Source organism: Leopardus geoffroyi, chromosome B3, assembly GCF_018350155.1.
Source record: "Leopardus geoffroyi isolate Oge1 chromosome B3, O.geoffroyi_Oge1_pat1.0, whole genome shotgun sequence".
NCBI classification, from domain to species: Eukaryota; Metazoa; Chordata; class Mammalia; order Carnivora; family Felidae; genus Leopardus; species Leopardus geoffroyi.
The window spans coordinates 67,828,339-68,116,696 of NC_059337.1; the positions used below are offsets into that span (position 1 = coordinate 67,828,339).

The 288,358-nt window shown below is 39.7% G+C and overlaps 4 protein-coding genes and 5 long non-coding RNA genes across 11 annotated transcripts; 7 read left to right on the top strand and 2 right to left on the bottom strand.

Moving 5' to 3' along the window:
* Positions 1 to 13,303: 13,303 nt before the first annotated feature.
* LOC123583215 lies at positions 13,304 to 52,911 on the top strand. Its single transcript, XR_006704787.1, has 4 exons — positions 13,304 to 22,227; positions 47,239 to 47,538; positions 48,892 to 49,133; positions 52,874 to 52,911. It is a non-coding gene; the product is annotated as an uncharacterized LOC123583215 (long non-coding RNA).
* A 48-nt stretch (positions 52,912 to 52,959) lies between these two features.
* On the top strand, positions 52,960 to 64,222 carry ZNF770 (zinc finger protein 770). 3 transcript variants are annotated; one of them, XM_045450110.1, is made up of 3 exons: positions 52,960 to 53,081; positions 59,209 to 62,384; positions 62,622 to 64,222. In XM_045450110.1, exon 2 carries the CDS (start codon positions 59,262 to 59,264, stop codon positions 61,341 to 61,343), a length of 2,082 nt encoding a protein of 693 aa, XP_045306066.1. In that variant the 5' UTR covers positions 52,960 to 53,081; positions 59,209 to 59,261; the 3' UTR covers positions 61,344 to 62,384; positions 62,622 to 64,222. The 3 variants fall into 3 exon arrangements, with proteins under 3 accessions (XP_045306066.1, XP_045306067.1, XP_045306065.1); XM_045450111.1 differs by lacking the exon at positions 52,960 to 53,081 and adding an exon at positions 53,590 to 53,613; XM_045450109.1 differs by lacking the exon at positions 52,960 to 53,081 and adding an exon at positions 54,590 to 54,710.
* On the top strand, positions 60,509 to 161,924 carry AQR (aquarius intron-binding spliceosomal factor). The gene is made up of 36 exons (XM_045450108.1): positions 60,509 to 60,621; positions 66,771 to 67,264; positions 70,687 to 70,743; positions 74,169 to 74,209; positions 81,585 to 81,620; positions 84,332 to 84,452; positions 87,062 to 87,202; positions 88,909 to 88,977; positions 90,080 to 90,180; positions 93,845 to 93,921; positions 95,501 to 95,565; positions 96,702 to 96,818; positions 98,143 to 98,256; positions 99,979 to 100,082; positions 105,141 to 105,243; positions 107,740 to 107,860; positions 110,921 to 111,062; positions 114,135 to 114,313; positions 117,863 to 118,030; positions 119,323 to 119,492; positions 123,365 to 123,606; positions 125,069 to 125,215; positions 126,033 to 126,102; positions 128,558 to 128,668; positions 131,366 to 131,475; positions 134,435 to 134,570; positions 136,699 to 136,908; positions 138,884 to 139,021; positions 142,561 to 142,632; positions 143,721 to 143,908; positions 144,616 to 144,787; positions 146,968 to 147,138; positions 150,588 to 150,673; positions 151,962 to 152,136; positions 155,738 to 155,851; positions 157,309 to 161,924. The coding sequence occupies exons 2-36, from the start codon at positions 67,190 to 67,192 to the stop codon at positions 157,618 to 157,620; spliced, it is 4,455 nt and encodes a 1,484-aa protein (XP_045306064.1). The 5' UTR covers positions 60,509 to 60,621; positions 66,771 to 67,189; the 3' UTR covers positions 157,621 to 161,924.
* Positions 161,925 to 168,728: 6,804 nt separating this feature from the next.
* On the top strand, positions 168,729 to 189,548 carry LOC123583218. The gene is made up of 5 exons (XR_006704789.1): positions 168,729 to 169,629; positions 174,934 to 175,075; positions 176,262 to 176,352; positions 189,183 to 189,326; positions 189,537 to 189,548. It is a non-coding gene; the product is annotated as an uncharacterized LOC123583218 (long non-coding RNA).
* A 153-nt stretch (positions 189,549 to 189,701) lies between these two features.
* Positions 189,702 to 196,536, top strand: LOC123583220. The gene is made up of 2 exons (XR_006704790.1): positions 189,702 to 189,752; positions 194,632 to 196,536. It is a non-coding gene; the product is annotated as an uncharacterized LOC123583220 (long non-coding RNA).
* Positions 196,537 to 208,271: 11,735 nt separating this feature from the next.
* ACTC1 (actin alpha cardiac muscle 1) lies at positions 208,272 to 213,581 on the top strand. Its single transcript, XM_045450112.1, has 7 exons — positions 208,272 to 208,409; positions 208,994 to 209,144; positions 210,300 to 210,624; positions 211,280 to 211,441; positions 211,566 to 211,757; positions 212,570 to 212,751; positions 213,256 to 213,581. The coding sequence occupies exons 2-7, from the start codon at positions 209,016 to 209,018 to the stop codon at positions 213,397 to 213,399; spliced, it is 1,134 nt and encodes a 377-aa protein (XP_045306068.1). The 5' UTR covers positions 208,272 to 208,409; positions 208,994 to 209,015; the 3' UTR covers positions 213,400 to 213,581.
* Positions 213,582 to 224,663: 11,082 nt separating this feature from the next.
* On the bottom strand, positions 224,664 to 232,392 carry LOC123583223. Its single transcript, XR_006704791.1, has 2 exons — positions 231,972 to 232,392; positions 224,664 to 225,343 (listed from the first exon to the last, which is right to left on the bottom strand). It is a non-coding gene; the product is annotated as an uncharacterized LOC123583223 (long non-coding RNA).
* A 1,035-nt stretch (positions 232,393 to 233,427) lies between these two features.
* Positions 233,428 to 252,885, bottom strand: LOC123583224. Its single transcript, XR_006704793.1, has 2 exons — positions 252,683 to 252,885; positions 233,428 to 234,580 (listed from the first exon to the last, which is right to left on the bottom strand). It is a non-coding gene; the product is annotated as an uncharacterized LOC123583224 (long non-coding RNA).
* A 19-nt stretch (positions 252,886 to 252,904) lies between these two features.
* Positions 252,905 to 257,171, top strand: GJD2 (gap junction protein delta 2). The gene is made up of 2 exons (XM_045450113.1): positions 252,905 to 253,548; positions 254,603 to 257,171. The coding sequence occupies exons 1-2, from the start codon at positions 253,478 to 253,480 to the stop codon at positions 255,495 to 255,497; spliced, it is 966 nt and encodes a 321-aa protein (XP_045306069.1). The 5' UTR covers positions 252,905 to 253,477; the 3' UTR covers positions 255,498 to 257,171.
* The last annotated feature ends 31,187 nt before the right edge of the window (positions 257,172 to 288,358 follow it).

A 288,358-nucleotide genomic window follows, 5' to 3' on the forward strand; every position in this document is an offset into this window, starting at 1 on the left:
AAAATAGCATCTTACTTGTCAATATTTTAACGTGTTTGATTCCATCAAACACTAAAGTCAATTTATTGGTAGTTAATTGGAGTCAATTCACTAGAAAACAGTTTGTCAATGTGCAAATTTTTCAGTGTGGGAAGAAAAGAAAATTGACATTTGTCGAGCATTTACCGCATGACAAGCCTGCGTTGGGCAACTCTACATTCAGACACCACTTAATTTCAGACCAAGACTCTAGTCAGCAGTATTAAATCCATTTTACAGACAACCGTGACTCAGAGATGTTAAGTGACTTGCTCAAGTTCCCACAGGGAGGGAGCAGAATGCAAGGGCCAAGAGCAAACCTAGATCTATGTGAGGCTACAGCCCACCATCTTCCCACCATCCCAAAACGGCCAGAAGTTTTCAAATATAACTAACTATATAGAGGGTTATTGACAATCATATTTTGAGGTTGTAATTTACTCACTTTTATTATCAGATGAGTAAAAAGAAAATTGGTATTTGTAAACAAACACCTTTGGTCAACTTTCAACTGCTGCGTAGCAAGGAGAAAAATAACTAAAAGTCCAATCTGGTCTAAACCGTGGCCCAATGCAACCATTTAGAGTCCCCTGGTTTAATGCTCCACCTTTCTAGATAAAGGTACTTAGTGATTCCTTCGTCTTCCACCTCACTTCCTGGCTGCTCCCCAAGATGGCATCTGAATACATGAATATACATGGGGTTGGGCTATCATTCCAAAACTTTGCATCCTCATGGTAGGACGGGTCAGAAGTCCCAAGCATGACATCCCCTAGCTCCCTGGTCTGCAGGACCTTGTCACTGTGCACCTAGTTGCTGTTTCCTAAGGTCTGCTGTTTCTGCTGCCTGTAACTTGTCCTCTGGCTTGTCTTCAAGGTTGGCCAGAGCCCAGTGGTGCCTCCTGGCTACCTAGCAGTCTCATCTTCACTCTTCCTGGGGGTCTTGCTGGAGAACCTGGGGAGCTCTTCCTACAAATCTCATCTGGGCTCCAGACCAGTGCTGCCCTGAACTAAAAGGTAATTTTTCAGGGTGCCTGGGTGGCTCCGTGGGGTAAGCATCTGACTTCAGCTTAGGTCATGATCTCACAGTTTGTGAGTTCGAGGCCCACATAGGAATCTGTGCTGTCAGCTCAGAGCCTGGAACTTACTTTGGATTCTGTGTCTCCCTCTCTCTCTGCCCCTCCCCTGCTTTCTCTCTCTCTCTCTCTCTCTCTCTCTCTGTCTCAAAAATAAGTAAACATCAAAAGAATAAATAAATAAAAAGCGGTTTCTCTTCTCTCCCCATCCCACCTCCCAGATTTATACACTAACACACATAGACGCAGACATGCCAGGGACCTCACTGAGCCCTTTGCAAGCTGTCAGCCTTAGTATTCTTCCTGGATACATGGGCACCCCCAGATACCTTCAGGGTATCATGGAATCTGGGCGAGACCTCTGAAGGACTGAATTCAGGCCGTTCCTCAATTTCCCCTTATGGGGGAGTGGAGAGTGACCTTGAAAATGGCAATGTCTGGGTTCAAAGATTACTGGGAGGGTAGACTCGGGATTTTGCCTTGAGGAGAGATTAACAAGTGGCTGGAGAGAGGGCAGGGGCATGTGCTGTTTCTGTTTATGTACTAGAGTGGCTTTGCTTTTATACTTGAATTCATATCTTTGTCTTAGTGCCAACTAAAATAACCATGTCTTTCTATGAGTCCTGTGATAGTGTGCTTACTGCAAGCCAACTGGGCCGACATAAAATAAGCCTTATTGTAGGGCTGGCCGCCCCTCTTGCCACAGCCTTTTCCCTGAGAAGAGGCCAAGGCACCTGCTGTGCCTCTCCCCGGCTCACCCCACCCCCACCCCGCAGCTTCAACACTGGAGGTTGTGTTTTGTGCCTGGCAGGTCTGCGATAGAGAGCTTTGATTGTCTTTGTCCGGTTTAAGCTGCCCAATGTCTGATTTCAAATATGTAAACCTTTTTCTGAGAAACAAACTGCAAAAATACCAGATATATAAATGTCCAGTATGAGAAAATGTCTCTTTTCTCAAAATGTCACTTCACATTTTATTAAAGTAACCAGATGTTTCCAAATATATCCAAATTTTCATGACTGCCTTTACTTAAATATCCAAACAAAAGAGTTCAGGCTATTGTGGAATGGTCAGAAAGGTCCTTCCCAGGGCTTCAAGTTCCATGGTCACCTCTCACTTGAAATGTCTTGTTCCCACTAAGCTCTTGGTGATACCAGCTCAGCACCTCAGTGCTTGAAGCCACTGCCCTGTCCCCTCTGCTCTTAGCCACTTTGCCTCATCCCCCAAAGCTCTACTCACATAAGAATGTTGTACATGCCAGATTTTCTTAGTTTGGGGAATTCATTCATTCACAAATATTTATTGAGCCTCTACTATAGACTACACCCTGTTTAGGTTCTGGGGATTCAGTAGCAAACAAAAGAGATAGAAATCTCTGCCTGTGTGGAGCTTATATTCCAGAGGAAACACTCAGAGAATAGACACAATAAATAGGACACTTAGAGTGTGTGTGGTACTAATAAACACACAGAGAAAATTAAAGTAGAGAAAAGGGAAGCAGAGTACTGGGGTTGGGGGACGGGGCGGGGCAGGGAGTTGATTTTCCAAATGCATGACCCAAGCAGGCTACAGCAAGGAGCGTTTGCTTTGAGTAGAGGAGGTGCTGGAGAAAGCCATGCCCATATGTGGGGGAAGGATGTCCCAGGCAGAGGGGGCAGCAAGCGCACAGCCCCCGAAGGAGGAACAGTCTGAGGCCAGTTTGGCTGCAGTGGGATTAAATGAGGAAAGAGCCAAAATGTGGTCAGAGGGGTTGCAAATGTGTTGTGAAGGCCAGTAGGTCGGTGTGATGGCTGACTTTCACTCACAGTGAGTTGGGAAGCAGTTGCAGGCTTTGGAGTAGAGGAGTGCCAGAACCTGACTGTACTTCAAAAGGATCATCTATCTGGCTTCTGGGGTGGGAGGAGACTGAGAGTGGCAAAGGTAGAAGCTGGATGATGAATTTGGAGGCCATTTCAACCGCACATGTTAGAGTTGGTGACGGGAACCACTGTCCAGCAGTGTGGTGGTAAGGAGTGGACATAGGTTATAGATATATACTGAAGGTCTGCCAACAGGGTTTGCAGATGGATCAAATGCAGATGCAAAAGAATGACAGGAAGCAAGGATGAGACCCAGGTGTTTGTTCTGCGCCAGAGGAAAGATGGGCCTGTCATTTGCTGAGACGGGAGGACAGTAGAAATAACACAGCTCAGGAAAGAACGTCAAGTTGAATGTTAGGCATAAGAATTTCACCCCGGCTGTGTCCCTCCAGAGTCTCCGCCTCTGGCCTTGCTGTTGGGCTCCTCTCCCTCCATATTCTTCTTCTTTTTTTTTTTTTTTAGTTTATTTATTTATTTTGAGAGAATGTGTGCACACAAGTGGAGAAGGGGAAGACCGAGAGAGGGAGAGAGAAAATCCCAAGCAGGCTCGCACCACCAGTGCAGAGCCCAACGTGGGGCTTGAACTCAGGCATCATGAGATCATGACCTGAACTGAAGCCAGACACTTAACCGACTGAACCACCCAGGCGCCCCCCACTCCATATTTTTTTTCTCTACCCACTCCTTTCAAGGTTCCAACTACATACCTTGAGCTGCTGAACCCTGAAACTCCAAAATTCCTGGTATTTTATATGTGCCAATGAACAACTGAGTTCTTTTTATGTGATGAAAAAACTGAAGAAAGTAAATTCTCAGACAAATCGTAAGAAACATTGGAGTTTTTGTTCAAGCTCACTGCAAGCCAAGCCAAAGGATTCTCTCTTGGGAGAAATATGTATGGAAAAGAAAGAAAAAGAGGACTCAAAGGAGGAAGAACAAGTTAAAAGAAAGAAGACACAGAGGAAGGCGAATAAACGAAATCCTGGTTGAAGATGGCCTGCTCCACACTGTCAACAGGTGGGTGGCCAACCCACTTCCCAGAAGAGGCCCTCAACTCAGTAACACATGCAGTGTCCAGCATTTGATTAGGAATGCTAATTACTTCCCATAACAGGCCTAAGACCTTTTAAAGTAAGTAAGAACATTTCTGTCCCCAGGCCGTGTTCTCTCTCACTTGTTTTTCTTCTCTTTACTCACAACTAATAAACCCCATCAAGTTTTTAAATTAAAAAAAAAAAACAGGAAATAGGTATTTAGGCAATACCAAAGAGACATGGGCACTACCCCTTCGCTACAATGCACTCAGTGACAAGCCTTTCTGTGTGTCTAGCCATCATTTCATTCTTCTAGTACGTTGTGCCCCAATGGAAAGGTTTTCACTGACATATTAGGGTCTGACTTCTATCTGCTTACTGTAATGCCATTGCTGCCCCTCTAATCTGCTTTTTTGTGCAAAGGGCTCTACTGGCTGTGGGCTCTAGAATAGCAGTTTGACCAGGCAAGCAATGAGAACACCAACAGCTTAGAGAATCAATCCTGTTGGCATCGTTTTATTTAAATCTTCTATTAAAGAGAGTGCCTGGGGTACCTGGGTTGCTCAGTCAACTTAAGCATCCGACTTCGGCTCAGTTCATGGGTTCAAGCCCCTCATTGAGCTCTGTACTGACAGCTCAGAGCCTAGAACCTGCTTCAGATTCTGTCTTTCCCTCTCTCTGCCCTCCCCCACTCAGGCACTCTCTCTCTCTCTCTTTCTCTCTCAAAAATAAATCAACATTAAAAAAAATTTCAAGAGCATTTGTAACACATGCCAAAAGTAGGCAGAGGACGATAAACTTCTGTATACCCATCACGTAGCTTCAATAATTGCCAACTCAGGCTTTTCATATTTCTTCTCTCCTCACCCACTTCTCTTCCTCTTGTATTATTTTGAAGCAAATCCCAGACATATCCTTTGGTCTGCAAACTTTTCACCGTGTATTTCTACACCATAGTTGATTCTATATAAACTCATTACCATTGTCACAATTTAAAGATTAGCAATAATCCCTTAATATCATTATATTTCCAGTAAGAGTTCAAATTTTCAACTGCTTCTTGAATGTCATAATTTTATTTTGCAGTGTGTTGGAATCAGGATGCAAATAAGGTCTACATGCTGTGATTGATTGGTAAGTCTTCTAAGTGTTTTTTATAGGTTCCCTTTCTTCTCTCTCTCTCTCTCTCTGCCCCTAGTCCCTGCAAGGTGTTTACCGAAGAAACCATTTGGAGTCTTATAGAATTTCTCAAGGTCTGGACATTAACATGCCTTTGCGGTATAGTTTTTCGTGTACTTCTTGGAAATTGGTAGGTAGAGCTAGACACTGCTGGCTTGTTTTTAAATTACATTTGTAGCTTACTTTAGCACTATTTCTGTTATGAAATGTTACTATTTCTCCAAATAAGTTGCACTTGTCCAATTTTCATGTGTTTCAAAGGGTACAACATTCTTTTAAGGTAAGAAATAGCTTTATTCCAAAGGGCTTACCACCTTAAATCAAATTTTAAGGAAAAAAAATTATTATTTTAGAGCAAAAAAATCAATGATAATGTTTTGGCACAAAAGTTATATTCACAGTGAGAATAAAAATTGTCCCAAACCTGGTCTAGGGCAGAACTTTTTTGCATGATATAATTCACAACCTCCTCTGGGATGTAATTGGTGTTGCTGTTAAAATGCTTGAGCAATTTTCTGATAGACCTAAATAAGATTAAGGACTTCTGGGAAGCCAGGGTTACCCACCCAGCTGACTGGCCAGCCTAATAATCTTTAACCAGACATGATTTTTTCTTGTATCCAGTTTAACAATGATTAACCATTCACTTTTTTTATAGAATCCCTAAAGAGAATATTGAATCGGCACACTTAAAGGTTTCATCCCTTGTGGCCAGCGTGAAACAAAATTTTGGCCCAAACTTATAATCCATTTGTCTAAGAAGGTGTTTTAACAACATTTAGGAAGAAATATTGTAATTTTTTTTACTACGTTGTCTGGGTAAGAAATTTCATTGAAAGGTATTAAATGTATATACAAGAGTCCTTAAATATATGGAAAATTGGTTTCTTTGAAAGCTGTGGGCACTTTAATGGAGAGAAATTTCTTCTTTGGATAACATAATTCAAACTTAGCTGTTGTCATGCAGTAAAAGATCTTCCTTCAGATTCTTTCTATGAGCAAACTGGTGCCTTGAACATGGGATCCAAGTGCCCTGAGGAAACAACATCTCTTCATAGGTGGAAACAGGATTAACATCATGATTTAATTATTATACCAAATACATCATGGATAATCTATGGCCTTTAATAAACCTAACAGTTAAAGGCTGAACTGGTAAGAAATGAACTTCATTTCTGCATTTAAAAAATACATTTAATCCAATGGGAAATAAAAATGAATGCTGGGATAAAAATTTAAACTTGATCGTAAATAAATAAAAATTGAATGAAATATAATAAAAGGATAGGTTGTGTATTTTATGTATTGTGTATTAATATATATTTTAGAAAATTATTTTTTATCATGTCTGTACAACAACTTTGCTGACATTATCTGGAAACTGTTTTAGTTACCAAGGAAAGATAAATGAGCCTTTAAATGTACATAATACCATAGAGTGAAACCCATATTCCTATACCTTTTGGTATGCTAGATTGTGCCAAATGGCTCAAGGTGGCTCTAAATTAGGCTCTAAATTAGACCTCAAGGTTTGAGCAAAGCCACCAAGGACGGGTTGGGCCTCACCCTATCCAAGGGTTGACCGGCTAGTAGTTTTCACACAGGATTTATGTTAATAAGCAAAATAGCAGACCAGCCCGGGTAAATTATACTGGCTTATCTGCTTTCATCAGCCCTGAGTCTACACCAAAAGAGAATGAACTCTTGTATTAAGGAAATTGCATAACTATTTCACAGAATTTTTAGACGGATTAAAAGCAATGATGTATATAATGTACTTAGCACAATGTTCAGTGGAAACAGGAGGTACTTAATATTTATTATTTTTAATATATTAAATTTTTAATAAGTGTATTAGATTATTATTTAATATACTAAATTAATCGTATTTATTAGCTCCTTCTCTCTCCCAAAGTCGAGATTCACATGTACGCAGGGTCAGGGATTGTCAGTGAGGAAAGCATGATATAACCAAAAGAATTATGTCTGAATAGTGCTTTATACACTACAAAATGCTTTAATATGCATTATTACACTTGGACCTTAGCTCACCAGCAACCACCCAAAGTGCTCTGTGGGACAAAAGTAAGTACATGCAGTTTATGGGTCACTGGGAACCTGGTAAAGAAGGATGTTATATTGTAGCCACACTCCTAGAGGAGGTCTGATGTCTGAGGGTTCTGACTCTCAGGTAAAACCCACAGTCCAGGCCTCACCCCACGTCTCACAGTCACAAGACTCCACTCTGGGCAAACAAGTGGAGGGATTTCGGGAACAGCAGACTTCCAGCGCTAAAACTGGGAAAGTCTCTAGCAAACCAAGATGGTCAGTCACCCTAAGTCTAAGAGAAATCAACACCAACCCCCATAGGCCGAGAGTGCAAGAAAGGTAGCTATCAGAGCTGTAGGAAATGTGCTGCTTAGCACAAGCTGTAGGGCACCAAGGTTTCATGGTGTGAGAACCTTACATGTTGTTTGATCTGGGAACACAGCTTCTCAAAGCTCTCAGCTTCCCAAGTGAAGACAGGAACGGGTTACAAAGCATTTCTCACCAAAGCCCTGTCAGGAGTTCAGTGTTGGTGCCCTTCGCCCTCTATGGTTCAGTCATACTCTCCGAAACTTGTAGGTGTGTCCCCGCCTGTACTGGGTGACCACCCACCTCAGGTTTCCCTTCCCAGAAGCAGATGTCTGTAGGAGGGCCAAGCAGCTTCGCTATAGCAACTTTACAGCTGTGGCAAGAAACTGTCATAATGTAAAGTAGAGGGCACCATCTCCAAGCCTCTCCTTTAGAAAAGTCTAAAAACTCCCACTTGACACAGAATTAAAGAACTTTAGGGGTGCCTGGTGACTCAGTAGGTTGAGCATCTGACTCTCGATTTCAGCTCAGGTCATGATCCCAGGGTCACGGGATCAGGCCCTGCCTCAGGCTCCACACTGAACATGCAGCCTACTTAGAAGTCTCTCTCTCTCTCTTTCCCTCTGCCCCTCTCCCACCCTCCTCTAAAATTTAAAACAAAAAAAAAAAACAAAAAAACTTTAGGCCCTAAAAAAATCATGACATCTTTTGCTTTCAGTTTTGTTCCTCACCCTTGCATTAGTTTCAGAGCCTGATTCTGGAGCTCACAGCACATTGCTCTGCCGATTTTGGATCTAGTGTATAGGAGTTCACTGAATTATCTCCAGAAGAAATGCTGAGTCATAAGGCTGTGCAAGCTCAGAAGAGGCTATATTTAGGTGGGTATCTTGCCATCCAACTCAGCAACGTCTCAGTTCCCATCCAGAGAATCTGTTCCTCTCTCCAAAGATCAAGACTCTGCTTTTTCAAATTCTCCACAAGTGTGTATGTGTGTGTGTGTGTGTATGTGTGTGTGTGTGTGTGTTTGTATTAAGGTGGGAGAAGAGGGAGAAAATCCTCTATGGCTTCCAACACTTATCAGACATGTCTCATAAAGAAGGTGAGTCTCTAGTGAAAGAGAGGAGAGGAGTCTGGTTTGTGGTTTGATACCCATCACCGAAAGGAATACAGCTGAAATGGGGCGTCAAACAAAACTGCAGTTTTGCCATCAATGCAGCTATCATGGCAGCAGCTTCCACAAGATCAAGATGTTGGAGGCTGAACGGCTCTGAGACAAATCTGTAAGCCAGAGAGCCAGGGAGTAAGGCTGTAGGGAATCCTCTACTTACCATATTATTGAACTAGTTTAGAAAAAAAAAAAATCTTTCATAGAAAAACATGGCTATATAAGCTTCTAAGAGGCTTCAAAGACGTGCCACTCACTGCATCAAAATATCCTTATCATTTAAGGAGGCAACCTCAAGCTGAAGATCAATTACTAGATGTGCCGGATGTCTTCAGCATCAGCCCTCCAGATGCTCTTTCCAGCCTCCTGATCTGCTCCTTCCCAAGACAGGCCGACCTGTACTTTGCATCATCTCAGGTCCCATCCCCTGCCTTCTGGTTGGATTCCACTAATGGGAGGTAGTAGCAAGAGGTAGGTAGGAGACGTGAGGATGGGAGCAGAATGAAGCAGAGTGAGGTCAGAGGTCCCTCCCTGTATGACCAAGGCTTGGCAGTAGCTCCTTCCCTCTGGAAAGGGCCACACAGCCCCCATTATACTATAGCTACAGCTCTCTCTCTCTCTCTCAGGGCTCTGGTAGCTTTTCCCTTCTCTATCCCTTTAAGCCAATGGCTGGTAAGGATCCCCACTGTTACTAGCCCTGGGGAGACTTTACCATCCTTTGTTGGTTTCCCTTGAACCTATCTACACCCTTGTAAGTAGCCTCTTGGTTAAACTCCCTGAATAAGGCCCAATCAAGTATGCCTTCTGTTTCTTGTTGGGACCTTGACTGATCCCTTCAGCATATCAAGGGTCTCCTTGGGGTGATGCAGAAAAGTACAAAGGCCAATGGGGAGTAAGTTAGAGACAATGCAGAGGTAAAGCTCGTCCTTTTTCCCACTTTCACCTATCAGCCAAAGAATGCATACATTTAGGGAGAATGGTAATAAACAAGGGCTATAAGGAATCCTTCTGAGATTTTGTCCCAGGTCGTAAGTTCCTGGCCTTAATGATCTCTGGATGAAATGATCCAGAGAGCTTTCTTCGTGCTCATCAGAGTACAAGTGGTTCTTGCATAAGTCATCATTTTGCTGACGCTAAGAAAGCTAGGTAACTGTCTCTTTTCCAACAGAGGAATACATCTGAGTTTCTCTTACTGTCCTAAACAAAACTAAGTGGGGACATCCAGACAAACTGAGAAGGCTGAACCATTTGGGGAAAAAAATGAGATGTTCAGGATCTGTGGAGAGTCAGAGTTCCACATAGGAGGTCATCATGGCCAGAAGATGATTGTTGTATGAAAGAAGATGTTGAATCTAGGACGTGGGACTAAAACAAAACACCAGCCCAAAGGAGGAAGGACAAGGAACACACAGTGGACTCCTGAGACGTGGGGAGCAAGGAATTATGGCAGGCAGGCCCGGAGCAAGCAGCAGAGATCCTTACTAGAGGCAACTGGTGGGATGGATATAGGCACATGGTCAACATTATAGAAGGGTCAGCAGCTGATGTCATTTTCCAGTCCGTGGAAAACAAGTGAAAAATGACTAAGCTCATCCTAGTAGAGCCAACAAAGAAGACCCACTCAGAGAGGGCATGGGGGTCCTTATTGACCCCACAATTAAGGCCCACATTAGATCCGCCTTTCTGAATAAGGAAAGCCCATCAGTGCAGGTTAGGTGCCCACGGGCCAGAAACAGAGGAACAGAAATAAAGCAAACATTGCAACTCAACTGACTTATTATAAATAAAGCTGGTGTTGAAATGCATTCTTCTACTAAGATAAAAAGCCATACAATGAGAGCTCTTCAGGCAGCTCCTTCACAAAAAGGAATAGTATCCTCATCTTGCTATCAGCATTTGTTTAAGTAACACTACATAAAGCCCAACATTCCTCCAAATATCAAAGATCAAAGATCAAAAGAAAGGAGTGAGTCCCTGTTAGAAACTTGACTGAGTATTTTCTGTGCAACTTACAGGTGAAAAAGCAAGCTTTTGAGTTCATCTTTTCTTCCTTATGTCAAATAGCTCTTCCATTGTCCCTCCCAAATTCACAATCGAGTCTAGTTAGGATGGTGGTCAGCAAGCACCTAAAGTTGAAGCACTGAGCAGTTGAAGAAACTACACATAAAATGGGAATGAAGCACACAGTAAGTCAGAAGTATTCACTAATTGAAGATGGAGGACAACATACACTCCTTAATGAGGCATGAATTGTAGTTATGTTGGAACAGAAGAGCAAGAGGGAGAGAAAGGCTGGAAGGCTCTCACTCCTTAAAGTGAAAGGAAATTTGGGAATTCGATCTTTCTTAGAAGGCTGACCTTGACCATCACAGTTACATCATCAGAATTTGAAAACATATTAATATGGAACCTATTAAATATAGAGTCTGTAGTAACACAAAGACAGTACTTTTCTTGGCCAAAAAACAATTCTTTTCCCATGTTGCATAAAAGATCCTCTTTCCTGGAATTATTAATTTAAACGTATATACGTTAGATATATATCATATATAATGATGCATAATAATTATATATACATGTGATATATAATATATACATGTATGTGTTTATATATAACTATATAATATGAATCAATGTATAGTATCTATACAGTTATATATACATTTATAATATATAAAATGAATGTCCATACAGCTGTATATCTATGTATAGATACCACCCATTTTATTCCTCCATTCATTGAAGAGTAACCGGTTATCATGTTCAAGGCCCTGTGTCTGATGATGAGAAGGCAGAGGTGCATAAGATATCTTCTTTATCACAACTTAGTGGGAGACGCTGACTGATACTATATATCGAATTAAAATACAATATGACAAATGCCATCAGAGAACAATATAATTAATAGTTGCCCAGTGTTCATTTAGTACCTTGTATATACAATTATTAAAATCCATAATACATTAGTCTGTCTGGAATTATTACATGTGCCCCAATAATCTCTCCCCCAGCTTCTCAAAGAGGATCTGTGGAATCTTTTCATCTGGACCACAATACTTATCACAGTGCCCAGCAAGTGTTTGGTGTTTTAATGAGGATTAAATAGATAATTCTATGAAAGTTCTCTGAAAAATATAAAATGTGACACACATACAGACAGCCATAATTGTTTATTCCGTGGAGTTAAAAATAGAAAAACCCATTTAAAATAACCCCTTTAAAAGATAAAAGAATGCCACTATTTTTCTTTACTAATTAGAACATTGAGAAGAAGGTAGATAGTATATTAACATGTCCAGACAAAATACACTGAAAAGGACCAAAGTCTACTGGAGACCTAGTGGTCAGATTCTACATGTTTATTTCCTGGAAAATTGTGAAATTTTCATCATCCTAATAATTGTGTTATGACTTAAAAAATCAAAGAAATCACCACATTCCAGCTTGTTTAGTATTTCCACAGTGGAAATAAATGACAATACAGGTTTTACTGAGAGTTTCCATTTGTTGAACACAGCGGGTAAGTTGGTGGCAGCTCAGCTCTGTCGATGAGAAATCAATTTGGGTTAGACTGATAAGGAAATTAAACCGCTGTAGTGTATCAGAATGTGGTAACGTACCTTTAAATCTTGGCCTTCGTGATTTATTGAAAAGAAGGAAGTGACTTATTGGAAAGGAGGAAGTAAAGAAGAAGACAGCAGCGAGAGGAGTTAATGATGATGAAAGATGGAAGACATGGTCGTGAAACCAGCCGGTTCCTTCCTTCAGTTTTTGCACCTGTGTTTTATTGCACTTAAAGGGAGAACACCAAGGTTTGTTTTATCTTATTTTTTCTCTTCTTTAGGCATGGGGGAAAAACTAGGGAAAGAATGATGGTAAGATAGAAATAAGAAGAGAGAGTTGTGAGTAAAAATGAAAGAATTAATGAAGAGCAAAGACACAGACACCTGAGAACTTAAAAATAAAAAAGGAAGGAAAAAAGAAAATGGGGCAGAAAACAGGCAGAATTGGTAAAGTACCTTTGCCCCAAATCACAGGACAAATACCTTGATAATGGTTTAATACTATGGTTTTCCTTCTACTACATTATGTCCATCATTCTACTTCCTGTTCTAAAATGCTAAACACCAAGCACCATCATTCCCTCCTTCCTCCTCTAACCTTTAGTGTTTTCACAGTTTTCTTTAGGCAAGAATTTCAAGACCAGATACCTTCAAGTTTGGAGCAAATGGGTGGGATTATTTTTTCCAGAACAAGAACAAGCAATTCCATGTGGGAAAACAGATGATCAAAAATTAAGAGTGGTCTAAACTGTTGGAGTCCCAGACACTCTGAGATTTTAGAAATGGCTGACTCATAGGCATCACCCCTAAAACTGGGATAAATATCTCTGCAGGTTACAGAGTCGTAAAAATGCAATGAGTTAATGTTCCTAAAGCCACCAGGGACAAGGCACATAGCAAGAGGTCAGCAGTTGTATTTTGAATGAAGATTTGTGCTTGAATTGTTTTAATAACTGAAGCATTAAAAACTTAAATTCTGTGGGGCGCCTGGCTGGCTCAGCCAGTGACTCTTGATCTCAGGGTCATGAGTTTGAGCCTCCTGGTGGGTGTAGAGATTATAAATAAATAGACTTTTGATTATAAATCAACTTTTTTTTAAAACTTAAATTTTGTTTAATTTGGGGAAATGCTTATTCTTTTTTTTTAACCTTCTTATTCTTTAAAACCTTTGAGATGTAAAATCCACAAAACCAAAGCTATTCCAGTAGAGATGTTCAAAAGAGTACTGAGAACGTCCCTCCTAATGAAAACCTGATCCAAGATATCCCCCTTTTTCAAAGGAAAATCTGACCTTGCACTCTTTTCTAGCATCATGACCTTATAATATTTCCTGTCAAGAAAGATCTCCAACCTTCTACTTTGTAACATTCACTTAAACAGCACAAGGCATGAAGGCATCTCTCCAACTTTCTCCTTCAGCCTTTTTCTTTCAGGCTTCCGATAAGGAGATAAAATGGAGATAGAGTAGGTAAATGCTTGTACATCTAGCTGTCTTGCTAGTGAAGTATTGTAGAAATAAATTCACGATGGCAATTTCCTCAAAGGGTCAAAAACGAGCCAAGTAATTTAATTTTAAAAGTGACTTTAAGACAGGAAATCAGGAGTTGGTTTGTGAGTAACCCTGGGAAGGCTGAGGATTGCGGTGAAGGCACAGATCCTGCACCACCCCAAACTTAGTGAGGTCAAGCCTCGCAAAGGAAAGCTCGTAAGCCCTTTGTAGAACAATATCTTACTTTCAGGCCTCTGCCTGTCAGTCCTCTGCTCTGGTTAATATCATCAAGGGAATCCTTGCCTGACAGAATGTAATTTAGGATCTATTAAATATGATTACTTGGCCTTGAAAATGATGGATATTGGACAGAATTATAGAATCACTTTACAAAAGAAAGGTCTCTTTTACATCCTTTCTTGTGGAGCCTAAAATGAAGCCTGGGGAAATCCCTCAGAGGGGTTGTGGCATTTATAGGTTAGGTTTATGAAAAAGGGAATTGATATTCATATTAAAAACTGTGAAAATTGAGCAAGGTGAAGATAGTGAGCATGCAGACAGCTGTGACGTGTGTCTGAAGGGTGAGTGGCTTGTTGCCCAACTGATTTACTTGCTTTAATTATATTAGTAACGTGAAAGTCGACATGATTCGAAACAAGCTCTTTGGGTTTTTCATTCAAATACTAGCCCCCAGTGACCGCTTTTTATGGTCCTCCCAATTTCCAATTACTTAAAATGTTCATAGCTGAAATACTTCAGAGTTCACTGCTGGGTTTGCTTTGGAGGTGGCCTCGGTTTGGGTTTTGATTTAATTACATTTTGTTCCTGGTTATAAAAGTAATATATGGTCATTGAAAAAACTACAAAACATAAAAAATTGCAAAGAAGAAATTAAAATCACTAATAATTCTGCCACCCAGAGATTGCCATTAACATTTTCTGTATACCTACTAGGATTTATATATATATATATATATATATATATATATATATATATATATAAAACACATAATTATATATATAATTTTTATTACTTAATTGATGTAATATCATAATATTGTTTACTAAAATTGTTTTAACTTAATACTGTAGTGTGACCATACCCCCATATTTTAAGTATCATTCCATAAGGAGATATTTAGTGGTTATATGCTATTCATTGTATGTATATGCCACCAATTCTTTTTAAGTTTATTTTGAGAGAGAGAGAGAGAGAGAGAGAGGAGCATGAGAAGGGGAGGGGCAGGGAGAGAGGGAGACACCTGCTGCCAGCACAGAGCTCGATGCGGGGCTCGATCCAAGGAACCATGAGATCATGACCTGAGCAGAAATCAAGAGTTAGATGCTTAACCAACTGAGCCACCCAACCCCCTATGCCATCAATTTTTAAATTGCAATTGGTGAGAATTTAGAAGGTCTATTTATATTTTTTCCCATTATCAGATAACTCTGTATACCTCCCCTGTTGTTTCCTTAGGATACATTTTCAGAAGAGTTACTATGTCCAGCCTTTTTACATGTGGTAAATTTCTCCAATCATGCAAGGTCTGTATTACAGTAGACTACATCTTCTGACTATTTTTCTTACCAGGACCAAAACAATGAAGGTAGTAGATAAAATTGAGATTATCACCATTGTATTTCTAATTGGTAATGAATTTTGTGTTAGGGATAAGGTGGGAGCAGCATTAGAACTTTAAATTATCTCAAAAAAAAAAAAAACTAACACAACAAGGAAGCAGGAAGTGGGGAATGCAGAATTATTGTTTAATTGGTTATAGAGTTTCAATTTTGTAAAATAAAAGAATTCTGGTAATGGATGGTGGTAATGGTTGCACAACAATATTAATGTACATTAATACCATTAAACTATACATTTAAAAATGGTTAAGTTAGTAAATTTTACATTATATATCTTTTACCACAAAAAAAGAAATTGGGGGGAGAAAATGACTAAGCAAATGAAAAAGATCACCACTACTTGTGTTGCAGAGGAGCTCATTTGGAAAAAGGAAATAGGCCCTCCATATTCCATGACATGGTTCTGATATTATGGTAGATGAGGCTATAATCATAATTAACAATTATATGGTACTTTACAGTTTACAGGTGCTTTTGTACACATAATTTCATTGACATAACAGCCTCATGAAGTAGTTGATTATCATCATTTTGTATATGAGAACTCTGAGACAGCTCAAATAACTGCCCAAGGTGATATAGCTGGCAAAGAGCAGAAGCAAGACATCATTCCAGGGCCGCACCCCCTTGTTTAAACTGTTTCCCGTGAAATACACTACCAAGATGGCTGCAAGGCTATTGTGCTGGCAAAACTATCAAGTGTTTTCATTTGACAAGTCAAATGTGTCATTTGTAACTGAAAAGAGCAAACCTTTAAATAGCATTTAAAAGACTTAGCTTAGAAACCCTTCTTTCTGTAACAGCTTTGGATAAGTAATCAATAAAACAGTAATTTTACTAATACTCATAACGAATAATACTCCCCACTGTTGAACCCTTATTTCATGTTTTTGGCACTTTTGGATATTGAGTTAAGTTTTTAAATTCTCCCTCTCTAATATATTTATCATCCTAAAGGGGAACACATGCAACATCACCAGGTATCAGTGTGGCCAGGCAAGGTCATAGGGAGAGGAACTGAGCCCACAATAATTTAGAGACAACAGTTTCTCTCTTCACTGTCTCCCATCCAATTAAATACAAAAAGAAATGTTACATTTTTCCAAATTAAATATTAGCATAAACATAGATTTTTTTAAATGTAGATATTCCCTTGCTCCCTACGTTTTCTTCGCCTATTTTTTGGGTGCAGGATCTGATCAAAGATTAACAAGCTGTTATTGGCTCTTATATCTATCCAATATCATCTTCAATTTTGATAGATGATTCCTCCAACTTTTCAAGATTTCTTAGAGTTTTGTCTTTGATGATTCCTGAATAATTTAATCTAACAAGCAGGTAGTTTTGGTAAACAGAAATCTGATCTGTGAGATTTATTTTGCCTCTGAGCCCATTTGTCTTTGGAATTAAAAGTATCAATAGATATCATGAACATTTCTTGTTCTCATATATTGACTAACCTCATGCCTTTAATACACTTTATTATGGACCTGCTCTGTGCCTAGTTCTACAAAACTAAATAAGACACGGTTCCATGGAACTCTCATTATATTAATAAATAGAAAAACTAACACATACTATTAATTAAAATCAAATAGAGTAAGTGCAATACTATAAGTATATGCACATACTCTGGGGTCACAGAAGTATTATATTTGCTCCTATGAGTAAGAGAAAGCTTCACAAAGGAAGAATCATCAGAGTTGGGACTAAAAGGATGAACAATTTTTCTTGAAGAAAGGGATGGGAAGGTTTATGCACGTATATTATTTTGTCCCTTGTTTTATGATTACATATTTTTCTTCGATTATAGTATGAAATCACACAATATCATATACTCTGACTGTAACATTACAAACATCTTTAGGGGCACCTGGATGGCTCAGTCAGTTGAGTCCAACTTTCGCTCAGGTCATGATCTCGCAGTTTGCGAGTTCAAATCCCCTGGCAGGCTCTGCTGTCAGAGCAGAGCCTGCTTTGGATCCTCTGTCTCCCTGTCTCTCTCTTCCCCCCGCCCCCCCCCTCTCAAAAATCAATAAACATTAAAAACATCTTTAGATTTCATAGCATTCTCTGTAAATTCACCAAACTATCATCATTCACTGCACCTGCCATTGAGTAGAATTCATTGTTGATCAATAAACATTAAGCTTAATTGTGAAGCTCCTTGATTAATTTACCACTGCACTGGTAGTGTGAGGATGCCCAGCTGCAGGGGACACCATTTATATGAACACTTCCCTTGGGGTCCCCAGGCAGTCTTCTGCATACTTATGGATTTATGGTATTTATCTCCCTCTACTTTGTACACAATCCTATTTTAATACTGCATTTTCCTTTCCAGTTGAACTATACTCAATGCAGTAGAATTTTAAGAAAAAAAAATTCTTCCTAGTATTTATGATAGCTACTGCTCCAGTTAATTTGGTTAAATAGAATTTCTGGAACAGTAGTTATGATTTTCTAAGATACTGTATCATCACCTTTCTTAATTTCTTATGCTACTTATATAATATGGATCACCGCACAATGTAAATCCCCACTATATACTTGATGTTGATGGTTTCTGGTCAGTTGATGTATGCCAGGTTTTTTCAGAAATCATACCAGCTTTGAGATTCCTGAGCAACTATGCTGTATATTCTTCTTTAGCCATTAATTGAATTTTGAAAAGGAATTTGATATATTTCTAATTTCTTTTTTCATGGTAAATCAGGGCATAAATCATCTATTCTCTACAATCCTGAATGGCATCAACTGTGCTTGTTCTTTGTTAATAAATATTTCAAGTTATCTTAAACTATGCTTAGATATTTTTACATATCTCAAACAAATGGATAATAGACCAATAGTTAGATGGTTCTCCTCTACAATCTTACTTCATGTTTCTTCCAGAGTTTTATATTGGATCTCCTCTACCCCATTAGATTCCTTTAACTTTGATCTGTCTGCCTAGCAAGGACTCTAAACAATAGCATTCTCCTTGATTTAGATTTTAGCCCATCAGAGGCTGTGTACTTTTTGAAGAAAAGGAAATTCACTTAAACAGAGTGGTTTGCACATTAAATATTTGCTCATAAGAATGAGTTCTGCAGGACTTTCCAGCTCTAGGATTCCGTGTGTATAATGGCAGAGTGAAAACAACAGATTGTAATTGTATGAATGTCATCTGTGTTATGTCAAAGAGAAAAACAACTTCGTCCTGAATCAGATCAAATAGAACAGTCCAAAAAATTTTAATAGAGGTGAAAACTTAGCCAATTAATTGAATTGGTTACATATTATTTTTCAGTGGTTAGATAACACATACTGAAATTAAATTTTCTAAAAAATATTAATTAGTACCTTCCCAAGGGCTTTTTTTTTAAACGTTTATTTATTATTTTTAAGAGACAGAAGGAGACAGAGCATAAGCAGGGGAGGAAGAGAGAGAGGGAGGGAGACACAGAATCTGAAACAGGATCCCGGCTCTGAGCTGTCAGGACAGAGCCCAAAGTGGGGCTCAAACCCATGAATTGTAAGATCATGACCTGAGCCTATCAGACGTTTAACTGACTGAGCCACCCAGGCGCCCCCCATTCCCAAGGGCTTTTGAATCCCATCAGGTTTGTTTTATTTTTTGGAATCTTTTGCAATATGGCACATCTGTGCTGAGGTGTCTGCACAGAGTCATGTGTGATCTCCCCACTATAATATTTCTGTGTGGGGTTTCTCACATATTGACCTGCCCCCTGACAAAACAGGAGGTCACGGCAACTAAGAAACCAGTGATTTTGCCCTGAACACAGATAGAGGAAAGCAGATTTTTCCATCAGTGGATCAGCCTTTTTCCAATTTTTAGTGGAGAACTTCTCTGTAAATTATTCAGGAACAAACTGAGCCTTGGTCAATGCAAAACCAAAAATATCAATGAATTATTTTTTTAAGACTTGAAAAGAGCAGCCACTTTCCTGCATTCAGGAAAATATGTCCATCTTCTTGTAATTTATATGCAGTTGCAGGGAATTGCCTAGAGTGTTTCATTAGCAACATGTTGTCCCCTGCAGGGGCAATAATTCACCTAGTACACTCTTATTCTCTTCCTAAGCAAATCTGGGGATGAATAACAATAATGATTTTTATTTTCATTTCAGTCTTTAGAAATCCTCCTTTATTCCTACTCTGCTCTAGTTCTCTGGAATGATGAATGATGACCATTTATAACCTAGCATACTGAAAGTGTCATGATCTTATCGTTCGTGGGTTTGAATCCTGCGCCAGGCTCGGTGCTGGCAGTGTGGAGCCTGCTTGGGATTTTCTCTCTCCCTCTGTCTCTCTGCCCCTGGCCCACTCACTCATGCGTTCTCGGTCTCTGAAAAAAAAAAAAAAAAAAATTAAAGAAAAAGAAACGCAAATTCCCAGGCACTATCCTAGTCCTGCTGAGTAAGAAACTCCAGGCCCTTCTGAGTTTTATAAGCCCTCCAACTGATTTTGATAATCGTTTGCATAAGATCCACAATTCTTGCTCTGCAGTACTGATACACCTTCACTTCCTGTTCACTCTTCCTCCCACAGACCCTTCAGCCTCATTTCTTCCTCAGAGCTTGGTCCTGGCTCCTTCAACCTCCCTCTTTGCATTCTTCCCCCGAGGAGATCTCACTCATCCCTTAGTGGGATCTCACCTATTTCTAAAAGAAAAAATCTATTGACATGGAGTGACCATTACCTAATAGCAATAGCCTCTTCTGGACTTCTCAGTAAATGCCAAATCTCACCTCAGTGGCCTGTTCTTTTCAGAAGTTTCTCTAATGCTGAATGGACTCATATTAAACCTCTTATCTGATAATAAAAGTTAACCCTTGTTGAGCAATTAATATGTACTGTCCCAAACATATGTGTATATTATGTCATTCAATCCTCACTACAACTCTATGAGGCAAGTAACATTAATAATCCATTTTCCAGGTAAGCAAATTGAGGCACAAAGTAGCTAAGCGAGAGCTCAAGGTCATACAGGCAAGAAGTAGTAGAGAGTATATTAAAAGCCAAATGGTCTAAGAGATGATTGTTACTCAGCAAGTAAGAAAAACCTAGTCTTATAAAGCAAACAGGAAATTAAGCACTTTTCCTTCTGCCATATGAAGACCATAATGGAATTTTTCCTAAAAGATTGTCTTAAAAAGCAGGAGATGCACCTTAAAATTTATGTATTCTAAATTGGGGGTTGGGGGGGGGGGAGAATTCCCCCAGGCAGTGACCTTTATTACTAAGATTTGATTTGGAAGCCAATTTTTATAGCTCAGTTAAAAACTGCTAAACCCAGTCACTTATATAATAGAAATGCTGACGTGACCTTAATTCTAGAGGTGCAAAGGGTATAATTGAATTTAAGAACAATGTACCTCATCCATTAAGTCATTAAATAGATCATAATAATCTGACACATTTGGTAAGTACTACATGAAAGTGGTTAACAATGGTATGCAAATAAAATGAGCTTACACGATTAGCTGCTGTATTTTCGGTTGTGTTTGCCAAATATAACATTAAATTACAATACAGTCATTTAGAAAATGTTATGGCAATATATTTTAAATGTTCCTGAACATGATGCCAACATAAAGAAAGGGAATGTTAGAATCTCCAGAATATTGCCAAGTGCCTGTGTGTAATTCAGATAGCTTTATATTTACAGTTAATAGAATTAAACTTAATCAGGAGTACATCCTTTTGAACCAAACTTCTGGAGTTGCCCTGGTGAGATAGTGCATCTGATTGAAAAGTATATGTAAAGATGCCAACTAAATGCTAAAGTCAGATCATTCCTCCCCATAGATGAATATTTGGCACTGCTGAGAAAAAACATCCAGATGTTTGGCATCATATAGCCAAATACCTAAATCCAAGTGAAATCATGAGTTAAACACACACTTAGGGAATTGAATCACTGGAGACATCCAGTGAGGCTCGTTTTAGCTCAAACAAAATAAAACAAAGCCAAAACAAAATTTCTTGAGGGCAGGGCTAGAAATCTGAATTTTCAATTCATATTGTCTCAATTCTTCATTTAATCTGACTATTTATAGGACCAGTAATGAAGCGTACTAATCATTTCAGTGTAATAGAGAATCCAGTAGAGCAAAACACTGGGCTTCAGAACTCTGACAATTATTTTAATCAGATCTTCTGTTTTATTTCCTTATGCAAATGCTAATATAACAAATAAGAGTTAGTAAATAATAGTATATCTAATAAATTATCCAGGTTCTTACCTGCTGGTCACAATAATTGCTAATATATTCAAATGCCTTATGTTATATTTATGCATGGGCAACAAGCCATGGAAATGAATATATGCATTTATATAAGAGATATATAACATGGTGACATAAAAATCAAAAAGGTCAAAAATCGCTGTCCTAGTAAAAGAAATAAAAATAATTAAGTGTTTAAATTGAATATAAGTGACTCAGTTAGTAGGATAGATCAATTACAAAAATGACTCCTATTTTCCCCCTTCTTACTACATGTCTGTACATCTCTTCCCATCATGATGTGGCATTTATTTGTCCCACCTCTTGAACTAAACTGTCCTGCAACTTGACCTCTAGAGTGTGGTTGATATGAGGGGGTGTCACAGTTAACGGAGGCCTCAAGAGACATTATGCACCCTCACTTACTCTCTTGTTCCTGTTCCTTTGCCCTGAGAATAACTCTGAGCTAGCCTGCTGAAGAATGAGAGACCCTGTGAAAAAGAGCCAAATCGTCCCCACTGGAGACATCCTAACCCACCAGTTTAGCACAGATGCATAAGCAAGACCAAGAAGAGCTGAGCCTGGCACAGACCAGCACAATCCACCCCGCTGATCGGTAAGGCTTATGGCAAATAATAAATGGCTGTTTTAAGCCAATGGGTTTGAGGTGATTTCTTATGCAGCAATAGATAACTGATACAATTAGTGTCAGACAATATTTCTATAGCAAAATAATGCAAATATGGTTATCTCTAAATATTAATGATTCTTGAATTTACATACATTTGTGATATTTTTAGTGCACTGTCACAGTCTTGCTTGTGTAATAAAGAGGACAAATGTGATTATCCCAATTTTAAAGATAAGACAATTAGACAGGAAAATGAAATCACACAGCCAGCTATTACTGAGGTGAGGAGTAGGGGTAAGGGTAGAGTAAAGTGTAGAATCCAGTTCTCTCTAAATCCACATCAATTTCGAATAATCCTTATGATCTTAGCTGGCTTCGCTGTGAATTTGACTTAAGGATAAAAATATCGGCATCATGGTACCCCAGCTAACATGGCAGGTTCCATCTTCACCATTAGAAAAACTAGGGTATCACTGCCTCCAAAAAAATCTACTAAAACAGAAAATGAAAATATCCCCAAAAACCCACAGGAAATTTAATATTAATTGTTGTTATTATTTTGTTGTTGAATGTCTTAGGCTTCTGTGTTTATCCTTCATAGAGATAAAAAGGGAGCAGGAGGAAAATTCACCTCTCTTACTTTAATGTCAAACTTTGAACTACTTAATAAACCAATTAAATGAAAGATTCAGAAAGTACCAATCTTTACATTGAGATAACCACTGAGCAATCAATGATAATTAAAAAAATCAATTGGTCTTCTGTAGTAATTAAATTTGTCCACTTAGATATAATTGATATTGTTCGCAACTAATTATCCAAGTAAAGGCTCTGAGGGACTCTTAGAGACTAAAAGATTGAGCCAAAGAGTCTTCCTAATTTGAAATTGGACCGAATGCCATGTTTTCTCAAAAACCGATTAAGTCTTCCCTAGAAACATAGTATTGAACAAACTCAAATACAGCCAGGAAATCAGTATTAAATTAGAGGCAGTTTAGCATACTATCTTGTACTCTCTGTGTGACCGAGGGCTAATCACTTAACCCCTGTGTTTCAGCCCCTTCATCCATAAAATGGAGATAATACCAATGTCTACCTCATGGAGTTGCTATAAGCATAAGTTATTAGTAGTAAAATATTTAGAACAGTAAGATGTGTGTTCATGTCATTATTAGTTGTCCCTTGGTGCCCTTCGGAAAGAATGGACAGATAGTCACCCATCACAAGTTTATTCCCAGGTTTTATTCTCACTTGTGTCTAATTTCTGTGGGCAGTTTACATTCAAGGATTACTTCCACCCTTCCCATCTTTGAGAATCAATTGTTCTTCTTGAGATAAAAGGTGGCTAAAATAGGGGAAAAGGAAGTTCACATGTGCCGTGTGGCATATCTGATTACAAGTTATTAAGCCAATCCTTCCCTCTCTCTCATAAGCAATTCATTTCCCAGCACCATAGGGGAGGAATAATAAAATAAAATACAGGATGATCTCATCACTGATGCTTAGCATTTGTATATTCACTTAAAAAGGTGGCAGAGCAATTTACTACAGCCCTCAGGCGGCCTAAATGACATGTTAGCAAGTTATATAGATACGCTATTACCTATTTATTCTGAGATTCAATGCAAAAATGTCAAGGAGATCCCTACTTAAGTACACTAAATTACTGACTCCTGGGGCTAGAAAGTACTGGGAGAAGCTATTAGCTATTGAACCCATCTCCTGGATAAGAATCTATGGCGCGTATAGATGCGAACCTTTCCGAAATCTAGAGAAAGCTATTAAACCATCTTCTACATTAAGATCCTCACTCTTCCAAGAAATTCTTTTCAAGGTGTTCTGGCGTCAGCATAAGTACATGTGCATTTGTTCTCTCATTTGATGGTATGAAAACAGCTGGTGAGGCTTCTGACCCATGCAGCATTTCTTTGAATTCTCTCCTTCATCCCAAACCTGTATTTCCCAGTACCAATGGTGATGTGAAGAAGAAAGGCAAAAGAAATGTAGATAAAATTAAATTTCCTTATAACCTGCAGCCCACTGACAAATACTGGAGACAAGCACATTCCTCCAGGAACTCCCAACTGTCTTAATGTTAATGCTTTGCTAGAGGGAAAAACAACCTTAGCTTGACCATAGCTAGGCCTCCAGGATCCTGTAAGTCTTCTTTAACATATGAAAGTCCTTTTAGAAACTTCCCCATCTTTACCTCCCCCAACTCCCAAGTGTATAATCAGTTGCTCTTCACAATCCCAGTGCAGGGTCCTGTTGTGTGCTTTAATAAACACCATTTTCACATCAAAAATGTCTCAAGAATTCTTCCTTGGCCATTAGCTCAGAACCCTAACACTTCAAACCACATCGATAGCACAGCTTCATCTGAATAACATCCACTTATCCTATAAGGATTATTGTCTTCTATCCTATAAGGTTACTGTCTTCTAATATGAGATTAAATTAAGAATATCCTATACACTCTGATTCTGAAAATGCAGGAATCATCACTTGAGCTTTGCAATCCAACTATGCCTTCTCTAACCTTCTAAAATATCCACCGGTCAAATAAGCATTAATCAAAAAAAGTGTATCTGAGGTCAGATACATCTCTATTATTACTTCCAATAGTGAGTGAGTTAAGCTATCTGGCCAAGAATCAGAACTCAAGCAGAAGGCCAGCAACAGATGAAAAGAGCACAGTTCATGGTGTTGCCTGACCATAAGGCAAGCTGAGGGCAAAGCACAAGCTAGCACTCCTCCCCAGGTGGGACATGTGTGATATTCCTCAGGCACTCCCGGGTGCCCAAGAACAAAGGAAAGGAAAGAAAACAAATGGTTAACTGATAGAGATCATAGTAATGCAGGACATGAGTCTTCATCAGTGTACATATGTCTTAGTAAATTACAAGAAAAAGGCAATCTTATCAATAGCCTAATCTCCAAAAACCTATACACTCAGTTTCCTGGAGTCCTAATATCACTCTCCGCTCACTAGTGATGTGGGGGAACAAAGGCAAGAAAGAAATGGCAGGTAAAATTAAATTTCCTTATAACCTGCACCCCGTTGACAAATACTTAAGGCAAATACAGAGTATAATATTTCTCCAGGAACCCCCTACTGTCATAATATTAATGACTTACTAGAAGAAAAACAACTTTAGCTTGACAATAGCAAGGCGTCAGGTATCTACTGAATCCTTTTTAGCATATCAGCTCCTTCTGAAGACCTCCCTTTTGTCTTTACCTCACCCAATTCCATAGTATATAACCATTTACTCTTCAAAACCCCACTGCAGATCTTTCTGCAGGTCCTGTCCCCATTCTTTAATAAAATCACCTTTTTTGCACCAAAGATGTCTTCAAGAATTCTTTCTTGGCCATCAGCTCCTAACCCCCATCACTCCAAAACCCCATCAATGGCACTTTGGAGTTCCTAAGTAAATGCAAAATTGAATACAAGTAGATGTATGAGTAAAATATAACCAAAAACAAACTGTCAAGTTTTGGGGTTTTTTTTTTTAGATTTTATTTTTTTACTGAAAAACAATATTTTTTCAGTGTATATTAATAAATATGAATTTTAATGACATTGGGAAGAAATGGAGGTAGATGCATGTGCTCAAGCTGCCATTTTGAAACCATCCTCTTAATACCATAATTAAATAATTAATAATTAATTAAAAATTCATAATTATTAATATAGCCAGACAACAAGAAAAGGAGCTAGTATCAGACCAGAAAGTTGCAAGAACTATTAGACAGAAAAGCAGGATAAAAACTAAAAGAGAAAACAGAATAGGGAAATCTGCAGCCCAAATAATCAAAAGGTAAGAAAAGTCTTTCTCTAGGAAGCCATGGTCCTGGGGTAGCTCTTTCTGCCCATGAGGCCTGTCCTCGTGCTTTAATAAAATCACCTTTTGGCACCAAAGATGGCTCAAGAATTCTTTCTTGGCCATTGGCTCCGGACCCTGAGGACCCCACTGTCACCCCAAAAATTTCATCATGTAGCACCCACCTCTGACAGGCCATCTCCACCTCAAAGTCTGTTTCCAGGGGACTGACCTATGATACTGACTTAGCCTTATGAAATATACCTCAAGGAAACAAAAGAATTGATGATTATTTCTCAATAATAAATAGAAAAAGAATAATGTAGTAAAACGAACACCATTTTGCAGACTTCTAATTAAATAATGGATGTAGGTAGGGGAGCCTGGGTGGCACATTCAGTTAGGCGTGATCTCGGCTCAGGTCATGATCTCACAGATTGTGCGTTCGAGTCCCACATCAGGCTCTGCACTGATAGTGTGGAGCCTGCTTGGGATTCTGTCTGTCCTTCTCTCTGCCTCTCCCCTGTTTGTGCATGCATGCATGCTCTCTCTCTCTCTCTCTCTCTCAAAATAAATAAGTAAACTTAAAAATTTTTTTTTAAATTAAATAATGGATCTAAGCAATGATCATCTGGTATCACAAAAAGAGAGACAACTGGATATTATATACCACATATTACCCACCACCATCTACGAAGAACTCTTGCAAAAAAAATTTAACCTGAATTAGATTACATCTCCATATCCAACTACCAGTTTATAAGTACAGGGACAGAAAGCCATGTTAAATAATACTATAGGGATACAATTTTTTTTTTTAATTTTTTTTTAACGTTTTTATTTATTTTTGAGACAGAGACAGAGCATGAATGGGAGAGGGGCAGAGAGAGAAGGAGACACAGAATCGGAAGCAGGCTCCAGGCTCTGAGCCATCAGCCCAGAGCCCGACGCGGGGCTGGAACTCACGGACCGTGAGATGGTGACCTGAGCCGAAGTCGGATGCTTAACCGACTGAGCCACCCAGGCGCCCCTATAGGGATACAATTTTTAAAATCTGGAATGTAGAAGCCTCAACCAGATAACCAAATTTCCTCAATAAATAAGGGAGGGAGAAACCTATCAATATCCTACCTAGTGTCTGATCCAAAACAATACACACATATAAAAAAACCATGAGACAATCAGAGAAATCTGAACCCTTATTAGATAGTTAATAATATTAAAGAGATGCTATTAATTGTTTTAGGTATAATTATAGTATTGCACATACATTTTCTGGATCTTTATCTTTTTACAGATATATACCAAAATATTTACCAATGAAATGTTTTGATGTCTGAGATTTGCTCTAAAATCATTGAAGAAGTGGAGGTGAGGCAGAATGGGTAAAGGTGCAGATAAAATAATACTGGCCATGAGATGATAACTGTTGAAGCTCACTGATGATACATGGAAGTTCATAAAAATACTCCTATTTTTTGTATACAGTTGAAACTTTCAATAAAAAATAAAATAATATAGGGGCACCTGGTGGTTCAGTCAGTTGAGTGTCCGACTCTTGATTTTGGCTCAGGTCATGATCCCAGGGTTGTGGGATCAAGCCCCGCATTGGACTCTGTGCCGATCGTTGAACCTGCTTAAGATTCTCTCTCCCCCTCTGCCCCTCTCCCCTACTTGCACGCTCTCTCTCTCTCAAAATAATGATAATATAAAAAACAATCGCACTGAACGCAGAGCAGAATGAATGAAATGCAATGCTCATGATTTTCCACTATGTAAACTTGCAATTTATTTGCCTTCAAATAAAACATACTAATAAACGGTACTGAACTATATAATACAATAAAATGACCAAACTGATCAAAATGCTTATTGATTTAAGGTTAAGACACAGAGAGCCCAAAAAAATACATGAAATAATTGAATAGATATGTTAAATCTTAATCTCCTGTATGAAATTATGAGTAAAAAAGAATGGCTATTTTGAAGGAAAATGTAATTCTAAAGACACAAAATGATAGCATTCAACTCACATAATCAATGATACTACAGAACGAATATTTTTAAGAACATTTAATTTTTCACTCTGGAATAATTAGAACAGAACTTAGGGAAAAAGGAGATGCTTTCTATTAAAAGTTGCCTGATAACATATAGGACACCAAGTTAAATTTGTATTTCAGATATAAATAATAAATAATTTCTTAATATATGTCCCAAATAATTTTATTTGCTATATCTGGCAATCCTAATTCTTTACTTTTTTTCCCAGTTTTATTGAGATGTAATCGACATATAACTTTGAGTAAGTTTAAGGTGTACAATGTGATGATTTGGTACATGTATGTATTGTGAAATGCTTTCGCTTGTTTTTTTAAGTTGATTTTTTTTTTCTTCCACCATTTGACTACCTGTGCTAAAATGTTATCCATATGGTGCTTCGTTAAGGCAACTATTATTTAAAACTTCTCCTGTTAAGAAGCCAGTGGAGATTTCTAGCACTGTCACCTTGGAGATGGCAGTCCTGGTACAGGTATTTAATTTTGAGATCTCAAAATACCAGCAAAAAAAATTATCCCCTAGAGAATGAGGAATCTGGAAAGTGTTTTTGACAGATCCACCACATTCTTACCCCAGCAAACGCTGCTACTTTGTTCTCTCTCCTCCTCCCCTTTCCCTTGCAATAACACACCAACAGTATTAATCAACCAGATAATGGTGGTGGTGAGTGGGGGTTGATGAGGGCTCCACTGTACTGACTGTGCTGACTTGACCAGACATATGGCTTGAGGTGGGAAAAATAGGAAACAGAATTTGTCCTCTTAGTCCCAACCAAAGCCCTGTAGAGATGACCCCATACATTCTATGTCTCCACAACTGTGCACTCACATTGTTTTTTTTTCTTTTTTTTCTTTTTCAACGTTTTTTTTTTATTTATTTTTGGGACAGAGAGAGACAGAGCATGAACGGGGGAGGGGCAGAGAGAGAGGGAGACACAGAATCGGAAACAGGCTCCAGACTCTGAGCCATCAGCCCAGAGCCCGACGCGGGGCACGAACCCACGGACTGCGAGATCGTGACCTGGCTGAAGTCGGACGCCCAACCGACTGCGCCACCCAGGCGCCCCTCACATTGTTTTTAAAGTACTTTCCTACACTTTCCTTTGCTACTCAGAAAAGCTCTGAGAGATAGATAGGCATCAAGCAACTGGCCAAAAGTCACACACCTTGTACTCTTGATTCTCGTCTCGGGATTCTTGGCATCATCATCTGCGTAAAGTAAGCTGGGCTTTGGTAAAGTTAGGGATTCTATCCACTGGATTTCCTGTGAACTGATCACAGTTCCAGTCCCAACCTTTGATTGTTCTAAGTGAGGGGCTCACTATGCACACAACCTCACATCCTCAGCTCTTTCGATCTCATACATATATATTTTTAAATGTTTATTTATTTATTTATTTTGAGGCGGGGGGGGGGGGGGAGCGTGTGAGCAGAGTAGGGTCAGAGAGAGAGGGAGCGAGACAAAATCCCAAGGAGGATCCACGCTGTCGGTGCAGAGCCCAACACGGGGCTCCATCTCACAACCATGAGATCATGACCTGAGCAGAAATCAAGAGTTGGACACACAACCGACAGAGCCACCCAGGTGCCCTAATCCCCATACATATTTAACAAACCTTGGATTCCTGTAAGGAAACAGTAAGGGACAAGACAGAAAAGGTCCTTGTTGGGGCGCCTGGGTGGCGCAGTCGGTTAAGCGTCCGACTTCAGCCAGGTCGTGATCTCGCGGTCCGTGAGTTTGAGCCCCGCGTCAGGCTCTGGGCTGATGGCTCGGAGCCTGGAGCCTGTTTCCGATTCTGTGTCTCCCTCTCTCTCTGCCCCTCCCCTGTTCATGCTCTGTCTCTCTCTGTCCCAAAAACAAATAAACGTTGAAAAAAAAATTAAAAAAAAAAAAAAAGAAAAGGTCCTTGTCTTCCTTGAGCTCACACTTTAGGGGGAAACAGGCGAATAGATAGGTAGTAACAATAAAATGTGATGAGTGCTACAACAGAGAACTGTCAGGACATGCACTAAGAGTCTGTAACCTCTATGTTGGGGAAGCCTCCCAAGAAAGGAATGCTTAAGCTAAGACCTGCAAGACTAATAAGATAGGTGAGGGGAAAGAGGATCAGAGAGAGCAGAAGAGTATTCCAAGCAATGGGATTACATGTGCAAAGATTTAGAGGAGAAGAAAGGTGATGTGGGCATGGTGCGAGAGATAGGGCAGACCCAAAACATGGGGATGCATGAAGCAGGTCAATGATTTGTGCCTCTTTAAACAAGTATACTTAATATATCTGCTAAATATTTACTTAGAGGAGAAGTTGATTCATCTGGAGAAAAATCGGCAGAGAGGACACTGGTGGCCCCTCAGTTACTCCTCTGTAGTCCTAAACAGGGATGTCCTTTGGCCCCTAAACTTCAAAGTCTCTCAGCCTAATAAAAGGTCTGCACTTAGCAGGATCTGCTCCTTAGAACCAGTTTAATGACTATCTTTATTACTGATCTATACTCCTGAGGATCAGGGTAGGGGGAGGTTCGTGTCCTCCTTCCCATTCACTACCCCAAAGTCTCCTTCTTTTCAACTATAAAGCCAGTCCAATTCTTGCTGAAAACAGTTCCCTCTACCTTGGTACATTCACATGTTTTGCTTTAGCACCCTTCCCAGTTGGCCAGCTTTGCCACCACGTGAGAGAGGCAGATGAGCCTGGAGAATCTACAGGGGCCAAGATGGGGGGCATTTTGTGCAGACTGTGAAGTCACAGGTAGGTCCTCCAGCGTCTCCAGGCCCCTGCACCAGAACGTGTCCAGCCTCACTGTTGATTTAGGAGAGGCACTAGGGGATGAAGCAGAGGCCCTGGAACCACCCCAACAGCAAATCAACAAGGCTTTTTAAAAATACAGGTGCCTTGGTCCTATTCCTAAGCTACTAAATCAGAATTTCCAGGGATGGAATTTAGGAATTTGTATTTTCAACATTCTTCTTGAGTGAGTCTGATGTTAAAAAATTCTGGGACTCATTGGACTTTATGGTAAAAAAGCAGAAATTTCAGAGCCAGTAAAACCTAAATTCAAACTGTAGCCCCAGAATTTATTAGCTGTGTGATCTTAGATTGAGAGTTTTTTTTTTTTTCCCTCTCTCTCTGAGCTTCAGTTTCTCAGGTTTAAAAAAAAAAAAAAAGAGGAAGGAGGAGGCGGTGGAGGAGGAAGAGGAGAAGAAAGAAATAACATTACTTATCTCATATTATTAGAGGATTAAATGAGAGCATGACTAGCAAGTACTGGACACAATAGTCTGTAGATGAAAGTAGTCACCTATCTTACCTGGTTTTACCTTACTGGGAATGCCACTCTCATTCCGCTACAAGCCCCATCTGCAGCCCTACTTACTGCCTTTTTATTTCCCAAGAACCTATCTTAACCCTCCCCTAACTTACTAGCAACTTGCATGGGGAATGACAAGAGAGTGGTCATTGCCCACGAGAAAGGGGCTGAAATTAAAGCTCTAGAAAAAGGAGTCTGTCTATACACCCCTCCACCCCTACTTGAGGCCCCACCTCCGGCACAAAGACTTTCCCAAAACACTGGCCATCCCTCCTGATGACTGGATCGAGGTCGATTTGACTTTTTCTTACACATCGGGGTTAGCATATACAAAGAGTTCTGAAGTGGTAGTGGCATATATACTGTGCTCTTTTAATGACTGAAAGTGACTTTTTTTTTTTTTTTGCTCTAAAGCATTTTATTAGAATCCTTTTGACAAGACCAAGTATTTGATTACAATGAAGCAAAGTGGTCTGAATGATATTTAAATATCTCAAAATTTCTATGCAGTTTTTTTTCTCAAGTTCAAAGCTGCTCACAGGTTAATGCAGGACAGCTAGATGAAGTTCCTAGGTTTTGCTCAACACCAAATAAGACACATCCTCTCATTAGGAAAATCCATAGGAGCCAGGGAGAAAGGACATGGCTCTTCTGAAAGTGACTTTTAATTATTTACAGGCATATCTGTGTATTATTAAGAAAAAAGTTGCACATGGAGACATATATCAATTTTTTCCTTTCACATAAATACTTAGATTGTTTAGCACATTTGTCAGGATTCAGTTTTAAACTTATTTCCATTTTCCTTACAACATCCTTATGAATTAGGCTAGAGTACATTGTTTCTATGAAAAACATCTTTTCCTAATGGCAAAATTAATATACTGTACAAACCAAGAAACAGACTCTTAACTATAGGGAACAAACTGATGGTTACCAAAGGGAGAGGAGTAGAGTGATGGGTTAAATAGGTGATGGGGATTAAGAAATGCACTTGTGATGAGCACTGGGCACTGTATGGGGAGTGCTAAATCACCTGAAACTAATATAACACTGCTTGTTAACTGGAATTAAAATAAAAACTTAAAAAAAATTACTATACTATATGTTCATTAGACACAATTTGGAAAATAGTGAAAATACCACATAAAGAAAATTAAAAACTCGTCTCTAATAACCACCTAGAGATAAGAAAATTAACATGTTGATGTACTTGTCTCAAGTAGTTTATAATCATATATTTTATAAAATTGGCATAATTCAGTAGATATAGTTTCTGAATCATACTTTTTCCCTTAACCTTATATTGTAACTTGTTAGTATATTGCTAATCATTTTCAAAACTGTAATTTCTAATATTGATAGTACTGTAGTATATAAATATTCCATAATCTATTTCCCTGTTACTGGACACTTGGGTTTTCTCCCCCTATTTTTGGTTGCCATAAATATTAAGAGCTAGACTTCCTATTTTCTGTATACCTTGTGGAAAACAAAACTGTAGAGGTTAAATGGTTTGCTTCAAGGCTAGGACTGGAATATAAATTCTGGACTCCAGCCTAATTCTCTTTTTCATGGACCAAACTTTAATTTGTCTTAAAACTATTAATCAATACTTAGATCATACTTGGCACTTCAATACATTTTATTTACTGGTCTTCATATTTAAAGTAAATATTACTGACAATTTAGGAGGGTATGAATTGAATTATATATATAGTCCCAAAGTGGGGGTTAATGAGGGTGAAGGGGTAATTCAGAGTCCCTACAGCCCCCTTCTTTGTTTCTACCTTTCCTCATTACACCAACTTCCCCAAATGGATCACCCAGTAGGGATAACTTCACTTTCTGGTTTTGATTCATAAGAAAAGATAAAGTTTCTCTGCTACTCAGCATCACTACCAAGACATCAGCCCTTACATACTTCCCGTCTTTCTTCACCTGATTTCCCAGTTCAGTTGCCTCTCTTTCTCTCTCTCTCTCTCTCTCTCTCTCTCTCTCCCTCTCTCTCTCTTTCAAAGTCTAACTAGTCTTTGGTTTCTGTAGAAACCACTGCTATTTGCTGTTTTGTCACATCATTAAAGATATACTTACAGTAGAAGAGCTATTCTGTGTCCATTCTTCTTCCACGTTGCTTCGAGTTATACTTTAATGGTGTTCAGCACCAGGTCATGGAAAAAATCCAGTCCTGAGAACGTGGAAGCACAAGTCACAAGTGTTCAGCTCAGCTCCATTATAACTTGTGGTCTAACCTTGGGCAAGTTACTTGTCTCTGTGGTGTCTATTCCATCTTTATTAGATGATCTTGAAGATTTCTTCCAGTTTGACATGACATACTTTGGAACAGTGTGGTTCTTTTCGAACATCTCTTGAAACTTGCCTGTTTAAAAAATAACTTGTTTGAAGTGACTTCCTTCTGGCTATTAAACATCTTTGCTTCCATTTCTTGTATAGGTCCTACACAAGAGACAATGCCTGTATAAGGGTTCTGCCCAAGAGTTTTATTTTCTTATTGGTAGTACTGCTCTTGATCTAATTAACCAAGGCTTCTTTCCTGGGTTCTATGCTTTAGGTCCTATTCTAGCCCTCCTCTGCCTTCCTCCTCCCCACAAGGTGACAGGTTTGTCAGGATTTGCCCTCCTGGAACCTGCTCTCCTTCTTCTAGACCAAGCTCTCCCACCCAGGAAACCTTAAATTCCTTGCTCATGAAGCCCTGAGCCTCCTTCTGGTACTTCCTTGGGATTCTGCTCTTCTCTGTCCTTTTTTTTTTTTTTTAATTTCTAAAAAATTTTTGTTTATATTTGAGAGAGAGAGAGAGCATGAGTGGGGAGAGGCAGAGAGAAGAGACAGAATCCAAAGCAGGCTCCAGGCTCTGAGCTATCAGCACAGAGCCCGATATGGGGCTCGAACCCATGAGCTATGAGATCATGACCTGAGCTGAAGTCCAACACTTAACCGACTGAGTCACTCAGGTGCCCCACCTATCTGTCTTCTTAATGGCAGGCTGTGTTATCCAAAGTAAGGCCAAGAGGTGACTATTTGTGCAATTTGTTTTTGGACTTGCAGACAGAGCTTGGATACATAGGGTGAAGTCTACACACTTATACACAAGTTTCTTTGAGGTCAGAATGAATGGAAGGGTATGTGGCCCATTTAGATAAGGGGAATGTTGGAAACAACCAACCATTTGCACATTTGCCTCAGACTCACAAATGTTAAGGATGGGCCAGCTTGTGAGATACGCTGTCTTGCACAGAGTAGGATAGTGGAGCAAAGAAGAGTGGCTCTTCAAAGACTCTATGAGTTACTTGTGGCCATACTGGAGAACTCACTAACTGGAATGAGTGGACAATAGAAAGAGCATGGAGAAGCCTCAGACTTTTCTTCTTTGGCTCTAGCTAGATGCAAGTTTTAGACACAAAGATAATTTAAAATCTCTTGTCTGGTCTTCGTATTGCCAAACTAGAGTTATGCTCTTACAGGCATAATGTGTGATATTTTATTGACAGTAATGACAATAGATTATTGAGCCTAAACTGATGCCCATGTTGACATTATTTCCTCTCTACATGTGTTGGTCCATTTACCCTCAACTCCCTCCCCACCAAAATAAAATCTTTTATAAATGTTTATTTTTATTTTTTGACAGAGCGAGTGAGCACAAATGGGGGATGGGCAGAGACAGAGGGGAACAGAGGATCGAGGTGGGCTCTGTGCTAAGAGCAGCAAGCCTGATGCAGGGCTTGAACCCACAAACCAAGAGATTATGACCTGAGCCAAAGTTGGACACTCAACCGACTGAGCCACCTATACCCCCCAAAATAAAATCTTAGGTAAAGCTAAACGTTAAAAAAAAAATAAAAAAAAAAGAGGGGTGCCTGGGTGGCTCAGTCGGTTGAGTGTCCGACTTCAGTTCAGGTCATGATCTCACGGTCCGTGAGTTCAAGCCCCGCATTGGGCCCTGTGCTGACAGCTCAGAGCCTGGAGCCTGTTTCAGATTCTGTGTCTCCCTCTCTTTCTCTGCCCCTCCCCTGTTCATGCTCTGTCTCTCTCTGTCTCAAAAATAAATAAACGTTAAAAAAAAAATCTTAGGTAAAGCAAAACAATCTCCTTGAGCCTAGTCAACCCCTCAAGTAACTACCACATCTGACACCATAGTTATAATAAATGATCTATTAAGAAACATGGTAATTCCAAACTTCATTTCACTATTTCTCACATCACAGTGTTTTGTTAGGATTAGGAGTCATGATTTTGTAAATTTGGTTCTATAAATTATATTCATATGACAGCTGAGAAGGATCAAGATGGAAAAGTAAAATGGTTTAAAATGGTTTAAAATGCCCTTTAAAATGCCCCCTTTAAAATGGTTTTAGTTGTAGTTCTACCCAATTCAAAAAGTTAGCTTCAGGAAAATTCTACCCAGTTTAAAAATTAACTGGATGACATCGAACAAGTTATTCACCCTCTTGGGGACTCAATTTCTTTAACTGTAAAATGAAGAGGTTGGATTAAATGATCTCTAAATTTCCTTAAAACTCTAAGGTTTTATGATTGCCTATGATTTTCTAAGCAGTTACGCCTAGAGCTATTTAGCAGAGAAAATTGCGGAATGTGAAAACCTGTAGGACTCAGGGAAAAAATGAAAAGCCCATTCATCAGGAAATGGGGTCAAGTTAGAGAGCAAAAAGTGTAGTTGCCTGAGCAACTTGAGTCTGAAAAGAAATTATCACAGAGTTAAGCACAGGCCTGAGCTGGCCATGGAGAAAGAAAAGAATGAGAACTCCATCTTTTCTTAATGCTGTCCTGGAAGAGGAATCACAGGAGCACTGTTTGACTTCTGGGAACAAGGTGAGGTATACAAAAACCAAACACATAGATACCCAATTATAAGCTGATTACAGCTGTATCTGCTACAGCTTCCTCCCTAGTGTTTTCATCAAAGTCTGAAAGCTTGATTGCCAAATCTCCACCGGTACTTCAGGGACTACCCACAGCATGCAAATTGTCCCTCCCTCTTTCAGTATTAGAAATCCCACCCACAGTCCTACAAGTATAATGCTGTGCTGAAGCTGGGGTTTAAAGCTGGCACCAAGCCCCCGAATCCTGCTAGTGATAATATGAGGAAGTAAGACATTCAATTTGTTGGGAAACCAAATCATGATACAGCAGACAAAAATATGAAACTGCTTGGTCACAGTGTTCAACCCAAAGCTACAAACTACTGCAGAGAATACGGAAGCTCCCCAGAAGGTGTGGCCCTTTCCTCCTGTATATATAACTAATTATATTAAGGGAAACGAATTTCACACCTGACTTTACATGCTTTGTAATTGATCAAAATGCAGAAAATGGCAGGTTTGGGATGGGAAGGAAACAGTAACAAAAAACTTGTAAAATGTCAGATTTGGCTAATCTAGCTCTTATAGAAATAAAAATCGAACGTATCTCTGATAGTTGTCATATTAAAATCTGAAAATGTGAGGTATAAATATTTATTGTCAGTGAATTTCATATAAATTTCTTACGTTCAGACAGTCACAGATTTCCTGTGAATCCAGACAATTTTCACTGTATTTATGTTTCTGAAATCTAACTCAATTTCTTCTATGATGTGTTTTTGCAAAGCTCCTCTTCTTATAAGAATTTTTTGTTTGAACACAAAGAATACTCTAACAACTGTCTAGAAAGCAGACACCCAATATCAGCCCATCTTCTTTTTAACCTAAAAAAGGTATCATTTCTCATTAGAGGTTTGGACATCCAGAACAGACCACTGAAATACAGGACTTTTGTGAGCACTAAATAGAGAAAGAGAAACCTCTACCGTGAAGGGGCTGATGAATAGGAGAAGGAAGATTTTTCATACCATATTTTGGGCAACTTCAGCTATATTTGAGCTTTGGGAAAGTTTCATGAGCTGCTTCTTTAGGAAACTAAAAACAACCAGAGTGCCTTTAACACTGTGCCATTCTTATTCAACAAATACCTATATAGAGCTTATTATGTGCCAGGCCCTGTAAGTGCTTTACAAATACGAATCTTTGATTTTTTTATAGCAACTCTACAGAGTAGGTGATATCATCATCACTATCTCTGTCCCTATTTTAACAGATGAAGAAACTGAGGCACGGAGAATTTGCTCAAGCCCCAGAGCTAATAAGAGGCAGAACCTGGGGAGTATGACTTCAGAGCCCATGGTACCAGCTAACACACCCTCCTCTTTCCAGAGTAGGTCATTATTCGAGGGAGAGGTGGAGGCAAAGAATTAGAAAATGTCCTGGTGCCATGGCCGTGTAGCAGGTCACTTCTCTAGTGTGGAAACACTGCTTTTAAATTCTAGCAACTTCCACCTCTTTAACCTGGATGGTTTTTCTCAGATCTGTGCTTCTTAGATGGTCCTACAATAAAAGATATGATGAAGCGAACACCAAGGAAAAAATTTTAAGAGTAATCTCCAGAATGATCTTGCTTAAGAAGATGAGATTGGTGAACTAAAGGGGTCAATAACAAGATATTAATGGCCCTCTTAGTCACCTTTATAATTCTCATAAAAAAATCAACAAAATGCTTTTTGTTGCTGTATTTACAGGTTAACATGAATGATTTCTCTTTGGTTTAAGAGAAAAGAAGGTATCAATTCCTACAAAATATATACTTTGGCCAAGGACACTGGAGAGCAAGGCCCTTTAAGTATGATTAAGAAGTAGTACAGGGATGTTCATCTGAAAGATTATTTAATAAAAACATAAAAAGAACCTATCTACCCATCAATAGGAGAATGGTTAAATTAAAGAACATCCAGGGGTGCCTAGGTGGCTAGCTCATTTGGTTAAGGGGCTGACTCTTGATCTTGGCTCAGGTCATGATCTCCTGGTCATGATCTCCTGGTCATGAGATGGAGCTCCACGTCAGGCTCGGCTGGGAGCCTGCTTGGGATTCTCTTTCTCCCTTTCTCTCTCTGCCACTGCCCTGCTCATTCTCTCTCTCTCTCTCTCCCTCTCTCTCTCTCTCTCTCTCAATAAATAAACTTAGGATGTGAAGGCGATCTGGCTGCAACATCTGTCACCCCATTGATCGCCAGGGTTGATTCCGGTGATCTGGCTGGCTAGGCAGGTGTCCCCTTCCTTCCTCACTGCTCCATGTGTGTCCCTCCCAAAGCTGCGTGCTCGGTGGAAGAGGATGACCTTCCCCAATAGAGGAAGACCGTTCTTCGGTCAAGGGTATACAAGTAGCTGCACTCCCCTGCCAGAACCTCCAAAGAAGTTCTCAAGGTCCATTTGTAGGAGAACATAGGGTAGTCAAGCTTCCAAGACTCCAGACATATCCAAATGAGGCACTGCACGTGGCAGTCTGCCTTTCTTAAAAATAAAAATAATAATAATAATAATTAATAAATAAACGTAGAAAAATTAAAGAACATCCATATGCAATAGAACATGAGGCAATCACTAAAAATAATCAGGTTGATCTATACATATTTCCATGAAAAGATATGTGTAACCCATTAAGTGAAGAGGGCAAACTGCAGAATGCTTTCACAGTATCATGCCATTTTTGTGAGAGAATGACACAAGAAACAATATTTGTTCTTGAATATCTGTGACCTAAGGCATGTCTGCATACAAATAGAAATGGTCTGAAAGAATACATACGAACCTCTCAAAAGTGGTTACCTCTGGGGGTGCCTGGGTGGCTCAGTCAGTTAAGTGTCAGACTCAGTTTTGGCTCAGGTCATGATCTCACAGTTTCGTGAGTTCAAGCCTGGTGTTGGGCTCCACACTGATGACCCGGAGCCTGCTTGCCATTCTCTCTCTCCCCATCTCTCTCTGCCCCTCCCCACTCACTCCTCTCGCTGTCTTTCTCTCTCTCAAAATAAATACACTTTAATAAAAATAAATGGTTACCTCTGGAATATGTGCAGAAGGGATAGTGGTGAAAAGGAGATAATCTTTTTTACTTTATAGAATTCTACTTGCTTGTGGTAGGTAAGATTCGCCAAATGCACATGAGTTAAAGCACAAGCAAGCATAAGGAAACCATTCACCAACTGGAGAAAGATTAAGAAATAGTCAGTTGGGGCGCCTGGGTGGCGCAGTCGGTTAAGCGCCCGACTTCAGCCAGGTCACGATCTCGCGGTCCGTGAGTTCGAGCCCGCGTCAGGCTCTGGGCTGATGGCTCAGAGCCTGGAGCCTGTTTCCGATTCTGTGTCTCCCTCTCTCTCTGCCCCTCCCCCGTTCATGCTCTGTCTCTCTCTGTCCCAAAAATAAATAAACGTTGAAAAAAAAAATTAAAAAAAAAAAAAAGAAATAGTCAATTATAAATAAGCTGTGTATCAATTTAACAAACTGCCTCCTGAGATATGTCATATAACCACTTTAGGCACTAGTCCTTCCATAATTATGCATAAATTACTGTGTTATCTTTACTAGACTCTTATTTTGCTAATGCTATGAATTTTGAGGTTTTATTTTTATCAAAACTTAAGAAAAAAAATAATAGTTTCTGAAAGACTGATAAATAAATAGTTAATTCACTGGTCTTTTATGATTTTTTCTTTTAGAACTCAAATACACATTATGTGAACTATAACCATATTTTAGACTGATAGGATGTCAGTGTAGTATGAAAAAAACAATCTGAACTCATTTGACAAATGCAGCACACCAATGAGTTCAGACTGAATCTGGTTTTCTTGCCCAATGCTTTCAGCTCTTAGAACTTTTTGGAATTCAGAATTACATCTAAGAGATTGTGACTCATACACTCTACTGTTTCTTTTTTCTTTTTTTTTTTTTTTTAATTTTTCTTTTTTCTGTTTAACATATACTGCTCCTTCTATCTGGAATTCCCTTTTCTCCCTGTCCAACTGGCTAACTTCAATTTAGTCTTTAAATACCATCTGTCCAGTGAACTTCAAGGTTGAAGTGTCCACTGACCAATCCCCTGTTGACAGTCCCCATCCCACAGACCTGGACAGCCATAAAGTCCCTGGAACAGCCTTGGAAGACTTGGGTAAGAATGGGGCTTAAGGGAAGCCCTATCTGGGGAAGTGATGGAGTCACAAGTATGCTTAATGTTACATATGTCAAATATATGTTGAATGAAATGTTTAAAATTTCTTAATATTGCTGCATGATTCAAGAGACAATGGGTGAGTGTACTCCTACATGACTAAAATTTGGTGGGCTTTAAACCTCTTTTGATCACCCTCTTGCACCAAAGACTCACAGACGAAACATAAACAAAAATTTTTGAAAAATACTCATCTTTAATATGTGAAATGTATTCTGGCATTGTGTAGCTTATTGTAGTCAATACCACTTTTTAAAAATACTGATCAAACCCTAGAAATGTATCATCTTATACATAGTTTGAAAGACCCCAAACTGAACAATATTTGTTGACAAATGCTTGCAAACATCGTCAAACAAAGAATCAAAATGTTAACCAAAATTGCACCCAAAGTTTAGTTAGTTTTTTGGCCATTTCCACTTTCATGTTGTTTCTCTCCATTTTCAGTAACTTATTTGCCCAAGTAGGGGCAGAAATTCCTGTCTGAAAGTAGGATGACATCAGGTCAAAACCACAGGACGTGTGCTGAGACAGAAACCAGAACAGCCGGCCATCCGGGAGTTGGGACTGTCTTAGCCAATTTTAGATATTTGGTCACCTTATCTGAGACTACGTGTAAACTCACCTATTTCAGTTTCTCAGAAGGCAGCTCTTACTGTGTAATTCAAAAAGAGTTTTTTCTGCATTCTTTAATGGTTTGGGTTAATTTTAAACAAGGGTTTATGAAATGTGAGCTGGTGCCAGAAAAATGTGGATTAATTTTTGCTGCTTCCCTAGAGAAAGTAGTGGTGTTTTTAATAATAGATTCTAGTAAAGTGTCTATATATTTTTTTGAGGACTTAAAAGACAAAGCAAAATATGGGTTGAATAGAGGTTTTTCAGTGTGTGTGTAGACTAAATTGCACATGGCCTGAATGAGAAAAAAATGTTAGTAGAGACTTTTTTTGCAACAGTTCACTATTTAGGTGACCTCAAAAGAAAAGGAATTGATTATATGGATATTGTATCATTGAGGATTAATGCTATCTGCATGTGACAGAAATCCAAAATAGTGGGGAATAATGGTCTTATCTCAACTAAGATAGTATTTAGCTCTCTTGTAAAAGAGGTAGATAGTCCAGAACCAGCATGGCTCCATGATGACAAAGGACCAGGATGCCTATTGTTGCTTACTACTGGTGTTTCTGTCGATGCATTCAAATTCTAGAAATCTGAAAGTAGAAGGGAGGAGACATTGCATGCCCCCTCTCTTTAAGGATATGTCCAGCAAATTGCATACACTACATCCCCTTATAGGCTATTAAACAGAATATAATCATATGACTGTAATTAGCTCCATGGAAGGTTGGGAAATGTAATCTTTAGACCAGGAAACCATGTACTCAGCTAAACAGTGGAAGGTCTGTTACATGGGAAGATGGCAAGGATAGATACTAGGAAAACAAGCGGTTTCTCCCACAAGTATCCATGGCCTTGGATAAAAATAAAAAATAATAACAATAATAAAAAAAACACTTTAAGCTCCATTTCTGCAGCCTTTGCCTCTCCTTCTCACTAGTCAGACTTCTCCTTGTTCTTTAATCTGTGGTTAAAGGGAATTACAAAGACCTCTAGTCAACTCAGCTTAGTTGATTACTTTGCCCCTACATGGCAGAGCCTGCCATGCTAGGACAGCATGTGGATGGCTGAAACTAGAGCGAATCAAACCCTAACCACAAGGCCAGGAAACAGGGTCTAGCCAGGAATCAGAAAGAGGGAAATGAATGCTGGGGAAGTAACCAATAAATAGCTTATCACAATGTCTAAAAGGCAGATCTAAGTCAAATCAAAATTCTTGATTTCTCTCCCAAATTCCACCTCCAGATGCACTACCATCCATAGTATTGTTTAAGCCTTGAGCTTCTTTTTCCTTCACTTTTCATAGACGATCAGGATTTGCTACACATTATGTGGAGCCCAATAAAAAATAAATTTGCAGGGACCCACATTGAAAAATTATCAAGAATTTCAAGACAGCAACAGCAGAGCATTAAACCAACTGTGGAGTCCTTCCAAGGGTGGGGGCTTGATACAACTACACATGAAGGCACCCAATATATATCTATCATGAGATAATATAAAAAAATGTATATTGGTCTCTGTCTCCAGTTCCCGGCACACAGCTCCCAAAACTCATATAAATTCCTAAGAGATAGGAGTACTACAAGCATCTTTTGTTCTAATGAGGTGACTCTGAGTGTGTTTCTGGATGGCTCTTGGATGAAGACTGGTTACTGGAAAGACCAAGTCATGATTAGAAGCTTGGGATTTTCAGCCCTAGTACTGAGGGCTGAGAGGCAAAAGGGCTGAAAGTAGAATTAATGATTGATCAGTCATGCCAACGTGATAAAGCCTCTCTAAAATCCGAGAAGTATGGGGTTTAGAGAGCTGCCAAGTGGGTGTACACATCCATATTGGGAGGGTTACATACTCCAGCTCCATGAGGACAGAAGCTTCTTCACTAAGGGACCTCCCAGACTTTGCCCCAGATAGCTCTTGATCTGATTGTTCATTTTCTCATTTATCATATCCACTAATAAACCGGTAAATGTATGTAAGCATTTCCCTGAGTTCTGTGAGCCACCCAGGTGCCCTCAAAACATTTCTTAATTGGTAAACTTCTCTCCATCTCCATACATCCTATATCTTTGGTCCTGGACTAAATGGTATTGGTCTCTTAACAAGTGTACCAGCTTTCACTTTTGTCCCTGCTTCAGTGGTGTTCAATCAGGGAAGCAGAACCACAAGGAAGGATACACACACACACACACACACACAATACATATATAATACACATGAAAATATATTTAAAATATATTTAAATATATAAAATGTATTTATATAAATATATTAAAATACATAAGCATTTGACTCCAAGTGAAAAAAGTAAGAACAAAAAGTACAATATATTGAGCACCAAATATACTGTAGACATTGTATTACATATTTTATATTATGGCACAATAGAAAAAATATAGGTTTTGGAGTCAAGACAAATCTGGATTTGAAACCTACTCCCACACTCACTAGCTGCATGACTTTGACAAGTCAACTAAACTCTAAGTCTTTATGTTTCCTAATGCATAAATAGGGACAAAAATATTTCCTTTCAAAGTTCTTGAGAAGATTAAGAAATTAGAAAGGAATCACAAGGATACTTACTGGGTTTGAGAAAAGAATAGAAGACATCAGTGAGACCCTTACCACAGAGATAAAAGACTTAAAGAAGAATCAATCAGAGATGAAGAGTACAATAAATGAGATTGGAAACAGGCTTGATGCAATGAATAGCAGGCTGGAAGAAGCAGAGGAATGAATTAGTAACCTAGAAGACAAAACCTAGAAGACAAAATAATGGAAAATAATAAAGAACAAAAGAGAGAAAGAAGAATTATGCAACATGAGAATAGACTTAGAGACCTCAGTCACTCCATCAAATGTAATAATGTTTGTATTATAGGAGTCCAAAAAGAAGAGAGAGAAAAGAAGGCAGAAAATTTCTTTCAAGAAATAATAGCTGAAAATTTCCCTAGGAGACACAGAGAACTACCATCAAAATAACACAACAGGCCAACACCAAGACAAAAACAAGAAAAAATCTTAAAAGCAGCAAAACAAAAGAAGTCCTTAACCTACAAGGGAAAATCCATAAAGCTAGCTAGAGATCTCTGAACAGAAATTTGTCAAGCTAGAAGACAGTGGCATTATATATTCAAAGTGCTAAATGGGAAAAATCTGCAGCCAAAAATACTCTACCCAATGATAGCAAGGCTATCATTCAGAATAGAAGGAGAGATAAAGAGTGTCCCAGACAAACACAAACTAAAGGAGTTCATGACCACTACACCAGCCCTGCAAGAAATATTTTTTTTTTTAATTTTTCTTGATGTTTACTTATTTTAGAGAGAGACAGAGTGGGAGCAGGGGAGGGAAGAGAAAGAGGGGAGACATAGAATCCAAAGCAGGCACCAGGCTCTGAACTGTCAGCACAGAGTCCAACGTGGGACTCAAACCCATGATTTGTGAGATTATGAACTGACACTTAACTGACTGAGCCACCCAGGCACCCCAGCCCTGCAAGAAATATTAAAGGGGGCTCTTTGAGTGCAAAGGAGAGACCAAAAGTGACAAAGACAAGAAAGGATCAGAGAAAATCTCCAGAAACAATGACAAAACAAGTAATAAAAATGGCACTAAATACATATCTATCAATAATTACTTGGAATGTAAATGTACTAACTGCTCCAATCAAAAGACATAGGGTGTCAGAATGCATAGAAAAAACAAGACCCATCTAAATGCTATCTACAAAAGACTGTAGACCTAAAGACACCTACAGATTGAAAGTGAAGGGTGGAGAAACATTTATGATGCAAATGGATGTCAAAAGAAAGCCAGAGTAGCAATACTCATATGGGACAAACTAGACTTTTTCGTTCTTGTATTGTTTTTTTATCATGATTTGGTTTCAGGGTAGTACTGGCTTCATAGAATGATTTTGAATGTGCTCCCTCTATTATATTATTTGTAAAATTTTGATGAATATTATCACTAATTATTTTTTGAAATGTTTGGTGGAATTCACCACTGAAATCATGTAGTCTCGGGCTTTGCTGTGCTGGGAGATTTTTTATTCCTAATTCAACTTTCATTCTTGTTATTGGTCTAAGAAGATTCCCTATTTCTTGGATTCAAAATTCATGATTCAATCTTGGTAACTTATATGACTTTAGCAATTATCTGGATTTTTTCCCTAAGTTATCTGATTTGTTAGTACATAACTTTATAGTAATTTATTATCACACTATGTATTTTTGTGGTATCTATTGTATTGTTTTCTATTTTGTATTTTAGTTTTTGAGTCTTCTTGTTTTGTCTTAGTTAATGTAGTTAAAGTATTGCCAATTTTGTTTATTTTTTGGAAAAAAACAGTCATTTCTTTTTTTCAATGTTAGGTTATTGTTTATCCTGGTTTCTATTTTATTTATTTCTGATTTTTCTTTGTAATTTCCTTCCTCTACTAAATTTCAGATAAGTTTCTTCTTTTTCTAGTTTCTTGTGGTGTAATGTTTATTTGAACTTTTTTCTTAATACAGAATTTATAGCATAAAAAAATTAAAATAGAATTATATGATCTAGTAATTCCACTACTAGGTATTTACCCAAAGAAAATAAAAATACTAACTCAAAAAGGTATATGCACCCTTATATTTACTACAGCATTATTTACAATAGCCAAGATATGGAAGCAACCCAAGTGTCCATCAATAGATGAATAAAGAAGTTGTGGTATATGTAAAAATATGGAATATTACTCAGCCATAAAGAAGAATGAGATCTTGCCATTTGCAACAATATGAAGGGATCTATAGGGTATAATGCCAAGTGCAATAAGTCAGTCAGAGAAAGACAAATACCATATCATTTAACTCATATATGGAATTTTAAGAAACAAAATAAATGAACAAACAAACAAAAGAGACAAACAGGGCATTGTGGGTGGCTCAGTCAGTTAGGCGTCCGACTTTGGCTCAGGTCATGATTTCACGGTTCATGGGTTCGAGCCCCACATGGGGCTCTGTGCTGACAGCTCAGAGCCTGGAGCCTGCTTCGGATTCTGTGTCTCCCTCTCTCTCTCTGCCCCTCTCCCACTCATGCTCTTTCTTTCAAAAATAAATAAATATTTTTTTAAAAATGAGAGACAAAAAATCAGACTCTTAAACACAGAGAAGAAATGGTGATTACCAGAGGGGTGTGGGGGGAATGAGTGAACTAGGTAAAGGGGATTAAGGGTACACTTACCTTGATGAGCACTGAGTAATGTATAGAATTGATGAATCACTATACTGCATACCTGAAACTAACATAACACTGTGTGTTAACTATACTGGAATTAAAAAAGCAAAGGCTTTGAAGAAAAATTAGGACATTTGAGTTTTCTTCCACAAAAAAATGGGTAACTCGAGATATTTTTAAATAGAGGATTGACACGATTTAATTGGGGTGTAGTAAGACCACTCTAGTTTCTGAGTAAAACATGGAGGGAAGAGAAAAAAATTTGGATTTGGCAAATTCCAAATGAGACTTTGTTGGAAAAATCCAGGACACAGAGAGAGAAAATGATGATCATATTTTAATGTGAAACATGTGAATGAATTTAAAGGATATTCAGGGGACATAATCAATAATAAATGAATTTTGGTTCATGTTGATTGTGAAGTTTCAGTGGGATAGCCAGGAGGAGTTACCAAATACAGAGTAGGCTATGTGGGACAGAGAAAGAATTGGGAGTAGAGCTTCAGATGTGAGAATCTCGGGCATACAGATGGTTTTCAAATTTATGAGCTTACTGTGTGCTAAACAAACCTAATAAAGTTCTGTTCTTTAAAAAATATACATATATATAATAAATATTTATATAAAATAACACATATTTCAATATAAAATATAATTTATACAAAATATATATCACATATTAAATACATAAAATGTATTTATATAAATATATTAAAATATATACACATTATATAACTATATAAATATTTACATATAGACATATAATAAATATAAAGTATATACATAAATTCCTATATATATGTATATATTATATATACATGAGTTTGTTATAGGGCTTTGGCCTCACACAACTATAGAAGCTGATAAAACAGTGTATGTGCCCCACACCCCCCCAGGCTCTGGCACTTAAAAGGGACAATGAATATGAAGGAGGAGAAGGAGATGTGAGAATCAACTGGAATCTGGAGGGTAAGCTTCTACACAGCTACAAGGATGGACTGGAATCGGAAAGACTGTCAGTCTCTCATCACTTCCAATCCTCCAACTTGGATGAGGGCATGTGTCCCACAGGAGAAGCTGATGCCCTTAGTCATGGGACTGAATATGCTCTTGGCCCAGGACTTCGAGAAGCTGAAGGATAAAATTTGGCAGGAGCTGAAGGAGCTGTGGGCCAGATGTTGCCCCAGGCCAGGAGGGTGAGTCAGCAGATTACAACAATGTAAATCTACTGCAAGAGTGCCTGTGCTCTGCTCCCATCTTCCAAGTGTAAAAACAACAGGCTACTGCTTCTTTCTACCTTCCAAATAGTGTACAGAATTGTACTTGCGGCTGCCTGGGTGGTTCAGCCGGTGAAGCATCAGACTTGGTTTCAGCTCAGGTCGTGATCTCACAACTCATTGGTTCAAGCCCTGCCATCGGGCTCTGGGCTGACAATGTGCAGACTACTTTGATTCTGTCTCTCTCCTCTCTCTCTGCCACTCCCCCACTAATGCTCTCTGTCTCAAAAATAAACATTAAAAAAAAAAAAAAAAAAAACTCAGGCAACAACAGATGTTGGCAAGGATGAAGAGAAAGAGGATCTCTTTTGTACTGCTGGTGGGAATGCAAACTGGTGCAGCCGCTCTGGAAAACAGTACGGAAGTTCCTCAAAAAATTAAAAATAGAACTACCCTACAACCCAGCAATTGCACTATGAGGTATTTATCCAAAAGATACAAGTATGCTGTTTCGAAGGGGCACAAGCACCCCAATGTTTATAGTAGTGCTATCAACAACAGACAAAGTATGGAAAGACCCCAAATGTCCATCGATGGATGAATGGGTAAAGAAGATGTGGTACACACACACACACACACACACACATATATACAACGGAGCATTACTCGGCAATCAAAAAGAATGAAATCTTGCCATTTGCAACTACATGGATAGAACTAGAGGGTATTATGCTAACCAAAAATAGTCAGAGAAAGACAGATATCATATGACTTCATTCACATGAGAACTTTAAGATACAAAACAGATGAACGTAAGGGAAGGGAAGCAAAAATAATATAAAAACAGGGAGGCAAACAAAACAAAAGATTCTTAAATAAGGAGAACAAACAGAGGGTTACTGGAGAGGTTGTGGGAGGGGGGATGGGCTAAATGGGTAAGGGGCATTAAGGAATCTACTCCTGAAATCATTGTTGCACTATATGCTAACTAACTTGAATGTAAATTAAAAACAAAAAGCAAACAAAAAAATCTTTTTGTGAGGCTTGACAACTCTGAGCCATGCAGGGAAGGGAATTCTGGGAAACTTAATTCCAGCTTAGCTAAATTGACACAATGCAATCTCTCCATACTCCTTCAATTAACTCAACTTGCTGTAGGTATCATTTAAAAATTCAAATCAGACCTTCTTAAACCCTTCCAAGTGCTTTCCCTTGCATCTGGAATAAAACCCAAACCCTTTACCATGGTCTACAAGGCTACACAAGATCTGACTCCTCTGTTCTCTGAGCTCATTTAATTTTGTAACACTTCCTCCTTGAATGTCATTTCAGAGCCCCTGGCCTCCTACCAGTTCCTGAATCACAGCGAGATCATGCCTGTCTGAGGACCTTTGCACCAGCTGGATCAATTGCTTGCAACACCCTTCCCATTGATGGATCTTCATATCACTAGCTCTTTCTTATTATTCAGGTTTCAGCTTGATGTCATCTCTTTGATGCAATTTTGGAGTGGTGGTGGGGCTCTAGAGCCGATGGCCAAGAAAGAATTCTTGAGACATCTTTGGAGCAAAAAGGTGGTTTTATTAAAGCATGGGGACAGGACCATGGGCAGAAAGAGCTGCACTGGGGTTGTGAGGAGTGACTGATTATATACTATGGAGTTGGGGCAAGTAAAGGCAAAGGAGAAGTTTCTGAAAGGACTTTCATATGTTAAAGAAGATACTGGAAGTCAAGTTAAGGTTATTTTTTTCTCTAGTAAGGCATTAACATTAAGATTATAGGGAGCTCCTAGAGAAGTGTTATACTCTGCCTATCTCAAATAATTGTCAATGAGCTGCAGGTTATTAGGAAATTTAATTTTATCTATCATTTTCTTCTTGCCTTTGTTCCTCACATCTCTGTGGAGGGGAGGGTGATATTAGGGCTCCTGGAAACTGAGTATATAGGTTTCTGGAGATTAGGCTATCAATAAATTGCCTTTTTCTTGTCATTTACTAAGACATCTGTAAACTGATGGAGACTCATGTCCCGCATGACTGTGATAATTTATTTGTGTTATTTGTTTTTCCCTTTCCTTTGTTCTTGGGCAGCCAGGAGTGCCTGAGGAATATCACACATATCCCACCTGGGGAGGGGAAGTTGTGGGGTGTTAGCTTCTGCCTTGGTCTCAGCTTGCCTTTGGCTCCCTCATCATCCTCAGAGACCTTCCCTGACTACTTAATCTAAAGAAGTCCTCATGATGTAGTTTTGGGGTGATGGGGGAGTCCGGAGCCAATGGCCAAGAAAGAATTCTTGAAGATGTCTTTGGTGCAAAAAGGTGATTTTATTACAGCATTGGGACAGGAAGAGCTGCACTGGGGTTGTGACAGGTAATTCACTATATACCCTCAGGTTGGAAGGGGATCAGGGATAGAGTAAGTCTCTAAGGTATTTTGGAAGCAAGGTTTTCAGGACGTTGAGGGGCTAGCTGTTGGTAGGGAAACACCCTTTATTAGTGTTTAATAAAACCTCAGTCATGAGACCCTTCAGATATATATGTGGGGGGGGGGGCATAAGCATGGAGTATGAGTGTCAGCATATATCTTGGGGCAGTTGAGATAAAGGGAGTAGACTTACAGGATCCTCAAGGTTGGGATAATGTTAAGCTAAGGTTCTCTTTTGCCCCTAGCAAAGTGTCATCATCGAGGCAGCTGAGCTCCTAGAGGGAGGTCACTCTGCCATTCTCAAGGACTTGTCAATGGGCTGTAGGCAGTAAGGGAATTTAACTTTCCATTTGCCTTAGTTTCCCACATCATCATGGCAAGCACTTAAACCCCTTTCCTTTGTTCTTGGGTAGCCAGGGGTGTCCGAGGAATATCATACATATTCCACCCGGGGTGGGGGTGGGGTGCCAGCCTGTAGTTTGCCCTCAGCTTGCCCCACACTCCCTCATCACTCAGACACCTCAATTTTCTCTTTGTCCCAATAATCCTTTTATCCATCAGAAATTATCTTGTTTATTTATTGTTTCTTTATTTCCTATCTTTCCCATCACCATCACTATCAGAATGTAGGCTGTGCGTAAGAGCAAGGACTTTGCCTGTCTTGTTTCTCTGCCTGGCACATAAGTGTGCTCAATAAATATCAAGGGAATAAATAAAAATATTTGGACTTACATCAGTTTTCAGGGCTCCAGGCCCCATGAACTCCACGATCACCCCAAAAGCCTCATCATTCATATGGCCGTAACAAAGGGCCACAAAATGCATGGTTTACAACAGAAATCTATTTTCATGTTCTGCAAGCTAGAAGACTGAAATCAAGGTTTCGGCAGGTCCAAGGTCCCTCTGGGGATCTGGGGGTGAATGCTTCTTTGCCTCTCCTAGCTTGTAGTAGCCTGGAGGCTCCTTGGCCTCTGCTGTGTCACTCCAGCTTCTTGTCTCCATGATAAGGGAGCACAAGGCAAGCTGACAGGCCTTAAACCACCCCCCCCCAATACCCCACCCCCACCCCCAGGTGGGATATGTGTGATATTCCTCTGGTTCTCCTGGCTACCCCAGATCAAAGGAAAGGGGAAAAACTAAAGGACCTGAGTCTCCATCAGTTTACAAAAATCTTAGCAAATTACAAGAAAAAGGAAGTCTTATCAAGCTCAGTTTCCTAGAGCCTCAACATCACCCCTCCATAGTGATGTGGGAAACACAGGCAGAAGGAAATGGCAGACAGAACTAAATTTCCTTATAACCTGCAGCCCATTGACAAATACTTGAGGCTGGCAGAGTAAAACTTTCTCCAGGAACTCCCTACTGTCTCACTGCTAATACTTTGCTAGATGGAAAACCACCTTAGCTTGACAATAGCTAGGCCTCCGCTATCCTGGGAGTCTTCTTTAGCATATGAAAATCTCACTAGAAACTTCCCCTGGACTTTACCTCCCCCAACTCCCAAATATATAACCAGTCTCTCCACAGGATTCCAGGGCAGTTCTTTGTCCCCATGGGTCCTGTCCCCATGCCTTAATAAAGTCATCTTTTTGCACCAAAGACGTCTTCAAGAATTCTTTCTTGGCCGTCAGCTCTGGACCCCACAAACCTCACCCACTATTACCCCAAAACCTCATTATTCACATGGCCTTCTCCTCTGCGTGTCTGTGTGTGTCTCTGTGTCCTTTTCTTTTTTCTTTTTTAAAATGTTTTATTTATTTTTGAGAAAGCACAAGTGGGAGATGGGCAGAGAGGGACGGAGAATCTGAAGCAGGCTCTATGCTGACAGCGCCAGGGAGATGGATGTGGGGCTTGAACTCATGAACTGTGAGATCCTGACCTGAGCTGAAGTTGGACACTCAACCGACTGAGCCACCCAGGTGCCCCTCCTCTTCTTATAAGGCAAATCATCATTGGATTTAGGGCTTACCTCAAACCAAGGATCACTTACTATCAAAATCCTTAATTCTATCTGCAAAGACCCTATTTCCAAATAAAGTCACATTTTCAGGTTCTTGGGCTTAGGACTTGAACACATCTTTTTGGGGGGACACAATGCAACTCAGTACAGGGCTGATGAAAGATTCCTTCTATAACTGCTACTTCCACTGAGTCAGGGTCTCTCATAGATCTGAACTGGGGACTGCCTCTTAGGACCCTCAGTGAGTGTCACGTACCACAAGAAATAAAGACATTTGGGGGTAATGCAGAAAAAAAAGGATTTTCATATTCCCTGAAATAGAGGAATGACAGCTGGAATGTAGACAATGATTAATTAAAAGTTTATAGAATCCAGGAGAGTCTGGGTGGCTCATTTGGTTAAGTGTCCCTACTTCAGCTCAGGTCTTGATCTCGCAGTTGGGTGAGTTAGAAAGCCCCATGTGGGGCTCCGTGCTGACAGCTCAGAGCCTGGAGCCTGCTTCGGATTCTGTGTTTCCCTCTCTCTCTGCCTCTTCCCTGCTCACACTCTGTCTCTCTCTCTGTCTCAAAAATAAATAAACATTAAAAAATAAATAAAAACAAAAAAAGCCTCAGCTCAAAGACAGTCTCCACCTGAAGCCCCAGATAGCTTTAGACATTCCTCCTCCTCCCTCCTGCCCTCTACATATCTTCTCTTATCACATTGTTCTTCCTTGTACGTTGTTCCAAGCTGAAAACTACATTGACGTCAAGGACTTCATATACTAAGAAATGAATCTTTTGCATTTTGTACAGGATATGTCATTGGTTGATTGATTCATTCATATGCCAATGAATGATTAATTATATCCCCATTTTACAGATGAGGGAACTGAGATTCAGAAAGGTTAAATAACTTTTTTTAAAAAAATGTTTTTTTATTTATTTTTCAGAGTGAGAGTGCAAGCAGAAGGGCAGAGAGGGGGGGGACAGAGGATCTGAAGTAGGCTCTGTGCTGACAGCAGTGAGCCTAACGTGGGGCTCGAACCCACGGACCCTGAGATCATGACCTGAGCCAAAGTCAGATGCTCAACCAACTGAGCCACCCCGGTGCCCCAAGGTTAAGTAACTTTTGAGGACATATACTAGTGAGTTGCAGAGGTAAGATACTAACTCAAAGGTATGTCTTGCCATTTTTCCTTGTCACTACTACCATCCCTCCCTACAATGTTCTATCCTGCCCTTACAGTTTCTGTTTATCCATATTTTACCCATTGCTGAGTCCCCAATCAAATCTTACCTAATCAGTGAAATCTTTCTGATGACCTATTTGTGATAACTTCTCCTTTTCCCCCAGAAGGCTCCTGAGATGGCTTTCAGAGTGAATGGGGGAAAGTTATGATGTAGGGTATGTGGCCTTGGAGAATTGCTTATTCATGTCTCATCTGTGTTCCACACTCCAAATTCAGGCTCTTGGTGCAAAGGCCTATGTATTTTGCAGGCAATGCACTCTCCATTGGTTCCAAATCTCACGTAATATTCTCTCACAGTCTGCATATCTTTCCTGAGGATTTACGTGGCTGGTGATGGATGCAATTGTTTGCATGGTTTAGTCAGCTGAACTTCCAGGAGAAGCTGCAGAATGGAGCAAGTCCCCAAGGGTTATCGGAACACACAGAGTCCCCATACTGGGGTTAGTACTTAGGACACCTAAAGGTTTTCCCCTCCTCTCTCTGTCTCTGCTTCTGTTGAAAGTAAGGGCTTCAACCTTTTCCAAATGTGACTCCTCCAAGGTTGCTATATAAAAAGCAAAAGCTTGTTTTCTATTAGCCCTTTCCTCATATTACCAAATGGAAAATAGACACTTACTTTTCACTGGCCCAACTTTTTCCTTTTTAAATAGAGGAACGTATATCGACATTAGAAATAACCATTTTTGTTGTCAGTGGTCCTTGAAAAGTAATGCAGGAAGTTACTTACAGTTGAAAGAAAATGTGCTTGTTACCTGTCCTCATGACCTCAACTCTCAAGCTGAGACAGTTACAGTCTGAACCTGCAAAAATCCACAATAATTTTCCAATGTCTTTTGTACTTAAAATTTCGGGTAGATCTTATTCAATAATAATGTGCCACCCAAGTCTGTAACTTAACTACAACATTTAACCCTTACTTGTGTCCGCATACAATACAGAGATGATCTATAATTTGGGATGAAGTAGTGAATTAAAAGTGCAGGTCTAGTACTAGCCTACCTCTGTTCAAATTCCATCTCTATCATCAATCAGCTGTGTGACATGGTGTGTTTCTTATCGCCTCAGCCTCATTTTGCTCATTTTTAAAATGAGATCCTATCACTTTATAAAGTTGTATTTAATATAAAAAGTAATACATGATAAAGCTATTTAAGGGCTTACTACGCTCTAGGCACTATGTTGAGCACTTTACATCCATCTCCTCGAATTGTCAGAGCCATCTCAACAAACACCCTTCTCCACTTGTCTATTCTCTTCCGCCCGCGAGTGCAGTGCGGGGTGGGCGGCGCTGGGGGTAGGGACCCACCTCTGGAGCCCCCACCCACCACCACCCAGCCAGCTGGCAGACCACGCCTAAGGAAGGGCGGCCCTGGGGTGGGGGGAGCCGGTTTCCAGCCGGACCGCGTCCCTGGGCGCTCCCGAGTGCCGCGCCTGCGCGCTCAGCCCGTCGCCGCGCCAGCCCTGCGGACGTGCGCCCGTAGCCTTCGCGGCGTCTGGGCCCTGAGATGCGCGCCTACCCGGTCCGTGCCAGCTCCAGGTGCGTGAGGAGGACTTGAGGAGTCCGTGTGTGAGGTGGAGCGATCCTCGGGAAGGGTCGGGCCTGCCTCGATCCCTCGAAGGTGTCCGGGGACCCATAGCGGGGGCGCCAAGACCTCAGCCCCCTTTCCTTTTCCACTTCCCCGCCTCCCGACTGCGTCTCATGGGGGACGGCAGTCTGTCTCCTAGAGGAAGGCGCAGAAAGGATGCTTTTCCCCTGCTGTGGGTCGAGTCGCCTGTGGCATTTTCCCCCTGGCTGCGGCCAAAGCAGTTTTCACCCTTCCTTTCCTAGTGTGGGATTTTGCAGTTTCTGGATTCGGCTGGACCCCCTAGGTGCTTATTGGTTGTGAACGATTAGGGCGACGGCCAGATGTCAGGGTCCTCTGTACATTTCAGCCCCTCGGGGACGAGAGGTGAGGGTTCAAGGCCACGAGAGTGGGCCAGGGGAAGTGGGGCAGAAGCGGCCACAAAGGAGGAAAGGTTGTGATCAATGTCGCCAGAGATTATTCCCCAGCTGGAAGTGATCCAAGTTTCTCTCCGGTTTTTTTTTTTTTTGTTGTTGTTCACTTGCTTTTTGTGAGATCCTTATTTCGCTTTGATGGTGTTAGGTAAGGGTAAAAAACCAACAGGCTTTCAGTCGGGAAGCGTCTTGGAATCTTTTAAATCGGTTTTTACAGTCTTCCAACAGAGTGTTGTCTTGCAGTTGTCATAATCTTCAGGTTGAACCTCTGAGGTTTACTTTTAATTTTCAATTTAACATAGGAAAAAGAACATGGTGTTGGCTTGGTTTTGTTTGTTTGTTTGTTTCTTCTTTGGGATTACCAACAACAAAAATATCAATTGAGAGCACAGAGAATCAGTTGAAGTGGGATTTGGAGCTTTATCAAATTAATATGCACCCTGTGTAAGTACATAGGGTACTGCACTTGGAGCATTGGGGATCCCGAAGCTATGGCTTATAAATAGCAGATGAGATCACTGGTTGCCACCAATGGTTCCAACAGTACAGGGCTCCCAGTAAGTGCTTTCCCACATGGTATGAAGGCAAGTGACAACAGAATACAGTTTTAGTGCTAGTGGTAGGTGATCAGCCATAGACACTTTCTGGCATAGGAACCCTGTTAGAATCGGAGATGGTTGTTGTATGTGGTGCAAGTGTGGGATTTTTTCAAGAGTATTCCATGGAAACTATTAAAGAGGAAAACTATACAGTAGGAATCGAGGAGGTCGGCTGTAGGCCAGAATCCTTTGTGTGATCTTTCAGGCCCGACTGTAGACAATTGCATGGTTTTGGCTGGCTGGCCTTCTGGAGGAAACTGCCCTCTTCACACCAGACTTGTGCATGGCCAGTTTCTGGGGGGAGTTGCAGTCAAGGACTCACTCCTTCCCTCCTGCTACCCAGGCTTATACTAGATTGCATTGTTGGCTCAGGTACCTCCATTCTGAAGATCTTGGCTGAAGTATTTCCCAGGTGCCTCCGTGCCCACCAAGACCTCTTTGGGTAGGTGGGGGGAGGGACTTGCTTGAGGTACTTTCCTCCGTTTTGACTCAGGACCTTTCCACTCCTTCGTCTTCCCTTCCTTCGTCTTCCCCTGGCTCACAGATCCATGAGGAGGCAGAGCCTTTTTGTTCTGGCCTCCTCTGCAGAGAGATGATTATGTGCACTGCATCCATCTGATCCTCACCTAGTGTAGTTCTGTTTAATGGGCCCTGGAGAACCAGTACTTGTTTTGCCTTTTGCTTGCACTGTGGCAGTAAGTGAATAAAGGCTTGATTATTACTTTCATTTTGGCTCATTGTCCTAATTGACCACCTCGACACCTGATAGCTTGACAGGAATGAAATAAATTGCCAAGTTCTTGGCAATTTACTGGATTCATGACTTAATTTTAATACCCAAAACTGTTGCTGTGTTAGCATGTTTAGGGATTTGGAGGTTGTTCACCAGTAACTCCGTGTAGTGAAAATGCGTATTAATAGCACCAACAGCTGATTGTCGCTAACGTGGATATCTGCGTTATATAGTACATTTTGTAAATTAATATAGTGGCTTGTAGTCAGAGTCTTTTATTTTGCATAGACTAGTGTGGCATATTCCATTTGGCCTCTAATTAAATGTTTTGACAAATTTGGGGGGTTATATGGGCCAAGTGAAGAAAATCAGATACTGTTGCTTTCCTTAGTAATCCTGTCTCATCCTGTGGGCCCCAATCTTACCTAATAGATTATTTGGTTACTTTGAATAAAGTAATTGATTTATTGTGGGTTCCTCTGTCCAGTGTTGTCTGAAGAGATAATACCAGGAACAGCTTTCACAAACTTTCTTAATCTTTATACAGAAGTTTCACAAAACCGTATTTATCTTTACTATTTGTAATACAATCTGATATATTCTACTTTTTATTAAACAAAATTGCTGATCATAACCCACTATATTGATTTCATAATCCATTAGCGGGTAGCGATGTATACTTTGAAAAACAGAGATAAAGCAACTGGTACAAGATACTTGCTCAGTAAATGAATTTTTCCATGTTTCTAATTCACATTGCTGAAGAGAACCACAGTGGGTGTGTTTGTGACTTTGTGTTTAAGGTGTCTTCTAGGAGAAGGCAGTTAATAGCAAATAGCATATATGTTGAATATTTGCCAGATCAGCTGACAGAAAGAAGAACGCGGAGTTTCTGGTAGATTGATCAACTTTCTGATCTCAAGGAGAAAATACATTAGATGAGAAAGCTAGAGGAGCTTTTTTTTTTCTTTGTTTTTTAAATCTTTGATCCCCTTATTTAAGGTGGTAAAAGGATTAGAAGAAAATTGGTTTCTGATAAAAGGGAAGATAGGTTTTTGTGAAAATACCTGGTAAACTTTTGCATGTGTCCTACAGGGGGATATTGGAGAAAGCATTTTTATCTTCATATTAACTTCAAGACCAAAATGATCCTTTTATTATATTGTCTGAAAAGTGAACCACACTCAACTTTCAAATTACTTAGCCATTGATAAATATAGAAGTAGCCAATTTGCCTCATTGCTTTTGTACATGTCTTTTGAGAGCTGAACAACAAAATGCAAAGAAGACATAACTACAAATTTAGTTAATGTATTTATTTCTTAGGTAGAAACCCTAAAAAATTATGCAGACAAGGATAAAGCTTTAAAATTTGATTAGTGTTGAGCTAAGTAATACCTTACATTTGTGTATTGCTTCACAGTTTTCCAGCACATTCAGATGCATTATCTCCATGATTCTCACAACTTGATATGGTAGGCAGGCCAGGAGGCATTTTCACCATTTTAGAGATGAAGAATCTGTATTTCTTTCTTTCTGCCACTGAGATCATATGGTGACAAATCTAGGACTAGAACCCCAGTTATCTGGGCCATTTTCTCCCAGCTGTCCATGTTGTCTTTGTTGGTCCAAAGAAGTAATTAAAAGTAAATACTGTTATGGGCGCCTGGATGACTCAGTCAGTTGAGCAGCTGACTCCATTTAGGCTCAGGCATTGATCCCAGGGTCATGGGATCAAGCCCTGTATCAGGCTCTGAGCTGAGCATGGAGCCTACTTGGGATTCTGTCTCTCTCTCCCTCTGCCCCTTTGCCCTGTTCACACTCTCTATATATAAAAATAAAAATAAAAATATAAATACTGTTAATGAGGTGGCTAAGAAATCCAACTTTGGTATCTGAAACATTGCCTTCTCAGATTGTGCCCATGGTATGCTATAATTAAATGCAAATACATCTTATTTTTAGTATTATATTTTAATTGTTACACTTCTTACCTGTCTAGATTAATTTTTTTTAATGACAAAACACTGACAAAGCTACTTACTAGAGAACTAGGAAAATTGGAATTAAAAGGTCTATTTAATGTTAAGAAATTCATTTCAGTCCCCTTTTAATGCACTATCTCAATTAGAAATCCAACTTTATATTGATTTTTAGATATATATTTTTTAATTTATTTTTTTAATTTCCCTCTCTTAATGTTTATTTATTTTTGACAGAGAGAGAGCATGAGTGAGGCGGAGGAGGGGCAGAGAGAGGGAGATGGGATCCAAAGTGGGCTCTGTGCTGACAGCAAAAAGCCCATTGTGGGGCTTAAACTTAGGAACTGCAAGATTATGACCTGAGTCGAAGTCAGACGCTGAACCAACTGAACCACCCGGGCGCCCCTAATTTTATTTTTTTTAAGTAAACTCTATACCCAACTTGGGTCTTGAACTCACAACCCTGAGATCAAGAGTCCTATGCTCTATCTCCTGAGTCAGCTAGACGCCCCTAGAGATTTCTTTAATTTAAAGACTCATCATTTCTATGTATGAAGTTAGTTTTATGATTCTAAAGTATTCATCTAAAATAGTTGTTAACTTTCTTATAAACATAGAAAAAGTCCAGGTTCCTCTCTACCCTTAATATCTTTAGCCAAAAGACAAATTATTTCTTTTCATATGAATAAATTTTAAATTAATACACTTTTATTTTTAATTTTTAGACATCTGTGGAGTTTAAGAACATGGAGTTCATCAGAGTATATCACTGAAGAATATGATGGCTGAAAACAATTTAAAAATGCTAAAGATTCAACAGTGTGTAGTAGCCAACAAACTACCTAGAAACAGGCCATATATTTGCAATATTTGCTTCAAGCACTTTGAAACGCCATCAAAATTAGCTAGGCATTATCTCATTCATACTGGTCAAAAGCCATTTGAATGTGATGTGTGTCATAAAACTTTTAGACAACTGGTTCATCTGGAGAGACATCAACTAACTCATAATCTGCCTTTTAAATGTAGCATTTGTCAACGCCACTTTAAAAATCTGAAGACGTTTGTGAAGCACCAACAACTTCACAATGAAACCTACCAGAATGATGTTAAACAGGTCAGAAGATTGCTGGAGGCCAAGCAAGAAAAGCCGATATATGGGATGTATCATAATTTTACCACAGAGGAAAGATGGGCATTACACCCGTGCTCTAAATCTGATCCTGCATACAGCCCTACAAAGAAAAGAAAGAATATTCATGCATGTACGATCTGCGGCAAGATGTTTCCATCACAATCAAAACTTGATAGGCATGCACTTATTCATACTGGTCAGAGGCCTTTTAAGTGTGTCCTGTGCAGTAAGTCTTTCCGACAGTCAACTCATTTAAAAATTCATCAACTCACGCATTCAGAAGAAAGACCTTTTCAATGTTGTTTTTGTCAAAAAGGATTTAAGATTCAAAGCAAACTTCTGAAACATAAACAAATCCATACCAGGAATAAGACCTTTCAGACTCTTTCATTAAAGGTGAAGAGTCCAGAATCATGCCCGCTGCCTAATAAATTAAATGCAAAGCAGGATAGTTTGGAAAATGGTGATTTAGGTGAATCTGAGGAGAATAATCCACTTGATGTCCACTCTATTTATATCGTCCCTTTTCAGTGTCCAGAGTGTGAAGAGTGTTTTGAATCAGAGCAGATTCTCAATGGACATAAGTGTTTTCCTGCCAGAGGTGGCAAAATGCCAAGCAGGCTCAAAAGAAGCTACAACTATAAAACCGTTGTTAAAAAAATCTTGGCTAAACTTAAACGTGCTGGGGGTAAGAAATTAGATAATCTTCGATCTGAGAAAAAAGTATTTAAAAACAATTTCTTGGAAAATTGTGATCTTATTTCCGGTGAGCAGAGCCCTGAACAAACCCAGAGAACATTTATGGGCCCTCTTGGCAAGCATGGAACATACAAGACAGTTGGCAATAAAAAGAAGAAAACATTGACTTTGCCATTTTCTTGGCAAAAACACTTCCAGAACCAAAATGTGGGTAAAAACTTGAAAGGTATCCTTACGACAGAAAACATGTTAACTATAGATAATTCAGCGAATAATAAAGACGTATCTATCTACGGTTCATCAGGTGAGGAATTCTTTAATAACTGTGAAGTGCTTCAGTGTGGTTTTACAGTTCCAAGTGAAAACCTACATACTGGACATAAGATGTGTCCTTGTGACAAATGTGAGAAAGTGTTCCCTTCTATATCCAAACTACAAAGACACTATTTAATTCATACTGGACAGAGGCCTTTTGGCTGTAATGTTTGTGGGAAATCTTTTAGACAGTCAGCTCATTTAAAAAGACACAAATTAACTCATATTGATAAGATTCCTTATAGACGATCTCTTTGCCAAGTAGAATTTGAAAATTTGAACCAACTTCTCATTCATCCAGGTGATAATGTTAACTACAATGCTTCCCAACAATGTCAGACTCCCGGTTTCCAAAAATATGAGGCCTCAGAGTCAGATCAAATATCAGAAATAAAAGTTAAGGCAGAATCGGAGGATTTCATTCTTAGTCCCCCCTATAGGAACAGGCAGCCCTATCTCTCCAGTGTACTTTTGCAGTCAGAGCAGAGCCATCACGGTCACTGTTGTGGTTATTCAGGGCGGGCGGAGAGGAATGATGGCCTTCTCTACCAATGCAGCGTTTGTTCCAAGAGTTTTAGATCTCCATCTAAACTGGAAAGACACTATCTAATTCACGCAGGGCAGAAGCCATTTGAATGCTCAGTCTGTGGCAAAACATTCAGACAGGCTCCTCACTGGAAGAGACATCAACTTACTCACTTTAAGGAGTGACTAACCACAAGAGAAAGTGGTTCTCAAATTCAGTTATGTAACTGACAGAACCAGTAACACATTCGTAGTCTCTGATAATCTTGGTCTTAAAGCCTGTATCATTTTAAATGTATTTTTACCAAAAGGCCTTCACTAGGTTGGGTGATTTCATAGGCAGTTGCTTGTTCTGCATAGTAGGAAGCAAGATACAGTACATAGAAAATTAACAGGATGTTTTAGGAACAGCCAAATTAAATTTAGGGGGAAGAACATGGTTTGATGCCACACAGTAAGCATTTATTTTATTTTAATATATACTTTGGCTGTACTGAAAATATAAATCCAAGATGTGGTACAATAACTCAGTTCATTCATTTTTTTTTTTAAAGGACTTACTCCTTAAGGCATGCCATCTCTTTAAGACTGAGAGGTAAAAATTGGTTTTTAGCTGCAGCAAATAGCCCCACTACATTTTACTTGTTTTATATTTCACACGAAAGCATAATTTTGTCCACCTATGGCTCAAATTCCATTGCAAAATTTTTTTCTCTTGTAAGTAAAAAATACAAAAGCAGTAAAAGTGAAGATGGATGAGAAAATCACAGTATTATTTTCATTGGTCTTTTGCAAGCTATTCTTAGGATTCTGGTAGCTTCACCTCCTTTTCCACAAGTGATTAGAATTGGTTTTTTGCCCAGCTTGCTGTTTTTCCCAAATTTAAAAGTAGGAGAGAAGTTAGTATGGCCCTGTATACATTTACCATGTTTACTTATCAGGAATATTGTCCAAGTGCCATCTCTTTGATGTTCTGTATGCAGTGTTATCTTTTCAGAGGAATAAATGCAATTCATCTATTTACTTGGTGATTGACATCAGTAGCTATAGTCTTAAGACTCCCCTCTAGATCTGCATCTCCCTAAGACTTTGATTTACTTTAGTAAAACTTTGTTTTAATGCCTCATGCATTGGGTGGTCATATGACTTAAGTACATCTGTTAAGTTTGATCAAATGGCAATGACTAGGTCTAGTTCTAGTTTATTTTCTTTTTAATTTTTTTTAATGTTTATTTATTTTTAAAATTTTTTTTTTTTTTTTCCAACGTTTATTTCTGGGACAGAGAGAGACAGAGCATGAACGGGGGAGGGGCAGAGAGAGAGGGAGACACAGAATCGGAAACAGGCTCCAGGCTCTGAGCCATCAGCCCAGAGCCCGACGCGGGGCTCGAACTCCCGGACCGCGAGATCGTGACCTGGCTGAAGTCGGACGCCCAACCGACTGCGCCACCCAGGTGCCCCAATGTTTATTTATTTTTGAGAGAGAGTGAGAGCATGAGCGGGGGAGGGGCAGAGAGAGAGATGGAGACACAGAATCTGAAGCAGGCTCCAGGCTCTGAGCTGTCAGCACAGAGCCCAATGCAGGACTCAAAACTATGAACCGTGAGATCATGACCTGAGCCAAAGTCAGAGGCTTTACCAGCTAAGCCACCCAGATGCCCCAGGTCTAGTTCTAGTTTTTAAGTCTATGTTTCTTGCAAGAGTCTAATGCTAAAGAACATTATTTTGATAATTCATAAATTGTTTTGATAAGTAAGGTAATTATTCCCATATAGGAATAAAGTGCTTGCAGAATTGAGGGTATCCTTTTTCTAAACAGTACTGTCATTATTTGGGAAATATTGAATCTTAAACTATAAAAGACTTACACAATCACAAATTGTCCTTCATATTTGCCATTTTTTAGTAAAATCTTTAAGAATGAGATTTCTTAGTAATTAAAGAAAATAACCATTAGCTTTCTAAAAGAACAGGTGGCTTTGTCCTATCACAAATATAGTGGCAAGCCCTCTATTGAGAATGGATAAATGAACATTCTTTGTAAGCTCTGTGTCATACTCTAAAAATTGTCTTTGTGTAGCAGGAGAGAGGAGGGGACATTGGTATCTTCTTTTCCAAATGCATTTTGAGAACCTTGGGTTTAATACACAGAGATAAAACAACAGTACAGAGAATGCTCAGTGATGTATAAATGTGCAGGAGAATCATGTTTTAAGGAATAATTTATCTTAGATTTCCTTCAGATATGTTCCTCCAGTGCAGGCAACATGATGGTTTACAGAATTTGCTGTACACAAAACTTTTCAAGAACATACCTATTGCATAAAAACAAGGAATAACTAGTTCCTGTTTTCCAAGAATATAGGTTCAAGGGGTTTTCGTCTGAAGTTATGTATTTTGGGATTTTCCAAAACTATTTATGTAATTTTATTTGAAGTAAATGTCTCATTTAGTCCTTTCCCAACCCAAACAGGGAGAGTTCTAATAGTGTTGTGCTTGTATGATTATTAGACTTTCTTTACTTAAGTGATAACTACTATACTTTTTTTTGGCCCATGCCTTTTTAAGCTGTTTCATATTGAAAGTTGGAATATTGTACAAATTTTGTCAAAGATGTACTGTAGTGCTATTTGAAGTACCTGTAACAAAATACTTATTTACCTTTATCATTGCAAGCTTCTTGTGGAAACCTTATAGGAATGAAAGTAAACTGTATACATCCATAAGAAGATTAAACATTAGATGTTACATGATTTGCTGCATGCTAGAACTGTTGGTATTGTTGAATCAGTCACTTTGGTTTTCTGAAAAAATAAACTTTATAAATATCTTTAAGGAGATTTATTAAAATTTTTTTGTTTCGGTGATTCCAGGCTATAGCATGATTACTTCCTGAAGTAGTTTGATTGGCTGAGTTAGTGGAATTATTGTTTCTTGTTTTGTACTGCAGTAGGGCCAACAATTTTAGGACAAAATGTGTGTGTGTTGAAGGAAAGTAGATGGTGATTAAGAGTCTTGGAGAATTCAGATTTCAGAATATTTTAAAAATAAACTTTCAAATTATACAGTTTGGACTTTTTTTTTCTTTAAAAAGGGAAAATCACATAATAATGTCATAAGGTACCAATTGCCAAACACTTTCCTGGGCCCACTCCAATCCACCTTCTACACTAAATTTCCTACCATGGATATTTAATCATTTCCATTTTTACCTAATTTTTTTTAAGTTTATTTATTTATTTTGAGAGAGAGGGAGAGAGAGAGAACCCCAAGCAGGCTCCCCACTAACAGCATGGGGCTTGAACCCCGGAACCATAAGATCGTGACCTGAGCCAAAAGGAGTGTGGGACGCTCATCTGACTGAGCCACCCAGGCGCCCCAACTTATTTTTTCCTTTTTATTACATTTCTTTGATAGCTTTTTTTTTTTAATTTTTTTTTCAACGTTTATTTATTTTTGGGGGGACAGAGAGAGACAGAGCATGAATGGGGGAGGGGCAGAGAGAGAGGGAGACACAGAATCAGAAACAGGCTCCAGGCTCTGAGCCATCAGCCCAGAGCCCGACACGGGGCTGGAACTCACGGACCGCGAGATCGTGACCTGGCTGAAGTCGGACGCTTAACCGACTGCGCCACCCAGGCGCCCCTTCTTTTTTTTTTTTTTTAATGTTTATTTATTTTAGAGAGATTGAGCAGAGGAGGGGCAGAGAGAGAAGGAGACACAGAATCTGAAGCAGGCTCCAGACTCAGCTGTTTACACAGAGTCCGATGCGGGGCTCAAACTAATGAACCGCGAGATCATGACCTGAGCTGAAGTCGGATGCTTAACCGACTGAGCCAGCTAGGAGCCCCTGATGCCTTCTTATCACCTACAAAAGGATATGTTAACTCCATTTCATGTCACATGATCTACCTGCTTAACCATTTATCCTCTGCCCTTCCTTTCCAGATTTGTACTAAAGAAATACAGAATTAGTTCCTCCCATGTATATTCTTGTCTCCATCTGGTTTACCTACTATTATTTTAAATTAGATACAGACTTTCACACTCTATTCAAAGATTAAATTTAGTTGAGCCAGATTTTATTTGGTTTTCCGTAATTATGGGGAAAACTAAAGTTCAAAACTGACTTGCAGAAAACTTTTTTTGAAATGATGAACTGATTTATTATTATTATTTTTTATTTCCAAGTAATCTCTATCACAACATGGGGCTTGAACTCACAACCCTGACATCAAGAGTCACATGTTCTGGCTGAGCCAGCCAGGCACCCTGAAAATATTTCAATTTACATGTTACAGAAGACAACCTATTAGAACTACAGTTTTAAGACATAGCAACAATTTCGAAGTCTAGGTAACTTATGAGAATTTTTTGTTAGAAATAACATTTTCAAGGACTACTGTTTGTTTTAGTAATCTCTACACTGAACACAGAAGCTCAAACTCAAAGCTCTGAAATCAAGAATCCATGCTCCACCTACTGAGCCAGCCAAGCGCCCCAAGGTCTGTTTGATGGTACAGAATATCTGCTCTTTACAATCAGGGAAAGAACATTTAATTCCTATCTTGTCGAGCTTTCTGTTGCTGGTTAGAAGAGCTTAAGTTTCAGGGCTAACTGCTGGAGTTCTGTTAGCATTAGGAGGGGGAAAGAACTGAAAAGAAAAATGGTGCCATTGTATTATTAAACAAATATGGAACACATAATATTTTGCATATACATTGGCAAGTTTCTACTCATGCTTTGAGTTTGAACTTAAATGTTACAACTTCCTTCGGAAGCTTTTCTGATTTGCCTTAAACACTCCATCCCCTATGCTCGCACTGCTTTTCGTTCATAACTCTCTTGTCACTGTTGATCAGTGGTTTTTAAACTTTAGTGTGCACTGGAATCATGTAGAGGGTTTGTTAAAAGCATAGATTACTAAACCGCACCCTCAGAGTTTCTGATGTCTGGTGTTGGGCCCAGGAATTTGCACTTATGCAGGTTAGCTGTTATTGCTATATTGAGACTACTACCCTTTGAGAATCACTGAACAAAACTACATGCTTCTGGAAAGCAAGGGAATGCATCTTTTTATGTTTTCTATTTTACATATACAATATAAAACAGTATGGATATGGATAATGGTCAAATTTGAAGTTGTGTTTGGAAAGAAGGGAGGATAGGCAATCAAAAATTTCCACTGCACTTAGCATAAAAAGAGATAGCCCTTAAGACAGACAACGTCAGTCTTATCTGTTCTCGGGTTACTGTTATATTTTTTTCCTTTATGCTGAAAATGCATTTTACACCTACTTCCTCCATTGCCTCTTCAGTCACTAACCTCTTAGCCCCTTTTTATCTGGGCGACAGGGATGGATTGCAAAAGTCATGAGAAAACTTTGAGGGGTGTTGAATATGCGTATTATCCTGATTTTGGTGATGGTTTCACGGACGTATGACTGAAAACGGATCAAATTTTACACTCTAAATCTGCATGCAGTTCATTGTATGTCAACTTATAACTCCATGAATCTGTTAAAAAGTTAAAACTGAGCCCTGCATACCAGGCTGTTTTTTTTTTTTTTTTTTCACTACTGCTTTTGCCTTTTTTTTTTTTTTTTTTTTTAGGGTGGAGAGAACCCCCTCGTCAAGTCTCCCCCTTTCCTCTGCAACTAACTCTACCACGAAAAACCCTCACAACACCACCTACCTGAGATTTATCACTGAGACCCGGTCCAGACTGCTGGGTGTGTTCTCTCATCTGTCCGCTAGGGGGAGCACGCGGAGGAGGCCGAAGCCCCTGCTTTCTCTAGCTCAGACCCAACGCCTACACGAACTTCCGGCCCTGTTCAGTTCCGCTTCCGGGGAAATGTACGGGCTGTTGTACGCGGTTCTTGTTGGACTGTGAAGGCTGAGGACCTACCGGCTGGCTGGCCCTTGCTTCGCGGAATTAGGCAGCCGTGGCTGCCTGTTAGGGGAAGTGTATCGGGTTCACCGTTCCTCCTACGGACCTTTCCTTACCACTGGAGCGGAGTAAGAGTGCTGCCATGGCGGCCCCTGCTCAGCCCAAGAAAATCGTGGCTCCTACTGTGTCCCAGATCAACGCGGAGTTCGTAACCCAGGTGCGCTTGGGCGAGTCTGGTGTGTGTGAAGGGAGGAGATGTCGAGGCCCCAAGGCCTGGGGGGTGGGATTTTCCCTGGGACTGGGAGCACCCAGGAGGCATTCGTTCGTCGCTTCATTCACTCGTTTCTTCGCGGAAGAAACAGCACCCTAGCCTATTTGAGACTGGCAAAGTTTCGTAGCAGAGATGATGGCTAACAGAGGGCGGAATAGGGTTTTTCTTAGCCGTAGAATAACCTAGGCTTTGAGTGGAGTGATGAGAGCCTGACAAGACACCTGCTCCAAGTAGATGCATCTGTGACGAGAGCAATCGTTTTCTCCGAGAACGTGCTTTTACAACCTGTTTACTGTGTTGCATTGTGAACCGCGGTTGGCTGTAATTAGGGAAACAGCCCTAACTCAGCAGCATAACTAATCTTTACATTTACATGTAAAGATTAGTTTACATCTATTAGCTCAGCAGCATAACTAATCTTTACATTTTACATGTTTCTATTCTAAGTATCTTTTAAATCTGTCTGCTTCTCTGCAGACTAAGTCAGGTCGCCCTTGTTTTCTCTCTGGACTTAGGCATCCAAATCTTTTGTCTTTCCTCTTGCTCTCCTCCAGCCCATTCTTCATATTGCTCATATTGCTGTCAGTGATTTTACGCAAATGCAAATCTGATCATATAGCTTACCTTCTTAAAATCTTTAAAGAGTTCTAATTCTCCTTAGGGTAATGACTAGGATCCCTCAAAGTATTGGCCTGTGCTTACATCCATGTTTCTCTCTCTTTCTAACTCTGCTTCAGCCACACTGAACTGCCTGTGTTTGAATTTGCCATGCTTTTACCTCCTGGTCTTTCAGCAGTGTTCCTTCTGCTCAGAATCCTCATCTTCTCCCACCTTCCTTTATATGGTTAATTCATTGTCATCCATCTACGTTACTTTGGAATAGCTTTCCTGACAACTTTAACTAGATTAGATCTCCCTTTTGCCATTTACCTGCATTTTGTGGTTAAAGCCGTATATTAGTTTCCTCATCTTAAGAAGTTTGCGTTTTACAGAGATGAGTCAGACAAAGGTGCAGTATAGTTTCAAACAGTAATAAGTGCTGTCAGGAAAATGAAACGGCGTTGTGACAGTGATGGGGGTGGGGTGTATGAAAGGCAGTCAGGAAAGTCCTAGCTGAGGTGACATTTGAGCTAAGACCTAACTGCAAAGTAGGAGCCAGTTTTGGGAAGAACAGGAAAACAGTCCAGGGAATAGCAAGTGCAAATGCCCTGTGGTGTGAATATCAAGAAGGCCAGGATAGCAAACATAAGAGACAGGAGAGAGGGGCACCTGGGTGGCTCAGTTAGTTAAGCGTCCCACTCTTGGTTTCTGCTCAGGTCATGGTCTCCCGGTTTAGTGGGTTCGAGCCCCACTTCAGGCTCTGTGCTGACAGTGCAGGGTCTGCTTGGGATTCTCTTTCTCCTCTCTCTTCCCCTCTCTGATTCATGCTGTCTCTGTCTCTCTCAAAATAAATAAATAAACTTTAAAAATTGTTTTAAAAAGTAAGAGAATGGTATGAAATGAGACTATGTAGGGATCAGATCATATACACTTGGAGGCTGAGATAAGTTTGGATTTCATTTTCAATACAGTAGTTTGGGTTTTTTTAAATTTTTTTTTTAATATTTATTTATTTTTAAGAGGAGAGAGGGGCTATGCTAAGTGGGAATTGGGAAGAGTTTCTATTTTGCGTGAGGCTGGAGAGTGTTGGGGAGGGCAGTATATTCCTGGAGGTGGTAGTGTCGGAGAGGTCACAGGTTACACCCTAAGGGAAAAGCTGTATCATATATTTACAGTAAGCATTTTGGATCAGAAGATAGGATTTACATATTTGTTTGGAAGACCCTGAATCATAAAAACAGAGCAGATTCAGTTCTCTTAATGGTATGAGGTAAAGAAAAGATGGCTAGATGTCATAGGCAGTGGAATAAGGAAATGAGACTAGTATAGAATAACTGAGGGTGAAGTATTTTCTCTCAGGTTGGAGGGTGATTGATAGTTTAGTAAGGTATCACGTTAAGTGGGCCGTTATTTTACTGGTTTGGAGAGACTTCGTCAAGACCAGTGTCCTCACTGCTTGAAAGGCCCTTTGAGTGTGTTTACTGTGATAAGTGCTTAGCTATAGAAGCAAAGAAGACATGGGTCCCATCTCATAAGTGTTCCAGTTAAGTGGGCAGGAAAGCTAGATAAGCAATCAAATAATAATACAGAAACACAAGACTATTCAGTAGAGTTCAGAAGTAATTATCACCATCAGGTAGGGTTGAGGAAAGCTTCACAGAAGAGGTAACCATTTCAGATTTTATTTTATTTGTTCATTCATCCATGCACACATGCCTACATGCATACATCAGTCCATCAGCTATTATTTGAGTTCCTCCAATACACTAGACCCTGTGCAGATTTCACTTTTTTATGAATATATTGAGTCTTTGTGCTTGCTAGAGTTTTCATTTTTCAAGAGATTGTAGTTGAGTTTCTTTAAAAAACATATTTTGGGGCACCTGGGTGGTGCAGTCGGTTAAGTGTCCGGCTTCAGCTCAGGTCACGATCTCGCGGTCCGTGAGTTCGAGCCCCACGTCGGGCTGTGTGCTGATGGCTCAGAGCCAGGAGCCTGTTTCCGATTCTGTGTCTCCCTCTCTCTCTGCCCCTCCCCCGTTCATGCTCTGTCTCTCTCTGTCCCAAAAATAAATAAACGTTGAAAAAAAAAATTTAAAAAACATTTATTAATAAAACCATTTTTTTCTTGAATATAATATTATGCAATACAGCTAAATGTCTGGAAATATTGAATGTATGTGTTTAGAATTCACAATTTCCAAGTGAAACCAAATCTGCTAAAGTATACCAGCTCTTTTATTCTTTGTAATAATCCGCTTATAGATAACTTTTTAGGTTTTGTTACATGTGTCCACTAATCACTTAAAGGTTATTGTTTTATACATATAACTGAAGATTTTTAATCTGTTTTTCTAATACTGGCTCAACTCTTAACTAATTGTAATCTTGGGTAGCTCACTTAATCTGTAGGTTCTAGGCTGTTCTTTCTAGGAGGTTCCTGGGTTTTCTTATCTCTAGCTGAAGATATTTGACTGTGGCTATTAATTGGGTCCTACCGTTTCTTTAGCGGTGATTAGAAAAGTATATTTTGTTTTTTAAAATTACAATGACAGAGTGCAGTGCAGGGCCTTACTGGCATTTAGCGGGCTGGGGCCAAGGATGCTAACTGGCCTGCTTGCCCATATAGTCCTCTTAGAAAGTAGAATTAGTCTGTCCCCCAGTGCCTGTAATGTTTGTTAAAAAATAGCTTATTGATATATGATCTCAGTCTTTGTGCTCGACAATGATATGAACCTGTGACTTATTGTTTATACTATTTACTTTTGCAGTTAGCATGTAAATACTGGGCTCCGCATATCAAGAAAAAATCACCTTTTGATATAAAGGTAAGTATTTTTGGTTTACAACATTCTTTTTGAATAGGTACGTTCTTTGTATCTCTTTTTTTAAGGGCTAATTCAACAGAAGCATTCCATGATTTCTTTTTAAGTTCAAATTACACTTTTCTAATTATCAGACTAACAATTACTCATGTTAGAATATTTGGAAAATGTAGAAGTTACACATTAGAAAATAAAAATCACTACCCAGAGATCACCTCTACTGTCATTTTACTGTGTTAAGCTTTTCAAAAATTGTGTGTATAATTTGTTTTCCTGTTTATAGATTCTGAGATTATTTTAAATTTATCATTATTATAATGACCATGTAATGAATATCTTTGTAAACATACATGAATTTCTGTACAATTTTTGACAGTACATGTAGGATAGAAGATATATTTTTTTTAATTATTAGGTTGATGAACTGAGATAAAAATTTGTAAAAATGGTGGAAGCAGTGGGAGTTGTTTAGGGTAGAGGATTAGATAACTAAAGACCAGTAATATTTAAATAAGGGAATGGATTTATGGTTCAACTGGAACAATTTAGGATAAATGAAAACAAAAATTCCTAAATGTAGGATTCATTCTCTTTGAAATGTTTTGTTTGTTTGTTTTGTTAATTTATTTTTGCTTATTTTTGAGAGAGAGCATATGCATGCTTGTGTGGAGCTGAGGAGGGTCAGAGAGAAAGAATCCCAATCAGGCTTTGTACTGTCAGCACTGAGCTGGATGCAGGGCTTGATCTCACCAACCATGAGATCATGACCTGAGCCAAAAATCAAGAGTCAGACACGTAACTGACTGAGCCACCCAGGAGCCCCTGAAATAGATTCTTAAAAGAGAGATCTTTAAATGAAACAGAGATAACATTGCATGCCATTTAACAAGTATTGACCCTTGATCAACGTAAGTTTGAACTACATGGGTCTGTGTATATATGTATATATACATACAGACACAGTATGGTACTGTAAATGTATCTTCTCTTCCTTATTTTTTTTTTAATGTTTATTTATTTTTGAGAGAGAGAGCTGTCAGCACAGAGCCTGATGCAGGGCTCAAACTCACGAACCGCAAGATCATGACCCAGCCGAAGTCGGATGCTTAACCAACTGAGCCACCAGGCTCCCCCTTTATGGTTTTCTTAGTAGCGTTTTCTTTTTTCTAGCAGTGTGTAATACAGTATATGCAGTAAGCATACAGTATATACTATATATATATATATAGTATATAACATACAGTATATGATACAGTAAGAGTACAGTATATAATATATACAGTAAGTGTACAGTATATAATATATATAGCACATGAAATGTGTTGTTTATGTTATCTGTAAGTCTTTTGTTCAACAGTGGACTATTACTAGTTAAATTTGGGGAAAGTCCAAAGTTACTCATGAACTTTTGAGTGTGTGGGGGATTGGCACAGTTGTTCAAGGGTCAGCTAATGAAGACTCCCTTTAGGTTCTGCCATTGTAAATTGAGTTGTGATGCTTTAGGCACACTTGGTAAAACTGAACTTAACCGAAAAGTTCTTTTTTTTTTTCTTTTTTTTTAATTTTTAACACTTTATTTTTGAGAGAGAGAGAGAGAGAGAGACAGGAGGGGCAGAAAGAGAGAGAGGGGGACAGAGGATCCAAAGTGGGCTCTGCACTGACAACAGAGAGCCCAGTGTGGAGCTTGATCTCACTAACCATCATGACCTGACCCAAAGTTGGACGCTTAACCGACTGAGCCACCCAGATGCCCCTTAACCAGAAATTTCTTACATTATTTGAGCTTAAATGTTTCATTTGTAAATATATTTTTGTTTTGCCTGCAATTCCTGTATTCGTCAGGAGGTATTCATAAACATGTATGTGTTGATCACTCTAATTACTACCAGAATTGCTTTATTTTATATGCTGTTTGTATGTGTTTGTGTTTGTATATGTTGTCTGGGGGTTCCTAGGGTCATTTTTCACTAATAACAAGAATATTTTAATGATTGAACTAGATTGAGTTGAACCTAATTGTTAAGATTTTCGTATATTTTTATTTTTTTAATTTTTAAAAAATGTTTTTATTTATTTTTGAGAGAGAGAGAGAGCACGAGCAGGGGAAGGGCAGAGAGAGAAGAAGACACAGAATCTGAAGCAGGCTCCAGGCTCTGAGCTGTCAGCACAGAGCCCAGCACGGGACTCAAACCCGTGAACCGTGAGGTCATGACCTGAGCTGAAGTCGGATGCTTAACTGACTGAGCCACCCGGGCTCAGCTCTATATTTAGATTTTCAGAGATTATATCCAGATCATTTTAGTTAACACTAGTTATAATACTGAATGAAGTTATGTATATCTGTTTAGAAAAACTTTATTGTAGGTTGGTATTAAAGATTATGCCTTTCATTTTATTTCATTTGAATTTTTATAAAAAGAAAAGCAATAACAGAAATTTTTTCTAAATTGAATAAGACTTGTTTGCCTCACTGTCTTCCTCCCTCTATCACCCACATTTACGTGACAAATAACTTTGAGCAGTTAAAACATATTATAGCTACAGTAAAATATATGACCATGTTAAAGGACTTCATAATTTTACAGTAGGATTTTTTTTAACTATTATTAGTAGCATTTCTGTTACTTCTGCTGGTAACTGTTGTTAAAGACTCACCGTATGCCAACATTTGCACGAAATTCTTTACATGTGGTATCTTATTTATAGCAACCCTGTGGGATTGCTTCGTGTAGATACTTTGTGTAGCATCCCTGTGGGATACTTTGTATAGATCCTTTTTGTAGACTGGGAAAGTGAGCCTTAGAGCTGTCCTAGGCAAGGTTTCTAGCTATCTGCAATGAAAATGGGTGATTTGAACCAGGCTTCCACCATCAATGCTGAATTCTGAAGTATCACAGCATCCTGGCCTCACTAACCCAAAAGAATTGAAATTCTGAGGCTTTATTGTGTGTATTTGGAAAACCAACTTGTAATCTGCTTCTTTTATGTCTTCACACTTCTAGTTTACTGTCTGGCTTTTGAAAGTACATTGTTATGATTCTTAGATGGAGTCTGATAACATACACTTTTAAGTTTTTTAAAATATTCTTATTTGTGAATTTTTATTTCTCCTAGAAATAGTATGAATAAGTCATCTTAGACATTCACAATAGAGCCACCTTGAATATATCGTTTAATGATTGTTTATAGGAATCTTTTTATGTAGACATATTTTATTATTTATCTTCTACAACTTTGCTTTCTGTTATTTTACATTTTGAGGAATGTGATGAGATTATAAAGATCTCTTAATTATTATTTCAGTAGTATTTGATATCCTAAACCAACTTATTTTGTGTAATCTCAGTAATTCAGTAACAGATAGAAAACTATCAATTTAGGATAAAAAATGTTTGAAATATTAAACATTTTTATATTTTTGATAACAGGTCATTGAAGATATATATGAAAAAGAGATTGTCAAATCGAGGTAAGAATGAGTTTAATTTTCATACATAGGGATTAGGTGGGATCAAATTGGATCCCTTCTGTATTTCTAAACTAAATGGGATCATAACTTGGACCTTTTTTTTTTCTGTTAGATTTTGTCATCAGGGAGATGGTGGCTAGAAAAACTTTATATGTAGCTGTTGAAGAGCCATACATTATTTTCTTGCTTCCTAATTTTTGACTTCGTTTAGAGGGATTAAATCCCATCAGGTTTATTTTGTTTCTGATGAAACGTGAGGGACAGTAAACATGGAGATTTTATTTCAATTGAACTAATACTAATTTTCTTTGATAAATCTTTTAAAAATATTATTAAAAATTATAAAAGTAAAACATACATAATAATACTTTATACAAAGTAGTAAAATATACGTTTTATAAATGATGTATAGCATATATATAAAATAATAAAAATAAAAAATGAAAATTATATTTGAACAATGTAAAGAAGGAGGTAAGTTTCAAGAAATCTTCCCTATCCTTTAACTCTCAATTTATCTACATATATATCTGTATCTAGCCCCCTCCCTGACTTTTTTTTAAATACAGAAAGTTTATACTCTACACACCATTCCATATCGTGTCTTTTTTTTTTTTTAAACTAATGTATTTGAGGCATATTTTTATATTTGCACCTGCAGACATGGATGCCCAGTGAGTATCGTAGAAGAACAGTTGACTAAATGTGTTTTTTTTTTTTTTTTTTTTTTTGATGTTTGTTTATTTTTGAGAGAGAGAGACAGAGACAGCTTGAGTAGGGGAGGGGCAGAAAGTGGGAGGCACAGAACCCGAAGCAGGCTCCAGGCTCTGAGCTGTCAGCACAGAGCCCTACACGGGGCTGGAAACCATGAACTGCAAGATCATGACCTGAGCCGAAGTCGGACGCTCAACTGACTGAGCCACCCAGGTGCCCCTAAGTGTTTTAATATGAAATGAAAACATTTAGGTTATGAATGTAACAAAACTTTAAAATCTCAGATTTGTTATTTTTCATGTGTTTGATTGCTAGAAGGTTAATTTTACTAAATATCGTGAAGGTAAATCCATGTTATTGTCAAAATAAGAGGCTAATTGTTTTTGCTTTAATGATTGATTCGTGAGCATGTAAAAGGAGACAGGGCCAAAGACCATGTTAAAGATTTTGTTTCTTATTTGAAGAGTAATGGGAAGCCAGTTAAGAGTTGTAAGCGTGATGATGATCTTTTAAAAAAAGAATTTAGAGTTGATAAGAAGCAGAAAATAAGGGTGAGTATTGTAGTAGTTAGGTTCACGATAATGATGGCTTGAATGACGTTTGAAGGTGGAGAAGAGTGCCAAATTGAGATAGAAGTGAAAAGACGGTTGCTCGTTGGACTTGGTGGGTTAGGGGAAAGGAGGGAATCAAGGGTGACTTCTAAGTTTTTGGCTCAGGTTGCCCGGTGATTAGTGAGTGATTCCATTACTGACTTCTGCTATTGTCATTAGGGCTGGGGTTGGGCATAGATCATAGTCCACTTTTGGAAATGTTGAATTCTAGCTACTAAAGAGCCATTTAGATGGAAATGTAGAATAAGCCATTGGGTATCTCCGTGTAGAGCTCAGAAGAGGACAAGGTTGAGCCTACATTGTATCAACCACCATTTCAATGCTAAGGGTACAACAGTGAACATGACAGTCTCTGTTCACCGAGCTTATGTTCTATTTCTACTCTAGACAGATAGGAAGTATAGAGGTATATAATGTCAGCAGGTAGTAAGTGCTATGAATTAAAATAAAGTGTGTTTAGGGGCTCTTGGGTGGCTCAGTTGGTTAAGTGTCCAACTCTTGATTTTGGCTCAGGTTATGATCCCAGGGTCGTGAGATCAAGCCCTATGTTGGGCTCTATGTTGGGCATGGAGCCTGCTTAAGATTCTCTCTCTCCTGGGGCGTGTGGGTGGCTCAGTCAGTTGAGCATCCAACTTCAGCTCAGGTATCACAGTTCATGGGTTCGAGCTCCACGTCCGACTCTGTGCTGACAGCTCAGAGCCTGGAGCCTGCTTTGGATTCTGTGTCTCCCTGTCTCTCTACCCCTTCCCCGTTCACACTCTGTCTCCTTCTTTCTCTCAAAAAATGAATAAGTAAACTTAAAAAAAAGAAGTGTGTTTAGGGTAGTGACAAGGGCTTTTTTAGATTGAATGATCAGGGGAATCCTCTGAATATATGAACATTTGAGCAGGTATTTAATTTAACATATGTCTTATTGGTCTGGCATTGGGTATGGATGAAATTGCCTGAGAAAACTTAAATGAATGGGTAGATAAATTCTAGGATTCTTTTTTCTTACATATTAAGGATATACCAATCTGAAAATGATCTTGGACCTTCACAACTAGTTTTCTGTCTTTTTCGGAACAGGCTTTTATTCCAGTGGATAGTAATTGCTTGTTTTTGTTTGTTTCATTTAACTTTAGCTATTAATATTTCTTCCTTAAAGATAGTTTTTATGTAACTAATAACCACTGCCAGTGACTTATAAGTTATATATTTGGCTACATTATTTTTAATTGCTGAAGGAAGTAACTTGTTGGCCAGACTCATTAGGACTTATGGCTCTCTTAATAGCCATTTTCTCATCGTGTATACATTGTTGAATACTTAAATGAAAGTAAGCTGATTACATTCTGCTTCCAAATCTCAAAGTTCAAAAAGTTAAATGCACTTCCATAACACAGAAACTATAATGTATATATGTTTTTCATCATGATAAGCATAGTCTTTAATCCCTATCCCAATGTAAATGATGTTTATTTAAATTTTTAAATGACAATTTTTTAGACTAGTGCCTGAGGAAGCTGTTTTGCTGAGTTATGTGCTGATAGCATCTTCATTACTGGGGAAATGACTTGATGTAAGATTATTAACTTGTTGGTAGGCTGTCAAAATAGGCCACTTATAGCCAGCCATAAGGTACTCTTCAGTATTCTACATTAAGGTTCTTGTAATATACATTTTTGCATATCAACCCTATTTCTGAAGGAGGCATCTGGGAAATAAATCAGTCAGTTCTTAATATTCTCATGGTATAAATGATAACTTTTAGGATCTCAAAAGTAGTAAAATATATTGCCCAATAAGCCATGTGATTGATTCATATTTGCTATCCTTACCATTATCAAATTTGGCAAGCGTGTCTTAACATATTTTCATCTGTTTAATTTTAAAGCCTTCAAAATAATCGTAATTGTTATTTGTTGAGTGCTTACTATGTGCCAGATTCTGTTCTAAGCACCTTGCATATATAGTAGCTCATTTTTCCTCACGACAACCCTGTGCTACTCACTGTTATTATCCTCATTTTATTGATGAGTAAACTGTAGTACAGAGAGAGGTTAAGTAGCTAGCTCAAAATGTTTCCCAGTTAGAGGAAGAGCCAGGTATTAAATCCTGGTTCTTTGACTCTTTTCCAGTACTATGTTCTTAAGTAGTACAGGGTCTGTTGCCTTTTAGAACTCCCCTCACCAGTACACTTTGGTTATGGCTGTTAATTCTGTTATGAATACATCTAAGTGGGTTTTGTGCAGGAAAAAAGTGAGTTATTGTGTAGTTTACTTTTGCCCATGTTTATATTTGTTTTCATTTAAAATATTTAAACCCCAGAGGGCCTGGCTGACTTAATCAGAAGAGCATGCAACTCTTGATTTCGGGGTTATGAGTTTGAGCCCCACATGGTGCAGAGATTACTTAAATAAAGAAAAAAAAAAGACTTAAAAAATGCTTAAATTCCTTTACTATGAAATTTAACACAGAAAAGAGCATAAAACAGAAATGTATGGCCTTCTGAATTATTATCATTCATAACCACCACCAAGGTAATAAAAGCCAACATTTGTCAGCATCCCAGAGGACTTTTCATAGCCTTTTGCTTTAACACTGTAAAATATAAGTATGGAAACATGAACACTGTAGTTTTGGTTGTTTTGAATAAATGGAACCACATGGCATACACTCTTTTGTGGCTGACCTCTTTTGTTCACTATTATTTGTTTTTTTAATCATCTACTTTATTTTTTATTTTTATTTTTTAATGTTTATTTATTTTTGAGACAGAGCCAGACAGAGCATGAACGGGGGAGGGGCAGAGATAAATGGAGACACAGAATCCGAAGCAGGCTCCAGGCTCCGAGCCGTCAGCACAGAGCCCCATGCGGGGCTCAAACTCACAGACCGTGAGATCATGACCTGAGCCAAAGTTGGATGCTTAACCGACGGAGCCACCCAGGCACCCCTTAATCATCTACTTTATAATAAATCTTGAAATGGGTAGTTCAGAAGTTCATGTGAGGGCCTTCGTCAGTCTTTTCACAGGTGTGGGTTTTTTTTGGCTTTCCCTGTATGGTTGCAAGGGGGCTGCCACAACCTTAGACTTCATGTTTTCACACAACCATATCCCAAGAGAAGAAGCAGTGGGCAATTACAATAGCAAAACTTATTGGCAGAAGCATAAAACTCCAAATTTAATGAGTATGGCCAAAATTGCTGGAAGAGAAATTGAGTGTTTTTCAGAGTGTTTTTGTTTTATCTTGACCCATGACTTCTTTTTTTCTTGTCTAGTCATCCAGAAATAAATGGGCCACTTTGCCTCTTTTGAATATGAGGAAACTGGGTCCCAGAGTGTTTAAAAGATGTTGTCAGGGTAACACTGAATCATGACCAGAATACTGTGTTCTGTCTCATGTGCTGGTATTTTTTCTCTCTTTCATCATGAGGTCCTATTTGGCTGACGAAATGAAGCATGCAGTTTTGTGCATAGTGGGCACTGAGTGAATTCTGTTCTCCAGCATGCTATTAAAGTGAAATGTCTGCAGCTGGAAGGAGACCTAGTGTGTCTGACACACAAGATGTCATATCCACTCAGTGACCTGGCTGGCTGTAGAGGCCAGTACCTTGCCAGTGTTGTATCTTTGTGCTTTTTTGCACAATAAAAACCTGCATTTTATTCTCACTAAAATTCTGTGACACCGCTTGCTTAGTGAAACTATTTAAGAGATCAGAAGTCAGTGGAACAGGATTTTGACAGGATAATGGTCTCCTGGCATATTATAAATTCATAATGCATAAACATTTAACTTTCTAAGCTGGAGAATATTATCTAGTGGCAGTGTTCTGGTCTGACTGCTTTATTTCCAGTATACAAAATGATAAAACTAGATTAGTGGACATTTGAACCAGCCTTTAGAGAGTTACCTGGTAGTTACAGCATCATTTATGCATGAAGTACAATACTTGTATTAAAAATAGACAGTAAAGAGAGCTAATATTCCTTCCACAATTTTCTTTTCTTTTTTTTTTTTTTTAATTCAACTTAGTTAACATACAGTGTTGGCTTCAGGAGTAGAACCCAGTGATTCATCTCTTACATATGATACCCAGTGCTCATTCTGAAAAGTGCCCTCCCTCATGCCCATCACCCATTTAACTCGTCCTCCCACTTACATCCCCTCCAGCAACCCTCAGTTTATTCTCTGTATTTAAGAGTCTCCTATGGTTTGTCTCCCTCTCTGTTTTTATCTTATTTTTCACTTCCCTTCCCCTGTGTTCATCTGTGGAGTTTCTCAAATTCCACATATGAGTGAAATCATACGATATCTTTCTCTGACTTATTTCACTTAGCATAATACCTTCTAGTTGTATCCACGTTATTGCAAATGGCAAATTTCATTATTTTTCATTGCTGAGTAATATTCCGCGTTTTGTGTGTGTGTGTGTGTGTGTGTGTGTGTGCGCGCGCGCACATGCTACACACACACACACACACACATATACATACCATATCTTTATCCATTGATCAGTCGATGGACATTTGGGCTCTTAACATACTTTGGCTATTGTTGATAGCGCTGCTATAAACATTGGGGTGCATGTGCCCCTTCAAATCAGCATTTTTGTGTCCTTTGGATAAATTCCTAGTAGTGCATTTGCTGGGTTATAATTTTTTGAGGAACCTCCACATTGTTTTCCAGAGTGGCTGCACCACTTTGCATTCCTATCAACAGTGCAGAAGAGTTTCCCTTTCTCCGCATCCTAGCCAAAACCTGTCGTTCCTTCCACAATTTTCTAATTTTGTAGACCTAATGTCAAAACTTATGAAACCTTTGAAAAGTCTGATTCCTGTGTTTGTGATATAGATACATGTGTCTCTTGTACTTTCAGGAGGGCATGACTTTCAGGTAGGATGCCTGGGTGGCTCAGTTGTTTGAGGATCTGACTATTTTGGCTCAGGTTGTGATCTCATGGTTGGTGGGTTTGAGTCCCACTGAGTGTGGAGGCTGCTTGGGATTCTCTGTCTCCCTCTCTCTGCCCCTCTCCTGCTCATGCTCTGGCACGCACATGCTCTCTCTCTCTCTCTCTCTCTCTGTCTTTCTCTACATAAGCTTAAAAAAAGAATGTTGGTCAATGCTAAGAATAGGTTAGGTTTTGGCAGTTGTGATCCAGTGTTATGAATAATGATGAACATTTGTGTTTTCATTATAATTATTTGCCTTATTCTGGAGCCTGCTTCTGTGTCTTCCTCTCTCTGTCCCTCCCCTTCTTGCGCTCGCTCTGTCTCTCAAAAATAAACTTAAAAAAATTACTTGCCTTTTTAACTTATATGTTATATTTCAGTGTGTTGTGGTGCTTGTTGTGTTTGTTATATGAGTAGGATAAGATTTCACTTAAGTAGGGGCGCCTGGGTGGCTCAGTCAGTTGAGCGTCCGACTTTGGCTCAGGTCATGATCTCACAGCTCGTGAGTTCGAGCCCCACGTCAGGCTCTGTGCTGATAGCTCAGAGCCTGAAGCCTGCTTCACATTCTGTATCTCTGTCTCTCTCTGCTCCTAACCCACTCACATTCTGTCTCTGTCTCTCTCAAAACTAAACAAACATTAAAAAAAAATAAAAAAGATTTCACTTAAGTAATTTCTGGTTTTAAAAATAAAATGGGAGGCACCTGGGTGGCTTAGTCAGTTAAGCTTCCAACTTCGGGGCAGGTCATGATCTCACATTTTGTGGGTTCGAGCCCCACATCAGGCTCTGTGCTGATAGCTCAGAGCCTGGAGCCTGCTTTGGATTCTGTATCTCCCTCTCTCTCTGCCCTTCCACTGCTCACACTCTGTCTCTATCTCTCAAAAAGCAATAAACATTAAAGAAAAAAGTTTTAAAAATAAAATGAACTACCCTGACGAAATACAAAGAAAAAATATAAAAGCAAATTTAGCTTTTCTCAATGCATGTTAAAATATGATTATTCTGCTATGTGAGTCAATATTAACACAAGATTCCAAAATGCATCTGCATCAGTAACTCTGAAATGTTTGTATTTTCTGTTTAAACACTTTTATTTTTACTTTTACACTTTTAGGTTTGCCATCAGAAAGATAATGCTCTTGGAATTTAGGTGAGTTTAAAGACGAAGTTAAAGATGGAGTATACCTTTTTTATTATTATTATTCTACTATAGTTAATATACAGTGTTACATTAGATTCAGGTGTGCAATATAGTGATTCATCAATTCCAACTCCGTGCTCATCATGACAAGTGCACTCCTAAATCCCCATCATCTATTTCACCCATCCTCCCACCCACATACCTGTATCATCTTGAGCAAATCATTTACTCTCATAGCCTCGATTCCTCATCTGAAAATGTAAAGAATGGGTTTGGAGTTTGCTGTTAGTTAACTCCCAAAATAAGACATTACTGTTAAAAACTGTGGCAAGCCAGTGATATCTCTGAGGCATGTGGCAGAAACAAATATACACTTATGTATTCCAACTGTATTGCACAAAAATTCCCATAGATAAAACCCTGGTAAAGGTGAGTTCAAACTCCCAATTACAAAGCACATTAGGATAAGAATCAACTATAAGCAAGTTGAAACAACAGAATTCGTTCTCCACCCTGCCCACCCAGGACCTGAGATAATTAAATAATTTATATATACCATCAAATAGTATGTTTAAAGTTACTATAAGTATAAAAGAAGAAATTGAATATGTGAACATGGAACAAGATGCTAAAAATGGGTAGATTTGGAGAAAATGGAAGTAAAAACGTTTGAGATTTAAAAATTCAATGGACAAATTAAATGCAGGCATACCTTGGAGATATTGCAGGGGCATTTCCAGACCACTGCAATAAACAAAGGCAGATGTATTTTTTGGTTTCCTAGTGCATATGAAAGTTATATTTATAGTACCTATATTGTAGTCTATTAAGTGTGCAGTGCCTTTATGTCTAAAAAAATTTACATGCCTTAATTTAAAAATACCTTATTATTAAAAAATGCTAAACATCTGAGTTTTCAACAAGTCATAATTACTAATCATGGATTACCATAACAAATACAACAATAATGAAGAAGTTTGAAATATCCTGTTGCCAATTTTTTGGTAAATCTTACTACCAAAACGTGACAGACACAAAGTGAACAAATACTGTTGGAAAAAATGGTGCTAATAGACTTGCTCAGTGCAGCATTGCCACAAACGTTCAATTTGAAAAATGCGACATCTGCAATGAATAAAGCAACGCACAATAAAACAACATAGGCCTGTGGCAGATTAGACACAGGTAAGAGGGAAATTAGTGAATTGGAATATAGGAAATTAATTAGATAATAGCAAAGAGAAATAGGGATGACAATATAAAAGGAAATTTAGAGATACAAAGGCTAAAATTAGAAAATCCAATCAATTTCAGAAGAGATTTAGAAAAGAGGAGTAGCAATTTAGAAGAGATGGTGGTTGAGAATTTTCTACAGTTGAAATATGTGAGTCTTAGATTCAGGAAGTACAGTAAATTCTGAATAGAGCAACTGAAGAGTGGCAAAGATGGAATGAAGATCTTACCGTATGCTAGAGGGGAAAAAAAACATAAAGAACGCATAGATTGTAGATTTCTCAGTTGTAGTAATAGAGAATGGAATAGAATGAGACTAATACAAGAAAAAAATCACCAACAACCCAGAAACAATTGTATAACCAGCTAAACTATCATGAAATAAAGAAATTTCAGACAGATTAACACTAACAGACTTGTTGACAGACGTTCTGAAGGGTATAATTCAGGAAAAAGGAATTTATACTTGTAAGAGAGGAATGAAATGAAACTTTGTGCATATTATTTATGAAAGAGCACTCAGGTATCTTACTTGGAGCCTCTTGACCATTATTTCAGGTAAAATTCCACTTACTCCGTTTTCAAGATTCTTCTAAACTAAGTATTGCTAAAGATAGACCTGTGGAAATACTGATGTAAGAATAAGAGGAAGTAGAAAAATTACAGTGCTATAGAGGAGTATAAACACTTAACTATGGGTGGGTGTGCGTGCATGGTTGCATGTGTGCATACGTACGTACACACATATGTGAGTGATTGCAGCATGCATGCGGAGTGATTTAAAGTGGGAATAAAACACCTTGCTTTTTTTAGTGCTTGAGGGTATTTTAACCCCTGTACAAAAATTGATGTTTATAACTACCCTGAATGATTAAAAAAAAAAAAAAAAAAAAAAAGACTTAAGTTGTATTTTAGAAATTAGAAATACTTAAATTTCTTGAGGAATATTTTCACCACGGTCTTAAAATAAGAATTTTGGTATTTTAAGAGGAAAATGCTAGTTACCTTGTAAATTGACTTATGTTGAATATACCTAGTAAATTAAGTATTAAAATTAGCTTCTTTTTGATTGTTAAATCTCTTTAGTTTCTAGAAGTCAGTTGGTCTTCGTATGAGGTAGTATTAAGGTCTTAGATACATTTATCTGCTGAACCTGCCCATTATATCATTTTGGCTTTTTACTTCACAAAGAGACTTAGATAGGGAATATCCAGTGTTCTGAGGGTGATAATTACATACGTTAGTAATCTTTGCTGTCTTCCTACCTTGAAAGTGTAAACTCTCATTCTACAAAGCTGCAATTGCTAAATATAAGTTTGTAGCAGGTAGTGACCTAGATTATAGGTAAATTTGTGAAGGATTCTCAAGTTACATAGTTTTTTAAAAAGTTTCAGAAAGTTTTAGATAATTAACACTTTTCCAGGCGAGTGACATATAGTGAGTGGTGATGACTAATGAAATATTCTGTGCTTTTTTACTCTTCACAGCCAGTATCTTGAAAATTACCTCTGGATGAATTATTCTCCAGAGGTGTCCAGCAAGGCCTACTTAATGTCAATCTGCTGTATGGTGAATGAGAAATTCAGAGAAAATGTCCCTGCATGGGAGGTAACAGATTTAAATTACTTCGTAGCTTTCATACTGTGCTCACTTTAAGCGATTAAAGAGTAGCAGAACTTTTTACTGATAATAAATAATGCTTTTATATATTTATTTTCTAGGTTTATTTATTTTGAGAAAGAAAGAGAAAGCGAGTGGGGGGAGGGCAGAGAGAGAGAGAGAATTCCCAGTTGTCTCTGCACACTATCAGCACAAAGCCCTCCATGGGGCTCGAACTCATGAACCCTGAGATCATGATCAGAGCTGAAATCAAGAGTCAGACACTTAACTGCTGAGCCACCCAGATGCCCCCAAATAATACTTTTAGAACAAAACTTCACCCAATAATAAAGTAACGTTGAGAAAAAAATGGATATATGAAAAATGCTATTTTTTGGGGCGCCTGGGTGGCGCAGTCGGTTTAGCGTCCAACTTCAGCCAGGTCACGATCTCGCGGTCCGTGAGTTCGAGCCCCGCATCAGGCTCTGGGCTGATGGCTCAGAGCCTGGAGCCTGTTTCTGATTCTGTGTCTCCCTCTCTCTCTGCCCCTCCCCCGTTCATGCTCTGTCTCTCTCTGTCCCAAAAATAAATAAACGTTGAAAAAAAAAAAAAAATTTAAAAATGCTATTTTTTTTTGGTTTCAGTACATTGTTCAAACTAATTTACTATGAACTGAAAAATTATGAAAGTGAAATTATTTTTGTTTTGTGCTTGATATGAAGAATGGCATGGATTATAAAGACTTTTGCCTGAGATTAACATGAAGTTTGTATTATTAGCACAAATAGTGCTCAAATAGGATAATATTTTTCAGTGTCCTTTTTCACAACAGGGAGTATATATTTGTAGTTTTACGTTCAGTAATGTTGCCAACGTAAAGACATGTTTATATTCTAATTTCAGTTTTATCTTTATCCCTGATTTAGAGTCTGCTTTCCCTTTTAGAAATATCTAATAGACATTTTTTCTTTGTGTTAGTGTAATAGAGGCTTGCTCAGTAGAGGTCCAAAGTCTAGGTTTTCTTTGGCTGCCATAAAATGGTCAGCTCATCAACTCTTTTAAATAAAAAAAAAAGGCATGGGTAATTATCATCTTTTTGTGGCAGTGGTCTCTGAATTAAGAAAATGTTAGATTCTTTAAGATAAACCCATAGACCCTTCTCTCGAATATTCATTAAATAAGTGCCATCTTTGGGCAGATGAGAGCCCAAAGTAAACTGTGCTTTGTGTACTATTGAAAGGTCTTGGGTATTTCTTGAAGTTTATTCAAGCTACTATAGGAAGGGAGAAGGAAGATTTTTTTTTGAGCTAAACAATGACCTGATCAGTTTGCATGTTAAAATGACCATTTTGGTGATTAGGGTTTGAAAAAGAGAAATACAGATTAAGAAAAGAGGTTACAGATTTTCTAGAAAGTAGAATTGACTGCATTTCATAGCTGAATAATTAGTATTAGGGAAGGGTGTTATTTTCAATAATTTTCCAGGCTTGGGCAACTGAGTATAATAGATGATTCTGCCATTTACCAAGATAGGTAATCATAAAGGGTTGAGAAATACTCTGAAGGGTACAAAATTGTTGAATTGAGTTTTGGACTTCCTGAATTTAGATTGCCTTTCAGTTATCTGGATGAAATTGTCTAGTAGGCAGAGGAATCTTGGGATTTAGGGTTAATGAGAGTAATCTGGACTGAAGATATATATTTGGAATCATTAGTGTGTGGTCTTTGAAGTCATGGGAGGAAGAAAAGAAGAATGGGGTTAGAACCCTAGAATAGTGCTGTGTACGCAGCAAGAGAAGAGGAACCCTCAGCACATTGTAGAGGGCTAGGGTAGGGGGCTGGTAAGATTCCATTGTCTTTGATAGCGATCAAGATTCAGGGGAGTGCTGGGGTGGAAGCTTGTAGAAAAGTACATGAAAACAACTAGTGTATACCACACATTTAGAGCAATTCTCTATGAAAGAAGAGGGATGTGGAAGTAACTAGATGGGGGGCATAGTTCAGTGAGAAACTTGAATGTATTTACCTAATTTACTTTTTTAAAATATTATTTTCATGTTGAAAGTAAAGAGCTAATACAAAGCAGGAGAGGCTGTCGTTGAGAGTCATCAGTGGGAAACTAACTTTTGCCAAAGATGTTGTTTTTCTTGCTTTAAGTCATAAGAATTAAAACATTTCAGATTCTTAGAAAACAAAGCTAAATATGAACATAATCCATAAAAGAAAAAAAATAAAGGAATTAAAGCCATTATTTTAGGGGCACCAGGCTGACTCAGGCAGTAGAGCATGTGACTCTTAATCTTGGAGTCCTGAGTTCGAGCCCCACGTTTGGTGTGGAGATTCCTTAAAAAAAAAAATGAAAAAATAAAAATATTTTTAAAAAACAAGAAAAAAAAACCCCATTGTTTTATTAGGTGAAATTTTCTGCAACTCTTTCATGATATTGCCAGAAACCTGTATTTGACTTGCTACTATTTATTATAAATAAGCAAATAGTCTTTTTTGCAATTATTTGCTTTTGTTAATAGACTTCTAAAGAATGACCAATTTTTTTTAAGGGAGAAAAGAGAGGGCTTGCAAGCCATTTCAAATTAAATTTTTATTCTTTCTCTTTTCAGACTTTTAAGAAGAAGCCAGATCACTTCCCATTTTTTTTTAAGTGTATCTTGAAAGCAGCATTAGCTGAAACTGATGGTGAATTTTCACTCCATGAACAGACGGTTTTACTGCTTTTTCTTGATCATTGCTTCAATAGTTTGGTAATTTTACTTTATCTTTGGGGGGAACTCAGATTTTCTTGGTGGTGGTGGTGGTTTTATTTTTTATTTTATTTTATTTTTTTAAGTTGAACATAAATGAGATTACCTCTGTAGCCAACTCTTCATCCAATGGTAGTGGGGAATATGGATAATGCCAAAAGCTTAATTTTAGCCACTTCTCAATAAAAACATTTTAGAAGATCCATTCACTTTTTAAAATAGATTTGTACTGGATCTCTCCTTTTTTCTTAAGAAAAATGGTAGTAGGAATGGAAATTCTCCAAAGATAGAGCAGCAAAGAATCTGGTTTTTATGAACTTTGCATAATGAGATCTGTGCCATAAGTTGCACACAAAAACTACCTTTATTGCTTTTTCGTCCTGCTTCATGGCTGGCAGGCAAGAAGGAGAGTTCTAATTTGAGTTCACTCGATTAGGTGCAGTTTTCATCCTTCTAAAGAATTAAATATTTACAGTAATTAATATTTCATTTGCACTGCTCTGCTGTGGTTATCTGAAGGTCTATACCTATTTATTTAAAAATAAGTACTACTGAGCTGAGAGTGCATTAGACCCATGCAGGAGAATGCATAGGGTTCTTTCTTATCCTGAAGACTGAATGTTGATAGATGGGTAGTTATTGCTTGTTCTAGGTCCTGCCTCAAATGAATCTTGTAAAGGCATTAAAAAAAAGATTTATGCCCCCAGTGGATGCCACTATTACCTCTAACATTGATTAAACTAAACAACGTCAATGTAAATATAGACATGATTATCAGAAATTAAGCAAAAACAAGATGAAATTAGTATTAGTAGTTTGGTACTTGGTTTAGTTAACTGAAAAACTTGTTTATTATTGAAATACTTTATTTTTTTCAACATGCCATCAGTACTTATTATTTGTGGTAGTTAGGTCTATGGGGCAGCTGCCGACACTGAATTAGCTAAAATTGAACCATTGCTCCTAGGGAGAATAAAGGGTTGGGTGCCTACAAGCCAATGTCACAACATTTCATCATTCCATCAGTACATAATCTTGTTTTATGTGTTTCTGTTTAAAGACACCTTATGTAATATATATTGTTGCTTTATTGACATGGAACTCATGGCCAGAAACACTATAACTTAAGTATGAATGAACCTTCTGTAATACACTTATTTTCTGTATAAGACACATCACAGCCTTCTTGCACATGGGAACACTAACCAGCACTTCAACCATGTGCTTTACAATAGCAAAATCACCAACAAAAACCATAAAAATGTGAGAAAGGTAGCACTGAACAGACACACAGAAAAGGATGCTTCTTTATAGTATGAGAGCTGAAACAAGAAGACGGATCATTACCTTGTTCACCCCCAGCTGAAAACCTCAAGTCTGTAACCACTGCATGTTGGGCAACGTAGCATTTTTCACTGATCTGTGCCGCCCTTGGACAGCACTAGGCGTATTGAATTTGGGGTTACAAATACATATTTGTGAATAGATGAACTCGCAAATACAGAATCTGTAAATGATGAAGATGAAGAAAAAGATTGTATCTTTTTGAAAAGTATTAAGCTTCTTAATATTAAAATATCATTAATTTGAAAGTATTGGTGGCATGTTTTCACCCTGGGACTTAAAAAGACAGTATTTCCTTATGTAAAGATTTAAGTTAAAATACTGATGTGTGTATAAATTTGTTTTCTTTGTGCCTTAAACAGGAAGTAGACTTGATACGGAGTCAAGTACAGCAGCTAATCTCCCTCCCAATGTGGATGGGCTTACAGCCGGTAAGTATCTTCAGAAACTTGGGCGTATGTATGTTACAAGTGGAAAATGTGGTTTTAGACTTTGTAGCTTTAACATAGGTATAAAATGGTGGCCAAAAACCCCTTTTCCTGTTTACAAAATGTATTTATTATGCATTAATTTGTCATGGATGCAGTTTTTTTCAGTTTTAAAATTTTTATGTATCTGCAAGCTAGTAGATTTCACCTCATGTCAGTATTATAAGGTAAAATAAGATAATATCTATGGAGTTCATAAAGAAGGGGGATAAATTTAGCAAACTATGGTGATTATTTCTGCGTGTGCCTTTGGATGAGACTAAATGTAGACTAGAATATTTTCTTTTCTTAGATTAGAATGTACATATAGCCATAGGAGAAGGTCTGGATTATGTTTAATGACTTCCTTTTTTTCATCAAATCCTTATTGGATAATATGTGCCTGTATCAAAACCCAATTAACTGATCTTGGGGAGTAAAGTTACAACTGTCAAATTTTAGTATAGTACTTTATTCAAAATACCATTTCCTGCATATGGGTTCTTGCATAGAGCCAAATATGCAAGCTCATTCATAGGTACCGGCTGATGGTGATGAAAACAGGCATATATAAATAATTAGTGCTAAGCTAATTATTTAATGCTAAGTTAACTGATAAGTGCCATTAGAAAGAATGTAGTCATATGGACATTTCCTTGTCTGCTTATGACAGCTGTTTCTATGTTCATTGTTTTAGACTCATTTTTCAAACTTCAGTGATTTTACTAATAAGTGTTAATGCTCATATTTTTCAAATTTAAATCCTTCATTTTAGAAATAAGGAACTTAATTGATTATTGAGCTTATGACCTTCATAAGAAAACGCAGTTTCTTTTTTTTTTTTTTTTTTTTTACATTATTAGTAACAATTGTTAGAATTAAATAGTTTTTATAAAATTAGAGTTGTTAGTTTCTTAGTTTTCAGGTTTTGTCATGTTGCTTTCAGGTTTTATCCCATTGCTTTATATTGTATCCACACATTAGAAAACTAGCTGATAGTTGATCTAATATTTACCTTTGTAAACTTTGAGGTTACTGGTGATTTAATATCACATCATTCTTTCAGGCACGATTGGAATTAGAATTAAAAAAGACCCCTAAGCTAAGAAAATTTTGGAACTTGATTAAAAAGAATGATGAAAAGATGGATCCAGAAGCAAGAGAACAGTATGTTGCCAAAATTTTGTTCCACATTGGTTTATTATTTTGGTTGTAAGTCCTAGATGATGTTGATTGGTTTGTTGTTTCCTTTATATAGGCTGAACTAAATAAATAAGAAGTGCTTTTACTGTCGTAGGAATGTTTTTCATAAAGGTCTAAAGGGGGAACCACAACATCACCATGTTTTTCTTCTTTCTCTTCTCTCTGCTCCAGTGATAAGTATATCATTGATCCTCTCCCTGCCTCTTGACCGTAGTTTGTCTGTCATGGATGTTTTTCAATTTTCTGCACAGTCTTCAAGCTATCAATCAACTTTTCTTTCTTTTTCTCACTCCCTTACTCTTAATAGTGACTTTTATACACTCCAGCCATCATTCGTTTGTTCATTCATTTATTCATTCATTCAACAACTAGTGAATGTTTATCATTTTGCCATGTACTCTTCTAGGTATAGGGGACATAATAGAGAATGAAATGGAAGTAGTTCCTATTCTGTGGAGCTTACATTCTAGTTGGGGCAGATAGCACCAAAAAAAGATCAATTATATAGTGTATTAGATGGTGATACATTTTAGGGAGAAAAATAAGTCAAGTATAAGGATTAAAGAAGCAGGTGAGGATTATGGTTTCTTTTAATAGTAGTATTTATTATGAGTTGGGGAAGTCTGATAGCAAGTATTTATTTCACCACACAAAGTGCTATTAGTAGGAAACGGGAAGGATCCACATACTGTTAAGAGGCTTTTCTCTCTCTCTCTCTGCGAGGCTAACTCGGTGACTAGTGCAGCAATACCCCTTGCACTGTCTCCATCTTTAAAATCTTTTTTTTTTTTTTAGTGTTTATTTTTGAGAGAGAGAGACAGAGCATGAGTGAGCAGAGGGAGAGGGAGACACAGAATCCAAAGCAGGCTCCAGGCTCTGAGCTGTCAGCACAGAGTCCGACGTGGGGCTCGAACCCACGAGCTGTGAGATCATGACCTGAGCCAAAGTTGGGCACTTAACCCACTGAGCCACCCAGGCACCCCGTGTCTCCATCTTTTATTGCTCTTTTCCATTCACTCCTTTTTTTCTGCATATGTATATATGCTGAAGATTCCTTTCCCTTGGACCTATGATGACTTTCTGGTTTTTTCTTATTGTTTGATCCACTTTGGAGAGTACTCTATACATGTGTAACTGGTAATTTCATGAGTATGGATGAGATTATTTAGTGAGATACATAAACCATGAAAAGAGGGTTGAGGACAAAAAGAAATGGAACCTGGAGTTGTGCTGGTGGTTACTGAAAATAGGAAGAACTAAGAAAAGCTACATGTCAGAAAAATGAGTTTGGGTGGGTGGGAGTGAGAGCCACGAGGAGAAAATATTAGGGACAGGGTAGGAAAATTCCTTCTTTAATTTCCAACTCTAGTCTCGTTATTCATGGTGTCTTCCCACCCAACAGCCTCTTGATTAGACTAATCACATGGCATCTGCTTTACTTGACTATTTTTTCTTAAACCTACTCTTCCTGTTACCTCAACATGATTTAATCATAAATCTCTCTGGCCCAGTCTTTGAATAATTCTTTGCTGTATACAGTTGACCCTTGAACAGGGCAGGGATTAGGGGCACTGGCCACCCTCTCATACAGTCACCCTCTCATACAGTCTCATACAGTATATGAGTCACATACAGTCTCATACAGTCATATGAGTCACATACAGTCTCATGTAACTCGTGACTTCCCAAAAACCTGTTAATAGTCCTCTGTTGACCAGAAGCCTTACTGATAACAGTTGGTGAACACGTATTTTGTATATTTTGTATATCATATACTGTACTCTTGCAGTAAATTAAGCTTAGAGAATAGAAAATATTATTAAGAAAATCATAAGGAAGAGAAGATATATTTCCAGTACTGTGCTGTATTTATTGAAAAATTCTGCATGTGAGTGGACCTATACATTTCAAACCTGTGTTGTTCAAGGGTTAGCTGTACTTCTGTTTGCCATGAACTCCAGTTTGGCTTAAGTAATACTCATTGTTTTCCCTCCTAAACTTAATTTTCTGGCCAGTTTCTCTTAATTCTTTCAGAAATTGGGCTTAGAATATTCCAGTCCTTTGGCCAGTAATTTATATTCAGTCAGCCAGTCCTGTTGATCTTTTGTCCTTCCTCTCTTTTGCCTGTTCACACTGCTGTCATCTTAATTCAAGCCTCCAGAGCCTCTTGACTAAAGCATTACAATGAATTCCTATTTGATGTTTCTTCCAGCTTTCCCACAACAATGAGCCTAACTAGCCATCTTCATAGAAAATTTTGTGGTTTTCCCATATTCACAAGCTTTGCCTATTCACAAGCTTACACTGGTTTCCTTCTTAGAGGAGAAGCTCTAAACTCCTTGCAGTGGCATTCAGAAACCTCCAGCTGTTTTGTTTGTGACTCCCCCAAATCCCTGGGTATTCATTGTTTCTTCAACAGTCCTTCCCTAAGTACCCTTTCCCCTCCACTCCACTTTATTGAAGGCTAACCTTCCAAACACTTCTGGACCAACTACTTCAAGCCACTGTGCTTTCTTCTGAACTTCAAACCACGCTGTGTGTTTTTTATTGAAACTCCAGCTGTTGGTATAATAGTTAAAATATGTGTAGTTGTTGAGGGGCATCAGGTGGCTCAGTTGGTTAAGGTCACCTGAATTCAGGTCATGATCTCGCAGTTGGTGGGTTTGAGCTCCATGTTGGGCCCTGTGCTGACAGCTTAGAGCCTGGGGACTGCTTCAGGTTCTGTGTCTCCCTCTGTCTCTGCCTCTCCCTCACTTGTGCTCCTTTTTTTTCTCTCTCTCTCTCTCTCTCAAAAATAAAAATTAAAACATTTTTTAAAAAATACATGTGTAGTTGTTGAAAGAATAGGTTCTTCAGTTGGAACCTATTGGAACCGTAGTACCTGTTTAATGGGACTGTTGTCAGCATTTAATGAGATTATTCGAGTGAAGCACTTAACACAGCTCAGATCCTGACACAGTAAGTGCTCATTTAATGTCAGCCAGTTTTAGTAATTACATGTTGGTTTGTGTTACTGATTATCGTCATGTTATATGACTTGTTTCCGGTCATGTAGTCATTCCCCTCCTTTGTATTTCCCCCAGGACTGGCATAATCATTTACAGCTGTCCAATACCTGGTGAATGTTTGTTGATTGACTGGTACACAGTGCATCTTAAATTAGTAATGAGTAGAAAGTTGTTCTTTAAACCAGCATTTAAGTTTTAGACATTGTAATACTCTATTATATATAATACTTAAAATATACTAAAGTATAAAATTACTTGTTTTAACTATATACTTAAACATTAAATTTTGAATGTTAAGGGCAGACTGTAAATGAAATTTTGAAAACTCCTTTCAAGTTTTGACCTTTAAATCTCAAGTGAAAACCTTCACAGTAACATGGTAAGAGAGAGTGGTGTTTTCTTTGCTGGCTCATTTAGGCCGGTAATGAGGCTCTTCTTTTCTTTACATAGTCTTGTGTATACATACAAAGAAGCAGGTGTGTGTTCAAATTATGATCCTAATTTCAGAGAAAAGTGGAACATTTGAATAGTGTAAGAAAAGCTTGTTCAGCATTTAAATTTTACTTTTGAAATAATTATTTTTCAAAAACAATTTGGTCAACGTTGTTCTCTGATTTTAGAGCCTACCAAGAAAGAAGATTCCTTTCACAACTCATCCAGAAGTTTATCTCTGTGTTGAAATCTGTGCCACCTTCTGGTAACTATCTTCTTCCTCTCAGCTTATTTGTGAAGTTGTGGTTTAGATGATCCTATAGTATTGACTAGCCTCTAATCTAAAAACTGCTCCTAGAACAGTTTTAAATCATAAAGACAATGTACCTGCCCTCCCCTTTTCATATATATGACCAGTCTGAGTATTATGACTGCGTTAAAAATTCACATATTTTGGGGTGCCTGGGTAAGCTCTGTTGGTTGAGTGTCTGACGCTTGATTTCGGTTCGGGTCATCCATGGGATTGAGCTCTGCGTTAGGCTCTGTGCTGAATGTGAAGCCTGCTTAAGATTCTCTCTTTCTCTCCCTCCGCCTCTCTCTCTCTCCTCTCTTTTTATATAGTTATTGAAATATTCATTTACTTAGCAAATATTTTTTGAGTTTGCTTGCAAGACCTAGATCCTGAACAAGGTGCTAGGGTACAATGTTGAACAAGTCCGTCACAGACCCACATGGCATTTATCCTGTGGTACTGAATAGTGTTTTTAGACAGCATCAAATACTGATTGGACAGGAGACAGTGATTTTTGAGATAACAAGCTATAAGGCAAAATGGGAAAGATATTCCCTCCAATGTGGCCCCTATTTATTGATGAAACAAATACAAATATATGCTATGTAGACTATGTACTTAAAAATATGCCATGATTATACTGTATTTGTGTGTGTGTGTGTGTGTGTGTGTGTGAGAGAGAGAGACAGAGACAGAGACAGAGACAGAGGGAGGGAGATATGCCTATATATCCAGAGGGGCTAATTACATTATGTTGGGTTTGCAAGCTCTACATAGAATACTTTTTACTTAATAAAGGTGTATATATACTATGTAAGGTGTATCATTTGTTAATACTTTATTTCCTAAATGGGGTATAATCTAAGAACAGTTCTGTAGATATACCATATTTATATTTTTGCATCAGAGATTGTTGCTTTGTTTACACTACAGTAGAACAGAATTACTTATAAATGCCAACCTTCCAAGTAATATTTTACAACTGAAAATCATACCTATAATTTAGTGAAGAATGGATACTAATGCTATACATCAGCTATACCTGATTTGAGGCATAATGTTACTCCCAGCCTAAGTGTATAGAAAAACTTGTCATATGCTGATAATCTAAGTCACTTACTTAATATTAGTATTTTTATTATTTTATTTTTTTTAAATTTACATCTAAATTAGTTAGCATATAGTGAAACAGTGATTTCAGGAGAAGATTCCTTAATGCCCCTTACCCATTTAGCCCATCCCCCCTCCCACAATCCCTCCAGCAACCCTCAGTTTGTTCTCCACATCTATGAGTTGTTAATGTTAGCCATTCTGACAGGTGTGAGGTGGTATCTCATTGTGGTTTTGATTTGTATTTCCCTGATGATGAGTGATGTTGAGCATTTTTTTTGTGTGTCAGTTGGCCATCTGGATGTCTTCTTGGGAGAAGTGTCTGTTCATGTCTTTTGCCCATTTATTCACTGGATTATTTGTTTTTTGGGTGTTGAGTTTGATAAGTTCTTTGTAGATTCTAAGTAAGGAAATTTTAACATGTTCTGTCTGTTATGTCCAGAACCTGTCACTATGGACAAAGTTCATTACTGTGAAAGATTCATTGAACTTATGATTGATCTGGAGGTAAGAAATTTGCAGTGACTTTCCTGTTACATCATCATTATGGTGGATAAGTTTGAGCATATGACTGTGAAATATATGAAATATTTCTTCATTCCCTAAGACAGGCCTTAGATTTTACCTGTTTCTATGTGTAACAGAGAAACAAAAGTAAAATGCAGTTGGCTTTTTAAGTTTTCAAATAAATGTCAGATGGCTGTATTTGTAGAAAAAAACATGTAGTATAGTTATTAAATATGGGTCCAGCAGTGGCAATTTATTTTCTATCATATTTTAATACCCCATCATGGAGTTTTTAATAGTGGCTGAAGTTGTGGATTTATGGGCATCTCTTTAATAATCTCACTTTTCTAAATGTGCCTAATATTGTTGGTGAAGAAAGATATAGCTGCTATTGTCAATTTTTTAAATTAAGATCCTTGAAGAAGATTTCATAATACTAGGTGCAAGATTTTGACAGAGAGTTCAGATGCAGAGTTGGTATAATTCAGGCTGAGTTCATTTCCTTTCCCTCTTTACTGCAGGAAATTGAAAGAAAATCCTTTGTGTTCATTTCTTATCTGGAGAGAGAAGGTAGTTTCTTGACATACGGATTAGAGTATTGGACTTGCAGCCATGCATGAGATCTTCATTCAGATTCCGATTCTGCCAGTAACTAATTTATAGCCTCTGAGGATCTCAATAACCTCATCTATAAAATGAGGATATTTGATTAGATTAGTGGTTTTCAAACTGATGATCACAGTGTCTCAGCATTGTCTTGCTGACTGTCACAGGACGATGTGGTAAGAGGAAATGGAGGATGAAGTCTCCATATAGGAGTCCCTAGTCTCTTTTCTCTGAGTAGCACCATTTTTAAATCTATACCCAAAATATATTCAGATTTCATAGAAGATTTTGTTTGAAAACTACTGGCTTTCCTATCTGTGAAATTTCTTCTAATGTCGTATTTTATTTATAAACATTGCCACTGCGCCTATTTACACATGGACCAGACCCTTTGCTTTGTGCACAGTGTCTTTTGGGAGACTAGAGGGTACTTTGTATATGATTGACACTTCTGAGTGAAGGATCAGTAGAGTTTACCTCTAGCTGCAGAGAACATGCAGATTTATTGCCATGGTATTTATTTTTTTTAGGCCCTCCTCCCCACAAGGCGCTGGTTTAATACCATTCTGGATGACTCCCACCTTTTGGTTCACTGTTATCTTTCCAATCTTGTTCATAGAGAAGAGGATGGCCATCTTTTTTCCCAGGTGAGCATTGATAATATCTGAACATATTTTCATTTCTAAATTGATTCTTTTTCTGCCATGCAACCAAGAGTGCCAGTGGTGATATAAAGGAAATTTTACTAAATATTGAATTAAGTAATGTAAATTCCCAATTAGTCATTTTAAAGTAAAATCAAATCTTAGTATAGAAAACAAATGAATGAAGAGCTTTGATTAATCATACGCGATTTTATTATTGGACTAAATTGGGATTTTGGCAGTGCAGTCCCACATACTCATATATTTTATGTTAGTAACCACTGTGGAATACAGTAGATGATGAGCATTAATTTCAAGAGAACTATGCCCTCCTCTCATGGCTGTCTTTCCATAAGACGGTGGTGACCAAAACCGTTGAGAGCATGGCAGTGCACTTCATTTGCTACCTTGAGTAGAAAGAAGTAATAGTGTTTCACATTTCCTGTTTCGCATCACCTCTTCCGGAAAAAGTCTTCTACCAAACTCCTCATACTTGCCTTTCAATGAGGTCATAGTTGGAGATATAATTTTTGTGTGCTTATATATTCTTTCAAGAATTCTTTTATCTTGTATCTATATTTTTTCTCATTCTCCTACTAAATTTCTATCCAGTGATTTGCCACATACATTAAAACATACTAAAATTCTAGTATCTGTTCTGCCATAGGTTAGAATCAATAATGATGAAGATTTGGGGTAAATGTAGCCAGTAGACTGTGTCTCTGGGGAAAACAGGCCTTCATTATAGCAGCAGGAACTAAGCCAAAGAAAGGGCTTAATGGCTGTGGAGACTGATGAGAGGAATAAATATCTTAGCTTTCCTCACCTTGCTGCATTTCCCTAATAGTAGCAGCACACAGAGAAGAATATCTCCAATTATGAATTCCAAAATCCTCATTCAGAAAATTCTGTATTAAGTGGCCTACCTAAGTAAAGGACCTCAAGAGTTCCCTCTAGTGGTGTAGTTCCATAAATTGGCAGTGGTGTACTTTGTTTTTTTCCATTTAAGTGTTTGGCTTCCTTTGATTAAATCCTTAATGTCCGTTCAGTACTGGGATTTCAATTTAAGTTCCTCTCTGTAGAAGTAGACCGTGTATATGAAATAGACTCTTAACAATTTATTCACAAGAAACATACTTTTTCCTCACACAAATAAAACATGTTTGGATATGTTCTGAAGTGTTTGTTGCAGTGTTTATATTCCAGAGTTTTCCAGCACCTCGGAGAAGGTATACAGACTTACTTAATCTTTATAATAAGTAGTTTTTGTTTGTGGTTTCTTGTTCTTATGTTCACACAGTTTATTAATGTAAATGTATCCTTTCAGCTTTTGGACATGCTTAAGTTCTATACTGGTTTTGAGATTAACGACCAGACTGGGAACGCTCTGACAGAGAATGAGATGACTACAATTCACTATGACAGAATCACTTCTCTCCAGGTGACTGAAATGCAGTATAGCCTGTGCTTCTGCTCCCATCAAGTTGGTTCATAAATAATGTAGTTTCATGTAGTACAGGTATAAAAAACTACTAATTTAATAGTGTTTCATCTTGAACTTTTAAAATATTACTTTTAAAATTTTTAAATACTTAAAATAATGCTAATTTTTAATTTTTTAAAAAATATTATTTTTAAATTATTTAAATATTTTAATTATTTTTTAAATAAGTTTTTAAAATATTACTTTTAAAATATTACTTTAAAATTTTTTTTATATATTACTTTTAAAATATTACTATTTCTAATGGATTCATGGGGTAAAAATGGCTTTCTGCATAGTCTTCAATCTTGAGAATCAAGATACTGATATTTGACACTCAGAAATGTTTGATTAATTACTGGGCCAATTTGGTGCATATACTTACCAGTTTTATTTATGAAAGAGTATTCCCAACGTATCGACAAAGTATGTGTGAGCGTTTTATAAATTTTAAAGATAAACACACGTAATGGGACCGAAATTGTCCAGTACAGCTCAGCTGTGTCAACAGAGTACCTTTGTTTTCTGTTCTTGATTTCCTCTTGCTCTTGCCCTTTCTGGTGGTAGAAAGAAGCTTTTATTTGTCACTTTGGAGAAATTCAGTCCTTTCTGTTTCCGTCTTTTTGGGGAAAGAGTCAAACTTAAGTTCAAAATGTCTTTCATAATCAATTCCACTATCTCTCAGGGACTCTCTGCTCTCCCTCTTCTTTCCCCAAATGGCATCTGGGTATATGGAAGCATTGAGATAGCCTCATTGTTTTGGAAGAAGAGTGACCTGCACAGCTTACATGTCTTTTCTTGCTTTGCTCAGAGCATTGGTGTTTTTGTCCTTCTGCTTCTGCCCTTGAAGTAACCACAGCTGGCGTGGCTTGTGGTCTGCTCTTGTGGCACAGGCATGGCGTGATGATTCCCGAGGAGCTTGGCTATCTCCTTGCTGACGAGGCCACACTCTTGCTCTTGGTGATGCTGATGATCTCCTCCAGAGAGCTGACTCCCATTCATTTCCTAGCTTCAACAGTTCACTCTCAGGCTTGGGTTGCAGGGTCATTTCACCATTGCCTGTAGTAACCCTATGGCATGCTCACCAGTAACCTTGGCAGGTTTTTGTGTCATCCCACTGTGGGGCACATGAAAACTTCCGGATTTCTCTGTGCCACACGGGCATTGAGAAAGACTAGGGATGTTATCACATATACTCTTACCCGGTCACTGTAGTGCTACTATTTCTGTTTTCTTGTGGCTTACCCCATGTCGGCTGGGGGTGTTAACCCTGTGAAGTCCTTTCTTTCCAGAGTTCCTAAGTAAAACAAAGCACAAATACACTGTACTTTTGGCTTCTCCCTCAAGCTATCTCTTCAGGTATTTTATTTCTCTCCCTTCCTGTCAGTGAAGGTAGCTTTATTGGCTGTTTCATGTATGTTCAAAATACAACTTAGAAATAAAAAATTGAACATTGACTCTTTGTTTTTTCATTCCTGCTAGAATAATTCTGGTTTTCCCCCATTGTATTGAATGCTTCTGGCTAAATAAGGCAGAGGTCACATATGAGAAGCATATAAGAAACAGAAGTGCATTAATATATTTTTTAATATTTTTATTATATAGTACATAAATTGTAGTTTATTGTTAATATGCAGACATTAGTTCTTGAGTTTTGTTTTTGTTTTTCCCGTTTTCTAGAGAGCTGCCTTTGCACATTTCCCTGAACTCTATGATTTTGCACTCTCAAATGTGGCAGAAGTAGATACTCGGGAATCTTTGGTCAAGTTTTTTGGACCACTTAGGTAAGTCAACATGGAAAGAAAACTGAATTTTAATTTTCTTTGTGTTTTTAATCATTTTGCACTACCTTAAGTAATGTAACTTGTTGCACCGCTCGCTTTGTTGACAACTAAAACTAATGCTTCTCTCCAGCAGTTAGTATCTTTAAGTCACTTCGCTATAATTATTGATCATCTATTTTGGGAGCAAAATTAATATTTATTAATTTAATGGTTTTTATTTTTTTTTTGGAGAGATAGAGCATGAGCGGGGGAGGGGCAGAGAGAGAGAGGGAAGCACAGATTCGGACATGGGGCTTGAACTCACGAGCCATGAAATCATGACCTGAGCCGAAGTTGGACACTTAACCAACTGAGCCACCCAGGCGTCCCAAAATTTATATTTTTCATAACTTAAACATTTTTCCTAGATCATAAAGTTTTCTTAAAGTAGAACATAAAACTGGTATCCCATCAGTCATAATATACAACAGAAATCAGTAAATGTTCATATGTGACATCAGAGGTATGAGTTAGAAACTTTTTGTGTGTTTAAAATTTATGAAATTAGTAATATTCTTTGGCACTCAGCTAATACACATTTTTGAAAATGTAGTAATACGTTTGTACTACGTGGTAGGCCCTCTACTAAGTATGTAAATAATCCTCAAGACTTTCATTCTTGTGAGGAGTAGGTACCATTTTAGGTATAAGGTCACTGAGACACGGAATTGTTAAGTCATTTGTCTAGGTCAAATAGCAAGTAAGCAGCAGAGATAGGATTCAAGCCTTTTATTTTTTTATTTAAAAAAAAATTTTTTTTTAACGTTTATTATTGAGAGACAGAGACAGACCGTGAGCAGGGCAGGGGCAGAGAGAGAGGGAGACACAGAATCTGAAGCAGGCTCCAGGCTCCGAGCTTGTCAGCACAGAGCCCGACACGGGGCTCAAACCCACAAACCGAGCGATTGTGACCTGAGCCAAAGTCAGACGCTTAACCAACTGAGCCATCCAGGCGCCCCTCAAACCTAACTTTTAACTGTGCTCTGTTATCTCCCTATTGTCCTCAACTCTTGGGAGAAATTATGTTTAGCTCATTATGGCTCTCTAAAATGAAACAAACTTGGCTTTAACTTAGAAGTTGATTAACTTGGAAGATTATTGAATCTTCCTAAGAAGATTTAATAACTTTTTTTTTTAATGTTTATTTTTGAGAGAGAGATATAGAGCGTGAGTGGGAGAAGGGCAGACAGAGAGAGAGGCACAGAATCTGAAGGAGGCGCCAGGCTCTGAGCTGTCAGCACAGAGCCCAATGTGGGGCTCGAACTCAAAAACTGTGAGATCATGACCTGAGCCAAAGTCGGACGCTTAACCAACCGAGCCACTCAGGCACCCAAATAATAACTCTTATAATAACACATAGAATTATTTCATTCTCTTAATGAACTGCAGAAAGTTCCTTTGAATAACTCTGCCATACTGTTTTGTGATCACTCTCCAGTTGACAAATCTTTAATTTCTAAATTTTTGGCCATTATTAATGACTCACTAATGAACAACATCCTTTTTATTTCTATGTAAAAATTTTTGGCACTGATTCACAGAAGCAGAATGGCTGACTCAAAGGGGTTATGTATTTAAAATTTGTTATATATTGCTAAATTCCCTTCAGAAGTATGTACCAGTTATACCAACAGAATTTGAGGATTTATTTCTTTCCCTACCAGCTAGGTAAATTAGTCTTTAATTTTCGCCAATCCAAAGATAAAAGAACCGTCATTGTTTTACTTTGCATTTTGTGATTATGTTGGGGAAATTGAGCATCTTTCTATTTTTCTTGGCCATTTGCATTTTGTCTGTAACTTTCTTGTTATCTTTTGCTATTTTGTATTTCATTGCTTGTCATATTGATTTCTTTAAGAACCTTTATTTTGCATACTAATATTTTGTCTAGTTTGTGTTGTAATTATTTTCTCTCAGTTTCTCACTTTAGATTTTGTGTTGGTATATTTTGTTATTACAGTGTTTACAATTTTTAAATTATATGTCAAGTCTTCTTAACAACAATAGCAAATGTTTTATGTTAGAAGGCCTTCCTCCCCATAAGATTATAAAGTAGTATGTTTTTAAAACACCTTTATAGATTTTTTTTTTACATTAAACGTAGCTGCATAATCCATATGGGGAATTTATTTTTGCCTGTATTACTTCTTTACAATCTTGTAAATTATAGATGATGTTAAAAATCTTTTTTTTAATGTGGATGATAGCCATTATATTTGCTATAATAGAAATTAAAACTGGAAAAATGTTAAATAATTTATTTAAAAAACTAATTAAAAGCCTATTATGTTAGCATACATATTAATGAAAAATATATTCTCCCAAATTAAAAAAAATACAGTGAAAAGTGGCATTGTTTTATACTTTTGCAATCTCGTTAATGTCTGACTTAATCAAAGACAGTTGAATTTTCAGATGTGCTTCTGTGTTTCATTTATTGTGAGATTGTTTTGGTTGAAGTAAATGAAGAAAATCAGGCCTTATGCAAAAGGGAAATATATTTCAGTAGCTTTTTCAAATAATTGTGAATATTTTTCTTTGATACAATATAAAAACTTGACAAGTGGTAGTTTCTTAAACGTTAGTTTTAGTGTGGTATCTGAAGCCATATTAAGGAACTCTGTGCAATTAAAGTGAATTAATTTTAGAAATGGCGATATTTGCCTTGCTTATGGATGAGAGGACTCAATTAAGGTATGAATTCTGCCCAAACTGATCCATAGATATAATTCAGTTCCAATCAAAATTCCAGCAGAATATTTTCTAGAAATTAACAGGCTTATTCAGAAATTAATATAGAAAGGCAGAGATGAGAACAGCCTAAACCATTTTGAAAAAGAACAGAGTTGGAGGATCCTCACTACCCAATTTCAAGATTGCTTGCTACAGTAGTCAAGACCCTGTGGTATTGAATAAAAGACAGACAGACATAGACATCACCGGAACAAAATAAAATTCAGAAATAGACCACACATATATGGTTAGTTGATTTTTGACTAAGATGCCAAAGCAACTCAATGGAGAAAGGATAATCTTTTCAACAATAGTGGAACGGTTGGACATCTCTATGCATAGTATGAAATTTAGCCCATACTTCACATTCTGTACACAGATTAACTCAAAGTGAGTCATAGACCTATTTATCAAAACGGGAACTAATAGGACATACAGGATATCTGTGTGATTATGGTTTGTACAAACATTTCCATAGACACCAAAGCACAGTCCATAAAGAAAAAAATGGATAAGTTGGACTTTATAAAAATTTAAAACTATTACTATTTGAAAAGACATTGTTAAGAGAATGAAAATACAACCCCAAAGTGGAAGAAAATATTGGCCAAACACGTATCTGATGATGGGCTGTCTCAGAATTCAGTGATAAGAAAACAATTTAAAAATAGCTCAGGGAGTGCCTGGGTGGCTCAGTCTGTTGAGTGTCCGACTCTTGCTTTCAGCTCAGGTCATGTTCCTGGGGTTGTGGGATCAAGCCCTGGTCAGGCTCCGTGCTGGCTGTGGAGTCTGCTTGGGATTCTCTTTCTCCCACTTGCACTCTCTTTCTCTCAAAATATATAAAAAAACATTTAGCTCAAGATTTGAACAGATACTTCACCAAAGATAATGCATTTCAGTAACGCCACAGAAAGATGCTTAGTATCATTAGTCATTAGAGAAATGCATATTAAAATCATGAGATACCATTACATGTCTATTAGAATTGTTTAAAAAAAACATGCAGTGTATTGACTTATGACAAGGATGTGGAGCAGCTGGATTCTCATACATAGCTGATCGGAATTCAAAGTTTGCAAAAATTTGACAGTTTCCTGTAAAGTTAAACATGTACTTACTGTACAATCTAGTATTCTCACAGATATACCCAAGAGAAATGAAAATTTGTGTTTGCACGAAAATCTGTGTGGAAATGTATATAGTGGCATTAGTTATAGTTGTCTTTTAAAAACATATCCTTCAACTGGTGAGTGAATACACATGCTGTGCTACATCCCATATGATGGAATACTACTCAGCAATAAAAAGGAACCGATTACAGACATGCAGTCTGGGTGCATTTTAGTTGCGTTATGATAAATGAAAGCAACCAGTGTCAAAGGCTACATAATGTATGATTCCACTTATTTGACCTTCTAGAAAAAGCAAAGTCGTGGAGATCAAAAACAGATTAATGGTTACCAGGGACTGGGATAGAGTATGTGAGGGGATTTGGGGAGCGTGATGAAACGTATTTAAGTAATGGAAAGCTGTTCAGCTCACGGTGGTGAATGCAAGTTTTCTAGAATTCCAGTTTTTCACTTGGCAGTTCAAATTTTATCTTTGGTAACAAATACTATCAGTTGTTTTCCTTAAAGGTACTGGTTTGTTCAGATTTGAAAATTTTTTGCCATTTATTCAGGTCTGAATAACCATAGTTTGTCAGTTCTTTCAAGCAAAAATTGTGTGCAAAATGTGTGCATCCCATTCTGTCACACAGAATTTTTTAAAAGCATAGTCAAGAGTCCAAATTTAATTATATTAATAATTAATTTTAATTACTAATTTAATTTTAGTTAATATATTAATTTTGCTGCTTCATTAATTGCATTCTTAATGTGTTTTTCCTCTGCATGAGGTAGTGAGGAATGCTATGGCTACTTACAGTCCTGGTTGGTGCCACCACCTTACCCTATGTCAGCAGTTTACCCACCATTGCTTTACACTGTGTAGGTAAAGACAGTGGAAAAAGACAAATAATGTCCTAGTATTAATATAAAATAGTATTTTTCTTGCATACTTCCTAGAAGGGTCTCAGGGACCATAGGGGTATGCAGACGATAATTTGAGAGCCTACATTAAGGGGATTAACTTTCATTGGTAATTTTTTTTAAATTTTCTGCTGTATCGTAGGATTATATTTTCTAGGTAAAATGTTTTAAGCCATCTGTAAAATTAGGTGTTTCAAAAATGAACTAGGGTTAAATTAATAGCATACTCTTGATCTGAATATTCCTTATTCTGCAGTTCAAATACACTCCACCAGGTGGCATCGTACCTCTGCTTGTTACCAACTCTTCCTAAAAATGAAGACACAACTTTTGATAAAGAATTTCTTCTAGAATTGCTGGTAAATGTTAATGTTCTTTGAATTTTCCCTACCATTTTGAATCATACCTAAAGACCTGGGTATGTCTTTTTTTCCAGGGCTAAAGGGTAAGTAGATCGTTGCTACCTATTTTACAATTACATCATCATTTGGTTTTGTCAGATTTCTTTTCTCATCTGTTAGATTTCTTTTCTCAAGACGTTACCTCTCACAACTGCTTTTTGGCATGAATTCATTGCATACAGACATTTATGAGCAGCTTCTTTGTCAGGCTCTGGATTCAGGCAATGGGGAATGCATAGATAATTGACACCATTCCTGCCTTTTAGAGGTCACAGTTACATACACACACACAGGTAATACATATGTATTCATATCTGTCTATCTGTGTATTTTAAAAGTTATTTAAAGTACCTTGAATATTGATGTATACCTTTATCATTAGAAACTCAGGAATGTTTAAAGAAAATAAGTTATCACTGACTTAGTGGTTTAAGAATTCTAAGGGATTTTTCAGTCATTTTGGAAAGTAGTGGACTTTATCTCTCAAACTAATACTTTTTTTGGTAAGGTTTTTTTTTTTAAGGTTTTCTTTTTTTTAAGTGCAGTTTTAAGGCTCACAGAAAAATTTGAGGGAAAGGAGTACACCTTACTTTTAGCTTTAGTAAAATCATTCATAAAATGTATGAGTAATTATGTCTACACTATGAATATTTAAGTTGTTTGCAATGTTCACTTACAAATAATGATGTGATCCTGGCACATGCCTCTTTGTGACTATGTGGGGACATTTAGGAGAGGTACCTAGAAGTGAAATTATTTGATTAAAACATGTGCTTATTTAAAAGATAGGATGTAGCCAAATTATCCTCAAAAAGGTGCATTTCCCACCAACAGTGTGTTAGAGTGTATCTCCTTAAGATTGTACCAGCATTGGGTGTTATGAGTCATCCCAATTTTTGCTAGTGTCATGAGTAAAAAAAAAAAAAAAAAAGCTTGTTTTAATTTTTTGTTTTCTATTTGCTATTGAAAAGATCCTAAAGGACTTCCTTCCTCTGCTATAGTTTGAGTAGTTTTTAGTATGTTTTTTATAACTTTACAAACATACACTATGTAAGAGTATATATACATCTTTTAACATAGAGCCATAATGGGCACACAGTTTTGTGACATATATTCCAAGCTAATACTTTTAATATAGGGTATAAAATACAATTCCTTACTGTAGAGAAGAAGATATGCTACTTCGGGAATAGTTACCAGAAACTATTATAGCAGATGTTTTAAGCCTGGTGACAGGTGCTTCAGTGCCATTTGGAGAGAAATTCCTGGAGTTTTAAATTAATTCATGTGTGGAAAATACTTTTTTATTGATATATTTACTTGTGTGAAATGTATGTCTCGGGTCACCATCTTTGCCTTCTTCGTTATTTCCGAGTGCCAAGTGCTTTCTAAAAATTCCTTGTCCTATTTTCTGACAATGTAAAATCGTTTCTCATAAGTCAGGTTTGGGGATTATTAATAAATCCTTACTATACAAAGAAATGAGGATTTCTTTAGGAATCTTTCTAATGGAAAACAGGTTTAAACATAAGGCTTGATTTTATGCCTTTTACAGTCTTAGAGCTAAGATTTTATTTTTAAAATTGAAAATTTATGCCAAAAAGAAAACGGTTTTAAAAATTTAAAAATTTATAGTGCTACAGCATTATCTCTCATTTCCTCTTGTTCCTAAACGATTTCCTCAGGCTTTGGATTCTTCTAATATCTGAATAATGATGAAGAAGTTGAAATATGCATATTGGTTAGATGATATCACACTGTCTTCTTTCCTAAAATAATACTATCTCTACTGAAGAGAACATGACACATTTTTCAAATATATCATTATTTTAACATATTAATTAGGGAACAAGCTTATTTCTATGTTTGAAATAGAGGACTACTATAATATTAACAATGGAAATCTACGTAGAGGCCATCAAGTCCACCTCTCATTTTACAAGGAAGGCTGAGACCAGGTTATTAATAAACAAAATTTTCCATATTGTTTAGTTAGTATAAGAATAAAAACTTTAATCGAGGACTTAGGGCTCCCATGTTTTTCTTACATTGATGAATACTAAGTGCTGGCATGTGCAAGGCACCTTGATGCTATTTTACAGTATTCTATTTCATTTTCATAAGAAACCTGAGAGGTAGGTGGTATTTTATCTGTTTTACTGAAAGATTGCTAAAATCAGGGAAGTTGAGGTATCTTGCCCAGTTTTTATGTAGCTCATACATAGAGAGAGGTTCTGGGAGTTGAACTCAGATCCATCTGATTACAAAGCTCACTGTAATGGGTGCCTCTTTCATCTTTGATTTATGGAGAAATTGGAAAAAGGAAAGAAAAACCTCTAGGTACTACCATAACTGAAAGAGATGAAACTTCTCATTTCAAACTTTATGGTGAATTTCTTCATAAATCATTTTAACAAAAGATGCTTCTGACTTTCTACATCAACCTGTTTCTAGGTATCTCGTCATGAACGTCGAATTTCTCAGATTCAGCAGTTGAACCAGATGCCTTTGTATCCAACTGAGAAAATCATTTGGGATGAAAATATTGTCCCAACTGAATACTATTCTGGGGAAGGTAAGCCAGAGAAGCACGGGATTCAGGTGTGCCATGAAATTTAATTTAGAATTTATCATAGGTAACTGAAAGTACTTCTGTCTGTTACATACATTAGGATAATATTCTGGTACCTTCAAGTTCATTTTAAAGCTGGAAACTATTCAGTATTTGAATGCTTAGCATTAAGGATTTTTATTAAATTTAACCATGTCCTAATGTGTGTATGTGCATGTTCTCAGATGTGCACCTGTATACATATTTTATGTCATGTACATATGTCATCCTTTATAAAATATGACCATAAGCAATAAAAATACTGTAAGAAACCTAATAGTATAGGAAGTGTAGCTTTCATTATGTCACTGTAATAGGTTTTGTTTGGTAGTGTTTTATTTCAAAGCCTTTTTTAGAAGTTCTTCTGAATTCCTTGTTAAGCCAGTTAATGACCACCAAAAATTGTCATTTATTAATAATAAACCCCTAGTCTGATTGAAAATAGTATTCCCTGGTTTGTTTACCTATTTCAGCAGATTTGTTCCTAAATGCTTTTGTTCATCCTTTAAGGATGAGAATTCGCCAAAATTGAGTATATGCTGAAGTATATTGTGACGTACTTTGAAGGCATATTTCAAAAAAAATGTTAAGGAACTTTTTTGAACAATGGTATCATTATGAGAAGCTTAGCTGTTTTAAAGACCTCACCAGTGGTACATTTATTTAAAATGGATACTTCAGAGTCCTGTCCTAAAACCATAACTTTAGTATACGCAGTGCACCAAAATTTTTCTAGATTTCAGAATAGGCAGTCTTCATTTTTTATTTTTTTCATTCTTACAATGACCAGTGCATTGTTTTCTCACTTTTCCAGTTTGTTCATGCTAAAAGCATTTATGACCATGGATGTATGCCATCTCTTTTCTAATCAGTTCCTACAAAGCAGATACCACTTCATACTTTGTTTGGCAGTAAATAGCTTATATTTTCTTTTTTTTTTTTTTTTTTTTTTTTTTTTCCAACGTTTATTTTTGGGACAGAGAGAGACAGAGCATGAACGGGGGGGGGGGGGGGGGGCAGAGAGAGAGGGAGACACAGAATCAGAAACAGATATTTTCTTAAACATAGACCTAGTCATACATGTACCTTTTGGTGCTACTCAGTCACACTGGTCAGCATATAAAACACATTTTGCCAGGTATAGAAAGTATTGTTCTTCTTTCGTTCCTGTGAACTTAAAGGAAAAGGGATTTAAATCTTTTCAGCTTTTATAGAAAGAAAGTATTTCAGAACAATATTAGTTGCCAAATGGTTTCACTGTAATTAAGCTGTTTTCAGACAGTTGACTATATCATGCCATTGTTCTTTCGTGACCATGGATGTCCCTGTGTTTTGGGGGCTCAACATCTGCTGATAATAAATAGCAAAGATCAAAGCTAATACTGCATGATACAGACTGCTTCTAGCTCCCAGGGAGAGGAAGAAATTGGGACAGATATAAAAATAGATATATTGTAAGAATTGTAAAGAAAATTCTTGTAAAATCTTTGGCCCCTTTTTTGGACCTTTTTAATAAACACAGATCTAGAAAGCCACACAGAATAAATATAGAGCTTAACTAAGTATCATAAGAGAAATAACCACCTTGTTAGCCATCCCAGAACCCTCCTGTAAGCTCCTTCCTAGTTACTGCTTCTGCCTCCACTTGAAAGTAACCATGTCTTCACTTCCATAGTAATCACTATATATTTCTTCATAGTTTTATCACCGAATTGTGCATCCACATATGATAATCGTGCACATTTTTTAAATGTCTTTTACTTTACAAGTACCTCATATCCCTTCCTTTTGTTTTGAAGAACCTGAGTTGTTTGTTCCACAGTCTAGCTTTTTTTTAGTGACTACTCCGTATACACCCGAGTATGTCCCTCTGCTCTTTATTTTTCTTACAGATTGGTACCTGAATGCAGAAGCTTGATCAGGCTTAAGGTTTTCTCTCTGGCAAGATTCTTGGTAGTGTTGTATTCTTTCATCAGAGGCATATGATGTCTGGTTGTTTTTGTGGGTATGATGTTAGCTGCCATTGCTCCTTAACAGCTAGATTTGTTAATTCAATGACGGTTGCAGAATGGTGACATTTTAATTCTTTTTTTCTTTTTTTTTAATAAAATTGTGCTCTCAAAGAGATGCTTTCCCTTAGCCTCTGGCCTGAAAGATACTGAGTCAGATTATAAATCAGAATTTATGAACATAAATGATGTGAAATAAATAAAATTTTTTTATGTTTATTTATTTTTGAGACAGAGAGAGCATGAGCAGGGGAAGAGAGCATGAGCAGGGGTAGTGTGAGAGAGACAGAGAGACGGACAGACACAGAATCCAAAGCAGGCTCCAGGCTCTGAGCTGTCAGCACAGAGCCTGATGCAGGGCTCGAACTCACAAACTGTGAGATCATGACCTGAGCCGAGGTTGGTCGCTTAACCAACTGAGCCACTCAGGTGCCCCCCATTTTTTTATTTATGTTTTTTGCTATTAGGTTCATTATTGCTTTGGTACAGTGGGAATGGAAGTAACTCCAGGAATAACAACCAATGCCGTATCCTTAAAGTCTAGCCAAAAGACGAGATTCAGAGCAAAGTAATGACCACTGGAGATAGATTTATGCATTGTAGTATACTAATTAGGTTCTGCGATAAATTTGTCATGGGGTTAGTTTATGGTCATTGATTACTTCGAGCTTTGCCAAATAAAAATTAGTAAAGGAAGAATTTTTAAACTACTTGAGACTATATTAATTTTAAGTATCTTCAAATATTTTTTAGAAGATTGTTTGTGTATGAATTTTTGATATGTGGTTATATGTATTAATGAGATTTGTTCTTCCTTTCCAGTTCTTAATAGATAGTTCTTAACCTGTTTTCAGTTCTGTGTGAAAATAAAAATAGGACCTTATCAAATATGCTGTATTTCAGCATATTAAACATTAAATTAGACTCTACCAAATTTGTGGTACATTTCTTTATACATAGTACAGCTGTCTGAGTAAGAGAATAATTTGGATGTGGATGTTGTTTTCTTTTTCAGGTTGTCTTGCTCTTCCCAAGTTGAATTTGCAATTTTTGACTCTCCATGATTACCTTCTAAGGAACTTTAATCTCTTCCGCTTAGAATCAACTTATGAAATTAGGCAGGACATCGAGGACAGTGTCAGCAGAATGAAGCCATGGTTAGTAAATTGGTTCTATTTGTAATGAAGAGATGCAAACCGTGACATAACTCTGTCAGAAACCTCCTAAGTGTGTTTAGAAATAGTATACCTGGCTTGTAGATGCCCTCCAAAATATGATATTTATTCTTTGAGAAATTGTCTGATTTCTGTAAATTTACTCTTTGAGAAATTCTCTAAATTCTCTAATGTGGATTAGAGTATATCAAAAGTGCTAAAATATAAAATATGTATCTGGATCCTTGGGGGTGGGGGACTGGAAATAAGATAAGGGGGGAGAGGTCATCATTCTCAGGACAGGGAAGAAGTGTAGAGGAGAGTAGGTTGAACATGAGTAAAAGGGTAAAGAGGGAGGGTATGGGCTGACCCAGTGGGCCTATACTAGGGCAGGACGGTTTAAGTCCTGGGGGCTTATAATAAAGGGGTGTTCTGCTACCCCAGCTGCTCTTGTGGCTGTCACCAGTACCTCAGTTAGTCTCTCTAAGGGACCTGGCAAGAGATGAGGAGCATTGCTGAGCATCACATGGAATGGAACGTTGGGAAGTCTTCCTTGGCCCTCCATCCATAGATTACCTTGAAAAGACTAAATCAGGACTTATTTGGGGGCCCGTGAGTAGGGCTCATTATTTGATGAAGTCTTCTGCTTAAACTCCCTGCCTGCTAGCTCATGTTTGGAATTCCGTTAGCTAAGAAAAGACTTTCATTCTAGTTATTGGAAGCAGCTGTGCATTAGGAGATTTGTGGAGGTTAGTTTTCGTTTTAGACATGACTTTATGTCCTTCATTTATTATTTCATTCTAAGTATGAAATTGATGAGGGTAAGTTATATACCACAAGTGACCATAAACTAGTAAAATTAATTCTGTAAAATGAATTTTTATTATAGTCATACCATGCGTGCACATATAATTATGCTGCATTCTGTATGCAAAGCTTAACACTTTTTGAATATGAACTGATGCAGGTATTTTCCAGGCTTCTCTCCTTACTAATTACAGAGAGCTACATGGACACTGTGATTATGATCTATTTTTTTCACTTCCACATTTTATTTCATACACACTTCTATTTTTTAATTAATTATTATGTGAAAAGTTATTCTGGGTGAGACTATAAAACACAACATAAAGTATTTTTGACTTAATAATCAGTTGAGTCAGTAGGCAGGCTAGCACTGTGAGATTTGTATACTCACTGGCTGATCATCCCTGCCCACAGCTTTGCTGAAATTATTGCCTATTGTTTGGACCCCGGGGGGAGTGTTTGATCGGAAGCTTCCTTTCAGTTTATGGTTACCTTGCGTGTATATGCTCAGATTCTGGACCTAATTTTGGCCATTTTGCAAACTAGGGATTTATTAATTAGCAGATTATCAAATAGAATTCACTTATATTTTACTTAAATGTCAAATAAACCAAAAATACTTAGAGTTCTTCTGGTCTGTTAACAAAGGAAATTTTTTTAACTTACATTATTTTCTGCTAAGGAGGAAAAATATCATTTTTGAGAGTTTAACTTGTGATAATAAACTTTTCTAGATTTTCATAAAAATGATGAGATCTAGGGGCTCCTGGGTGGCTCATTTGTTTGAGTTTTTGATTGTCGCTCAGGTCATGATTCTTGCATTTGTGAGTTCAAGCCCTGCATTGTGCTCGCTGCTGTCAGTATAGAGCCCACTTTGGATCCTCTGTCCCCCTTTCTTGCCACCCCATCTCAAAATAAATAAACATTAAAAGAAAAAGATGAGATCTAAAAAGAGGCCAGACTTCTCTCTGCTCGTGTGTGCTGAAGGTGGAGAAGAGAGGCATTTTTACTCAGTGCATGGTTCTAATGATCATGTTTTCAGGCTGCTAAAACCACTGAGCAACATACAGGCAGAAATCTGTCCTCTTTAATGCTTCATGTTGCAGGTAGATTTTATAAGCAGAAGTTGGGGAGAATAGATTAGTGGTTGCCTGGGTATAGGAACAGAATTGACTGTAGTCAGATGAGAGGGATCTATTATACATAGGATGGAAATGTTCTCAAATTACATTGTGGTGATGGATGCACAACCCTGCAAATTTACCAAAAATCATTGAAATGTGTGCATTTACAGTGAATGAATTTTATGGTGTATAAACTTATACTGTAGTAAAATTGTAAAAAATGGAGGAGGTGATAGTTATTACCTTTTAGAAATTGTACTAAGCAAGTCACTGGATGCAGAACATTTGTTTTTAATTAGTTTTACTCTCTGATATTACAAAATGTGTAGGTTTTTCTTATAACACAAAGACTTTAATGGAATATAGCTTTTCTTTATCTGTGTAAGCATGTCATTTTTGGCAGTGCTTTCCAGTTTGGGAGTGTGGCTACAGAATTTGTTACAGATTTCCCAGATATACTACTTAATGTAAAATTTAAAGCACTACTTAGACTAAGAAGAAATAATGGGTATTTGAATATTACTGATTCTGATTATTACAACTAGCTTATTTGTACCCCTAATTCATGGCAGCATCTTTTAAATGATTTAACTATTACGCCCTAAAGCAAGCATTTGCATAGATATTAATCATTTGTTGGTTTGGTTTTAATTTTTAAAATTCTAGCTTGTTCTAAAACAGCTTATAGAAATACCTATACATAAAATGGAAATAGTTGTGACTATCTTGATGAAAAGAGGAAGAGGATAAGAATATAAACTAAAGCTAACTATGCTAGATTATTATTATAATCTAGGTTATTCTATTATTATAATAGATTATTCTTTGACAACATGGCTCTTCTCTTATGTATATAGTTACCTTTTTTTCCTGGGTGTGTGTAGGCTACTCCTCCTTTGTCCCTTTCTTTACTGGACCATGTTTGCCAATTCATACTGTTGAGTATATTCCTTATATATTGGGACTTGGTTTTTGTTTTTTGTTTTTTTTTGTTTTTTTGTTTTTAAGTTTATTAGTAAGAGTTACTAATGTCAGGGCTTAGTTAGGAGCTAAACATGTATTCCTCCTTACTAATTGTACTTGTCCCAAAGTTGGGGGAAAGTCCTTTTTTGTTTGAGTAATCATGCACTTCTTTTGTTTTCAGGCAGTCTGAGTATGGTGGTGTAGTGTTTGGTGGCTGGGCACGAATGGCCCAGCCTATTGTCGCTTTCACTGTGGTTGAGGTTGCCAAGCCCAACATAGGTGAAAACTGGCCAACCCGAGTTCGTGCGGATGTTACCATCAATCTGAATGTCAGAGATCATATCAAAGATGAATGGGAAGGTAATTCTCTATTTCAAAAAGTAAAGCTACATTTTGCCTTTTTAGTTTATAGATTTTCACTTAGAAAATTGGCAAAACACTTGTACTAAACATTACCCTTCTAAACATTGTCTTTATATTCATTAGTAGTAAAAATAACAAGGATCATATAAGAATCATTAAATGTCTCAATACTTTAATAAAAAGCATAAAAGAGCATGCATATCACAGTATTTTGAAAATTGCTGTTTGCGAAGCTGAGATGAGAGTTCTTTAAATGTCACATATAGTAAGATGATATTTATGAATTTGTAGGATTGGTATAAAAAGAATTAAAATATTACTGTTTGCTAGAGAAGGGGGGGGGGGGACAGCCCATGTATAACTTGTACACATGCAGAGTTATTATGGAAAATTGGTATTTTTAAGAGATAAAGCAACCAGAGTGAAGAGAATAGGGATGCATATGGTTGGTGGAAAATAAAGACACAATATCAAAATTAGACAAACTCAAAAGCAGTTCTAAGGGGATCTGGGAAAACAACTCAGAGAGAAATAATGGTTTATTTGCACCAAAGGGAGGAAGTCAGATAAAGAATTAGTGGTATTAAATGTATTCAAGGATAGATAACAGATGCAGAGAAATTGAATGACTTATTTCCCCTGCTCTTTCCTAGGCAAGATTTTAGGGACAGGAGTTCCGTGTCACTGTGAATTTTATGTAGAGGCAAATATGTTCGTAGTTAGTAAGCCAAATAAAGAGTTAAAACATTGATAACATCTGTACCAGAAATGGCACGTGAACTAATTTTTAAGTGGCACTTTTATGTTTTTCCCCCAGCTGTCTATGAGAGCTCTTGCTTGCTGTCCTGTTGTGAGAAACAGTAGCTGGCAGATTTCATCTCCATCCACCTTCTTGGCATGCCAGAAGGAAAAGGATAGTCCCTTAATGGATCAGTTTTCAGAAATTACTACTCCCAACATAGCTGTTTATAACCTTAGGGACTATATGATATGTTTATCCAGCAATTCTGAAGGAATTCAGCAGCAAAGCTGGCCAGATGCTTAACAGATGGCCACTGTAGTGGGTATAGTTGTAACAGATTGTTTTTGTGACTCCTGTATCCTTCAAAAGAGTTCCAGTCTAATCTAGTGCATCACACATCTAGAATAATGTACACCTTTATTGTTGCTGAACCTTAAGAAAGGCATTAAGTTGCTGGAGAAGGTTTTATACTTAATACCTTTGACACTTAAGGAGGTATTAAAATAAACACTGTTTTACACAGTTACCTAAACTCCTTTCCTTTATTACTTTGGAGGCTTCTATCAGAAGGACGTTAAATAGTCTTTTTTTTTCTCTTTCATTCTTTTAAACACAGGCCTCTGATGGAATGAGAAATCTAATGGGTCAATTTTGATGAACAAGATAGGGAACAGTAGGGTACTATAGAACAGTATATTCATTTTCCTATTATGGGGCATGGTGGGGAGAAAAGTGTTTCCTGGGAGGCCAGAGCCAAAATTCAGGCCCTGTGTTGATCACAGATGGATTAACTAAATAGAAAATGGAGGCAAAAAATCAGAGGGGAGTTCTATAAGTACTAATGAATATTGTCCTATAGGAACAGGATAGTTTTGAAGAGTTTAAGTTGAATATATAAAGCATTCTTCTTGTTCCTTCAAAAAGGTATGAAGCTCAGGCCCTTAATTACCCCATTTAAAATTAAGGAAACTGAATTATGAAACAGGAATGCTGGATTCTGCTCTAGAGGGCACAGCAAGGACGGAGTAGATACATACAGATGGTTGAAGGAGAAAGATAGTTGAGCTGTTATCTAAGTTGTTTTTTGTTTGTTTGTTTTTTATTTATTTATTTATTTATTTTCAACGTTTATTTTATTTTTTTGGGACAGAGAGAGACAGAGCATGAACGGGGGAGGGGCAGAGAGAGAGGGAGACACAGAATCGGAAACAGGCTCCAGGCTCTGAGCCATCAGCCCAGAGCCTGATGCAGGGCTCGAACTCACGGACCGCGAGATCGTGACCTGGCTGAAATCGGACGCTTAACTGACTGCGCCACCCAGGCACCCCGATTTGTTTGTTTTTTATGTAGATATGAGATGTCCCACAGTAAAATGATCTGCTTTAGCAGGGAATAGGTGGTCATCCATCAGTGGTGCCAAAAAGTGACATTGGCGGGGACCTAATTACTTCTTTTTGTTTTTTAATTTTTTTTTTTTTTTTAATGTTTGTTTATTTTTGAGAGAGACAGAGACAGAATGCGAGTGGGTTAGGGGCAGAGAGAGATGGAGACACAGAATCCGAAGCAGGCTCCCAGGCTCCAAGCTGTCAGCATAGAGCCCGACACCGGACTCAAACTCAAGAGCCATGAGATCATGACCTGAGCCAAAGTCAGACGCTCAACCGACTGAGCCACCCAGGTGCCCCGGACCTAATTACTTCTCAGGGCCACTTTGACTCTAAGACTTAGAAGTTGTAATGAGTTGTGCAGATCAGAAATCCTAAAGGCAGTACAACTCAGATAGTAGAATAGTTCCCCTTCTCATCACTTCTCCTGCTTCTTTACATAGAATTTGTTGGGAAATAAGCAATGAAGTTATTATCAGAATCAGAATTGTTTCTAGCACACGTAAACCCCACTCCATATTAAAACAAACCAGAATGGTCCCAGTACTGTTAACCACGCACTGACTGAAATTGCTGATTTGATTTAGTTGTAGATCTTATTACCAAGATTATAAGCAAGCAGACCATTTAAGTTTGCATTTACGTCCTACATTGGCTAACAGAACGAATCAGGAAAGAAATGAAGATTAAGTGGTGTGACATTACATGATATGAGATCTAATTTTGTGTCCCTTGTGTTCCCATGTGTCTACTTTTAATAGAGCGGGGGATCCAGTTGAGTCTAGTATTTGATGTAATGATTAAGAAGCTATGGACTTTGGCACAAGTTTCCTATTTCTTGACATTTACCTTTAAAAATGTTAAGTGTTTGCCAAACGAAACTATATATTCACCATGTTCTCAGGATGGTATCTATAAACAATGCTTTTGTGCCTTGTTAAATTATTCTTGAATTGACCTCTTTCGGGTAGTGCAGTTAAACTGTTGTTGGAATGGCAGTGATGGATAGTTTAAACCGATGTTAGAAACCTGCTGAATATGACATAGATGGACTATATGCCAGCCATATTTTTGGTTACTTATTAAGAATGTTAAAAATAAGAATGATGACGAGCATCCAATTTTGGAGCTGTGACATGACTTGGAGGGCTTATTCGGTAACGTATTCATGGCATAAAAGTTTCTAATTTTAATATAAAGAGAAATTTTCGTTTAATTATTGCTGTCAGACATTGAGTATTAAAGATGATAGGAAAAAACCCGTAATTATATTATAATGCAAATATAATCATCGATCGCATCTGGTATTTTAAATGTTTCTTACATCTCTATTCCAAAGATAAGAGGATGAGAATTTGCCAACAAAAGACTGAAAACAAGAACATTCTAGTAAGTGAAAGCATCTTTATGTTTTACCAGGTCTTCGTAAGCATGATGTCTGTTTTTTAATTACCGTGCGTCCCACAAAACCATATGGTACCAAGTTTGACCGGAGGAGACCTTTTATTGAGCAGATTGGCCTGGTTTATGTCAGAGGCTGTGAAATCCAGGGCATGCTAGATGATAAAGGGCGTGTCATTGAAGACGGTATGGTGATCTATATTTTTAAAAGAGAGTGTGTACATAATGATAAAATTCTTCACCTTTTTTCCTTTTTGCATCTTAAGTAATATTTTTTAGTTGTTTTACATAATAAGTCATCACAAAAGGATTATGTATAAAATATGTGTAAGTTACCTACTACCCAGTTTTAGAAATAATAGTATGGTTTCTAAACTTTTTATTAGATATTGGAAAGGACAGGATCTTTTGAAGTTACCTTTATTTAAAATTTTTGTAATACTTTGCAATATTGCTTTTTAAAACCTCTAAACACCTCTTATGACATATTTGCCTAGTGTTTTAAGTTTTATTTTTTTGATTCATTGTAGCAGTGGCTCTCAGTTGGGATTAATACTACCCTGTATTTTGAAATGTATGGTGCTATTTATATTGTCATATGACCGGGCTAGGGTTGGGGAGGGTGAGCTATTGGCATTTGACAGATGGGGGCTCGGGGTGCTAAACATCTAAACAGAACTGCCTTGTCTAAAGAATTGTCATACCTAAGATGCAGACATTACCCATTTAGAAATACCATCTTACCAAACTAACCAAAGGGTTAGTCAGCTCTTTGATTTCTTAGATTGATTTTTCTTTGAAATTCTCTCATTGATTATCATTGATTTTTCTTTGAAATTCTTTCTTATGTTGTCTTGACTTGGTACAGCTGTTAGATTATATATGTATCTGTGTCCAGTGCTTACTTTCCAATTTGTTTACTAAACTTCTCTCAGAACTAGAATTAACCTCTGCCACCTGTGATTTTAAGATTGCACCATTGCTCAAAAGTACTGATAATTAAACTAATCTTATTACTAGAATAAAAGAAAATGGGAAAGGTGGAATAAACATAAGGCCACATATCAGGACCGGAGTTAGAGGTCTAAGACAAAAAGAAAGGAAATTTCCTTTCACACTGGTGATATTAGGAATGGTATGTGGATGACAAAAGTGATCAGCCAAGTAAAGCGGTGGTAGGAGCTATGAGTGACTGACAAAGTTGTTTGACTTCTAAGGCTCTTATTTTGTTTGAGGACATAGACAACTGCAGTCCATGGCATTGCATCATAAACATTACTTGACTATTCTGGGAAAAGAAATAGCAAGAATTTAAGGAAAGGAGGAAATATTTTCAGCTTCTTAGCATCTACTCAGGGGAATGACTGGAGTTAACTCTAGACAGTTTACTCATCATTTCTAGAAAAGGAATACTGCTGACTTATTTTGATACTTAAAAAGTGTGTATTTCGTTTACCAAATCTTTTCAAAATGTCTAGGACCTGAGCCAAGACCCAATCTTAGAGGAGAGTCAAGGACATTTAGAGTGTTTTTGGATCCAAACCAGTATCAACAAGATATGACCAATACTATACAAAATGGAGCAGAAGATGTGTACGAAACTTTCAATATCATAATGAGGAGAAAGCCAAAGGAAAATAACTTTAAGGTAATTTTTAAGCTGTGTGTAACTAAAAGTAGTACTATGTTTAATTTGAATAACTTCTAAAACGTAAATACATAACTATGAGGTAAAAATGATTCGTTAAGAAAATGATCAACTGCTTTTGATTCTAAACAATTCTTTTAAATTTTTCCCTATAGACTAAATATAAAAACTTAAGAAAATTTATTTACTAAATCTATGTTGTCTTTTGATGAGTGTAGAAATTTAAAATATAAATTAAGCCAGGTCAGACTCCTTCCTTGCTGTTGGTATATTAGATACTCAGTATGGCCAGTATGAGGTAAAGAAACTGCTTGTTTATGTATTTACTGGGAGTTCTTTTTTTTTTTTTTTTTTTTTTTAAATTTTTTTTTTTTCAACGTTTATTTACTTTTGGGACAGAGAGAGACAGAGCATGAACGGGGGAGGGGCAGACAGAGAGGGAGACACAGAATCGGAAACAGGCTCCAGGCTCTGAGCCATCAGCCCAGAGCCCGACTCGGGGCTCGAACTCACGGACCGCGAGATCGTGACCTGGCTGAAGTCGGATGCTTAACCGACTGCGCCACCCAGGCGCCCCTGGGAGTTCTTTTTTAAATCAAAAGTAAGTGTACTTCCAAATCACTTTACAAATACAGATGTGATACCTCAGGGCTCTGAATTGCTGTGATAAAACATGTTCATTGTTTACTCATTAGCAGGAAAAGAAAGGTTTAGGGGCTGGAGAGTTTTACTTTCATAACTTAATGGAGACAAGGAGTTTTGATAAAAGAAGATTCTTTATTACTGGAAAGTGTATTACAAAACGTAAACATTGAACGATTTTTAGCATTTGGTAATGCTAGCTTCGGCACAAGTGCCTTTCTTCATTCTCTCCCCCAAAACAGTGCTTCTATGTTACCGCTTTATCATCTTTTTTTTTTTCCTTTTCTTATGATTATAAAAATGACATCACATATGAAGGAATCTATTCTCCATTTAGCCCTGTTGTTGAAGAAGAAACAGTGGAAGTACTCTTGATTTCTTTTTGTCTCCCGCTGCACATCCAGTCCATGAGTCAGTTTGATTAGCTCACCACTTCCACTGATGCCACGTCGAAGATACCTTCATCTCTCACATCCCTGCTTCCATTCTTGACCGCCCCTCCCCTTACGCTATTCTCCACATAGCGACCGAATGCAAATTATGCCCTGGTACCCCTGTTCAGCTCTTTTTAATGGTTTGCCATCACAGTAGAAAGTTACCACCATAATCCAAGAGGCCCCTTCATTATCTGTCCTCTGGCCACCTCTCCCAACATCATTTTCTAACACCTATCTCTGATTCAGTCCATGCCAGCCTCACTGACCTTTTTGCTATTCTTCAATAACCCATACCTTTTTTACATGGTGTTCCCTCTACCAACACAGTCTTCCTCCCAGGGATTTACGTGCTTCGCTCCCTCACTTTGTGTGGGCAGCTCTGCTTAGATGTTACCTCCTGAGGGAGCTTTTTCGGGAAACCCCCACCGAAAGTAGCATCCCCCCTTCTCGTCAGTCTTAATCCAATTATCTGTATCTTTCCTCACAGCTTTTATTGTACCTGCTGGTTATATATTTGTTATTTATCTGACTTCACCATTAGAATGCAGGTCTATGAGGGCAGGGTCTCTTTTTCTCAGTAATGACTGGATTTCAGTGACTCTACTAAAAATGAAAAAAAGTTCCTTGTGTTCATTCATTTGACCGGTTTATTTAATGCCCACTGTGTGTCTGGCATAGTCCTGAGTTATATGGAGTCAGTAAAGATGAGTAAGACACAGCTTATACTTTTAGAGAGTGTAGACTACCAATAAGGGAAGTTAAAAATACAAACAGGGGCGCCTGGGTGGCGCAGTCGGTTAAGCGTCCGACTTCAGCCAGGTCACGATCTCGCCGTCCGTGAGTTCGAGCCCCGCGTCGGGCTCTGGGCTGATGGCTCAGAGCCTGGAGCCTGTTTCCGATTCTGTGTCTCCCTCTCTCTCTGCCCCTCTCCCGTTCATGCTCTGTCTCTCTCTGTCCCAAAAATAAATAAACGTTGAAAAAAAAAAAAATTAAAAAAAAAAAAATACAAACAGATAACTAAGTTGAAGTGTTTAAAGGTACCAAAAGTCATAAGAAGGATGCAGGTAAAAGTGCCATGGAAGTAGCCCCTGCCTGGCTCAGTTGAAAGAGCACGTGACTCTTGATCTCAGGGTCGTGAGTTTGAGCCCCACATTGAGTGTAGAGATTACTAAAAAAAAAAAAATAAACTGCAACAACAACCAGAAAGTATCATGGAAGATCAAAAGGCATTCAGGTTCCTATCCAAGAAATGGGCAGTGATTAACTCCACCTGTGTTTGGGAAAGGACGAATGCTCTTTTGGTGTGTTTGGTGTTTTGTTATATACCTGGGCAGCATCCCTTATTTCCTTCTCTCTTTTCCAGTCCATACAGCCTGTTCTGACCTGGATATTTTATTTCTTGCCTGAATAGTTGCACTACGTAGCTTACTCTGCCCTACCTTTGTTCTCCTCATCAGTCACCTGTTTTTCATGTGCTTCCGCTGACCATTTCACTCTGCTTCTCAAAACATTTCTGTGACTTTCCATTAATGATGGAATAAACCAAAGCTCCTTCACAGATCCTTTACTTTGAGCTAAATTGAAATGCCACCTTCCTCCATGAAACCTTGCCTAAGTTCAAAAGTCTCCCCTCCTTGCGTCTCTCACCTACTCGGAACTGTGTTCCCATTGTATTTTGTAATATTCTTTACCATTTGCCATATTCTGCTGTGTTGTGTCATTGCTAAGAACATATTTTATCTCCCTACTAAAATTTTAATTTTCTTAGAGAGTAGAGCTCTCATTTTATCCATCATTATGTGAACATACTCATTCATCTGTCCATCCAGTGTTTTTACCCATCTCATGGTCAAATTTCCTAGATCCCTGCTCTCATGGAAATGATATTTCTAGTGGGGATTAGACAGATGACAAACAGATAACTACATACATGAAAAGAGAATTTCAGGTAGTGATTAGTACAAGAAAATAAAACAAGGTGATGTGATGCGAGTGTGATTAATATATGCCATCCTGTTACTTTGTTATCCTGTTGGAGTATTTAGCATTTATGATATAAAAATGGTTGGTTTGGTTATTTTTTTCCTTGAAATTAATAGCCTAGCCTTCTGACTTTCATATGTGAGATAGATTGCTGTGTCAAAATAATTATTGGAAAGTCTAAGAGTTTGCCTTGACCATGTATATGTTAACTACTATAATGACTTTTTATTGTAGAATGTTTCTTCCATTTTGAAATTTTGACATTTCATTTTTACCATTTGTCTGCTTTTTATTTCTTATTTCTTCTAACAGTGTTAATTTTAATATATTTAAGTTATGGTATGTTTCACAATTGAGGCATATGTTGATATGCTTCTGGTTGTGTGTTGTCTTAGCACTGAGGAACTATGGAATATAAAGAGGAGAAAGCTCCAGGAGTTTCCAGGAGGAAGTGTCCGCTTTAAGGGTTTGTTCTATAATGTTTTCTTGCTGTTGTATAGTCTTGATCAGATTTTCATTATGTCCAGCAGGAGTCAAGTGGTAAACTCATTTATGACATTCTGTCTAAATGAACTCCTAACGGATAAACTGTTCTTGCTAAGTTTGGTCTTTTGTTTAACTCAGTGTATGGTATCAGCTGAAAATATAGCTGTTGATTCAGTCTAGCCAAGCACCTGTCAGCAGAAAATAGCTTCTTGCCTTGAAACACTGGGGAATTCTGGATTAGTGCAGCCGGCTCTGCATTCCACTGAAGTGCAAATGTTTGGGATGTCTTCTTGACACAACTCTTTTCTCTCCTTTCACTGACAGGCTGTGCTGGAGACCATTCGGAACCTGATGAATACTGATTGCGTGGTACCTGACTGGCTGCATGACATCATTTTAGGTTATGGGGATCCAAGTAGTGCACATTATTCAAAAATGCCCAATCAGATTGCCACTCTTGATTTCAATGACACGTTTCTTTCCATTGACCATTTAAAAAGCAGCTTTCCTGGTCATAATGTCAAAGTAACTGTGGATGACCCAGCTCTGCAGATCCCGCCTTTCAGGTAATGTCAGCACTGGATATATTCCTTTCAGGCTTTCGGTAGCCAACCTCAGGCCATCAGACTGCAGCTAACGTTTTGATTGTCTTGATTTTGTTTGGGCACTCTACCTTCACCATGTAGTGACAGGGATACATTTATTTTATTTGACTTGTTTCTCATTCTTAGTACAGCAACTATTTTAAGCCCATAATAAAAGTAGCCTCACATCTAGTAAGGGATCAGTAAATGCTTGTTGTCTGAAGAGTATTGTATAAACATATTTATAGCATTTGACTGAAGAAACATGGGGCGCCTGGGTGGCTCAGTCAGTTGGGCGTGTGGCTCTTGATTTCAGCTTAGGTCATGATCTCACAGTTTGTGAGATGGAGCCCCGTGTCAGGATCTGTGCTGACAGTGCGGAGCCTGCTTTGGATTCTCTCTCTGATTCTCCCCTACTCACGCCAGTATGTTCCCTCTTTTTCTCTCCCACTCTCTCTCAAAATAAATAAACATTAAAAAAAATATATCTTTGCAAATTATGCATAATCTGGTATGTTTCCTAATTAATGGACATACCCATGGGATATTGAACTTTCTTTTGTTTTTTTAGGGAAAAATTGTTTTTCTTTTAAGCTTTCTTACTCTCACAAAATTTAAATATTCGCAATATAGTTATATGTAATGTTAAAGGAGCTTTGGTTTTAAATTGTGACTAGAAATGGAACAAAGAACCTGATGCAACTCCTCACTCTTCCCTGAATTCTCTTGTGTGGAAAGGTGCACACAGAGAATTATTTTTTTTAGTTTAATTTTAAGGTATTTGTTGATTTCCCCAGGTGCCTAGGGAGAGTCACCTCCTGAGGTATCCCTGACCCAAAGCTAAGAACTCTGCCCCACATGCCCCTCTCCACCCCCAGTCTTCCATGGAAAGCTAAAGCTTTTACTTTGAGATTGAAAGTATTAACCCTTACTGGTATATCTGCCTTAAAGGCTTGATATTCCACAGTGTTATAACAGGGCTCCAACTTGTCTGTCTAGTTTTCTGTATTGTATCCATTCTGGCAAAACTGGCCACTTGTACTTGAACCTGTATATAGTCTTACTTCTTCCTAGACTAGCTTCTCTCCCATGTTTATATGTCTAAGTTCTTTGAAACTCATCTTTGATGCCATCCCTCCCATGAAGCCTTTTCTGATTTAAGGAGGGACAATGTGTAAAGCACTTACAGTGCATGGGCATAAGTATGTAAATGCTGCTTCTTTGATTCTCCCTTATCAGCTGACTTTTTCTTATCTGAACTCCATGAACACACATTTTAGTGCTTGTATGTCTGCTCTTTTCAGAATGTGTGTACAGATAGTGAGTTCCGTTAAGCCATAAGTGTTTCCTTCTGATCTGATTATCCTCCATACACTGTCATGCACAAGGTAGGTGCTTGGTAAATTGTTAATTGTAAAAATGAACAAACATTTTGGTCTTGTAGGATAACCTTTCCAGTAAGGAGTGGAAAAGGAAAGAAAAGGAAAGATACAGATGGTGAAGATGAAGACTCCGAAGAGGCAAAAACCTTAATTGTTGAACCTCATGTCATTCCCAATAGGGGGCCTTATCCTTATAACCAACCCAAACGGTAATTTTACTATCTATGTTAATTGTAATAATGAATAATAGTTTGCTATTTTGTAATAATAATGTTTAAAAATTCACTTATCCTTTAAAAATCCCAGGAAACTTAGGTCTCTGGACCCTCTTTCCTTGTATTCTATCAGCTAGATAGCTCAGACATTTTTGGCCGTTCTGTAGTCATATTTCCAAAAGAAACATTTTCAGGTCCTATGAACAATAAATGTTAGAGGGCTACCTTAATTTGAGCACAGCATTCTTACTTCATGACCATGTGCTATATGTAGCAGCTACCCTCATGCATGTTTGCCATGACTATTAAACTGGCATTATATTTGGTATTACATTGGGAATTGGAACTTTGATATTCCAGGTGAGATATTGGTTGGGCTAAGTGTATTGAAAAATAACGGTAGTCTTTTCTTTCTGTAAGATTCACTCAGTTTTAGTTGGTCTGTAGAGGGGTAGGGGTGAAGGAAATCATTTAGAAGAGACTGGTTCAGTCATGTAAGATGTAAAAGTACGAGATTTGCTATCCAACATTGTGCTTGTAGTTAACGATACTGTAGTGTGCAGTTAAAATTTGTTAAGAGAGTAGATCTGTTATTTTTTTTTCTTTACCACATACATGCACACCCACCTACCCACCCTACCCCCCTCCAACACACACAATCACTCACTTGAAGGGCTGGGGAGAGGAAAAGAAGAGATTGGGAGAACAGGGGCACATATAGAGCAGACGTTTGGACTTCTGGTTATTGTCTAATTTTTACTAAATGTTCATCTGTATTTTTAACCAACTTTTTATTTACTCTTATTTGTAGTAATACAATTCAGTTCACTCACACACAGATAGAGGCCATCCGTGCTGGAATGCAGCCTGGGCTAACTATGGTAAGAAAGGCATTGTTCCACATGTTTTTACGTGGATTCGGATAAGATAAGCATCAAATGTGTAGAGTGTATTTGAAGCACAAAAACACAACTGAATTTAAGTGTTCATAAGTAATTGTGGCATTGTTTGCATATGGACATTTTGCCTTCTACTTATTTCAGTGTTCATAAATAAAGTTTTATTGGAATATAGCTATGCCTGTTTGGTTATGTATTGCCTCTGTCCAGCTTTGTGCTGTAACGGCAGAGTTTAAATACTTGCAGCAGAGATTGTATGGCCTACAAAGCCTGAAATGTTTACCTGCTGGCCCTTTACAGAAGAAGCCTACTGACAGCTGATTTAAAACTATCTTTAGTTTCCAAGTATTTAGAGATTTTCCTGTTATGTTCCACTTACTAATTTCTGTTCTGAGTCCTTTATGTTCAGAGAAAATATATTGTGTGATTTCAATTTTTTGTTTTTTTTAATTTGCTCAAGTTTGTTTTGTGGCCCAGGATATGATCTGTCTTGGTGAATATTTCATGTGCACTTGAAATGAGTGTTTATTCTATTGTTTTGGGGGGCAGTGTCCTACATATGTCAGATTCATTTGATTCAGTATTTCTCTGTACTTACTGATATTCCACCTACTATTTCTGTTGATTACTGAAAGAGGATTATTGAAGTCTCCAACTACAATTACATATTTATCCATTTCTCCTTTCAATTCTTTCAGTTTTTGCTTCATGTTTTTTAAAGCTTTATGGATAGTTACGTATACATTCAAGGTTATCATATCTTCTTGGTGAATTGATGCATTTCTTATTATGTAATGTCTTTCTTAATCACTGGTAATTTTTTTTTGTCCTGAAATATACTTTGATATTAATATAGCAACTTCAGTTTTTTGATTAGTGTTCACATGATACACTTTTTCTCGTATTTTATTTCTAACCTACATATTATATTTGAAGTGAGTTTCTTGTAAACAGCATGTAGTTGGGCTGTGTTATTTTCTTCATTCTGATAGTCTCTGTGTTTTAATCAGTGTGTTTAGACCATTTACATTAAATGTAGTTGATATGGGGCGCCTGGGTGGCGCAGTCGGTTAAGCGTCTGACTTCAGCCAGGTCATGATCTCGCGGTCTGTGAGTTCGAGCCCCGCGTTGGGCTCTGGGCTGATGGCTCAGAGCCTGGAGCCTGTTTCCGATTCTGTGTCTCCCTCTCTCTCTGCCCCTCCCCCGTTCATGCTCTGTCCCAAAAATAAATAAACGTTGGAAAAAAAAAAAATGTAGTTGATATGCTTGGATTTAGACCTACCACTTTATTATTTATTTTATTTCCTTTGTTTTGTGTTCCTGTTCCTCTTTTTTTTTTTTTTTTTAACTTTCTTTTGGGTTAGATAGTTTTAGTGTTTTGTTTTAATTTATCTATTGTGTTCTTTTGTATCTCTTACACAGATTTTTCTTAGTGGCTGCTCTAGAGAATTACAATATAAATACTTAGTTTTTCACAGTCTACTTAGAATCAGTATTTTGTCTCTTAAGTTGAATAGAGGATCTTTACCTCCATGTAGGTCTCTTTCCCTTTTCCCTTTTATGTCAGAGTTGTTATGTGTATTACACGTACATACGTTGAAAATACCATCAGGCAATGTTAGAAAAGCAAACATATTTTAAAAACTCTAGAGAAAAATGAATAGGCTGTTATAAATTTGCTGTTTATCCTTCATTCCTGATATTTTTAAGTTTTCTCTGATGTCACTTCCTTTCGGTCTGAAAAACTCTTACCACTTTTAAGAGCAGGTCTGCTAACAATGAATTATCTTTGTTTTTCTTCATGTGAGAATGTCTTTCATCCTCATTCTTTAAAGATATTTTCACTTGGACATAGAATTCTGGAGTTCTTCAAAATGTTATTCCACTTCCTTCTGGCTTCTGCGGTTTGTGAGAGAAACCCATAGTCATTTGAAACATCCTTTTGCTATACATAAATACATCAGTTTTTTCTGGTTGCTATTAAGAATTTTTCTTCAGTTTTCAGCTATTTAGTTATGATGTGTCTGGGCTTGGATTTCTTCGGAATTATTCTCTTTGGAATTTGCTGAGCTTCCTGAGTCTGTAGATTTTGGTCTTTTGCCAGATTTGAGAAGTTTTCAGCCATTGTTTCTTCATATATTTTTTCTGTGCTATATATTTTTTGCTCTTATTCTAAGACTTAAGTGACATAAATGTAGACCTTTTAGTATTGTGCCATAGATTCATGAGGCTCTGTTTCTTTATTTGTTTTCAGTCTTTTCTTTTGCTTATTTTTTAGGTTGGGTGATTTCTATTGTTGTTTCAGATTCACTGACTCTGTCCATTCTGTTACTAAACTCATCTGGCAGTTTTTTTAATTTCTCTTTCAGTTTTAGAATGTCTGTTTTCTAACAATATGATAGCTTAGTAGTTTGCTGTGTTTTCATCTCCTTTTTAGGTTGTGGGTCCACCAGGTACTGGAAAAACAGATGTGGCAGTCCAGATCATATCCAACATCTACCATAATTTCCCAGAGCAGAGGACTTTGATTGTTACTCATTCTAATCAGGTAAGTGTGTATGTGTCCCTGAGCACACGCATAGATACGATGGATGGTAGAGGAGGTAAAGAAGGAGTGGGGGGATGAATGAAGGCACAATGGAGATTCCTACTTGTATGATAACCCAATCATAGGGACAACAGTACTGAAATAGTGTTTCCTATTGAGTAACTCTTGGATCGTTACTGGTCGTGACCAGATTATATGAGGAAAATATAAAAACAATCTTTTATTTCTAATAAAGAGGGTCAAAATGTGGGAAGCTAAGAAGAATACTTGGATATATGGTCAAACATTTGGATTAAATTAAGCTGCCTCTGCCCCACACGCCTCCCTTCCCCCCAGTCTTCCATGCAAAGCTAAAGCTTTTACTTTGAGATTAAAAGCATTAACCCTTACTGGCAACATTTTTCATCCTTTAGTAGAATGAATATTACCAAAAGACTAAGGCTTAAATGTATCAACACTAGATGAAGTTTTATATCATTATGAAGTCTACATATAAATATCTGTATTACATGGAAGGACTATTTTATGTTGTAGATTCAATACATAAGGCATTTATAAACTGTTAATGTAATAAAAACAAACTTTTTTCACATAAATACTGTCTGAAAAATGATCTTTACATCTATGTGTGTGCTGTGGTAGTTGTTTTTAAATCTCAGTGTCACAGAAATGAGTAAGACACCTAGCCTTTACTAGCTTTTCTGTAAAACGTAACAGGAAGCTCTCAGAACATCATGAAACGTGCAGTATAGTCTAACCTCTGAAGGTACTTCTGGTTCTCTAAAGGGTGATTTCAGTTGACCACTTCTTTAAGAGTTGGTCTACAAAGAAGCACTGGATTTTTAGAATGCTAAATGTCACTTACTCTATTATTTGTCAACTTTTAGTCTATAGGTTTTTAAAATTAATGCTATCCAATTCATTCACTTGTTTTTATGTCTTTGAAGTTTGTAAGTAATGGTGACATTATTGTACAGTATACTAAAATTGTGCAGGGGAGAAAGCTGACTGAAGCTTAATAAAAGAAACAAATTATGTAATTACAAATTATGTATGCCGTTTTTCTTCTATTTAATGAAATTTAGTCTGTAATAATCTTACCTCTTTCCAGACTCAGAATGAATAAAGAATAATTCATGTGTTGTTGTTTTAACAGTATTTTTAGTAAGTTTTGTCATAACCTGATAATGACTTTCTGTAGACTCTTCTACTCATGATTGACTTGTGTAGTACAATTATAGAGAAGGTTGTTTTATAGATGTAGCCAAAGACTTCATTGTTTGCTAATGATCTTTGATAATCATATCATCCGTGATATCAGTTGTTGATTTGTTGCTTTTCATTTGTCAGATCTTCATCTGCATACTTAATGCAAGCAGTTCTTCAGTATTACTTTAATTCATAATGAGATCTTGCAGGGTTTTTTGAGTGCAGTGTGATAGTATTTTTTGTTCTCTAAATCTTTGTGGTTTCTGAGTTTGGCTACTCAGTGATGAATGCTATGTGGTCTGATCCATTGGATCTCAGGTTTTGGATGGAGAACATCAAGAGTTTGAATATTGGGGAATTTTTTTCTGAAAATTTATGTTCATTTCTTCAATCTGAGCTCTAATTGTTAGAGTTTTGATAGCAAAAGATATCTGTATTTACATTATGAGACTGGATGTTGGCTTATGGGTAGGGTTAGAGTGATGGTAAATTAAGAAAGACATTTGGCTGAGTTTTAAATGATGTCTTTCTTAATGTATCTTTCCATACTATGAAACTTGCCTGTCTACAAAACGTTGTAACTGTAGATGTTCAGGTAATTGATACTAAGATTCGAGGGAACCCTAAACGCGACTATTTTATAGGTAGAAAGGAGTGCTTCTAGATGGCCTCCATCAGCATAGTTTGCAATTAATGAGTGCTCTGTTCATTGTTGTATAGAGAACTTCAGACTTTTGGCCTAAGATTTGAATGATGCAATTTACCTTCCCCTTATGTGGTCCTCTTGACATATTCTCTCTACACACTCACTGCCTGAGAGTCCTTTTCCAGCTGCAAAAATGTTTCAGTTTTCTACAACCCATGGATATTCCGTGGAGTGAAATCTTGGTGTATTTATTAATTATTTCAGTAATTGTTACTATTTGGGGAGAATAGAAACTGATCCATAGTTTTTCTTTCTTTCATAAATTAGTGGAAGCAGAGATTTAGTGGTTAGATGGTTTTTATGGTTTTCAGTCATTCACTTGGCCAAATATGTGTAGGCAGCAATATCAGAAATGAAGAAAAATGCTGTTTTGTTTACATTGTAAGTAACTTAATACAAGACTTATTTTCTTCTGTGTTTTGAATTTGATTCTTATCTGACTAGGCAGTGTTCATTCTTTTCTGTCCTTCTAAATGTTGGTTTTTGTTACTTTTATAATTTTTTTTAATGTTTATTTATTTTTGAGAGAGACAGAGACAGAATATGAGTTGGTTGGGTCAGAGAGAGAGGGAGGCACAGAATCTGAAGCAGGCTTCAGGATCCGAGCTGTCAGCACAGAGCCTGACACGGGGCTCGAACGCACGAGCTGTGAGATCGTGGCCTGAGCTGAAGTCGGACGCTCAACCGACTGAGCCACCCAGGCACCCCTGGTTTTTGTTACTTTTAAAGGAGGCTGACAGTTCATTAAAATTCACTGTCATCCTTTTTGTTTTATTCTCCAGGCCTTGAACCAGTTGTTTGAGAAGATCATGGCTCTAGACATTGATGAGCGCCACCTGCTGCGTCTTGGTCATGGAGAAGAAGAGCTGGAGACAGAGAAGGATTTCAGCAGGTGAGCAGATGGGGATGAGTTTTGAAATGGTACACAAAACAATTTTTAGCCTTCCCTTCCTCTTCTTTATTGAAGAAACGTGAGGGGACAAGAGCCATGAATAATCAAACTTAATTCTGAAAGATTCTAGCATAACTACTTATAGTTGACCTAAACATCATCATCTCCTTCAGCTCCAGTTCTGTTTGTTTATTCCATTTTTTTCCCTGAAGAGTACAGTTATTTCAGTAAAGACAGTTATCTTATTCATCTTTTTAAAATTGCAGATTGCCATTTGTTCTCTATTTATTGAGGTCATTTTTAATGTTGCCAACTCAAACTGTACAAGTTTCCGTGATTCCTTTTCACATTTCATTCAGACATTTAATTTGCATATGTTTTAGGCACCAATTAAGAAGTTGGTTCTTTAATGAAACACAATCGGAGATTAATGATAGTATAAGCTTTGAGGTTTTAAGTATTATCACAGGTACTTAATTGCCATTTAGCTGGACTTTATGTTTAACATTACATATTACAAAGTAACTAAAATTTTACAAATTGAAATTTCTCCTACTGTTAGTATTTTAGATTTCCCCTTCAAAGTTTGTTTATAATAGCTCATTTCATTTATATTGAAATGCATTTTTAAAGCATGATTTCAGACAATAGTCATAACAAACAGCTGCACATATTTAATGCAGCCTTTGGCTATTGAACATGACCTTTGACTAAATTGATCATAGACATCAAAAGAGCTAAAGGAGTGTTAAATTATTATGTTGCATCTATTTTGAGTTCTTGTATTACAGAGCTCACCAAACATTTGTTAGCTTCTAAAAAGTCATAGGGCAAAGAACAACACACACTAAGTTATATTTGGGGCTCTAGATTCTTAATTTTGGATTAGCCAAAGTTACTTCTCTGAATTCTTGCCATGGATATTTCCTCATATTAAACTTACAGAAGTGGGCTAGACTGTAAAATGTAATAATCCAGCATTCAGTGAACATAAAGGTGGTATTATAATTATACTGCAGTAGGGTCTATAGTTTTTTAAAGAATATTATAACAGAACCGAAGTAAAACTTAAAAAAGGATTTCAGGTAATACCAACTTTCTGAAGAAAATAATAGTTTTTGCTTTCTGATGCACAAGCCAAACCCCGGCTCTGTTAGTAGGTATGTGCTTGCTGCATTGGGCATGTTCTTTCATTTCTCTCCCTTTTTCATAATTAAAAGGAAAAACAGTATCATTTCATAGTAAAAGTAATATCATTTTGCCTAAAGAAAAATTTTCAAACCTTGTGAGATAGAGGAGGAGTGGTCATACATAATTCCACTACTCCAAAACAACTTTTTGGTATTCACCCTTTTAATAATCAGCTGTGATCATGGTATTATTGACAATTGTATACATTGCTTCTTTAAATTAAGACTTTTTTTTTTTAGTATAGTTTTAGATTTATGGAATAATAGAATAGTAGTACATAGAATTCCATTGTCTATTTTACATTTAACCCTATATCACAAGAATTTTGGCATTTTATTACAGACTCCTTTATAAGCATCTTCAGTTTTTTCCTCATTCCTAAAGTGTTTATTATAGAAAATTCTTTAAGGTCTAGATAAGCAAACTTTCTGAAAAAAGTTACCTGCTGTGATGTTTGTATCCTTCTGAGTTGGGAAATTCTTTAAACATAGACTGTGTCTTATAGCCCTTTTATTCTCAATCATTCTTGCTTCCTCAGGTGAATTTCAGCTGTGGAGCATTCAGGAACATGACTTCTTCCTTTGACAGTCTTTAAAAATGAGAACAGCAGTGTTTACACTATGTTAATTTTTTTTTTTTTTTTTTTAATGTTAAAAGGTTATAGAAGGCACTTTGTTATTGTGGAAAGAGTATGTACAGGTTTTGGGATCCAGTTCTGATACACTGCTTTTTTTTCTTAACTACATACCTCTGGGCCAGGTACTTTTCAAATTTCAGTTTTCTTACTCATTTAGCAAATATTTATGAACATAGTAGCTTCAGGTGCAATGGTACATGCTGGGACAACAAAGAATGATCAAACATAGTTTTGGGTTTGTTGTTTTTTGTTTTTTGTTTTTAAGTTTTTATTTATTTTGAGAGAGGGGCATGAGTTGAAGAGGGGCAGAGAGAGAATCCCAAGCAGACTCTGAGCTGTCAGCACAGAGCCCAACTCAGGGCTCCATCTCACGATCCATGAGGTCATGACCTGAGCCAAAATCAAGAGTTGAACACACAACCGACTGAGCCACCAAGCACTCACATACATTTTATTTTATTATTTAAAAAAATTTTTTTTTAATGTTTCTTTATTTTTGAGAGAGAGAGAGACAGACAGAACACTAATGGAGGAGGGGCAGAGAGAGAGGGAGACACAGAATCCGAGGCAGGCTCTGGGCTCTGAGCTGTCAGCACAGAGCCCGATGCAGGGCTCGAATCCATGAACCATGGGATCATGACCTGAGCCGAAGTCAGACACTTAACTGACCCAGCCACCCAGGCGCCCTCAAATACATTTTAAAATTATTTATCAAAGCTTTTAGAACTAATCTATCTCTATGATAGTGTAAAACAGTGCTCTTCAAAGCATCCTTCCATAAACTATGTATTTTTGGTCTGTGATAAGATGAACTAACACCAGAATACACTGTACTTCTTTGTGAAGGTCTTGTTATGGAGGTGAGGGGAGTAAAAAAGAATGGTGTATTAAATGGTGCATTTAGTGATGTAGTTGATTTTCCTTCCTCACAGACCACTAACATGTTTGCAGATCAGCACTGATCCAAGAACTGCCACTTTTATTAAATAAAAACAATGTTTTCTACAGTTTTTTTTTTTCTATTTGGCCATTTATGGTTTTTACTATGATTTTCTTAAATATTTTTCTGACAGTCTCCTTGAAAGTCTCTTCTTTATATAATTTTGCTTTTTACTTAATTGAAATTTCTAGGTATGGAAGAGTTAATTATGTCCTGGCTCGAAGAATAGAACTTTTAGAAGAAGTCAAACGCTTGCAAAAGAGTCTAGGGGTTCCAGGAGATGCTTCATATACTTGTGAAACTGCAGGCTATTTCTTCTTATATCAGGTAGGGGATTAAGAGTTTTTAAATCATATGGTCTTCATTTGGAAACTGGGATAGGTTCTTGAGGTCCTTCCTGAAAGCTTATTTTTTTGTTGAGTAGATTAAAATTTGTGCTGTTGTCAAAGCTATATTTGTGAATATTAAGTGTTTGTATTTCCTATTAACTTCGATTTTCTTGACTAAATAACTGTTTGATGACACATTCACTGAAAGGCCAGTGTTGCTACTTTTTAATTTTTTTACTTTTTTCTTTCTTGCTATTGACAAATTTTCTAGTCTCTCTTGTTTTCTTTACTGTGGAAAAACAACTAAATATGCTAACTACCCAGTGGTAACAAAGTACAGTTCTGTAACCTACTTTTACTCTTCACATTAATCAACTAATGAAGAAAAACACATTCTCCTTTCAAATTTCCAGAAATATATTATATTTTACAGCCAGTTTCAAAAGTAGGGGTTTAAGTTAAAAATTCTTTTGACTTCAGTTTAAAGGTGTGCTTTTTTTTTTGCTTTTCTTAGGGTTAATTTTTTGGGGTGTGAGAACCATTGAGAAATAGAAAGCTAAATAAAAAATGAACAGAAATAAACCTTAATAATCAGTTGGTTTGCTAATAATTTTAAGCAGAGTAAGGCATAATCATATAATGGAGAATTTTGTATAACATTATTTGTTTTTGTATTCATGTTACTCATATATTTTAAGTCTCAACTGTAACATTGAAATTTTAAAATGTATTTGAAAGAATGGGTGTATGTTCGATATAAGTAGACACCCTAACTAGTTCAATCCATTTAAAATGATCAGATTTCATGGTTCCTTGTGACACAGAGAAGATATACATCATCTTGCAAAGTAGTCTGTCTGCATTAGACTCAGGCAGTTTAGAACTTTGAATAGTGGAATAAAGATCATGTCTAAATGTATATTTGGCACAAAATAAAAATCATTGGGCTCTCAGTAAAAACTACCTTTAAAAGTAGGAGAAATAATCTATACATTTGTGGAAGCTTAAGTAATCAACTTGGGAAAAATTAACAGTACAGATTAACAATTGTAAATTTTTTAAAAAATTAACAGTATAGATTAACAATTTTCAACACGTAAGAATCACAGTGGGAAAGTTATTTTAAGATAAAAACAGAGGGGGCGCCTGGGTGGCGCAGTCGGTTAAGCGTCCGACTTCAGCCAGGTCACGATCTCGCGGTCTGTGAGTTCGAGCCCCGCGTCGGGCTCTGGGCTGATGGCTCAGAGCCTGGAGCCTGTTTCCGATTCTGTGTCTCCCTCTCTCTCTGCCCCTCCCCCGTTCATGCTCTGTCTCTCTCTGTCCCAAAAATAAATAAACGCTGGAAAAAAAAAAAAGATAAAAACAGAGGAGGGCAAACCATAAGAGACTCTTAAATACAGAGAACAAAGTGTATTGCAGGAGGGGAGGTGGATGGGAGGATTGGGAAGTTTGTCTCCAGAGATTCTCTCTCACTAAGAGGTGGCATCCAGGAATCTACATCTTTGTTTTGCCTCTCAGATGTTCTGCCCAAGAACCACACTTGGAGAAACCCTGAAGTTGTAAACTGTAAAAGGCTAGGAGAATTACCAAAATTGAGATAGAGCGGGAACTGCATGGTAGCGGCATACTACAACATACCAGGATATAATCGAGCTCTATCACAAAGTCATAAAATGAGTTTTCAGATACATACTCAGTTTAACAGAAGTTCATTGTAAATGTACAAAAGAGGATTGGAAAAATTATTAGGGTCTGGAGATGAAAAAATAAAAAATTTCTTTGTTTAGGAGTTGTTAGTTTTGTTTTGTTTTTTAAGCATCAGTAATACTGTTTTGAGTATCCATGGAGTCTGAAATGTCTAAGATCAAAAAGTCCCATGAGATGACCCTGAGGTTCTTTCTAGCTTTTACATTTTTATTAAAGAACCTTTTTCTTAAAGGTCACTTTTATAAAAGAAGGGCAGTCTGTCATTGACTCAGATAAGAAATAGTCCTGTTGGGTCAAGGACTGCTTTTTTTTTTCTTTCCCTTAGCAAGTCTTATTTTTATTAGATATCTCTTTTATTTTATCATTTAAAGTATAATAGCTAGCTGAGAAATTTGAAGTCAAGTCCCTTTTTTTTATAGGTCATGTCTCGTTGGGAAGAATATATCAGCAAAGTGAAAAATAAAGGTAATACACTGCCAGATGTCATGGAAGTCTCCACTTTCTTCCCTTTTCATGAATACTTTGCAAATGCCCCTCAACCCATTTTTAAAGGCCGATCTTATGAAGAAGACATGGAAATTGCTGAAGGATGTTTCAGGCACATTAAGAAAATCTTTACTCAGCTTGAGGTAAGGATTCTCAAGTTTTTTTTAACTTTCCTTTTAAGGTTTTGAGTTTAGTTGGGTTTCGGGTTTTGTTTTTAATGAAGTAAATGTGGAATATTCACATGTTACAAACCAGATTGTTACTTTTAAGTGAGATTATTGAAAACATTCATAGGGGTGCCTGGGTGGCTCAGTCAGTCAAGTTTCTGACTCTTGATTTCAGCTCAGGTCATGATCTCATGGTTTGTGGGATGAAGCCCCGCATCGGGCTCTGTGCTGACAGCACAGAGCCTGCTTGGGATTCTCCCTTTTCCTCCCTCTCTGCCCCTCCCCTGCTCGTGAGCTTGCTCTCTCTCTCTCTCTCTCTCTCTCTCTCAAAATAAATTATCCCTTAAAAAAAAGAAAAAGAAAACATTTATAGTTTTAGTTCAAGAAGTGAGTAAAAATTAAGATATGAATTGAATCCCCATTATTTTTACTTTTCTGGTGTAAAAGTCTTCGAATTTAAGAAAGGAATGCTTCCCTCAGGAGATTCAATAGTGTTTCTTTGAATTAGAATCTGAGACTGCCACATGGCCAAAAGGCATGTTCTTTATGCCTTCTGATCAGTGGCAAAAAGTGAGGTTGCTTTGTTAGCCAGGTTGATTTATGTTGAGTATTAAGGTAAAATAAGAGAAAAATATGTCTGGAATCCAGGCACCTATACCAGCCCCCTTGTGCTTCCTACTTTTCTCATTCCCTATGGAAAACATCATTTGAAGACTATAGCATAAAGGGATCACATTCAAGCTCACATTCCTCAGTAGGATGATTCAGGATTATTCCAGGTGAAGGAGCAGTGGCTTTGTTTTATTTGTACCTTATAGATACAAATACTCTTCTTCCTAGAAGAGTATCTGGCACGTAGTATATGTTTAGTAAATATGTATGAGTAGGTCGATGGATGGGTGGATGGACAGGAGGTACAAAATAATAAATATACAGTATAATAATAAATAAAATTTTAAGAACCTATGAAACAATATTAGAGTATGCTTATGATTACATAAACAGAAAGTAGAAGGAAAAAATATACTTAATTCATAATAGTAGGTGTCTTGGGAGAGGGTGGGAGAGATTTAAATAGCATACCTCTCCTGTACCTGTATTGTTTTAATTATTTAAAAAACAAACATGTTCAAAATGTCGGAAGTAAGTATGACATAATGTTCAGATTTAAAAAACTTTGTATTAGGTACTCTGCTTGAGCTTGTTTGCTCCTCACTCAGCATCTGCTGTCCATCCTCTACTCTGCTCTGTGGGGAATCCTCTGCCATGGTCAGAGGTGGGGCTGATCCTGCCCTCCCTTATCAGCTGACTTCTGGCTCGGTTCAGCCATTAAAAATGTGGCAGAAAAAGAGAAGCTAGGATATTTCTCCACCAGCTGCCTTGGATTTCATCTCTTCCATGGCTCCAGTTTCAGTTGGCCTGGCTCACTATGATTGTTCTGAATTATTCTGGTACCCCAGTCCCTGGGCTCTGACAACACTGCCTCCTTCCCTTGTCTATCCTAGCCTAGGAATGGTCAGATTCTACAGTGGTTCGTACTATTGCTAATCTCTGGGTTACTTCAACCATTCCCTGACTGGCTTCTCTCACCTGTGAAACCAGACCCCTGCGTTCAGTTCCCTTTGTTATGAATACTTGAAATAGTTTTCATGGAGGGACCTTGAGTAAAATAAATAATGAGATACATGTTTTATTCAGTAATCTTATTGATACAGTAAATATTTTACCTTATACAAAAACAGCCTAAATTATAGCTTGAATATCATTTATTATTTGAACACAATTAGTATCTAATTAATAATGAATAAAATTATGATTCATTAGGCTTAGTTTGTGATTTATTTATATTAGCTCATCAAGAATTAATTCTGATAAACTGGATTGTAGGAATGTATGCATAAAATGTGTTTATCTTCCTAACATAGTCTCTCACTGACTCCCACTCCCATAGGAATTCAGAGCTTCCGAACTGCTTCGAAGTGGACTGGACAGATCTAAATACCTTTTGGTGAAAGAAGCCAAAATCATTGCTATGACCTGTACTCATGCTGCCTTAAAACGACATGATTTAGTCAAGCTAGGTTTCAAGGTAGAGACTTAGTTCCTTAGTTCATCATCTATTCAGTTGTTAGTGTTTTCTTTCCTCTCCTTTCTTTTCCTTTTTCCCCTTTCCTTTCTTTTACCTACGCCATTTTCCTTGGAGATTGCTTACCTCTGACTGAAGTTCACACTCAAAATTACTTAAAAACGTCTCTTCTGAAAATGATGATAACCTCGGATGTTTACATGATTAGTGTACTCTAAATCTAATTTTTCTAAGTCTACTTATTGGACCTATGGCCACTAAATAACATTATGACCATAATCGTCTAACTAAATTCTAATGTTTGTTAAGGTAAATTCATCTGTTTTCACTATGTTAAAAAATCTCCAAACAGAACTAAAACCTATAAAAATAACATTTGACAATGTTTTTCACCTATTAGACATTTATATGCTTGCATTATTCATGTTTTGAGTACACATTCACTCCCAGTTATTTGTTCATTCAGTAGACGAAAAGCTTTCCATATAAGGATATGGGATCCTCATTTAGACTGTAGGATGAGCTATTAAAATGATTTCATCATATGATAAAAGACAGGAGAGTTAATGAGCACCATAGCCTGATAGCCTATGACTCATTTAAAGTAGAATGTAATAAATGAGCAGTAAATTTGAATCTGCAGGCTCTTTGTGACTTTGCTAGTGATACAGGCCTAAACTCTGATTTTAATGCAAATCATTTCACTTCTCTGAAACTGGTTTATCTGTTGTTTAAAATTAGGGTTTGTGTACTGGTTTGAATTCAAAGTTAGCAAGGCATTTGTTGTTAATGAAAGTAACTGAGAAATTTTAAATGTTGTGAGCTCACTGGAAGGTAAGTGCTAAAAAAATTCAAAGTGATAGAAGAGTTGCTATCTTGGATGAAAAGTTTCCTCAGCTGCAAGGTAACACAAGTACGATAAATTATGAAAAGGTACTGTGAACTTACACGAGTGGTGTGAATTTACCCTTTTGCAAATTATTAGTGAGAATTTTTCACCTAAATATTTTGTTTCTGGGACTGACATTATATACTTGGGGCGCCTGGGTGGCTGTTTGTTGAGTGTCCGACTCTTGCATGATCTCACGGTCCGTGGGTTCAAGCCCGGCATGGGCTGTGCGCTGACAGGGCAGAACTTTCTTGAGAACGCTCTCCCTCTGTCTCTGCCCCTCCTGCACGCTCCCTTTCTCTCTCAAAATAAATAAATAATTGTTAAAATAAATAAAATATGCTTTATTTGATATTAAATACTGTCAGTTTAATAACAAGGGAAATGGTGTAAAATCATAAATAACATTTTATGGTGTCTTGCAGCTTTTCATATGCACGTTCTAAAAAGCATTACTTGTAGCTTATCAAATTTTCATTAATCATTTATTTAATTGTGCTATTCATATGTAGTTAGCATGAGTGCTAATAGTATTCCTTACATTTTTTTATATTTTCAATTTTGAAGTTTTATTTTTATCAAACTTAAACACCTGCATGTGGTTTAAACATTTAAAAACCTTATAGAGCTACTTAACATTGAGAAAGGTCAGTCCCTTACTCCCCTGATAATCAACCATTCTTTCAACTCTTTTAGTATTTCCTTTGTTCTTTCCCTTTTAGACTTTGTCATTTGACCTTGTGCTGTCCCCACGGGGACATGCATGCACAGTCATATGCTCTCTTCCTGCCTTAATATGCCCAATACAGTTATGTCATAATCTTGCTTGGTGATTAAAATCGTCTTTTACAAAGTAGAATCTATAGATATGTTTTTGGTAAGTTAAATTGCATTAGATTTTCACTTATTTTTCAGAAAGCAGGCTCTTTAAAACATCTTTGAGCTGCTCCCACTCTTTTTCATATCATGTCTATTATCCTGAGAGTCCATGCAGAGACTTGTGAGAAAATGTGGCTCTTGGAACTCCTCCTAAGCTCCTACAGGGATGACCTAATTAATCCTTGTAATAGGGAAATTCAGCATCAGATAGAGCTAGAGAAGACACCTATCCATGCCTAACCCTTCAGTCATTTTCAGTAGAAAACAGTATATAATTGAAACTTAACTTTCATCATTGGATTTCCAATGGAAATTCATCTTAGCTACTTATCTTGGACAAACAAATAGGTACAAGCAGAGTTTGGTAAAGATTAATAGCACAGAAATTATAGTACTGTATATATAAACAATACAATCCATTTAAAAGCGGAGGGTTAATCATTAAGAATAAATACATGCTCCTACCTTCTGCCTCTCTAGAAAACAGACTAAGAGGAGAAAACTTTAAAAACACACAAAAAAAGGAACTCTAATTTGTATTTAGTGAGATTCTCAAAGAAGGTATTTTACCAATAAGACAAGGAAGGGGATGTCACACTAACAATCAGAATTAGAAGTGGAGGGGAAGGAAAGCATGTCGAGAATAGATCTAGCAGATAATTGGGCAGATGGAAGTAATCATGAAAGAAAGAAGGAAAATTCCTTATGTTGGAGAAAGACTTGATTTTTCATTATTTTATAAGTGTGCAGTACTTGGCGTTACCAGAAACTGGGCTAGTGGAAGGATACAGATACCAAACAAGTAAATATACAGATAGAATTACAAATTGTGATGTGCTGTGAGACAAATGGACAGAGTTCTGTGAAATCAGTTTTAGATTTGGAGGTGAGAGAAGACCTGGATAAAGTGGGTTTTAAGCTGGTACTTTAAGAATAAGAAAAAGCCAAGCAAAGAAAAAAATGAGAGAATAGTATTACAGAGGGCCTGAAGTCAAAACATTTTGCCATTTCTAAGAAAATGAAATAGGTCAACATGGTTAAAGTTTAATTAGTAAGGAGAAGGGTAGGAGAGGAAGACAGAGACCAAATTGAATATAGGCCCTTATTAATACATCTCGTGCAGGCCATGTTCAGGGATTTCTTTCCTAAGACAATTAGAAGCCATTGAAGGATTTGGAACCAGTTGGTGACATGATCTGATGCCTGTTGTATCAGTGGTTTATGAGAGGCAAGCCAGGAAGGGGAAGGACTAGTAAAGAGATTTCTGGCAATAGAGAAGTGGCTTGGATTTCAGTGGTCGTGGTGGTAGAAATGGAGAGGGAGTTTTGAAGATAAAATTTCATGCTTTGGTGACAAATTGCCAGGGATACAACAGAGGTGGATTATCATGTGCTGGGTAGAATTCATAAGGGAAAAATAAATGCTCCCAAATACTACCTAGGGTAAGAGTATCGATGGAAATGACCTCATATATAATCATAATTTGATTCTTATGTAGAACTTAAAGAACAGAATTGAAAATAACTTAAGTTGATGGGCAATGCAAGAAATGATCTGTGAGATCTCCTCAAGGTAGTTGTTTATTTAGAGGACTTCCCTGAGGTCTAAGACTTGAACTAGAAAAGCAGGGGCATCATGTTTGAATAATTTGTATGATGTTATTTTTGTCTAATATTATTTGGGGTTTTTTGGCTAGTTGTTACAGTTATGGTGGTAGTTGTTTAGATTTCAAGCTGCCTTTTTGACAAGATTTCTTTTTTTCTCCCTTTCTCAGTATGACAACATTTTAATGGAAGAGGCTGCGCAGATTCTGGAGATAGAAACTTTTATACCTCTTCTTCTACAGGTAGGAGGAGACTGAGGTCTGAAACAAAGAAAGTAGAGTTTGAAGAATTCCGGGGGGCAGTGTCAAAAAGCTACACAGTTTTGGGGTGCTAATTGCCATAATTACATATTCTCTTTAACTTCATTATGGTTGCTAATCTATTTTAAGCCTATAAACTTCCTTTAATCTGTTCAGTGGTTCTTTAGTAGTTTGTTTTGTTTCTGGGAGTACTATTTAAAAATTCATAGTTTATCTTTAAGTTTTGAAAAGGCTTAGTAATTTTAATCAAGAAAATTACATTGTTATGCAGTTTGGAGGGTAGATGAGCTATTTTTTCATTTCTTTTGTTAGAGTTGTTTCTAGAATTGTTTTTGATGTTCACTGAGTACATTGCTTTTCTTTATTTTATGCCTAAATTTTTTTAGCCAACTGATGATGTTTAAGAATGTTTCTTACTGTACCATAGTCTTTACTATGGAAGAATTAAAAACAAAATGTGGAACCCCAATTTAAGAATAAAGACTGCTTTAATTCATAGATAAATTAGGTTCTAAAGTTGTTTTATAAGCCAAATTATTTTGGACTTGGAATGCATTTTATCAGGGTATGTTTCAAGGAACAAGGAGAGCTATAAAGCAGGAAATGGAAGTAATACTGTGGGAAATATTAAAGACATAATTTTTACTGCTTTGGAGGTTTTCAGAACTGGTTCTCGGCATAATTGTGATATGAGGTGTCTACTCTGACATCCTTCCATTTCCCTGTTTGGGCATCTGTTTCTTTCTGTGTACCCTTTGCTTAATTCTGACCAGAGTCTTCCAGACCTCTTTGGATTGCCCTACCTGGTAAAGCAGAGTTAATTTCATGCTTGCCCTCTCAATCCTTCCACCCTCCCTCACCCACTGTGAGCCACGAGGGTGATGGCACCTGTTTGTGGCTCACAAGTCATTCTGTACATTTGCCAGATGTCTCTCTGTGGAGCTGGTGAATGAGAATTAGTAAGCTAATAAAGCTGTTTTGTAAATAGGACTCTTGTATGATAAATTGGAGACTAATAGGATAATATATTAATCAGAGTATTTTGTCATCTCCTCACTTTTCATTTCTAGAATCCTCAAGATGGTTTTAGCCGACTGAAACGCTGGATTATGATTGGTGATCATCACCAGTTACCTCCAGTCATTAAGAATATGGCCTTTCAGAAGTATTCAAATATGGAGCAGTCTCTGTTCACTCGCTTTGTCCGTGTTGGAGTTCCTACTGTGGACCTTGATGCTCAAGGGCGAGCCAGAGCAAGGTAAAGAAGCCTTAAGTATTCCCTGTTTAAGGACCCCTGTTCCATAATCCAAGTATTTGATAGCATATTCTGTAGAGACTCTAGTATTCCCAGCTGTCTAGGAACTTGGCATCTACAAATCTGAAAGTGCCTGTATTGCCTTTTGCGTGGTATGTGAACTAAGTTATTTCCTGCACTTCGTTCACTAAGATTAATGTATGTGATTTGTGAACTGAGGGCTTCTTTTCTCCGTCACTTTCACTGTCTTTATGCCCCCATTAACTGTATGCCCCATATTAAGTGTAAGATATACAGTTAATATCATTTTGAAATCTAAAGCAAAAGGTAAACAAGGAAAATACACCAGTTCTTATTTATATTGAGTATGTAGGCCCCATATCATAATTACCTCAAAATATTCCTCAAGTTACAGGCTCTTCCCTGATTTTTTTTCCTGGTTTTTTAATTTAAGGATTAAAGATAACATTTACCTCAGAGTACACAATAGAGCTTCATCTCTATAGTATCATCAAGTCTTCTGACCTTTGGTTGCTTGAAGCAGGGAGGCAAAGTTGAAAAAGCATTATTGCTAAAACGATGAGAGCAAAATGGTTAACATGAGAATTAAAAGGAAGAGCACAGTTCCTTAGGAACCCCCTTATGTATATTAGAAAAAGATTTTACATTATTAACGTTTCCTGTTTGGGGTGGGATTTGTCTTTCGGAAGCTTGTGTAACCTCTACAACTGGCGATACAAGAATCTGGGAAACTTACCGCACGTACAGCTCTTGCCGGAGTTTAGTACAGCAAATGCCGGCTTGCTTTATGACTTCCAGCTCATCAATGTGGAAGATTTTCAAGGAGTGGGAGAGTCTGAACCTAATCCTTATTTTTATCAGGTAAGAAAAAACATAAAATTTTTAGGTTTATTTTGCATTTGCCTAGCTGAATTACTACCTAAATCAGTGATACCGAACCATTTGGCTAGCCATTGAAAAAAGGAAAACTAGGTCCCTACCTCATACACAACACAAAAATTTCAATTTCAGATAAAGATACATCAAAGAAAAGAAAGTATAAACACACTAGAAAGAAGAAAATACTGATGAATACGTAATGTTGGGATGAGAAAGGCCTTAAGCTCGTTACCAAAAGTAGATGTCATAAAGAAAAATACTGATTGGAGACAAAATTTATTTTTAAGATTTAACAAATTGTGGATTTGAATTCTGAACATACATACAGAACTCCTATAAGTCGCCTTTTAAAATAATCAACACCCAAACAGACAAAGGCAGTAAGGACAAGAATATTGTGTTTCACACAAAAAAAGAGATTTGTAGCAGCTATAAGTTACCGGACCGTATTTTCATCTCCAATAATACTCAGCATGGAGTTGGTTTGCGGAAATTCTATACTCATGCAATGCTAGTAGGAAAACAGTTTGGTGAACTGTCAGTATGTATTAAAAGCAGTGTTCTCACTCTAAGGAATTTATCCTAAAAAATTATTGGACAAGTTTGCAAAGACTTATATGCTAAAATATCTATCATATCTTTTTTCTTTTACTGCATAGTATTTTAGAAAAGAGAAACAACCTAAATATCAGTGGGGAGTAATTACATTATTACCTATTTCATATAATGAAATAATGAATAGGCATTAAGAATCCTAAGATTAAAACTTTGTTTACTGACAGGGAAAATGTTTATGCTATATTAAATGAAAAAAGTCAGGTTTCAAAATACGTTGTATAGGATCCCATTTTATTTTTATTTTTATTTATTTATTTTTTTTAAGTGATAGTAATTGTTTTTTAATGTTTATTTATTTTTGAGAGAGACAGAGCATGAGCAGGGGAGGGGCAGAGAGAGAGAGAGAGGGAGACACAGAAACTAAAGCAGGCTCCCGGCTCTGAGCTGCCAGCACAGAGCTTGACCCAGGGCTCCAACCCTTGAACCAATAGATCATGACCTGAGCTGAAGTCAGATGCTCAACCAACCCACTGAGCCACCCAGGTGCCCCCCCCCCATTTTATTTTTAAAGAGGATCAACAAAACATAGGAGTGTATACAGATAATCTATATTAAAGATCCAGCAGCATATACATCAAAAGATTTTACCTATGTTAGAGCTGATGTTTAGATAAATGTAGTTACTATCAGTACCGACACAGATTTACAGTCATGTAGCTTCTCTTCCCTCCTGTCTTCCAAAGAACTAGAAAAGTTAAATGAAAGAGGTAACTCAAGCTGTGAGTGTAACCCAGAATCAGAATATAAATGATTTTTCTGAAGGTCTTCCAGAATTTTCCTTTTGCCTTTACATGAAATCCATCTTCTTCTTGTCTTTCTCTTTTGATTTTCATGTTGTGTTTTATGTTCTCATTTTACTTTTTTCTGTCTTCTAATGCTTTTGATTTAGTCGCTACTGAACTGTACAAAGCTTTGGGTTTGCTTCCTCGCTTTCGGATTCAGCTTAGCATAAATGTAAGCCAGACTGACCAATTTGAGGCCACATTCTCTTCTCACTTTAAAGTGGTCTGGTAGAGGTGGCAACCATAAGAAGAGACCAAACATAAAACACACAAGGAAATACTAAGGAAAAAGGAGAAAACATTGCACCCCAATTGAGAGTCCACCTCAGTACTATTAGATGCATATGCTATTAGACTGGATTTTTCTGCTGGCTTCTTAGATGGTTACCTTGCTCCTTTGTGTTACTATTTCATTCATACCTACAGTTGCAGTGTATTGTAGCAGAATATTATTGATCTTTATTATGATTGTGGTGGTCCCAGAAATATTAAGCCATTAAGTTGGTAACTTATTTTATGATTATTCCATATATCACTGATATATTCCAAATATCAAAGAGAAATAATTACCATATACTCTTTATTTATCATTATTAATCTAGGATAGAATTATCCCTCAGTTTTACAGAAGGTGTTCAGTTATCCAAGTTAATGTCACTTCTTGAATTGTAATAAATCAACAGTTGTGCCAGTTTGCCATTCTTTCTGTAAAACTGAAATGAAAGGAAATAAAGACATAATCTGTTTATGTTTACATTACAGAATCTTGGAGAAGCAGAATATGTAGTGGCACTTTTTATGTACATGTGTTTACTTGGTTACCCTGCTGACAAGATCAGTATTCTAACAACATATAATGGGCAAAAGCATCTTATTCGTGACATCATCAATAGACGATGTGGAAGCAATCCATTGATTGGAAGACCAAATAAGGTAATTTTATGAATATTATATGTTCTCTTATTCATCATGTTGGCAAGTGGAAAAATTTGTATGTATTACGAGTTATTTATATTGTTCTATTTTGTCTCTTTGCTATCTCCTTTCATGCTGTGAGAAAATGAAATAATGGGAACTATAAATAATTCTTTGGCAGTCCTAGCTGAGATTGTTGTTGGTTTACTGTGAACTTCTGTCTCAACTATCACATTAAAGATTTTTGTTGGTGATAATCAGAAGTAAATGATCCTAAAACTTTTTGTTGGTAAAATGAAGGACAATGAAATGACGTTATTTATGTACCGTTATAATAGAAATAGAAATTATAGAACTTTTTAGCAACGTGGATGGAACTGGAGAGTGTTATGCTAAGTGAAATAAGCCATACAGAGAAAGACAGATACCATATGTTTTCACTCTTATATGGATCGTGAGAAACTTAACAGAAACCCATGGGGAGGGGAAGGAAAAAAAAAAAAAGAGGTTAGAGTGGGAAAGAGCCAAAGCACAAGAGACTCTTAAAAACAGAACAAACTGAGGGTTGATGGGGGGTGGGAGGGAGAGGAGGGTGGGTGATGGGTATTGAAGAGGGCATTTTTTGGGATGAGCACTGGGTGTTGTATGGAAACCAATTTGACAATAAATTTCATAAAAAAAAACATTTTGACAAATTGCATTTCATCAAAATTGAAACCTTCAAAAAGGAAAAAAGAAATTATAGAACTTTTTATTTAGTTATTTTGCAAAGGTATAATTTGTACTGCTTTTTACTGTATGTGTGTGGGAGAGTGTTTTTTCTTGAGAATCAGAGAAGATTGTAAAGTACCATCAGACCTGACGATTATTTTTATACTTTTTAAGTTTTTTATGTGGCATGGAGTAATATCAAATAAATATGAAGACACTTGATTATATCAATAAAGGGCTGAAAGTTAAGGATAACAAATATATTACTAATGATGAAATTAAGACCTTGGTTGTAAACATGGCTATATCAAAGTGCTCTCACTTTTTCTTGGAAATCATCCAAGAGTAACAGGAAAATGGAAGGAGAAGACAAACTCCATTGTTAGGGAGATGACATAGATCAGGTGACCAAGAACAGAAAGAAAATGTGGGAAGAAGAGAATTTAGGGGACCAGTCTTGAAAGCACTTTCTGAAGGTGAGTGGCACACTCTGAAGTGTAAGAGCCACCTTCTTATTACTCAACAATAGATGTGGAAATTAGAAGTGTTCCTGGTCCCAGATTGGTTCAAAGAAGCCTTCATGTTCGCCAAAAAGTAGACTTGTCTCTACAGCAGCAGAGGAAATGAGAACCTTCTGTTGTGAAAATGCAGCCTTTAGGAAACTGTCCAGCTCACCCCAGTTTAACCTCTTGCACATAGCTAATCCAAGAAACCCACTTATTCAGAGATGAAAGAGTCAGACAAAGGAACCTAGCACAAAGCATACTGACAAGACGTTTGCTTCAGATAACGCGTTGTCCTGGAACAGATGAAACATCAAATACATATTTGGCAGTGGATTTTAAAGTGCTTAATGAAGTAATCATTTCTGTGAGGGAAGGCTACAAAGCACAGAAATGGAAGAACTCGGGAAGAGATGAAATGTGAGCTGGAAGAAAATAAAACAAAAACCCAGAAATGGAGACAGTTGAAAAGAGTACAAGGACACACTGGCCACTCCATAAGGAATGTAGAGCATGGAAGTGAGAAACTAATAGCTTTGAAATACAGAGAGTTGAGAAGTAGAACATCGGTGTCCGAGTCCTTTTATTATTTATAACACAAAAACTTAACTGAAATAATAGAAGAAAGTTACTCTCTCTCACACAAGAAGACAAAAATGGAATGGCTCCAGGGTTGGGTTACAGAAATGACTCCATCATGTCATCAAAGACCAAGATTCATTCCATCCTTCTGCTCTGCCATTCTCAGTGTGTGAACCCATTTCTCAGACAAGGTCTCCACATGGTCAGGTTGGGAACACATTTCCAGGGATTATATCCACGTGTAAGAGCAAAGGACTTAAATTCAAAATATAAGAACTCCTGTGACAGTCATTGTTAAATAAAGACAACCCAATACAAAATTGGCAAATGAATAGGTACTTCATGCAGGAAGACATAGGAATGGCCCATAAACACATGAAAAATGCTTACCATCATTCATTGTCAGGGAAATACAGATTAAAACTACAATGACACACCAAGTAGATTGGCTAAAATTGACGAGGTTGACAGTATACCAAGTGTCGGCAAGGATGTGGAGAAACTGGAACTCTGAATCTGGAACAGTGCTGGTGGATGTGTAAAGTGGCACAGCACCTTTGGAAAACATTTTGACAGTTTCTCGTGAAGTTAAACATACTTACCATACAACTCAGCAATTTCACTCCTAGATAGTCATTCAAGAGCAATGAAAACATGTTCACAAATATACATGAACTGCAGCTTTATTCAAGGTAGCCCCAAACCAAATGCAAACTGCTGCAGCCCCTGTGGAAAACAGTAAGGAGGTTCTTCATAAAATTAAAAATAGATCTACCCTATGATCCAGCAATCGCACTACTGGGTATTTACCCAAAGAATATAAAAACACTATTTCAAAGGGATATACGCACTTCGGTACAATAGCCAAGATACGGAAGCAGCCAAAGTGTCCATGGATTGATGATATAGAAGATGTGTACACACACATACACACACACACAGTGGAATATTACCCATTAAAGAAATAATGAAATCCTGCCATTTGTAGCAACATGGTTGGAACTAGAGAGTACCATGCTAAGGGAAATAAGTCAGAGAAAGACAGACACCATATGATTTCATTCTTGTGGAGTTTAAAAAACAAAACAAATGAGCAAAGGAGGGGGAAAAAAGAGTGACAAATTAAGAAACACTTCTAATTATAGAGAACAAACTAATGGTTACCGGAGGGGAGGAGGGTGAGGGAATGGGTTAAATAGGTGATAGGGATGAAGGAGTACTCTTGCAGTGGTGAGCACTGCGTGATGTGTAGAATTCTGAAATCACTGTGCTGTACACCATTAAATCCTAAGTGAGCATGCTAGGTTATGTTGCTGGGCATCAAACTGGTATGTCAGGTAATAAGATAAACAGGACCTGTGTCCATGGACTTGGGTCGTCTAGTGGGGGAAGACTGTTAATTCTACAGATAGTTACTTCGTTGTCAGCAGAGGTAAAGATGAGTGCTGTAAGTGTAAATAACATGGGGACATAGTCTAATCTGGTTCCTGAGATTTATTTCATAGTGTTCATCAACTGTTTTTTCTCAATTCCAAGTATATGATCATGTTTCTCTTGGGATTATTCTAATGATAAGATTTTTGTGCTGGCATATGATTTAAATGATCTCTCTAAAGTCTAGTTATGGTGCGTTTGAAAAGATACCATATTTTCCATTTTTTTTCTCCCTAGGTGACAACTGTTGACAGATTTCAAGGTCAACAGAATGATTATATTCTTCTTTCTCTAGTACGAACCAGGGCAGTGGGCCATCTGAGGTACATAAGGAAAAATGTTTATATTATTAAACTTTACTGTCTGCTTCAATTTTGAACTTCTGTAGCTAAGTGGCTTTAAATTTTTTTTTAAGTTTAAAGTATAATTAATTGGTATGGCAGCTTTTGGTTTGGCAGCTTTTTGTTGGAGTGTAACAATATCAGATTCTTTATATAGTTAACTATTGTCATTGCATCTGAATTTTTTGAATCTTTAATATATTTAGTACATTTACTTTTTAATCTTCAGTAGCAGAGACAGAATTTTATTATAAAATCTTAATATATGATGTTTTTTGGAAACAGTGTCAGAAATTAAAAGAGTTAAGAAGGTGGTAAAAATAGTCTTCAGAGTACATTTCTCATTGCATAGGATTTCTGACTTTTTCCTCACACAGTCTTTCAGCCTCACTGTTAGAGGATAAAGGAACCATTTGTTCTCCCAGGATTAAGAATTGTCAAAACAAACAATAATCTATTTTTATCATTTATTGTGATGTATTTATGTGCTACAGAATTATGGGAATAATACCTTCTTGTTACAAAGCAGCTATTTAGTTTTGTGTAAACTTTTATCTCATATGACTTAGTGGCAAAAACTATAATGAGAGTTCATTTTATTATTTTATTTGGTGGATATAAAGAAAAAATTCTCCAAGCTCTCATAATGTTGTCATTTAAGTCAAAATCTGCTTGGAGCTTAGCCCCGCTCATCAGGTTCCATTAGACTGATAACTTTTATGTAAGAGTAAACAAAGATGTAATTTTCAAGAAATTGTTTCAGAATTATTGCATTCTAAAATAGTTTGTTTTTGCTTATTTATAGCTACTGTCTAAATACGGCATCATCATGATTTACATAATTAAAATGTCTCCAAAACTCACAGTATGAATACATGAATACTGCCTCGTTCAGTCTCCACCTTTTTTTTATTACTGTCTAGTGCTTTTGTCTTTGTCACATTCTTAAGACGTGACTTCTTGTACCATAATACTACTATAGCTACTTAGATCTTTTAATCAGTGCATTGGTCATGATTCCCCCCTCACAAAAACAAAAACATGGAGGTCAGTGATAAAGCATTAACTTTACTTGGTTTAACTATTCACACGACACTGATTAACTTAATGTTTATTCTATTAAGTTTTTAAGAAGCTTAACTTTTTATTGCTATAGCTGAACAGAAATAATGAGTGGAATATGTTAAAACAAAACAAAACAAGAAAACAAGCTGCATACTTATGTTATTAATCTTGAACTATGTTAATTAATTTTGTTTGTTTTCCAAAGGGATGTCCGTCGCTTGGTGGTGGCCATGTCTAGAGCCAGACTTGGACTGTATATCTTCGCAAGAGTATCCCTCTTCCAAAACTGTTTTGAGCTAACGCCAGCTTTTAGCCAGCTCACTGCCCGTCCACTTCATTTGCATATAATTCCAACAGAACCTTTCCCAACCAGTAGAAAGGTAGGACTCTTTCTTCATTGTATAGAGCAGTGCTCTTTTACAGATGATCACAGTAGCTAGGAACATCATCACATAGATCATCCGATCACTGGTTTAGAGCGCTCCTTACACTGTGGAACTGAATTGAATTTTCTGCGCAAAATAACAATACATGCTAACATTGAGTACTCACTAGGTATCAGGCAGTGAGTTCTTTACATGCATGATCTCACTTCATCTAATAGTCCTTTTCAGTAAGGTTTCTCATTAACTCCATTTTACATATGAGGAAACTAAGGGTTAGCAAAGTTAAGTAGTTTGGTCATGCATCTCATAGATGGAGAATCCAAGATTTGAAAACCCAGGCAGTGTAACTCCAGAATCCTCCTTGTTAATCACTGTACTGTACTGCCTCTCTTCAGCTTTTTTTTTTTTTTTTTTAATTTTTTTTTTTTTTTTTTCAACGTTTATTTATTTTTGGGACAGAGAGAGACAGAGCATGAACGGGGGAGGGGCAGAGAGAGAGGGAGACACAGAATCGGAAACAGGCTCCAGGCTCTGAGCCATCAGCCCAGAGCCTGACGCGGGGCTCGAACTCCCGGACCGCGAGATCGTGACCTGGCTGAAGTCGGACGCTTAACCGACTGCGCCACCCAGGCGCCCCTCTCTTCAGCTTTTTAAGGAGAATTTAACTAATTACTTGATAACAGAGTAATAAATGGTTTAGATCTTGGAGAACGCTTTCTTACCTACATTTTTGGAGAATGTCGGAGGGAATAGCACATACACTTAACAAAGGACATGCTCAGAAATGTCATTGCCTCCTCATCGCTGCTACTGTTGTTAAACTCCTCATCTTTGCTCCCCTTTTCCACCCCCACCCCAAAAGGTGACCAGTCCCTTTAATTTCTGGTTTATGCTTCCTACATTCCTTTCGCATAAAGGAGCAAATAACCTGATTATTTTTTTATATTGTTTTCTTTCTTACATAAAGGTTAGCATACTCATTAATCTTGAGGTTGTGACTTTTGAGCTTTGCATTTTTCATTTAATGCAATGTCTTAGAGATCCATTTGGGTTTTAAATAAAGCTGTTTTCAATGTTCACAGTACACTTATTTGCCCCCCCCCCCACTCCCCCTTTTGAAGAAAAAATTAAATGCTGTGTGTTTGTTTTATAATAAGGCTGAGTACTTTTTTTTTTAACTGCATTTTTTTTTTAAAGCAATGTTTCTGTAGAGGAATAGAAGGATGAGGGTGGAATGATATGAGGGGGTGGAGTCATGTAAAGCCTTGAATGTCAGCCTCTGAAGTCTGGACACAATCCTATGGCTCTGAACTTCTCATTCTTTTGTGGGCTGATTTTTTTTTTTTTAATTTTTTTTTTAATGTTTATTTATTTTTGAGACAGAGAGAGACAGAGCATGAATGGGAGAGGGTCAGAGAGAGAGGGAGACACAGAATCTGAAGCAGACTCCAGGCTCTGAGCTGTCAGCACAGAGCCCGATGCGGGGCTCGAACCCACGAACCGTGAGATCATGACCTGAGCTGAAGTCGGACGCCCAACCGACTGAGCCACCCAGGCGCCCCTGTGGGCTGATTATTAAACAGGCAGATTCCTAACACAAGGTCTGAGGCAGTCTTTTTATCCAAAGGCTGCAGGGACACACCTGGAGACACGTGGAGGAGATCAGGCAGTACCAATGAACAGAAGGCTTAAAAACTAGTGCCTTACCCAACACCATGGAGTCAAGCCCTTGGGGGACTACCTGAGAGCATCTCCCCACCTTCTGCTCAAGAGATCAGTGTTGGAGGTGGGCGGGGCTGTGCCACTAGTGCTGCGTCTCAGAAGAGGCAGCTCCCAGCAGAGCCACCAGAAAATAAGCAAACAAACAAAAACAAAACAAACAAAAAGCCTTCCGTGTTGTAAAGGTAGTATTTCATAGTTGTAACAGCATGGCGGTCTTGGCACACAGAAGTGGTGACCATTGCAGAAAGTGACCATTATCAAAAGAACACCTACTTACATGTAATACTACCGTCCTGCTTAATTCTGAGAAATACCATTTAATACACTTCGTATTTCTGACGTTACATGCCTTAATTTGTTACTTGATGATAAAATTTTTTACCTTTATAGTCTTCTGAATTGCTTCTACAGTGAGAAAGGGTGAGACTTTATGAAATATTTTAGAGTTGACTATAAATAGGAAAGTTATTCATCTTTATTCTAGGATGGTTTAGGAAGAAATGCACATTTTTTATTGTCTTCATTCATGCTTTACCACTTTAGAGCAGTATTTCTCAGATTTTTGTGGGAAACGACTGCATCAGAATCACCTCATTCTGTGTCAGACCTACTGAATCTGGGATTCCCACAATTTAAGTCTCCCCCAAAGAGTTCTTAGATACCACAAATTTTGCACTTTAGACTAGCATTTGACCATATGCTTTATTAGGGAAAAATTTCTTGCATATTCACCCTTATGACTAACAAGTCTATATATTAAATACCAGTAATATTAGCTTATTTTTAGAAAAACAAAAATAGGAAAAATAGGTTTAATATTTTATTTCTGAATAAAATTGAAAATTGCCTTTGTTGCATACAAAGTATTAGAGACAATACTTTAGACAATGTTGATTTTTCTTTCTATTCAACTGATCATTTATCTCTTACTCTTCTGCATGAATTAGACCAAAACTCATAAATTTTACTTACCAACCTGAAATTGTATTATAAGGTAGTAACTCTTAACTTACTTCTAGTCTTTTTTACTAAATTTAAATTGAATCACTTTCTCTTTCTGAAGTCCTTATTGGACTCTCACACTTAACATCTTTTTTTTTTTTTTTAATCTTTTATTTATTTTTGAGAGAGAAGGGAGGACAGAAGATCTGAAGCAGGCTATTTGCTGAGAGCAGCAAGCCCGGTGTGGGGCTTGAAACTCACAAACTGCAAAATCATGACCTGAGCCAAAGTTGGATGCTCAATCGACTGAGCCATCCAAGCGCCCCAGTCATTCACACTTGTTTCTTAATGTCCTGTGACTATTCTTGTCCTTCTTGTCCTTTTTTTTTTTTAAGATAGAGAAAACATGAGCGAGAGGCAAAGGGAGAGAGAGAATCCTAAGCAGGCTCCATAACCAGGGAGGAGCTCAACCTGGGGCTTGATCCCATGACCACAAGATTATGACCTGAATGGAAATCAAGAGTCAGACATTTGGGGCACCTGGGTGGCTCAGTTGATTAAGCATCTGACTTCAGCTCAGGTTATGATCTCACGATTTGTGAGTTTGAGCCCCACATTGGGCTCTGTGCTGACAGCTCAGAGCCTCAAGCCTGCTTCAGGTTCTGTCTGTCCCCCTCTCTCTGTCCCTCCCCCTTCATGGTCTGTCTCTCTCTCTCTCAAAAGTAAACATTTTAAAAAAAAAAAAAAGAAAGAAAGAAAAGACAAAGAGTTGGACACTTAACCCATTGAGCCACCCAGGCACCCTGTCCTGTTACTGTTCTTATGTCCTCCAAACCCTAGTGCTTATACATAAGACATGGGCTTCTAGAATGTTCGCTTTTAGCATATTAACTTTCTTACTGTACTTAACTTTCTTTTTGCCTTCTTCTAGAATGGAGAGAGGCCATCTCATGAAGTACAGATAATAAAGAATATGCCCCAGATGGCAAACTTTGTATATAACATGTACATGCATTTGATACAGACCACACATCATTATCATCAGGTGAGTTTTCTCAAAATTCAGTCTTATTTTTTTTGTTGTTGTAGAAAGAATCTTTGCCTTTGTAGATTATACCTTTAAAGTACTTGATTGCTGTGGGAAAACAGCTAAACCAAACAGGGTTGTTGTTATTCATGTAACATCCATTTATTTAAAGTTTATTTATTTTGAGAGAGAGATTTAAAAACACCTTTATGTGGATAGAATTTGGCAAACAATAAGTTCTACATATTTAAGTATATAATTCAGTATGTTCTGACATATGTAAATACCTGTGAAGCCATCACTGCAATCAAGATAATGAACATAGTAATTATTTCCAGAAGGTTCCTAGTGCCCCTTGGTAACCCCTCTCATCTTTCACCGGTCCCTTTCCCACCTTCTCCAGGCCCCCAGGGATCTTCCTGTCAATCGGTATACTGTCATTTCCTTTTTATTGACAAATAATGTTCCATTGTATGGATGTACCAAGTGTACCCGTTGACCTGTTGCTGGACAGTTGGGTTCTTTCCAAGTCTGGCTATTACAAATAAAGCTGCTGTGAGCATTCTTATACAAATCTTTGTATTTTCTTTTGGGTAAATTTCTTAGGAGTAGAATGGCTGAATAATGGAGTGAATATGTGTTCAACTTTTAAAAAAATTTTTTAATTTTATTTGTTTATTTTGAGACAGAGAGCGTGAGTAGGGGAGGGAGAGAGAGAGAGGGAGAGGATCCCAAGCAGGCTCCATGCACAGAGCTTGACGCGAGGCTTGAACTCACCAACTGTGAGATCATGACCTGAGCTGAAATCAAGAGTCCAATGCTTAATCAGCTAAGCCACCCAGGTGCCCCTATGTGTCCAACTCTTTAAGAAACTGCCAATCTGTTTTTACAAAGTAGTTGCACCATATTGCCAGCAGCAGCGTGTGAGAGCTGTAGCTGCATATCCTCACCCACACTTGTCATGGTTGGCCTTTTTTATTGTAGCTGTTCTAAAGGGAAGGCTAAGCATGTGGAGCTGCTCCAGTGTTCTGGTAGAGTGAGACAGAAGCTTTGTACCATGCTGTTCCCTCTTGGCCATGGTTTTGTCTGAAGGCTTGGTTCCTCCCCTCACATGGCTCCTTGATTAAAGTTGGCCCTTTCTTGAGCTGTTGTCTGTCAGTCCTAACGAGCCAGTGTTTTTGCAGAAGTGTTATAGCAGATATTTTTGCTTTTTAGCTTTTTTAAGCTTATCAATTTTTATATTATTTTCTTCTCTGAAGATTTAATATGTACTTTGATCTTTGGAGTCAGGAAGACCTAGGCCATTGTCATCAGAGTTGTTACGTTTGTATTATAATATGGCCAGGAGTGTTTTGGAAAACTGTAGATTGAACGATATCTATTAAGAAAATAACATTAATGTGAGAGTTTAGCTTTGTAAGCCAGTGTTTTTCTTTCATTTGAGTTCATATTGATGTTTTCTTTTTTTTCATTAGACTTTATTACAGCTACCACCTGCTATGGTTGAAGAAGCTGAGGAAGTTCAAAGTCAGGAAACAGAAGTAGAAATAGAAGAAGAGGCCAATCCTCCCCAGGCTGATCTGTCCAGTCTCACAGATGCCAGCTCCAGTCAAGAATCCTCAGCCTCTCAGACTGAGACCACCCCCGATCACACAGGAGCTAGTTCCAACCCAGAAGCTGTCCCTCCTGTGTCTGATACCACTGTTTCTATGCCAGGACCTGCAGCTGTACCAGCAGAGGCTAACGCCCCCCAGCATGTCACACCTGCCTCAGAAGAGACCAAGTAGCCCAACTGTAGCCTTTCTTAGGGAGGACATTTCATTCATAAAGTCTAAGTAAAGCTGCTTTTTGTATTTTATATTTGCTTCTGCTATTTTAAGGGTACTAATTAATGTTAAGTCATTATTTTTGTTAATTGATCTCCGTGCTTGTCTTCTTGGATATGTTTAAAAGAAAATTGTATGTGTATGAGCAACTTCAGTTTCATTTCTTCAGTCAGAAGGGCAAATAGTCATTCCTTTGATATTTTTATAATTAACCAAATATATCTTATTCATACCTACATTAAAAGAATTTGCTATAGAATATATAAGACATACTTTACATTTTCAGTGAACTTCTCTAAGGAAGGGGATCAAATACACTGAAATCAACCATAAGCACCCTTAAGAAAGTGTTCAAATTGGGGAGGAAGTTGTTTCTTCTGTTATAGTATCAGATACTCAAATTGTGATTCCTTTTTTCTTACCTTTCTTGGCTGTCTTCCTTGATGTAAAGGCATTAACAGCCATAGATAGGTCTAGATTTCTCTGATCAAAGAGGCTACATGTATTTCTTGCCCCAAAGTCTCATAATGTATTGGGATCACCTAGAGTGTCTGTTCATTCTTGGGGCCACTCTTGACCTGATAAATCTGTATCTCAGGGTTAGGACTGGGTATTTGTATTTTAGCAAGTGTTCCTAATGTTTGAGTGGCTGGCAGAGTGGCATCAAATCAAGCTGGTAAGGCTGAGCCAGGGTATGTCATTCAGCTGAGCAAGAAGATCTGGCAAATCCATCTGGGCGGGAAGAAAGATCCAGAGTCTGGGCAGTGAAAGTCAGTGAACCCAATTCCCCTATATAGGATAGAATTCTCACAATGCAGAGGTTCTGAATCTTCTGCCCTGTTTAGTTTTCTTGGTAGATAACCAGCCACAAGGAGACCTTAAGGTAAAATGTGCTCTATCTAGATTTGGGAGGGCAGAGTAGGACCTTGCTACTCAAGTGTGATTTGCAAACTAGAAGTGTCAGCATCCACTGAACCTTGTTAAAATTGCAGCAGTGTGGACTCTACCCCAGATCTATTAAATGTGAATCAGCATTTCAGCAAAGTGTCCAGGGGATTTATATGCACTTTGTAGTTTGAGAAGCATTGTTCTGAGGTTACTATACTGTCCTCAATGTGAATGAAAGGTAGAGTAGATTCTGTGATGGTAAAATTAATAGTGTGACTGATGTTTTCTGACATGGGACCTCTGCTTATGAAGTTTCCTGGGCTTGATGGCCAGAAGAGAGATGAATAAGGTAGGGAGAACTTGCCCACTACTTCCCTTCCCCATTTAGATGTCTGCTAGAGTGGCTAATGGGGAGCATTTCCCCCAAAGTATCCCCTCTGGTGCATCTACCTAAAGGATTGGCCATGTACAAAGAACCTTTGAGGAAATAGGCAAGAACCGCACACTGCCACTGAAATGCTTCTAATCCTGACATATTGAAGGAATGAACTCTTATAAAGAAATTAAACCAAGAAAGTCAAGTTAATGATTTTTTGACTGACTAGTATTTGCTCAACTCTCCCAGGCTGTGGTGGAGATGAGTCAGACTCTCCTACTACACGGTGTCTTCCTTCATCAGAACACAAGAAAAGGAAAGGGAAGGGATGATGAGGGGAAGGAAACGCCAAGGAAACTATACTGGAAAATCTTTGTCTATTTGTTATCAGAGTAAGGAATGAGCCAGATAGTCTGTTACATAATTTCTCTGATTATAGGAATTTGGAAGCAGGTGTTGTGGTCATCTGTATGAGGAATAGGACTCACAGAATTACTTTCATCTGTGAATATCTAGTATCAGGCTACACAAGAGAAAGAAGCTTTACTGTATTACTGTGTTTCATGGGAAAGATTGATGTTTCTCTCTACCTGTTAGAGGATATGAATCATGATACCTGCAACCAGAATAAGCAAACTGTTGGGCTGCTTTCTCACAAAGTAAATCATTTTGCAAACACTATATATCACTCTGTCTAGCTAGTGACTTACTTTTTTCTCTGCTGCCTGATTTTCAGTCACGCTAAAAAGAAAATTTAACTGGAAGATGGGTGAATCCTTTGCCTTTGTCAAAGGAATTTTAGAAGGGATGATAGTGTTGGGATTTGAATTACTTAAATAAAAATTTTTAACATTCATTTTTGAGAGAGATAGAGCATGAGCGGGGGAGGGGAAGAGAGAGAGGGAGACACAGATTCTGAAGCAGGCTCGAGGCTGCAGGCTGTCAGCACAGAGCCCAATACAGGGCTCAAACCCACAGACTACGAGATCGTGACCTGAGCTGAAGTCAGATGCTTAACCAACTGAGCCACCCAGGTGCCCCAGGGTTTGAATTATTTTAAATTGTTTATTCACAGGAACGATCAGTGAGTTGCAGTTGACTATAGAATTTTGGAATTTTTAAACGAACTTAAGAGATCTATTTTTATTTTAATTAATGAGGAAACTGAGTCACATAGTCTTAACTAAGGTGGCAACTATGGAAGAACAGGTTAGAATCCAAGTCTATAGTCCTAGGGCAGTGTTTTGTTCATTGTTTTTTGTTTTGTTTTTTTTCAGTCAAAAACACAAGCATGATTGCTTCATAAATTCAAGAGTTTTCCATTTGGGATTACAACAGACACAGGTACTCTAGCCACGTGACCATTTCAGTCTAGTGTTCTCATTGCCCTCCATCCTGTTTGCCATATCTGAATATGTCATGCTTTTGGAAACTATTTTTAAAAGCAGACCAAAAAGATGTGTGCAAGTGAATGAGCATGAAATGAAGCAATTCAAGTATTTAGACTTTTTTTCCACAAAATGCTGAGTTAAGAAAGTTCATTACCAGCAGTTGAGAATAAATAGCTCCATTGATTTGGACAAATGAATGAGAGGATCTAAACATTATCAGGTCTCTTGAAGTTAGTGTCATGATAAAAGTTGAGATGTGCTAGGTACCGAGAAAAATGGCATAAATGGGTCATTTGTGCTCCTATATAAATGGAGGTTTTTTATGATCAGGAAACTGCATGATACTATAAAATAGACTTTGGACTCTTGCAGACCTGGCTCAAATTTTACCTCATTTGCTTATCAACATTTGGTTTGACCTTGGATACATTTTATAACTTAAGCCCCAGTTTTCTTTATTCTCAAAATTGAAAAAAGGTCCGTTAATGACAACTAATTTGTTAATATTTGTGAAAATATTTAGCACCTGTGTGGGTGTTCAGCAGATACTAGCCCTTCTCTCTCCATTCCACCCCCCCCCCCCCCCACATTTTTGAGACAATAGAAGACAATTGCCAACCAGTCTTCTGAGCTGGGTGCTTAGCTTTGCCCCTATTCTGAGAACATGGAAGATGATGAAGGGGACATGTGGCAGCAGCTGACATTTGAGGATCAAAGATCAAGTCTACTGATTGGGAGTGAGAATCAGTATATTGAGGATCACAATACTGAAGATGGTCTCTGCTGAAATGAAAATTCTGACAGAACAGAATAACCAGAAGGATGATACTAGGTTCCATCATGCTTCTGATGTATTGATCACTTCCGTCAATTCTGAATCCTGTACACCCCACCCCAAATCCTCTAATTGTTGCATTTAGTTAGCTTTGTGCCTCAAATGTCCTTTTTCTTTTTTATCTTGCAGCCACTCAGATGACATTTTTAGAGATGTTTCTTCGGTTAACATAAGATGAGATTTTTTTTAAAAAGCTGACCCTTTTGCGTGAGCCAGAAGAGCAGTTAAAGATAAGCAGTGCCTTGCTTCCTGTGAAAAAGGCTTGGCAGTTAGCCTTTGTAATTATGAAGCAATCATGTTAATAGATGTTTAAGAATAATGCAACTGGAGCTGTACTGAGCCAAAGATGGAATGAACACATGAGACCATTTTTTCTTCATCCGTTGGTACTCTTTAGTGTCCGAGGAGGGGATTTAATTCAATGGGATCCAGAAGCTTTGCACACTTTGGTTTGCTTCCTAGGGACACAAACCAGAGCTTAGTCCCCCGGAGCAGGACTCAGAATGTAGCATGGTTACTGCTGACTGATGCTGTGCCAGTTTTATTCAGTGCTCCCATCTTTTGGCTTATACTTACTTCCGTGGCTGTTCAAACTTCTGCATTACATACGAAGGTGGCTAATCCCATTACTTCTCAACATATGTTACAGGAAAATACTAGTCTTGAAAAACATGCTCCATGGTCAAATAAGGTTGAGGAACACAGTGAATTATTCCCGTTTTGCAGAAACATAGTGCATTGTTAGTTAATTAAAGGTTCTGAGAACTCCTGCTGGGAAAAAAAAAAAACCATGTTTAACTCAGCATTTCCCAAATTCTTTGACCATAGAACTTTTTTGTTTTTGTTTTTAAATAAGACATCTTAGGGAACTAACTGCAGAACATGGTTTGGGAAACAATATCTTTGCCAGAGCATTTGAACTTTGATTTCCCCCTTAGAAAATTAAGGGGATTATAATATGGCACCCTGAAATGTGCCATTTCGGCATAAGGGTTATTTTGAGCTAAAGGCCATTGAGAAGCAGCAGATGCAGGAAGAACTGTCTGTCCTCTGCTTCTGCCAAAACTCAGGGCATAAATATCCCTTCATAAAAGAGACATAAATTTTCATTTGTCAAGGTGTCCCCTCTCTTCTGTACTAGGAAGAGGACAGTAACCTTTATTACTGGAAACAGATGGCACTCAGCTGAGTCCGCATAAACAAACCTTACTAAAATCACCCTTCTCTTCATCCATTTCCGCATTTTTTACTTGCCCCCAATTGGCCACTTCTAAAAGCCCCAAGCCCCTTTTTGTTTGCCTATTTGCTTCAGCATTTATCCCTCTTTGTTAAGATGGTATATAAACTTCTAAGCCTAATAGCTTCTTTGGGGTTTTTACCCAAAATGGATGTAAAGTTGAAAGTATTAGTTACATTTTTATGCCTCTTCTATTAACCTGTCTTTTGTTGGTTTAATTCACAGGCCCCAGCCACCAACCCTAAAAAGGTCAAGGTAAAATTTTTCCTCCCCTTCAAAAACAACAACAACAAAAAAAGGCTCTTAACTTTTTTTTTCTAATTAACCAGAGGCTGAAGTAACAGAGCTGAAGAAAAAACTAGAGGTGAAGTGATTTGTACAAAATGTCATATTGTGTAATTTGTTGAGTGTCATGTATTAATAGCAACATCCTGAAAATGCAAATGAATACAAATCTGATCAGTGTACCATGACATTCTTTCATGTAAGCCTCCTAAGAAAAGGTCACTGAGCATTCTCTGTTTAGATTTTAATTTTAGACTCCAGTATTTCACACTAGACCTTTCTCATTTCTTACCAAGCAGTGAAGGAGCAGTTCTTATTTCCAATATGTCTTGTTTTCTCAGCCCTTTAAATGCGTGTTTCTTCAAAAAGTTTAAGTTTCGGGGCGCCTGGGTGGCGCAGTCGGTTAAGCGTCCGACTTCAGCCAGGTCACGATCTCGCGGTCCGTGGGTTCGAGCCCCGCGTCGGGCTCTGGGCTGATGGCTCAGAGCCTGGAGCCTGTTTCCGATTCTGTGTCTCCCTCTCTCTCTGCCCCTCCCCGTTCATGCTCTGTCTCTCTCTGTCCCAAAAATAAATAAACGTTGAAAAAAAAAAATTAAAAAAAAAAAGTTTAAGTTTCGAGAAGGGAAAAGAATGGGCAAGATGGGTAGGCCAGAAATAATACAAGAAAATAAAGGCAAATACAGGAAATGACAAAACTCCTCCTTCCTGAGAACATTTAACATAAAGGACCCCAAAAGTTAACCTTGCGTTAGACATGTTGAATTCTCTCACTTGATCTCCAGAGATGACTGTGCCCACCATCCCGCTCCTCTCCATCTTTGACTTACAGAATACACTCGTGTAACACTTCTTCTTGAAGTACATTTAAATTCAAGAGCCTCAGTGGTAGCTGCTGCTTCTTGGGAGATGCCTGGTTTTGAGAAACTGCTTTTACTGACATTCTGAAAAAATTAAAAGTTCTGGATAAGAATTGATTGTATCAAATACTATCTTTTTCTACTTTGGTTCATTAGTTCATTTTGGCCATTTGGGAAGGTCTTTTTTTTTTTTTTCTTTTTAGTTCAGTTGTTCATGAATAAGTGTGCTTACTGTACTACTGTATTCTCATTACCCCTTTGCTTCCGGAGTACCTTCCAGTGTGGGTTTCTAATCCCAGACTGTCCCGAGAATAATAGTGGAATAGGAGTAGGCCTAGTTAATTTGCATTTTGTTTTGCTGGTTTACTACTTTTCACAGAAATTAATTGGGTTAAATATACAAAAAAGCTGGAAGATGTCTTTGAAAGAATTTAATTCTTGTGCATTACTGTTGAGAGCCTACTGTGTGATAGGCACCAATGCCAGAAGGAACCTCGTTAATTTGTAGGTAAGAACACAAAGGCATTGGTGATTTGCCTAGGACACCATAGTTAATTGAACTGGGGCTAGAACCACCTTCCCACTTTCTGGAAAATCCCGTGCCATGCTGTTCTTTAAACTTATTTGCTTGAGGATCACCTAACTAGCTCAGTCGGTTAAGTGTCTGACTCTTGGTTTTAGCTCAGGTCATGATGTCCTGTCTCCCTTCTCTCTCTGCCTCTCTCTCTCAAAAACAAACAAACAAACAAACAAACTTATTTGCTTGAAACAAAGTAGAAGGAGCAATACCTACACCCCGCACATAAGTAAAGCAGGCTAATTAAAGAATTCCCCTCGTGTTAGAGGATATGAGGTTGCCAAAAATCAGGCTAGAAGATGAGAGATCTATAGAAAACATGCTTTGATGTTTATAAGTTTATATTTATGGGTAAAAGCCAAATTAATACTTGTTTTGTTCTGAAAAAGGTATAAGAAACATAAAATGGGAAGGAACTCTAGTACATAATCTGTGCCTCTGAAATGCTAAAGCTTTTTTATTTTTAAGCACAGTCAGAAGAGGTAAAATAACAGTTTTAAAGTGTAACGTACAATAAAGGGAAAGATAAGATTTACCAAAACCTGCACTTTCAATTACCATTATACACCAACTGGCTCAGCCTCCCAATTTAACTGTACCTACTACACCCAGTCTTAGAGCACTTGGGAGCTGTAAGAAAATCTATGTGAATTAAAGTTCCCAGGAGTAAAATTCTATTAAATAATTCAAAGCAAGACGCTCTTATACAATTACAAAATCAATTGTGATAAGTTTTTAGAAGCTACCATTGCAACTCTTGATCTAGTTTTATTTATTTTTGAGAGAGCATAAGCAGGGGAAGATCAGAGAGGGACAGAGGATCCAAAGCTGGTTTTGCACTGGCAGCCGAGTCTGATGTGGGGCTTGAACTCACGAACTGTGAGATCATGACCTGAGCCTACTCAGATGCCCAACCAACTGAGCCACCCAAGTGCCCTTCTACTTGGACTCTTAGTATGAATGGGCTCATCTGAGCAAGTAGAGAATGTGTCTCCTCTGTAGAAATATAGCCCTCGCTTTGAAGTCATGAATGTCAGCTGTCATCAATACTTAAGGAATTAAATTGGTCACATAGTTCTCTTAAATTGCCATAGTACTATTAATATTGGACATGTGAAGTGAAACTATTGGTCCTTGTCTAGAATTAAGTTACAAGAATCACCTGACCTTGACTTGGCTAGTCTGAAATGTCAAATGCAGGTCAAATGGATGCACAGATCTCTGACATCACATTTGGCACTCTCACAATAGATTGAAAGTATCAGTTATGAGGAGTTCCTAAGTTAGTGGGACCTTGCAGAAAGTGCTACATACCAGTAGGCATTTGGGGATCCTAAGGGATACATTTAGAAACATCGTGTGAAATACTGACATTTATTTTTAGGAAAAAATGACAGCCATGTACAGACCACTTTTTTCTGTTTAAGTAAACTTTTTAGTGAGGTATATTACACATATGGAAAAGTACACAAGTCAGGTGAACAAACTCAATACGTTTTCATAAAGTGAATATAATCTTGTAATCATCACCCAAATCAAGAAACAGAACATTACCAGCTCCAGAAATTCCCTAGCAAGCCCCCTACCAATCATTATTCCCTATCCAAAGAAATATTTTGTCTTCTGCCATGATTAGTTTTGGTTTTGAGCTTTATATAAATGGAATCATACAGAATGTACTTTATGTGTCTGCCCTCTCAAATAGGTTTGTCTGTATGATATGACGTAGGGATCAGTTGAGCACTATTTATTAGAAGACCATCTTTTCCCTTTCTACACAGTAATGTCATCTTTGTTATTAATCACAAGATAGTTTATGTGTGGGTCTATTTCTAAAATTTCATTTTTACAGTTTTCTTGTGCCAGCATTCTACTGTTTTAATTACTATAACTTTATAATCTTGATATTTGGTTGTGTATATCCTGCAGCTATATTCTTCTTCAAGATACTGGCCTTTCTTAATCTTTGTATAAATTTTAGAATCATCTTGTCAATTCTACAAACAAACAAACAAACAAACAAACAAAACTTGATGGGATTTTTACTGAGATTACATTGAATCTATAAATCAATGTGGGGGAAAATTGACATCTTTACAATCTAGGAATGTGGTACTACTTTACATTTACTTAAGCTTTTTAATCTCAATAATGTTTTATAATTTTTTATAGAGGGTCTTGGCCATGTTTTATTAAATTTATTCCTAGGTATTTGATTTTTGTATGTTCTTATAAATGGTACTTTTTGATGACATTTTATTACAGTTTTTAATTGTTTGTTACTAATATATAGAAATACAATATAATTTTGTATGTTGACCTAGTATGTAGTGAAGTTGTTTAATTCACTGATTATTTCTTAGAGTTTGACTATAGATTCTTTTGGGTTTTTTACATACATAATTATGTCACCTCTGAAAATGGTAGTTTGGCTTCTGTTTATAATATTAAGGCTTTCTTTCCTTTTTAATTATATGTTTTTTATTTCCCTTTTCTGCCTCATTGGCCTATTGAAGACCTTCAGCACAATGTTGAATAGAGGTTGTCAGAATGAGTATTTTTGTTTCTTCCCAAACTTAGGAGCCAAGCTTTCAATATTTCACTATTCAGTGTTTGCTATAGGTTTTGTGATACTTTATATCAGATTTCAAGAGTTTCCTTCTATTCCTAGTTTGCCAAGTGTTTTTTTTCAACATGTATGAGTGTTGAATTCTAACAAATTTTTTTTCTGTATTCATCCAAATGATTATAAGCTTTTCTCCTTTATTCTGTTAATGAGGTGAATTGCATTGATGCATTTTTCTGTTGATTGTTTTTTTTTCTCCTGGTTATGGGCCAAAATTGCTACTGTTTACATTCCTGGTAAATTTTTATTGGATCTTGGAAGTTACAAATGTTATATTGTTGAATATTTGAATTTGTTGTCTTCCTTTATTTTTTTAATTAAAAAAATGTTTTAATGTTTATTTTTCAGAGAGAGGGAGAGAGAGAGAGAGCAAGCGTGAGCAGGGGAGGGGCAGAGAGAGAGAAAGAATCCTAAGCAGGCTCCATGCTCAGCATGGAACCGGATGTGGGGCTCAATCTCACAAACACAAGATCATGACCTGAGCCAATATCAAGAGTCAGACACTTAACCAACTGAGCCACCCAGGTGCCCCAACAAATTCCATTGCTTTGGTGGAACTCTCTGTCTTGTATTTTTCTGGAACATATAAATCATAGTTATCTTAATGTATCTGATACACTAAATTCTTAGTGGTACACACAACTCTCTAATGAGTGCCTGACATTGTATTTGAAACATTGCATTGGCTCTGGTTGGTGTTTTCTCCCCCCAGAGAGGGCTTACCCTCTTCTCTCACAGCCAGGGGACAGATGGCCTCAATCTAGTTGGGGCCACACCTCTCCCAGACTGGCTTGCTGTCTCTGGGAATATCAGAGTAGCTCTGTCTCACCCTCAGTATTAGGATGTAGTCCTCTAGAAGTGAAGGCCTGGGATATTTTTTCAGTCAGTCTTCCCTGGCTAGTTCTGAACTCCATTTTTGTCTCCGTAGCATTATGAAACAACCCCAAACTCCGCTTTGCTATTTTACCCAATTTGTTTGGCTTCCAAGCCTCTTCTCCTGCACGACTTAATCAGTAAATAGCCTGAGGAAAACTGATGCTGGTGGTGGGCTCACATTTTTGCATTCCACTTTTGTCTAGGATCTTGATTCTACAATTGCCTTGGCAGCTTCAGACTTCAGTATTTATCTTCCCAGTCCCATCAAGTTCCTGCTGACTTCTTAGCTGTTTGCCCTGCACCAAGAATTGCCAAATGCCCTATCTTACTGCATTTGGGCTGCTATGACAAAAATAAGATGAATTGAGTGGCTCAAACAGCACACATTTCTTTCTCACAGTTCTGGGGGCCAGAGAGTCGAAGATCTGTGTGCCAGCACATTGGGGTCTGGTGAAGACCCAGTCTTTTCACTGTGACCTTACATGTTGGAAGGAGGGCAAGAATGCTTTCTGTGGTCCCTTTTGTAAGAGCACTAATCTCATTCATGAGGGCTCCACCCTCATGACCTAATCACCCCCACCTCCAAACACCATGGCACTGGGGCTTCAGATTTCACCATATGAATTTGGGAAGGACACATTCAGTCCACTGCATGTCCCTAGGAGTAAAATAATGTGCCAAAAGTTGGGATGACCTCAGTAAGCTCTCCTTCCTTCAAATCCTGGGTATCTCAGCAGGTTTCTAATAACTGCTAGCAGATTTTTCTTTAATCTAGCTTTTTCTGTATTGGTCAAGCTGTTGAATCAGAGTCAGCCTGGATCACATTCGAGAAACATTGATTTAAGGCCTTATTGTACCTATTTTTGTAATATCTTATTTATTTTACTAAACTTTAAGTCTCTGCTGAAAAATAATCCTTAATCCTCAGCTTGGTCACACCCTGCCTCATTCCTGATACTGATGTGGTTTGAAATGTTGGGTTCAGAGCTGATGGCCAAGAAAGAATATTTGAGACATCTTTAGTGCAACAAGGTAGTTTTATTAAAGCACGGGGACAGAACCCGTGGACAGAAAGAGCTGCACTGGGGTTGTGACAGGTGACTGATTATATACCTTCAGGTTGGGAGGGAATTAGGGATAGAGTAAGTTTCTAAGGAATTTGGAAACAAGGTTTCCAGGACCTTGAGGGGCTAGCTGCTGTTAGGAAATGGCCATGAATTACCATTTAGCAAAAACTCAGTCATGAGACCCTTCGGATTGGGGGGCATAAGCTTGGAGTATGATTGTCAACATATATCTTGTGAGGGTAGACATAAAGAAAACTTCCAAAGGAATTTTTGTATGTTTAAAGTAGACTCACAGTATCCTGGAGAGTTGGGCTAAGATTCCCATTTGTTCTTACCGGAGTGTCAACATCAAGGTAGCTGAGCTCCCAGAGGAAGATCACTCTGCCTGTTTCAAGGCCTTATCAATGGGATGTAGGCAGTAAGGAAATTTAATTTTTCATTTGCCTTTGTTTCCCACATCAATCTCCCTTGGCTTTTCTCTTCATCAAGGAACCTCTAGACCCCGCCTGCAAGTGTGGTCTTATCCCTGATCTCTGACCAATCCTGGGATTCATTAGCAGAAAGTGAAAGTAGAACACCCAGGGCCAGCCCTGTGATCCACAGCTTTGGGTCAGACCTGCTGCCAGCTGGGCTTAGAGCTTATGCAATAGACAGGAGCACTTCTGAGTTTTGGTGGGCCCAAAGCATATACAATTTTAAGGGCATATTTAAGAAAAAAGATGCAAATTTATGAATACAAAATTAGGTATAAGGTCTTAGAAGGGGCCATCCGAGAGAGGAGTCTTAAAACCTAACCTTTATTTACTTCACACTAACTCTGCCTCTTTTCCTAAATTTGTATCTTGATGAGAAAAACTACTCTAGCTAGATCTGTTTCTTTCACACAAGGTTCTCCAAGAAGAGAGACCATGGAGCCAGGAAGAGGAGGCCCACAAATCAATGAGAGACACTGAAGGTAGACTTCTAGACAAAATATTAAAGATGTTTACTGGGTATTTACCACATGCCAGATACTGTGCTTTTACATGCTTTCTAATTTGATTTTCTCAATAGCCCTAAGACATAGGTATTTAAGATCCCCATGTACATTTGAGAAAACTTCTCTAACCGTTTTTTATCCAAAGTCAGAAATATTTATTTAAAAAAATTTTTTTTAATGTTTATTTATTTTTGAGAGAGAGAGAGACAGATTATGAGCAGGGGAGGGGCAGAGAGACAGGGAGACACAGAATCTGAAGCAGGCTCCAGGTTCCAAGCTCTCAGCACAGAGCCCGACGTGGGGCTTGAACTCAAGAACCATGAGATCATGACCTGAGCCAAAGTCGGACACTTAACTGACTGAGCTACCCAGGTGTCCCCGAAGTCAGAAAATATATAAGTGAGAGAACTGGGATTTGAACTTTGACTCCAAAGTGCATCATTCTCTAAACTGCTTCAAAATATAATCATTTTGTTGTATCTATCTACAAGGGCCTGGCTCAGAGGTAGGTTGTACTGTCTGTGGTGATATTAGAAAAGTTGCTTCATGGTGTTGAGATCACCATAGATCATAATTATACTGTTCTCCCTATTAGATGGAGATAATAAAATCTACTCAGTGTTTTGCCTATAACAGCCGTAGAGTTTGTTGCTTTCAGGCACTTGATTTTTGGTTCAGTCCCCATGGTTATGAATTTATTTACATCATTCTTATTGAAACATTTTTTAGTTACTTGTGAATGCAGTGTCAGAGAGATCTCCATTGGCATTTATTCCTAATTTGTACCATAGTATATTCAGTTTAGAATATCATAGGGATAAGTGCTCATGATCATTTCATGATTTATTACCAGATGAGTTGGTATTCCTCTAGCATAAGAAGAGAAACCAAACAAACACTATCTCATTTTAGCAGGCTCTGGGGTTGTACTGTTGCCTTTTGTCAGCTCTGCTTATGTAATCCAGAAGAAGAGCACTTACCACTATTTAACAGACTTTTTCAGGAGGGCCTGGCTGTACAGCACCCTGCCAAGTTTCCCATTAGCTATGGAGAAAAGCCATTTGTATTCTGAAATTGCAAATCAGCCAGGCAATCACCACACAGAAATAGCCCCCATGAAAATAAAGCAGTGCTATATTTGAAGCCTTAATCATGTGTATTTATAGACCTGAGTTTAGTTCTATTTGGAAATTTTCGCATTATACAGTAACATTGTGCTTACCAACATGCTCAGAGGGTGAGGGGATGGGACTTCTGATCCATTTACATTTTCTGAGTAATGGAGAGTTAGTCACAAAGAATTTGTCCACCCTTTGCTAAATGCCCTTCACAAACTGCTTTAGTCAGCTCATAAGGAAGGCCACCTATGAGGTATCAGGAGTAGAAGGCATTCTACTAGGGGAAATGTATTCTCACTAGATTTGACAGCAATGCATAAAAATCCACCATTAGAGATTCAGTCATAGAGCTTAGAACCCTTTCCCACATTCAAATGAAAAACATTTGAGTTGGCTAACATACTGTACACATTAGTGTTTTAGTACTTAGTATTGCTGAGTTTATCAGGACGTTTCCTGAGAGAAGATTGAGATGATGGTGAATACTTGAGGGCCTTGGGTACCTGGGGTGAGAGAGCAATTTTACCTGTTTCCAGATGCTGCCCTGGTAGTGACTGTCTGCCCTTCCTCAGTGAATATTTGGCACTGGTCTGTGATGACTCAGCATTTTACTGGCCCCTTCAGACTCACATCAGCAGAATGACTCATCAGCTTTTTCACCCTCACACCTGCTTCTGTGACAGTCACTGTCTCCCCATCTCCTAGTCACTCATGCTGGTAAGGGAAGAAGACATTTGGAAACCTGGAGGAAGAATATTCTAGGCAGAGAAGATGGTGAGGTGAGGGTCCGGACCCAGGACATGGCCCAGGGTATTAAGGAGGACGAAGGGGCAGTAGAAGGAGAGGGAGGCCAGAGAGAAACCTGTGTGGGCATTTTCCAAATTAGAAAGCTTAGAGTTGGCTTTGACTTCTTCCTCTGCCTCTATCCTCCATCCAGACCTTCCCCAAGTACTCAGACACATTACTCACACTTGTAACCTCCTCTCCATTACTCACACTTGTAACCTACTGTATGAGATCCATTCCTCCCAGAGCCTCCCTGACTAATGGCTTTACCCTTCCCCGATCTGTCCTCCAGTTGCTGTTAGCTAGCTTTTTACACCACATGTGGTTCCCCTCTTTACTGCCCTCAGTGGCACCTCATTATCTAGGCCAGTACTGTCCAATAGAACTCTCCGCAATGACGGAAATGTCCTATAATCTGCACTAACGTCCACATGTGCATTTGAAATGTGGTTAGTGAGACTGAGAAATTGAATTTCTAATTTTATTTAATTTTAGATAATTTCAATAGTCATGGGTAGCTACTGGCTACGTTACTGAACAGTGCATGATCTTTGGTCTCTGATCTTTTGAGAAAGTATTCCCTTTGGGAATCTAATGAAACCGTCAATTCCCTTTAATATTGCAGTGACGGTATTTTTCCTAGAATTCTAGTAGTTCATGATTCCATGGATCTGGTCCATGTATCCCACATTAAGAATTCTTGACCTACAGGGTAAAGTCTAAGCCCAGTTCTGGGACTAGGAGGCAGATAGCACTGGATACTGTCCTTCGTCTCAAGCTAGATTGGATGGGTCAATTGTCTGGAATTTCTGGAAGTAGGCTTGTTGGAGGGATAATGATGATCAGGAAGGGAAGCTGGGGGGTTCTCAGAAGGGCAGTATTAAGTGTCAGGTGGCACAGCATCAGGAGTTGAGGAAAGCAGAAACAGACTGGAAATGCAGTGTCAGATGGGGCAAGCCAGCATGGTCCACAGTGGAGGTCATGAGTGAAGTGAGGCGGTCGTACCGGTGCTGGGACACGCTAATCCACTTACAAGGACTGTAGCCCCATTCCATATGCTCAGTGCCACCATCACACTGTGCCAGTCTGTCACAGTTTCCCAAATCCAACATGCTTCCATATCTTTGCTTGTATGGCCTCTTGCTAAAATGCTTTCTTTTTTGTTTTTGTTTTTAATGTTTATTTTTTTAATTTGAGAGACAAAGAGGGAACAGAGCACACAAGAGCAAGGGTGGGGCAGAGAGAGCATCCCAAGCAGGCTCTGCACCGTCAGTGCAAAGCCCAACTGGGGGGTGGCAGGGGGATCCACCTCACAAATCTTGAAATCATGACCTAAGCCAAAATCAAGAGTCAGATCCTTAACCAACTGAGCCACCCAGGCACCCCTAAAATGTTCTTTCTTTCCTGTTCACCCGACTAACTCATTCTAGAAGGCCAAATTTATCTCCTTTGTGATGCTTCACCTCTCTTCCTTGTGAAATCAGTCACTCTTCAGCTACCCTCTTAACAGCTTACCAGCTCTTACTAGCTTACCTTTACCTCTTACCTCTCCCAGCCTCCTAGCCACCCAGTGTGGATTAGTAGTTTTAAAGTCAGGCAGACCTAAATTAAAAGTTGATAAAACAGCTGTGCCACTTGCTAACTGGGTGACCCTGAACCACACTGCATTAGCTTTCTCATCTACATAATTGGGGTAACAACACCTTTCCTAAAGAGTTGTTATAATGATTAAATGTGTTGAGTTATGGTAACTGACGAGTATAATGCCAGACACACAGTGGGAACCCCATAAACAGTAGCTGTCACTACCATTATTATCATCTATCCAAATGTGGCTTTACCACATGATGTTACCATTACTTGCCTATGGATGTTCTCTTCTCTCCCACATTAGATGGATTCCAGAGGCCCTCTCCTATTTCCAGCAGTTTATAAGCCACCTGATATGAAGAAGGGGCATATGACTTGATTTGCTAGTCAAAAAAGTTAAGGAATCATTTAGCTAAAAATTTTTGGGACACCCTAATTGTGTATCACACCCTTCCATTAGACAGACTGATAGTATAATAAATATGTACCATCCAAACCTGCTTTATTGCGTGGTTTAAAATGTTCAAAAAGATCCGGTCAAGGGACACCTCGACCCGTGGCTATTGGTTAAGTGTCAGACTCTTGGTTTCTGCTCAGGTCATAATCTCACAGTTCGTCTGTGGGATGGAGTCCTATGTTAGCCTCAACGCTGACAGCACAGAGTCTGCTTGAGATTCTCTCTCTCCCTCTCTCTCTGCCCCTTCCCCACTCTCCCTCTCCTCCTCCTCCTCCTCCTCCTTTCTTCTTCTTCTTCTTCTTCTTCTTCTTCTTCTTCTTCTTCTTCTTCTTCTCTCTCTCTCTCTCTCCTTCCCTCCCTCCCTCCCTCCCCTCTCTCCCACTTGTGCTCTCTCTCTCTCTAAACAAAACAAAACAAAAGTCCCTTTCTAGCTCTGGTATTGTTGGAATGCTGTTCTTTGGGTATACCTTGGTTTAGCAGACCAGTATCAGCACATGAGATAGGGCTGCTGTTCCCCAGCTCTGTCCCTGCGAGTTGAGGGAGAAAAATACAGAGCAGGCATAATCTCAGTGGGGAAAAGACCTTAGACCATGATGATGATGACGATGGTGATGGTGATGATGATGATATTTATTGAGCACTTATGCCTCAGATACTGTTTTATGTGTTTTACATAAATGATTAAGTTTGATTCTTACAATGACCTTATGGTACCATAGTTTCTGTTTTGTAAGTGAAGACATTGAAGCTTAAATTAAGAAGCACATCCAAAGTTTATACAGCCAGTAAATGATGCAGCCATGATTTGAAACAGGATATTTGAGTACAGAGCATATGCCTGTGACTGGCTCATACATGGAGGTGCTACCCAGAAGGGTGGACCCAGATTTTGCAAAAGGGGAGGGACTGGCTGGTGTGTGCAGTTCTTTGCCACCAAAAAGAAGATGGAGGTGCTGGGGGTGTGGAGAGGGGCCTGCCAAGAAATCCATTTTTATCTACTCCCAAAACATGTGTATTGTGTAAACTGGCTCCCTCTGGCCTCTTAAATGAGTGAAAGCCCCACTCAGCTTTCTGAAATGTATTTCTGCGGGTAGTGATGCCTTGACAATTGTTTACATGTTGCTGGTGGACCAACCTTACCTATCCTTTGCCAATATTGTCAGCAGCATCACAGATGGACAAAATGTGTTAAAGTAGCATTCATTCCTCAGCCCCACACTGGCTGCTCTTAGATTGTGTTTCCTTTTATTAGTGCAACACATAATGGGGTCATTCGTATCAGTTCTGAAGGAAAAACACAGCTCCTCCTCATTTTTTTTCTTTTTTCAGAAATGACTGGAGATCTGGCTTCAAAACAGGATGAATGACTGCCCAATGCTGACCCCTTCCTCAGCCGCCACAGCCCTGGCCAAGAGGGAGGCCTCTGGCATCTGCACAGTAGCCACCTCCTGTTAAGGTGGTGCCCGCTGGGGTATGTCTGCTCAGAGACCTCTCTTCTGCTTCTGGCTCATGGCCCACACCCTTCCCTGGGTCCTGTTCTGCTCCTTCTTACCACTGTTCACTGTAATCTCCCGTGTCCGAGGCCTTGAACTTCTCACTGCCTTCCCCACATCTGTCCCAGTCCCCTGTCCTGACTGGCCTGTTTTCTCCTCGCCCTGAGCCTTGATGCCTGCATTCCTGCATGGGTCAGGAGCCATTGCTCACCTTCCTTTTCCTTCCCACTCCCACCTTGGCCCAACTGAAATGTCTTCTCTGTCCTTCATCTGCTGTGATAGAGAAGGTGCCCAGTGTCATTTTAGATTAAGATGTCACCTAGCATAAGCCTGAATCCCAGCAGTCTTGATTTAACCAGACCTTTAAGGTCATTCTAGCCCTGAGCAACCATGATTAAATCCTGCCTGCAGCTTCGAACAAGGAAGACCCTTGCCATTGCAGACTATAAAACATCTGAAATTTGACCGCTGGGAGAAAAGAGGTGCATATATTGACAGGTGTTCACATGGGGAGAGGAGCTGAGAGAGAGCTCATCAGCTAAGGTCACCTCCTTGGTATGTGGGCCAAGCTTTGCTAGGATGTTATTGCCTGCATTTCTTTTCAAGCCTGGGAAGCTAGCACAGCCCCATTTAACAACTCAGCAGGGGCAGCTTACCAATCCTGTGCTCATTTGTTTGGAGCATCTGAAGGATGCCAGCTGTCCCACAGCTTTATATGTTGCTCGGGGTAGGCATCAATCATTACCTAGTAAGCTCCAAATACTCACTCACCTGAATGCAGTGATATGCAAAACAAAATCTCGAAGGTGGGGAATTCACAGTTGGATATCTTAGCTTCTCTACAGGCATATTTTTAAAAAGATTCACTAACTCCCATATCCAGAGAGCCTAAGAGATGCCATAACATTTCTAGGCCACTGTTATCACCACCATCTTTAGAAGGGGTGAGAGGAAACCAGTCTCGGGTCCCTCTCACAGCCTCCTGCTACTCGAGGCTGCTTGCAGTGTATGTAACCCTCATAATTTTGAAAGAAAATTAATTAAATGGAAGTTCCGTGCAGTAGTTGATTGGAGGAAGCATAAAGGTGTTCCCAAAAGCTTCATCAAGCAGAAAGATATTTTATAAGGAAACTAGATATCCAAGCCTTTCCATATCTGTCCCAGGAAAACAGAATGAAGCCTACCTGGTCGTCAGCTCCAAAGGAGAAGGTCCAGCAAACCTGTGTGAGAAACATCAAGCTGCAGGATTTCTCAGGTTAGCAAAATAATAAAGGCTCTATGCTTGAAGGCGATCTATAAATAAAGTACCTCCTGTGAAGACCAAATCTTGAAGCTATGATCTTTGAAGAGAAAGTCAATATCTGCACACAGATCCATACCTGTGTGACAGAAATTACTTGCACCATAAAGATGAGACTGATATGGAGGCCATTCTCCATCCACACTGGTTAAAGTGGATCCAACAGCTTATTAATGAGACAGAACATGAGATTGATACTGGAATCCTCTGTATTCCTTTTACGATATACTAGGGTGTAGATTGCCATTCTCAAGAATACCCTTTGTCGGGGCGCCTGGGTGGTTCAGTCAGTTAAGTGTCCAGCTTCAGCTCAGGTCATGATCTCATAGTTGGTGAGTTCGAGCCCCACGTCGGGCTCTGTGCTGCTGACAGCTCAGAGCCTCGAGCCTGCTTCGGATTCTGTGTCTCCCTCTTTCTCTGTCCTTTCCCCACTCACACTCTGTCACTCTGTCTCTCTCAAAAATAAATAAACATTAAAAAAAAAAAAAACACCCTTTGTCATTATTAAGTTTTGTCAGGTTTAAGCAGCCCCTTTAGGCATAGTTATGTGTAGATATCTGGATCTTTCTGTGTCATTTTTGAAAGAAGATATTCATAAAAGAATGCATACATTATGATTCCATTTATATAAAATTCAAGAACATGGTGATAGGAATCTGTTGTCTGTGGATGTAGAGACTGTCTGGAAGGGGGCCTAAGGGAACATTCTGGGGTGGAGATGTTCTATATCTTAATCGGTTACATGGATATATACATTTTTTAAACTCATCAAGTTACACACTTAAAATATGTGCACATCAGATTTGTAATTCTAAGATAAGATTTATAGAAATTTAATTCTATTAAACATAAAAGGAAAAAAATTACTCAGGCTCTCAGGTTACTGCAATGGATAGCTATTTTTTTAGAATAGCCCTTTTATCAGAGCATATTCTTTATATATATACACATATACACACACACACATATATAACATATACAACATATAGTGTTCTATTCATTTCAGGTGTACAATATAGTGATTCAACACTTCCATGCATTACTCCGTGCTCATCAAGATAGTGTACTCTGAATCCACTTCACCTATTTCACCCATCCCCCCACCCACCTCCCCTCTGGTAACCATCTATTTTGCTTAGTATTATATTCTCTAGATCCACCCATGTTGTTGCTAATGGCAGGGTTTCATTCTTTTTTTTCTTATGGCTGAGTGATCGTCCTTGTATATGTACACCACATCTTCTGTATCCATTCATCTATCAGTGGACACTTAGGTTGCTTCCATTTCTTGGCTACTGTAAATAATACTGCCATAAACATAGGAGTGTATGTACCCCTTTGAATTAGTATTTTTGTATTCTTTGGGTAAATGTCCAGTAGTGTGATTACTGGATCATAGGGTATTTCTATTTTTAATTTTTTGAGGAACCTCCATACTGTTTTCCAGAGTAACTGCACCAGTTTGCATTCCCACTAACAGTGCACCAGGGTTCCTTTTCCTCTACATCCTCACTAACACTTATTGTTTCTTGTGGCTTTGATTTTAGCCGTTCTGACAGGTGTGAGGTGATATCTCATTGTGGTTTTGATCTGTATTTCCCTGATGATGAGTGATGTTGAGCATCTTTTCATGTGTCTGGTGGCCATCTGGATATTTTCTTTGGAGAAATGTCTGTTCATGTCTTCTGCCCATTTTAATAAGATTATTTGTATCAGAGCATATTCTTATCTGTCAGGGTTTCAGTTCTCTTTTCATCTTTAGCATCTAAGGATTTCTGTTTCTTACAGAGGCTTCTATACACTTATAAAAAATTACTGCTATACCTTATCTGGCATTTCTAGCTGCTTTTCATGGGATAGTTTAAGCTTATTCTGGTACATTATCTGCTGGAACCTGAATTCTTTGCTTTCCCTAATGATTTCGTCTAAACCACCTTTTGCCTTATATGTGAAATATATGTAACTATATGTACATATATGTAAAAAGTTTATCTTGGGTAGCTTTGAGATTCTTATCTGGGGTTAAACCTGTGCTTTAAAGGTTTAACTGTTGTCCCAAATCTGTTAGGATAAACCAGCTTATATATTAGGTATACCTAAAGGCAGTTATCAGTAATGTCTGTCTGAATCCTATACCTGACAGTTGCTAACTGAGCAGCATGCTGCCCAGTAAAGCATTGAAAAAGAAAACAGAAAAAAGCATCATGAAAACCAACATGTCCTTTGGGAGGCTGACAGATGGCTATGTCATCTTCTGTGCGTGTTTATCTTTTATCCTTTGCCTTATATTCTCCTGTGGTTAGGAGCCATGTTTAACTTTCCCCTCAAAATGTCACATATAACCTCTTTATTGAGTTTTAGAAAATGATTGGCCTTAAGTAATTAAAGTTATATAAATCAACATAAAAATAATGCAGTTTCATTTGTGGTATGATTTAAGTGCCTCTAAACACAATAAAAATCAACGTTAGGATCACCGCTACTGTTTATACCTAGGCATTGTGCATACATGTGATATTTAGAAGTTCTTCACTGTTCTATTTAGAATGTCCTGACTGTTGTAAATTCCCCATGATATTGTCACACTGAAATTATCGTTTGCACTGTAATATTTAAAGAATGGAAAATGGCACCCAATCTGTGAGATTGTATCACTTATGTGAGAAGTGTGCTTCTCCTGATGGCATGGATGTGAGATTGAAATATATTTACTGTGATGTTGGAGGTTTTCCCACATAGGTGATGTGTGCGTTCATGTGTGTGTGAAAGAGAAAGAGATTAAAATATATATACGTATGCTTATGAGAAAAAAACATGTATGTATGTACATGCATGTTTATGAGAATATTACATTACCTGGATTCTAAGGTGTGCCCTTCTCTCTATTGTAACATTTATAACCATTATACGTTTTCTAGAGTGGTTTCTTTTTTCCCAAATATCTGTCGCTGAATCAATGATGCATTTCATGGTCAGTAGCCTCCTAGACACGGAAGTACTGTGTACACGGAGAACTGAGACTTTTGGTGGAAAGGGTAACATCCTAGTTAGCATTTCATCAGATACCAGATGCTGGTATATACTAACAAGTTGAAAACTTCAAGTTGTCAGGTTGTGCTTTCTGGAGGCTGCTTCAAACTTGTTTTTCAGATATCTTAACAACCCCCCCTCCCCCCCCCAAAAAAAAAAAAAACCACATTGGAGCAATTTTTTTTTAGTGTTTATTTATTTTCGAGACAGAGACAGAGTGCGAGCCAGGGAGGAGCAGAGAGAGAGGGAGACACAGAATCCGAAGCAGGCTCCAGGCTCTGAACTGTCAGCACGGAGCCCAATGCGGGGTTCGAACCCACGAACTATGAGATCTTGACCTAAACCGAAGTCAGACGCTTAACCGACTGAGCTACCCAGCTGCCCCTGGAGAAATACTTACTTTAATTTAAAAAAAAGTTTAATTGGTTTGGCCAAAGTTTCAAAGAACTTGTGCTAAATGAACAAAAATGTAGCCATTTTTATGGCATTCTAAAATACATAGATTGGATGCCTCTAAGAAACATTTATAGGTAGAAACAGGAAATACATTTAAAAACTTGGGGGCTTTGGAGAATAAACTTTCCATCTTTCCTTCAGCCTGTTTTATTGTAGCAAGCAGTCTCTTACACATAGTTGATATCCAGGTATTTAGTCAATGATTGCAAATATTTATTAAGCAAACTGCAGTTACCCATTAAAAAAAATAGAATAATTTCCATCTTTCAGTGAACAAAAATCAATCTGCAATGCTAATAATTTGCAGATATGATCTGAGATACTTCTTATAATATCTTCTGTTCGTATCAGTGACTGTTACATTAAAGTGCAGATATAGCTGAAATTCTGGAATGGATGCATGCTGAGTGATGCTTTTGGGTGACCTAAGACTTAGCCCCTTATCTCAAGATTCATTTCTTTCCATCCAGTTAAAGAGGACAGATTACTGAGCTGCTGAAATCAGGAGCAACGATATTTTTTTCCTTTTTTCTTTCTTTCTTTCTTTCTTTCTTTCTTTCTTTCTTTCTTTCTTTCTTTCTTTCTTTTTTTTTTTAAATACAAGCTTCCTAGGTTGATTCAGTAAAGTGATAAATAGGACAACAGAAAATAAAAGTTGATTGCAATGAAGTGTGGGCAGTTTGAAAACACTAACTCTAAGTGGTAAATATAACTCTTGTAGAATGTAGGTGATGGCTTTTCTTGTTTCAACTTTAGCACTAACTGCCTAAAATATCTACCAAAATTAGCATTTCAGAAATAGGACCATATGCTAAAATGACATAACTTTAGACCTCTGTGCTTTTATATGTAAATGTAAGGACATTTTAAGCTATAATGCTCAATAGAAGGGAAAAAAGATGGGCTGTTAAATCTCCAACAGTGATCCAACTGACTTTTATAAGACTATTATAGGAAAACTCTGCCTAGATCCAGCCGTCTTTGCTAGTCTGTTGCTTGCAAAGCTGTGCATTCTCCAATTCAGTTCAATTCAATTCAACTCATTTAGTCCCTCCCATATTTTCAAAACTTTCTAATAAGAATATAACTATTGGGGCACCTGGGTGGCTCAGTCGGTTGAGCATCGGACTTGGGCTCAGGTCATGATCTCTCGATTCGTGAGTTCGAGCCCCGCGTCGGGCTCTCTGCTGTCAGTGCAGAGCCTGGAACCTGCTTCTCATTCTGTCTCCCTCTCTCTCTGCCCCTTCCCCACTTGTGCTTTGTCTCTCTTCCTCTCTCAAAACTAAATAAACACTAAAAAATTTAAAAAAAAAAGAATATAACTATTAACTTTGATTCCTCCCCCCTTCCACACAATCTTTGGGTTTTGTGGTTTTGTTTTATGCCTGAAATATTAGCAAAGCAAAGAGGAAATGCATCTGTTCTCTACTTTGAAGAGAATTTAATTTCTAGTAGATATTTCATAGTTACATCTTTTACTAGAATTTGTCTTTTTGCCAGTTTTATAACCTATATTATGAAAATATTATGTTTAACCTGGCTTGATGGTCTATAGCATATCTTGCAGAAACAGCATGTGTCTTTCCCTTTCCTTTTATTCCTAGACAGATTTTCCTTGCTGTATGGTTATTCACATTGCCATGAATTTCCATACAATGTAAATATATTTTAAATGCAGTTCTATGCAAATCAATAGCAAAACAAACAAACAACAACAACAACAACAAATCCGATAAAAAAAATAGGCAGAGGAACTGAATCGTCAGTTCCCAAAGAATATATACAAATGTCCGATAGATAGGTACATGGAAATGTGCTCAACATCAATAATTATCAAGGAAATACAAATCAAAATCACAGTGAGATATCACTTCACACCTGTGAGAATGGCTATGCTCCAAAAGAAAAGAGATAACAAGTGTTGGAGAGATTGTAGAGGAAAGGGAACCCTCATGCACCATGGATGGGAATGTGTATTGGTGCAACCACTGTGGAACAGTATGAACATTCCTCAAAAAAATTTAAGATAGAACTACAATATGATCCAGCAGTTCCACTCCTGGGTATATATCTAAAGGAAATGAAGTCACTATCTTGAAAAGATATCTGACCCTCATGTTCGTGGAAGCATTATTCACAATAGTCAAGACATGGAAATAACTTAAGTGTCCACCAATAGGTGAATGGATAAAGAAAATGTAGTATAATTATACAATGAAATATTATTCAGCCACAAAAAAAACAGAAATTCTGTCATTTGCAAAACATGATGGACCCTGAGGGCATTATGCTAAGTAAAATAAGTCAGAGAAAGACAAGTACTGTATAATCTCACTTATATGTGGAATTTTAAAAAACTGAACTCAGAAAGAGAACAGATTGGTAGTTCAGAAGCAGGGTGTGGTAGGGGAAATGGGGTCAAAAGGTACAAATTTCTAGTTAAATGATAAAGAAATTCTGTGGATGTAATGGACAGCATGTACATATGCAATATTTATTATACATAACCATTTTGCAATATATACATATATTAAATCATTATGTTGTAAATCTGTAAGGCAATGTTTTATGTTAATTATGACTCAATGAAACTGGGAAAAAATATAAAAATGTACTTCTATTCCCTTCAGACTACTTTTAACATGTTCTAGTTATGTTTCATTTCGCCAAGTCCGTGAAACCTACGAGATGATTCCAAGTTCATCCAACTAGCTGTCCACTAGTGTATGGAAATAAATGAAGACCACCAAAATGAGAACAAACAGAGGCTATTTATTCACAGCTAGCTACAGCAAGGGAGTCAGCCACCTTCACGGGCATTTGGCAGGACTCAAAGCAGGTAGGGGAGTGGAAAAGCTTTGCAGTGTAAAAAAGAGAAGGCTTCAGGTGTGCTCTGAATGGAGGGTTTCGGCATGGAAAAGCTAGAGGCCGGCTAACTAGAAGTGGGGCATCTTATGTAATTGGTTTGGAAAACATATTTAGCAAACTCTGCTTGGTGCTGAATTGGAAGCAGGGATGAAAACTAGCGAAGTTGGCAGTCCCTGACCAAGACCCGATCATTCTGGACTGATTGAGACATAGGTTGAGGTTTAGTACCTGGATTGGTTGCTGCAGAATTTGTGGGTTAGAGTCCTATTGTCATATATGGTCTTACTATTGTCTGTCTGCATATTCAGTCTCTCTTGTGTCAGAATTTCAGCCTACTAGCTGTTTTCACCAGACCCAAGGGTGGCTGATAACTGGGTTGATTCACTGAGACATGGCATAGGAACTGGGGTGGCTATTGGAGCATCTTCCTGATGCCTGGCAGCCAAATTTTACATAGTAGATGATGGGCAAAGTGGTATGGACGGGGAAGTAGATGGAATGACCCCAAAGACCTGCTTCAACTTTCTGGAAGATAGTCATTGACAAAGTCATTCATGGGCATGCAGTCTTTCAACTCCTCCATGGTCGTGTAAGAATGGGCTTTGGCCCTGGAAGACTTCCTCACCAAGAGATAAACCCACAGCTTGTGCTGGGCTTATCACATTGTGTGGGAATATCTTTTCTTGTTTTAGACTAAATGTGTGCTCCTTTGTTCTGATTAATTCTGTGTGTCATATGGCACCTGGTCAATACTGTATCTCTTCCTGGCGGGGAGGGAATCAGGTCCTTCTCTTGCAGTATGACAAGGATGCTTGCAGACCATCCCCCTGCATCAGCCGCAGGACAAGATCTGCTGGCCACGGGGGCCAGTACACATGACTGAAGCTGATCTTGCTCTGCCTCTTCTCTATGTGACTAAAGCATTGTTCCATCCAGTGCCTGAGTGAGTTGTGTCTCTCTGGGAGACCCTCAGCCATGGAGTGTGTTGATATCCGCACTGTTGCTCCTGGCACTGTGGGACTCTCCCCTGGAAATGATAAGAGGTGTCATTTCTCAACAGTTGTCATTAGGGAACTCTGACTGCAGAAAGAGGGGACCCAGGCTCGAGGCTAGGACTCAAATGGAGAATTTAAACCTTTGTTTCTAGAGTACTGTCAGATACACAGTAGGTAAATAAATGAATGGGAGGACTCAGAAGAAGAAAGTACACTGGCTAGCAACTTATGAAGATAAAAACCAGTGTTGGATCTGGGTAATAATGGTAACAAAGATCAAGCCAGAACCCAGGCACTATGAATAGAACAAGGACATGAGGTCCTGTTTGATGCTTGGCTACTCTAAATTCTTCATAATTAGAAAATAAATGGGCCCTAAACCACTTTATATTAGGCTGTGGCTGCCTGGCAAGCAATGTCACAAGCCACAAAGTCTCCACTAGGGCCAGTGCCCACCTGCTTGTAGGAGACTGTTGCGATTGGCTTGTTCATGCTGTTCATCCTCCAGGGCTCCACCCTCTCTCTCCTCCATATACACCCTTTCTGTCTCCAGAGTCTTCCTGTCCCTCTGGGGCAGCTGCCAGCTCCCCATTTCCCTCAAACTTCTTAAAAGTGCTTCTCCCTCCACTTCCCCTCATTTCTCCCCGAGACCTCTGCTGCCAGCCCCTCCTCCTGCACTTGTCACCATTGCTGTCTTTCCTCTGATAACAAATCCTCTAAACTGGTCTTTTCACTGTTTAAATCCTTTGCTATCTTCTAATATTTTGTAACGATGCCGACCTTTGTCAACAGCATCAACTGAGGATAAATAAAAATTCCTACTACACATATGGATTTATGTAGTAGAGTTTATCTGTAGCTTAAATGAACATGCTCCCTACCTCCAGGTATAGAGATCTCCACCTCACACTCTTGGGCCATGTACTCATTCATCCAAGAAATATTTTTCAAGGGCTCTCAGTGTCTCTCACAAGACACTGAGGCAAACACTGAGGATGGAGTAGTAAAAAAAAAAAAAAAAGAAAAGAAAAGAAAGAAAAGCAGACTAGATCTTTACCCCCTCAAGGAGTTAAGACTCCAGCTCAGTGTTTCTCAAACTTCAGTATACATCAGAATCACTCTGGGGGCTGGTTAAATCCCAGAATGCCAGGCCCAACCCCAGAGTTTCAGATTCAGTAGGTCTGGAGTGGGGCTGGAGAGTGAGCATGCCTAACAAATTCCCAGGGGATGCCGATGCTTTTGGCCTGTGAAGCACACTTTGAGAACTCCTGTTCTAGCAAGGCACACAGGTAAAACACAATTACACAATACATTATTTACTTACAGTAGATGCTGGGGAGAAGCACAGGGTAAGACAGGCTAGGTTAGCAAGGGCTTTCTTGAAAAGTCATCGAGCTGAGCCTGGGGAATGAGCTAGAATAGGATAGATGAAAAAATAGAGGAAGGAAGGGCCTTTGTGAAGGTTTGATGCAATTGGGGAATTGAATGAAGGCCTACTTGGGGAACAGAACAAGATTGAGAGAGACATATCCTTGGATAAAGTTAGACTCTTTTCTCTTCCTTTACCAATCTACTTAACAGGTGATGCTTACCCTTGGTCAACTAACAAAGTGTTTTGTTCACCCTGAATGCACACTGGAATCACCTGGAGAGCTTATAAAAGTACTAGTTCCCAGAAATTCTGATTTGATTGGTCAGAGATGGAATCTGAATTGTGGTCATTTTAAAACTCTCCCCGAGTTGTTCTGTGTAGCCAGGGTTGAGAATCTAAGAATACTGCATCCTTTATCCAAAGGATTTGTTTCTTAGTATTTTCTCTTTTCCCAGTTGGTTGATATTTCCTCATAGTAATTCTTCAGTGCCACCCACCTCCACCTTTTTTAATATATCCTCTGAAGTTAATTGTAAGATGAGGGGAAGCAAGACAAAATTCACTAGTAGTATTTTCTTTTTTTTTTTTTAAGTTGTATTTACTGAAGTAATATCTACACCCCACATGGGGCTCAAACTCATGACTCTGAGATCAAGAGTCACACGCTTTTCTGACTGAGCCAGCCAGGTGCCCCAGTAGTGTTTTCTTTTAAGCAAATATCAGAGTCAAGCAACAGTATCAACAATAGCCAAACTATGGAAAGAGCCCAAGTGTCCATCAATTGATGAATGGATAAAGAAGATGTGGTGTATATATAATCAACGGAATATTACTCAGCCATCAAAAAGAACAAAATCTTGCCATTTGCAATGATGTGGATGGAGCTAGAGTGTATTATGCTAAGCAAAATAAGTCAGGCAGAGAAAGAAAAATGCCATTTAATTTCACTCATATGTGGAATTTAAGAAACAAGACAGATGAACATATGGGAGGAAGGAAAAGAGAAAGGGAAACAAACCACAAGAGACCCTTAACAATGGATGGAGGTGGGTGGGAGATAGGCTATATTAAGGAGGGCACTTGTTATGATGAACACTAGGTGCTATGTGTAAGTGATGAATCACTGAAGTCTACTCCTGAAACCAATATTGCACTGTATGTCATTTAACTAGAATTTAAATAAAAATTTAAAAAGAAAAATAAAGCAACCATCAAAGTAAAAATTGAAAAACAGAGGAGAAAGGCAAAGGCTTATTATAGTCAGCAGGGGAGTACCCCCAGGAAATCATTATTTTATGTTAGGGCCATTACCTTTCAGACCATAGAATTTCTATTTGAGGTTGAATTTTTCACAATGTAGTCTTACTTAAAGTAAGGTTTGTTGTTCAGATGTGTGGAATCATAAGCATCTAAAGAGAAAGACTATGTCTTATATAACCAGATATTTCCCATGAAGCCTGGTATTTAATGACTGGATGAAGAGCTAATGTAGAACTGGTCATGATTTTGCATTTTCATCCCCTTTTACCTGTAAGTTCATGGTCTTTTCCATCATTCCTTTAAGGCAGACCAACAATATTATTCCATTCTCCCCTCACATTGCCATTTGAATCAATACTTATAATTAATACTTACAAAGGGAAAGGAGAGAAGGAAGGAAGCTTGAGAGGGAGGGAGCAGTGGAGAATGGAGGAGCGAAAAAGCATCAAGAACAAGCTTGGCCTAAGGGTTCCTGTCCATATGGGAGAAAAAGAGAACCAAGGGGAGACAGCTGTGGGTTGAGTGTTGATGCACTCCACCCACCTCATTTCCTTCTATTTTCACAAATACCCTGTATGATGGGTACTATTTTTCCTATTTTACCCATGAGGAACAAAGACTCGGAGAGTTTACATAACTTTCTTAAGGTCATACATTTTACTTTATGCTCAACACCATAGGAAGCACTTTCATAGACTTATTTTATCACCCCTCACAATTGCCTGAATTTTGCACCCATATTCCAAACAGTCTTAGGCAAAATCACTTACCTAAACCTGCATACCTAATAAAAGGTGAAAGTGCAATTTGAGCTCAGGCAGGACCTACTCTATGCTCTGTCATATGACGAAGCTGAGATGGACTTAGGTCTATATGATATCACAGTGCAGAGGAAGAGGGAGACATTTGCAGCATGGAGAAAGGAGCATCACTTAGTCAGGGAAGGGCTTAGAGAGGAACAGAGAAGATGAGACACCAGAAGACATTGGTTGGCACTTATGAATGCCATTGCCCTGGAGCAACCTATGTGGAGCTCCATACCTGGCTCAGAGAAGTGGGGAAAAGGGGCAAAAAGTCATGACTTCTATCCTTAAAGATTTGAGAATATAAATAGACACTGTGTGCATGAGAACACAAATGGAAAAGTGACACCTTATAAAGACAAGTGATTAAAAATGCCCACGTGCTAAGAACACTGCTGAAACTAGACTGCGGACTAGACAGGAAGTGTTAGCCTGGGAATTGAGGATGAGCTTGAAAGGAAGGTGGGCTGGTGGGAAAGAAGGGATGGGCAGAAGAGATGCTTTGAAGATGACTGTGTAAGGAGCAGAGGATGTTGACTTTGCTAGGATGGGATGTAGTTGAGAACTGACTCAAGATATGGCAAAAGATGAGGGCAGTGGGGTCGCAGAGGTGAAAGACTGAGAGACACCACCCGAGTCCTGAGAACCATTGAGAGCAGATGAAATGCCCTGCCCAAAAGGCAGAGAGAGGATCAGGATTCCACCTGGGCTGAGTAACTGCATTCTCCAACCAGAGTTGGGGATGGCCTTACAGAGTATGGAGTCTGATGTTACTCAAAGTGTAGTCATTGGACCAGCCGCACATACATAGTCTCTGAACTTGTTAAAAATTCGGTCTCTCATCTTGAAATCAATGTTGCACTATATGCTAACTAACTTGGATGTAAATTTTTAAAAATTAATTAATTTAAAAAATTCAATCTCTCAGAGCCCACCTCACCCCTGAATTAGGATTTGCATTTTAACAAGATACCCAGGTATTTGCATACACATTGATATTTATCAAGCACTGAAGGGGAGTGCATAAGAGATAAGAGTTGCCTCTTGTCAAATGTGGGAAAGACCTATACCCAGAATGGAACCAAAATTTTGTCAAAGAGGGAAGAGGCTTTTTGCTGCTTGTTGTGCTTCCCTAACATTACTCAGTCCTGCTAGAATATGGAACTTCATGAAAGAGGAAAGGTGAGTTCAAACGTGGAACAGTAGAATACACGGGTTAGCAGCCCACAGGTTTAACATGAGTGACTTAAGGATGCTCAGCTGATCCTGGCTGCTGTCACCCTATTATCAAGCACAAAATCTCTACAAAGACCAGAGAATAGAGGCCCATGGGAAGAGCTGTCTGAGGAATGAGAGGGGAACATGGTGCAATGCAGGTAGCCCAGAGAACTAGAACGGGCTCCCAGACTCTCGAGTTGGTTGTTAAGTATTTCAAAATGGTGGTAGCTTGAAATTGGCTGTGGTGGGAGTATTTCTACCACAGAAGTCAATAAAAACTACACATCCAGACTTTGTATTTTTCAGAGAGTCACTTTATCAGCACGCCACTGTGGGAGAATAGACAAGTCAAAGGAGAAAGCCCTGGAGTTGGTATGTGTAAAGTATGGAAGGAGGAAGTCAGGAAGGGAAAAGACAAGGGACATCCTAAACATTGATGCTAGAAAATGTTGCTAGAGATACCTTATTCTAAACTCATGGTAGGGGCTGGGATTCATCCAATGCCTTCATTTTTTTTTTTTTTTAATTTTTTTTTAACGTTTTTTTTTTTTTTATTTATTTTTGAGACAGAGAGAGACAGAGCATGAACAGGGGAGGGGCAGAGAGAGAGGGAGACACAGAATCTGAAACAGGCTCCAGGCTCTGAGCTGTCAGCACAGAGCCCAACGCGGGGCTCGAACTCACGGACCGTGAGATCATGACCTGAGCCGAAGTCGGACGCTTAACCGACCAAGCCACCCAGGCGCCCCCCAATGCCTTCATTTTTAAAACTTCTTTCCACAGGCCTGTCTCAAGAGAGGGAGTTCAATGAAGGTTCAAAGAGGATGGAGAAGATGTGAAATAATGTGGAGAATAAAATTCTGAACTGACCAAAGAAACGTATAAATGTGACTGGGCAGCCATTGCCCCATGGGGTAAAATGTCCCTGTAAGTTTTTATCTGCTGGAATATAAGCCTAGAGAAAGTAGACAGTGGGTTCTTCTAGGGTGGAGGCTTTTTCTCAATCACGTGGATATGGTATTTAATAATAATAATGATACTTCTGGTGGCTTAGATTTACCTTTATGTTTCTGATATTATCATTATCATTTTGGTTGAAAAATAAGTTTCTTTTCTTTTTTTAATGTTTTTTTTTAGAGAGAGAGAGAGGGTGCACATGAGCATGCACGTGAGAGAGAGAGAGGAACAGAGGATCTGAAGCAGGCTCTGCACTGACAGCAGAAAGCCCAATGTGGGGCTCAAACTCACAAACCATGAGATCATGACCTGAGCCAAAGTCACATGCTTAACTGACTGAGCCACCCAGGCACCCCTGAAAAACAAGTTTCTGATAAAAAAGCGTACCATTGGAAAGTATCTTTCTCTTTTTATTTAAACTCTTAAATGTATTTAATAAGCTTCATCCCTAAATGTCTCTGATTCAGCCAGGCCACTCTCAGTAGTTTCCACTGAAAGCATCTTGCACTTCCCCAACTTTGTGGCTTTGCTTTTTCTGTACCTCTTATCTGCGACGCCATTCTCTTTCCTGTCCTCCTGTTGCACTCTACCCAGACCTTCAGACCAAATACTACCTCTTCCAGGAAGTCTTCCCTGACCGCTCCACCTGTAGTAAACTCTTTCTCCATTCAACACAGATAGTCTGGACAAAATCCTTGGGAATTGTGTCTTATACCTTTTTCAAATGAATATTAGGAGCTGTGGTCTATCCATTGCAGAATTACAGCTATGGAGACTTAGGACAGTCACCTACATAAAAGCACTTGATAAAAATAATACATATTTTTCCCTTCATAAATGTTCTCTCTACTGTCAAATTCCTCAGTAGCCCTCTAAGTATGCTTCCGATGTGTCAGTTAGCATTATTCTCTCTTTGTTCTAAAACAGACCTTAAGAAATAGCAATGGCACCAGTTCCCCTCCCTTTCATCATGGCACCAGTTCAAGCCAGCAGAAGGGATCAGCTGATTTGGGTTCCAATCTAAATCTTTGCTTTAGATGATCAAATTGCATAAAACCTAATTTAAGTAACGAAGAATAATGTGCATTTATAATACAATAAGCTTACCCTTAAAAAAAAAATAAGCTTACCCTTACAGGGCTAAAGGGAAAAATAAATATCTTGATAATCCCAAATGAGTCTCTAATTAGCTCAAGAGGACTGGGAAGAAGAGAACAAAACAAATATTCACGGAGACCTGCCCTGCCCACCCCCCCTCCCCGCCCCCGCCTGCCACTTCAGGACACTCTAGGACCTTGGGCAGCACAGTTGAGTAGCAGAGTAAGCAGACATTTTTCTCATGTATGGGGCTTTTTCTTTAAAGAGAGGATTTTTTTTTTTTTTTTTTTTTTTAACCTCCTGGGGCCTCACGAAATGCTCACAGTCTATTCTTTCACACATGGACGTGACCAGATCTCTGGAAGAGCTTCTAATTATAAACATGGTGTTTATTTTCCTGGCCCTGTGTCATTTGACTTTCTTTTCATTTGTATGAAATAGGAGACATCAGTTTTGAAGACTTGCTGACACTTTAATGAAAAGAAGTTTGGTTGTGAGTGGGTTGCTCTTTATCTCTGTTTCCATGTATTTTCTAAATCAAGTATCTCAAATTCACTTTGGAGGTGACTGGCATCCTACTTTCCGCTAGAAAACATCCATAAGTCAGCACAGGATGGGAATGTGACCCTTACTATGAAGGCAGGGCAGAGGGACAAGTCCAGCATAGGTCTCTGGGATACCGGTGATTTTCCCCTCCTTTGTTGGTCAAGGTTAAATTGTTTTCCATTGTATTGACACAATGTTTACGTAAGCACCCTAAACCCAAGGCAGAAGCTATGTATCCCTTGCTGTCCTTTCCTCACTTTATAGGTACTTAATTTTTTTTTTCAACCCAACAACCGAATTTGTCACAGGATAAGAATTCTTTCTCAATTCATGGCTCAGAAAATATGTAATCCTTTGTTTTTCAAGGGCAAATTCTTAACTTTTTTTTTCTTTGCATGCAAGCATTCTTAATAATCAAAATACAGAATAAACATTCCTTTTTAAGATGGATAAGAATGAAGTTCTTCAGGACATTTCATTTTTCTTAGCTTTACTCAGTCAAAATTGGCACTCATTAGTAGGCTGTCGGGGAGATACGCACTATGGTTCCTGCCCTTTGGAAACCAAAATTTCATAAGGAGAGAAAGGATGACCACAACAAGGATATTAAAGGCACTTGACCGAAGCTAATGTGTTTGTCATCTCTAGAATACATAGAACAAGCCACCTGTATCTGCCTAGAAGATGGGACTTGGGGAGAGCAGGAACTGGCTAGGGATGAAGGTACAGGAAGGACTTTATTCTTGCTTTGGAAGTCAAGTTGGCGTGGTGTTGTGCTGGAAAGATTTTTTAACAGGGAATGCCAACAGAGATCAGAAGAAAAGGAGAAACATGATTTGGCAGGAAAGATTAGAGATGATATTCTGGGCAGAGGGCTAAGTGTGTGACGGGGGTGAGAGAGACAGACAGGGAGAGACAAAGAGACAGAGAAAGGGAGAGAGAGTCTTGAAGATTAAATTGGTAGGGCTATCTGGCCAAAGAGGTAAAATCCTGAAGTCGAGAGATGGAGAACAGCAAGGCAAATGCTACGTTAATATAACACTTCCTTGACTTTATTTGGTATTGTCAGTCTTAAATTTTAGTCATTCCACTGTTCTGTGATGGCTGTTCATCGTAATTTTAATTTGTACTTCCCTGTTGCTATTGAGATTGACTGCACTTTAAAACGTTGATTGGCCACTGGGATACCTCTTTTGTGTAGTGCCTATCTAAGTCTTTTGCCCATTTTTATACTGGCTTGTCTATCTTTTTTTCATTGATTTATAGGAATTCTTTATATAGCCTGAATCTAAGCCCTTTGTAGGGTGTATGTATTGCAGGTATTTTCTCCCCAGGGTTCTTTCCCCTGATAGATTCTTTGCTGAAACAAAGTTGTTGTTATTTCTCTATGGTTAGTGTTTTCTGTTTAAGAAATCTTTGCCTAGGAGTGCCTGAGTGGCTCAGTTAGTTGAGCATCAGACTCTTGGTCTCAGCTAAGGTCTTGATCTCACAGTTGTGAGTTTGAGCCCCGAATCCAGCTCTACGCTGATGGCACAGAGCCTGCTGGAGATTCTGTGTCTCCTTCTCTCTGCCCCTTACTTGCTTGTGCTCGCTCTCTCTCTCTCTCTCTCTCTCAAATAAAATAAAAAAGAAACATATATACATGTATATATGAGAGAAAGGAATCCTTGCCTATCCAAAAGTAATCAATAAATTATCCTGTTATATTCTAAGAACTTAATCCTGTAAACTCACCCACTTAGACCTACAATTTGCCTAGAAGTGAATTTTGTATATGGTGTGAGATGGAGTCAAGATTCATTGTTTTCTCCATATGGCTATGCTACTGACTCAACACCATTTATTAAAAAGATCCTCACTTTCTCAATATTGTTCAAGTTGGCATTTGTCAAAATCAAGTATATATTTATTTATGGGTCACTTTCTGAACTATTTGTCTACACTTGCACAAATACAACATGCTATATTCATGGCTTTGTCGTAACTCTTGCTATCCAGTAGGGCAGGTCTTTCAGCTTTGTTGCTCTTTAAGGTTATCTTAGCCATTCTTAGCCCTTTGCACGTCTATATAATTTTAGAATTAGTGTCCCCATACACACAGACACACACACTACTAGTAACTGGATGCATTGCCTTGTATCTAAAAATCAATTTAGGTTGAATTGACAGTGTTATAACACTGGATCTTCTGATTCATAAATGTGACATATGTCTCCATTTATTTAGGTCTTCTTTAACTTATTGCACTAAAATTTTGTAATGTTATCAGTAGCATTTTTATATATCTTTAGTTGGATCTAATCCTAGCTATAGATGTTTCCTGATGCTATTTTAAGTGGTCTATTTCAAATATTATCTTTCCATTTGTTTATTGTTGGCATGTAGAGATAAAGTTAACTTTTGTATTTTGTCCCTTAATGCACTTTGCTATTCACTTACTAAATTAAATAGTTCTACCATAAATCCTTTTGTATTTTTTATAGTTATTGTTAATGACAGCTTTGTTTCTTCTTTTCCAATTCTTATGCCTTTTATACATATTTCTTGCCTTACTTCACTGTTTAGGAGCACTGGTATAATGTAAAATAGAAGTGATGATAGCAGACATCTGTGTCTTATTCACAATCTCAGGGAACAAGCGATAAAATATAATGTTGTTGTAGATTTATTGTAGGTACTCTTTATTAGATTAAGGATTTTCTTTCTATTTCTAGTTTGCTAAGAGTTTTTACTATAAATAGATGTTAACTTTCATCAAATGTATTTTCTGCATATATCGGAGAGATCATACGATTATTTTGCTATATTCCATTAATGTGCTGAATTACATGAACTGAATTTTAAGTGTTAAACCAGCCAGGCATTCTTTTATTCTCTTTGCTTTAATCTGAATATATTTTACTGACCTACCCTAAAATTCACTAATCCTTTAACTGTGTCAGTCTGTTCTTAAAGTCATCTATTGCGTTATTAATTTGTTGTATGTTTAATTTTAGAATTTCATGTGATTGCTTTTAATAGATTCCAGTTCTTTGATGAAATTTTCTATTTTGCCATTTATTTTCCTGAGTATATTACTCAGTGTTTTAAAACCTATCTATCACGTATGTCCGATAACTTCAGTATCTGGATCTCCTGATGGTCTCTTTCCATTGTCCTTTTTTGTTTTATGGGTTTTCAGTTATGTGGTCTCGCCAAGTACTGCTTTATATATTTTATATACCCGGCATTATGTACGAAAACTGTACAGATAACATCTGTAACAGGTTACATTCCTCCAGTGGGTATTTACTTTTGGTTTTGACAGACAAGGCCAATCACTTTAAACTATCCTGGGACTGAGCTGACTCAATGCCTGTTTTCTGTCCATCTGTCTTAACCCCTAAGGTGTAGCCTATTGTGGGTCTCAGCTGAAGGCCTGGACTGTTTACCAAGGCCACTCTTCCTTGGCAGACCCTATGCTCCAACTCTGTCTCTCTCCACCACCCCACCCGCCCCCAACTCCGCCCCCAGCCCCATGTGTGGCCAAGGTTGAGAACAACTGGCCTAGATTTTTGTTTGCTTGATAACCCCTATCTGTAAAACTATCAGTGTTCCCTTCCCTGCTTTCACATACTCCTGCCTTTTTTAGGTTCCCATCTCTTTTGCATTTCCAAGAGCCACTGGGGATGGATACTCAGGGTAAAGTACGGACTGTGCTACTCTGGCCAACGCCAGCCCCGTCCACTCTGGCCATCATTTGCACAGCCTTTGTCACTTGCTCCTGACTGCCAACATCCAGGCTTCACAGATGGCTTTTGGTGCTGCATCTCAGGCTACGTATCAGTCACTGTTCAGTTGTGGATCTGGACCAGAGCAGGAAGGTAACTTCCCACCCTTTAAGTTCTGTTCTGTTACTGTGTGCTCCCAGCTGAGGCCCTCAGCTCCTGAGTGTTGGGAGACAGCTCTGTTTGTTTGCAAAATATGCCTTCTGGTTCCAAGTGTTCACTTGCTCCTGGAGTAGTTCATTTGGGATGTTGTAAACAGCTACCATGCTGTTAATTGGAAACATCACTCCTCTCCAATCTTCGGGTCCTGTTGCTGAGTCCATTCATTGTGCCAGGTTCCACCTTAAGTAGGTATCAGTTCTCCTTCGAGGCTCTTTCATCACCCTGTGGTTTGCCTACTGTCATCAGCACCTGATTCATCAGACATTCCCATGGACATTGGAACCTCTTCAGCCCCAATGGCGCCTAACTCCACATGCCAGACCTATATTGGGTCAGCCAGTACCTCTGCTATAAATATAGGAAATGTGATATATTTAGTGCAGCTATTTAAATTTCATAATCTATGATCACCTGAATATAGGAACTAATTCATTCAGAATCAAACTATTTGGAAAACTAAAACAACTGAATTTTTGTACCACTTAAACTTGGCTTTTAATACTTTTACATTTTGAGATAATTATAGACTGTACAAAATAATCCAGAGATCCCATATACCTTTATCCAGTGTTCCCCCAATGGCAACAACTTGTATAACTATAGTACAATATCACAACTAGCAAATTGATATTGATATAATCCAGCAACACGTTCAGATATCACCAGTTTTAGTTTTACATGCACTCACGTATATGCCTGTGTGTCTATTTAGTGCTAGGCAATTTTATCGCATACACGGGTTCACACGGCCACCAAAATATAGGACAGTTCCACCTGTTCTGTAGGAACCTTCATGCCACCCTGCTGACACCACCCTGGTGGGAGATGAGGAACTCTGCCTGCTTCCAACTGGCAGGAAATGGAGAATCAGCCCCACCAATATGACTGGGCGGGAGAACTGGAGCCCCACCACCTGCTTCTGCAGGGATGGGGGTGAGGAGGAAGATCAGCTCCCTATTCTGCCCCACTGAACCTAGGGAGAGGGGGATACAATTCTCTACGAATGTCTGGCCAAAGTAGGGCAAGATTGCCAAAAAGCCTTTGTATGGTTGAGGCCGCTCCTTCGTTGGTTCGTTGAGTAGGAGGAACAGATGTTTCTCGTGGCTTACTTTATCCATGCCTACTGATGGTTCCAGGATGGAAGCTACTATAGTACCCAGCCTGGGCTATATGGGAGGCAGTAAGGAAACCTAGATTCGTCACCATGTTATTTCTCAAGTCCCAGAGTCCCTAGGCAGTCCATCTTCTTCTTTCCTCCTTTGAGTCTTCCTATGTTTGTTTGATATATTATGTCCACAGTTGTAATAAGGAGCACCTGGAAGGAAAAGGGTGCTCCATCCTGGCTAGAACCAGAGGTCTTATCTATACTTGATTTTTAAGAGAAATAAATAGATAACAGGTATGTTGATACCAACAGTTAACTCATGGAAGCAACTTTTCAGGATGTTACCATTTTCGTCTGGTATTCTGTATCTATCAATATTCCATGTCTCATAGATGTGTGTGTGTTACATACCTTGGCATGTGACAAGAATTTGTGTTCAAAATGAGAATATTCTGTGAATAGCTTCTGAAGCACCGAAGAAAATGAAAGTATCTTCTCTGCAGTTTTGTGTGAGTGTATTTAGACGAGTTTAATTCTGTAAACAATGGTTGTTTTCCACTGTGTCAGAAACCCAATACCCCAGCCAATCTGGCTAGAAGAGATTGTATTGCACGTAGACGTCTTGGAGCTGAATTAGATGACTGACCAAATATGAGGACGGTTTTAAAAACAGCACCACTCGTGAACAAGGTCCTAAACATCTCTCAGAGAGGCAATGTCTTTCTTCAAGTAGGTGGAGGTTATTATGTGGAAACCCATTGGGTAAGCAAGACAAAAACATGCTGGATTTTAAGCAAGAGGATGTTAAATTAGATTGTTTTCCTCCTTTCTGAAATTTATAAAAATTAATACATGTTTCTGGAAAAATATTAATACATGAATGGAAAATGGAAAATGTGATAGTTTCCTTCTTCTCTTGCCTTTCAACACTCTCTCCTCTGATGATAGTTTGGGTGTGTTTGGTTAGATTTTTTAGAAACAGGCTTCAGCAGTCAAAGTTTTCTTTCATTTTCTTTTTTTAAGGTCTTATTTATCTTTGAGAGAAAGAGAGCACATGCGTGCAAGCGGGGGAGGGACACAGAGAAGGGTACAGAGGATCCAAAGCAAGGTCTGTGCTAACAGCAGTGAGCCCGTTGTGGGGCTCAAATTCATGAACTGTGAGATCATGACCTGAGCTGAAGCTGGGTGCTCAACTGACTGAGCCCCGCAGGTGCCCCAGCAGTCAAAGTTGTCTGTGTGCAAGTAAACTTAAAACTTCTCAGTCCTGGGAGAATTTTTACAATTGGTCATGAGAGGTGATTTGGGGTAAGTGGGAAAGAACTGTCTCTCAAATCTGTTCAAGCTTTCAGTTCAGATGGAGCTACCCTTTAAAACACATGCATATGCATGCACACACACACACACACACACATATGCACACGCACTCATATGCATGCACACATATACACGTGTGCACATTTCTCACTTGAAAAGGCCATTTCACGGGTCACCTGGGTGGCTCAGTCGGTCGAGCGTCTGACTTCCACTCACACCATGATCTTGCAGTTCATGAATTCAAGCCCCACATCTGCTCACTGCTGTCAGCCTGTCAGCACAGAGTCCCTTTCAGATCCTCTGTTCCCCTCTCCCTGTCCCTCCCCAACTTGTGCTCTCCCCAAAATAAATAAATACAAAAAAAAAAAAAAAAAAAAAGAAAGAATGCCATTTCAGTGGCGTCTTCAGTAGTGTGCATATTTCTGAGTTCACATGGAACCTGGAAGGTTGTCTTCTCAGAAGTGTAGCATGTGGTGTGCAGTGGGCATTCAATGGGTGCCTGTTGAACAAACTGTAATTATTCCAGGAGGAAACAAACATATCTTCATCTGTACTCTTCATTTTTTAAAAAACGATTAGGACAGAAAATAATTGCACAAATACAGCCCAATATACTAAAATTTGTCAGCTTTATACTAAATCTCCAGTTGTTGTTGTTTTTCAATCTTTGAATCCTGGCCTTGAGTAGTCCTGACCCCCTCTCAAACTCATTTGCTAAATTATGCCAGATTGGTGTGGGTTAGGGTAGGAGGAAACCACTGAATTAGTTCTTATAGGCTCTGTTCAAAATCCACAGACTATGAAGTCGTGCTCAAGTGCCATGAGAAGGACTCTCTCCCTCTCCCCAACCCCCCGCCTTGATTCAGTACTTTTTTATGCTGCTTAGCACAGGTGTTTGTGGTGGATGGTCAGGTTTATATACTACCTAGAAGAGTGTTAAGTGTTTTCTTGGTGCGCAGAGAAAGGCATTTAATACATATTGATTAAATGGACAGATTAAAAAGCCACGTCTTGATTTCAATGGAACCCCACTTAGCTACAAAATTGTATGTTTCCTCCTGTTCATATCTACATTTGCACAATAAGCATCACTATTTTCTTTCCATTTAGTTAAAAATAAGGCTTTTTCAGGGGTGCCTGGGTGGCTCAGTTGATGGAGTGTCTGAATCTGGATTTTAGCTCAGGTCATCATCTCCTCATTTGTGGGATCGAGCCCCGAGTTGGGCTCCGTACTGACAGTGTGGAGTCTGCTTGGGATTCTCTCCCTCCCTCTCTCTCTCTCTCTGTCCCTCCCCTGCTGTCTCTCTCTCAAAATAAATAAATAAACTTAAAAAATAATAATAATAATGCTTTTTCCGGGCACCTGGGTGGCTCAATCGGTTAAGCATCTGACTTTGGCTCAGGTCATGATTTCATGGTTCGTGAGTTCAAGCCCCAAGTGGGATCTGCACTGACAGCTTGGAGCCTGCTTAGTTTGGATTCTCTTGTCTCCCTCTTTCTCTGTCTCCCTCTCCTCTCCCCCACTCACGTTCTGGCAATCTACCTGTAAAATAACTAAACAAACAAACATTTTTTAAAAATAATGCTTTTTCGGGGCACCTGAGTGGCTCAGTCCGTTGAGCGTCCAACTTCGGCTCAGGTCATGATCTCACAGTCTGTGAGTTCGAGCCCTGCGTCGGGCTCTGTGCGGACAGCTCAGAGCCTGGAGCCTGCTTCAGATTCTGTATCTCCCTCTCTCTCTGACCCTCCCCTACTCATGCTCTGTCTCTCTCTCTGTCAAAAATATTAAAAATAAAATTTAAAAAAAATAATGCTTTTTCAAATCAAAGGTTTATTCATCTGAAAAATTTTGCTCAGTGATTTGTAAAATGAGAGAGTAAGAACATTCTTAAGCTTCTGCATAGGTGAAAGCAAGCTGGAATTTCCCAGGGAAATTATTTGAAATCTTTTGTTCAAAACCAGTTACTGAGAACGGGATGCTCTTTTGGTTGCTGCTGAGTATTGAAATCTCTGTTCAGAGAGACAGGGAGGGTAAGAGATACTTTACTGGAAATGACACAGGTTCTGACAATCAGGTACCATGTTTTTTCTACCATGCACATTAAAAAAAAATTTTTTTTAATGTGTTTATTTATTTTTGAGACAGAGAGAGACAGAGCATGAGCAGGGAAGGGGCAGAGAGAGAGGAAGACACAGAATCTGAAGCAGGCTCCAGGTTCTGAGCTGTCAGCACAGAGCCTGATGCGGGGCTCAAACTCAGAGACTGCGAGATCATGACCTGAGCTGAAGTCGGACACTTAACTGACTGAGCCACCCAGGTGCCCCTCTACCATGCACATTTTTGAGGAAAAGGTATATTCATATGTATCACAGTCTCAGTGTGGCAACATTATAAAATGTTACCTAGAGCTTCTATACCCACTATTATCTGAAGAAACAAAGAACATCTGTTCATTCTTAGCCACTGCTCAACACCAACTTTGAAGTTTTTGAAAACCTGTTTGTGTGATTATGACTGAATTAGATGCTTTGGAAAGGTGTACTCTATGAAATGTAGGAAATAGAAGCAAGAAATTTTTTACTATTTTTTTATTTTGAGAGAGAGACAGTGTCAGTAGGCAAGGGGCAGAAGGAGAGGGAGAGGGAAAATCCCAAGCAGGCTCCATGCTGCCAGCACAGGGCCGATACGGGACTCAAATTCACAAAACTGTGAGATCATGACCTGAGCTGAAACCAAGAGTCAGATAGATGCTTAACCCACTGCGCCACGAAGGAGTCCCAAAGCAATAAATCTTTCACTCATGACTGATTCTCTCAGATTCACACAGATCTATTCCAGGTGAGAAAGTAGGCAAGCTTAACATTTAACCTCTCATATGTAATCAGAATAAAGGTTAGTTTCTAGATCACAGAAAAATCTGACTACATAAAGTTATAGGATACAGAACGATATTTTAGGGTTTAATATTTAAGCCTGAGGTGTGGGCACTTCTAGAACACTGGAGCTGTTCTAATAAACAAGGGATCTGTTTTGACTTTCCTATTACCATTTTGGGGCCCACATCCCTCAGTTGGACAAAACGAGCCCGTGTTTACCCTAGATTTTCTACTGCCCAGTGTAAAAGCAAAGCCTCAGCCCTTGCACCAGTATCTGTATGTCAGGTTTCATGGGAAGAGTAGAGGGGTTGTAGGTCACTCCCCCATCACCATCCCCCTACCCCCTCTCCTCATCCCCACTCACCACCTTGAGCCAACAGCATAATGATGTGATCTTCGGCTGGACACCAGAAATGACCCATTACGCCAATCTGAAGGGTCAGCTTGGTGTAGGGTTTTAGGGTTTCCTTTCTGCACCCTCAGGAAAAAGGCTCTGGACTCTCTTCTCACTGGGCAGAGGACCCAGGAAGAAGATGGCTTTATACCCACTGGTGGGGAGATGGGCCCAGCATGAACCTTTTGTGGCAGTTATAAACACTGAGCTATAATGTTAAACAGCAATTAGAATCTCTCCCCACAAAACTGCATATCTGAATAGAGTTTAGAGGACAATAGAATTTAGAGGACACCCTTCCTGTTCTTCCATAAAGAATGTTCTCACCTGAGATCTATCCAGTTCTTGCAGGTACTTCTTTGGTGATGTAATACTTTACTCTGTTACATTCTTTCGATCATGCTCGAGATTTTTCTCATCATTTGTCAAAGCCACATCATGGTTTAATGGCTGATTCATTTCTATTCTCAGTTATTGAAGGTTGGGTCTTCTCTCTGAAATGCCAGAAGCACCTAGCCCTAGTTATTTATGTGAGGGCCAGCATCCACACTCAACTGCTTGAGAAGGATTTTCAGTTGTTCTTATTTTGGAGAAACCATCTCTGTTCCCTTCCCCTAGTTAGTACAGATCACTGGTTTTAGGCAAAGCCTTTATCTTTATTATTTTTCTAATTTATGAAATTAAATTAGAGGCTCTGGGGCTTGGGGGGAGATGAATTGGTTATCTGTAGCCCTAACCAAGAGGAACTGGGAAATACTGATCATATAATTACTGTAGACCTGTTCCTTCAAACAACTACTTTCCAACTCCCCACATACAGACAAAGCCTCCAGCAACATATTTATATGGCCGAGTTTTATGTTAGTAATAGATCTCTGTTTTTAGACTGCAATTTTGAAAGAGTTCAACAGCTGAATTGGAAACTAACACCTGCCCTCTAAAATCTATAAGTGAGATATAGATGGTACAATCTTAAGAGCAGACCCTGCTCCCAACTTGGCATTCTTTGGTTCCAGCTGTTGACTAGAGATAATTTAGATTATAATAGTAAAGCCAAGAAATACTTTAAATGTAAATTCCTTGCATTGCGTGTCTCTCTTTGAAGAACAAGTGGACATTCTTGCAAACTACCAGAATAGGAGGCTGTCTTTCCTCAGTCCCGCGCCTGTTAAGTAGATATGGAAGCCAAGGCCTCATGAATTTCATATCACATTTAGTTTTATTTTAGGGATGCTAAAATATAGGGCTAAAAAAACTCAACCAGACATGTCTTTTTCTTTGTACTTTTCTGGCCAGTGTTTTCCGGTTCACCACAATAAGCACATATTATTTTGTGCTGGGGGAGATGTTATTCTATGTTTCCAGTTATACTTATCATGATATTAAGAGGAAAATCAAAGCAATACAACACTTGCACAGGGATGAAAGGAACCTACAGACGTATGCCAGTCATCTGGACTCCTGGCTGCCTATTCTCTCCACTGTCCCCAGAGTTCAGTCTTCTCTATTTATTCATCCATCCTTTGTTTTGTCCCACAAAAGTTTTACAGCAGCTTACAAAGAGAGACAAAGGTTAACAGTGGAAGACAAAGAAAAACGAGAAGTTGAAGTGGGCATGTAAAATGGACCATAACGATTTGTAATCATGTTAACAAAGGGGCCATATGGGTGGCTTTCTAAGATTTTTTTTAGCCCCTCCCAAAAGAAATACCTGGTGAGTCACTAGATTCAGGATCTACAAGATCAAAACAAACCAGTTACTTGACAGAATGCTACTGTCTTTGGGTTTTTTTTTTTTTAAGTTTATTTATTTTTGGGAGAGAAAGAGAGAGAGTGAGCATGGGGGAAGGGAAGAGAGAGAGGGAGAGAGACAGAATCCCAAGCAGGCTCTTCTCTGTCAGCTCAGAGCCCAATGTGGTGTTCGAACTTACAAATCTTGAGATTATGACCTGAGTCGAAACCCGAGTCAGATACTTAACTAACTGAGCCAGCCAGACACCGCTAAAGTGCTATTGTTGTTGGTACTAGAGCCAGCAAGGAAATTTTTCTAAAAGGCTCATAGAGACGGTAGTGTCCTTTGGTGAATGCTGGTGACAACATTTTTGCAATCGAGGCCGTGGTACCTCAGTTTGTGACAGAGGCGGTCTACTTCTTACACATCCCCTCAGTATAAGCCGGTGACATCACATCAAAGGGCAGTTCTGCAGATTGTGCAGCCAGTCTCGCTTCGTCTAGAAAGCTTCTAGTGGACCATGCACCCACGTATAGTCTCCAGTTAGTGCATGGCCCCCAGCAAGTGCTCAGGAAATGTTAGCGAGTAGTATTCCTACTACTATTATTGTGTGTCGAATGAATGAATGCCCAACCTTTCATGGGGAAGAGATGGGCTCCATGGTGTGCAGGTGAATGAAAAGTGGCTGTCATCTCTGAGCTCACAGATCTCACCTACGCAGTCTCTCTGGCACGTGTATGAGCATGAAACACGGTCAGGCTTAGGTTGGGCAATAGCACACCTGGGCTCTCCAGGAAAGCCAGGCTTGTTCCAGGTAACACTTGAGAAACTGAAACTCCATAAATAGACTTATTGCCGGTGTGGGGAGCAAGCCAAATCTGAGCTAAGAGAAACACCTTCCAAACAGAAACCTGTGAGCATCAGCATTTCATTCTTGGAGGGCAAAAGTCCTTTTAAGGAATTAAAAAAGCTTATTAGAGATCCTTTGTGATTTCCTGGACTTACATCAGGATAGAGGGAATGAAAATGTAGCTTTTAGATTGTTAGACCCATGTGGCTCCAAGATCCAGAAGAAATCCCCCCCCCTTTCTACCTCCTGCTTCCTCTTCTCCCTTCCTCCTTGCTTTGTCCTCCTTTTCAAAATCTCATTAAATGGTTCATCACCATTCGGACCTCTCATGTCAGAAGGCAGCCACTGCCAGAATCTGCCAAGAGCAGAATCCGTGGAGAGTTGAAATACCCTCCCCCTGGGTTAATCTCTTTGGTGGTTGCGTGTGAAACATGGGAAAGCATGTGGTGGAGATTAGGCATGCCTCGGTATTGAATTCTGAGCGCCAGGATGTGTGGGGGCCCTGCAACCCTCACAGTCACGTCACTTTCTTCTTTTCATGAAAACTGAAACCCAGCCCCAGCCAGAGGGCAGTGGGAGTGAACAAATGTGTAGGGAAAGAAAATAGAAATGTTTCAGAAAGCTGGCTCCCCCCACCCACCCTTAGTGTGGTCTAGAAAGAGCCTCTCCCTCCCTCCTTGCCCAAGGAATGCAGGAGGGGCCACAGGGGAGGTGGGGAGGGCTCATGGGGAGGAATTAAGTGTGGCTAAGTCTGTTTCTGGCTTCTCTGTAAATACTGCGACACCTCCAATGGAGGAACAGCTGAGATAAGTGACTGCTAATCCCCCAGTGCCCGGAGGAGGAGGCCGGCCGCTCCCTTCCAGATCCCAGCAGATGGTGGACCAAACAGGCTTCCCTCGAGGCAAGGGCAGCGGGAACTGTCCCACCTTCTGTTCCTTTAGCCTGCCCTGCACGTCTGCCTCATGGCCTATCCCTGCCCAGAAGGGCCTCAAGGGCCCTTGAGAGCCCTGGGGACATACCCCGGCTTTCCCTCCCGCCCTGGATGCTCAAGGTCAGCCAAGCTGGACTCTGGCCAGGGCTGGCAGCTTGGGCAGCATTGAGCATAGCTCCGTGAGGAGGGGCAGAAACATCCAGGCAGTGCGGCCAGGTTTCTCCCTCCATGAATCACCTGGGAAAGAGAGGCAGTGGCTTATTTAAAAATGCAGACTCAATCTCCCAGGGTGGAACCTGGACTACTAGACAGTCCCGGGAATTTGGCTGCAAGTGGTTCTCACGTTCCACTCTGAGAAACAGCAGCCCAGGTAGAGTCTGGGAAGGCATTTCAGGTGGTGGTCGGAACAGGGCCTAGCCAGGTGTCTGGAGGTGAATCCTCACTCTTCCCTTTGCTCATCTCAGTGACCTCTGGCAAAACAGGCGCAATGGCTCCCTGCCTCAGAGGGTTTAGACCAGTCTTTCTCACACTGTAGGACACAGCCACTCCTGGCTTCTGAAGTCACTTTAACCCAAATTCGCATGGAAAAATGAAATTGGGAGAGTGGTTGCACAACAGTGTGAATATACTTAACACTGCTGAGCTGTACAAGCTTAAATGGTTAAGATGGGAAATGATAGGTTATGTATATTTTGCCACAATTAAAAAGGAAACGGAATATCGAGGCTGCACCACAGAGGAGAGGTTATTTGTACATAAGTAAATGTGACAGAAGCCAATCTTAATTTTCAAATTAAATGGATCCCTCAAAAATTGTATCAAATGAAAATCAGGGGGTGCCTGGGTGGCTTAGTCGTTAAGCAACTAACTTTGGCTCAGATCATGATCTCACAGTTTGTGAGTTCAAGTCCCACATCAGGTGAGCACGAGTCCCGCTTCAGGCAAAAACACAAGCCCTGGGTCAGCCCCTGCTTCTCCCTCTCTCTCTCTCTTCCCCTCCCCGCTTTCTGCCCCTCACTCACTTGCATGCTATCCTGTGAGTGTGCACTAAAAAAAAAAAAAGAAAAAAAAAATCAGTCATTGAATCTTACTTTCCCATTGACTTATATTTTAAAATATATAAAATAGGGTCCAGAGTTGTAAAATGCGGAAACTGAGTAGTATTACAATTAATAAATATTGAACTATCAACATCTTTAAAGGAAACAAGTGTTCTTTCTTGCCATAATATAATGCATATGAAAATATGTTTTGTTTTATTTATTTAATGTTTATTCCTTCTTGAGAGAGAGCACAAGTAGGGCAGGGGCAGAGAGAGGGGGACGGAGAATCCAAAGCAGGCTCCTCGCTGACAGCACCAAGCCCGACGTGGGGCTCAAACTCAAGAACTGTGAGATCGTGACCTGGCGAGAAGTTGAATGCTCAACCCACGGAGCCACCTAGGTACCCCTGCGTTTTGTTTTGAATGGGAAAGAAATGAAACTGTTTTAAAAACATTTTAAGGGTTAGATTGTCTTAAGAAACTGGTCCCAGGGCTCCACCCACCTACCCACTCCCACCAGAGCAGACTGATCTCAAGGCGGGCGGGCTGGAATTGGCCTCCTGAGCCCTGGAAGTATTGACAAAGGCTTCGGGTCAATGGCCTTGGTGCTCAGTGATAAACTGGACTTTCCAGGAATTCCCTTTGCACATATGGCAGTGAACGTGGAAATCTGCCATCCTCCACTCCGGGTCGAAACTTGCTTTCACACAAATGTCCACGGATTTCAGTCCTACTCTACTTTAAAGACAATGAAGTGATACTTCTTCAAGAAGGCTTTGGGGCGCCTGGGTGGCCCAGTTGGTTAAGCGTCCAACTTCAGCTCAGGTCATGGTCTCGCAGTTCGTGAGTTCGAGCCCTGTGCCGGGCTCTGTGCTGACAAACAGCTCAGAGCCTGGAGCCTGCTTCAGATTCTGTATCTCCCCCTCCCCTGTTCATGCTCTGTCTCTTCTCTGTGTCTCAAAAATAAATAAATGTTAAAAAAAAAAAAGTCTTTCTCTGACCCCTCTTTTGGATCCCTCTTTTCATGACTATCACAGTGATTCCCCTCCTTTTTCACCCCAGCATGCTCCATCAGTGGCTCTGACTTTTCTGTAATTGCCCTGGAGTATGAGCTGCTCTGTTTCACTTATCGCTGCATCCCTGTGACTAACACAGTTCCTGTCCCATAAATATTTGCTGAATCAATAAATGAATGAAATTGACCCAATTCTTCAAAAGAGCAAGCTACTGCTGCCTCCAAGAGTATCACTGTTCCTGAACTGTAACGGTGACCATTTGCTTTGTATCTTCTATGTGGATTCTATCACTTGTCCCTAATTATTTTGATAATTAATAACCCCTGGCAGAAAAGAGTTATCCTTATTGTGTCCTTTTTCAGAGGGGAAAATTGAGGCTCAGGAAAGTGAAGTGACTTGCCCAAGACCAAATGCACCAGAAGTGAGGGAGGCCAGGATTTGAACCCAGGGCTGTCTGGCTATAACACCAGTCCCATTTCTCCTTTTTCTTCTGCAAATGCTTGAGCTGAGGCAGCTCCACTGTTTGCATCCTGTCCACCAGCATGTTCATTGTAAAAGGCGTATTGTGTGGCAGGGCATGACCCCAGCCAGACCCCTCACCCGGCTCCATCACCCAGCTGCCCACACAGTTTCTTCTCCAGACCAACCCAAACATGGTTGGGGAGCTCAGCAGGGAGGGCCCAACATTCCCCAGTCTGGACAAGTATCTAATCAGTAGACCTCCTCAGCATATCAATCCAAGACCACTCTAGAGATGAATGCCTTGTGCCCAGTTTTCTATTTTTAACTGGTGTGAGTGGGAGGGAGAACACAAGCATTAAAAATCAAAGTGCCAGTCAAGAACCGAGAACACAGGGCACCCCACAGCGAATCAGTGATGCGTGTGTGTCCTTCTTAGGTCTCTCTGTTCCTTTCTCCTCTCCCCGGTTCATGTCATCTCTCTGTTCCCTTCTCCAAAGTCCCAAGATGTAGTCCTTCTACATCTGTTTGCATGAAGGAGCCGCTGTCATTTATACCACTGCTTCTCACACTCTTATGTACGTAGAAATCAACTGGGCATCTTGCCAATTCTGATTCAGTAGTTCAAGGGGTGGGGGTGGCATGGAGGCAAGGCTCTGCTTTTCTAACTCTGCTGTCCTGTGATGTGTGCATTTGGTTGAAGCTGCGGTTATCTTCTTGACAAGAATATTTGCTCTTTCAGTCTCGTCTCCACCTGGCATAAGGGCCTTTGCCCCCAGTTTACAGATGTTCATCTCTCCACCAGCCAAGTGCACACACCACTTTTGGCATTCCCTCCTTCTTTCACTTTGGCAGTAGGGGATCCTTTTCTAGCCTGAAGACAGGAGTCTGAATTTGAGCAGAACCTTGGCAGTAGGGGGAGAGCCACCAGCTCTCTGTGCTGGGGGAAACCTGGCCCCTTCTCCAGCAAGACTTGGCCAGGATCTTACTGCAGTTCTGAGCCTCTTCCCTAGCCACACCCGAAGCCACGCATGAGCCGGGGGTCAGGGTGGCCTTGGTTACCCTCCGCTTTCTGACCTAGAGGAGCGTGACACCAGCAACCTGAATCAAGTCACCCAGGCCGGTGGGGACTAGACCAGAAGGATGACCTGTCCCAGGTGCCCCTTTTCTGGCCACCCAAATGTGCTGGTGTGGTGCCTTGAGCGCCCACGAGGACTGCCAGGGCTTCCAGTCCTGGAAGATGAGAAGCTGCTGTCGCTCCTTTGCTGTCCCGGTCCAGCTGTCAGGACCCCTCAGCAGAGGGAAGAGAGCCAAGCCTTCCGGCTTGTATGTGGCTTATTGTCTCAGGCTGGCGGGGCCGCGGAGGAACAAACCCACAGCACACCCAGGGTGCACCTCCATCCAAGAAGGGGGAGGAGGTGGGCTGGCGTCATTCAGTCTTCCCCTGCCCCCTACCCTTCGCCGCCCGCCCCTCCCTCGCTCCCTATTTGGCCATCCCCCTGGTTGCCCCCTCCCCTTCCTTACATGGTCTGGGAGCCCCCTGGCTGATCCTCTCCCCTGCCCTTGGCTCCATGAATGGCCTGGGCGCTCCTCAGTGGTGCGAAGGCGACCAAATAAGGCAAGGTGGCCGGCCAGGCCCCCCACCCCTGCCCCCGGCCGCTCCAACTGACCCCGTCCGTCAGCGCACTATAAAGCGGCGCGCCCCGCGCCGGCCTCCCAGCGCCTGCCGCCCGAGCCGAGCCGAGCCCGACCCGCGGACGGTGAGTCAGCGCCCGCCCGCCCCGAGCCGGCGGGCCCCGCTACTGCCACGCCGCCACTTTTTTTTTTTTTTTTTTTTTTTTAAAGACCAAACTTCTGGATTTGGTTCTAACTTCTGTTGTCCCGGGTCGTCACAACAAGAGAGGGGCGCGCAGAACGCGAACCCTGCGGCCCCCGCCCCCACGGGGCGTTTGGGGTCCCTGCTGTCGTGCGCGTTTCCCTCCAGCGGGGGCTTGGGCGTGGGGGTGTGGTTGGGACCCAGGTGGGCTCTCAGTTCGCGGAAGGGCAAACATGTGAAGGGCTGGGGAGGGCTTGCTAAGGGGTGACGGTACCTCCTTGCCCCCGGGACAGAGCGTGACTCCTGGCCGGGGAGCCTGGGTGGCCTCCGCTCCCCTGCTCTATGCACGTCCCCCTCAACCTCCGCAGTCTCCTCCCACCCTTCCTCTCCCGCCCCGACGGGAAGGGAGACGGCAGGCGTTCCCCCCGTCGCCCCCAACCCTCCTCTGCTCTGTCCTTTCCTCCGGGCGGGAGGAGGTCAGCGCCACCGCAGGCAGTGAGGGCGGGCCACCCGGTTCTCCACCTGCAGACCCCGCCGAAGCTGTGCCAGGATGTGCGACGACGAGGAGACCACCGCTCTTGTGTGCGACAACGGCTCCGGGCTGGTGAAGGCGGGCTTCGCTGGGGATGACGCGCCCCGTGCCGTCTTCCCGTCCATCGTGGGCCGCCCGCGCCACCAGGTAAACCCCCCGCCCCGAATGGCCTGCTCTTACCTGCGGCGGTCCCCAGCCCCACTCCACACCCCTTCCTGCCACTTCCTCAGGCCAGCAATCCAGGAACTGTCTCACCTGACGCCCCTGTGTCATGAACTGCTCGGGTCAAATAAGGCAAAGATGGATTCGCCTCAGATCCAAGCCAGGACAAACAATACTCACACCGCCCAGTGTGCACGGGTCCCCCTTCCACCTTTCAGGGACAGGGCTCTCCAAGGGGCCCACTCGTTGTGTGAAAGGTCAGCGGCTTCGCCCCTCCACTCCGCACCTTCATGTTCAGTACTCCGCCTTTTCCCTGCCCCTTCCACACTCCAGTCTTTCCCTCGGCCTCCCTTTTCAGTCCTGCTCAAAACTTGCAATGATACAACTTCTCTCCACCAACCGGGACCCAGCCCACATTCCTCCCTCCGTTCACAGCCAGCTTTCTGGGCTCTCAGAGGATGTAATCTGTCTGCTTCCTGGCTGCTGCATTTTTAGAAGCCAGGCGTGACAGAGGCAGCAAGTGCCATGGGGATAGTGACATACCACCTTGCTTATTAAAAGAAATGCCACGCTCTCTGGCTTTGCCACATGCCTGGCCAGACAGGCTGCCAGGGCTAGAGCTGTATGCCTCAGTGGTGGTGACTGATGGGTACTGTAGGCCAGCTCTGGGCAGGCTGGATTTCGCTTGTGGAGTGATAATGGCATATCAGCCCATCTTTTTATGTTCACTTGATAAATGTCAAAATCTTTTCTTAGGAGAAATGCGATGTGTCATTAATTCAGTCATTTATATTCTAGTTGACATGGGCGATGGACTTAATAATTTAATGAAGGCATTATGGTATTTTTAAAATGAGGTGAGGCTGTACTTCTTTGGTGAAGTAGCTTCATTCCTCTTTCCCTGGTTATATTTTAAAGAATAGAATTATACCTGGGGATTGGGTGGGGGGGGGGGGTAGATAGGGGGAAGGTACTAGATTGATTTTAAATGATATTTCTAAATTGAGGTAAAATTCTATTTTTATTTTTGGTATTTATAAGATGTTCCTTGACTTGGCCAGTTAGATGTAAATTTATGAGGCATCTGTTATATTCCTGAAATAGTGGAAGCTTGACTTTCCCATCTTTTTCTTCTTCTAGGGAGTCATGGTGGGTATGGGTCAGAAGGACTCCTACGTGGGTGATGAGGCCCAGAGCAAGCGAGGTATCCTAACTCTCAAGTACCCCATTGAGCACGGCATCATCACCAACTGGGATGACATGGAGAAGATCTGGCACCATACCTTCTACAACGAGCTCCGCGTGGCCCCTGAGGAGCACCCCACCCTGCTGACTGAGGCCCCACTGAACCCTAAGGCCAACCGTGAGAAGATGACTCAGATCATGTTTGAGACCTTCAATGTCCCTGCCATGTACGTAGCCATCCAGGCGGTGCTGTCCCTGTATGCTTCTGGCCGTACTACAGGTATGTTTGGGCTGTGGAGACAGTCACTGATTAAGCACATTCCTAAGGCACTGACCTTGCTATGAATCAGCTTCCCCAGTTGCAAAAGGAATGATCCCTGCCCTCACACTCCCTGGGAAGGTGTCTGAGATAAGAGAGAGAGGTAACAACAGTTTCAGATCACATGCATTTCTAACGATTGAAAGCACATGGGGTTAGATCCTTACCTTTCCTAAAGCATGTGATATCATGTATTAAGGCTCTTCACACTGTGTTCCATACCATCACAGTCCCTGGGCAAACATCCCCAAGGAGAACCAACGTTTCCTACAGGGTCTGAGTCAAAAAAGAGAGAACACGTATTTGTTGGATGGGAGGAAAGTATCCATGCCTGGATACTTACATAATGTGCTAATGGCTGGTAGAAGGGATGGTCATTTGAAAGTGTCCTGGGGAAATTTTTCTACTACAATATTTAAAAGGGTGAGCTGTTGCTGGCTTCAGATTTAGCACTCGTTATGCTCATTTTTATTCTTTGTGTGTAAGGGATCTAATTTTATCTGGACCCATGCCCAGTGCTAGTATCTTTTAGCCAAGATTGGAAGTAGGCTTTGACACAGCTAGAGCAGTGGTGTCCTTGGAGATTTACTTTGTTCTTGTCTATTTCTCCTGACAGGCATTGTTCTGGACTCTGGGGATGGTGTAACTCACAACGTTCCCATCTATGAGGGCTACGCTTTGCCCCATGCCATCATGCGTCTGGATCTGGCTGGTCGGGATCTCACTGACTACCTCATGAAGATCCTCACTGAGCGTGGCTACTCCTTTGTCACCACTGGTGAGTGTGTGTGTGTGTGTATGTGTCTCCTCTGCCACAGCATCATGTCTGCTTTTTTCCTCCACCAGAGAATCTACCTACTTCATTCTTCAGAACTTGACCGTCATAACTTTTATTTCTGCAGCTGAACGGGAAATTGTCCGTGACATTAAAGAGAAGCTGTGCTATGTTGCCCTGGATTTTGAGAATGAAATGGCCACGGCTGCCTCTTCCTCCTCCCTGGAGAAGAGTTATGAGCTGCCCGATGGCCAAGTCATCACTATTGGCAATGAGCGCTTCCGCTGCCCTGAGACACTATTCCAGCCCTCCTTCATTGGTGAGTTGTAGCGTCTCGTGCACATGCACAGCTTTTCTCTAGAAATCTGGGGGTGTCCCAGAGTAAAGTCTATTATAATCAAGAAGGACTAAGAGGCTCTTGAGTTAAAAGAAGTCATAGCTTAGAGTCCCACACAGCTCAGCCTCAGATCCCAACGGCCCATTACAAGGATGGCCATACTGTAATGTTGCAGTGATATGATAAAGGATGACACATTGACTTCATGTCCGAATAGAGGCTCTGACAGAATAGTAGTTGAATAATCCGAATCGGCAGGAAAGGAATGATTACTCAGAAGTGCTGACTTATTCCAGTAAGTTCCATTACCATGTAGGTGGACTTCCCTCTGAAGTTACTTATCATGAAATCCAACAATGATCATACTCGTTGTAATAACTGGACCCTTGTATTTCACCACACGTCTTTCCTCGGGAATGATTTCTAAGAGGAAGCTTGTCGGGATCTTATCTTGGTCCATAAATAAAAACTGCATTAATTTTAATGTATGTCTCACCCTTTCCAAATATATCTCCATATATCTGACGGATACAGCACGTGTTCACTCCAAACAGGTGCTAAACACAGTTGTTTGTGTCTTGGCAGAATCTGTTGTGGATTAACTGTCAGCACTTTTAGACACACCTGTTCCACAAATGCCTTGCAGTGTGGAACATCTTATAGAGGAACATATGTTTCAGAGACAAATGGGAGACAAATGTGTTTTTCAACACAAAGGAGTCCTCTTTTCTTCCCTCCACCCTGGGCCCCTGGCCTGAGTGCACTTTGATTTTTTTTTTTAAACATATTTCTAGGTATGGAATCTGCTGGCATCCATGAAACAACTTATAACAGTATCATGAAGTGTGACATTGATATCCGCAAGGACCTGTATGCCAACAATGTCTTATCTGGAGGTACCACCATGTACCCTGGTATTGCTGATCGCATGCAGAAGGAAATCACTGCCCTGGCTCCCAGCACCATGAAGATTAAGGTAAAGAACTCCTGTGGTGTGAGAGCCAAGGCAGGACTTAGTATTCCAAGTAGAACTCACATTTTGCTTCCCACCTACTATAAACTTTACTAGCTTTTCTAGCACTCTAGACTTTTAAAGTCTAGGAGACTTTAAAAACATTTTCAAGCAGCAGATAATAATAAATCTTGAAAGGAAAAAAAAATCTAAATCTTCGGACATGTTTTAAAAGTCCCCAACTTTTGCGCTGTCCTCTATCATGCATGTAGCTTGTTGCCACATTATACTCTAGTTCAGGGCAGTGGGGCAATTCTATTTTGTAGAGCCTTTGATAATGGAAATAATGAAATAGAGGACAGTGTGTAAAACTCGATTCAGTCATATTAATTTCTGGTATGAAGCATCTCACATTACAATGAATTAACATCTAATATTTTTTTTGGTGATTCTCTCTCTCTGGCATGTTGCTTGATCTGTTGCCTGGAATGTGAGAGTTCACTGGAAGTTTTTCTTTCCTTCCTGCAGATTATTGCTCCCCCTGAGCGTAAGTACTCTGTCTGGATCGGGGGCTCCATCCTGGCTTCCCTGTCCACCTTCCAGCAGATGTGGATTAGCAAGCAAGAGTATGATGAGGCAGGCCCGTCCATCGTCCACCGCAAATGCTTCTAAGGTGCCTTCTCTCTTAGTCTACCTTACATTCAGGATGACAGTATTATGCTTCTTGGAATCTTCCGAACCACCCTCCCTTATCTCTCATCAATCATTGTACAGTTTGTTTACACATGTGCAATTTATTTGTGCTTCTAATATTTATTGCTTTATAAATAAACCAGACCCGGACTTGCAACATACGAAAGTCTCTCATCTTTCTTTTTCTGGTAGGCATGGGGAGGAGCCAGTGTCTGCTCACTTCAGTCTGTGAATTCATATATTGGTGGCTTTGACCCCATGAGCACTGTAATATTACAGTAGCACAAAGTTGAGCCGATGAATTAGTGTGACATTTAGCGGGGGCTTAACAATACTAAATATCAATTTTCCACTTTGGGACAGAATCATGAATATATTTCACATGTGAAAAGTAGATTAACTTTAGCTCCACATAAGCGAGAAATGAAGTTGGATTTCACAATACTTTAAGATTAGTTACTATGGATGACAATGAAAGTTGTTTTCATATAGGCTCCAGTTGTTTTCATAACTTTGTAGAAACCACATACACATTGGTAATGAGGAAGTTTTAAGTAAGTTAGCTTAAATTCTCAATGCTGGATTCCTCAGTTGTCCTTCCAAGGGCTATGCATGTTAATGGTGAAACACTGAGGCTGACTCACAGTTAAGCCCAGCCACATCCAGTTCTAAACACTCCCTAAATAAATCAAGATCATTGTGCATATTCAAACTAAATGTGAGGAAACAGGTACCAGATCCTTTTGCCTCATCAGTAACTAATTTGTGGGACATAAGTCGTCAGTCTCTTCATGTCTTTGAAATCTTGGAATTTTGGGTTGAGTGTAGTGAAGGCCAGGATGTCTGAAGGATCAAGGGGAGTGGAAAGCCATAATATTCCTTTTATTTCATGCTGGACTCTGCAACATATGCTGTGGGGGCTGCTGGGAGCAGCATCCAAAGCAATCAGTCATGCTCTGTCCTTGAGGAGCTCACCTACACTATGTGTAAACTCCCAATGTGTGTGGTCTGGGAGACTTCAAGGAGATGGACATGGGTCTGAGTCTTGAAGAATGGTTAAGAAGTACAGAGGTGAGGGGTGCCTGGGTAACTCGGTTAAGCATCTGACTTCGGCTCAGGTCATGATCTCACAGTTCAGGAGTTCAAACCCCACATGGGCTCCACGCTGACAGCATGGAGCCTGCTTGGGCTTTTCTCTCTCTCTCTCTTCATCTCTCTCTGCCCCTCTCCCATTCATCTCTCTCTCAAAAACATAAATAAGGGGACAGAAGCCAGCAAACAAGGCACAGAGCAGGCTGGTGGGAGCTGATGACTTAGGAAATCACTTTGGAAAGGTAGATTTCCACCTAACTGCAAAAGCTCAAAAATTTTTCATTTTCAAGTTAATTGTTCATGAACTGTTGGAGCATTTGAATGGATGTATTTAAACTTAAATATTGATGAGGGAATCAAGACAGAAAGATTAAGCAGCTAGTGCAGTGTTAACACAGTTTGTGGAATACCCAAGCTAGGAAGCCAGATTTTCTGACATCTTATCTAATGGTGTTCCTCAAAGCATCTTTAGTCATAAATCTTTAGTTTTAAACTATACTCATAATGTTATAAACATACATAAACCTTCAGTCATGCATTAATTCTATCACCTAGCCTTTTGGGAGTCTGGATTCAAAATTTTGCGTGTTTGGGGCTCATCAGACATCTTATTTTTTTATTTTTTTTTCTAATTTACATTCAAATTAGTTAGCATATAGTGCAACAATGATTTCCGGAGTAGATTCCCTAATGCCCCTTATCCATTTAGCCCACCCCCCCCCTCCCACGACCCTTCCAGTAACCCTCTGTTTGTTCTCCATATTTAAGTGTCTCTTATGTTTTGTCCCCCTCCCTGTTTTTATATTATTTTTGTTTCCCTTCCCTTGTGTTCATCTGTTTTGTCTCTTAAAGTCCTCATATGAGTGAAGTCATATGATATTTGTCTTTCTCTGACTAATTTCGTTTTGCATAATCCCCTTTAGTTCCATCCAGGTTGTTGCAAATGGCAAAATTTCATTCTTTTTGGTTTCTGAGTAATATTCCATTGTTTATATATAGCACTTCTTCTTTATCCATTCATCCATCGATGGACATTTGGGCTCTTTCCATACTTTGGCTATTATTGATAGTGCTGCTATAAACATTGGGGTGCATGTGCCCCTTTGAAACAACATACCTGTAGCCCATGGATAAATACCTAGTAGTGCAGTTGCTGGGTCATAGGGTAGTTCTATTTTTAATTTTTTGAGGAACCTCCATACCATTTTCCAGAGTGGCTGAACCAGCTTGCATTCCCACCAGCCATGCAAAAGAGATCCTCTTTCTCCGCATCCTCGACAACATCTGTTGTTGCCTGAGTTGCTAATGTTAGCCATTCTGACAGATGTCAGGTGGTATCTCATTGTGGTTTGATTTGTATTTCCCTGATGATGAGTGATGTTGAGCATTTTTTCATGTGTCAGTTGGCCATCTGGATGTCTTCCTTGGACAAGTGTCTATTCATGTCTTTCGCCCATTTCTTCACTGGATTATTTATTTTTTGGGTGTTGAGTTTGATAAGTTCTTGATAGATTTTGGATGTTAACCCTTTATCTGATATGTCATTTGCAAATATCTTCTCCCATTCTGTCAGTTGCCTTTTGGTTTTGTTGATTGTTTCCTTCACTATGCAGAAGCTTTTTATTTTGATAAGGTCCCAGTAGTTCATTTTTGCTTTTGTTTCCCTTGCCTCTGGAGACGCGTTGAGTAGGAAGTTCCTGTGGCCAAGATCAAAGAGGTTTTTGCCTGCTTTCTCCCCAAGGATTGTGATGGCTTCCTGTCTTACATTGAGGTCTTTCATCCATTTGGAGTTTATTTTTGTAGTTGGTGTAAGAAAATGGTCCAGGTTCATTCTTCTGCATGTCACTGCCCAGTTTCCCAGCACCACTTGCTGAAGAGACTGTCTTGATTCCATTGGATATGCTTTCCTGCTTTGTCAAAGATAAGTTGGCCATATGTTTGTGGGTCCATTTCTGGGTTCTCTATTCTGTTCCACTGATCTGAGTGTCTGTTTTTGTGCCAGTACCATACTGTCTTGATGATTACAGGTTTGTAGTATTGCTTGAAGTCTGGGGTTGTGATGCCTCCTGCTTTGGTTTTCTTTTTCAAGTTTGCTTTGGCTATTCGGGGTCTTTTCTGATTCCATACAAATTTTAGGATTATTTGTTCTAGCTCTGTGAAAAATGCTGGTGTTATTTTGATAGGGATTGCACTGAATATGTAGATAGATTGCTTTGGGTAATATCGACATTTTAACAATATTTGTTCTTCCTATCCAGGAGCATGGAATCTTTTTCCATTTTTTTGTGTCTTCAATTTATTTCATAAGCTTTCTGTAGTTTTCAGTGTATAGATTTTTCACCTCTTTGGTTAGATTTATTCCTAGGTGTTTTATGGGTTTTGGTGCAATTGTAAATGGGATCAATTTCTTGATTTCTCTTTCTGTTGCTTCATTGTTGGCGTATAGGAATGCAACCAATTTCTGTGCATTGATTTTATCTCCTGCCACTTTGCTGAATTCTTGAATCAGTTCTAGCAGTTTTTTGGTGGAATCTTTTGGGTTTTCCATATAGAGTATCATGTCATCTGCGAAGAGTGAAAGTTTGATCTCCTGGCGGATTTGGATGATTTTATTTCTTTGTGTTGTCTGATGGCAGAGGCTAAGACTTCCAATACTATGTTGAATAACAGTGGTGAGAATGGACACTTCTGTCGCGTTCCTGACCTTAGGGAGAAAGCTCTCAGTTTTTCCCCATTGAGGATGATATTAGTGTTGGGTCTTTCATATACGGCTTTTGTGATCTCGAGGTATGATCCTTCTATCCCTACTTTCTTGAAGGTTTTTATCAAGAAAGATGCTGTATTTTGTGAAATGCTTTCTATCTATTGAGAGGATCATATGGTTCTTGTCCTTTCTTTTATTGATGGGATTAATCACATTGATTGTTTTGTGGATATTGAACCAGACCTGCATCCCAGGTATAAATCCCACTTGGTCGTGGTGAATAATTTTTTTAACGTATTGTTGGATCTGGTTGGCTAATATCTTGTTGAGGGTTTTTGCATCCATGTTCATCAGGGAAATTGGTCTATAGTTCTCCTTTTTTAGTGGAGTCTCTGTCTGGTTTTGGAATCAAGGTAATGCTGGCTTCATAGAAAGAGTTTGGAAGTTTTCCTTCCATTTCTATTTTTTGGAACAGCTTCAAGAGAATTGGTGTGAACTCTTCCTTAAATGTTTGGTAGAATTCCCCTGGAAAGCCATCTGGCCCTGGACTCTTGTTTTTGGGAGATTTTTGATTACTAATTCAATTTCCTTACTGGTTATGGGTCTGTTCAAATTTTCTGTTTCTTCCTGTTTCAGTTTTGGTAGTGTATATGTTTCTAGGAATTTGTTCATTTCTTCCAGGTTGCCCATTTTATTGGCATATAATTGCTCATAATATTCTCTTATTATTGTTTTTATTTCTGCTGTGTTGGTTGTGATCTCTCCTCTTTCATTCTTGATTTAATTTATGTGGGTCCTTTCCTTTTTCTTTTTGATCCAACTGGCTAGTGGTTTATCAATTTTGTTAATTCTTTCAAAGAACCAGCTTCTGGTTTCATTGATCTGTTCTACTGGTTTTTGTTGTTGTTGTTGTTGTTGTTGTTTGTTTTTTTTTTTTTCAACGTTTATTTATTTTTGGGACAGAGAGAGACAGAGCATGAACGGGGGAGGGGCAGAGAGAGAGGGAGACACAGAATCGGAAACAGGCTCCAGGCTCTGAGCCATCAGCCCAGAGCCCGACGCGGGGCTGAACTCACAGACCGCGAGATCGTGACCTGGCTGAAGTCGGACGCTTAACCGACTGCGCCACCCAGGCGCCCCTGTTTGGTTTTGATAGCATTAATTTCTGCTCTAATCTTTATTATTTTCTGTCTTCTGATGGTTTTGGGTTTTATTTGCTATTCTTTTTCCTGCTCTTTAAGGCATAAGGTTAGGTTGTATATCTGAGATCTTTCTTCCTTCTTTAGGAAGGCCTGGATTGCTATATACTTCCTCTTATGACTACCTTTCCTGCATCCCAGAGGTTTTGGGTTGTGGTGTTATCATTTTCATTGACTTCCATGAACTTTTTAATTTCCTCTTTAACTTCTTAGCTAACCCATTCATTCTTTAGTAGGATGTTCTTTAGTCTCCAAGTATTTGTTATCTTTCCAAATTTTTTCTTGTGGTTGATTTCAAGTTTCATAGAGTTGTGGTCTGAAAATATGCACAGTATGATCTCGATCTTTTCATACTTACTTAGGGCTGATTTGTGTCCCAGTATGTGGTCTATTCTGGAGAATATTCCATGTGCATTGGAGAAGAATGTATATTCTGCTGCTTTAGGATGAAATGTTCTGAATATATCTGTTAAGTCCATCTGGTCCAGTATGTCATTCAAAACCATTGTTTCCTTGTTGATTTTTTGATTAGATGATCTGTCTATTGTCTATTGCTGTGAGTGGGGTGTTGAAGTCCCCTACAATTTGGTACTACTATCAATGAGTTTCTTTATGTTTATGATTAATTGATTTTTATATTTGGGTGCTTTCACATTTGGCACATTAATGTTTACAATTGTTACATCTTCTTGGTGGATAGACCCCTTAATTATGATATAATGCCCTTCTTCGTTTCTTGATACAGTCTTTATTTTAAAGTCTAGATTGTCTGAATTAAGCCAGTATTCTGGCTTTCTTTTGTTGACCATTAACATGATAGATGGTTCTCTATCCCCTTACCTTCAATATGAAGATGTCTTTAGGTCTAAAGTGGGTCTCTTGTAAATAGCATATAGATGGATCTTGTTTTCTTATCCAATCTGTTACCCTATGTCTTTTGATTGGAGCATCGAGTCTATTGACATTTAGAGTGAGTACTGAAAGATATGAATTTATTGCTGAATGTATGTTGCTTATAGAGTTGGAGTTTCTGGTGGTGTTCTCTGGTCCTTTCTAGTCTTTGTTGCTTTTGGTCTTTATTTATTTGTTTTTGTTTTTGTTTTTGTTTTTGTTTTTTCCATCTTTTCTCCCCTCAGAGAGTCTCCATTAAAATTTCTTGCAGGGCTGGTTTAATGGTCACAAACTCCTTTAATTTTTGTTTGTCTGGGAAACTTTTTATCTTTTCTTCTATTTTGAATGACAGCCTTGCTGGATAAAGAATTCTTGGCTGTATATTTTTCTGATTCAACACATTGAATATATCCTGCCACTCCCTTCTGGCCTGCCAAGTTTCTGTGGATAGATCTGATGCAAACCTGATCTGTCCTCCCTTGTAGGTTAAGGACTTTTTTTTCCCTTGCTGCTTTCATGATTCTCTCCTTGCCTGAGTATTTTGTGAATTTGACCTTGATATGCCTTATTGATGGTCAGTTTTTGTTGAATCTAATGTGGGTCCTCTGTGCTTCCTGGATTTTGATGTCTGTGTCTTTCCCCAGATTAGAAAAGTTCTCCACTATGATTTGCTCACAAAACTCTTATTTCTCTCTCTTCCTCTTCTGGGACCCCTATGATTCTGATGTTGTTCCTTTTTAATGAGTCATTGATTTCTCTAATTCTTAAATCATGCTCTTTTGCCTTAATCTGCCTCTTTTTTTCTGGTTCATTATTCTCCATAAGTTTGTCCTCTATATCACTGATTCTCTGTTCTGCCTCATCCATCCTTACCACTGCAGCATCCATTCGAGATTGCAGCTCAGTTATAGCATTTTCTTATTTCATCCTGACTACCTTTCACTTCTTTTATATCCACAGAAAGCAATTCTAATCTATTTTTGACTCCAGCTTGTATTCTTATTACCATGATTATAAATTCTGCTTCAGACATCTTGCTTGTATCTGTGTTGGTTAAGTCCCTGGCTGTCGTTTCCTCCTGCTCTTTCTTTTGGGGTGAAGTCCTTCATTTCATCATATTGAAGGGAGAAAAGGAATTAATGAGGTAAAAAAATTAAAATTAAAAAAGTATTAAAATTAAAAAATTAAAAACACACACACACACACAAAATCAAATAAATGATGCTAGATCCTAGGTGTGTTTTGGTCTGGGTGTTGAAAGGGGCTTGACAGATTAGAGAAAAAAATGGGAAAGAAAAAAAAGGAAATCGTTTGAAAATTTGAAAAAATGAATACACTGAAGTAGACTAAAATTAAATGATGTAAGGAAAATAGAATTTGAAAAAATTTATACAAAGTAAAAAATATAGTGGAAAAAAATTAAAGAAAAATATTTTTAAAGAAATTTAAAATAAAAATGAATTTTTTTCTCTTTCTGCATTCAAGAAAAGGAACCAAAAAAAAAAGAAGAAAAAGAGAAAGAAGGAAAGAAAATTGAATAAATGGACCAGCGAACAGACTGAAATACAACTGAAATTACTTCGTTTTCCCCTAGGAGTCAAACTATGAAGTGCTTTATAGTCCATAAACTAAGCAGGTGGAGAGACTTGTGTTCCTGAAGAGCGAGGTTGGCCCAGTTGGGCAGGGTTTAGTGTAACGGCTCCGTTCTCCACTAGATGGCGCTGCTTAGCTTACTGGGGTAGATCCTTGAGGCGCTTGTAGGTGCGTATGCGTATGCGCATGCGCGGAAGCATTGCCCGTGGCATCACCCTGTTACCCACTGTCTTGTATCAGATCTGATCTCCCCGATCAGCAGTCGCGCACCTGTCCTTTGTCTTCAGCTTCCATCCACTCCCTGCTTTTACACAGTCCGTGACCAAGCCCCAGGCAACACCTCCCTCCTGAGTTTCGTCTCAGATGCGGCTGTTTTTCCCCGACCCTTACTTCTGACGGACTGCGGCTTTGGCCCGTTAGGCCGCTCTGCAGGAGGGTCTCACCAAGCAATGGCCAGGTGCTGGCCGCACCCAGGAACATTTGCTGGACCGGGCTGCTGCCGATGCCCAGAGACTGCGGCCGGGTGCCAGCCCTCCCCAGAAAAAGTTTGCAAGATGGTGTAGCATCAGAATTTCAGGGATTATGGAAAATCACAACACACATCTGGCACCAGGCTTCACCCTTAATGACCTTGTTCCAGCACCAGCGAATGTGGTTGTTCTCCTGGGTCCACTGGGGCCTTATCTTTGGGGGCCACACAGCCTCTACCAGGTGTCCTCCCATCAGGGCAACCGCCTCTCCCGTGTGGCCTGAAGAACCCTGGATTCCACTCTGCTCCTGAGGATTCGCCTTTCTCACCAGAGCACTGCCAGGTATTGAGCTGTGGAGTTAAGACTCTATGCTCCCCCTGTTTATAGTCTTAATGGAATTTAAACCCTCTCCTTTCTCCTTTCTCGTTCAGTCCCTACGGCTGTTTCCACTTTTCCACTTTCTCTCCAGCTGCTTTTTTGGGGATGTTGTTTTTCCCGTATCCCCTCCCTCTCCCCCCCCCCCACCGTCCTCTCTCCACACACAAAAATACCTCCTGCCCTCCGCAGCCTCTCCCCCAGTTCACCTCTCTGCGCCGTGTACCTGCTGAATTCTGTGGTTCAGGTTGTGCAGATTGTTGTGTTAATCCTCAAATCAGTTTTCTAGGTGTGCAGGATGGTTTAGTGTTGGTCTGGCTGTATCTCATGGACGTGAGACACACAAAAAACTTCCACACTGTTCCGCCATCTTAGCTCCTCCTCCCCCCAGCAGATATCTTTAGTAAAGTTGCCAATGTCATTATTTAAGGTCATAATTGTGTCTTTATAATATTCACTCCCAAAGTATCTCTTGATTCCTGACTCTGGGCAGTAGTAGTTTCAGGGGACACAAAGGTGAATCAAAGCACATTTTCTGTGCTTAAGGAGTCAGAGTTTAGAGCTCCATGTTTAGCATAGAGGAATGGAAGTCCTTCTTTTCATTAAGCGTTAAATAATAAGTAAAATGGCAGCATTTCAAACCCCCCACCCCCAGCTGTGTCCCATAGCATAGATAGATTGGCTTAAAAGCTAGGTATTAACCAAGAAGATGGAATTGGGGCATATATGAGGAGATGACTTAACCAGTCTCTGTGTCCTTTTTTCTTCATTTCCTAAATTGAATACATAAGTATTATGAATTTTATCCTCAGACTATAGAATGAATACTTCAACTTTAGGCAACTGACTGGGCTATCGCCTAGGTTCTTTCCATGTATGAATGGAAAGGGAATAGATATTGTTTTTTCTCCTTAAAAGTAGAAGTTTTTGGAATCAACATCTGATATATGCATAAGTGATAAGCACATAGATCTTGTTGAATTCTGAGGTTTTCTCATCTTTGCTTGGTGATATGTATAAGATACTAGAACAGCTAAATATTCTCATAATTGTGCTGCAGGAAGACAGTGAGGCAACAAAGTTTTTTTTAATGTTTTATTTATTTTTGAGAGAAAGAGAGAGAGATAGAGCGAGCAGGGGAAGGGCAAAGAGAGAGGGAGACACAGAATCCGAAGACAGGCTCCAGGCTCTAAGCTGTCAGCACAGAGCCTGATGCAAGGTTTGAACTCATGAACTGTGAGATCATGCCCTGAGCTAGGGCCAAATGCTTAAACGACTGAGCCACCTAGGTGCCCCAAGTTTGTTTTTTTAAGGCTATCGTCACATGTGTAAAATATTTGAGAGGTCTATAGTGAATGTGTCTTTGGTTAAGATGCAATGTAAATAACCTATAGAGATCATGATATTTCTTCTCAATTTATAATGAAAAGACTATTTTGTTAATTTCTAACATCCCCAACACCATTTCTTCATTTTTGCTAACAATGGTCATCTCTTAGCAATGGTCATTATGTAAATGAGATTAAATAATCAAAAGAATATGGAGCACTTGGGTGGCTCAGTCGGTTAAGCGGTTAAGCGTCTGATTCTTGATTTCAGATCAGGTCATGCTCTCTCGGTTTGTGAGTTTGAGTGCTGCATCGGGCTCTGCCCTGGCATGCAGAGCCTGTTTGGGATTCTCTCTCCCTCTCACTTTGACCCTCCCCTGCTCTCTCTCTCTCTCTCTCAAAAATAAACTAAGAAAAAGAATTTTTTTAAATCAAAAGAATAGAGTTACAGAGAAAAGGAAAATTACTGAAGAAAATGGAATAGAGAAGCAGCATCAGTTGACTATAACAATGTCACTTTTCTCTCCATTTCTTCTATGGAATCTGTTATGGACTGAATTGTTTCCCCCCAAATTTGTATGCTGAAACCCCAACCCCTAATGGGACTGTGTTTGGAGATAGAGCCTTTAAGGAGGTAATTAAAATTAAATGAGGTGATAAGGGTAGAACCTTAATACAATAGGGCATGGGTTCTTATAAGAAGAGAAAGTACAAGGAGTGTGCAGGTACAGATGAAAGGGCAGGTGAGGTCACAGCAAGGAGGCAGCCGTCTGCAAGCCAGGTAAAGACGTCTTACCGGAAACCAACCTGCTGGCACCTAGATCTTGAACTTCCAGACTTCAGAACTGTGAGAAAACTAATTTCTATTATTTAAGCTTCCCAGTGAGTGCTATTATGTTAGAGTAGCCTGAGCAGACTAATACAAGATTTTCCCACATGTTTGACCTGATGGCCCAAGATTCATGGTTTACCAACTTATAGGCCTCTGAAACAAAAGAGCGTCTTCCTATCTGTTTCTGACAAAACTTCCAGGGAAGTCTCAGTCTGGTCAGGCTTAAAGACTGAGTCATACAATCTTCATCATACGGACTGGCCAATATTAAGTAAGGGAGGGGTAATTCTCCAACAGAGGGCAACAAAATGGCATACACACAATACTGGATGAGCTAGAGCAGAAGGGAAAAATGGTAGTTTGTGGGCGAGGGCTCCAACTTCCAGTTTGGGAGTTTTATATGATATAACAGGTCCTGAGAAGGGCTTGAGAAGAGCAATGACTTCACTTAAACAAAACTGGGGGGTAAGACTGAGAAACTTTGGATGGTGGTATGTGTGACTGACCAGACTTTTTCCAGACTTCAGTATAGCCCAGGACCCAGGAACCCAGTGATCTCTCTATGACCAGATTTGCCAGGTGTTTTAAAAAGAAATAAGTCAGATTCACTTTGTGATTAACAAGACACAAATGCTATAAATATCTCCTAGTAACTGATAGGTAGTAAAGAAATTTTGAGTCTTTTAGGCCAAAACTGACAAGGGTTGTTGATAGTCGACTTAAGATTGTTAACTTTAAACAAAGCAAAGAGTAATTTTATTTAAGCAAAGAAAACCCGACTTTATTCAGAAATAACAGAAGAATTACAATTTGGGACAAGCAGGCCATGGTGATCCATTAGCAAGTCCAAAGGGACAAAGGGAAGGTCAGCTTTTATTGGGTTTTAGGAGGATATTGTAGGAGCGTGGCTTAGAACTGAAGTTTATGGGAGAAGAACAAGAATTCAAGTGGTTTCTTATTGGCTACAAGTGGGGGTTACTGCAATGTTGCTGGGGCAGGAAGGGATCTTCTTTCCTTTTCTTAAATGCAGGAGACAAAATTCCTATGTGAAAAATGTCCTCCTTTGCCAGAATAATTCTGATCCTCCTTCCCGCTGGTTACAGTGGCTTCAAAGAGTGGTATATGCACGAGAGCTCCCCCTTCAGGGCTTCCCCCGCTCCATTTTAGATGAGATTTCCTTTATTTTCACAAGGTCTGGGCTCATTATACAAGGAATTTCTCCTTCTGGCGGAACTTGGCTGTTGCCATGGCAACCAAACTCTCATTTGGAAGCTACAGGATAAAAGCATTGGAGAGATTGTAGAAGTATACTTTTGGCCACCAGTGAGCCTGATGGTAGAAGTTCAGTTGATGTGCAATCGATGCAAGCAACACTGACCAGGCAGATAAAGAGTTCAAGACTGGCTCTCTTCAGTTGTTGGGGTTCTGGGCTCTCTTCCCTGCTTGGCAAAGGAGAGCTGAGTCAGGTGAGAGGTAAGCAGGGTGGCCTGCAGGAGTCTTAGCAATGTTGTTTGCTTATTGTCCTGCATTGTTTTACTGCAGCTTCCATGGGAATCAGGGTTGGGGAGGGGAGGCAGAAAGAAACAGACCCAAGGGAAGGTTTCAGTAAAGCTGAATCAAAATACGGCATTAGTAGTAGAGGAGCAATGGACTCTGCAGGCAAGTGTCAGCAAGGACTTGGCTTAACAGGTTCACTTGAAGAGCTTTGGAAATACTACTGGATAGTCACAGGGTATGCATCATGTAGGGTAGGAGATGAGAGTGCAGTTACCATGTAGGAGTTTTAAAAGCAATTTTAAAAAATAATGAAATTTACCAAGACATCTTTAACTTTAGGATCTACACTTTGAACTTCTTTTCCAGTGTCTTCTACCCAATGCTGGCTACCCAGGACATTCTCCCTACCACTCACTTTTTTTTTTTTTTTTTTTTTTTTTTTGAGAGAGACAGAGTGTGAGCAGGGGAGGGATAGAGAGAGAGGGAGACACAGAATCCGAAGCAGGCTCCAGGCTCTGAGCTGTCAACACAGAGTCCGATGTGGCGCTTGAACTTACCACAAAATCATGACCTGAGCTGAAGTCAGATGCTTAACTGACCGATCCACCTAGGCGCAACCCCCTTTTTTAAAAAATATATTTATTTATTTTTGAAAGAGAGACAGACCTACCACTCACATCTTGATGAACTTCCCTTTTCTTCACTTGCATTTCCCTAGAGAACAGACCACGTTAGCTAGCATGTCAGTTACCTAATCCATATGCCTGGGGGAAAGTTAGAGAACATATTTTCCCACTAGAGAACACACTTATAATTTGACGATAGTTTTCTGTATGACATTGTTTATTATTTTTATTATACTAATCTGAAGGAATGATGTTGCAGAGGGCTTTCAGTCAAAAAGATTGAAGTTCAAATCCTGGTTCTGCCTTTAAGTAAATAACTTAGCCTCTCTGAATGTCAGAACAGAGGGGCTCACTAAAATCATGCTCCCAGAGTTGCCATGAGGCTGTAATGATATCATGTACTAAGACACCAAGCACAGCGCCCAGTACAAGGACACCTGTGCTTCAAGTGAACTTCAACCCAGTTGACTTCCCTTCCCCAACTGCTTTTTTTCTTTCTTTCTAGCATGGATTATGAAGATTCCGTCTTGAGGGGTGGATAGAGGAGGAAATGAGTTGTAAAGTTCCCTTCAAATCACATTGCAATGGGTTCTCCATAGATGTTGAATTTTTCTTGAGCCAAAGAATCAGAATAGGACAAATGAAGGAATAGAAAGCTTGAGAGAAAGAAAAGGGGCAAAAGAGGAAACCAAGGCTCTTGCTTGGAGACCTAGAAGACAAATTAAAGGAAGTTGTGGTGGGGAGGCTACATCATGAGCACATGTGTGTGCATGTGTGTTTGTACTCCCACACAGAACACAGGTGAGAGCAATCAACAGAGAGTAGAGCTGTTGGCCATGTGGAGAGGATTTCCTTTCTGTTCTTCTGTGCTCTTTGACTTCCACCATCCTCCCTTCCCTTCTTCTGGCCCCCATTCAAGAGCCTTGGTTTTCCCTCTTTCCACTTTACATCCGTGAAATTAGCCTAGATGGGCAAACAGATGTTCAATTGTTTCAAGTAACATTGACAGGAGAGAATTTGGTTCCACAAATCAAGTTTCCCAGCTAACCCCTTTCTTACCAACTGGGCCCTTGCGGGAGAGCCACTTTGGGAGACAGATTATTCCTACCCCACTGCCCCTCAGCTTCCTGGTTCCATGCCATACACCTGCCTCACTGGACTTCTCTCATCTTCTCTGGGGTCTTGAGTTCTATGTTCCTTGGCCCCAGTTTCTGGTCAGTGCTCTTCTAGCCTTAAGGACAGAACCTTCCTCAAACTATTTCAGGTTAGGAAGAGAGTTTATTAAAACCATATAGAGGAACTCTCAGAACCTGAAAACAGAAAGTAAGGGATAATAGTGGACCCTACTTCATTGTTTTGTTAGATTAGATAATATATTTGAAGGGTTTAGTGCAGTGTGGGCACAGAGGATTCACTCAATCATTGTTAAATAATATTCTTAATATCCTAATCATTAACATCTTAGGCATCCAGCCCATTGGCTACTATACCCATTTTATTTTTGGAAATTGAGACCTTAAGTGGCTATTTGCCTTACATCATGCTGTTAATAAATGGCAGAGCCCAGAGTCGGGATTCTTGAGGCTGTTGCCCATCCTAGTCAGCAGCCCGTCGATCTCATCTCTGAGGCTAGCTGGAAAGCAGAGGACATGCTCTCAGCACGTATTCAACCCACTAGTAAGAAGTTGAGTTCCTGTCATATTCTCAGTGTTCAGAAAGGAGCTTTAAGGAGAAAAAGAAAATTATCCTGTCAAATAGTTTAAATCTAGTTGGAAGAATTGATTGTTTGATTGATTGATTAAGCCAACATATGCTTATTGGGATCTTTGTACTGAGTGCTGGGGACAAAGCAGACATGGCCAGAATACTCATGTGGCTTACATTTCAGTGGTCCAGTGTGTTTATGTGTTGGGGTGGCGCTGGAGGAAGAACAAATGTCCAAATCTACATATACATAGATAGAACTAGATCTCAGCCCAAGGAGGAAATAGCAGAGTGCAGTGAATGGAGATTCTAGTAGAGAGGAAGATTCCAGTTAGGTAAGACTGTCAGGGAAAGCCTCTTTGTAAAGGCAACATTAAATCTGAGTTCTGAAGAATGGGAAAAGTCAGCAGTAGAAATAGCATCTGTAAAGACCCAGATGTGGAAGAGTTTACTGTGTGGAAAGAAGTGAGAGGAGCCTAGTGGATGAAAGTGATGACGGATGAAGGGGTTGGTAGATTAAGTGCCACTGGAGAGGTGGTCATAACACCCATTATACAGGGCCTCTGGACCATGATAAAGTTTGGATTCTATTCTAAAGGCAACAGAATGATGTTAAAGGGTTTTAAGCTTACAAATATAAAACATTTTAAAACCTTATTCTAGGTACCTTGTGGGGACTGGACTGGAGAAACAAGAGTGAAGGCACATAAATCACTAGGAGCTCTTACATCGATGCGGGCAGGAGATGCTAGGTCTTGGATCTGGAGGAATCTGTGAAGATGGGGAGAAGTGTAGATAGGGTCAAGATGGGTTTCATAAGCAGCAATGACAGGGTGTGCGGTGGGCTGGATGAGGCAAGCTAGAAGAGGGAGCGGCCATTGAGACTACCCAGACTGCTGGCTTGGCTGGGCTAGGTGTTTTCAAGGAAATTAAAATTTCAAGGTAATTTAAATGCAGCTCCAGTCCTACATGGGAGAGAGGGCATTACCCAAAGATGGGATTTGCCCTGAGTCTTGAAAAGTGGTAAGGGTTTGGGAGAATGGGAGGGAGACTGAATGGGCAGAGAGTGGTTTGAGGGACATAAAGTGGTGGGGAGACCTGACTCAGAGAGTGTGTGGTGGGGAGGCAACAATCCGCTTGATTGGGACCCAGTAGGATGAGGGCTAGGGCATGGGTTTTGGAGACACAGGAGAGCAGTGTCCTTGCCTATAAAACACAGATGACGCTAGAACCGCCTTTCAAAGTTGCTGTGAAGATTAAATGGAATAAAGTTGATACCATGCTCAGACCTTGACACATAGTAGGACCTTAGTTAATGCTCTATAATCATTATTATTAATATTTTTACATTTACATATATTTATTTATATACAGTGTATGTGATATATATTACACATTATACGCACACACACGTGTTAGTATGTATGTGCATAAGAATTGAAAGACAGGTGTGGGAATTTGGATTTGATATGACAGCATGTGTGTTTTCTGCTGGTGTGTTTTCTGAGAGGTGAAGTGATCCACTGAATGATATTTAAAGAAGGTGAATTCTGGCATTTGGATCCAGAATGGCGTAGTGAGCAGAGATCCTTACTGAATAACTCAATAGTCCAAGAGCAACTAGACAATTTAGGCAGCACATACTCCAAAGGCTGAGAATGTAAAGCTTCACATGCCAAAGGAGAGAGGGACCTAAATAACGTCATGACTTCGGGATATAGGGTTCAAAGAGTTCAATTAATAATCACCATGGCCTTACATTACAGGGCCTTTTCATAAAATCTAAACTGGCTTCCTGAATTCTCAGTGTAGGAAGCACTTTTCATACCACATTGAGCCTCCTCTCAAGTTAAAGCAACTTATTTTAAATGTGTTTAAATCTTACAGTAAAGGGTAGCCATAGTCTCCTTTATACCCACTACTCTAGTGTCAATTCCATTGTGTTATAATAACTGGTTTGATGTTAATACATAAAAGGGAGCTCCATCACTGAAATAGAGTATGAGGATTCCAGTTTTTAAAAAGAAAACCGTAGGTTGGTAGGGATGAGCGTTTCAGCAGGAAGAACTTGCTGAGTGTTTACTCCAAATATAAATCTTAATAGGGAGGACATAAAATATAAAATATATATTCAAACTCTTAAGAGAAAGAAGCATGATACAAGGAATTGAAAATCATTCAATCAATCATTCACATGATGAATTGAAGCCTCCATCAGCTTGGGTCCCCACAGGATTAGAATGAGCAGTGCCTCCTGCAGACACAAAGCATAAATGAGAAATAAACTGTTATGTTAACCTGAGCCTGTTTGTTACCTCTGCAAAACCCATCCTGTTCTGGCTGTTCTCACCAGCTCTGGACACGGAACTCCCCAGGATTTCACTTTGCCTTAGGGCTCTGAGGCAATTTTATGCCAGCTGAATAATACATTTAAAATAATAAATGTAATACAGGACTTTTGTTATTTCAGGTGGAATAATTGTTCAGGGTGTCCAAAGTGTCACACTATCTGAAATGGATGTCTAGTATATCTAGTTTGGGATAATTTTTTTGTGTTTGCAGGGGGGCCGGAGTAGGGATGGGTTTTATTTGGCCTACGAATGAAGTAGAAGATCTATCTGAAGTTCCATCTTGTTGGTTCAACATGTGAGCAGAATGCTAAGGAAGTAGAAATGAAGGGTTTCATCCAGGTTATTTTGCTTTAGTCTGTGTCCAAAGTTTGCACCCAAATCTGCCTCATCATAGAATTATCTTTCTTTTTTTTTACAATTTTAGGTTATAATTCATATACCATACAATTCAGTCATTTAAAGTGCACAGCTTAATTGTTTTTTAGTATATTCACAGACAAGTGCAACCATTACCACAGTCAATTTTAGAACATTTTCATCACCTTAAAAAGAAACCTCATACCATTTAGCTCTTGTTCCTGTGTACCCACATGTAGAAGGACTCCCCAGTCAAGAGTAAAATTATGACCTTGTCTTTATATAAGTCCTTGATTGCAAGAAAAATAAGGAAAACAGTTAGGGCCTTTGTTCATGGGATTCCTTCCACATGGGCCTCTTTCTCACTCATGGCCAAGAACCTTGACAGCACAGAGAAGCCTTCTTGAGACTCTCATTGCAGTTAGACTCCTCCTTTGCCTCCACCCTTGGTTCATTTCTTTCATATCACATATTATATTATTTTTTGTTTTCACTTTATTGAAGTGTAGTGTATGTACAATAAAACATGCCCATTTTAAGCAAGCAATTCATCGACAAATGTGTATAACCAGTGACAACTACCCCAATCAAAATATGGCACACATTCCATCATGCCCCAAATTCCCTCCTGTTCCTCCAAATTCAGTCCTCTCCACCTCAATCCAAGGCAACCCTTTCTATTATTACAGATTAGTTTTATCCGTTCTTGAATTTCATACTAATCATAAATTGTTAGCTCACCTCTTTGCTGTCTCTACTACTAGACTTTTTTTTAAACCATCATTTCCTAGTACAGCATGTCTAGCACAGAGCTAGACAGTGTCAGAACGGATGAATCCCAAATCATTCTATTTATCAACTTTAATTTTTAAAAAAAAGTGAAGCATCTAAACATTTGACAGTAACAGTGAGGACTTTATTGTGAGGTCTAACAAATAGGAGTCTCTTGTTCATCTCTTTTGCTTTCTCGCCCTACCCTTTTTCATCACGACAATGTCAAAAGTAGCCAGGTAGGGGAGAAAGCTGGGTAGAAGTCACATTCTTTTGCCTTTAGGCAAAATGTATTATCGTTTTTAATGAAAGGGTAGGAATGGTCTTATTCATTTGTAATGTTTTGTAACTTTCAACTTTGAGCTTTCAACTTTGTCAGTGAAGACATTTGTTTTTATTTGTTTATTTAATTTTTTTAAAAAATATGAAATGTATTGTCAGATTGGTTTCCATACAACACCCAGTGCTCATCCCAAAAGGTGCCCTCCTCAGTACCTATCACCCACCCTCCCCTCCCTCCTACCCCCCATCATCCCTCAGTTTGTTCTCAGTTTTTAAGAGTCTCTTATGCTTTGGCTCTGAAGACATTTCTTAAGGGCATCTTGCAAATCCATCCATGACCTTGACAACAGGATATGAGATCAACTCAAACTACATCTCCATTTCTGAAAATAACTCAAGATTGGTGTCTTACCAGCAATGTCATGGCAACTCTGACAAAACATTGTTACTATGATATAATCAAACCTTGAGTCACATACCTTTGAACTGGAACTTCTCATTCATGCACAGGGGAGGATGGGGTCACATTCAGCATCTCTGCCTTGTAGATGGAGGAGCTGAGGTATAGAGATCCTTCTACAGAGTGTTCTTTGCTTCTTTGCATGCATTCACTGCAGGCAGTGTGTGCATCTCCCTTCAGCCAAAGTTCTAAATCTCTTTCTCTCTCAACTATCTAGGACACATGAGAATTAACCTACTCATGTAGATTACAGGGCCCCAGCCCTCATTAACCTTAATATTGAAAGAAATACAGCTTTTGTGGTAGGAGAAGTAGAAATGCCCTTCCACTCCGCACAAATAGCAACATTTGCATGAACAGAGGAAATGGACTTTTTAGGAGGTAGTTTATCCAATGTAAACATTTGTTTCCAGTTAGTAAACATTTCACATATATAACACTCGTGGATTGGTGGACCTGTTTATAAAGCATTGTAAAATTGCATCCCTAAAGTTATTTTTTTAAATAGTAGATCAGGATGATGTCTACTCTATTTTCTTGATGTCCTTTGAATTAATGATTCTGTCCTAAAATTCTTTCCTTCCTCTACAGGAGGTATTTGAGTTTATTTGTTGAAGAACTGAACAGCTGGGCACTTGGTTTTTAAATATTGAAGTCAAATGTGCCCTAAACCTTCTCTTTTCCAGATGCAGGCTGTCTGTCCCCTGCTTGCCAGGCCTGACCTGGGTACTTCAATGGGATTTAAGTACTGAGCAAATCTCAGTCATGTCCTCATCCCTTCTCTTTGAAGATGTTGCTTTTGTTAACGACCCTGGGCTTGGGGGGACAGTCACCATTTGGGGGGAAGAGAAGAGGAAAGAGAGGACAGGATATAAATTCATAATCCCCAGCAAATTGGAAAAATGCCTGAGGACTGGTTTGTGCCTCTGAGAAGGCAGAAATGGGAGGCGGGCGGGGAAGAAGCAGCAGACCATGGCTGCTGGTTGGCAGGACAGATTCTAGAAGCAAATAAGCCCGTGTAAGAAAAGTTGGGCAAGTGGGCCATGTACACAGAAATGGTAGCTTATGAAACGCTCTCATTTTGCTAAGCCCTGATGATGCCCCCATCACCAGACCAGGGTCAGGCTTTTCCAAGAAGGCTGGGCAAATATCCATAACTGCTCATTCTGTTTCAATCCCTCTCCAAATAGTCATTACTCTCCTGCTGGCCCAGGCCAGCAGGCAAGTATTCAATTGCCCACCAGAATGAGTTGATACTGTTTAGAACTGTGTTTTTCAAACTGTAGGTCACGAGCCATTAAATGATTCTTGAAATGAATTGAGTAGGTTCCAACCAACCTTTTTTTAAAGAAGCAGGGCAGAAAATAGAAAACATCAGAGTATGTTGTGTATGGTGTGGTGCATGGTGAGGGTGAATAATGTTTTGTGGAACTTGGTTTTAGTCTGTATGTTTATGTACTGGGTTGCAACATAAATGTGGGTTTTGTGTGTGTGTGTGTGTGTGTGTGTGTGTATCATGGTGAAAAACAGCATTTGAAAATTACTGGTTTACAACTACCGATTTTCAGATATTCTTTCAAGAAACCATTTTATTAGGAGACTTTTCAAATATCCATAAAGGTAGTGACAATAGTAAAACAGACCCCTTGTATCTTCATCTAGTTTCTAAATTGTCTTTTATAGATAATACTATCCTATTCATTTCCTTCAGTAATTTATTTTTCTTTCTTTGCCCTGTCTTACCAAATGCAGGGAAGATTTCAGACAGAATCAAAGTAATCCTTCCTGATGGTTCAAGTTGTGAATATTTCAGGTCAGTTTTGAGAGCCTTCTTGAGAGGCCTCAGGAAACCCCTGGGAAAAACAAGTTTGGAAGGAGAACTGAGGCATACCTCACAGATGCTGCTTGCGCAGCACTGTGCCTTTTCTGGAAGAGACAGTCCTGTCATCCGGTTTAGTTCAAAGTTCTCTTCCCCCATTCCCTTTTTACCTCCTCCCCCTGAGAGAATGCAGAAGGAGAGAGCTGGGCGGAACCTGAGAACTTCTAGTCCAATGCTTTGTTTTACAGATGAAGAAACTGAACTCTAAGGGTGGGGACTGAAGTATCCGAGAGAGCCTCTCTTGTAATGCGGTCTGTCACAGTCCCCACAGGAACCTGGCATTAGGGTCACCCTTTCACAGACAGCAAACCAGGAGACAGAGAAATTAAATATCTCACCCAGAGCCTTTGACAACATCGTTAGTGAATCAGGAAAAAACATGAAGTCTCTTCCTTCCCTGTCAGTACTTTCCTTCTTAAGATTGGACCAAGTGAGTCAGGGTTTGGATGGGGTGTGTGTGGAGGGAGGGATGGACCAGGACGGGGGAGTCACCAACTTGCATCATGGTCCTGTCCCTTTCTTCAAGGCCACTTCAATCAGACAGAAGTGGCCCTGGTGCATTATCAAGATTGTCCCATGCACTTCTGCACACTCAGGACTTCACTTGCTCCCCAGACCGCACAGCCCAACATGTTCCCGAGAACGCCTTAGGTGGTTTCAGAAGTTACATCCAGGACTTGGCCATCCCTTCATAAGTTCCGGCTCTGTGTGCAGTGTGGAATTTGAACCAGGAACTCCTACAGAAACTCCTACAGAAAAAGAAAAAAAAAATAAGCTGAATTAAACAAAGACCTTACAACGCAGGAGAGATCAGTTGTGCCCCTATGTAAGGAGATCACACGTATAAGGCTAAAGACTAGTGTAGTGCCTATCTAGCCCATATTTAGTACCTGGTAGCCACTTTAAACCTTCTTTCCTAAGCTTTCAAACAATTACTTCTACTGCTCTCCCCTTCTCTTCTTTGTATTTCGTGACTTGCCCCTGCCAACCTCAAAAAGAAAAGATAAGCCAGAAACTGAAACTCCCTCAACTTCCTAATAGCAAACACACAAATTCAGGTCTTTGCATTAGAAATCACTCTGCCTCAACCCAACATTCCACTGCAGTCACTGTTCTCTTTCTCTTTTTCAGAGTCAGACCCCTCAAAGGGACTGCCTCCTTTTCCTTACTGCTCACTTCTCAGTCCACTCCAGTTTGTCACTTCACCCCACCAACACAGCTCTTGTGAACATTTCTGATGACCTCCATGGTGCCTAATCCAAAGAGCCATTTTTCCAACCCTTATCACAGCTGACAACTGCCTCTTGGTGAAATATCTTCTTTCCTGGCTATACTCTTGGTTTGCCTCCAACGTGTAGCTTTTCCATATTCTTTGCAGGTTCATCTCCACCTGCCAGCTGTAACAGAACTTGTCAGGACAATGACTTAGGCCACCTTCCCATGCCACAGTGTCTCCATAAGTGAATTTACCCATGTCCCCAAGGATCGATTGCCACCTTTATATTTCAAACATTTATATTCAACTACCTCCTTGAATTGCTACTTGGGTCTCAAAGGCACTTTAAATTCAATTGGTCCAAAAGCAAACTCAAAATCTTCACCTCCAAGCCTGGTCTTATTCTCTTTGAAGTGGCAAGAGTCCATACAGTGATGCCAGGGACTCATCTTTTCACCTCTATCTGCCTCACTAATCATGGCCAATCTATCAGACTGTCCTTTCGAATGTTCTTCTAAAAATCTTCTGACTCTGATGAAATGAATTTCACCTCCTCTGCCTCCTTTTCCTCACACTCCCAGTCTCACCCGATGCTACAATAACTCTCACACATCTCTTCTTGCCCCTCCAATTGAGATCAAGAGCAATCTTTTTTATTTTTATTTTTATTTTTTTTCAACATTTATTTATTTTTGGGACAGAGAGAGACAGAGCATGAACGGGGGAGGGGCAGAGAGAGAGGGAGACACAGAATCGGAAACAGGCTCTAGGCTCTGAGCCATCAGCCCAGAGCCTGACGCGGGGCTCGAACTCACGGACCGCGAGATCGTGACCTGGCTGAAGTCGGACGCTTAACCGACTGCGCCACCCAGGCGCCCCAAGAGCAATCTTTTTTAAAAAAACACTTTTTTGAGAGAGAGAGAAAGAGAGTGTGTGCACGAGTGGGGGGTGGGGAGAGAGAGGAAGAGAGAGAATCTTAAGCAGGTTTCACATCCAACGTGGAACCCCAACTTGGGGCTTGATCTCACAACTGCAAGATCATGACATGAGCCAAAATCAAGAGTCTAATTGCTTAACCAGCTGAGCCACCCAGTGGCCCCAACTGCAAATGAAACCTGTCAATGGCTTTCTGCTACTTTACAGATAAGGTCCAAACCCTAAAGCAGCCTGCAAGACCTAAATGGTCTGGCCCCACCTCACAAACCCCTACCCCTTCCCCAGCCTCAGCCCTACTGCCTTATATATGTCTACTCCCACTGCCAGGGTTTTGCACATGGTGGCTTCTCCATTTAGCGTGCTACCTTCCTCCCTACTCCTGCACTCCCCCACTGCCCTCCTTAAACTTACCATAGTTATAATTTATATTTTTGTAATTCTTTGATTAACATCTGCCTTCCCTTCAGACCATTAGGTCTGGGAGAACAGGAAACCTGTTCCTGGTCATTGTATTATTTTCAATGCTTAACATTAGGCCTGCCATACAGGTGTTTAAAATTTTTTTCAGGTAAACCGGGGCGCCTGGGTGGCGCAGTCGGTTAAGCGTCCGACTTCAGCCAGGTCACGATCTCGCGGTCCGTGAGTTCGAGCCCCGCGTCGGGCTTTGGGCTGATGGCTCAGAGCCTGGAGCCTGTTTCCGATTCTGTGTCTCCCTCTCTCTCTGCCCCTCCCCCGTTCATGCTCTGTCTCTCTCTGTCCCAAAAATAAATAAACGTTGAAAAAAAAAAATTAAAAAAAAAAATTTTTTTTCAGGTAAACCAAAAGTTCTTTTGTACTCCTCCTCAACCCCCTTCTCCAGTTTTGGTTTCTGATTTGTTTTGTTTTCAGTCTTCTGACATTGGTAACTGTTCTTCTAATCCATGACTCTGTATTTTTTTGTACAGTTCCCAAATATTCATATATATCCTAAATATCCCTGTAGAAAACATAGGCTGTGTTTTCCTGTATTTAACATTTATACAAATGAAGCCATCTTCTACTTATCAACCAGCACCTTCCTTTTTTTTTTTTTTGTTTATGAGATCTATTTTTATTGATATCTGTGGATATGGATGTAGATCAAGTTCTTTCATTTTTTGCTACTAGATACTACGCCATAAAATAAATAAGTCACATTTTGATACTTCTGTCACTGAATTATGTGTTTTGTTTTTTAATTTACTGTGATTTTGGTTTATTTATTTAGTGTCCTTGTCTTCCTTTGCTGACAATTATAGACTAAATGTTTGTGTCCTCCAAAATTTGTATGTTGAAGCCCTAATCCTCAGTGTGATGGTGTTTGGGGGTGGGGGCCTTTAGGAGTAATTAGATTTATTTTTTTTTTTTTAATTTTTTTTTTCAACGTTTATTCATTTTTGGGACAGAGAGAGACAGAGCATGAACGGGGGAGGGGCAGAGAGAGAGGGAGACACAGAATCAGAAACAGGCTCCAGGCTCTGAGCCATCAGCCCAGAGCCCGACGCGGGGCTCAAACTCACGGACCGCGAGATCGTGACCTGGCTGAAGTCGGACGCCTAACCGACTGCGCCACCCAGGCGCCCCAAGAGTAATTAGATTTAGATGAGGTCATGAGGACGGGGCCCTCATGATGGGATTCGTGCCTTTATAAGAAGAAACACCAGGGAGCTTGCTTTCTCTCTTTCTTCTCTGTCTGAGGAGTTATCAGGAAGGTGACCATTTGCAGTCCAGCAAGAGAGCCCTTGCCAGGAACTGAATAGGCTGGCAGCTTGATCTTGGGTTTCCAAGAACTAGGAGAAAATAAATTTCTGTTGTTTAAGCCATCCAGTCTGGTATTTTGTGATGGAAGCTGGAGTAGACTAAGACACTGACTTCTAGTGAACTGATGTTTTCTCTACTAGTCTGGAAAGTTTACATCCCATTTCCATTTATTTGTGTTTGCTCTTAAGCCTTTAATACACATTTAACTTAACACAACCTAAAGTTATTTTCTATGGCCCTCGTGTTATGTTGCTGTTTTTAAATTTGTTTTTATCCCCACTTTGCCCACATTAAGTATTTACAGTTGATACTTACCTTTATGAACAAGACTACCTTTTTTTTCATAATATTTTCCCCCTAACATTCCACTCTGGGCTTAATTTTTTTTTTCTTGATTGACAGTTCTTCATTATTCTTTCAATGAAGGCCTATGACGAGGAAACCCTTTAATTCTTTGTGTCAAAAAAATATTTTGCTCTCCCTCTCTAATATAGTTGGGTATATAGGCATAGAAAAATCACTGTAAGGCAGTGCTTACATCTGAATGGAATAGTTTTCTTTAGCTGCTTATATATTCTAATTTTTCTAAGCTGAATGTTATTTGTGCAATTTCTCAAAAGTCAAAAAGTACACAACGAAACACAGCAAGACATGAAATACTTTGACCACTGGCTCATCAAATCAATGCCAAATCTTCACGTATTGGGATCGTGTTTCTGCAAGATTTTCTTCAGGAGAACCGTTGAAGGTGATGCTGTTGCCATGGCATTATACAAGTAGTTCCCTTAGATATTAAAATGCAAGAGTCACGTCACTCTAGGCTCAGGTTTCAGTTACTTTGGGCTGCATGTATTTGCACAACTTTAATGCAAATGTGCCTTTACTCCTGCTTTCTACTTGATATTAGAAATTCTCCTCAGTCACAGAATGGAATGTCTGCCTTCATGCAGACAATAGTCTTAGGGCTGAAGTGTGAAAGAATCATCTCGGGCACCCATTGTACCTGGGAAGCATGACTATATCCCCGCTCTGCTTCCAAAGCAGATTTTTTTTAATGGCCTTGAGAGTAGCATCTGTGCATGGGATGGAGAGCCAGAGCACAATCCAGGTCCCCTCTGGAGTCACTGGATTTCAGAGAATTTCACAACAGTGAAAATTAGATTTCTAGGGAGAGACCACAGCCAGTGACACTGAGTTAACATCATTTTTCCAGCTGCTTGAGGGACCTGGTCAGCTGGAGAAATCTCAATTTTGTTCACACAGAATTTCAGTTAGTCAATTTGTCCACACTGCTATTTTATTTTTAGCAGATTATGTTTAGATTCTTGTTTTCTTTTGGGTTTAGGTTTAATTTTTTTTTTCTGGCTCCTATCATACTGCATCCTGCAGATTATGTGGGCTCCAAATCAGCTCCTCATATTTGTAGCCATAGATTTCTTTAAAAGAAAAAAACCCAGCCAAACCACTCCTGACATCAAAACTCATTTGGTAACATGCACTTGCAAACTAGAAAAAGCCAGCAGAATGTCTACATTTTGGGGGCACCTGGGTGGGTCAGTCAGTTGAGCGTCCAGATGGGGCCACAGTTGATGATGGGGAGACAATATGACCGAGGGAGTGATTAAGTGACCTCTGCACTCTGTTAAAACCACCAGTTCACTACTGCCCCCTGACTCCCAGAATGTTGGGAATCAGATCTGAATTCCCCAGGCAGGACACTGGTGGATTCTTTTTAGCAGAATCTGACCAGCCCAAGAGAAAGATAAAAAAAAAAAAAAAAAAAAAAACCCAAATCAGAGGTTTTTAAATAAATGGCCCAGAGACATAACTCAGGATTTTTCAACCAAAACTACTGATGTTTTGGGCAGTTTAACTCTTTTATATGTGTGGGTTGTCTCGTGCTTGTGGGATGTGTAGCAGCCCTCCTAGGATCCATCTACCAGATGCCAGTAGCGCTGCTCTACCTTGAAGCCAGTAGTCAACAGGCCCCACCCACCCACTTGGAGTTTCCAATCAGTTTCATAGTATTCCATTCATTCTTAAGCATGAGCTGACAACCAGGAAGCCTGGGAGGCATGGTGGGGTAAACATCCTACTTCCGCCCAGGTCATGATCTCACAGTTGGAGGGCTCGAGCCCCATATCAGGCTCTGCGCTGACAGCATGAGCCTGCTTTGGATTCTCTGTCTCCCTCTCTCTCTGCCCCTCTCCCCTCCTAAAAATAAATAAATATTTTTAAAAAACAAATATATGAGCTGACAACCAAAAGTCAGAAGATATCTGAGAAGGAAAGCCTGAAACGTGAAATATGGAGAGAGAAACAATTTTTTTTTCAATATATGAAATTTATTGTCAAATTGGTTTCCATACAACACCCAGTGCTCATCCCAAAAGCTGCCCTCCTCAATACCCATCACCCACCCTCCCCTCCCTCCCACCCCCTATCAACCCTCAGTTTGTTCTCAGTTTTTAAGAGTCTCTTATGCTTTGGCTAGAAACAATTTTTTTAAAATTTTTTCAATGTTTATTTTTTGAGAGAAAGAGAGACTGAGCATGAGCAGTGGAGAGGCAGAGAGAGAGGGAGACACAGAATCCAAAGCAGGCTCCAGGCTCTGAGCTGTCAGCACAGAGCCAGATGCAGGGCTCGAACCCATAAGCCATGAGATCGTGACCTGAGCTGAAGTCAGATGCTTAACCAACTCAGCCACCCAGGTGCCCCAAGACAGAAACACACTTTAAAAATAATGAGTAAACACAGACCATGCAGGGAGAAGAAAACCTCAAAAATTATATTATTATTCTGAGAGAGAGACAAGACAGTGTAAAAGAACTATTGCAAATTAAAATTATGATTATAGAAATTTTTAAAAATGAAATAAAAGGAATGCAAGAAAAAGTTTAGGAAATCTCCCGGAAAGCAGAACAAAGAAATAAAGAATTAAAGAGGAAGATAAAAATTAGACAACAGGTCCAGAAGGATGAATATCCAAGTGATCAATTCTAATAGAAGAGAACAGAGCAAATAGAGGTGAAGGTCTGAAGGAAATCATCAACGAAATAATCTAGGAACCTGTCCCACAACTGAGATGTATGAGTTTGTAGCCTGAAAGGGCCTCCTGAGTATCTAGCACAGTAGATGAAGAAAAGGTCTACATTAAGGCAAACTATTGTGAAATATGAGAATACAAGGGTCAAAGAGAATATCTGAAAAATCTTCTATAGAAAAAGTTGCACACTTTTGCAACAATGTGAACATCTTTGTACTTCTCAGGGGAAATACTGGAAGCTATAAGACAATGGAGAAGGACTATACATTCGGAAGGAAATGGTTATGCAACAGGAGATGGAAGTCAATTGCAGATGTGAGAGGCCTCTAACATTTTCCTCCCATGGGCTATTTGTCAGAAAATTAGTAGAGGAGGTACTATATCAAAACAAGGGAGGACCCCACAAAAGAAAAAAACCTGGGGCAAACTATTGCACACGGAAGAGAGGGAAAGGGAACTCCCAGGATGATGGTGATGGTACATCCCAGTGTATCAGTTGCTCGCTTCTCTAATTAGTCCAGATTGGAGAAGTCAGAATGTTGTGGAAGAAGTTTCTCTAAGAAAATGTAATGGACAGAACATGGCATATTCAAATATTTTGAGGGATAACTGGGACAGAGAATTTGGGGTTGAAGAAATGAGAAGACTTTAGAAAATCAAAACAACCAACAAAAATGCTCAGATCAGGGAGAATAAAATTTTACACAAAAGAGAAATTATGGGATTCTACAAAACTAGGCTGGGAATAGGACTTACATGACACAATATACACTCTGACTATCCACTCAACAAAAGTATGATACAGTTATTTCAGGAAGATGGTAGAAGAAGAAGAGTGAAACATGTGCTGCGTTGAGTTGCTAGTGATGGACGTAAATCCTGAATCCTCTTCTTCCGTGAAGGGAAGTTAGATTGCGCCTAATACTTGATCAGTCTTTGTGAAGATATGCCTGTGTAGATATGCACAGATCATATTTCATAGATACATGTATACATTGATCGCATGGTTTTGTGCAGTTGGACCAAATAAGTATTGGCTTAAGCATTCAATTTGTGTTGTGGTTCTTGGCTTAGTCATGTCTTAGCTGTATGAGTTGAGCAGGTCATTTTAATGTCTCTACGCTTTTAAAATGGGAGATTTTATTCAATGAACAAGCAACTATTGAGCAATTCCCATGTCCTAGAGTAGGGAGATAAAAGATACAGTCCTTGACTTGAAGTCCAACAAGGGAGGCAGACAAGGAAACTGATAGGATTTGTAAAGAATGCTAAGGAAGCACAGAGGGCGAATGCAGACTAACATTATATTAAGCACTTACTATGTGCCAGGTTATATGTCATGTAATGTTCCCAGAAACCCAGTGATACTTTCCGCAATTTTACAGTGAAGGAAATCAATACTCAGAAAGGCTAAATAATTGAACCTGTAGCTAGCTAGAAACTAGCTACAGATCAGAATTGAGGCTCAAATCTCTCATGCTCTCATGTCATTCTCTCTTTAGAAACATATGCCCCCTAAGGGGCACCAGGCCTAGATAAGAAAAATGTTGAGATCCGAAAGAATTCCTGAGAAGGTGGTGCTGGAGATCAAAATTGATGGACTCTGGCCATGGAAAAACCCGGACACTAAATCTCTCTCTCCTGGACCAGTGTCCTATTGCTGCTGTATTTACAAAGCTTTACTTAGTAAATATTTGAGTGACTATTACATCCCATGGATCATGCTAGGTACTGAAGGCTGTAAAGGTAAAAGCGCAGCAGAACAAAAATAAAACCCTTCCTGCTCTGGATAAGTTTATGGTCTATTGGTGAGGATGATTATGATACAGCATGGAAAATTATATGCTGGGAGCACCTAATACAACTGTGCAGGAGATGTGGTGGAGAAGGAAGGGATCTTCCTAGGGGGCATAGCTGGACTGAGTCTGGAGGAACAAATGGAAGTCGAGAGAAGGCAGAGGAGCAAGGTCACCCATGTGCACATCATAGCGCCCTGTCAGTGTGCAGAATATTTTGGGAACTCACTGCTTGTTGTATTTATTCTGGGCCTGGAAAGTAGGTTTCTGAATATCTTCAGTGATAGCAAACCCATTCTCTGAAGGGGAATTTGATATTGTGAAAAACCAAAAGTTACTGGATATTCATGGACAACAGAAGGAAACTTTCCAACTTGTATCCTGGAGAAGCAGAAGGGACCCGAATCCCAGCTCACAGTTGCCAAGAAACCCTATATGAGGCAGGTGCAAAACATTTTTCCCCCTCTTTTAAATTCAGACTCATTAAAATATGTATTTTCAGAAGCCACTAATGAAAATAAATTGGGCAATCAGGCTGGCTCACACAACTTATAGTAAAACACGAGGTGTGATTTTTTCAAGTAATGAGGATCTTCTTACATGCTAACAAGGGGTTCTGGAGACAATTCTAAAAGAGGATTCTCAGAAATAGTTTGAGCTATGGCACCAAATTTGGAGTATATTTATATTCTCCTAGGAAAACAACTTTCATCTGTGTGCTACTCCCCAGGATCTATTTATTAACAGCAGTGTTGATCTCTTCAGTTTCATTTGATTGTTGGGCTATCTTTAAACTATGTTATTCAAAAAAATTAGTCAAAATCTCAGGAAATTATAAAATATTAGTGTCCTCTTCCTCCGTCAAAGAACGCTACCCTCTACCTGAACCTTTCCCTGGCCCCTGCTGAACTGAATAACTGAGGCAAAACATGGGTTTCCAGGGCAAAATAGATTCACAGGAGCCCTGGCTCTTTAATTGGGGGGCCCGCTCTTAACCATTTCTTTGAAATTGCTTGGTGCTAAGGGGCTGCCTTCCACAATTTGTTTACTGTATTCAGAGATAAACATGTTTGAAAGAGGCATCATAATTAGTAATGCTCTTTAGATTCAACTAATCACGGAGGTATTTATGTTGACCATTACAATCAGGGCCTATTTGTTTCTTACATAATTAAAGCAGATTATGAGTTTGGGATGGTTTCTGAGAAACCATCTAGCTCATTAACCTGAGAGCAGACAGGGTTAAATATTGGAGGTGTTTCCTTGGGATAGCCACATAGTCCCTGAGGGAAGGAAGGTAATGGGAATGGGTGTGACTTCAGTATAACCTTTCACCAGTGGCTTGTCATCCCTAATTTACCTGCATCTGCTCTTGCCCACCCCCTCCAGTCTAGTCTCTCCATAATGTAAATGGATTGAGCTCTAAAAAACAAACCTAATCATGTCACTTGCCTCTTTAGAAGCCCTCAAAAGCAGCACATTACTCTTAGGAAAATACCAATGTCTTTACCCTACCCTATAGAGTTCTGCCTGATGAGACCCTTGGCTGCCTCTCCAGCCATGTTGCAACCCAACTCCCTTACCCCTACTCCCATGAATCAACACTGGAGACTTCACAATTCTTGGAATGTGTTCTCTCCTACTCCAGGGTCTGTTTAGTGCTGTTCCCTGAGCTCAGAATGCTCCCTTTCCACCCCTTTCACCCGCTTTGCTATTAATATTACTGGTCTATTATATACTCACAGATGCATAGTTCAGAGCCGTCCAATGGTAGCACTTATCACAATTTTAAAAGGACACATTACTATGGAGTAATTTATATACATCTCTCCTACTAGATTTTAAACCCCATGAGGTCAGGGATAATATTGTTTTACTCATTACTGTATCCCCCTGGCACACACTAGACAATGAGTAAATTTTTTAATGCTTATTTATTTTGAGAGAGAGAAAGAGTGGGGGAGGGGCAGAGAGAGAGGGAGAGAGAATCTCAAGTTGGCTCCGTGCTCACCAGGGAAGCCTGATGCCCACCACCCTGGGATCATGACCTGAATTGAAATCAAGGGTTGGACGCTCAACCAACTGAGCCATTCAGGCACCCTAACAATGGCTAAATCTTCATTGAGTAAGCAAATTAATGCGAGTGCCAATAATCTATGTGTGCAAAAATAAAATACTATTGGGTTGATATAACTTGGTTGTAGCAATGTACATATATTTATATTTATATGTATATACATTTGTCAATTTTTTAACATTTACTCTAGTAAAGTAAAAGGGTAGGAGAGAATGTAGCTAGTTAATAAAAAGTGAGCACCATGCTATTTATTGGTTCATCCATTCTTCATTTATTTTTGCTCATTCAGATGTCACAGGATAGAAAAACTTCCTTTTTATTTGAACAATTGTCACTATAAAATTTCCTGAGAAGAACAGTCTTGGTTGCAACAACAACACAAAAGACTGTGGTAAATATTTAGGCTAAGAAGTGGGTCCCCTTCCCCCTGACCCTTCATACTCCACCAAGCAATGGCATAAAAATACAGTCTAGGTATATGGCTTTCTGACCATCTGACCTGTTGCAGAGAAACTAGAGAAAAAAGTGACAACTCAGCCTTTTGGTGCTCTTAGGTGATCTCTCTTGTATACTAATTGTCACCACTTGGTTATTAACCTGAATTATATGACAGACATTTTATTTTGTTTTATTTTATTTTTTAAATGGTTATTTATTTATGGGGGGAGGGGCAGAGAGAGAGAGAGGGAGAGAGAGAATCCCAGCAGGCTCTGCAGTGTCAGCCCTGAGCCCGGCATGGGGCTTGATCCCGCAAACTGCGAGGTCATGACCCAAGCCAAAATCAAGAGTGGGATGCTTAATGGACTGAGCCACCCAGGTGTCCCCCATATGACAGATATTTTAAAATGGAGACTACTGCAAATGAGGGGCTCCTGGGTGGCTCAGTCGGTTAAGCGTCAGACTTCGGCTCAGGTCAGGATCTTATGGTTCCTGGGCTCGAGCCCCTCATTTGGCTCTGTGCTGACAGCTCAGAGCCTGGAGCCTGCTTTGGATTCTGTCTTCCTCTCTCTCTGCCCCTCCCCTGCTCACACTCTGTCTGTCTCTCCCTCTCTCAAAATAAATATTAAAAAGATAATAATAAAAAATAAATAAAATGGAGACTACTAACAAGTATCTGATCTGGGGAAGTCTATGCTTTTGAGTGAAATGTCTACATTATAGATAACAGGCAGCAAAACTGAAATTATATTGTAAGCAGTAACATATTTGATATACACTCTTATCTTAATAGAAGACCATCCCACCTCTGCATGAAATAAAATAACTTAATTATTGACTTCATGAGAGAAACAGTCATGCTGGAGAATAAAATACATAGACTGTTCTTCTTGTGCTCTGAATAAAAGATGTAATCGGATGCAATCATTTCATTAATACACACATGGCCCTGTAATGGAAATACAGAGGACCAGATGGCCAGGAGTGGACTGAGATGAAATGAGATGGGTGTCTGCAGTTTAGCAACTAACTACTTAGCCTGTACGGATTATACTAAGTACTTACAGAACCACAGGAACACATTTTCAGAATGAAATTCTGGCTTTGTGTCCAGAAGCACCATTCCCAGCACTAGGAGAAAGCCTATTTTACTGGGCTGTCACAGAGCTGTTTTGCCTAAGTAGTTGGTAGTGGGTATTATTGCACTAGTGCACAAATATGACTGCATGTTGGAATCACCTGGAGAGTTTTTAAAAAATATATATCATCGCATTGGGCTCACCTCCAGAAATGTTGCTTTAATTGGTCTGGGGAACAGGCTAGGCAATGGGATTTTCCAAAGCTCTCCAGGTGATTCTAATGTACAGTAAAGTTTAAGAACCACAGTGCTCATGTAATTCTGTATTTCCAAAGTAGGACCACTTTATAGATCAATAAAAGAGGCAAATACCTGTGTGGTGTGATTTGAGGAAGCTCAGAACATCCCCTATCCCCAAACAGCTATTCTCTTCTTCTGTGTGGTGTTTGGAAAACTACCTAGAAAAATTCATGTCTTTGAATGAAGGCTTTCCAAGTTAAATGAGGATAATGCCTCTGAGAAGGATAATACATTAAGTGGTTATCAGTTATTAACACCCCGGTATGCTCATTTATCGGATTACTTTCCTTTATGGTGGTGGCGTAAGGGGTGGGGAGTGGTGAAGTACAACTGTAGGAGGCTCAAGGGTCACTAGGTGTGGATTCAAGATGAGTTCCAGGGATGGGAGGTATGACCAAAGGCAGTCTATAGTCAAGGTGGAATGATGATATGATAACAAGAAGAAAAATTTGGTGTGGGATTTTGTGGATCAGAGAAGACTGTGAAACGAATCAAATGTGCAAGTCAGAGTTCATGGTCTTGACAAACCCTTGGCTGACTTACCAAAATACTGCAGCGAGAGAGCTGAACACATGGTCAATAATAAGTGAGTGACAGCTTCTTTCCAGTCTCACCCCAGCTCCAGAAACAAGAGTTCTCCATACCAGACTTGGATTTGGTGCCCAAAAGTGATCAGAGGGCAGCTAGGTAGACAAGAGCTAGAAAATCACAAAAGCCTCTGGGTTGAGTAATGCCTGAGCCCCCAGAGTCTTGGCAAAAAGAGAAACTGGCTGATTTTTGAAGGTCAAGATACCAGGCAACCAGGAGAATCCATGTATGGTTATGAAAGCAAGAAACAACCTTGAAAATAAGCTCCAGATCTTAAAGAAGTTCCTTTCGGGATGAATATCAATTCCACACAATTATCTTGGCTGTAGATATGAAGCAACCGGATGAATCCAACTTTCAGCAGTATACTCTGATGCGGAAGACCTGAAGGAAGAGCACACGTGGGAACTAACATCTATTCTCCCAGTTTAACAAACCTGCCAGAGGCAGGTCCAACCCACGTGCATTTCCCCTGCAATTTCCTCATCTCTTTTATACAGCCTGGAAATTCGCTCAGCTGGAAGCCCAGCTATGTCCTGCATGGTCGGGACTCTGGCTGGACAGCGACAATGAGAGTGTGAAGAGGGGGGGGGGGTGCCCAGACTCCAGGCAGGCTCTTCTGCACTGTCGCTGAATGACTTCTGAATAGGGTTGACTTAAAAGAAATCTCTTCCTGCGGGTTTAATAAGCCCCCGCTGGGATGCTCCTGATGTGAATGGGAATCACGACTTGACATAGATGTGAAAGATTATGTGTCAGCAGGGCTGATTTGATTCTTAATGGAGTGTTAATTTATTTGCTGTGATTTCACGCATCTGCTTTGGCCACAATGTCATATTACGTTAATCCCTGAGATGTCACTACACATAGGTGTATCCTCTATATACACGGTGGCTGAGGAATGGGGAATTTGTGCATATGATTTTTTAAAAGGGATATGTATAGCTGGGCTGCCTGGGTGGCTCAGTTGGTTAAGCATCTGACTCTTGATCTCGGCTCAGGTCATGATCTCACAGTTAGAGGGATTGAGTCCCGTGTCAGGGTGTCAGGCTCTGCACTGACAGAATGGAACCTGCTTGGGATTCTGTCTCTCGTTCTCTCTCTCTGCCCCTCCTGTGCTCTCTCTCTCTCTCTCTCTTTCTCGAAATTAATAAACTTTAAAAAAGGGATATATATATGTGTGTGTGTATATATATGTATATATACATACACACACACACACATATATATATATATACATATATATATGTATATACATATATATATATGTATATACATATATATATGTATATATATATATATATGTATATATATATATATATATATATATTCAAAGAAGTAGCAAGCAGAAGATTTTGGATTTTCTCACTATTTGGATACATGGTCTCCTGGGGTGAGGACATGACTTGGTATTTGGAACCACTAGATTGAGGAATAGTTTTGAAAGTAATAGGCTCTGGGAAGTCCTAAGCCACACAGAAGTCACCATATTCAGGGCTACTTATAATTGTGGGTTGGAAAGCTTTACTTCTTTTTTATTTAATGTTTATTTATTTATTTTTGAGAAAGAGAGAGAGAGTGCACAAGTGAGGGAGGGGCAGAGAGAGAGAGAGGGAGGCACAGAATCTGAAGCAGGTTCCAGGCTCTGAGCTATTGGCATAGAGACTGACCCGGGGCTCAAACCCACAAACTGTAAGGTCATGACCTGAGCTGAAGTTGGATGCTTTACCAGCTGAGCCACCCAGGTGTCCCTGGACAGCTTTACTTCTGTAGGAAATATTACTCTGTAAACTTTGAACAGCAAAAACAAGTGTTTCCATAAACAGTTGGGCTGGGGCTTAAATATAGGTAAGGGAGCACAGAAGAAAGAAAGAGAAAAATCACTTTGCAGCAAAAAGGAGTAGACTTCACGTGCCACTTATGTTCTTTTAAGTCGCACAAGACAGGTTGGGTTTGCCCCCTCAGAAGACAGCTTGATGGTTTCATTAGGAAATAGATGTATGTAGGCCACTGGGGGAGATATAACTCAGTTAATCCTAACTGTTTGTGAATGAAATGTGGAGGACTTTAACACAGAGACCAATCCCAAACAGAAGGTAGTCCCTCCCGAGCCACACAAATCCCAGAGGCTACAGATGCTGGCACATCGGAATCTATGTATCCAGGCCCAGCTCCCTGGGCTCCCTGCCTCTCTGATGCTTCAGCATAAGGCTGGCAAAGCTGAGCAGGGGGTTGGGGCCACTGTGAGTGAGAGCAGGGGGCTGGAGGTTAACAAAAAATGCTTTCTGTTGAGGGGCTCAGGCTGTCCCAAGTGTGTCGGGACTTTAACTTGGCAAAAGGGACCCCCTGTCACTTTGAATGTAACCTATGGTCCCAGGGGAGCCGAGACCCACTTCTACTCGGGGAATGTGCAGCTTTCCCAGGTTGAGGGGAATAGAGAGCCAGGGAGCCACCCTGCTCCTTCAATGAACTTAAGTCTCCACAATGCTAAAGACACTATGGAAAGTATCATGACCTATAAGTATCATGCCTTCTGCTCCCCAAGAATTCACAGTCCAGTAGAGGAGGGGTCAATAGATTCACTTTCATTCTTACATGTTACACAAAGTTCCTAGCGGGTTTTCGTTTACCAAATGTTTGAAGCTGCAAAGTTAATAAGTTCACCTGGGAATCTGTGGCTGAAAAGAAAGTGAAGTTCTAAGCACATATAAGGATAAGAGTGTATCCAGGTAACCCATGTAGTAAATTGGATCAGTGTTAATAACTCTCTATTCTCTCCTTGTATTAGTATATACACGCCCTTTGCTATGTGCCTTGATAGTTTTCATCACTAAATGTGGAGACTATTTTCCTGTTCCATTAATGGAAATTACTGTTTAGTAAGACATGGCTTTGCAAAGCCAATGATCCAGGTATTACTTTCCTTTAGATGCGTATAGGTAGCTATGTCCCCATGACCCAAACCACCTTTAATTCTCTTTTCCTTCTTCAAAGTTCTTATCTTCCATCCTTTAAAATTATTTGGTCTTCTCTGGGATTCTTAAATAGCACGTTCTTCATAGCTTTTTCCTTACTAGTATAACTGTAGGCAATTCACCCAATTTGGGGGTCAATTTTAACATCTGTGAAACAAGGAGATGGGGTTTCCTGATTTTAGGACCCCTCTCTGCCTTAATACTCACAGAAACAAAAGTTTTCAACTTTTTATTGTTATCAGGGCCACTGGTGAGAATTAAATGAAAATTCAAGTACTTAAACTTTGCTTCCATAGATTTTAATTTGGCAGATTTGGGGTGGGACCCCAGCAAATAGTCTAATGTACAACAAAAGGTTATTCTATGAGCTCCATTGTTTTTCATCCAAAACCATTACTATCATAGAGTAAAATGAGGTTTAAATAAGCATAAAACAGGGGCACCTACGTGGCTCAGTTGGTTAAGTGTCAGACTTCAGCTCAGGTCATGATCTCATGGGTTTGTGAGTTTGAGCCCCTCACTGGGGGCTCTGTCAGCACAGAGCCTGCTTCAGATGCTCTGTCTCTCTCTCCCTCTACCCCTCCCCTTCTTGCACTCTCTCTCTCTCTCTAAAAAATAAACAAACATTTTTAAAAAAAAGTGCAAAAGGAATGAACTTCCCAGTTGACTTAAATGATGATCTTCAATTAGAGGGGAATTGAGACAGCAAAAATCTAGCTGGATGAGATAGTGCTCTGAGGAAATTCAGAAGCGTGCAGCTCTACATAGAAACTTTCCATATTTGGGGCACCCGGATGGCTCAGTCTGTTAAACATCTGGCTGTTGATCTCAGCTCAGTTCATGATCTCATGGTTCGTGGAATCAAGCCCTGCATCGGGCTCTGTGCTGACAGTGCAGATTCCCTCTCTCCTTCTCTGTCTGCTCCTCCTCCACTCGCACTCACAAGCTCTCTCCCTCAATAAATAAATAAACTTTAAAATTTAAAAAAAAAAAAAACCAGTTCATTGTTTTCAAGGTGTGGGGATGAGAAGGTTTTTATCTAAAAACAGGCTACCAAATCTAACATAGGAGTCTTAAAATATAGGTCCTATGTATAGACGTTTTTGTGTTTATATGCATGTTACATATATTCAACGTGTGCTCACATGTTGAATCTATATGACATGACAGACTAAACTGTATTTCAAAGTAATAAACTCATGATTGACACTGTAGTCATAACTTAGTGCTTGAAAATTGCATTGTATGAACATTTAAAATGTATTTCTGGCAATCTCTGGCCTTAGGACCATCATCTTTAAGGGTTTGGTAAAGCCACATGTATAGACTATAATGATTTTGAGTTTTTTAGGACATTTGAAGATGTTAAGCAGATTTACCAGGGGACCATCTCACTCATTCACCCCTTGTCTAAGATACTTTACTGCAAAAGTGTGTGCCAAAGGAGAGAATATAGGGAGCCAGAGCCCTTTCTCATTTTTAGTAAACTCTATGACTTCTTTGCAGTGAAAAACTGCTTCCTTGGGGTAAAGGTATCAGGCCTAGGAGAAATATCACTGATCCCTCCTACACCAAATATTGAGTTGTGCCTTAAAAGTCATCTTATACAAAAGTGCAGTGTGAGTAGACTTAAGCCCATGCCTGTTACCCTTCCTCCCAGGGCCAGGGCCACCAGCTACCCAACCACCCTGGTTGCTTTAGAGCTGAAAGCTTATCATGGCGATTTAAGTAATACACATATGTGCTTCGATCTTTATGGATAATTAAGTCTGCAGTGTATACCTAGGATGAGTTAGCAACCTTTTTACAGCTGTATTTTCAAAAGGGTGACAACTACTTACCCATTGTGCTTTGGGTACATTTGTATGAATCACTCCCAACTACTGTGTCTCCTAATACTGACCCCTGAGCTAATTAGCAGCCTGTTGTGATGGTTTCTATTTTGTAGCAACCAATTACGCAGTTGCTCTGGACAGAACTGACAACAAAATGTAAATTTAAAGACAGAAACCAGGGTCTGTTGGTTGAGAGGAGAAAGCCAAGGCCAGATAAGTGAAGATGGGGTGAGATTGTGAAGGGGTTTTGTTTCCGGTAGTAGAATACTGGGCCTCCTTAAATTCAGATTCAGACCAAGGTACCCCATTAGCAAATAAATAAATAAACAGGCACATAAATATATATACACATAAGCAAACAAGCAAATAGATAATTTTTAAAAATAGCGGAGCATTTGTGTTTGTGCTGGGAGAAGCGACACTATAAGTCATGGCCACCCACCTGCTCTCGGGAGGCACTTCCTAGGTATAGACTTGTGCCCAGACCCCTTCCTCAGAAGCAGCTTCACATCTGCCTTTAAGCTTCAGCCTAAATGGACTCTCATCAAGCCTTCCTCACCCCAGCATCTGACCCACGGAGGCACCGAATCGCAGGCTCCCTCTCAGCCACTCAATCCTCTCCAAGGGAGATTTAAAAGTGTCCTACTGTCGTTCTCACTCCCCTCCCCCCAACTAGCATCTCCATTTAGAGAGGGAATTTCCGTTATCGCCCCAAAGACAAAGAGCAAAAAGGTGAGGGACGCACGTAGAGAAGCCACACGACCGACTCGCGTCCGTTCCCACTCACCCACGCGTCTGCTCCCGGCTCCCCCTCCTCTCGCCGGGGACTGGCGGTCAGGTGAGGATACCTGTGCGCCTAGAGAAGCCCCGAGGGGCACTGCGATCCTTCCTCCCGAAGTCACCCCACTCCCCGCGGGGGCCCCAGGACTCTTGCCCCCCTCTCCCGGTGCGCGCGTCCCCTGCCCCTCGGGCTCCGGCGCGCAGCGACAGCCACACGCCGCGCTCGGCTCCCCTCCGCCGACCTGGCGTGACGCAGGCAGAGACTACTTAAGGGCGGATTAGAGGCGGCGGCCGCGGATTCCCGAGCCCGTCAGCCAGCTCCGCGCGCTGCGCCCAGGCCTCGCAGGAGGCAGCACAGGGGCGCCCGGTGCCTGCAGAAGTGCCTGGCGCGGGGGGTGGTGCCCGGACCCTTCCCTGGCCCCCAACCCAGGGGGTGAGACCTCTCTCGGGCCGCCAAGAGCTCACGGACCTGCACGCTGCCACCCCCGCCCCGCCCCTCTCCCGGGCATCCGTGGGCTCCAGACCTGATCCCCGGACGGCGCGGGAGGTTAGTGCCCACTCTCCCAACCGCGCCAGCTGCCCCATCAGTCGGGGTGCGCTACGATTTCTTTCCTCATTTCCCTCTTTTAAGTGCAATAAAAGGGAGAGGGGATTCCTGGATTTTTTTTTTTTTTTAATTTGTTTGCTTCCTTAATTGGGGGGCAAGCGCTCCCAGTCGGGAGGTGCGGCCCAGGGAGGGGCCAGGAGCGGGAACGTGCCCGGTGCTGCCCAGTCTTTGTCTGCTGCCTCCGGATGCACAGCGATGGGGGAATGGACCATCTTGGAGAGGCTGCTGGAAGCCGCGGTGCAGCAGCACTCCACTATGATCGGGAGGTAAGGGCGCCGAGCCGACTGTCAGCGGGCCCCGTCGGGCGACCCCCGGGAGTCCCTTCTCACGTCCAGACCGAGCCCCAACAGCCCCCAGCCCATCCACTGCCCCTTCCCATCGTCCTCGGCCCGTGTGCCTGTGCCCCCGGTAATTGTGCACCCGATGCTGATGCCCGGTGATATCCCCTTCCCCCAGCCGCTCCTGATCAGCTCTCCATCCCTTCCCCCTGAAGCACCACTGGGGGGTTGACTCTTCTCCCATTAGAAAAAGAGTTGTTGGCTCAGTCGTGGTACCCCCACCACTCTCTGGAGTCAGAGCCAATCTCCATCCGGTTCCCTAAATAGAATCTACAAGGAAGGCAGGATTGTGTTTGGACAGAGAAGGGCAAATGGGGAGATGGATCTGCTCTTTGGAACAGATGTATCTTTTCCCAAGAAATACTTATCAAGCTAAACTGATTTGGCTGTTAAAACTTACAGTATCAGACACCCACACTCCCAATTGATATTTTGTGTCATCATATGTATATATATATTCATATGTATATACACTATAAAAAGCCGTGTATATATGTGGATATACATTCATAGCTGTCTGTTTATATAAGACATTAAGTTCAGTATTTATACTGAGGGTAAATTAAATATCCACTTGAAATAATTACATGCACACTCTGTGTGTAGACTTTGAAACAGGTACTCTCTGTTCAGATATTCCATGTGCATTTGCCATATCCAGAGTGAAGGTGTGTTTTTTGCCTCTGTGCATTCCATGTAGCAGATGAAATCTATTTGTTGCAAATACACCGTGCCCAATATGGATATATATATATTTGAGATCCTTGTAATATGAAGTGTTCCCAGTCTACCAGCAACCAGCAGAAAGGGAAGAGCCAAAAAAGATTTCCTAGTTTCCCAGGTCAGAACCACCAGGGATGGACAGCTCTTCAGTCAAAGGCCTGGCAAACACCAACCAGAGCAGGGAAAGGAGGAGCAGGGGTTTCCTAAGTCAGTGACTCAACCCTTGAGAACCTCTCTCCCTCCCTCTTCCCCTGCTCAGGATCCTGTTGACTGTGGTGGTGATCTTCCGGATCCTCATTGTGGCCATTGTGGGGGAGACGGTGTACGATGATGAGCAGACCATGTTTGTGTGCAACACCCTGCAGCCCGGCTGTAACCAGGCCTGCTATGACCGCGCCTTCCCCATCTCCCACATTCGTTACTGGGTCTTCCAGATCATAATGGTGTGTACCCCGAGTCTCTGCTTCATCACCTACTCTGTGCATCAGTCTGCCAAACAGCGAGAACGCCGCTACTCTACTGTCTTCCTAACCCTGGACAGGGAGCCCCCTGAGTCCATGGGGGGTCCTGGAGGAACTGGGGGTGGAGGCAGTGGTGGTGGCAAACGAGATGATAAGAAGTTGCAAAATGCCATTGTGAATGGGGTGCTGCAGAACACAGAGAACACCAGCAAGGAGACAGAGCCAGATTGTTTAGAGGTTAAGGAGCTGACCCCACACCCATCAGGGCTGCGCACTGCTGCACGATCCAAGCTCCGAAGGCAGGAAGGCATCTCCCGCTTCTACATTATCCAAGTGGTGTTCAGAAATGCCCTGGAGATTGGGTTTCTGGTAGGCCAATACTTTCTCTATGGCTTCAGTGTCCCAGGGTTGTATGAGTGTGACCGCTACCCCTGCATCAAGGAGGTGGAATGTTATGTGTCCCGGCCTACTGAGAAGACTGTCTTTTTAGTGTTCATGTTTGCCGTGAGTGGCATCTGTGTTGTGCTCAACCTGGCTGAACTCAACCACCTGGGATGGCGCAAAATCAAGTTGGCCGTGCGAGGGGCCCAGGCCAAGAGGAAGTCAGTCTATGAGATCCGCAACAAGGACCTGCCCCGGGTCAGTGTTCCCAATTTTGGCAGGACTCAGTCCAGTGACTCTGCCTATGTGTGAAGGGGCAGCTTCACACATAGGGCCTGGGGAATGAAATCTGCCCCAAGGCAGATGACTACTCAGAGAGAGTGGCCGTATCTGCCCTCATTTGCCATTGAGCTATAGGACAAGACTACTTAAGAGAAGACCCTGCATCAATGGGAGAGGAGAGAAAGTAGAGCCATTACCACAGGTCACACCATTGGTTCCTACAGAGACCACTGCGCAGAGTGATGAGATGGATGAGTCGGACTTCTTTGGGCCTTTTCGTTGATGGCCCAGTCTGATCCTGCCAACAGTGTGCTTGCACAGCTACCAAGTAGGACTTAGCTCCACTGAGCTCGATATCCTGGTGAATGGCATTAACAAATACTTCATCGGTCCAAAATTTGTGACCTATCTCAACACGTCCCTTCATCCTGGGCTGCAGGACAAACATCCTTGAGGCATCTTTCGTGTACCTCCCCCATCAGCATGCTCCTCTCCTTCAACCCAGGATAGCATGCCAGCTTTTTTCTGAATCTAGCCTTACAGTAGACCTAATATGGTTTATCTGCAAGCTAGAGGGAATTACATGGGGTGCTTTTTGGAGATTGGCCATGGCAGAGGTTCGCATTCAAGCCCCATCTGACAAGCCCTTAGTCACTATGAAAACCTTAGGAATGTCTCAGTATTTCCAATTTTCTAACTCAAACTGCACTGGTGCTGTTTATTAGGGGCAGGGTTTGGGTGGGAGGGAGGGAATTGCAATATGCAAGTATAAAACTTCTGTGAGATGGTCGTTGCACTGTTAGGCATGTGGCTGTGAGCTTTGGGATATTTCTGCCTTCTGGCTTGTGGACTTTGGCTAGCATTAAAAATATTTTGTTGTTGTTGTTGATATCAAGGGTGTCTACTTGAGCCACAGAATTTCTAACTGGTGTATTCCATTCATTTTCTTATACTTCATTTTGCCATGGTTTGAATTTACCTGTGTGCTCACACCAGAGACCTTAATCAGCCCATGTCAATCCCAATTTATTATTTTATCAGTTATTTTTGAAACACACACTTAATCACTAGCTTAAGAAACCTGGAAACACTATTGGCTAACATGTGTTTACGGATGTGTATTTGAGACATATACCAAAGGTTCAAAAACCTGTTTCTTTGGACTGTGAATATGTTTCCTTCTCTTTGCTCTTCTATATTTAAGTGCCATATTATACCTTTTACATCCACTGTGTATTTAGTTAAAGCACTGGCTGAGAATAATATATGAATAATTGCTTTATGAAGCCCCCAATTTCCTTTGCATTATCATTTATGATTTTTGATTTAGGTATGGACATGGTGTAACACACAACTGAGGATTTGTTTAAAATAAAGTTCTTGCCTTTTTTTTTCGTAAATTGGGGAAGAATCTTTATTTTTCTATTTTGATTGGGGTTCTATTTATTTATATGTATGTTCGAAAGTGTTTTGTTTCATCTTCGAAAGAGCACAACATTGGGGGCAGGAACTGAAAAATGGATGACCAATAAAGTCCAATCAGCCGCTAACAGATGAGAAGAGGCTGGTACATTTTGGAATGCTGAGAAGACGGTGATGAAGTATTCAAATAGTAGGATTTACTAACTACTTTCCATTTTAGCCCAAGATTTCTCTGCTTGTCTAAGGATATTTCTTGTAATAAAATGCCAACACTATATCATATTGGGTCAATTCCACGAGTTAAATATTTTTCCTTTCCGCCATACTTTTCTGCCATGGACCGTCACATCTAGCAGGTGCGCTGTGCTCCCCATCATCTCTTTAAGGCCTGATGTATAAAATGATGCTAACCCAAGGTACCTGGGTCGCTCAGTCAGTTAAGTGTCAGACTCTTGATCTTAGCTCAGGTGTTGATCTCAGAGTTGTAAGTTAAAGCCCCACACTGGGCTCCATGCTAGGTACGGAGCCCACTTAAGAAATAATACAATGAAAAAATAAGAGAGATAAAAATAAAATGATGCTAACTCAATAGTCAAACAGAACCCTCCAGAGCACCACTGTCCAATACAACTTTGTGTAATGATGGAAATTTCTACTATCTATGTTGCCCGGTATGGGAACAACTGGCTACATGTGGCCATTGAGCTCTTAAAATGTGGGTAGTGCAACTGAGAACTGAATTTCTAGCTTTGTTTAATCTTAATTAATTTAAATAGCCATGTATGGTTAGTTGCTACTGTATTATACAGCACAGTTGTACACTGTCAATCAGTCGTTGCCTATTGGGGTCTTTCAAAGGAGACTGATCCTTATAGGTCATAAGGTCTTACTTTTTAGTCACACATTTCACTATTATTTTTGGCATTTTCTGTCTACATGTGGTCCTATTCGCTCAGTAGGCTAATATTCTTCCTTCAGTTCTTTATTGCTATTCACCTGATTCCAGAAGCACTTGGTCTGAGCATTGTGAGGCAATGTGGCATTTCCTGGATGATTGTTTTTCAAATACAATTGTGCCACCCTTTAACTATAGCAGAGCAGATGCCAATTTTAGAATGAAAATATGTTTATTTCCATCTATAGGTTTCCATCTGTAGTATAAATAGGCAATTGAAAATTATTATCCTTGAGTAAAGAAACAGATCCTCCTCTATTTTCTGTATGGTGAGCTAAAAATGTTTTAAAACACCTCCCAGAGATGGAGGAAGAGTGTTGTTTGAGAGCTCTTAGCATATGCTTGGGTGTGAAAGAAGTAGGAATCTGTGTGGAAAACAAGGGCTGTTGTATTTATGCCATGATGTAAGATTAGAAGAACGGTAGTGTTTCCTGGCGGAAGTGCATCCCCTACCAGTGGGGCTGATCTATTTCAGGTCCTTGATGTTTCCAAATACCCGCAAATGGAAAAAGGATTAATTCACTTGTCAGAAATGGAGGTGGGAACATACCTTCCTCTGGGCATGTAGAGTCATCCCTCAGAATGACTGATGTGTGTCAGTCTGATTCTGTTGCTTTCTACTTAATGAAGAAAATATACCAATGATTTGATGTTTCACGTAGCTATGTGATGGATGTGACCTTAATCTGTACTTTGTGAGAGGACAACACCAATATATTTTTTTAGATTTAAGAGTCTTTTGGTGACTGAAGACCCTTTTGGCCTACGTGTGAGTGTTTGTGTACGTGCGTGTGCACACATGTGCATTGGGAGGGGTAGTGGGCGCCAATGTACAAATTGGGTTTAAAAGTTTAAAAAGTGGGCACCAATGTATGAACCCTGGACAGGCTGAAGTTACGTAGTCTGTGGAAAGAAAATTTGTACTTTTTAAGTCCTCAAATATTTAAAGGGTTAAAAAAAAATGAAGGATAACAGCTGTGCTCTCTAACCTCTGAGGAAAGAGGCAAAGGAATGCATTTAAAATTGAGGGTGCAGGGGTGCCTGGGTGGCTCAGTCAATTAAGCTTCTGACTTGATTTTAGCTCAGGTCATGATCTCACAGTTCATGGGATGGAGTCCTGTGTTGGGCTCTACACTGACAGGACGGGGCCTGCTTGGGATTCTCTGTCTCTTCTCTCTGCCACCACCCTCCCTCCCCGCCCCTGCATGAGTGCTCTCTCTCTCTCAAAATAAATAAGTAAACATTAAAAAAAAATAAGTTTGGGTGTCCACTCACACAGGAACCTGTACTAAACTCTTCTCCTGGTTGGCTCAGTGACCTTGCACTGAGCCTTCACGAAAGTCATTCTGTCTGCTACTTGTTGCATGGAGATGAGTTGTTTCTAGATCAGCTCCTTGAGAGTAGGAACTATGCCTTACTCATGGTAACATTATATAACATGTGTTGTCACCATCTCAGTTACTACCCCAGAGATGGGTACCTCAGTCTTCCACATGGGAACAGTCTTATAGACCCAGGGTGTATGAAAACTAATGGCATCCTATGAAGACATCAAGTCAAGGCCTTTATTATATGGTTGAAGAACCCCAAAAATCTAAACTCAAGACAGTGGGTTTCTGGGAAACTGCTATAAGCATACGTCTTGGAGGATTGGAATATTTAGGAAACAGTATTTACACTGTTTTTACTTTCTTTATATTCTACCAAGTGTGTTTGCTTGCTTGTTCTTTTGGTGAGACTTGTTGTTTGTTCATTTTTTGCGACTGCTACCATAACAAAATATCATAGACTAGATGGCTGGAATAACAAAAACTTATTTCCTCACACTTCTGGAGTCCAAGATCAGGGTGTGAACAGGTTTGGTTTCTGCTGAGGCCTCTCTCCTTGGCTTGCAGTTGGCCACCTTCTTGTGTCTTGTTGTGTCACACAACACAATCTTTCCTCAATGCACACGTGTGCATCCCTGATGTCTCTCTGTGTGTCTAAATTTTCTCTTCTTAGGAGAACACTAGTCAGATTAGATTAGGGCCCACCCCCAATGGCCTCATTTTAACTTAATCACCTCTTTAAAGGCCCTGTCTCTAAATATAGTCACATCCTAACCTGCGGGAACACAATCCAGCTCATAACACTAAGTGTTTTCAAACCTTCAGGTACTCTTATGCTTAGAGGGGCTGTATAAATTTATTGTACAAAAAGAGATACCTTATAGAATGAAAGGGGCAGGATTGCTAATTGACTGTGCCACAAGAACAATGGGTATAAATTGGATCTGTCCTGAGCAAACCAAGATGTGTGGAGACCTTATGTAAGACAATGAACCTGGGCTCCTGCTCCAAGGCCTGGAACCCTGGAGATAATAATAATACCAAGTCTCGACCTTTGGCAAGCATGCTGTCAAAGCTACATCTCCAACACAAAGATGAAAATTTGTCAGCAATCAGGGGAAAATAGTATTTAAAAAATTCCAGGGCCCTTGACTCACTCCAGACCACCTAAATTAGAATCTCGGATGTGGTAGCCTAGCCATCAGTATTTTTTAATTTTCCATTCCTAGGGGATTCTAATCTGTAGTCAGGATTGAAATCAATGGAGTCAGAGACATTAGCATAAAATAATGAGAATCAGATATTTGGAGGAGAAACTAGGAAGGGAGGAGAAGGGAAGTATGAGGTTCTCACAACAGAGCTCCCCTTGTTTATATCGTAGGTAAAGTTAGTGATGAAGAGTTACAGATGGAAGACTAACAACAACTCTCAAGGCTTCTAGAGCGGAAGCAGTGGCCATGGCAGTGAGGGGCACTGACCAAGGTTAAAAGCTGGAGTCAACAGAGGAGGAGGAGCCTACGATGGAGGCTGAAAAGAGCTGGCTAGCAAAGGATAGTTGAAAAGTGATATCGTAAAGTTAAGGGAGGCAGAATCTTAAGGAAGAAGATCTGCTAATAGTTCAATTTATAAAAAAGCTAAATAACAGCTAGATAAAAGCCTCAAGAACATCTACTAGATTTGGTGAGTGGGATGTGAGAAAGCAGAAACAGCACAAACTATCCTTTGCCTGAGATACCTCCAGATCTCCTGCAGGTTCCATGGAAGCAATTAAAATTAGAGCAGGCAAAGGGTAAATCATTAGTCTGGTCTCAGCCAGGGCTCTGATATTCAGACAGGCATGGCTAGTTGGCTTTGTGACTACCCAAAGCCTACGTTCATTTAGAAGATTATTACACACCAGATAGAATTGTACCTTAGCTGAAACCGACCTGGTTGAACCAAGCCCAGATTGTAGATGCGGCTACAATGTACTCAGCTTTGGGCCTTGAGGGCTGTAGGCAAGATCAGTGCATAAATCTAGGGATCTCTGAGGGACACTGGTGCCAAGTATCAATGCATGAGTTTCTGTTGTGAATCAGATCCATTATTCACCCAGGCCAGTGTTCTAAGTCTCTGACAGCTATGGCAAATGGAGTTGTGAGGAATGGACCAGTTCTTTTCCCCGGCTCCAAAGACCAGGGATGCCTTCTCAAACATGTTTATTTAACTTAATAAATAAAGTATCTGTCATCTATAATTACACCCCAAGTCCCCAGTTCCCAACCCCTTCCTTGAAAGTCCCAACCTCCAAAATCAACAAGCAAAAGAAAGTCATTCAATTCAAGTCAGTGCTTCCTTAAACATTGATGGTATGCAAGGGCCTGGACTGGATGTTAAAGGAAATATAGACAGGTGTGATGCACTTTCTACCCTCACAGTGCCTACAGACTACCTGAGAAAAATGAGACAACTTCATAAGGCAGGATGTGAACTGTGCCACACTCAAGGCTCAAAATATTTGGGGTTCCAAAGAGGCAGCCATCACATCTGGGCTGTATGTGTGTGTGTGTGTGTGTGTGTGTGTGTGTGTGTGTGTGTGTGCGTGTGTGTGTGTGTTTGGGTAGGAGGGTGTGGAGCAGGTATAGAAAAATTTCACCAACAAGGTGGCATTGAAATGGGTCTCCTTGAAGAAAAGAGAAGTAGGAAGGGGCCAATATAAATGTTCTCCTCTGGCAGAGAAGTCTGGGGCATATGTGGAAGACTGGGGGATTTTGATTTGCTCAGACATCACAGAGTAGTGGGAAGTGGGTTTGGAAAATGAGCAAACTATATTGTGCATCCGGCAAAGGAAGCCACAGTGAATTGGGTAGACAATGTGAAGACACACCTTTCAACAAAGCTCATTCATACCCTCATTTCAAGTGCTGTGGGTCCCTGGGTATCGGCCACACTGTTCCTGTCTGACAATGCAGTGATTCCATCTCAGGATCAGCTTTGATTGGGAAAACACATTTCAATCTCAACAGTAAGGGATTGGAACAAATATCCAGGGTGATGGTTGGGGATTTGGCAGCATGGCCCCATTAACATTAGTGGGAGTTAGTCTGCTAAATCCCAGACACAGAACAGAATCCTTATGTTTATTCACCAGTGGTGACCTTTCTGCTGTAAAGTGATACAATATTTCAGAATCACTTAGAACCGATTAAGCTTTATAGCATCTCCCTCTCCTAAAAGGGAAACCTTTGTGAAAATTGCTGCTGTACGCACTGAAATGTCTGCATTTTTGGGCAACTCTGGCCAGAAGGAACATATGGGCACCTAAATATAGATTTGGTAAATTTTCATACCTCTGAGACATTTGATCTGGGGCATTTTTATCTGTTATACCTGTCTCTGGGTAGCAGTCAAGTTTTTTTTGCAAATGATGGATGGCTTTAAATTTTTTTTCCTTTTTTCCTAATTTTATTTTACCTACCCTCCATATTTTTATTTTCCCAAATAAGAGAAAAAAACCACTGAATTTTTTTTAAATGAAATCCGAATGGTCTAAAGATTTCTATGCATGATCTCATAGTAGCAAATATGTGTTAAACATATCCCCCCTTAATCCTTACAACAGTCCTGGAAGGAGAATGCTAAGTATGATTATACCCTTTTTTCAGACGAGGGAACCAAATGTCAATGGCAAATCAGCGTGCCTAGGTTGTAAAGGCAGTCTATGATATGTCTAGCTTCCATCCCAGGCAGTGCGATGTTGAAGCCAAGTTTTAATACTTCATGACACTACTTCCAAGAAAGCTCTGCTAAATGAGGTTTCAAGAAACCTGGCGTATTGGTCTGCTAGTTCCCTCTCAGTACATTCTTCACTGGAATATTTCTTCCTCCCCCTCCTCCCCACCAAAATTTCTTTTCACGTGTGTCTCGGTACAGCACGAGACTGTCAGGCTTTCTAAGGCATTGCCGTGCCAGAGTTATCTTTGTATCTGCAGTTCCTGACACAGAACAAGGCTTCACAAATGTTATTGATGGAATGAGTAAATGACAATATTGAATCACAGGACCTTAAGGTGGATGGGAGAGCTGAACCCGTTCACTCCGTCATTCGGTAGATACCACTTAGATCCAGAAGGTAAGCTTCAATGAAGAGCTCTAGATTAGGTGAAAGTTGAGGGAGGGTGGAATTAAGACAGTAGCTTCTCAAATTGTCAGGAAAGGATGGCCTAGGCTGAACAAAGTTTACTTAGTGGTGGCTGGCAAAGTCAGAGGTCCTCTGACTCCTGGTCCAGATCTTTCTAATCATGGGTCATGAGAGTCATGAGTTGGCACAGTGTTGGAGAGAAGGAGATCTTGAACTAGTTAAGCACGTGGCCCATCCAGTTCCAAGCCATCATATTCCTGGACTTAGTCCGGGTTACAGAATTAACTCAAGAGCACAAACCTACGGCCTTGGCCTCAAGTTGTGTGTGTACATGTGGGTGTGGGTATCTATCTTTGGGAATAACTTGGACATCTCCACACAACCCCACCCTGAGAAACCATGTTTTTGACTCTTCTTCCAGAATCCCTGGCGAGTATGGTGGGTCCCAAATGGAGCTCAGGCTCTCCTAAGCCACGAAGAAGACCTCTGACTCTCACCCATCTTGACTGCAGCTTCTCTGCAGGCTTTTCTCTCTCTCCTCCAGGAGCCTATGGTTGCCCTGTGCATACTCATTGGTCAGTGTTTCCCACTGCTGTTTACAAGATTCCCTCCCACCTCCATTTTCCCCATCACTGACTAACACTACTCAGAAAAATCATTTATTCTGTTAATACATATACACTGAACATAGTATTTGTACATCCTGAATTTAAGCCAAGCACTAAGGGTACAAAAGACATGTAGGAGAAAAACAAAGGAAGCAGCTTGGGGCTGATCATTTTTTATAGAGAAAAGAGGCAGAGGTGAGGGACAGCCAATCACAGATGGAAAAGAGCATAAGCAATAGAGTCCTAGGGCCTTTCTCCAGAGAAGCAAGCAGAAACTATATGCACCTGACATCATAAAAGCAAGTCTTCTATTTTATGAAAATGTATAAGAACATAATCTCAACTGGTGCTATCAACCAAGCATAACTTGGTCACCCGGACATCAGGGGTATTCTTTCTCCCTTAGAAACTAAAGTCAAATGACAATATTCACTAGTTTCTTCAGTTACAAGAGCAGGTAATAGTAATAATCATGATCATAACAAAAATCGTGATAGTGATAGTAAACATTTGAATGGATGCTTTTTTTGACCTCTTCCCTATGTATTATCTTATTTAATCTTTGTAACCTCTGTCTGTGGTGGGTACAGTACAGAATTAGTGGCACCTCTTTTTCCTTAGGACAGCAGAGCCTCAGAGCCTCAGTTTGGTGATTCATCTAAAACCATGGTTAGTTTTTTTTTTAATTTTTAAAAAGTTTTTATTTATTTTTGAGAGAAAGAGACAAAGCACAAGTGGGGGAGGGGCAGAGAGAGAGAGAGAGAGAGAGGGAGACACAGAATCCGAAGCAGGCTCCGGGCTCCGAGCTGTCAGCACAGAGCCTGATGCTGCAGTCAAAGCCACAAACCATGAGATCATGACCTAAGCTGAAGTCAGGCGCTTAACCAGCTGAGCCACCCAGATGCCCCTAAAACCATGGTTAGTTTTAGCACAGATGGGACAGAACCCAGTTCTCTGACTTAAAGTCTGGTGCACTTTCCAGCCTATGTGGCTTCTTGACTCAACACATGTTATGCTCTAGATTGTCAGGAAAGAAATCTAGAAATATTAGGAGAGAAATGAATGTATTCTCAAAAAGTGGTTTCCAATACTTCTAACGAGGTCGCAAAGAAATGTGGCAGGCCAATCTTTAGGGGAAGATGTTGGTCTGGTCTTTCGGGAACTGAGGTTTGTTCAGTGCAGTTAACAGAATGCTTTCACTTGGACCACAAACCAAGTAGAAGTTAAGTGAACATTCTGGAAGGGCAGCCAGACTTCCATGTGATCCTCCTCTTAGCTGTTTTCCATGCTTTCAGAGATGAGGAAATACAAAGCAGCACTTTTCCTTTTTTAAAAAAGCTAGCGTTTATTTCCCCCAAATACAGAAGTAACACCTACTGAGAGAAAAGCACAGTGAAAAAAATTCTGCCACTCAGAGAATCACCGTTAACCATGTTTGTCCTTTGATGTATACCTGTGTGGGACTCCTACTCCATAGATACAAAGATGGTAATACATAGGACCACAGATGTGGGTTTCCTAGAGGTAACATCCCAGTGTCCGTATTATTTTGTAGCCTTTCTCCATTCAGATATAGATGGTTAACATTTTCCACACCAACAAATAAGATGATGACATGTTTTTGATTAGTGGATAAATATTCTATGATACAATAGTGCCACAATTTACTTGAACGGTTCCCTGGCTTGGGGTATTTAGGTTGTTTCCGGTTGTCACTGTTATATATGAAAGTGGAGTAAGCATCAATGTACATTACCACACTGTTTCTACAGGACCGCTGGATTACAGAGCAGACCCCTAAGATTTATTGCTACATTGCCAAATTTTCTAGAGTCAATTTGAGAAGTTTAGCTGTTGTTGGCAGTTAACAAGAATGTTCAAGAAGAAAATAATTTCTGGGATTCTAGAAAAACTAGCTTACTAAGATAATAACACACAGTAAATCTTCTCAACTTTGCTTTTGGGGGAAAGGGTGGAGGGAAAAGTATTTGGAGGTTCGTTTTTGTATTTTACTGTGTGTGTGTGTGTGTGTGTGTGTGTGTGTGTGTGTGTGTGTAATGGGAGATAACTTTGTAAATATAAGCTCTGAGCATAGAGACTGCGTGGCTGTGTGTTTGAGAAAACAAATCTTGGTTCAAGGGCTAAGGATGAGCATGATCACAGCCAGGTCAAGGAAGCATCCTGGGGTATCCATAAAATGATGGCAAAGTTTTGAGCGAGAAAAGTAGTGGATATAATTAAATTCTGAAGTCCTGCTCGTGCACTGGGTCCTGAACCAACCTTTGCTATAGAAATGAAATGGCTGGAAGCACACTGAGTGATCCAAACCCAGCTGGTGCTTCACAAGGAAGAGATGGTCACAGAGGTGGTGCTTCACCTCAGTGATAAAGCTTTTATATGCTGGTATCGGGCCTATGCCCAGTTAGAAACCAAAGACAAGTGGCAGAGATGGAAACTTTATAAGGGAACAAATGTAAAAACGTACACATTACACACCTGTGGGTTGAAGACCAGGCTTAAAAGGGCACATAAGATAGCCAGTCCTTATTAGAAGGATCAAAAATTTCCAAAGGAACCTTGTTTCTACCAAGTTACTCTGAAATTTATTTAAATGAAGGTACATTTGATAAAAATAGCAGTTTCCTTCTCTGTGCCTGGGTGCTAATGAGCTCGACAGGCATTTATTCCTCACTTTGATATATTTGTTCTCCTTACCACACCTTTCTCTGGCGCTCTCAGGGTCCTCGGGTGTTGAAATGAGGGTGGCTAGTACTTGAAAAGACCTTCCTAGGTGAGGAAGTACAATGACATAATGATTTCCTTTTTTAAGGAACGAAGGGAGAATGGAGGCAAGTGGTTGGCCGAAAAAGTAATGTTTTAAGAAAACCGGAAGGCAAACTCTAATGTCACTTGTCTGCATACTTTGTGGGGATAGATTTCACATCTAACATGTGCTTGGGGGCTTTCTGGGGTCAAAGAATTAAATGAGGAAAATAGGAGGATGACAAATAGCTGGTGAGTAGTTATAATCACAGGCTTTACAGTCAAATTGCCCTAGGAAAGTAAGAGTGACCCATAATATAGTGTCCCATGATCACCTCTGATTAATGCATTTGATGCATTCATTGTGCAAGCATTTACCAAGCCTCCATGTGGGTCAGACTCTGCATTAGCTTCTTGACTCTTTGATTTTGTAGCTGTGGGATCTGGGCAGTTATGTAACATCACTAAACCTCAGTTTCCAGATCTGTGAAATGGGAATAATAAAACCATCTATCTTACTGTGTTGGAAGTTTTAAATTTGGTTATGTCTGTAAAAAGAACTCTTCACAATTGCCTGATACCTACTAAGTGCTTAACAAATATTATTCATTTATTATAATAATAATTATTACTGTTAATGAGACTCCAAGTATTGGATATGGCCATTGGTACATTGAGTTCCTCACAATGTTTTCTGCAAGAAAACTGAAAAAGGAGAAAAGAACATAGGAAGTCAGATCTGGGTAGGGACATCAGCTTTTTCCCATTCCCTGGTTTGTCTCAGGCCATCGCAATGACTCCCAGGGAAGTCAGTAATGGAAGTAATGGAAAGAGCAGTACATATAGGGAACACATGATCTAATCCAGCTTTGACACCAAAGAAGGTGGATGGGACCACCAGGACATCAGATTTCTTGCTGAAGGAACAATGGTTAGGAAAGAAATCCTTTTTTTTTTTACCTAGACTTTGGCTCTGTTGAGATCTAAATAAATTACTTCCACTTGTGTAGACCTTCATATTGTCTAAGAAGTGTGTTCCACATTTTCAAATGATCCTCTCTCAGAACCTTTGTAAGACAAATAGAAAATAACCCCATCTTACAGATGAGAAAATGAGGTTTAGAGATACCTATTTTTCAAACAACCAGTTTCAGAGTCAGAGTTGAAACCAAAGCCTGATCTAAACCCAAACTTTTAGTTACTAGAATGTTCTGCCGCTCCTAATACTGACCCCTTTACAGTTTATGTGAATATCTGCTCTTCAGAGGGCTTTTCTGGGCAGAGAGAAACTTATTTTCACCTTAGATAAGATCGTGTTTAAACAAACAAAATTCTTGGAGACATTGCAAAGCTGGTATAACAAATTCTAAATCAAAGAGACATTTGGAAAATATTACTGTTATTTATTATCTATCACCCTGATCTTGGCTCTTGATGAAGATCAAGAGGAACTGACCACCATCTTATTTTATTTGTGGACTCCCTGGGCATTACTAACGGGCTCATTTATTGAATTAATAGATGTGAAGCTCTCAAGGACAGTGTCTCGCACATAGTTATGTCCTCAATGAACTTGTGTATTGTTGAATGAAAAACAAATAATTTTAGTTATTGAGTGCTTATTAAGGGTTTTGTGTGTAATAATTTGATAAACACAACAGCACTAAAGGCACATATTAGAGAAGAGGAAGCTGAGACCCAAAGAGGTTACAGAGTGCTAAGTGTGGTATAAATTCATTTTTTAACTATATGTATTTGCATGTGGGAAAGGCTGCAAGGAATATACCCCTCTCTAAATGGTAAAGAAATTGGATGATTTTAAATTTAACTTACGGATTTCCCACAAATACAATATTATAATACTTAGATATGATATTATTGTGATATATTTAATTTTGTAATCTTATAAGAATTTTTACTTACTGCATGTAGAGAAACTTTTGGAGTTTAACAATGGTCTTCTGTGAACTTAACGTTTGTCAGTTGTTTATTCATGAAAGTTTTCCTAAACAGTCAGATTAGATACACCATTAGTTTCCAGACTGGGCCCTGATTGACACAAGATAAGAAAGCAGCAGGAGGTGAAAGGGCAGAGGTAAGAGCTCAAGTCACTGACGATTAAAGAGAGAAAGAATCTTGGTTGAATGTAACCCTCTGTACTGATGATTCTAGAATCCTAACACTTTGTGTGGTGGGAGTTGGATACAGTGAGGGTAGAGCTGGGAGGCAGTGGGTAGCTGTGAAGGTAGACTGTCCACTGAGATTGGTAACAGTGGGAGGTGATTGGGATTTGGGGGAGGATAGATTTTTAAGATGTACCCCACAAGTAATTGAGAAATTCCAAGGGGGCCCTTGTCAAACTTGGTCCCAAATAACTGTGGTGTGGCCCAAATTTCTCATAGGTCTTCCTTTCCTTCCTTTCTTCCTTCGTTCCTTCGTTCCTTCATTCCTTCCTTCCTTCTTCTTCCTGTTCATGCTTTTATTGGGTTTCCATTTTTTCTCTTGAGGGGATGAACAAGTAGTTTATCAGTTATTTCCCACCCCCCCCCCAAGGATGAACTTTTAACATTACTACCCCTTTAAAAAAAATTTTAAGAAAATTAAAATGTTTGGCACAAAAGAAGAAATGACTAATGGTCGACTTTCCGGTGTCAATGCAAGGGGTTTTTTATTTTTTTTATTTATTTTATTTTTTTTTAATTTTTTTTTCAACGTTTTATTTATTTTTGGGACAGAGAGAGACAGAGCATGAACGGGGGAGGGGCAGAGAGAGAGGGAGACACAGAATCGGAAACAGGCTCCAGGCTCTGAGCCATCAGCCCAGAACCCGACACGGGGCTCGGCTCGAACTCACGGACAGCGAGATCGTGACCTGGCTGAAGTCGGACGCTTAACCGACTGCGCCACCCAGGCGCCCCTGCAAGGGATTTTTTAAAGCAGGTTCTTACTAGCTTGTTCAAACTGTACAGAGAGGGGCCTGGTACTTATTATGAACCATGCAGCTGTTTTAGACTCACAGGCTCCTGGGGTTGTTGGAGGCATTGTGTACAGTTAGTCCAGCCTCTTACTGGGTGTTTGAATTCCCTAAAGCTTCTTTTCCTAGTGGTGCCTACATCCAGCTGATGAGAAGCTGGTTCCCTTCAAGAGGATCCACTCTATCTCTGGCACCTCTGACTGCTCGAAAGTTCTCTCTCATGTTGACCTCGACACCTCCTCCCAGAAACTGAGGCACCTTTCAGACAAGAGCCCAACAGACAAGGTGTTTTTGTCTTCTGGATTCTTCCCATTGAAATTCCCCCACAGGGTTTGCTGCCTGGGATGGAGTTATGGCCACTGGCTTTCTTCTAGAGAAATCGTTACTGCTGTGATGCCTGATACAATGTTTCCGGTAGGAAGGAAATAACTTTGAAATTCAAGGGTTTTGGAATTGGAAAAGACAGGGCATGGAGAAGTGAGCTAGAATGTCAGGGGCCGTACACACTAGACTCAATGACGCTCTCCTTGCCAGGGATATAAATTTCATTCTGAAAAAATAGAAATAAAACTCTAGTAGGAAGAGCATTATTTGTCCTACACACACACAATGATCATTGTACAGGTTCACATTTGGAAAAACAGGCAAATTTGTTCATTCAGATCAAACTGGTCTCAAATAACCACAAATCCATATGTTGCCTTTTCTGTTTTCGTTGCTAGGCACAAGGAATTCACAGGAAGCTTGCTAAATATGTTTGACACATTTTCGCATGTGAATCATAAATATTAGTGGATTCTTTTCAGGAGTGGCTGTCACTCAGAAATAGGTATTGAACAAAGCTTTCTTCTTTAGGGAAAAAAGACCCGGGTTTCAGGCTGAAAGAAGGCCTGATGGGGCGTGACAACAGGTCCCCAGGTATGAGGTAAAAAAAACTGTAGTGATAATGACAGTCCTTTACGATTGCCTGGCATTATGCAGTTAACAAAATACCTCCCCATTCACAATTTCATTTGATCCTCACAACTCTCCTACGAGATAGATATTAGGGTTGGCAGTTGCCTCTGTCCCAGGAGTAACGTCATGGGCACCGAAAAGCCATAATGAGAAGAGAAACCCTGGGGACGAGAATCTCCTGAGAATGACTCTAGCTCATTCTGGCAGTTCTGGGGCTGTGTTTCTTCACTGTGGGAAAGCACACTGTACTACCGTGCTGAGTCCAGACATTTCATTTTTTATCTTGGTTTACTCAGTCCCCAGCCAGTGGCGCTTGCATAAATGTCCTTCTGGCATGAGGGAGGGAGGGAGAGAGAAAGACAGAGAGAGAGAAAAGGGAAACAGCAGCTGTCAGCAGAGTGTCAGGCTGGGGACCTGCCATCTCATTGAACAAAGCTCTGGCCAGCTCCAACAGTGTCCCTGGTGCAGCTCTAATCATGGCTGATGGGACTGTCCCCAGGTTCAGGATTACTTCCTGCCCTTAAAGGGAACAGGGAAAGAGGATCCCTTAGCTGTTACCAAGGTGTCACTTGTAAATCATTAGCCAGGAGCAGAGAGAGGAACCAGAAAGAGATGAAAATAAATGAACCCTGATGCTGAGGCCTCCCAACATCGCATCTCAGATGGCAACATGTGAGCATTAATCTTACCTGGTTATCACAAACATGCAATATGTTTGCAGGGGGCTGGGCTGCGTTTTGAATTTTGTTTAACTCTGTTGGGTCCTCCAACATTTAGTACTTTCCTCTGGTGCTGGAAAAGCCCTTTCTGTCTCTTGGGTGATCTAATCAATCCTCCTCCCTCCAATGGCACAGTAGATGGCTGGGATCCCAGCAGCCACTCTTCCTGAGCTCCTGTCTCTTCCTTTTCTGCAGTTTTCCACGGAGGACCACTGCACAGCCACACTGTAGACCCCACTCCAAGGACTCAACAAGACTTATTGAGTATTCTCTTTTCTCTCAGGGTTCGCTGGTTAAAAGGGCATCAAGAAATAAGACTGGTTTGGGGCATCTGTGTGGCTCACTTGGTTAAGGGTCCGACTTCAACTCAGGTCACGATCTCACAATTCGTGAGTTTGAGCCTTGCATCGGGCTGTATGCTGACAGCTCAGAGCCTGAGGTCTGTTTTGGATTCTGTGTCTTCCTCTCTCTATCTGCCCCTCCCCTGCTGGTGCTCTTTCTCGGTCTCTCAAAAATAAACAAAGGAAGAAATAAGACTGGTGAATGTGATAATGGTGGAAGTTGGTTGATTATCAGTACATAGGAAATCATTATGCTATTTTACTTTATATGTGTAAAGTGTCCATAATAAAGTGTTTAAAAAAATTTTTTAATGTTTATTTATTCTTGAGAGAGAGACACAGAGCATGAGTGGGGAAGGGGATGAACATAGGGGAAGGGAAGGTAAAATACAGTAAAAACCAAGAGGGAGGTAAACCGTAACAGACTCTTAAATACAGAAAACAAATTGAGGGTTGCTGGAGGGGAGGCAGTTGGGGGATGGGCTAGATGAGTGATGGTCATTAAGGTGGGCGCTTGTTAGGATGAGCCCTGGGTGTTGTGTGTAAGTGACAAATCACTAAATTCTACTCCTGGAACCATTAATACACTAGATGTTAACTAACTTGGATTTAAATAAATAAATAAATATGTACATACATACATACGTAAAGTGAATTGAAATCAGGGATTCCAGGGACCATACTTTGTTTCATGTCTCTGGGTCTCTCTGCATGATCGTTCTATCATTCCCTTGGCCTGAGACCCATTTTCTTTATTTGCCAGCCTGCACAAATGAAAATTTGGCTGTCAACAGCAGCTCCCAGGTTTACCTTTTCTCATTTCAATCACATAACCGGCTGAGTCTGGATCTCTTGGTCTGGATTCCAAGTTTTCAGGAGCACGTCTCTTGTCTAGCTTGAATAAGACAGAGGTCTACCCCTGTGCCCAACAATGAAGGCCACGAGCTGAGGTCATACTGTGTTAACATGGAGGGTCCCGTGGTGGCCATATGAATGGAGTTGGTGAGAAGTTCCCAAAGGCAGGGAGAGCAGTCTCCAAAACATGATCAGGGTGAGGTGGTGGTGGTGCTGGGCAGAGAGAATGATGAGTCAAAACACAAAATACTTAGAACATAGTAGTTTATAGTTGAGTACTGGCTTCTACTCATTTGAATTGGCTCATCTTCATGCCCTCTGGGCAAAGTCTTAGTTTAGCCTATCCAGTAAGACGAGAAGGAAAACAATTACAACGATTCCTTCATTCCTTCGTTCCAGTGTGCCTGCTCTATGCCAGGCAAAAGGGAAACAGCAACAGAGACAAAAATCCCTGCCCTCGTGGACCTGAGGATGCAGCGATACAATAACAAAAGCCGAAATATATAAGGTGGAGCACCCTGGAGAAAAATTAAGCAAATGGAACAGGAAGTGCAGGGCATTATAATTCCAAACAGGGTGGCTGACAAGAGAGCGCATTTGAACACAGACTCCACTCAAAGAAAGTGGAGGAGTGAGTCCAGTGGCTCTGGGAGAAGAGTATTCCAAATAGAAGGAACAGCAGACACCAAAGCCCTGAGCCCGAGGGGCCCACAGCTGGAGTGAAGTGAGAGAGAGGAAGTGCATGAGACAGAGAAAACCAATGACCTTTACCCGGATCTTTAGGTGTTTTCTACCTGAGGAAGAGAAGAGGTGTGGTAAATATGAACGCGGGTGGCCAGAGCACCAGTCTCATCCATTCTTTAGTGATCTCTAAATAACCCCCCCTTTTTCTTTTTAAATTTACATCCAAGTTAGTTAGCATATGGTGCAACAATGATTTCAAGAGTAGATTCCTTAGTGCCCCTTACCCATTTAACCCACTTCCCCTCCCACAACCCCTCCAGTGACCCTCAGTTTGTTCTCCATACTTATGAGTCTCTTCTGTTTTGTCCCCCTCCCTGTTTTTATATTATTTTTGTTTCCCTTCCCTTATGTTCATCTGTTTTGTCTCTTAAAGTCCTCATATGAGTGAAGTCATATGATTTTTGTCTTTCTCTGACTAATTTTGCTTAGCATAATACCCTCCAGTTCCATCCATGTAGTTGCAAATGGCAAGATTTCATTCTTTTTGATTGCCGAGTAATACTCCATTGTATATATATACCACATCTTCTTTATCCATTCATCTGTCAGTAGACATTTGGGCTCTTTCTATACTTTGGCTATTGTTGATAGTGCTGCTATAAACATTAGGGTGCATGTGCCCCTTCGAAACAGCACACCTGTATCCCTTAGATAAATACCTAGTAGTGCAATTGCTAGGTCGTAGGCTAGTTCTATTTTTAATTTTTTGAGGAACCTCCATACTGTTTTCCAGAGTGGCTGCACCAGTTTGCATTCCCACCAGCAATACAAAAGAGATCCTCTTTCTCTGCATCCTCGCCAACATCTATTGTTGCCTATAGATGTTGTTGCCTCAACATCTATTGAGTTGTTAATGTTAGCCATTCTGACAGGTGTGAGGTGGTATCTCGTTGTGACTTTGATTTGTATAAATAAACAACTTCTCATGGAATCAGCCTGTTATAAGTCAACTTCTCAGACTGTAAGAATAACAAGAAATTTTACACCGCTTGCAAACCAAAGGCCTACCTGCATGGAAACGTCAGGACAACCCTCACCTCCACAAACAACTAAAGCAACTAAAAATAGATGCACTTGGGAGCCTGGGTGGCGCAGTCAGTTAAGCGTCCGACTTCAGCCAGGTCACGATCTCGCGGTCCGTGAGTTCGAGCCCCGCGTCGGGCTCTGGGCTGATGGCTCAGAGCCTGGAGCCTGTTTCCGATTCTGTGTCTCCCTCTCTCTCTGCCCCTCCCCCGTTCATGCTCTGTCTCTCTCTGTCCCAAAAATAAATAAACGTTGAAAAAAAAATTAAAATAAAAATAGGTGCACAGTGCTGGTGGGACAACCAAGGGTTCCATGAAAGCTGCATGGTTTTTTGCATACAGATGTCCCACTGAAGAAAGAAATTGAAAGTCCAGGATTTCTTGTAATAAAGAAAACAACCACTTCTTTAAAAAAAAAATAGTTTTTTTTCCAGTGTCCTTAATTCCACATATTTAAAAAAAATTTTTTTTAATGTTCATTTATTTCTGAGACAGAGAGAAACAGAGCATGAGTGGGGAAGGGGAAGAGAGAGAGGGAGGCACAGAATCCAAAGCAGGCTCCAGGCTCCTAGCTGTCAGCACAGAGCCCGACGCGGGGCTCGAACTCACAAACCATGAGATCGTGACCTGAGCCAAGTTGGTAGCTCAACCGACTGAGCCACCCAGGCACCCCTAATTCTGCATATTAATCAAGAGATGATGCATGTAGTACCAGAAAATAAAAAGCATGTTATGTAACCGTGTCCCACAGCCCTTTTTGCAATGGTCACGGCTAAGTATTTTGAGCAAGGATATTAGCTAATCAAGGACGAGGCGAATATGGAAAGGAAGAGCCAGAGAGAAGAATTTCATGGTCCCAGAAAATCAGCACCAATCCAAAGCCCACACTAATATCCCACTCTTCTCCAGAAGCCATGATTCGTTTAGTACCAGAACAGTCTATACTCTCATGCAAAACGTGGCTTGTTCTGAGCCTTGGACAACTGCATGTAAGAAAGAACGTGTGGTTATTGGGTGAGGGATTCCAGAAGTTAAGCACCTGTCAAACATCTGGGCAGAATGAAAGAGGGAAATGTAATTTAGACAGAGGAAATGAATTACAAAGGAGAGGCACAGCAAATCCAATCCTCCTGTAGCAGGTGGTCCAGGAAAAGGGAGGGTGGGCAGAATAAGCCTCTTAACTGACCTAGATTAGTAACAGTATTCTCCCCCTTTAATAACTGATTCTGATGATCAGATCAGGGAACTTCTTTCTGTAGTTTGGAATGGGTGGTGTCTCCAAGAAGAACCTTTTCTAACAAGTACTTTGCACCTATCTTTTAAACTTGTGGCAAAATGTGTAAAAATATGCAAAAATACTGGTTTCATGGAGGAATGAAATGAGGCAAGGCAAAGGAAGTAAGACATTTTTCCACCTCTTTCTCACATGTGTACACTTTGGTACATTGACCCAACCTGTGAGTTTGGTTTTGTTATCATGAAATGAATTATGATAACTATCATCTCTTTCTCCTGGGCATCTTTGATTCCAAGAGGAGAGAATTTGGGGGTAAAATATGCTAAATCACACTATATCCCAGAGCACATAATTATTAAAATGTGGGTCTATCTACCTACCTTTTCATGTCTAAATTTATCTATCATCTATCTATCAACTGTCAATCATCTATCTATCAATTATCTATCTGTCATCTATCAATCATCTATTTAATCATCTATCATTATCTATCTAATAAACAATACAGATAAATGACACAAAATTCAAAGATTATATATTCTTTTCCCCACTCCATCCCCAGTCACTTTCCCCAGAGAAAAGAGACATTATATGCATCCTTTGTTTTTTTATGTTAAATATAATTTATTGTCAAATTGGTTTCCATACAACACCCAGTGCTCATCCCAAAAGGTGCCCTCCTCAATACCCATCACCCACCCCCCTCACCCCCCATCAACCCTCAGTTTGTTCTTAGTTTTTAAGAGTCTCTTATGCTTTGGCTCTCTCCCACTCTAACCTCTTTTTTTTTTTTCCTTCCCCTCCCCCATGGGTTTCTGTTAAGTTTCTCAGGATCCACATATGAGTGAAAACATGGTATCTGTCTTTCTCTGCCTGACTTTATGCATCCTTGTTTAACAGTACCATATGCATTATTTCTACGATGCCTTTTTATTTCACAAAGTAACAATGAGATGGCTCCATATCACTACCATGTCTTTTTTTTTTCAAAGGCTTCATAGTATTCCCTTGCCTGTTGTTCCATTGCATCTTCTATTTAACCACTCTCCTCATGATGACCATTTTGGTTGTTTCCAAGGGTTTGTCACTGCAAACGATACTCTACTTCTGGATGTTAGGCATTAGTAAAGACAACCAATGTAGACGTTGCTCAATTTGTTGATGGAGCATGCTTTACAGTTGAACTGAAAATGTGGAATGACAGTCTCGTGTCTCAGCTTGATGTGATGGGGAGTAATAAAGCACTATGTTTTTCTACCATCGATTACCATGAAGGAAATAAACAGCATCAGGAAGGAAGAAGGGAAATAATCTTGATTATTTTTAAATCAACTTTCAATCTTTTATTCACCTGGACAGGGCAAGAACAGGATGGACAGCACTTTCACTATTCCAACTTAAACGTTTTTGATACGTTTATTTAAGCTTAAGTCTAGACATTAATTACAAGACACAGAAAGGTGATACAATAGGCTAGATTATGCTATATCAACCTGGTTATGGTGGTAACCTGTTTCAGGGTGAGAGTTGGTCAAAGGAAGAAATTTGTGTGAGATTTGCAAGATGGAAGCAAAGTGGCAAACAATCATGAAAATTATGTGGTCATATATGGTGAGGGACAGAAACAGAGGTATCGGGTGGGTTCCAGCTGGTCCTTGCTGTCCTCTGCTCTGTTACTGGGTCATCATTGCAACCTCTGGCTCTCTAGACCAACAGAGGCATCAAGTCTTCCAGGGGCTTGGCTGCCTATAGCTGAACAGAACCACAGCCATACTTGGATCTTTCCATGAGTTCCTCCTTCCTGGCTCTACTCTAGCAGTCAGACATGCTTGGCTTTTCAGATTTCCCTGGAAGGTCTGGCATGTCCATCCATGTCAGTACTTCAACTGGACCGGCTGATGATTCTTTCTTTGATCCTCTGACTCTTTCTTGTAGACCTTTCCCATCCTAGAGTATTCATATTCTTACTGTAATGATTTTGGCTCTGCTTTTCTGCCTGGACCCTGACTGCTACATACAGGAAAGGCTCACTTGGTTATATCCTTCCTGAAATACTTTATCCACTTTGATCCTCTGACTCTTTCTTGTAGTTCTTTGTATTATGTAGAGTATTCATATTCTTACCGTAATGATTTTGGCTCTGCTTTTCTGCCTGGACTCTGACTGCTACATACAGGAAAGGCTCATTTGGTTATATCCTTCCTGAAATACTTTATCCATTTCCAGGCTCTGTGTTACGAAATGCAGATGAGAAACTTGAAGGTAACAGCAAGATGATGGTTCTTTCTATACTTCTAATTAGACAGCAAAAAAAAAAAAGAGCAGTTTAAGCTTTCTTTAGGAGATGTGAGTTAAACATCCAAGGCATGATTTTGGAAGTCTTCAGAAAAAGTATAAGTTCTCAGTTTCAGATGGCTTACTTGCAGTCCTTCAAAGGGATGAATAAATGGCTCTAAGAGTCCTTTCTAGTCCTAGTGTCATACCATAGCCACATAAGACTCAAGAAATGCCACATTAAGTCAGTTCACTGGTTCCAGCTCATCATTCTTTTTCTCCCAGTGGCCCCAAGAGATGGTTGTGTGAGGATATGGCTGTCCTCCAGTATATCACCTAAATGTGAAGGATGCCTTCCAGCAGGCTTTCCCAAACCCTGTTAACATCCCTTCCTTTGCCTCCTATTGAATGCCATTAGTTATTTCTTTGCTGTTGTTTGAAGGACACCCTTGTTTTCCCTACAGAATGTTTCCTGTCAAAATTAAAGTCCTGAAGTCAGATGTTTTCTATATAATTTTGTTGACCTAAATACCTGGTTAAACTTGCCTGTTGACCTCTTCTAAACGGTGCTATTTTTCTTCTATGTGACACCTATTTTGGGGATACCAAACTCTTCTTTTTCTTATAGTGGTAGAATATGTGTAACAGCAAAGTGACCATTTTAACAATTTTTAATGGTACGCTTTAATGGCATTGATGACGCTCACAATGGTGTACAACCATCACGACTATCTAGTTCCAAAACTTTTTCATCCCCCAAAACAGAAGCTCTCCAACCAAGCAATACTTCTCATTCCTCCCTCTCCCCAGGCCCTGGTAACCTTGAATCCACTTTGTATCTCTATGAATTTGCCTCTTCTAGGTATTTCATGTAAGTGAAATAATACACTACATGCCTGGTGTATTTTGTGTCTGGTTTATTTCACTTAATATAATGTTAATCTTAAGATCCCAGACTTCTTCTGTTCAGATTGAATATAAGGTGCCCCTCCCCTCTTGTTTTGGGAATCTTTTTATGACTTCACTTTATCTTGGTTTCCTAACTGTCATTCTAGGAGGGGAAAAGAGACCCAGACATTTTGGGCCTTGTTCAAATGTGATGTTTTAAAAACATGAAGAGATGAAGAAATAAATTCAACATAAAGATATTCTTTTGTAAGGTTCAATAGTCTTAAACACAATTATTACACAGATGAAATATCAATAAAATATTTTTTTCTATCTTTGTGTTGAAAGTTGAAGAGCTACTGATATAAATATTATTTCAAGGTTCCTAAGCCCCTGACTATCTAATAATGGTCTACAAATATTTAAACATATCCTAGTCCTTCAATATATGGAAGAGATAACATGTCTGTGCATCTTTAATGCATGATTAATCCCTTTTGACATTTCTCTTCAGTGCCGAGGAAGATGGTTGAATTTGCTTGTGGCAGCATTGACAATAACTTATCTCTTCCTCTTTCATTCCTGAAGGGAAATGTCATAACAAGAACCCACCATTAAATAAAACGTGTACATCACAGCTTTTTTTTTAATTTCTGAAAAACAAAAGAGGCTGACCTCAGAGTCAGAAGGAATTTATACTGAACAAAGAAACGAGATCTAAATATAGAATCTTATTTGTTTTAGCATTTGCTATTTTTCCCGTGGCAAGAAAACTGCTCCAGAGTATAACGCAACAGGAAAATAGCTACTTTCCGCCTAGGTAAGTAGATTGTAAAATTATCTATTTGTAAAAATATCAGCACTGTAACATATATAATTTATAGTTTGCTTTATTTAATCACTTTTCATCCAGCCAGCCAATAAATGTTACTGAGTGTCTACTTTGTGCAAGATATTGTGGTAGACATTGCCTGCTCTGCCTAATATGGTAGCCAATAGACATGTTGGCCTTTGTAATATAAATTCATAAAATAAAAAAATCACTTCTTTTGTTTCTCTAGCCACATCTCAAGTACTCAACACTTACGTGGAGATAACGGCTAGCATATTGGACACCACGGATGGTAGAACATTTCTATTAACGCAGAAAGTTCTAATGGGCTGCCCTGGTGCAGGGTATAAAAAAGTAAAATATAAGGTTTTTCCTTAGAAGAGTTTGCAATCTAGTTGCATATTTGTAAGGAAAAGGAGTATGATTCTTGTTTCATTTTGCAATATGTCATAGCAATAAAATAAGCTGCCCTTTTGGGGGCATGTACTATGTGCCAGGCCCTGCTAAATCCTTCACACATGTGGCAGAACAGAAATAATATGTCTTTTCTCTGCGCTCGTTGGCCTTTCCCTCGTTCTCATCTTCCAAGTGCGTTTGGGACAGTAGGCCCTTGCAGTGCTGGCTGTATTGTTATGCAGGTTTACAAGAATGGGGAAATAGACACAGGACTAGAGTGGGGACAGGAAAGGTTGAGACCACAGCAAGATTCTGTGGTCTCAAACTGGGAGAGGAATTGAATATCATGAAAAGAAAGGTTCTGAACAGTTACGGGGTGTAAGGGAAGTATATAGGAAAAGAAAGGGGATTGTCAAGGGTTTTTTTTTGGCCACAAATATACATTCCTTCCAGATATTAAAAAAATGTGAGGAAAAAGAAGCGGAGTTATTTTGAGGTAGATGTTTTTTAACTGGACCGTATTCTTCAACCATCACACTTGGAGACAGGACGATGAAAGTCACAGATAAAGTTATACTATCATTATTTTCATTAATTTCGCTTTTACTACTACTCTGCAAGGTAGGCCATTCTTCTTTTATTAATGCACAGCCTGAAAGTCAGAGAAGTTAATACCTGCCCAGAATCATTTAGCCAGTAAGTGGTAGTGTCAGATTTGAACCTAGGGATATACGACTTCAATGTCTATGCTTCAGCTGTTCTGAGTTACTGCCTCAATACAAGAAGGATCAGGTAGTATGTAATAAACTGCCAAGAAAGCCATATGGAAAGTAATAAAAGCTATGAAGTCCAAAGAAACACAGGGAATAGTGAGCTGGGATGGCTAGTACATGCTTCATGAACAGTGTAAAATATAAACTGGCCTTGGAGGACAGGTAGGATTTGATGGAGAATGGGGAGAGGTGAACAAAGGAATAAACAAACAGAGCATGAACAAGGGCACTGGCTATAGCAGAGGTTTTCTCATATTGGCATTACAAGCTGGAGCAAATTAGGGGTAAATAGACTAAACAAACACTGTTTTATGAAATTGCTGGAGAGCATTTAAAGATTTAAAGACGATGGTTGAGATAATACTTAAATTTCAGCCTATTTGCAAATTGCTCATTCCTCGCTGGTAAATGGTAGAGCTGGACCCAATTCATCTTTCTATGAGATTCAAAAAAATATTTTTTTTTAATAGAGAGGGAGAGTGCAAGCTGGGGAGAGGGGCAGAGGGAGAGAGAGAATCTTAAGCAGGCTCCACGACTAGCACGGAGCCTGATGTGGGGCTCAATCCCACGATTGTTGAGATCATGACCTGAGCTGAAATCAGGAGCTGGACGCTTAACCAACTAAGCCACTCAGGCACCCCACTATGAGATTCTATTTTATGTGTCAACCTGACTGGGCCAAGGGCGCCAAGAGATTTGGTTTAAAATGACTCTAGGTGTGCCTGTGTGGGTGTTGCTAAATGAGCTTAACACTGGAATCAGTAGACTGAGTAAACCATATTGTCCTTTCCATTGTGGGTGGACCTCAGCCAATCTTTTGGGGGCAAGTAGAACAAACATGTGGACTAAGGGAGAATCTGAAGACTCAGACTTGGACTGGAACTACAGCACCCTCCTGGGTCTCCAGTTTGCTGACTCCGGATCTTAGAACTTCTCAGCCTCCATAATCATGTGAACCAATATCTTATAATAAATCTTGTGTGTGTGTGTGTGTGTGTGTGTGTGTGTGTGTGTGTGTGTCCCATTGGTCCTGTTTTTCTGGAGAACCCTAATATACATGGCCCCAGCAGGTTGGTCATGATGCAACAGTTAATCAGAAAGTTCAACTCTGTCTGCAGCTCCTCAGGGTGTGAATTCAGAGCCAGGACACTTCTGTCTACTCACATATTTAGGTGTAGCCTAGAACTAGAGGGATTCCTACATAAGTCTGGGTGGACAAGAAGATCCAGAGGCCAAGGATCAGGTCTGAGTGGCCCTTCCTATGGCCAAAGACTAGTCTTCTCAGACTTCTTAGAGAAACTTTATTGAAAGAGCATGACTTTCCATAACAGATAAAATTGGAAAGGGAAAGAAAAGATATCCAAGAGACGCAAATAAGTTTTGTGACCAGATTTGCACTGGGAATGTTCTGTTCATGATTCTACCTGGTATCCCTCTGAAAACAATCTTCAAGTAGAATCCACTAATCCCCAAATAGCAAAATGACCAAGCTTCACTTCTTCAGCTAAGTAGGACAACCTGTTCTATTGAATCAGACTCTGGGGTTAGCCCTGTCCCAGCCAGAGTATGGACCTCTATGTCCACGTATTTTTTGCACGTAATCTTTGCCACATGGAGCAATTAGACCAAGGGTTCCCAACCTGGAGAGATTTAAAACAAGGAAACAGACTTGAGCTGGGGCTCTACCTCTGGATATTAAGACTTAATTCTCCAGATGTAAATCTAGTATGGATACATTTTCATGATTCTAGTGAATGTAAAATGCAACCACTTGGGGGCACCTGGGTGGTGGCTCAGTCGGTTAAGCACTTGACTCTTGATTTCTGCTCAGGTCATGATGTCACAGATTGTGAGATCAAGTCCCGCATCAAGGTCTGTGCTGACAGCATGGAAGCCTGTTTGGGATTCTCTCTCTCCCTCCCTCTCTGCCCCTCCCTCACTCATGCACGTGCTTGCACTCACTCTCTCTCTCTCTTTCTCTCTCTCTCTCAAAATAAATAAATAAACGTTTAAAGAAATAACAAAAACAAAATGCTACCTTTGTGAGTTGAGAAGCACTCATCTGAACCATTCCACAGCAATAGCCCACATAGGACCAAGACACTGTTGGATTAGCCCACAGATTCTGAGGAGAATTAAATTCCTGCAATGCTCTTTCATGCAGTTTTGCCAGAATAAGGCAGAAGCCACATCGTCTCCTCTTCCACTCTCCCTGTTTGGTAGTGACTAAGGAGTGTCCTTTAGGGGGCTGCTCTCTCCTCTCTTTCTCCCTGTATTCTTCTGATCCCTATCACCTTCCTCTGACTCTGGGCCTTTGCTATTCAAAGTATAGTCTTGAGACCAGCTCCTGTGGCATTACCTAGGCTTGATAGAAATGCAGACTCCCAGCCCCCACCTAAAAAGTCAAATTCTGAATTGTAATAAGATCCCCAGGTGATTTTCATGCACTTTACAATGTGTGAATCACTGCTCTGTACAACCTCTACGTGGATACCACTGGATAAATGTTCTGACATTAGGACATTTCTTTTGCAGAGAGGATGGTGCACTCTGTTCCTTCTTTCATCTCCTAAAAAATGAGGTCATTAGTGGGGCGCCTATGTGGCTCAGTCAGTTAAGCATCCGACTCTTGATTTTGGCTCAGGTCATGCTCTCATGGTTCGTGGGTATGAGCCCTGAGTAGGGCTCCATGCTGACACTGTGGAGCCTGCTTGGGATTCTCCCTGTCCCTCTGCCCCTCCCCCACTTGTGCACGCAAGCGTGTGTGCACACACGCTCTCTCTCCCTCCCTCTCTCTCTGAAAATAAATTAACTTAAAAAAAATGAGGTCATTAGTTTCCTACCATAAAGCCTACTCCCCAGTGTTAGTCATTAAGTGAAATTACATATAAAGTATACTCAGAGTCATGGGGAGAGAGAGCGAGAGGGACCAGCCAGTTGTCACTGCAGCTGGCCAGACAACTGATTGATGGGTGAGGAGAAGATGTATTGGAATGCCAAAGCTCAGCCCTCAGTTATGTACTCAATGCACAACAGCTGAATGTGTGAGCCATTCAGATGCCATCCATATTTCTTAAATCTCTTGTTTTCTATTTGATTTGGCTTTGGCCTCTCTTAGATTGTGTTGAGTGGGATCTCTTTCCAGTGTGGCTTATGGCTCCAGGTCAGGCACTGGCAGCTGGGTCTGAGCAATGCTTTAGGTATTTGACTCTTTCAATAGACATGGCAAGGGACTGATTGATCCAAAATAAATCTCTTGAGCACACACCGCTCTTCAACTCCTCATTATCAGTTGAGAAAAGAGTCTCCTGGTATTGAGAGTAGAAGCCCAGAGATGTTTCAGTCCAGATGACCTTCCTCTTCTCTCATAGTCTCTCACCTTGGCCACACCCATTTAATGAGGCCTGTGTCTGGGTTCCAAAGGTAACAGCATAACAAAATATAACATCGACATTAAGAAGATGGGTTTTGGAGTCAGGTAAATTTTGCTTGAATCCTACTTCCGCCACACCCAAGTTTTGACCTCGGGTGTATTTCTTCTTGAATTTTAACATCAGTGTTTTCTTCCATAGAGCTAGGATGGTGAGAGAACCCATGTTATAGGAATTTTTGAAGGTTAAATATACAGTACATAGCACTGCATCTGTTACACAGAAGGGCTCCGTAAATAGTATTATGGTCATCACTATTATCATGGTCTGCATTGTATACATTAGCAAACACTGTGGATCTGGGGTGAGACTAGGATTCCCTTAAGACTGTAGTTTAATCTCACTAACTATACGTAGTGTTCTGTGTGAATGGCTTTGAAGTACTCTACATGTGAAGACCATAGGCGTCCTCCTCTTAAAAATAGCAGGTATATTACTTATACACAGGCTCCTGGGGAAATACTCTTTCTGAGGAACAAGAATAAGCTGGAGCAGTCTTGGGTGATTCTTAGGAATCCAAGAGCGTACAGCAACAAAATTCAAGTCCTATTGCAAAAGGACTTAGCACATGCACATGTTTGTTTAAAGAAAGCTGCTACCAAGTTTTATTCATTGTGCTCATTTTTGACCCACAGTCGAGTTTTAACCAAGTGCTTAGATTGTATTTACTGTCCCCAGTCTGCCGAACTTCTCTGTGACAGCTCCAACTCAGCCTCTACTGTAATGCCAGAGCTTAAAGGCAAAGAGTTTGAATATCCTGATGCCAGGTTATTCTTGGCAATAACCCGCCTTGGCCCAGATGGAGTCATGAGGCTCTGTCCCCTTTATTCAGGGCTGGAACCAGAAGAGAGCTCCTCTGTGTAGAGGAAGGCAGGCATGAGAATCCCACCTGGGCGCACCCAGGGGCATCCCTGTGGATAAAGAAAGGGTACAATGGGTTCACAGTCTCTTTCAAGTGATTTTCTTTAAATAACAGAATCCTTGGGGCGCCTGGGTGGCGCAGTCGGTTAAGCGTCCGACTTCAGTCAGGTCACGATCTCGCGGTCCGTGAGTTCGAGCCCCGCGTCGGGCTCTGGGCTGATGGCTCAGAGCCTGGAGCCTGTTTCCGATTCTGTGTCTCCCTCTCTCTCTGCCCCTCCCCCGTTCATGCTCTGTCTCTCTCTGTCCCAAAAATAAATAAGCGTTGAAAAAAAAATTAAAAATATAAATAACAGAATCCGTTTATCAAGCAAGGAAGTATCCCATTACATAAAAGAGATAAACCATCTTTTGTTCTGGTTGATAAATACATCTATGTGCATAAGGGACTTTGGGAGCCTTTCTTTTTCTAGACAATCACTGCTGCTTGTGCTTATTTGGTCACTCACACGCACATCCATGTCTGCAGTGGCCTCTGTTGCTTGCCACCTAGAAATCCCAAGGCTCCTGGAACATTATTTAAAAATCACTGCAGTAACTGATGTCTGAGGCACAGTCAGCTCCTGTTTTCCATTATACCAATGAACCAAGTATGGCTCTGGCGATAAGAAGGGATTCCGTGTGTTGGGGCAAGGGTGGGATAGAGTCTGGAAGAGAAGCCAAAGCTCAGAGAGTGAGCCTCGTGTTAAAGTACATGAAACAGCTAAGGGGGGAGGGAAGGTCTGAGTCTTAGTGGTAGAGGTGAGCAGCTTTTTAAGAGCAAACCAGGCAAGGATTATTTCTGTGTGCTCAGGCATGAAACACGTGCCAGCAGCTCACCTGAGGCAGCCTTTGGCTATCGTCCATTCATGGCCTAGAGTGTTCATGTACCTTTAGTCCCAATCTGCTTCCAGTGCCCGGTTTTGGTTAGACACTCCTCCTCTGTGACTCAGAGGAAGTGTGGGATGAGTAAGGAAGCCTGGGAGGCTGGCAGAGGGCAAAGGGCAATGGGTGAGCTTAAGTTTGCATGCATGGAAGTCTATCTAGGCCTCCAAAGCTCTGGGCCTTTTGAGTTACCATTTATACCTATAAAGTGTGTGCTTCAAAGCACATAGAAGCTGTTTTGTACTTACTCCCTACCCTGAGATCTATAAGATAGAAATCTGACATTTTGATCAATCAAAAATCTTAATCGACTAAATCTTTAGAAAGATTGAAACTTAAAGAATGGGTGGTTTAGGGGCACTTGGGTGGCTCAGTCGGTTAAGCCTTTGACCTTGGCTCAGGTCTGATCTCACCGTTCACCATTTCAAGCCCCGCATCAGGCTCTGTGCTGACAGCTCAGTCCTGGAGCCTGCTTTGGATTCTGTGTCTCACTCTTTCTCTGACCCTCCCCCACTCGCACTATGTCTTTGTCTCTGAAAAATAAAGATTTAAAAAAATTTTTAAAAATAAAAAAAGAATGGGTGGTTTAGACAGAAACAAGGAAAACATTATGTAGTGAAAACATTAACTAGTCATTGGATTAGGCAAAACATGCTGCCAGGGTTAGAAAATTTAGGGGGAAATCATCTCAACCACTTTGAAAACCAGGCCAAAAATACCGATAAAAACAGAGACAATGCTTCCTCTCTAAATGCCCTAACATTTAGATGTTTAGGTACTATCTATTTTTTTTAGTGTTTACTTATTTTTGAGAGAGAGACAGAGTGCGAGTGGGGGAGAGGCAGAGAGAGAGGGAGACACAGAATCTGAAGCAGGTTCCAGGCTCTGAGCTGTCAGCACAGATCCTGATGCACGGCTTGAACCCATGAGCCGTGAGATCATGACCTGAGCTGAAGTCAGTCATGACCTGAGCTGAAGTCGGAGGCTTACCCGACTAAGCCACCCAGGCACCCCAAAATGTTTAGGTACTATCTAGATATCTAATACTTAGGTACTATGTAAATATCTAACATTTAGATGTTTACAACTTTAGATTTTCAAAACTCTCTCACAGTCATTAATAAAACCTGCAAAAATGTTCTCCACAATCCAAAATATGCTTCCTTCTGCTTGGGAGGGGCTGATGAGAGTGTCAAAAAAAAAAAAAAAAAAAAATGTCAGCCATCAAGATTGACTTAAAACGCAATTTCCATTCAAAATTGGGCTCTCCAACCTGCAGTATTCAACTACTGTTTTATCTTTTTTTTCCTTCTCATCCCTGACATATCTTCCGAAAGCAATCCCTGAAGGAATCACTGGGCCGCCCTGTCCAGCTTAATGTAAACAGGAGTCAAAGTGCCCAAGGTTATGGGCAGGAGGAGGCCGCAGAACCCCTCTAGGGGAGCGGGAGTGCAGCTTCCCCGGGACAACTGAGGCCTTGGGGCACTGACCCGCCCTGAGCAGGGACTAAACCTGGGGGCAGCAGCAGTGAGTTGGTTTCCTTTTCATCATGCAGAGCTGGGTGGGGATACACACCAGCCCTCCTCCCGGCCTGGAGTGGGGTCTGGGCGGCTGGGCTCTGGTGCGGAAAGCGCGTTTTGGACAAAACCCCATGGCCTTGGGAGTGGAAGTGCAGGAGCCTGGAGGAGGGAGAGGGTGGGTGAGAGGTGAGGGGCAGGGTGGATTTGTAGAGGAAAGGGGGGAACCGAGACGGCCTCTGCAGATTCTAAACACAGTCTAGGTAAGAAAATTGGGTTTCTCAGAAGGGCCCATCTAAGAAATTCCGTGGGCATCTGCAGGTCTAATTTTGATACTCCTCAGGCTTTAGCAGGGAACCGCCGGTCGCTGTCCGGTTCCTCTCCAGTCCTTAGGCAGCAAGTGGAGTGGTGGGTGCCAGTGAGCCTGAGCGGCCGCCTCCCTGGGTGCCCGGCCTGAGATGTGCCGGCATCTGCTCGAGCTGTCTGCCCAAAATAGAACGTCTCTTTGTGATGGATTAATCCTTGGCTCCGATCCTGCCCAGGTCACCAGCTCAGCCCGCACTGCGTGCTGGGGTGCCGGGGGTGAGGGTGGGGAGTGGAGGGACAAGAGGCACTTAACTCGTTCAGCACATTCCCCCTTCTCTCCTGCACAAGTGCCCTGTCCAGCTGCTCAGCTCCTGGTAGACGCAGAGATGCGGCTGGCCGGTGCCTGGGGCGGGCCTCCCATAGGAGGACTGTTCGCTTCCTTCTAAGTGGCTCACCGAAACTTGCGGACAGAGAACCAAATTAAGGGAGACATTGCCTTCCTCTGATCTCTCTGAGCATTTATTTTCTACTTCTCACTTAGCCTGTTTCTGTCTCAATCTCCTCATCTGTGAAATGGGGATTATAATTTTACTTACCTCATAAGGCTAGTGTTATGATAACCAAAACACAGAAAGTTCCTACAACTT

Bases quoted from the DNA above. Each gene is read 5' to 3' on its own strand.
- ZNF770 (XM_045450110.1), top strand. From the start codon at position 59,262: ATGATGGCTGAAAACAATTTAAAAATGCTAAAGATTCAACAGTGTGTA.
- AQR (XM_045450108.1), top strand. From the start codon at position 67,190: ATGGCGGCCCCTGCTCAGCCCAAGAAAATCGTGGCTCCTACTGTGTCC. The intron at 100,083-105,140 runs GTAAGTCAACAT...CTTATTCTGCAG, and splicing joins AAGTTTTTTGGACCACTTAG to TTCAAATACACTCCACCAGG. The intron at 118,031-119,322 runs GTATGGTGATCT...CAAAATGTCTAG, and splicing joins AGGGCGTGTCATTGAAGACG to GACCTGAGCCAAGACCCAAT.
- ACTC1 (XM_045450112.1), top strand. From the start codon at position 209,016: ATGTGCGACGACGAGGAGACCACCGCTCTTGTGTGCGACAACGGCTCC. The intron at 210,625-211,279 runs GTATGTTTGGGC...TTCTCCTGACAG, and splicing joins TGCTTCTGGCCGTACTACAG to GCATTGTTCTGGACTCTGGG. The intron at 212,752-213,255 runs GTAAAGAACTCC...TCCTTCCTGCAG, and splicing joins CCAGCACCATGAAGATTAAG to ATTATTGCTCCCCCTGAGCG.
- GJD2 (XM_045450113.1), top strand. From the start codon at position 253,478: ATGGGGGAATGGACCATCTTGGAGAGGCTGCTGGAAGCCGCGGTGCAG. The intron at 253,549-254,602 runs GTAAGGGCGCCG...TCCCCTGCTCAG, and splicing joins CACTCCACTATGATCGGGAG to GATCCTGTTGACTGTGGTGG.